The sequence below is a fragment of the Myxocyprinus asiaticus genome, chromosome 30 (genome assembly GCF_019703515.2).
Source record: "Myxocyprinus asiaticus isolate MX2 ecotype Aquarium Trade chromosome 30, UBuf_Myxa_2, whole genome shotgun sequence".
NCBI lineage: Eukaryota > Metazoa > Chordata > Actinopteri > Cypriniformes > Catostomidae > Myxocyprinus > Myxocyprinus asiaticus.
The window spans coordinates 12,569,390-12,794,320 of NC_059373.1; the positions used below are offsets into that span (position 1 = coordinate 12,569,390).

The following is a 224,931-nucleotide window of genomic DNA, read 5'->3' on the forward strand; positions in this document are numbered from 1 at the left end:
GCATGACAATGCCACCAGCCATACTGCCTGTTCTGTGTGTGATTTCCTGCAAGACAGGAATGTCAGTGTTCTGCCATGGCCAGCGAAGAGCCCGGATCTCAATCCCATTGAGCACGTCTGGGACCTGTTGGATCGGAGGGTGAGGGTGAGGGCTAGGGCCAGAAATATCCGGGAACTTGCAAGTGCCTTGATGGAAGAGTGGGGTAAGATCTTACAGCAAGAACTGGCAAATCTGGTGCAGTCCATGAGGAGGAGATGCACTGCAGTACTTAATGCAGCTGGTGGCCACACCAGATACTGACTGTTACTTTTGATTTTGACCCCCCCCCCCCCCCTTTCTTTTTTTGCTGAGTTTATATATATTCTAATCTTCATTCCCATTAGACTCTAAAGAAGTAACATTACTGTGCAAAAGTCTTAGGCATATTAGATGTTTCACAAAAACTTTCGTCTTAAAATTAGACAAGGTTATTTTATATCTCTGAGTCAATAAGATATATTAATTTTATTTCCTTTTACAAATACAGTAGAACGGAATAACAAAGGTACGGCCCCAACAGAGCCCAGATCTCAACATTGAGTCTGTCTGGGATCACATGAAGAGACAGAAGCAATTGAGACAAATACATTAACTGTTTCTATGCTAGTTTCCTAGAAGCTTGGAACGAATATGCTGCCAACAACCGGAAAAACTGTACATAGGAGAATTCGTGCTGCTTAAAGGCAGAGGTTGGTCACATCAAATATTGTTTTTTGTTGTTTTACTGCACTTTGCATTGTTAAATTATAAATTAAAAAAATGTATCCATGGCGATAATTGTAAAAACTTTCTCACTTTACGTTTTTTACAACTGCCTAAAGCTTTTGCACAGCACTGTTTTTCTTGTAGCCAACTACAGCAGTATTATAGAATATTTTCATTATAAAGTGGACAAAGTACAGGGTTCAATATAAGTTAAGCTCAATCGATAGCATAATGTCGATTACCAGAAAAATTAATTCCGACTCAGTCCTCCTTTCAAAAAAGCAAAAATCACGGTTACAGTGTGGCACTTAAGAGTGGAAGTGAATGGGGGTAAATTTTTTAACGTTAAAATACTGTTTCAAAAGTATTACAAGACATTAAGGATATGCATGTAAAAATGATTTTAGTGTGATAAAATAGCTTACTAATCTTTTCTGTGTAAAGTTATAGCCAGTTTCAAAACTTTGTTACCATGATGATGTAATGTCAACAAACCCTAAAATGACTGTAAAAATTACAATTTAAACAAATTTACAGCTCAAATAATACATGAGTTTTAACAAAAGAATTAATGTAAATGCTTTTATAAAATTGTACGCTCCACATTTCTGTTTAAACCCTCCAAAAATTGGCCATTCACTTCCATTGTGTCACACAGATTTTTATTTATTTTCTATTTTTTTTTAAGGAGAAATTAGTCTAAATAAATGTTTGTGGTAATCAACATTATGCCACAAATGCTGTCGATTGAGCTTAACTTGAATTGAACCCGGAACATTCCTTTAAAGCAATTTTTTTTTTCTCTTAGTGAGAGTTAAAGGGATGGTTTCCCCAAAAAATGAGAATTAGTTTGAAATGCACTCACATTTTTGTCCTTCCAAACTCATATGATGTTTTCTTCCAAGGAACACAAGGAAATATGGTGAATGTTAATAATTTTTTTTTCCATACAATGAAAGTAAATAAGTTTCCAATGTTTCAGAAGGGCCATTATTAATGACATACTGAATTTCTAATTAAATTAATGGCACTCGCATCTGTACAGTTTATGCAGCAATTTATTTATTCACCCTTTCATTGTGTAAGCTTGGATTTGGCATTTATTATACTCAATATTGAAATGGGAAAATAAAACACAAAACTAATAGTCTACTAAATACAGATACAGTTAAGATATACTATAACAAATCAAATCCTTTCACAAGGCTCCACACTTCAGTAAGCATTATTTGTTGGGAATGTCACTGCATGTAGCATTCATTCGTACTAGACTGAGGAATAAGTTTTGGCCAAAATCTGAATCAAAACAATTTGAATACCAGATTTAGATAAGAATAAAGGCAAGCAGGATAGAAATCAATTTGACAATACAAGGAAGTGATTAACAGGAAGATACATGAAAATGGAAAACTTCATAAATGCTTAAGTAACAACAAATATATATGGAAAATGCCATTTAAAAAAATAAAATAAAAAATAGGTTTGACATACAAGAAAGGTATAACCGCACAAATATCAAAGTTTCAAACCCTAGAACTATGAAAGGGCTACAAAAAAAACAAATGTTACTTTTAAGTTAATGAATCTTGCATGAAGCAATGCCTCATTGAAAAGTAATGGGTGTATCCTTTAAAAGGTTTAATATGAAAAGGAAAAAAACACGTTTAAAAGTTTACACACACACATTAATGAACAGCAGGTGAACTCAAACACATTTTCTGCTTGTTTCAAACTCTTGTTTCTACTCGGTTAACTAGATTCAGTGTGAATTGTACATACTTTGCATTGTTTCAAGGAACACTACTGTTTATGCTCTTGATAAAATTTGCATTGTAAGTCCCTCCCTTATCTTTACTACAATTGGGAAGCTACTCTTGCTCCATTTCTGCTTCGGTCACCATTTCTGCTTCTTTCACTGTTTCTGCTTCTTTCACCGTTTCTGCTTCTTCTGTCTCAGTGACCATCTTCTCCGGCTCTATCTCTGGGATAAAAAGATCATGCTGGACTTTCATCAGCTCTGTCATATTAAAGCCTAATAGTACTACAGCCTTGGTTTTCTGCATATTCTTCATACACCTGGTACGTTTTCCACCAAACTGGCAAGCAACATCAGTTTTGTTAAGAAGTAAACGGCTACTCAGGGCAACTATCTCCTTCTTGAGTGGGTAAGGCTGCGTATTGAAGTACTTGTTGACAAACTCACGACGTTCTTCAAAGGAGCGCACCTCCATTCCGGAAGGATCTATTGCAAAGGTCACAGAGGGATCGATGATTATTTCAGGTGAAGGGGGAATCAGGCCAGCCAACCTATCTTTTTCTAGCTTTCTCTTCCTTGCCAACCGTTCTTCTCTCTCTCTCTTATTTGCCTCCATAGCTTCTCGAAAGGCTATTTCCAGCCGTAGCTGGCTCTGTAACTCTGCTTCCGTTTCTGGTGTTTTTATGGCAGGAACAGAGGCTTGGACTGAAGTTGGAGTTGGACCAGTGATCTGTTTAGGATGGGCTGGGTATGACACATATGCACTGTTCGCTTTGGGAGTAACAGCTAATCCAGAACTCATTTTTTCAGCAACCTTGAGACTCTTAGGTGCACTGCGACATTTACCCAAGTGGACAATAATGGCCTTAGTAGTAGTCTTCCCAGTGTATACACCACCACAGTAGAGGCATCTGTACGATGGGGTTTTAAGTATAGCATGCAGAGTGGGCACAATGAAGTGCTTTTCTTTGAGGTGCATTTGATAGGCTTCCTTGTTCAGAAACTTCTCGGAGCAGAAGGGGCACTCTGTGTTATCAGGCTTGGGTGTGGACATTTTGGATGGTATGGGCGTCTTGCAAACAGCCTGAGGATTGTTGGGCAACATCTTCAAAAAGATCAGATCGAGGGAGCTGGTGACCAACGCAAGATTGAGTTCTTTATCGCCCATTATTATTTTAGGAGCCGTGGTCCTAATGTCAAAATACGGGAAAAGCAGATTCCCTGCCTCATCGGTGTAAAGTCGGTATTCTCGTCGCATGAAGTCACAGTTGCTCTTTTGGGTCTGATTATGTTCCATCTGTATGTGGTCAACAAGCTGCTTGATGGAGTAGAAAATCCCCGTACAAAACAAACAGAGCATCCCATGAAGCAGATGTTCGAAAACACCCCTTTCCGATATCAAGATCTTGCAAGTCAGGCATTTAACCGTCTTGTCTGGCATCTTTTTCAAGAAAGGAGCACGGGCAGCCAGGCCGAGCTTGGGCTTATTTGATGATTCTTTGTGAACCTCTGGATGGGACTCGTAGATATCAGATGGGAAGAGTTCATTACAGATAGGGCAGGTGATCCATTTCTTGGTTTGCTTGGGGACTGGCAGGGCACTGTTTTGCTTGTTCTGCTGAGTAGCTGGGTTGTTCTGAGACACAGGCAACGGTGCTTTGCTGACTCCTTGGGAGTTATTTGACTGGACTGATAAGACCTGCAAAGGTGCAAAAGTGTAGGTGGGTAAGCCATCGACTTTGTTGCCTGTTGGGATTAAATGACTCAGAAGGGACTGGGAAGTCATCATGGTGCCTCCTGGGCTCGGTTGGGGTAATCTTGGATTAACAAGTACGGATTGAGGAGCTGGTGGCCTAATAGTAGGTACATTAAGGCGCACACCTGGTGGTAGGACAATTTGGCGGGATATAGGTTGCAACTGTGGCTGACCAGGGAGGCCTACTCTAACGGACATCTGGTGGGGAGCTGCAGGAGGAGCAGCAGCAGATAAAGGTCTCCCAATTTGGGTGTTCTGAAAAGCCATTGGTACTCCAGGCCTCAGTAAGCCCTTCGCCTCAGCACTTGCAAGCTGAACCAGGGCAGAAGCTTGAGTGGGAAGAAATGGTTGGTTGGTTCCAGAGGCAGAAATGATAGCAGAGCCACCATTTTCTACTCTTTTGATTCCACCAGCAGCCAGTGTACCAGTTACTGCTGGCTGATCTTTCATCATTATGACAGCAGAAGTGCTGTGGGCTTTCGGTGCTAGAACAGGGTATTGTTTCTTACTTTCAGTTTCAAAAATTAGAGATCTGATATGCACATCCAGCTCCTTGTGCTTTTCTGAGGTTAGAAGATGATACAGTAGGTGTTCAGATGTCTCTGCTGATACATAACACTTCTTGCAGTAGAATTTCTGAGAAATATCTCCCAAGGCACCAAGTTCCCTCGCCGATCTCTGCCCAGCATATTTGTTCAATGTGGAGGTGTAGTGATAAAGGAGAACATGCTTTTTCACACTGTACAAGAGAGTGTCTTGCAAATGACATCTTCGACACTGAAACGTGGTGCCGCTCACAGCTCTTGCAGGCAGTTGGGGGACTGCACCAGATTCTAACTTTGGGTCCTCGACGTGGAACAATTTGCAGTGCTTGGAAACCACCCTGGGGTGGGCAATAAACGGGCAGGAAGTACATGACGAAAGCTTGCATAGACGCTCTTCTTCATCGTGGTAACGCTGAACATGGTTTCTGTAGGCATGCCAGGACCTTGCAGAGAACTCACATAAGCTGCAGCACAATCCTCGTGTCCGATACTCCCACTGAGGATGAAGAGGGGGAGATGGCTTGGTTAGAATTTCAGCCAATTTTTGTCACACAACATTGCTCATTGTTTAAACAGGTTTTGCTCCATAAAGCTAAGCACATTCAAAAAAAAGTTAAATTTTAAGATCACCTTCTTTATCCACCGCCCATCGAACCCATCAGATAAATCGCACCAGTCTGTGGCATCAAAAACATTGTCGCCTGGGTAGAATTCCTGGAGATCCTGTTTATAAGCAAGTAGAGGGATTTTAATGTAATTTAAGTGAAAAGGTTATTAGGTGTATTAGCTGTGGTCTGTCATGTTTCATTGTATGCGAATTACAAACATAATCATACCTTGGCATAACTAAGACATTCTTCAAGTCCAAATTCTCCAAGAATGTTTTTCACTTTTTTTCTTGTTCTGCGGATCTTCTCCAACCCTCTGACTGGAAATTGATACATGATCCTACACCTGAAAGAGAATCCGTCTGGAGATGTCATGATTTTGTGATGTTCTTCTTAAAATAAAAATAATAGTTTTCTTTAAATCTTCTTAAAATCATAATCATGCAAGTCCGCAATAAAAGCTCAGTGGCAGGTTTAGCGGCATTTTGTGTAACACTTCTTGTCAAATTGCTAAGGTTTGTTTCAGACTGGTATAAAATATTAGACTCAAATCCACTTTTTGAAGTCTAAATATATTATATATATATATATATATATATATATATATAAACTTGCAACCACATTAATAACACTTATCCAAAGCACATACAATCAGTTTTTGGAAATGCATTTCTAAACTGTCAGATTAATACATTACACATACTATATAGTGAACAGCTCATTCATTTCCAAAAGAGCAAATTTGGAAAAAAAATATATTGCCAGAATCATGCTGATGATGCCTCCATCATTACTATGGAAACTGATATGGATGCACCGGATTTTGACCACACTGTCTGAACCATGGATCTGATTTCATCCCTGTGCAGATATTGTATTTGAAAAACAAATCACAATTGTATGTACTGTGAACAAAGCCTCAGATAACATGCCTAAAATGGTCTCTTGCTATTACACCAAGTAACAGTTAATCAAAAATGATTTCCCATAGAGTTAAAAAGTCTAACACTCCGTTCACACTGCTGCTGACTATGGCCTAAATCAGATTTTTTATTTGATTTGATTTTGTGTGACACAGATCTGTTAACTGAATGACAATGGCTATGTTCAGACTGTCAATCCAAATCAGATTTTGTGTATCCTATCCGAATCCAATCTTCATGACTGACTGTCCGCAATGTGTATCGCAACTGATCAGATCCGATTTGTGTGTCCTGTGGTTATCTTTATTTTCTGGCATATCTGCACTGGTTGCTATATCAATGATGTTGCATCAGTAAGCAATTAAAAAAAAAAACATGGAGGGGAATGGAATAGAGATTTTAGCTTCTAACATGGCAATGTGTAGCTGCGGCGCTGGACTATGCCTTATATGAGGCAACGGCAGAGACGGAGGAAGCTGGCATGCGCTGCTTTATTTCACTCTGACGTCTCCGCCTGGTATCACAGTTCAAAGCGGTGTGTGGTCCAGCCATCGATGATGGGCTGTCGAACTTCAGATTGCGGGCAGGAAAATTCCATTAATAATATTCTCAGCTAGACCTACAGTACGCCACCACTGCCAGCATGTTTCCTACAACAATGTGTGACGAATACCGTGTCAAAGTAGGGTGAAGAAGTGACATACAGCAAAAAGCCACTAGAGATCTGATCAGTGTTATTATAATTTTGGATTTTTAATTTAGTTTTTATTTCCATTTTATTTTCAATTTGTCTTTACAATTTAGTTTAGATTTCACAGTTTGTCTGTTAGTTTTAGTTTAGTTTTCTCAGTGTTTTTTAGTTTCAGTTTAGTTCATTTTTATTTTAGTTTTAGTATTTTTTTATGGCTGCAAAGCTGAGCGTTTACTGGTGAAATTTAAAAAGTCTAACATCATTACGTTTCTCTGGGAAGTCTTGTGTTACATCTATCTAGTGGTATTTTCATGTTTAATGTGGATTGTAAATGTTGCAAATTGTATAACATAGGCAGGGCTCAACGCTAAGGATTTTTTCTACTGGCCCAGTCGGGCCAGCGCTTCAGATTTTTACTGGCCCTGCCAAAATTTTCACTGGCCCAACACAAAAATAATAAATAGCTGTTTTTACCATCATGGCTTTAAAAATGTCCAAACATAAATATTTTTTTACATATATTATGTTTTTAAGACAATGCCCCGCAAACTGAATCGCATGTATAATTAGCAAGATATGATTTATGCCTTATGTAATCCCATATAAGCACTTTACAGATATAAATCAGCCATCCTGCCATTTACACATGAGTTTTTAAGCCAAGAGTTCTGTGGAGGAGATGATGGGTTTTCTGTCACCCGTTTAGTCATGCTGTCATGCGACTTTTGCCCATGTGTAGTGTATTCACACACAGGATCAAAGATTTAATCACTGAGTTAAAGATGTGATTATTGGCTGAATTAAATAAACATATGAATCCCTGAGAAGAGACTTGCTACCAAATCGGTTGTGACGTGTAATATACATTAGGGAGATATTAGACTTAATCTGTGAATTATATTCACATTCTTAACATAAAATCAGACAACCTAAAGACCAACAAAGACTGATGCACAAAGCACAGAAACACCTGTACGGTCCAGAAATGAGAAATGTAACTGGTGTTTCATGAGGATGATATGAAGTAGACTGTTTTCCTTCTATTTTCTACACATTGGTAATAGCTGCTGCTAAGACACTTGGAAAAGAGCGAGGACAGTGCTAGGAAAGTGCGCTCTGTGTCTGCACGCGACTATGCCTTGGTGCGTCCAAATCTCTCTCACGCTGGCCCCGTCCTTATTGTCGAGCCCTGATAGGGCAAATACGGGCAAAGTGACAAAAGGCATTTAAGCTTGATCCACATTGTATCCATATGTATTTCATTAAATGATTATTAATCATTTACTAAACTAATCTTTGGGGAGTATACAATTAAAGGGTTAGGTCACCCAAAAAAAATGTAAATTCTCTAATCATTTACTCAACCTCATGCCATCCCAGATGTATATTGTTTACTTTCTTCTGCAGAACACAAATGAAGATATTTAGAAGAATATTTCAGCTCTGTAGGTCCTCACAATGCAATTAAATAGGGGCCAAAACTCTGAAGCTCCAAAAAGCACAAAAGCACCATAAAAGTTTTGCATACAACTCCAGTGGTTAAATCCATGTCTTTAGAAGCAATATGATAGGTGTGAGTGAGAAACAGATTAATATTTCAGTCCTTTTTTACTGTAAATCTTGACATCAGCAGTCTTCTTGGCAATCATGATTTCAGGCTCGATTATATTTCCCAGCCCCCTCTAGCACTCTGTGAACTGTACTAATAAGTGTAATCAAGCTTGAAATCATGATTGTTCCTGCAGACTGCAATTGCAAGACGTACAGTGAAAAAACAGATTAGATCACTTCAGAAGACATGGATTAAAATACTGGAGTCTTATGGATGATTTTTGTGCTGCCTTTATGTGCTTTTTAGAGCTTCAAAGTTTCAGACCCCATTCACTTGCATTGTATGGACGAACAGAGCTGAAATATTCTTCTAAAAATCTTTGTGTTCAGCTGAAGAAAGTCTTATACATCTGGGATGGCATGAGGGTGAGTCAATGATTAGAGAGTTTAAATTTTTGGGTCAACTATCCCTTTAACTTTTTGAGGTTTAAAATTGATGATTTTACTTTGGAATGTGTGGCATAACTCATTTATTTTCCCACAAAAGCAATGGTAAAGAAAATGACAGAAATTTGAGGTAAATCTAGTTAAGCTTATAAACAAGTAAAAGTGAACTTAATGTTATGATGTGAAAGTGTAGAAGAATATATAAAAATGTATTTCATATATATATACACACATATATATATATATATATATACACACACACACACACATATATATATATATATATATATACATACACACACACACACATATATATATATATATACACACACACACACTATATTGCCAAAAGCATTCGCTCATCTGCCTTTAGACGCATATGAACTTAAGTGATATCCCATTTTTAATCCATAGGGTTTAATATGACGTCGGCCCACCCTTTGCAGCTATAACAGCTTCAACTCTTCTGGGAAGGCTTTCCACAAGGTTTAGGAGTGTGTTTATGGGAATTTTTGACCATTCATCCAGAAGCGCATTTGTGAGGTCAGACACTGATGTTGGACGAGAAGGCCTGGCTCGCAGTCTTCGCTCTAATTCATCCCAAAGGTGCTCTATCGGGTTGAGGTCAGGACTCTGTGCAGGCCAGTCAAGTTCTTCCACACCAAACTCGCTCATCCATGTCTTTATGGACCTTGCTTTGTGCACTGGTGCGCAGTCATGTTGGAACAGGAAGGGGCCATCCCCAAACTGTTCCCACAAAGTTGGGAGCATGGAATTGTCCAAAATCTCTTGGTATGCTGAAGCATTCAGAGTTCCTTTCACTGGAACTAAGGGGCCAAGCCCAGCTCCTGAAAAACAACCCCACACCATAATCCCCCTCCACCAAACTTCACAGTTGGCACAATGCAGTCAGACAAGTACCGTTCTCCTGGCAACCGCCAAACCCAGACTTGTCCATCAGATTGCCAGATGGAGAAGCGTGATTCGTCACTCCAGAGAACGCGTCTCCACTGCTCTAGAGTCCAGTGGCGGCGTGCTTTACACCACTGCATCCGACACTTTGCATTGCACTTGGTGATGTATGGCTTGGATGCAGCTGCTCGGCAATGGAAACCCATTCCATGAAGCTCTCTACGCACTGTTCTTGAACTAATCTGAAGGCCACATGAACTTTGGAGTTCTGTAGCGATTGACTCTGCAGAAAGTTGGCGACCTCTGCGCACTATGCGCCTCAGCATCCGCTGACCATTTTACGTGGCCTACCACTTCGTGGCTGAGTTGCTGTCATTCCCAATCGCTTCCACTTTGTTATAATACCACTGACAGTTGACTGTGGAATATTTAGTAGCAAGGAAATTTCACGACTGGACTTGTTGCACAGGTGGCATCCTATCACAGTACCACGCTGGAATTCACTGAGCTCCTGAGAGCGGCCCATTCTTTCACAAATGTTTGTAGAAGCAGTCTGCATGCCTAGGTGCTTCATTTTATACACCTGTGGCCATGGAAGTGATTGGAACACCTGAATTCAATTATTTGGATGGGTGAGCGAATACTTTTGGCAATATAGCGTACATATATTCTAGAGAATCATTTTTCCTCTATCCCACTTTACCAGTAGGCCCTGCTGCTTAAACACATCTGGGATTTTGTCAAAAGAGGATATTCAAAGATTCTTCTTCCCAGTATTGAATGTTTCTTAATTTGTTCCTTTGACTAAGGTAGAAGACATCTTAAGCTTTCTTCAAAGTTATAATGTGTCGTTTGGATCACAATTCAAAGGGTCAATAAAATTTTTTTTAAAAATTGTCCCACTTTGCCCATGTTCACCATATTATGTCAAAAACTAAAACTAAAATGAATGAGATCATTTGTATTTTATTTTAGTTAGTTTTGGAGTTATGAAAAAGTATTTGTTTAGTTTCAGTTTTTTTACAATAATTGTATTTTTTATTTTAGTTAGTTTTCATTTTAGTTTTCATTAACTATAATAACACTGGATAAAAGCTGTCAGATTGAAATGGTTTCCAGAAATGTGATTTGAATAGGATTATATGAATGTAGCTTGAAACGGATTTATAAAAAATTTATTTCATGTGATTTTTTGCCTAAATATGATCGGATTCCAATCGGATATGCACAAAAATCGTATCTGGACTGACAACCTGAATATAGCAAATCTGAACTGCAACAAGTGCTTTGAATCTGACATTTCCAAATCCAATCTTGGGCACTTTTATATGTGGAAATAAATCGGATACGTATCTGATCTTTTTCCAATGTGTCTTCAGTGTGAACAGCCAGGTCAAATTTAATGTTTTTTGTTTTTTTTTTACACCAATCAAACTCAACAATCATTATAATTGCGCACTTTATTTACCGTGTGATATGCCTGTTTTGGCTGAAAACTTTTAATTTCACGTCATATCTTTTCTAGTTAATGCATTCAGTTTCCTTTTAAGAAAATAAAATTATAAGTAGGCTTCAAAAGTTATGTTCAGCCGTTCGTTTGAATTTCACAGTAAAATAAGTGCATAAAAACATGCAGAATTAGATTTAGCCTATGTAACACCACGCTTTGCTCATGTCACTCATGCAGAAAACAGCGGGCTCCAGACAGCCAAATGACTGTTTTAGTTCCCACATCACAGAATTGCTTGATTTAGATTGTTATTCAAAAACAAGATAGAAAGCCAAAGACAGCTGATAGCTCATTAATCAAGTATTTAATATATACACCGATCAGCCACAACATTAAAACCACCTGCCTAGTGTCTAATATTGTGTAGGTCCCCCTTGAGCTGCCAAAACAGCGCCAACCCGCATCTCAGAATAGCATTCTGAGATGATATTCTTCTCACCACAATTGTACAGAGCAGTTATCTGAGTTACTGTAGACTTTGTCAGTTCAAACCAGTCTGGCTATTTTCTGTTGACCCCACTCATCAACAGACTGGCTGATTAGATAATCGCATTGATGATTGTTGGTGCCAGATGGGCTGGTTTGAGTATGTCTGTAACTGCTGATCTCCTGGGATTTTCACACACAACAGTCTCTAGAATTTACTCTGAATGGTGCCAAAAACAAAAAACAACCAGACCTACACAATATTAGGCAGGTGGTTTTAATGTTGTGGCTGATCGGGGTGTGTCCTGGTTATTACACTCACACACACACACGGCCAAAAGTTTGGAATAATGTACAGATTTTGCTCTTATGGAAAGAAATTGGTATTTTTATTCACCAAAGTGGCATTCAACTGATCACAATGTATAGTCAGGACATTAATAACGTGAAAAATTACTATTACAATTTGAAAAGATTTTTCAGAACTTCTTAAAATACTTCAAAGGATTCTCATCAAAAAATCCTCCACATGCAGCAATATCAGCTTTGCAGATCCTTGGCATTCTAGCTGTCAATTTGTCCAGGTACTCAGGTGACATTTCACCCCACACTTCCTGTAGCACTTGCCATAGATGTGGCTGTCTTGTCGGGCACTTCTCATGCACCTTACAGTCTAGCTGATCCCACAAAAGCTCAATGGGGTTAAGATCCATAACACTCTTTTCCAATTATCTGTTGTCCGATGTCTGTTTCTTTGCCCACTCTAAACATTTTCTTTTTGTTTTTCTGTTTCAAATGTGGCTTTGTCTTTGCAGTTCTTCCCATAAGGCCTGCACCCCTGAGTCCTCTCTTTACTGTTGTACATGAAACTGGTGTTGAGCGGGTAGAATTCAATGAAGCTGTCAGCTGAGGACATGTGAGGCATCTATTTCTCAAACTAGAGACTCTGATGTTCTTATCCTCTTGTTTAGTTGTACATCTGGCCTTCCACATCTCTTTCTGTCCTTGTTAGAGCCAGTTGTTCTTTGTCTTTGAAGACTGTAGTGTACACTACGGCTGGGCGATATGACGATATAGTGTCAATCGACAGAGATTTTTCTATATCACAATATGTAAATATCCATGTGCGCAGTGTGACCATATCTATCAGTGGGCATGCTTCACGTGAAACTGAAACCAGGCTTGAGCAGGGAATGAATTTGCCAGTTATTTGTGCACGCTGGTTTAACGCCAGATTCACTAAAGGAATTAAGCAGATCAGGCAACGGCGCAAACGCGCCCACAAACTCGTGGCTGATTCTTTGCTATTCTGATTTTGTGGGATGGTTCCGAGCGCTCTATATCAGAGGAGGCAGAAGTCCACCGTGATCTGACTGACACACTGCCGGGACAGCATCACTGTGATCCAGACACTTGAATCATCTCTTTAACATGCCGAGGTGAGCTTGACTACACCGCACATCAGTATGTCTCCATCAATTGATGAATTTTTGCTAATGTGATCAAAAGAAAAGTTAAGAAAATGAAGGGGAGATTGTTATTAAAACAGGTGCGACATCTGGGTCACAAAAATGACAAAGATTAATCTGCAAATTGTCACACGACGATAATCACTTAATACAAACAATCTGTTTTACCACCTTAAAATGAAGCACGCTAAAGAATATTATAAAAGCCAAAAGGTGAGCTTTGCATTCATTCTTTTTTTTCTCAAGACGTTTATAAATACATTTTACATATATTTTTGACAAGACATGTTATTTTCGTTGCGTATTTTTTACTAAAATGATGTAATATTTTCTTTGTTACTTTTGCTTTGAAAAGATCTTCAGTTTCTTGAGGAAATTTTATAATAAATCTGATCAACAAAATATCAGACTAAAATGTGACAATGTGAAAGTGAGTATATGGTAATGTTGATTTAAAACTGAGTGTTTATTTTTAACTTTGTCATGTTCTAAATAAAGTTACAATTATATAAGAGGAATTAGTTTTCATTTAAAAAGTATTTATTTCACTGACAGGTTTTCCAAAAATAGGCATTACAATATGGTTATTTATTATATTAACCATTTTTTATTGGTTTTCCAGAAAAAAGAACTACAATATCGCAAAATATCGTTATTGTGATCTAAAATGACTCATATCGTAATATAAGATTTTGGTCATATCGCCCACCCCTAGTATACACTTTTGTATGAAATCTTCAGTTTTTTGGCAATTTCAAGCATCGTATCGCCTTCATTCCTCAAAACAATGATTAACTGACGAGAATTTAGAGAAAGCTGTTTCATTTTTGCCATTTTTGAAGCCAGTCTATTGAATAATGTGGCTTTATATTATATATATTTTATATAATAATGTGACACAAAAACAATGTTAAGCTTCATTTAACAAACCAAATAGCTTTCAACTGTGTTTGATATAATGGTAATTTTCTAGTACCAATTTAGCATGATTACTCAAGGATTAGGTGTTGGAGTGTTGGCTGCTGGAAATGGGGCCTGTCTAGACTTTTTTCAAATAGTGATGGTGCTGTTTTTACATCAGTAATGTCCTGACTATACTTTGTGATCAGTTGAATGCCACTTTGGTTAATTAAGGTACCAATTTCCTTCCGAAACAGCAAAATCTGTACATTATTCCAAACTTTTGGCCACCAGTGTGTATATGTATGTTTGTGTGTGTGTTTGTGTGTGTGTGTGTGTGTGTGTGTATATATATATATATATATATTAGTCTTTCTTTACTGTAACTTTTTGGCACAGACACAAAGACAACAAGAGTGCAAATTAAATGAAATCCCTGATGCAGTTTATTGTGCTACTCCAATCCCATTCAATAATAACCAGAAAAAAGAAGAAAAAAAAAAAGATTTGGTACATAACACAGGACTTTTCATTATAAAACAAGCCCAAAATACACATGGGACAACTATTTTAAAATGTCTGCGCTCCCAGTTGTGGTCTCACTGACGGCTGATTTGCTGAGAAAGTGACTCGAATTCAAACTGCTGGCCTGAGCTCCTGAGTTTAAACGAGCTCTTGTCGGGTGATTCATTATAAAGACACGGTTCAAAAATGTGAAAATGGTTCATGAATCAGACTTCATGGCTCGCACTGTGTTGGTTGTTGCATGCAGCCAACGAGCTCATTTCATCAACAGAAAGGGTGAAAAGTGGCACGAGACAAACTGGCGCTCTAAAGATGTATTCAATAACTCACAAGATGATACCTGACGAATCCAGATATGAAAGGGCACATCCTGACTGTCGACAATGGCAACTAGAATTTAAATAGTCACATTGATTTATTTTTGGTTGCATTTGCGACCATTTTAGTCGCAGTCTGGAGCCCTGAAACAATTTCTATATTTCTCAAACTGTATCAAAACACAAATGCAATAGGGATGTACCGATTCGATACCTGGATCGGTATCGGCTCCGATACTGAAGCTTTTACATGGATCGGGTATCGGTCCATTGTGCCCAATCCAAATCCGATACTGTGTGTTAGTCATGTTCGTTACTGTCAAGCTCCAAAAATGACATAAAAGAACCATAAAAACACAAAGTAGTTCATATGACTCATGCATTTTATTCAAAGCCACTTGAAGATGTGCAATAGCTCTGTGAATCACAAAAGGCTGCATTTAATAAGTAAATATATAAAATGCACGCACAGCAACAGTGCGTTAGTGAATGGCGCTGCTCTGTTTACACACACACTCGCGGCTATTTTTAGCCTTCACGCAGTGCGCAATATTTGAGCGCTACTCACGTCACGAACAACATCTCAGATGTACATACTCAATAGTTCGGTTCACTTATAATATGCATTTAGAATGGCACCGGAGGTGCTTTTTTACCAGAATTTGAATAACAAGCGCATTAAACTACTGTGAACTTGATATTCTAAACTGATTATGCAAAAACAATACTGGTATCGGATCGGGATCGGCCGATACTGAGATTTCCGATATCGGAAGAGAAAAAGTAGTATCGGTGCATCCCTAAAATGCAAGTCATTAGAAATCTGAAATAATTACAGATAACAACTCTTACCATATACAGTTAATGCTGTTTTGTGATCAGTTGAATGCCACTTTGGTTACTTAAGGTTAATTAACAAAGGGCAGTCACAAATATGATAATTATTTTTTAAGTGTATGATTTCCATGGACCATGTCCACATATGCACATGCGTAATATTGTTAATTTTCAGCGTACAGTATGGTTGTGTGATTTCTGTTCTCCCCTCTGAAGTTTTACAGAGCTCTTATTCAATGCAATGACAAAATTAATATTGTTACAGTATTTTAACTCACACTCAAAGTCTTATCTTGTTGGGGTAACATGAGGACGGCATGTGTGTAGCTTATACAATACTTCACAGCTTTTTTCATTTTTTATTCATAATAAATTAAGTAATTTTTTCACCAAATTCTACTGACTGTAAACAGAGACTATTTAGCAGAGACAGGTCACTTCTATTAAATTTGATTTAGATACAAATATCACCTATGAATCATCTCGAGATGCGCATTAGCTATACAGAGCCAGGAAAATTGTGTTTTTAGCATAATCTGAGGTAAAGTGCAATTTGTGATACCAGCGTTGTCAGATTTTACTGCTGATTTGAAATATGTTCTTTAATCGTAATCTTGACCAATTGTTTTGGAGATTTCTATCTTTCCCCATTCAAGTAGATAGGAGCTGCACTGGAATGACTGGAAATAGCTTCCCGGGAGTGTTCCAAAGATGGCCGACAGTGGACTGACTTGCTAGAAAGACTCTGATGTAAAGCTGGCCTGGAAATTTTTGTAATTTTCATTGAAAGAATATTCTGGGTTCATTACAAGTTAAGCTCAATTGACAGCATTTGTTGCACGATGTTGATTATCACAAAAATTTATTTTGACTTTTCTTTAAAAAAAAAAAAAAAAAGAATGAAGCAAATGTCGAGCTTACAGTGAGTTTAAGTGAATGGGGCCTTTTTTTTTTTTTTTGAGGGTTTAATAATTTTATTATTAAAATATAATATATAATTTTATCAAAGCACTTAGATTAATTCTGTTAAAGCTGGTGTATTATTAGAGCTGTAAAGTCATCGTTTTTAAATCATTTGTTTCAGGATTTACAGTGTTATGTTGTTACAGCAAAGAAGTTGAAAAATGTAATAAAACTTTACATTGAAAAGATTAGTAGGCGATTTTAACAATCTAGTTAACACGCATATTTTGTACTTCTTGGTGGTATACTGTTGAAACAGTGTGTATTTTAACGATTTTGGATTGGCCCCCATTCACTTCCATTATAATTGCATCACTGTAAGAATTTTTTTCCTTATTTTATTATTTGCTTTAAGAAAAGGAGAGACAATTCGAAAAAATTTTTTTTGAGGTAATCAACATTATGCCACAAATGCTGTCGATTGAGCTTAACTTGTGTTGAACCTGGAATATTCCTTTAAAGTCATATACTCTTTATACTGTTACCACATTACTGTCAAAAATAATCTTTTGTTGTATTACAGTAAAAATTATGTAAAACAAGGTTGTTATATTTAAATCAGCATAAAGCAGTACAACAAATACAATTATGTTAAAACACTTTCCAATTTACACACACACACACACACACACACACACAAATCCATTACAGTGATAAGAATTTGGAAAGGGTGCTGTCATAAAAATTTCAATGCAAAAAAGATCTTAATATAACTTTTGAACTTGGGGCTTCAAAACAACTAAAAAAAAAAAAATCTTATCTACAAGTTCACATGCACGATCTTCAGAAATGGACATAATGGCAATGGCAAATTTACTTGGCCTTATGAAAGTTATTGTGTACCAATGCATGAGCATACTCCCCATCTAAGCTCCTAATCAGCCGATCAAATGAAACACACTAGATCTCTGCAAAAGCTGAAAACGTTAATATGCGCGAACGCACATCTAAATTATTTACTACAAGCATTAGCTACGATCGATGACCAAACACCCGACAAATCCACCACATGTCATAAATTCGAAACAATTAGGTGCTCCCCCCGTAATTCTTAAAAATCCAAATGGAATTTATAATGAGCTTCACATCTAGAAATTTCCGTCAGGAATGATTTCAAACCGCAGGCCAACTGATTCGTTCCAATCGGCGCTTTTCTTAATAACGCAGTGATGTCATAAAGTAACCTCTTCGCAGCTCTCGGGCACCGGGCTTCGTTGCACTTCCTGCACAGCACACCATCATATCGAGCCCGCTACAACTGAACGCAATTGCTAATGTTCCCATTGCTCTAATTGTGAGGACATTACCTTTTCCAGCGCCAAACCGAATCTGGGAGGGGATTTAGCTACTTTCACCAATCCGTGTGCACTCCAAAACCGATGATAGAAGATGTGGAAGCAGAACAGGGTGTTCAAACTATAAATCTGCGCTCTCAAGTATGGAAAACAGTAATGAACAGTGATTATTAATATTTGGAAGTAGGACTCATTTATTGTGCTTGCCGTTCAGAGTCGAGAAAATGGCGCATTGAACAAATGGGAAGTGACGTCAGGGCATAATTATCATACTGGCCGGCTGGCCAATCCAATTTCAGTACGCTTGATGTGGAAAAACTTTGTTATATACCTCTTATCTTGATTATTAGTGGCAAGCACGTGGAGTAGTATGTTCAACTTTTCTGTTGTTAACTTGTCTGATTGTGGTTAGTTTCAGTCTTTCAAACATTCCTCCTTAAACAGCCTTTACTGAAAAGTGGTGTGGCCACAAGGGGGCGCCATTACTTGTAATGTATAAGGCTAGCCACTAGAGGGCCTACTGAGCAGTCAGCTGGTTGCTAAGAAACAGCACTAGATGGCAGTGCCCTATTGGCTGAAGTCATATCACACCACTACTCTTCAGCCAATAGACAATGAGTACTTGATTCCACCAAAAGGCATATGAAAAAAACAGCTTTTAGCTACTTGCAATGACGGTACATGAAATTTGTTACGATTCAGTTGTGTCATGGCATGAAATACACAAAATTACACTAAACAATGCATGAGAAGTAGTTTGTTGTTTTATTATAAGTTTTGGTCACTCAAGACTATTCTGTTCGCAATTGTTTTTTAAATTCCGATTTACGTTACTATCAAATTTTTAAAAAATGACAAGGTAAATATTTGTAACAAGCTTCAAGGTAATGTCTGTGGGCAATTTTCAGCCAACATGTGATTTGTTTTTAAATATAATAACCCAATAACATTTTAAATAACGCTATTAAGATCATCGTAACGTGCGTCATTCATTTTATTGACTTGACACTTTTTCCCAAATCAACGCATGCATTTTTCTATATAATGAAGAACATGTGTGCAACCAAGGGGTTGTCAGGTCCGAAACAGGGGTCAGGAATTGGCTGGTTAGCGTGACCCAGTTAGCCCCTACTGGCAGATGCGGGAACTACACCTTTGGGTGCTAAAAAGCATTTTTCCCCATTGATAGCCATTCAAAATTACCCATGTAGCACTGCCATAGAGATGAATCGGAATGCTCATAAATAGCTTTCTCCAGATATCTTAAAACACCTTTGGTCCAAATGTGCTTAACAAAGGTCAGATCTCTCATGACAACCTTGACAGCCCTAGTGGAAAAACCAGCTTAAGCTGGTAGCTGTGTTTTGGAACAAGTTAGCTGGTTTAAGCTGGTCATAAACTGGTCCAAGCTGGCCATGAGCTGGTCCAAGCTGGTCAGTGGGAGACCAACTTGGACCAGCTACCAGCTGGTCATACCAGCTCAAGCTGGTCACGCTGGTTTTTGGAAGATGGTAGCTGGTTGACCAGCTTATGACCAGCTCGGAGTGGACCAGCTCATGCCAGCTAATAACCAGCTTCCAGGGGTGGAAAGAGTACTGAAAAATAATACTCAAGTAAAAGTACTGTTACTTCTTAAAAAATGAGTAGAGTAAAAGTACCTGTCCTAAAAACTACTCAAGTAAGAGTAAAAGAGTAGCTTATTTAAAAGTACTCATGAGTAGTGAGCATTGAGTACTGAGTTGTGAAATCTATGCTCCTTTATTATAAAAACTCGATGCTGCAATTTAAAAATGATCACACATACCATAATTTACATTCCCTTTTATGGCTGTTTGCCAGAAAGAATAAAAAAATAGGTATTTTATAGGTGTTTGTGATTGACAACTTTTAAAATACATCACTTATCTATGATAGTGTAAACACTACATGAATCTGATTTTAAAAAAATAAATAAAAGGGCGACATGACTACAGAAATTAAAAGAATGTATGAAACAACTACATTAAAATCAGTTTATGTATAGGGTCTAAATTTTCCTTAATGCCGACTGAGAGAGTTATTGTTGCACATAAAACATGTTCAAAACAATGCAAGGAATGCAAAAAAACACTAAAAAAGCAGGGTCACTTGGCGCGTCATGTCCCGCACAATAGAGGCAGTAGAGCAGTTGTTTGGTACAGGGGCCACATTGGGCTTTAAAGTAATAATTCACACAAAAATGAAACTTCTCTCATCGTTTAGTCACCCTTATGCCATCCTTATGTGTATGACTTTCTTCAGCAGAACACAAATTAAGATTTTTGGAAGAATACCCATTCAAAGCCATTTTTGGTCCATACAGTGCAAGTGAATAGGTGCTAAAATTTTAGGTGCTACATAAAAGTAGCCTAATTCATGTGACTCCTGTGGTTAAATCTATGTCTTCAGATAAGATATGATAGGTTGGGTGAGAAACAGATCGATATTAAAGTCCATTTTTACTAGAAATTCTCCTCCCTGCTCAGTCAATCTCCACCTTAACTTTCACATTCTTTCTTTTGTTTTTGGTGATTCACATTCTTCATGCATATCAACACCTACTGGGCAGCAAGAAGAATTTCTAGCAAATATTGATTTAAATATTGATCTTTTTCTCACCCACACCTATCATATCACTTCTGAAGTCATGGATTTAACCACTGGAGTCATATTAATTACTTTTGTGCTGCCTTTATGTGCTTTTTGTAGCGTCAAAATGTTGGCATCCATTCACTTGTATTGTATGGACCTACAAAGCTGAAATGTTCTTCTAAAAATCTTCATTTGTGTTCTGCAGAAAGAAAGTCATACACATCTGGGATGGCATAAGAGTGAGTAAATGATGAGAGAATTTTCATTTTTGAGTGAACTATTTCTTTAAGTAGCACATGGGGGGCCACATTGTCCTCCTTTTGAGATACAGTGTTCCACATTGATTTAGTTCTTTTATCTTTTAAGCCCAGCAATATTTGTGTTCTCATTCTAATGCATGATGCACAATTTTCTTTTGTTTGTGACGAATGGGATATTCTGCCTGAAGTATTGCTCTACAAAGGTTGATACTTTTCTATCAGGCATTAGAAAAAACATGATAAAGGCTAAGCATAATTATAAATTATTTGGTCATCTCTACTTTCCTGGTAATTTATTATACAAATTAACACGATCTCTACATTAGGGGTCGGTATTATTAAAAAAAATAAAATAGTATTATTAAAAATGTCACTGTTTTATTCTATTACATTAATACTTTTAAAGCTACTCAAGTTATTCAGCCAAAAGTAGTGAGTGGTTTTCTCGTTTCCTTGTTATTGTTGTTTGATTAATAGCCTTTATATGATATAGCCTACTAGACAGTGCTCAGTTCAGTTACATGTACACTTGAAGTCTGACATTTTGATGCAAATACGCTTTTTGTCCCACTGTTTAAAGTTCACTTTAGACCAAACCGTCTGCGTTTACATTAATGCCTCACCAAGACGGGCATTGGCGGAATTCTAAAGTTTATTTGATCATTTAGGCGCGAACCCTCAATAGCGCACAGACATTAGCCGCCTGTCAATCAAACAGTGCTTAGCTACAGACCTCAGGAAATAAAAAGTCAATCTTTTATATTTGATCTAGATCAAGCACCCAGAGGTTGTCTTGCTATCGCGATCGATGTAATGAACACCCCTGTTCTAGAAAATTACTCAAAAGTTTATCATCGATATCGAGGACATCTCTCTCTCTCTCTCTCTCTCGCTCTCTCTCTCTCTCTTTTTTTTTCAGATAAACATCAAGATTGCTTTATCGCCCAGCCCTATTGATAACATTGCCTTAATCTCTCACATCAACCCGATAATCTCAGTGGTAGATAGTTAAATTACAGGCTACATTATTGACACACAGTTATCTAGTAATCAGAAATATGAAATGTAACTTGATATGTTTCTTCAAATTAGAGGCAGGATTAATGTTGATATCTGGCTTGAGCAAGTTAAACTCACATGACACAGTCAATTGGCCTTTTTCACTGCGAAAAGCCCTTTCAGGTGCTGCTGTGATGTTCAGGTGTTGAAAATGTGTTTGAGGCATCCTCCACATCCATTACAGTTGGCGCCTGATCTACAGCTGCTGTTCAAGTTTTGTTTTACATGTGATTTGATTTGAGGGAGTCACAAGACTCTCCCTAGTCAATCATGTTGATAGATAAAAATAAAATCAGGCGAACACAGGTGGTGGGATAATAGTGCATTAAAAGTACAGTTACAGCACTTAAAATGTACTCAAGTAAAAGTATACAATTTTAAAACTACTTAAAAAAGTACAATTCCTGGGAAAAACTACTTAATTACAGTAATGTGAGTATTTGTAATTTGTTACTTTACAACCCTACCAGCTTCGACAAGCTTATGACCAGCTTAAACCAGCTACCATGTTCCAAAACACAGCTACCAGTTTAAGCTGGTCATAAGCTTGTCGAAGCTGGTAGGGTTGTAAAGTAACAAATTACAAAGTACCAGCTTCGACAAGCTTATGACCAGCTTAAACCAGCTACCATGTTCCAAAACACAGCTACCAGTTTAAGATGTTTTTTCCACTAGGGAATTCTTTCTTCCCAGCAGGAAAATAGAGCTAATTTAGAAAAGTTCAACCTGGCATGGGCGCTACTAATCCAGTTTTACTCAGCAGTCATTGAGTCTGTCCTCTGCACTTTAATAACTGTCTGGTTTGGTTCAGCTATGAAATCAGATATCAGAACACTACAAAGGACAGTTCGGACTGCTAATGGATTATTGGTTATTTTTTATTTTAATAAGCAAATTCATTAAGTCCCATCCCTCCACTAGAATAAATAGTCCCTATGTAATGTAAGGTTATGGCAGGGGTCGGCAACCTATGGCACGCGTTCCAGCATTAACACGCAGAGGGGTAATCAGTGGCATGCCAGCAATGGCAAGAGAGTAGTCTATTTTATCTATATAAATTCCGCACCTGCATTCCAGTCTTCATCTTGATGTAATTCTTCCTCATGATCACGCAGCATGTTTTCATGAGCTGAATGGGAGGCTAAACAAAAAGTTAAAATGTGACAAGACTGCAGTATACCCAACAGACTCGTGCAGCGCATGCAAGCAATTTGTGCATCATGAGCCGGCAGCGCTTCACATTTGGTTAATCACACGAGTAAACACCCACTTTGATTCGGTCAGACTGCGGATGAATGCCTACATTCAGTGTTTCATTTGTTTCTTTTTGCTTTAAGAACAACACGTGATGAAATAAGAAATACACCACTATTAATCCTTGTGATTTCCAACCCAGCATACAGGTACACCCTCCTTAAACCATGGTCACACTCAAAATTACATTAAATGATTAAAAGAGAAAACATAAACCCACATCATGGGGTTAAAAAATCTGAGTCTATTAAAAATATAAATTAAACCTGAAAATAAAGTTTTAGTTTAATAAAATAGCCTGCTCCTCTCTCGCTGTTGCTTGCATGCTAGTGATTACTCCTCTGTGTGATTTAGTAAAATGTATGACATAATATAAGAAATATGTAAGATTCCACACAATTTCGTGATCAGCAATCAAATAAACACATTTGTGACATTAACTGTGTTAACTCATTTTGTACAAAAGGACAGATTTTCTTTCATTAAAGCACTTTCACATGATGCTCTGTGAAAAATTCACATGCAGGATCATGATTATATCATAATCATTGGGGATCGCACACATTTTTCACTCAAACTGTTATGCTAATAATATCATTTGTAATGAAAAATAAACAGGGGCGCTCCATGTCAAAAAGGTCGCCGACGCCTGGGTTATTGTGTAATCACACTAGACTTTGTGCTCCATTCATAATATGAATATGAGCGTGGAAGTGTGGGAATGCAAAAAGTTTAATCTTTTGCTGCATACCAAAGTGCAAGTTTGGTGAAATCTAATCTGCGAGTTTGCATAGTGAAACAACGTTGTGTTTGTTAGCACAGCTGAAATGCTGTATTGACCAATTAGCATCCAAGACTGGGTGTTTTATAATGAATATGTTTTATATTCAGTCTGTTTTGGGTTTTTTATGTGGTTTCAATGAAGACAAATATTCCAGTAACGTTTTTGTCTGTAGTGGATCCTTTTCACATTTCCGGGTTTGGAACGCGGGAGGGGGGATAAAGGGAAGTCAGTCCACTCGGCGGACATCTTGGAAACGCTCCTGGGCAGCTATTTTCTATGGATACAAGCAGCAAAAAAGTACAGCTACTCTCCACAATGGTTTGTCACCAGTAAGATCAAATAACATGTTTCAAATCAGCAAAGTCTGGCAACAATGGTAATATAGGCTAAATTGTGCTTCTTTAGCTTAGAACACGCTAAAAAAAAAAAAAAAAAAAAAAAAAAACAACGCCATTTTTTAGGCTGGTCCATTTGAAGTGCATGTGCGTTTTCGAGATAACAGGCGATGTCTGTATCTGAAAGATGATTGGCTCTTTTACCTGTAAGGTGGGACATCCCTTTCTACATCTGCCATATTGGGCATTCCAATTTCTCCCATTCATTTTAATATAAGTGCTCTGTCTCTGGCTAAATATATCTGGTCAACTATAGTGGGGTTAATTTCTATAGTGATGAATTGGAGAGCACAGAAAATATTATTTTTGCATTTCCATTTGCTCCATAATCAAAAGAAAATATAAAGTTTCCAAGACTTTCCAAAAGAGGAAAAATATAGACAGGGGTAGATTATGGCAGGCAGAAGAGAGGAAGATGCCAAATATTGTCACTCCCTCAGCAGCTGTATTTTAAACCCCATTGCAGAAGTTGATGTGTTTTTTTTTTATGAATGCAGAGTAATATAACAAACAATAAATATATACATTTATACAAAATAATCAAACTTTGAAAATAATATATATATATATACAATTTTATTTTTTTGCCAGATTTACACTGCTAAATAAGGCAGAAACAGGCTGTGAAAAGGGTCCATGGAACATGTGTTAAAAATATGCCAACAATTTTTTAATGAAAGATTCCGAAAGATTCATTGTTAGTGACTACACTCTATACAAGAATTAAATATTCTAACTGAGTATTTCTAACTTCATTTTGGCTACTATTTGCACAGTGTACTAGCCTACAATTAATGATCACTTCAGACATACTGGAAAAAATTCACAGACTGGCAGCCTCGTTTTTGAGGAGCAATGAGTAGAGAATCTTCTGGTGCGTTCAAGTCATGCCAGAATTATCGTATTTATGAGCTGAGCGCACATGAACGCCACCACAAAGTCATAATTATGAGTGGGAAACTCTGGATTTTCTTTGAGGCTGACTTTCCGAGTTGGGGCCATAAATATATATCGATTTATAAATCATAGCGGAAGCAAATTGTTATCAGTAAAAATTTAGTTTTACTTGAGAATTTTGACTGCAGTTTAGTTTGTATGCAGTTGTTGTGCTGTTAATGAAGAATAACAATAAAACTTGAAAATAATGAAAAAATACAACTCATTTAGCTGGATTATGCAGCAACAAGCTTTGCAACAAAACTACATTTCCCATCATTATTTGTGGCTGCACTAGTTTGATTAAAAAATTTAAAAAAGACAGATAAAACATTAATGGGTGGCTTTCCTCTTCATTTTGTTGCATTAGTGCTGAAAAAACGTCCTGCCTTTGCTAAAAAGTGAAAAAGAGGGAAAGAAATATGAATTTGGAAAATGTGTCCATTCTTTCAGACTAAAATCATTTGAACGCACATCACATTGTATTTACAAATTCCGACCTCGTAAGAACGAACTTCCCAGGAGAACTTTGAATGCACCATTGTTTTTTTATGTACCAGTCCACATACCCCCTCCAGTACCTTCATGTACCCCCAGTTAACAATTCTGGATTTAGATTATCACATATCAGGAATCCAGACATTTTAATATGAATCCAGCGTAAGTATTATAATATGGATTTTAAGTAGTCAAATCCCTAAAATTGAACTAATACAATGAATACACAATGACAATCAGGAGACTTATTATCAATTTATTGTTGAGTCAATTTCACACAGTGCATGCCACAACAAACAAATTACAGATTATTATAATCACTTGGTTTTCTTATCTGGAGATATCAGGGACATGAAAGATTCTTGAAAAAGAAGGAAGAAAACAGTTTCAAGTGTGAAATGTGTAACTGTACTCCAGATACAAAAGTTGCATGAACTACAAACACTATAACTACGCTCCAAAGTTATGAAGAGCTAATCGAAACATGTCGTTAGTGCAGACCCATTTGTTGTCTACATTCTTCAGTAGGAAGACTTGTTGAAAGCCCATAACTTGGTCTTGATCAGCCTGTAAAATATAAGGGGGAAAAATGTCAATGTTTTTGTTTTTTACAATCTATATAATAGGATTTAAGTAATACACAATAGCCCTATTTTTGTACTGAAGTGAATAGATGTGCCACTTCATGCAACAAAAATAATTAAGAACATACTATTATCCAGTTTATTTTGACAGAAAAAGTAAATTCCAAATTAATCATGCTTTAAAATTTCACCAAATTAATATGATTATGCACTTTGATTAAACACTTTTTTGTGTTTAAAGGAATAGTTCACCCAAAAATGAAAATTCTCTTATGATTTACTCACCCTCATGCCATCCCAGATGTGTATGACTTTCTTTCTTCTGTAGAACACAAAATAAGATATTTAGAAGAATATCTCAGCTCTGTTGGTCAATACAATACAAGTGAACAGGTACCAACATTTTGGAGGTCCAAAAAGCAACTAAAGGTAGCATAAAAGTAATCCATAAGACTCCAGTTTTTAAATACATGTCTTCAGAAGTGATATGATTGTTCTGGATGAGAGACAGATCAATATTTAAGTCCATCCATCCATTTTCTAAGCCGGTTTTCCTTAGCAGGGTCACAGGGTAGTGCTGGAGCCTATCCGAGCTGTCTCTGGGCCGAAGGCAGGGGAACACCCTGGGCTGCATTTACCAAAAGCATAGTTAGTTAAGTAGATTGTAGAAACCATTGGCGCCAGTGGTCTCTATGATCAACTTAAGCTTGCGATGCTTTTGGGAAATGCAGTCTTGGACAGGTAGCTGGTCCATCACAGGGCTACACACACAGACATACACATTCACACTCACAGGCAATTTACTGAACTGCATGTCTTTGGACTGTGGGAGAAACCAGAGAACCTGGAGGAAACCCATGCACATGGGAGAACATGCAGACTCCTCAAAGAAAGACCTCGAGCCAGAACTCGAACCCAGGCCCGTCTTGCTGTGAGGCGACAATGCTAACGACTGAGCCACCGTGCCACTTTTTTTTTTACTATAAATCTCCACCTTTTACCAGCCCATACCCATACGACATGCATGAAGAATGCGTATCACCACCACACCTGGAGTCGCAAGTTCGAATCCAGGGCATGCTGAGTGACTCCAGTCAGGCTCCTAAGCAACCAACTGGCCCGGTTGCTAGAGTGGGTAGAGTCATGTTGGGTTAACTATAATGTGGTTCTCACTCTCAGTGGGTTGCGTGGTGAGTTGTGCGTGGAATGCTGCGGAGAATAGCGTGAGCCTCCACACACGCTAGGTCTCCGCGGTAACGTGCTCAACAAGCCACGTGATAAAATGTGCGGACGCGGAGGCAACTGAGATCCATCCTCTGCCACCTGGATTGAGGCGAGTCACTACACCACCACGAGGACTTAGAGCGCATTGGGATATGGGCATTTCAGATTGGGGAGGGAAAAAAAAGAAAAAAAAAGAATGCGTATCACCAAAAAAACAAAAGAAAAAGAATGTTGCAGTGAAAGTAAAAGTGGAGACTTCTAGTAAAAGAGGACTTTTGTTTCTCACCCTCACCAATTATATTGCTTCAGAAGACATGCTTTAACCACTGGAGTCGTATTTATTACTTTTATGCTGCCTTTATGTGCTTTGTTTCTGGCCACCATTCACTTGCATTGTATGGACCTACAGAGCTGAGATAATCTTCTAAAAATCTTTGTGTTCTGTAGTAGAAAGAAAGTCACACATCTGGGCTGGCATGAGGGTGAGTAAATGAGGAGAGAATTTTCATTTTTAAGTGAACTATTCCTTTAAATAAATGCAATCGATTGTCACAGCTTACTTTGAGCTGGCCCATGACCATACTCATGACACAGCTGTCTGGAGTTGGATGATGGTCCTGAGCGGTGATTTTGTGCTGGATGGTCTGGAAGGGCAGGCTCTGCAAACAGGGACATTCTGTTAGATTTAGTCAGGATGACAGATAAAATGCCCCATTTACAAAGATGGTGCTGAGTAACTTGCAAAGCAGAAGATGTCAGGTGTACAATAAGTTGCCTTACATTTAGTTTGTTCATGATAGCAGTTTTCCCTTGAAATCCCTCTCCTTCCCATGTCAAACAGGACGCATCAGTCTAGAGAAGATCATTAAAATATCATGATCATTTTACGTGCATATTAAAGAACATAATGGAACTGACTCATAACAGTCAAAGCCCAATACAGAACGGAAATCGAGTTTTCGTTGGTCATCTCTTGAGGCAATGAGGTTCAAAGACTTTGATTTTTTTATTTTCAATTTAAGTTTTCAAGTTCAACTTACTCGCGATATGTTGCAGTTACTTACATAGAGGTCGGCGAGCTTCATGCGGTCTGAATCAAACTGCTGATAGTAGTGTTGCACGAATCCCGTGCCGATTTGCTCCCACATTGGTTTGTCTGTCATGGCTTTTCACCGTTTTTCACAATCTTTTCAAAAGATTCTGCCAAAGTTTGAGAAGACAGTTCCACGTGCAGCTAAATCTGCGAACAAACACTGAAGATGAACCAACTTGTAAAAACTATAACCACAAAGTTAAACGTGAAGAAATATAGTGACACACCAACATTTTTTAGATCATATCTTTTTATTTTTTTTTACTTTCGCTTACACTGAACACCTTAATGTGATGATGCCAACGCAACGCAAGCTGGACTGAATTACTGACGCGCCTTATTGACCGGAAAAAGCAATACTCACCAATGCTCGAAATGATGAAAGAGTATCGGCAAATCTAAGATAATTTTTTTTTTTTTTTTTTTTACTGCTTTATTATTTTTATTCTCTTTTTTTTTTCTTGTCATTACTCGTTGTGATATTGATGCTTTGGCAATATTAAATGTAAACACAATCATGGCAATAAAGTACATTGAATGTGAAAATAAATAATTTAAATTGAAAATAGAAATTGATTCGGAGAATCTGACGAATTGGTAAAAAAAAAAACTGTTATTGTTTATTATTATTATTTTCAGTATTATTATTTTAAGAAATATAATATTAAAAATAAAATTTTTACGATTATTATTATTATTTGTATTATTATAATTTTTTTATTGGTCCCAACAAGTGAGTGCAGTAGTCTACTGTTACCTGCTAAGACGAACTCATCTTGTTATTCACTGTAAAAGTATAATTTTCAAGCACAACGTGCCACAACGTAGTAAATAATGAAACATTAATTTTTATTAAAATAACGAACGATTAAAGATTTTTTAGATTTTAAAACTGGACTTTTAAAAGACTTTTATTATGACACCATTTTTGAAGTACTGTTCATTGAGGCCTCTGTAATCGCCTCTACTTCGGTAATTTATTGTTATATTCTGACAGTTTTTTTTTTTTTTTTGCCACAACTTGTATGTAAATTAGTACTTTATTATTTTATTTCCTTATTTATAATTATGTAACAACCAATATCACTATTAATATTATTTGTACTAAATATTAATCAGGCACATAACGGACAGCTATGAAAACAACTTTAAATACAGTCGGCTGCGGGCTATTTACGCGGATGTGTTGAGTCACATTGAGTCATGTCTGGGTCTCAAGGATTCAGAGCTTTGTGTGAAAATCCTACCGGGGTGTTTTTGGACGTCTCCAAATTACTCATTACGTATGCGGATAATATTCTGAGGTAAACTCAAGTGTTTTTGAGACATTAATGAGTGCTAACTGGAATGTTGTTTTGCCTGATCATTAGAAATGTTGTCATACAGACAGTCTGTCCAGTGTCCATCCATATGAACGCTTTTTAGATGCCTCTTATTGCGCACTATCCCAACGATACCACTTATTTTGTATAACTTCATTGTCAGCTTATGGTTTGATCTTGTGTATGTGTGTTTTATAGGAATCCAAATGAGGAGAAATACAGATCCATCCGTATTGGGAACCCAACATTCTCCACCAAGCTTTTGCCTGTGAAAGGAGCAGTTGAATGCCTCTTTGAGATGGGATTTAAAGAGGTTGTTTACCTTCACGTAATGACATGCAGTTCATTAAATAGAAATCTTGAAACGGTATCCCTTTCCTGGGTACAATTAGATGTTTGACAGTGCTTCATGGGTTTTCAAAACGCCATCACATATTATATCTATGTGTCCCTATTAGGCTGAAACCCACCTGCTGTTTCCTAAGTCGGCATCAGTGGAGAGGCTGAGACAGGTGCGGGAGACTATTGTTGCTGAGAGAGACCAGAGACTTGGGGCGAGCAAAGTTGCGTCCAATCCACAAAGTGCCAGAGTTGTTCCAAATCCTGCCCCAGTGCCACCCTCTACTCCTGCAGGCTGGGTATCTGCTGCTGCCCCCCCTATGCCTGCACCAGACAGCCTGCCATTCACTGTAAGATTCTCTGTCATTACGTCTCATTTAGGATGCATTAGAATGCACCAGTATGAATATTTTTGGCTGATGCCGGCCAAACAAAAAATGATTGGCCGATACTGATATTTTGCCATGCACTTTTTGTCATCAGATCACTGTTTAACTTAGGAATTATGCTTTACAAATGTACAATGATGTACAAAAGCTTTTTTACTGTTCTAACAATAAATCATTTCGAATAACTTTTGAATTAAATTAAATTATTATATAAGAGAGCCAACAATGAAAGATAAGAAGTTTAACATATTTAAAAAGATACAAAAATAACTAAATATGATAACATGATGATTAAGAAAACATGTTATTTTGTACTTCTAAAACATGTATGCACTTCTGTTTATGCAGTTCAAAACAACAGAAATCTTGAATTTTACATGTAGGTACGGTTCATAATAGAACATCACAAATTCATATTATGCACATCATGGAAAATTAAAGTTTTTAACCAAAGAAAAACAGCCCCCTCTTAAAATGCTTATTATATTGGTATAATGGATAATGCCGTACATACTGCTAGAGGGCGCCGCTTGCTCACACAGCGCTGACTGAAGCTCTGAATGCATATTATATTTTAAAACATAACCTTTTAAGGTTTAGTAATCTAGCAAGAGCATGTTTCAATTTAAATCTTAATTTAATCAAACATGCTGCATTAATGTACAGTTGAATTCAGACGTTTACATACACCTTAGCCAAATACATTTAAACTCAGTTTTCCACAATTTCTGACATTTAATATTAGAAAATATTCCCTATCTTAGGTCAGTTAGGATCAAGGCCGTAGCAAGTTAATCTGGGCACCCTGACTGTACATTGCTCTGGGCCACTTTCATATTAAAAAATACAGTTTAGAATTTGTTATGAGGCCCCCTGAACCTTTGGGCCCCTAGAATCATTACCACTTTTCACCCCACTTGCTATGGCCCTGGTAGGATCACTACTTTATTTTAAGAATGTGAAATGTCAGAATAATAGTAGAGAGAATTGATATATTTCAGCTTTTATTTCTTTCATCACATTCCCAGTGGGTCAGAAGTTTACATATAATTTGTTAATATTTGGTAGCATTGCCTTTTAAATTGTTTAACTTGGGTCAAACTTTTTGGGTAGCCTTCCACAAGCTTCTCGCAATAAGTTGCTGGATTTTTGGTCCATTCCTCCAGACAGAACTGGTGTAACTGAGTAAGGTTTGTAGGTCTCCTTGCTTGCACACGCTTTTTCAGATTGAGGTCAGGGCTTTGTGATGGCCACTCCAGTACCTTGACGTCTATCCTTAAGCCATTTTGCCACAACTTTGGAGGTATGCTTGGGGTTATTGCCCATTTGGAAGACCCATTTGCGACCAAGCTTTAACTTCCTGGCTGAGATGTTGCTTCAATACTTCCACATAATTTTCCTTCATGATGCCATCTATTTTGTGAAGTGCACCAGTCCCTCCTGCAGCAAAGCACCCCCACAACATGATGCTGCCACCTCCATGCTTCATGGTTGGGATGGTGTTCTTTGGCTTGCAAGCCTCACCCTTTTTCCTCCAAACATTACGATGGTCATTATGGCCAAACATTTGTTTCATCAGACCAAAGGACATTTACCAAAAAGGAAATTTCTCCAAAAAGTAGGATCTTTGTCCCCATGTGCACTTGCAAACTGTACTCTGGCTTTTTTTATGGCAGTTTTGGAGCAGTGGCATCTTCCTTGCTGAGCAGCCTTTCAGGTTATGATGATATAGGACTCGTTTTACTGTGGATCTAGATACTTGTCTACCCGTTTCCTCCAGCATCTTCACAAGGTGCTTTGCTGTTGTTCTGGGATTGATTTGCACTTTTTGCACCAAACTGCGTTCCTCTCTAGGATACAGAATGTGTCTCCTTCCTGAGCGCTATAATGGCTGCGTGGTCCCATGGCATTTATACTTGCGTACTATTGTTTGTACTGATGAATGTAGGACATTCAGGCATTTGGAAATTGCTCCCAAGGATGAACCAGACTTTAGGATGTCCACAATTGTTTTTTTTTTTCTGAGGTTTTGGCTTTTTTGATTTTTCCCATGATGTCAAGCAAAGAGGCACTGAGATTGAAGGTAGGCCTTAAAATACATCCACAGGTACACCTCCAATTAGCCTATCAGAAGCTAATTGCCTAAAGGCTTGACATCATTTTCTGGAATTTTCCAAGCTGCTTAAAGGCACAGTTAACTTGGTGAATGTAAACTTCAGACCACTGGAATTGTGATAGTCAATTAAATGTGAAACAATCTGTTCTTAAACAGTTGTTGGAAAAATTACTCGTGCTATGCACAAAGTAAATTACTTGCGAAAACTATATTTTGCTAATATGTAAGCTGTGGAGTGGTTAAATTTGTGTATGTAAACTTCTGACTTCAACTGTATATTATATAATGCCTTAGAAGTTAAAGTCTGCTGGTTTCAAAGCGTTTTGGATGGTTTCCCTTATGTAGCCTATAGCTAAGTGCCGCCTTCCCAAGTCATGTCCGTTTATGGCGGTTTTTCCACATTAACTTGAGAATAAAACATTTAATATTACATGTTCTTAGGAGTGTCAACCCTTCTGCATATTGTCGCTTTTATTATTTCTACATTGTGCATTTGAATTCAAAGAGTTTTTTACAAAGTGTGTTACTAATTAATTATAAATAAACCGTTGTTTTTTTTTTTTTTTTTTCATATCTGCATTTTCATGCTTATAACCGATATGCCAATGGTTTTAATTTTTGGTCAATAATTGGCCGATAAATATCGGCAGCAGACACACCCCTAGTCTGAATTTCTTTTTCACATAGGGTTAGGGTTTTGTTTATTTGAATTGTTTTAAATATACATATGATTTCCATTATGGAAGTTTTAAGTTAAAATATTCCATCTCTTATCTGTACATTATAAATTAGGTGCAATTATTAGGTAAGAGGCAATAAAACTTATTCTGGGTTCAATACAAGTTAAGCTCTATTGACAGCATTTGTAGCATAACGTTTAGTACTACAACGTATCCCTCTGTTAAAAAAAGCAAAAATCATGGTTCTAGTACGGTACTTAAAATGGAAGTAAACCGGGCAATGCAATAAACATTAAAAATCTCTGAGTACGAGTGTCATACCACAGAATCAGGTGGGAAAAAATTTATTGTTTGAAGATTTGTCGAACTCATTTCACTTATTTTATTTTAATTAGGAAAGCAGTGTATCATTCCTTCGAACTATGCAGTCAAACTTCCAACATGTGATGATCTATGAGAGCCCTGAATTGCAGCAGAAAGCCTTGAGCTGCATACCTCATGAATTGCTCAAGTCCAGAGCTAAAGAACGCCTCAAACAAGCCAAGGATGTAGATCCAGGTAAAGAGATTGTGACAACTTGAGTGAATCAAAGCTTCAGATATGACTGGGTGCACAGCTCCTGGACAGCAGTGCAGTTTAATTTTTGTTTGAAAGCTTTTAATAAAACAAAAAGGAGACCAATAAAGAAATTGTATTAATATAAAATTATTAAACTTTAGTTTTATCCAGATCTTCCTCTATAATGTTTTCAATCTGATTATAAGAAACTGCACTCTGACCCCAGCTTAGCTGGGATATGTGGAAAAAAAAGAATTTCACTGTATATGTGCAAATGTATAATGTGTGATAAATAAAAAAAAAAAAAAAAAAAAATTTGAACTTACAGATGTCTCATAAATCGTTGTGTTTTGCTCTCAGAATGTAGTCTAGGTGAGGAGGACATGTTGGTTCTAGACCTGTTGCAGTGGTTTAAAATGGACTTCTTTTCCTGGGTGGACAGTCTGCCATGTAGCCGATGTGGAGGCAGAACCCAGCCCTCTGGATCTTTGCCCCCCTCAAATGATGACCTGCACTGGGATGCAGGCCGTGTAGAGAACCACTATTGTCAGACATGCCATCTCTCCACCAGATTTCCAAGGTGCACCTAGTTTTTCAGTGTATACTGTCAGGTTTGTCTTCAAATAAGGTCCATAAATCTTTGTCCATTAATGGTTAATTAAATCTGTTTTATTTCTGAGTCGTATGCCTCATTTTCACTATTGTTTTGCTAGAATGCAAAAACACAATCTTTTTTTTATTTGCACAGATACAATCATCCAGAGAAGCTGCTTGAGAGCAGGAGAGGGCGCTGTGGAGAATGGGCAAACTGTTTCACACTGTGCTGCCGAGCCTTAGGACTTGAGGCAAGGTATATCTGGGACAGTACAGGTACAAACCTTGCCAGTTTTACAGCATTACTGCACCACTGTGACTACACCACTTTTATATTGGTCAACCGATATGGGATTTTTAATGGCCAATAACGATATCAAGAGAGCAAGGTGGCTGATGGCCAATTGTGTGTGTGTGTGTTTTATATATATATATATAATATGTGTGTGTGTATATATAATATACACATATACACACACAATTGAATGATAGCAATTGAGACATACACAAAATTGCATATAATAATGAATGTTACAATTGAAAATGTTTGTCCATTTTTAAGACTGTTGGTAGATTTTGGAATTGATCGGCCAATAATCTCAAAATGGATTTTGTTTTGCCATTGCCGATACATCTGTGTATCACTGCACAATTTCACAGAATATGTAAAAATGAGCCCTCACAACATTATGTCTTTAACCTTTGTCCTGCTTTCAAGTCACTGGGGATGGAACTGGGCACAGTTATCCATCAATGTCAAATCTCAAAATGGCAAAATATCTGATGTTTATTTGGCCTGGCCTTTATATATCTGTATATTGCTGCACATTTCCTCATCTAAATATGTAAGAATGACAGCCTGATCTCATAAATGTTACGTGACTGTGTCAACAATTTTGCAAAATGAAATTATGCGATTATTACACATTTCGCTGCAGTATCCCAATGAAATGTCCAGCAGGAGGCGTACCTCCCTAACCTAAAACTTTAACCTAAACCTAACAAATTGTGTTCTAAAAATGCAAATGATAAGTGGACATAACAGACATCCTTACCCTAAACCAACACCTAAACTTAACCGATAGTGTCCAAAAACAAAATGCTAAGTGAAAAGCAAATTTTTCTGAAGCAACCACGTCATTTTGTGTTGCTTCTGTGACACATTCGTCTCACGAGTCAGCTTGCGTGCTTAGCTGGGCTCGAAACGTGGGCTTCCCTGTCAATAGTCCAACATTCTATGAGGTAAGCTACCAAAAGGTTAATCACTTTTGAATAAGTGTGTAAATGTAGGTGGGTCTGTAATACAAGCGTGAAAATTTTTCAAATGATGCGTTACAGTATAAGTGTTTTGATATCATAACATAGCAGAGTATATTAGTAATAGTGCGGGGAATAAAAGTGTTAATAAAGTCATAATCAACAGTCGTAGTCATGGTTTGTGTGAAAGTTAACAAAACACAGTGTTCATTTCACCAGAAAACTTTAACAAAACATAGAATGCTGCATGTAAAACTCAGTTTGTGAAAATGTTGTATTAACGTTCAATCTATGATACTAGGTTGAAAAATTATGTCAGATAACTGGGGACAGAAGCAGGCTCAGTTATCAGTCAATGCCGAAAATCTCAAAATGGCAAAATAACTGCTGATTATTTGGCCTGGCTGATATATATCCGTCTATTGCTGCACATTTCCTCGTCTTAATACGTAAAACTCATTTTGCACAAATGTAGTTATTTTAACGTTCATTCTATGAGACTAGGTTGAAAAATGATGTCTCTAACTTTTGTCCTGCTTTCAAATCACGTGTGGACAGGAGCAGGCACAGTTATCGGCCGATGCCAATAATCTCAAAAACGTCAGATATCAGCCGACTATTTGGCCTGGCCAATATATCTGTCTATTGCTGCACATTTCCTCATCTAAATATGTAAAAATGACCCCTTGCAACATCAGATCTCTAAATTCTGTCTTGCTTTCAGATCATGTGTGGACTGAGGTGTTTTCTAACTCGCAACATCGCTGGCTACACTGTGACCCTTGTGAAAATGCATGCGATAAACCCCTCCTGTATGAAGTAGGCTGGGGGAAAAAACTCTCCTACATCCTGGCATTCTCCAAGGACCAAGTCATGGATGTGACATGGAGGTACTCCTGTAAACACCCAGAAGTCCTGTCCAGACGCACACAGATTCAGGAGAAATGGCTGCTTCATACACTTAATGGCCTCAACACTACGGTATGTTACTCGTTTTCATGCCCTCCTCCAAAGTACAGCACTTTTCATCAGTGCTTGGAAAACAATACTGAATCTGACTGTCTTTACCACTTGATGCCTGTAGAGACAGCAGTCTTTAGGACCAGAGAGGAAGAAAGAGCTGATGCAAAGGCTGCTGGTGGAACTAGTGGAATTTATTTCTCCTAAGACCCCTAAATCTGGAGAGCTGGGTGGCCGCATCTCAGGATCTCTGGCTTGGAGGGCAGCTCGAGGGGAGACTGGAGCAAGTGATGCCAAAGGGGTGAGTTGAATCATTTTGTTTAAATACAGTATTTTTTTTTTATAGAAAGGATATAATGATACACAATTACTAGTTCAGCTATTTTTATATCTGACATTGCTATTTTTCTCTTTGGATTTCATAGCTGTTTGCATTAGTTGACAAATGTGCCTTGGGAGTGACTTTAAAATATTTTCAAATAAGATAAATGCAGTCTTCCTAGTTAAATTAATTTCCTTTATTACTTTTTCTTCCCAGGATGCAGAAGAATGTGTCTTCATTCCTTCAGAATCTGAGAAGCAAACAAAGTTGTTCCACATTTGTTACAATGTGGCCAAAGACTGTTACCTCAGAGTGAGCAATGGCCAAGAGACTCTCTCAGGATGGCAGAGAGGTGCTTGGAGAAAAGAAAACGTGTTCAGGAAAGAGGAGCATGATTGGCAGATGGTTTGTTTCTTTTAGCAGTTCAGGTTTTTAAGATTGAAAAACTTCTTTTTCTTTTTAAAACTCTAAAATCAAACCATAAGTTATTTATTTCTTGGTTCCCACAGTCATGGAAAACCTGGAAATATCAGGGAATTAACAAATGTGATTTTCAGGCCTGGAAAAGTCATGGAAATTAATGAAATCTTAAGTCTCAAGTTTATTTAGTAAAATATGCATTTTTCTAGTAGCTTTTAATAGACTATAAATTATTCTTTGAGTGCAATCTCTAAAATTATTTGTATTTTTATTATATTTATATTCTGATTTACAAGCTCTCGTTTGGATTCAATATCGATTCATATAGGTTTATTTCAGTTATAATGTCCCTTTTGCTTGCATATGAAAGACCTTCTCTCCCAGCTATTGCTGTTAATTATACAGAGGACCTTTTAACTAGGTACATTACGAAAATATTAATTTTACTAATTATATTTTATCAGTTTTTCATCATTAAGTCACGATTTGGCTTTTTGAAAATGAACATTGAAGTATTCAATCAATAAATAACATTTATATTTCATACATCATTTTTGTAACATGTTTGTTTAATTGCATCATTTGTGCTATTTCCAAGTATTTACATTGATTTGTTGAACACGTGCTAAAACCGGTACTGCCTCTAACAAAACTGGCATTTCTGAAAGGAGCGCCTGTAAATTAGCCCATGTATACATGAGACTCGAACAGCTTTGTCTCATCTGTGCGATGAATGATTAGAATTAAATATCTATTTTGTTTTTGGTGTTAAATCAACATTGGTATTAAAAGAGACATTATTCAATGACAAATGGGTCACGTGGATCTCATCTTTGGAAACGCATTACACAGAACAACTTTTACTCGACACGCAGTGAAAGGATTTAGCTTCTGAATACTTCACCACTATACTACACAATCACTGGTGAGTGAAATATGAACATTTTAACCCCATAGCGTGAAATTTGGTTGCAAATGCAAATGATTTCCTCGCATTGTAGGGGAGGGTTGCGCATAGTTATAGATCGATCTTGGGATTTAAGAATCAATATTGAGATCGTTCAAATAAAGATCACGATGCATCGGAAAATCTTTATTTTTACCTACCCTTGTCCTTAGTAATCGCAAACAACTGGAGAAATTGTGGAAATTCATAAATATAAAAAAAATTTGGGAACCCTGATATATATTTGGCATTTTTATCATATCAATCATTGTCCTCAAGAATGTAAACCAGTGTTTTGATGCAATGCTTCCAATACTATTTCTGACATTGTAGGTGTACTTGGCACGAACAGAGGGCTCTTCCTCTGGGAGGATAAGCTGGAAGCTTGACTGCGCTCCAGCAGGAATGAAGATAAAGACCGCATCAGTCAAAGCCTTCAGCCAGACCTTCCATTCAGGCCACGTGCGCTGGAGTTTAAGTTCCGCTCAAACTACCATAGAGTTCCCTGGAGGTATCAGTCTCACTACTTGATACAACAGTTGGTGCCATAAAGTAGATACTGTGTAGGGGGCGTTCACACATGACGTGTGTGTAATGCCGATATGAATGCATTGTCATCACATCACCAATGCAGTGTAAACAAATGGTAGTTTTTACTTTATTCAAAGTACTGCATTGCTAGGGTAAATCATTGCTCTCTTTGCTTAATAGAACTGATTTGACAAATGGTTTGTAATATGATCCCCACTAATTGAGCTTGATATAATACAACAGTAATGGACATGTTTTCACAGATGGTGAACTGCACTCCGCTGCGAGTCTGTCTGGAGGCACGGAGCTGATTGTGGAGGCGGAGCTTACGGGAGGAGAGGGGGACGTGTCCAGCTGGCAGCACGCTCAGCTGTTCAGACAGAGTTTAAAGGAAACGGAAACAGTTTTATTTGAGCTGCAGGTTAAAATGGAACAAATGTGATGAGAGATTTAGGCAGCATTTACAAATCAAAAGAAAATGTGCTACATTTATCTGATTTATCACAGGCAAGAGAAATTAGTTTTAGATTATTTTTAAATGAATCCAAGAAATTTAATCAGATTTTTTAATACCGTGCATTAATGTGTCTATCTGCATGTATTGTTACTGTACATCAAACAGTTGTTTTAGTTTCTTTTTCATTTGTTCTGTACTCACCAGAAATATTTTGTGAAATATGCTATCTAGCAGTTCTGTTTTGCAAATGTATTTTATTGTAATAGATCAGGTACTTTTTGTCATTTTAAATGTGACCAGATTAGGAAATGTATAATATAGCGTTGTTACAGATTTCATTTTGATTTGCAGGTATTACTGTTGCACATATCGAATAAGACTGTACATTGTCCTTTTTAATTCATACGTGTAATTAAATATGACCATGTAACCACACATTAAATTATTGAATTCTTCAGTTGTGTGTGTAACTTTTACACTATACTTGTACCACTTAATAGTGGACAAAGCTTTCCTTATGTGCTGATCAGTCTTTTAAAAAAACTTTGTGTTTGAAGGGCATTTTATTTCCAGTCTTTTACTTCTAAATTAGAATAACATTTATTTTTGTTTCAATTTAGTTTTAAGCAATCTAGTGAAACAATAACAGTGTGTAACCTTCAGCAATCCCAGTACTAAAAAAAACCTTCAAATCTGCTGTAATAGTGAATAATTATAATACAATAATTATAACAGTAAAAAATAAAACTTTCCTTTACTTGTCTGTCAGCTAGGTTGATACACTAGACTATACTACACCACACCAGCAAACGGACTTATCTTCACTGACTCGTGTAATGTAAAAAAATAAAGTTTTACTTGAATAATAAATTGGTAAAAACTTGCCAACACAACTGGCATCTGAATAAATGATAAAATACACGAACAGGTCTTGCAACAAAATGTGATGGTTGTGACAAATTTCTTTTTTACACAATTTCTATATCCTAAAAAAAAAAAAATGTGCAGTTTGTGCAACATTATCCTCTACAAAAACAGTCTAACACAAAATGTATTTAACATTGGTTGCTCTAAAGTTTTAATCATTAAATAAAATATGCTGTCTTGAAAACCAAAGGAACAAAGACCTTTATACCCCTGAACTCCAAATGTAGTACAAAGTCCATCTCTTAAGTATTTAAAAGTACAAACATGTTAGAAAACATTGCATGTGTCATTTTTAAATACAAAAGGGTGTTACAGCTATTAAGATGAAGGATATTAAGACTTTGTTGTACAAGGAATGCTTCTCAGTGCAGCACATCGCTTACACACACTGGTACTGTGGTACAAACTGCAAATGTGCAATTTTCTGATTAGAAAGCTTATAAATGCAAGTGTTTACCACAATTAATTTAGGTTAAATAATTAATAAGTGCTTTTTGAAGATACAACATTAGAGTAATTTTTCTTGATTGACTTGTGAGCATGGTACATCTCTACGCCCTTCCCTCCCTACTTAATAAAATATACAGTATTTCATAAAATTGATCTATATAAACAGATTTTTACTATTATTTACATGCACAAAAGCTTGTACACATACACACCAAATTCACGCAGCCATACATACATTCAAACACTCAAGCAAAACTTTTCCGCAATGTTCTGATTTTGGCAGAAGGAACTCTTAAAACAGAAATGAGACTTACGGTCACATATGGTGGTGTCCTGCACATACACACACCAGTGACCCATCACCAGGACTTCATCTAGGGCTTCATCTAGGACAAACACCACTCAACGCTAACGCAGATGGATAAATTAAGCTCTAAAATAAATGCCAAGATAAAGAGGTAGAGAGAAATGGAAAGGGTGGGGAGGGGTGCGGAGAGAGAAAACTTTGCCCCCTAACTGGACTACTTGTCAATGAGGCCTGCCTCTTTGATCTTGGTGTAAAAGAACTTCTCCAGTAAGTTGGCACATTTGTAGTACTCGCTTTCGGGAGGGTTGTACTCTCGACAGTTAGTGAAGATCCTCTGCATGTCAGCCATGAATAGTTTCCGTGTGGTATAGTAACGATTCTTTAGCCGCTCGCTCATGGTCTTCAAGTCTAGATGGGTAAACACACACAAACATGAGGGTTAATTAGTCAAGTAGTCATCTAACAATCTTTGTCTTGGCTCAAAGAATCTCTCTTTCTGAAATCCGATCCATTCAGGCTGAGTTTAAGGTGTACTGTGTACATAAACAGATAATTACGTACCCATAGGGAAACGGATGACTTGGTAATAACAAGGTGCTTCATTCTTCTTCACTGGCTCCATAAAAGGCCATGCATTCTGGTGGGACTGTAAGAGATTGAGAGATAAAGAAATACGTATTACTCATAAACCATGTTCATTTGTTGATTCTGAAACATTTAAACCAGTGCAGACAGCCATTACCTTGACCTGCTGTAGAATATTCTTTAAGGTGCTATACAACTGGTCTGGATCCTTCAGCTCTTTGCTGTTTAAAAGACGACATTCCTTAAACATTTAATTTTATTCTCTTAGAACTGCTCCGAACTAGTTAAGTTACATAAGATATATGTTTAGCTGTGACGTGTTGTAAAATAGTTACAGACTCACCTCTTCCCTAAAGGTTTCCAGCCTGTTTCACCTGTCCACAGACACACACAGATTAAAATATGTGAAAAAATATAGAAAAAACTGCAGTTGTAATAAATGCAACTGAATCTGATGTCATTCAAACAAAAAGAAAAGTAATCAATAAATACAACTGAGACGTACGGATTCCTGGAATGCTCTCTATGGCAATTTGGCGAACTCCCTCCTTGAAACATGACAAGCCAGGATAGACTTTACGGATTTGTGCTTGCTTGCGCTCTATAAGCTTCTTGATGATCTAAAAGAGAGGGTGACATGATGCCTTTAGATGACAACAGAATCAGGAATTTTAATATACTGAGTGAATTCTTTAAAAGGATAGTTCACCCAAAAATGAACATTATTTCATCATTAACCCTCATGCCATCCCAGATGTGTATGGCTTTCTTTCTTCAGCAGAACACAAATGAAGATTTTTAGAAGAATATCTCAGCTCTGTAGGTCCATACAATGCAAGTGAATGGTGATCAGACCTTTGTAGCCCCAAAAATCACATAAAGGAAACATAAAAGTAATACATATGACTCCAGTGTTTAAATCCATATCTTCAGAAGTGATATAATAGGTGTGGGTGAGAAACAAGTACTTTAGACACATTTTCAGATGTGAAAGGGAAACTAAACAGTCACCACATGTGACTTTTAGATGTAAAAGTGAAAGTGCAGATTTAGAGTAAACAAATGGCTTAAATTTGGTTTCTCACCCACACCTATTATACTGCTTCTGAAGATATGGATTTAAACACTGGAGCCTTATGGATTACTTCTGAGTTTCCTTTATGTGATTTTTGGAGCTTCAAATGTCTGATCACCATTCACTTGCATTGTATGGACCTACAGAGCTGAGATATTCTTCTAAAAATCTTCATTTGTGTACTACTGAAGAAAGAAAGCCATACACATCTGGGATGGCATGAGGGTTAATGATGAAAGAATTTTCATGTTTGGTTGTACTATTCCTTTAACTAAGATTTTACATACCTCTTTCTGTTTCTTGATGATGACGGAGAACTCTGTGTAAGGGATGCAGGGGTTGAGCTCACAGCCCATGAGTGTGGCTCCTTCGTAGTCTTTTATGTATCCTACATACTTGGATTTCGGCACTTTAATGTCCTTAGAGAATCCCTGGCATGAAAAAAACAGATATAAGGTAAGACATTGGACATGCTTTCAATGCACTAATCAAAGAGTACCATAGTCATACCATGTTTTTTGGACTTGAGACATAATAACATGCTTGTTTGTTTTACTGTAGCTTTGAGTATCATAACTTACAAAAAAGGTCCTAAACAGTACCAAAAATACCAAAAAAAATGGTACCTGAATGTTGTACATACAGTACATACCATGGTATGTGAAACTGTTAATCATTCTGTATCATGGTATTCCCATATGATCCCATCACTGTACTATGGTACTGTCACAGTACTTCTTGTAAGGGCAGCCTTCCTTAGTTCCGAAACAGCAAATAGAACACACTGACCTGCTTTTTAAAGTAGCCAATGGCATATTCATCAGCGTAGGTGAGAAAGTTGAGGATTTCGTGCTTGATGTGATATTCCTTCAGATGATTCATGAGGTGAGTTCCGTAACCCTTAGCAACGCCAACCAGAATAAACAGATTCACAATTTAGTTCAGTTCAAATTAATTAATGGATCAAATGAAGAGAAGCAACATAGAGGAGGAATGTGAGAAAAGAGGACGAGAATGACACACCTTGACCTGTTCATTGGAGGTCACAGCACAGAACACAATCTCAGTGAAGCCCTGAGTTGGAAACATCCGGAAGCAAATTCCCCCAATAACACGGCCATCTTTAATCAGAGAGAGAGTCTTGTGCTTCCTGTGTAAAAATAAAAAAAAGATGCAATCAGTTCAGTGAATCAAGAGGCAACAGGTTCAGAGTTGACTGTTAGAAGGTCTATCAGAAAAGGTCAAGCTTTGATCAAGGCATAATTTCTTAAGTGCTTTAAGCTCATGATTAAAAGTTGCAAACATACGGGTCAAAGACGAGCCGTGTGATGTATTCTTTGGGCATACGGGGCAGCTGGTGAGAAAAGACATTTTGCAGACCAACAAGCCACATGAGGATCTTCTTATTGGGCTTCTGGTTGAGGGAATTTCCAATGACGTGAAACTCGATGACGCCTCGCCTCTCCTCTAACCGAGCGGCTTCATCACGTGCAGAGTGTGCTGAGAGAAGACTGGTCTGAGAGAGACAAATTCTAATGTTACCTTGTACAATTATTTATTTCAGTCATAATTTCTGTCTTTGGACAAAAATGTCCTTTAAATTTAGTCAGTTATTCTTCATGTCATATTCATTCATTTGAATCCATTTTGAAATGAATGAATACAAAATAGAGATGGATGGCATGAAATGGCCAGTGCTGGGTAGATTACTTTTGAATTGTAATCAGGTACAGATTATAAATTCCACAACTAAAACTGTAATCGGTAATGTAATCTTTTGGATTATATGTTTTAGTTCATCTAATCTTTTGCTTATGTGATGTCACATGCCTTCATGTAAAATAGTCCTGTACCATTTTGACATAAAAATACAAGAAGAAAATACACATCATTATTTATTATCAACAAAAAGAAGACTGGAAGATTTATTAAACGTATATCAGCATTAGGCTGATTAGGAATTAAACTTTTTTTTTAAATCTTTAAAAAATATATATAATATAGATTATGAACAATTTACTGCCACTGCTTGATTATGTAATCATGTACTCAATAAAAGTAACTCTAATCTGATTATGATTATTTTAAAATGTAATGTAATTTAGTTATAAGCACTTGATTTTTGTTATCTGATGACATAATCCAGATTACATGTAATCTGTTACTACCCAGCACTGGAAATGGGGTAAAATTTTGGTCAACTTCACTTGTCAATAATGTGCAAAATGAAAAAATTTTTTGTAACAAACCAAACTTTAACCACATTTTCAAACATTTAGAAAAAAATTATAAGCATTTATTTGTTTATAATGTTTTACTTATTTTATTTTGTTACAAGTTTAACACAGACTAAAAGATTATATTAAATATTATATTAAAAATATTAAAAAGATGGGGTTGATTCCTTTAAAACAGCATCTAAATCCACACACACTCTCTCTTTCGGTACCTCTGGTCCCAGCATGGCTGTAGGGTCTGTAATGGTGGACATGACTTCATTAATAAGCTCCATGGGAATGTCACCAACTACACGAGGTCGTTTACTGTCCTCGTGAGATAAGGGCTCAGAAGGCTTTCGTTTTTCTCCACCTACATACACAAATAAACATGCATAACTTATAAAGGTAGAGTTGATCAAATTTACTTAATCATTTGGGTTGTTTATTGTGATAGCCAAAAAACCTCAGATTCAATCAGGTTTAACATGAGCAAACATCTAAGCTATTTACTACATACAATCTATGATCAGGGTCAGAAATTATTAGATTTTCAGTGGTATTTTATACCTTTATAAATAAATATATAATACTGGGGGCATTTTTGTCACTTTCAATGGTATTTTTGCCATGAGCTACACTAATTTCTGAACCTGTCTATGATAGGGTTTTTTTAATCTGTTAAAAAAAAAATGAAATCCTGCATTTCAATAGAATTACATTAATATATATTAATATAATTTATGTTAGAGAAAGAACTACAACATAACAAATGTAAACTTTTATAAGGTTTGACAAAATCAAGACTATAACTGTATAATGCACATATAAATGGTGTTGTTCTTGGTCATTATGATTATCTAGTCATGCTGTGATGATTATTACCTGGATTGGGCTCCAGAGTGGATGCTGTTTTCCGGGCTGGGCTTACGCTGCCTCCTCCAGCCAGCTCCACAGGGGCGGGGCTACTACTGTAGTACAGGGGATGGGCCACTGGTGGAGCACTGATCACTGCACCAATCAGAGAAATTGTTCAACAAAATCTATGCCTAACCAAAACGAACAGCATATGTTTGCAAAGCCATTCCACAGACAAGACTGAATAAACATCTGACATTAAAGTGATGGACAAAAGGAATGTCAAGGCTGCTCTTTTCATAAAATGAAAGTGGATGGGGACCAGAGACAGCCGTGGTCACCATTCACTGTCACTGTATGGAAACAGCATCATGAACACTCTATTTCTACACTCTATTTCCTTTTTGTGACCCACTGAGGGAAGAAAGTCAAAGAGGTTTGGAACGACATGGTAATCACCTGTGGGAATCTGTCCACCTGATAAACCAACCATGAAGTCTTCGCTCCAGATAGGTGAATTGTGACTATAAACCTCCTCCTCCAGCATAGAGAGAAATCTGTACACAGCACACATACATATTCGCATAAATACAATATCAACCAGTTATTTGGGGTTTTCATGTGTTTTTTTGTGTCCATTTGTGCTTACTTGGGGAAATGTGTGAGAATGAGTGTGCGTTTCTCGGGTGGTAGTTTGTCTTTCTCTTGTCTGGCCTGTTCCAGCAGCTGTTTCCTCATAATAGTGAATACAGAGCGCAGAAAAGTGCGTCCGAAAATCTGCGTGGCCTCGTACCGAGGAAGACTGTCACAGAATTGGGGCACGTTGCAATAACAGAGCCACCTGCAACACAACCAGCCATTAAACTACTAGCAGCAATGCAGTCTGCCAACACACATCCATTTCAATTATGGTTAAAGGGAAAGTTCACCCAAAAATTTGAATTCTCTCATCATTTTCTCACCCTCATGCCATCCCAGATGTGTATATTTTTTTAAGGTTTTTAAGAGAACATTTCAGCCCTGTTGGTCCATACTATGCAAGTGAATGGTGACCAGAAATCAGAAGGTATAAAAAGGACATAAAGTCAGCATAAAAGTAATCCATAAGACTCCAGTGGTTAAATCCATATCTTCTGAAGCAATGTGATTGGTGTGGGTGAAAAACAGATCAATATTTAAGTCCTATTTTCTATCAATCAACACTTTCCCTTTCACTCCCACATTCTGTTGTGGAAGTGACTTTCACTTTCACATTCAGCCACCTACTGGTTGGGGTGGGTCAAAGGTGGAGATTTATAGTAAAAAAGGACTTAAATATTGAGCTGTTTCACACCTATCATATTGCCTCAGAAGACATGGAATTAACCACTGGAGTCTTATGGATTACTTTTATTCTGCCTTTATTTCCTTTTTGGACCTTCTGAGTTCTGGCCACCATTCACTTGCATTGTGAGGACCTACAGAGCTGAGATATTCTTCTAAAAATCTTCGTTTGTGTTCTGCAGAAAAAAGAAAGTCATTCAAATTAGATGGCATGAGGGTGAGTAAATGATGAGAGAATTTTCATTTTTGGGTGAACTATCCCTTTAAATGTTAAACCACAAGAAGGGGTGACAGATTCTTTCCATTTCCATCAACAATTACATTCTGACACCTCCGTTTCTGAGGACAGGTGACCCTAACCTCAAAAACTTTCAGATCATCATTCTACAACAGTCACCTGGTGTAATTGACTTTATAACCAGCTACGTCATCATCAGCTGCCCTTTGCCTCCTTTGCGAAGGCGTCTCTAGCTGCCAGTAGTTGATCTGGTTGAGGAACATCTTTGCGAGCTCCACAATGGTTTGCCTCTCCTTAGATGGTAGGTGGCTAAACTTGTACTGCACAAAGTTATTCACACCCTGCAACACAAACAATACATGAAAAGACTCAGGAGTGACACCAACAACAGGGAGGTCAGGAATGTGTTTCAAGGAGGGAAATAACATTTCATCCTTCTCCAAATGAGGATTGAACAGGTGATGTTGAAAGTTTACACTCTTAATGTATTCATCAAAGAAACAAACAATTCTTTCTTGAGTTTGCATTTATACAAACAAGACCATATTCACAGCGACCTGGTGAAATCAGAACCTGACTGACACACTTGACCTTCACTAAAGTCTTGTCTGAAGGGCTGAAATGGACTGTCTTGAATGCTAAAGGTTGTTTTGGCATGACAGTGTATATATATGTCGCTCTCTCTTTTCGTCTTTCTGATAAGTGCTTCACAAGCAAAATAAATTTCTACCAAATTAACAAAGAAAACAGAGAGTTGTGGTAACCAAATGAATGTTTGTTAAACCTATTTGCATCATTATCAGCCCAAGAAAAAAGAAACTATTGATCTCGTAGGGGCTCTATCTGTATCTGCACCTTTACATACACTGATGCTGGTATAATATTTGAATATGTAGTATGTTGAGTTGAGTGTCTACCTGTTCAATGCTTGGTTTTTCAAAAGGTGGACTTTCCAGGGCCTCCACCACTGGCCGTCCCATCTGCAGGATGCATTTGCGCAGCAACTGAGAAATTTGCAACAAGCAGTGGTTACGAAAACACAATAATAAATTGTATAATGTCTTTTAAATTTTCAAATTGTATATATATATATATATATATATATATATATATATACAGTACTGTGCAAAAGTCTTAGGCACATAAGATGCTTCACAAAAACATTTGTCTTAAGATGGTTATTTATAGCTTCAGCTTTAGTGTGTCAATAGGAAATATAAATGTTAGATTCCCAAACATTTATTTTGCAAATAGAATAGAATAGAAGAACAGGGAGCCCTGCAACAGATGGCATTGCCCCCACGAAACCCCCCAATGAACATTGAGTCAGTCTGGGATTACAAGAAGAGACAGAAGCAATTGAGACAGCCTAGATAGAAGAAATGTGGCAAATTCTCCAAGAAGCTTGGGACATCCTATCTGCCAACAACCAAGAAAAACTGTGTCTTGGTGTACCTAGGAGAATTGGTGCTGTTTTAAAGGTAAAGTTGGTCACACCAAATATTTGATTTAGCTTTTGAAGTCATTAAAACTCATTTTTTTAACCACTCCACAGATTTAATATTAGCAAACTATAGTTTTGGCAGGTCGTTTAATTAGCACATCTACTTTGTGCATGACACAAATAATTTTTCCAACAACTGTTTACAGACAGATTGTTTCACTTTTAAATGACTATATCACAATTCCATTGGGTCAGAAGTTTACATACACTAAGTTAACTGTGCCTTTAAGCAGCTTGGAAAATTCCAGAAAATTATGTCAAGCCTTTAGACAATTAGCTTCTGATAGGAGGTGTACTGAATTGGCGGTGTGTCACAGCATCATCGAACTGAGCTTGTTGTCATGGCAGGCAATCTCAACGCTGTGCATTACAGGGAAGACATCCTCCTCCCTCATGTGGTACCCTTCCTGCAGGCTCATCCTGACCTGACCCTCCAGCATGACAATGCCACCAGCCATACTGCTCGTTCTGTGCATGATTTCCTGCAAGACAGGAATGTCAGTGTTGTGCCATGGCCAGCAAAGAGCCCAGATCTCAATCCCATTGAGCATGTCTGGGACCTGTTGGATCGGAGGGTGAGGGCTAGGGCCATTCCCCCAGAAATGTCCGGGAACTTTCAAGTGCCTTGGTGGATGAGTGGGGTAACATCTCACAGCAAGAACTGGCAAATCTGGTGCAGTCCATGAGGAGGAGATGCACTGCAGTACTTAATGCAGCTGGTGGCCACACCAGATACTGACTGTTACTTTTGATTTTGACCCCCCCTTTGTTCAGAGACACATTATTCCATTTCTGTTAGTCACATGTCTGTGAAACTTGTTCAGTTTATGTCTTAGTTGTTGAATCTTTTTCTGTTCATACAAATATTTACACATGCTAAGTTTGCTGAAAATAAAAGCAGTTGAAAGAGGACGTTTCTTTTTTTGCTGAGTTTATATATAAAGAGGGAACTGTGTTACTACCTTTATTGCATTGTGATACAGAAACAGAACTGCTGACATTTTGTAATTTGTGCATTGAGTCATGCATGATGTGTTTAAAGGAATAGTTCACCCAAAAATGAAAATGTTCTCAATTTACTCACCCTCATGCCATCCCAGATGTGTATGATGTTCTGTCTTCTGCAGAGCACAACTGAAGATCTTGCCATAGCAGTCTCTAGGCATGATCATGGTTTCAAGCTCAATTATACTTTCTAGCCTAGTGCTTGATGCATGTGCAGAGCACTAGAAGGCGCTAGGAAGTGCAATCGAACTTTAAATAATTATCGCTGAAGAGACTGCTAATGTCAAGATTTATAGTGAGAAAGGAGTCACATTTTGGTCAGTTCTCACCAAAAAACCAACTGGATCGCTTCTTACGACATGGATTAAACCACTAGAGTCTTATGAATTACTTTTATGCAGCCTATGTGTGCTTTTCGGAGCTTCAAAATTTTGGTCACCATTCACTTGCATTGTATGGACCTGCAGAGCTGAGATATTCTTCTAAAAATCTTTGTTTACATTCAGCAGAAGAAAGAAAGTCATACACATCTGGGATAGAATGAGGTTGAGAAATTATGATTTTTTTTGGGGGGGGGGGTATTCTTTTAACTTTTAGCTGATCAACCTGACTGTGGAATTGTCAAATTAATTAATAATTCTGGAGGGACAAACTTTTGAACAACTACCACTCACTTTAAAGAGAGAGAAGTAAACTTGTTTAGTGTCAGGATCCTCCTCTTTATGGACACATGTGTACAAGTACTCCACATCCAGTACAATTCCAAGCAGTCTGTTCATCTCTTCTTCTGACACATTCTCCAGGTGTGTCACATGGTCACCTGGCCAGTAAGAAAAAACAATGAAGACCTGCCTACACTACTGCAGAATAAATTACGTGATACGTTTTACAAAACTCCTAAATAAGAAAAAGTGCACACCTTAATTTTTTTACAGCACTATTTTTTCACACACACACACACACACACACACACACACACACACACACACACACACGTTAGTGCAGCTATCATTATGAGGACTCTCCATAGACATAATTATTTTTATACTGTACAAACTATAGATTCTATTCCCTAACCCTAACTCTACCCCTAAACCAAAACCTCACAAAAAACTTTCTTCATTTTTACATTTCCAATAAAACATCATTTAGTATGTTTTTTAAGCGATTTGAATTATGGGGACACTAGAAATGTCCTCATAAACCACATTTATAGCATAATACCCTTGTAATTACCAGTTTGTAAACTAAAATAAAATGTAACCCCCCCCCCCCTTCCAACACACACACACACACACACACACATTTATTACCAAGTGCGTGGCTGCAGCTTCTGCAGGGCTCCTTTAGATTAACAGCAATTAGCTGCTCGGCTCTGGGCGGGGTTGGAGGGGGTGGAGTTGGTGGTGGGTTTTGGCTCTTCCAGCCATTGCACTTACAAGCTCCTTCAGCCTTTGTAAGGAAAAAAGACACTAAAATTACCATATTAGTTATGCAATTTATAGATTGGGGCACTGTAGTTCAGCAAAACCATTAGAATCTTGTGTTTACCTTGTGTATAGAAAAAACAAGAACTGATTCAAACTTGAATGATTTCAGAAATTTAATTATTTACATTATGGTTTATGTTTGCGTCAATAAACTCCTAACAATCATTATTAGCATTCTGTTTTCTAAGATTTTTAACCCCACTGGCCGTCTCGCGAATTACAGCGTGCGCATTTATGGAAACAGAAGGCACCGCCCCCAGCAGTAGACCACGCCCACCCCGCAGCTGTCATCCTGTCAAAACAAAGACACCGCTCTCACCTCTCGAGTAATCAACTTCAGATTGTGCCTCCTATTTTAGCTAAACTCTCAACACCAAAGCACTATGACACTTTAGTTGGACTTGACAAAATATAGTAATCAAAAAAGCGTGCATATATAGTTACATGAAGAAGAAAAAAAAAAAAAAACAATAAATTGACAACCCGCCAAGAGTGCCCAGTTCACGTCATCTTGCCCATTTTGGGCAAACACACAGCGCTATTATCTCTGCAGATCACGGAAATACTTGTGGTTATTGATATATTTTGCAGCGTGCATTCATTGAAATAGTTATTGCACGTAAGTATGCATTAATAATGAAAAAGGATTGCGGACAAAGCAATGGCTTTTTGTGCTGTGCTTGCAAATTTAAGAGTAGGTAAAGTAGGTGACAGCCAGTTTCGTTCATAAGCTTGCATATATCGGGAAAACTATACAAAGCGAACCTCCGCTTTACGCTATGAACGTACGCAATTTTTTTCCGCTCTCACGTACCTTACATGAGGAGTATACACCGAGTTTTTCCAGTTTCTTCGGGCGCGGGGAGGAGCGGAGCTGCGCTTTCTTCACTGCGATCCGCGCAGAGCCGACAGCAGCGCCCGGACATTCTGTTCCGCCGACTCCTGGCGCAGCCGGTGCCGAGCCCGCCGCGCCCACCGCTGGGGAGCCCTGAGGAATCCCGGTGCTTTCCGACATTCCGCGCTCCGACTTGAATCCTCGAAGTCCGCCCGCTGTGATCGCTCTCTCTAGCGCTCAGTAGCGGGATCAGACATGGCGTTCATCCCTGCTTTTTTATTTGACATTGTAAGTCCGCCTTGTCTCCGCTAGGGGAGGCACACAATAAATATCCCGTTATGATTCGGAACGGGGTGCAAATATGCCATCATTTCAAGCATTGCAAGGTCAAATGGATTAAAGGTTGAGAAACTCTTTGAGAAGGCATGCATTATTGCTTCACTGATCCTTTTGCATAAACAACCCGAATCACTGGGCCAAAATCTACTTAAAATGTTCCCTATATGTACTATATGGATGTGAGAAGCTTGCATGAATAATATAAAATCCCTGCTAATGCTTAAAATCATGTCGTATGAATCAGAGTGATACAAAAACAGCCTAAACCTAATGCACTCTCTTTACTAAACAGATGCATATTCATTTAAAGGGATAGTTCACCCAAAAATGAAAATTCTCTCATTATTTACTCACCCTTATGACATCCCAGATGTGAATGACTTTCTTTCTTCAGTAGAACACAAATGAAGATTTTTAGAAGAATATTTCAGCTCTGTAGGTCCATACAATTCAAGTGAATGGTGATCAGAATTCTGAAAGTCCAACAAGCACAAAGTTAGTATAAAAGTAATTCATACAACTCCAGTGGTTTAATCCATGTCTTCAGAAGTGATATATGTATGGGTGAGAAAACGATAGATATTTATGTCCTTTTTTTACTGTAAATCTCCACTTTGACTTTCTTCTTTTGTTTTTTGGCGATTCGTGTTCTACGTGAATTTCCCCACCTACTGGTCGGGGTGGGTCAAAGGTGGAGATTTATAGTAAAAAAGGACTTAAATATTGATCTGTTTCTCACCCACACCTATCACATTGCTTCTAAAGACATTTATTTATCCACTGGAGTCTTGTGGATTACTTTTATGCTGAGTTTTTTTTTTTTTTTTTTTTTTTTGAGATTCAAAGTTCTGGTCGCCATTTCCTTGCATTGAATGGAACTACAGAGCTGAGATATTCTTCTAAAAATTTTAATTTGCGTTCTGCAGAAGAAAGAAAATCATGCACATCTGAGATGCATGAGGGTGAGTAAATGATGAAAGAATTTTCATTATAAATTAAACTTTAAATTAAAGTTGGTCTCCTTTTGATAGCCGTTTTCTTTTTGGTACTTTCCTTAACACCTGTTTGTCATTATGCACTGCAAAATTTTCCTGATCATGAGATCACTGCATGCAATGTCTAAAGGTTGATTTTTTGGTAATTTGATCTAATATTTATTATTTTTTTAAATGTTGCAGATTTATGTAGCTATGAGAATCCCTGAAATTATGACATTTATTTTGAGCCAAAATACTTATTTGTAATTGTCAGTTTTGTTCAAGGTGATTAAATCAGAAGTTTTTCAATGAGTGTCCAATAAGTGAAAGGAAAGTATTTGGGATAATTTGTCAATCTTGATACGCTTTGTGGCCAGACAAAAAAGCACTTTTTCCTTAAAGGTGCACTCAGTAACTTTTTGTTGATGTCATCTTGGACTTACAGTGACACCTAGTGGTGTGGATGCTGCATCATTCAAAATCAATAGTTTTCAGTTACAGATGCCATTGTAGAAATTATCTATGCACAATAAGCCAGGATTAATTTCATCCATGAGTGAAAGTGTCCAATAACAAGACGGTTACTGAGATCAAGCGAGTAGTATCCAGCTGGTCAGGTGATTCTAAATTGGCAGCCCCAATGAGGGTGCCCATGCCTCATGTAGAATAAAACAGCTTTTATAAGGTTACTGATATTACTAGACTCCTCATCTCACGTGAGTGATTATGATTTTATACATGTTTCAAAATCTAATTTCATTTCTTTAGGAGTAAAACTGTTTGAATGGGGAAAATGACTGAGTGCACATTTAAGGTGTGCCTTTAGCCCCATTGTATGCTGTAAATTTATACTTCAGATGTATGTTTAGAGACCTAAATACTGAATATCTTTTAGCAATAAATAAATAAAAAACAGGCAATTGTAAACATTCAGAAGGGTTTTACAGTACAAAATTAAAGTGAAACCAGATTGCAAAATTAAGCTTTTCTGCAATCAACCATGGACTAATACCAGTAATCAGTTCTTGATGGCAAAACAAATAAGTGTTGTGACTCTAGGTACAATTTACTTCTGTGTAAATCTCACAAACAAAAGCAATTACACATGAATCTGCACTGCAATGGGAATTTCACTCTGTAATAAGACAAAAGTTAATTTGGCCCTCTGAACACAGAATATTATCAATACCATTTATAAGAAATTTATTTGATACATTAACAGTAATATTTAGGTAACTGCATTTTTTTTTTTTTTTTTTTTTTCCCTCAAAGGGGAACTCTTTAAAACAAAAGACAAATGTAGCAGCAAATTTATGTGGTACCAGTATCATGAAGGGTAGAAGACTGAGAGAATGTTAAAAGTGGCTGTTGTCTGATACTGGAACAAGCAGAGGAAGAACCATAATAATCTCTTGATGTGTACACTGTTAGTTCTACCAGTGACAAAAACATTGTGAAAGTTTTTTGCTTTTTTATGGAAATTACAAAACAGACCACTAAAGAAAAGCATGTTTTTTTTTTTTTTTTTTTTGTTTTTGTTAATAACACTACATACATTTTTTTAAGACCACCAAGATTATAATTTAATCATTTTGTGAAAAAAAAAAAAAAAAAAAAAATAAGAAACAACTCCAAACCCCTATCAAAGCAATTCCTGGTTACTGTACAATTTTTAATGATTATCTAACTCCCTATCAAGCATTAGTTCTGCAACAGTAAATGGAAAAGACGAATACATTGCAACACCCTATTTACAGAAAATTATTTATATATATTTATATCACTCTGGCTGTACTTGCAAGAGATAATTTCAAGACCAAAAATTAGTGCAAGGCATGGAGTAAGAAACACCTGGGTGAGATACCAGAAAAAGTTAAAATGTTTGGTGCATGTTTGTGGAGGGAGAATTTCTAACATTGTATGCTGTACAAGAGAGAGACAACTAAATGAATGTCACGTTCTTGTGCCTTTTATGCTCTTGCGTGCAAGTGCAGCAACATACTCATTTGTAAGGACGGTGCCAGTAATTCAGAAAAAAACAAAAAAAAAGGAAGGCTTGCTAACTGGTGAGAGAAAAACAAGGGGGCAGGATCTTGGACTTGTGTGTGAGTTAAAGGAGGAGGTGGGCTTTCTGTTGGCAGCAGAGCCTCAGGAAGTGGGCAGTCTGCCACTGCTCAGTGTTGCGGAGACATTCAGAGCCAGGCAGGCCAAAGAAAGAGCAAGAGCAGGGAATTGAGACAGGGTGGAGTAAGGGGCAGAGTAATTCGTTAAATCCAAATAGTCTAACCATGTGTGCAATTGGATAAGGTTAAAATGCTGATTTACCGTTTTTAGGCTTTGTAGTGATACATGCATCCATTATTTTGTAAAGAATATTTCTATAAAACAAAATCATAAAGGTGAAACAGAAGAGAAACGAAGAGACTGTAGAGTTCTGAATTATGCAGAAGGCCTTGCAGAGGCCTCACCCCCTTTATCCTGGTCAGGCAAATGGCATTTGTAGAATTTTTTTTCTGATGGATATCTGTGACAGCATATATAACAGTTTGGAGACAAGGCATGTCTAAAGCATGAATACAGTAAGAGGCCTGGGTCTTTACAGAATACGACAAAACAAAAACACCGCAGATACATGGGCGGGGCAGAGCATTTGTTACAGCATAAGAGAACTGTGGAAATGTGGAAAGCAGAGGCATTTCATTAGTTAGTCAAAACCAAGTTGAAGGGCGGGACCTTGCGTTAGTTGTAGAAGTAACAGAGTTTGGTGAGGGGAGATTTTTTTTGCATTAGTTGCTGCAGCAGGGGGCCTTAGTGGGTTGGGCTGTCTCTGTGAGGTCCACACCCCTGCTCCGCCCACTGTTGGCTCCGGCAGCTTGGGGCTCACTCTTAGGCAACCTTTTTGCTGAGGAGAGACAAAACAATAAGTGAACACTAAATATTACAATTTGACACATCTAACTCTTGAAAAAATATTATGCACAATCACATACAATAAAAATACTTTAAAGGAATAGTTCACCCAAAAATGAAAATTCTCTCATCATTTACTCACCCTCATGCCATTGCAGATGTGTACGACGTTTTTTTTCTCTGCAGAACACAAACAAAGATTTTTAAAAGAATATTTCAGCTCTGTAGGTCCTCACAATGCAAGTGAATGGTGGCCATAAATTTGAAGGTCCAGAAAGGCAGCATAAAAGTAATCCATACGACTCCAGCTATTTAATATATATCTTCTAAAGCGATATGATAGGTGTGGGTGAGAAACAGATCAATATTTAACCCTTTTTTATTGTAAATCTACACTTTCACTTTCACATTTTATGTGGAAGTGACTTTCACTTTGAAATTCAGTCGCCTACTGGTTGAGGCTGGTCAAAGGTAGAGATTGATTGTAAAACAGAACTTAAATATTGATCTGTTTCACACCTATCATATCGCTTCAGAAGACATGGAATTAACCACTGGAGTCTTATGGATTACTTTTATGCTGCCATTATGTTCTTTTTGGACCTTCTGTGTTCTGGTCACCATTCACTTGCATTGTATGGACCTTCAGAGCTGAGACAGTCATTTGTGTTCTGCAAAAGAAAGAAAGTCATACACAACTGGGACGAAACGCGGGTGAGTAAATCATGAGAATATTCATTTTTGGGTGAACTATTCCTTTAAAGAAATGTTATGGGTTCAATACAAGTAAAGCTTGACACTGACAGCATTTGTGAAATAATGTTGATAACCCCTAAAACTTAATTTAGACTCATCCCTCACCTATTAAAAAAAAAAAAAAAAATAGTAATAATTGTAGTTACAGTAAGACACTTACAATGGAAGTGTATGGGGCCAGACCATAATTGTAAAAAATATTTAGTAATATGATTCAAGTATGATAAAATCACTTACTAACCTTATGTTCCTAATCATCTTCCTCGTTCTCATGACGACATAACGGCAATAAACCCTGTACTCTGGTTAACGCTTTAACGTGTAAATCCCTCATTTTATCACACACACAAAAAAATCATGTTAACACATATAATGTTTTTGTTTTGTGGCTATACTTTTGAAACAGAGGGTATTTCAATGTTTATGTACTGGCCCCATTCACTTCCCAAAAAAAGCGAGTGACAGGTTGAAATTCTTGTTCAGGGTAAACAACATTATGCCACAAATTCTATCGATTACGTTTAATTTGTATTGACCAGGAAAATTCCTTTAAATATGTAAAGCCCTGTACACGCATGCAGCAACTTCATCGCTTGATGTCGCTAGTCTCTGTACTGTGAAGTCACTAGTGGGCATTCCTACTGCTGTCGCTATAACGTTATTGGTGGACTGCACATCCCACCATATCTTTTGAAAATCTGATCACAGATGAGGCGTTTTGCCAGTAAAACTAAGATATCTCTCTACTTTGACAAGGATTCAGTTTTCTTGTCCCTAAAATGCACATTCTGCAGGGGAGAGTGTTTTTATATAACCTGCAGCAGCGCTCAATGCATCATATCATTAATAAGATGAACGATCTATCAATGTTCGAATCAAACTCACTCAAACTGCCGATATTTTCTTTTAAATGCATAATTTTTATTAAATCCATGCATGTGGTTACGGACGAATCATATAGAACAGTGAAACCGCTCACAGAAACTTCTCTCGCCCGCACTCGACTCCATTATCTCAATGGAGACGGATGACAGGGCGATCAGGACTCCAACGCAAAGCAGAGGGGTCTTGTATCACCCTGAAAGGCTTTATTTTGCAATAATGACCTGCTGACAGTATACTGTCCCTCTTATTGCAAGGGTACTTACCAAATATATTACATTAAATTATTTTATTACGTGAGAAGAAAGAGACCGTGGATTGATTCCAGAGACATGAAACTAGCACAGCTATGTAAAAAATTGGTAGCCTGGGATAACAAATAACCCTAACCTAACTCTAATAATTTTACAGTTTAATGGTCATTATGTCAAAATATTGGACCACAGAAAGCTGAGATTGACCAATCAGGATAAAGTATTCCAGAAAGCCATGTAAAAACTAATGCATTGGTTCAAAACAGAACTATTTATGCAAAATGCATAGATTGCTTTTATGCTAAAAGCATTTACGAACAAGGTATTACATTAAAATGTATTTGATAAATTAAATAAACAAATATCTGCCCTCTGTTACATTTACAAGACCTTATAAAATGCTCTGGAGCATCTCTTGTTAGGCTTCATTGCTGCTTTTATAAAATCTTACCAATGGCCATGAAGATCTCATTCACGTTCATGGAAGTCTTTGCTGATGTCTCCATGAACAGCAAGCTGTTGTCATCTGCATAAGACTGAGCATCCTGTATGAATACAAAACAATACAGGTGAGGGAGACAGCTAAGGTCAGAACAATAAACTCTCTCTGCTTGGTGTCCTTGTAAAATCATGTATACCTGGAAGTCCACAGCTCTCTTGTTGGCAAGGTCAGCCTTGTTTCCGGACAGTGCGATGACAATGTTTGGGCTGGCCTGCCTCTGAAGCTCCTTAACCCAGTTCTTTGCTCTTGCAAACGACTCCTGAAAAGTGACGAAAAATGGCACAGTAACAGATGCACAAAAGACAGACACATTTTCTTCTACTAAAACTTTAATGACAAAGTTGCTCAAAGACTGGCTGTAAAATATTCATCTTATACAATTTTCTTTTTTTTTTTTTTTTAAGATACAAAAAAAAAAAAAACAATGCCTCTTTCTATTACATCTTCAAAATTTTTACGGAATTGTTCAAAGATTCCATCACAATAATCATTCTGCACCACACTGTAGGTGACTGGAGTAATCCAATAAAATGCATACTAGCAGATTAAGCCACAGGCCATGGGTGCTCAACAATTTTACTGACCTCATTGGTGATGTCGTAAACTACAATGGCAGCCTGGGCACCTCTGTAGTACATGGGGGCCAAACTGTGGTAGCGCTCCTGTCCGGCTGTGTCCCAAATCTCGAACTTCACTGTTGTGTCATCCAAGCACACTGTCTGTGTTAGGAAGGCCGCTGGAACCAGAAAGAGGGTAAGCTGGTGAGAGATCTGGAAAAATGCACATGCAGGAATGCACAAATTTAAACAAAAACCCCCTACCTCCTATTGTGCTCTCCTGAAACTCGTGAAACTGCCCCTTGACGAAGCGCAGCACAAGGCTGGACTTTCCCACAGCAGACTCGCCTAGCAATACCAGTTTGAACTGGCATATCTTATTGCCCGCGTTGGACCCGTTGGGGCGTGTTGCTCCTCCCCTATTGGCCATGACAGTTGTCAATCACCCCGTCTCCTTTAGGTGGTCACACACACTCAGAGCTGTCCCAGTACTGGCTGCACAGGACAACATAATGTAGCATGACCAAAAAAGAGAAATGAAAAGGAGCACTTTCATGTTGACTATAGACACAGATCTTCTCTTCTCTAATCAGAGCTCTTTTACTGGTAATTACTCATCTTGGCTTTATGGCAAAGATAGTAACTAGTAGCTGAAATGGTATCTTAAGTTTTGAGACCTTCTTTTACATCCATATCTGTCATATTTTCTATCTTACAGGTGATTATGTGACACTGTGACAGCCATGCAGTGGATTCAAGCTACGTGGACGTGATTAAGGAAGCTAACTGTTCCAAGCCAATCAAACTTTTTTGGTACTCACTGACTTAGGGTTATGATACAATAAATAAATTAATATTGTATTATAAACTGTAAAATTCAGGGTTCCCATTAATGACCCTTCTGAGTTGGTTCTTTTAAATCTACATCGCGAGTTACAGGCCTATAGCGAGACCAGTGTAGTCCGATTCCCAAACAAATGACTTTTTTTCAGTCTGTTCTTCTGAACTATATCGCGAGATATACAGTGTGAAGAGTGTAGTCCGATTCCCAAACAACTTTTTTGAATTGTTTCTTTTGAATCTACATGCAAAACATACACTGGTCACGCCATAGTCCGATTCCCATACAAATGACTTTGAGTCAGTTCTTTTAAATCTACAGGCCGAAACATACAGTGCGACCAGTGTAGTCCAAATCCCGAACAAATGCCTTTTTTGAGTCAGTTCTTTTAAATCTACAGGCCGAAACATACAGTGCGACCAGTGTAGTCCAAATCCCGAACAAATGCCTTTTTTGAGTCAGTTCTTTTGAATCTACATCACGAAACATACAGTGAGACCAGTGTAGTCTGATTCCCAAACAAGTTACTTTTTAAATATTTTTTAAATTTTTTTTTCTACAGGGCAAAAAATACACGTGGTGCTGTAGTCCGATTCCCAAACAAATTACTTTTTGAGCCTGTTCTTTTGAATCTACAGAGCAAAACATAGCGCAACCAGTGTAGTCCGATTCTAGGGCTGCAACTAATGATTATTTTGATAATCGATTACTCTCAACGATTATTAGAATGATTATTCGACTATTCTGCGATTATTGCAACGATTAATCATTAGCTCTAAACCGATTATTCAGCTTGTGCCTTGACTTAAAAGGTTGTATTAAATGTGCTTACTAACAATAAAGAGGACAAAATTATCTTTTAAAAATACCTCTAAATGACATTCACTGAATTAAAAGGAAAAAATACTTTTTAAGTTTAATTCAGTAAAGAAATTCACTGCAAAAAATCCTATTATCATCAAGTGTATTTGTCTTTTTTTCCCATTTAAAATCGTCTAAAAATCCTTAAAACAAGATACATTTACTTAAGAATCAACATATAAGATATTTAGACTTGCTTTAAGAGAATGTATCTTAAATATAAGTGTAATTATATTTTTTCACTCGGTTATAATTATGTGAGTGCAGTAAAGACAAAATATACTTATATTCAAGATCTATTCTCTAAAAACAAATCTAAATATCTTATATGCTGCTGCTCAGGTGGATGCATCTTTTTTTTTTTTTTAAGGATTTTTAGATATTTTAAAATATTTGTATTTTTAATATTATATTCAACATTCCAAGATAAAAAATATTTTGCACTATAGCTGCTAAAGAAAATGTACGTTGTTTTAAAGGAATTTCAAATATTTATATTGGAAAACAAGCCAAAACAAAAACAAATCAAAAACGTATTTTGTTGCAGTGTATAATGGGGCAAAGACTACCCTCTCTCACCTTTCTGTTCACTTCAATCCATCTTTAACTCACAAAAAAACCCAAAAAAACTCTCTCTTATTAATAAAGCTGCGTATTGCCAATTTTCTTCATGATAAGAAATGCACAGTGACATATATTATGATTCAATAAATCGCGAGCCATCACGTTATAATCTAGCTGCAGCAAGCACGCCTGAGGGACGAGCGTCCTCGTGACAGCGTGTGCATCAGCCGGGTGCAGTTTCAATCTCTCCCCCTTTGATTGGGACATTCGCACAACTCATAGAAGAGGCAGAGACACAGACCACACAGAGAAATGCCAGTTTCGGAGTTTGTAGTTATTTACATGACCTGCTTCTGTATTATTTGAACTTTATTAAAGCTATAACACATTAAATATAACTGCATTAAAGATGGAACGCTGGGGTGTTTCCTTTAAAGACGCTCGACATGCAAGTTTTGCTCCAGCTCCATTTATTCCACAATGAGAGTGCTTCTGTAATTACTTATTTTGTATTTTTGCATCATAATTTCCTCAAACTTTGTGATCTACATCACCTGAAGCTGTTTGGAAAGTTTAGAGTTCATCTGGACGGTGAGCTGTGTAATTCTTCCTCTCCACAATCAGGCACGAACTGCAGTGCTGCTCTCGCGCATCATCATCATTAGAGTTTAATGTGATCTCATGTTATGTTAAATGAGATCAAATGACTATTCGACGATGAAAATTTGTGTCAACGATTTTTTTATTGTCGACCTTGTCGATAACGTTGACTAATCATTTCAGCCCTATCCGATTTCCAAACAAATTACTATTTTGAGTTGGTTCTGTTGAATCTACATTGAGAGGTATACAGCATGACCAATGTAGTCCGATTCCCAAACAAATGACTTTTTTGAGTTGGTTCTTTTGAATCTACAGCACGAGACATACAGCACAACCAGTGTAGTCTGATTCCCAAAGAAATTACTTTCTGACCAGTGTAGTCCGATTCCTGAACGAATGCCCATTTTGAGTCAGTTCTTTTGAACCTACAGCACGAAACATTCAGCGTGACCAGTGTTGTCAAATTTGTTTTTTATTCTACAGCGAGATCATTGTTGCCCGATTTCCAAAAGAGCGACTCTTATGAGCTGATCCTTTGAATCTACACTGCAAAACACATAGCGCTTTCTACTGAACTAGTGGGCCTCATTCATGAACCACGAGCAGAACAAATTTGTGTGTAACTATTTGTGATTTCCATTCTTACAGCACAATGACTCTTATCAGCCAGTTCTTAAAAATGCACTGAACCACAAGTCAATCATTTCATCATGGTTAACTCAACATGAACCAAGAACTTTTACTCTGTTATGTGTAAGGCTCATGAGACTTAAAGTAGTAGTTCACCCAAAAATTAAAATTCTCTCTTCCGTCCAGGGCTCTGATGCTGTTTGAAATGGCCGAACTCTCGCGTGACGTTCGTTCTTCTGTTGTTAATAAGCGCTGCTTCCGAATTCTTGCGTGAACTCACCGACGTGCTTACGTTACGCGACAGCTACGTGATGCGCCAACCGCTGGCAGGAAGCGCTTTTTAAAAGTTAAATGTTTTAATTATCAAATTATTTTATATACAAATGTATCGATTTGCTTCAGAAGATATTCATTGATCGACTGGAGTCGCATGGATTACTTTTATGTGCCTAAATGTGACTTTTGGACTGTCAAAGTGCTAGCACCGTTTACATGCATTATAAGGACCCGACAGACCTCTATCTTCTTCTAAAAATCTTAATTTGTGGGATGGCATCAGGGTAAGTGAATAAAGAGACTTTTCATTTTCGGGAACTATTCCTTTAAAGCTGCTATCTGTAAGATTAACAACAAGTGTTTGAAATGGGTACTGCAGTCCAAATTCAAAATATTGGAGAGTTGTCTGCCCCGCCCCAGACTCGAAGCTCATGCGGGTTGCCAGAATGAGCGAAACTGAAAATGTCTCCAATATTTAACCTTGTTTTACTATGCCTCTGGTCATGGTGGTTTTTAGATGGATGGCGAGGCTTTTTAGGTCGGGTGGAATCTGTTATCTCTGATCCAGATAGTTTGCTGGCTTCCATGGCTGCAGCACGCAGTGTTGTTTGCCTGCAAACTTGTTCAAATCTGGCAACCCGGCAGTGTCTAAATACTATTGGTGGGTGGGCAGTGGGCACGATCATACAGGCCAAAACATAAACACAAAGTCCGGCCCAGAATGGAAACTTAAAAGTAGAATATACTGGCTGTAGCACTGTTATCAGAGAAGCCAGTATTTCAACTTAGCATGTTTCCTAATTCTCTAATGACATATTATGGTCATTTTATAACTTAGTACAGTAACAATATTACATATAGCACCTTTATATAAGAGTGATTTGGACTGTTGTTGATTTGACAATGTGTAGTTAAAGATAGAATTGAGTTTTGTTGTAATTAGTAGTATTTTATAAAAATGAATAAATTAATTAATAAAAGTCTGCAGAATTGCAGTTCTTATTGCCAAATATTTCTTCCTCATACTAAAAGGAATTATTGGAACCGTTAATGTTTTGGAATCGTAAAGAGAAATCGGAACTGGAATTATTCATTTCCTTACAGTTCAGGTCCCTAGTTCCCAAATTTTTAGCAGTTATTTTCTTTATGATGTTTCCAGTCAATGGATGTTTTAAAATAATTTTTATTCGAACCAATTCACTAATAAATTACATTATTACTAATAACGTTAAGTTATCCTTTACTGTCCTTCTGCAAGGAAATTTGTCTTGGACTCGAATGCTGCAGCGATACACAACAAATACCAACACAATACTGAATTAACAATTAATACAATCATAAAAGTAATAATAAAAAATGTACACAAACTAAAAAAGTTTGACTGTTTTCTTGAAGAGAACGATCTACTAACAAATCGAATTTCTTTTTTTTTTTTTTTTTTTCAATTTGGAATGCCCAATTCCCAATGTGCTTTTAAGTCCTCGTGGTCACGTAGTGATTCGCCTCAGTCCGGGTGGCTGAGGATGAATCCCAGTTGCCTCCGCGTCTGAGACCATCAACCCGCGCATCTTATCACGTGGCTTGTTGAGCTCGTTGCCACGGAGACATAGCGCATGTGGAGGCTTCACGGCAACCACGCCCAACTCACCACACGCCCCACCGAGAACGAACCACATTATAGCGACCACGAGGAGTTTACCCCATGTAACTCTACCCTCCCTAACAACTGTGCCAATTCGGTTGCTTAGGAGACCTTTCGAACTAGCAAACTCCAGGGGTGGTAGCCAGCGTATTTTACCACTGAGCTACCCAGGCCCCACAAATCGTCTTGCAAGCGTTTTACTTTAGAAAAGTTTTACATAAAAACAATACCTATGAAATACATAACCTAACTGCTCAAACCCTCTCAGAAAAAACTAATGTCTGTAGCCATGGTAACTCCTTTCAGCACAGAATGTCCTGAGTAAGCAGTCAAAACAAGCATGTCCATTTATTCTGACTAATTGCAAAATGAAACAATTCGACAGCTGGGGCATTGCCCAAAAAAGAAAAAAAAAAAAAACAATGTAGCAAAGAAACAACACATTCCAATTAAATACCTTAGCCTTCTGAATGACTACACAGACCTGGAACCCAAGACTAGACACATAACTACCAACTCAAATGACGGCAGTCAAATTCACGAAATTCAGTTGACATCCATTATTGTGACATTGACCTCATGGCTTAAACTCTCCCTGTCAGAAGTGGACCGTTACTGCTGTTGTGAAATGGGAGAATGCAAAAACAGACCCCAAATGTTTGTGTAGAGCTCTGATCGTGAGCTGTTGCATCATCAAAAGCTGATCTTCCTACAAGAGATCCTAAAAACTTATCTGACATAAGATTCACACAGTCAACAGCAGGATCTCCAATATCTCAAACCAACTCTTGGAAAAGGAAGCCTGGTACAAATATGTCTCGTTTTGGATTGTTTAAAACATGCAAAAACAGTTGTATTCACCATCTGGTATGTATAACAGCAATTACCATAGTGTAATGATGTGAAATTAAATTATGGCCAGAAGTAAAGCAATTAAGATTCAAGAGCAAAACAAGAACAGTGCAGCAATTTGGAATACATTAATAACATGTCATGGCAAGAGAACTATTGGTGGCTTAAATCCTGTTCCATTTTAATGACAGGCTTGAATATAAAAAAACCCATAAACAAACCTGAGACATATTTTTAACCCAGGAAAAGCGACTTAACATTATAGTTAAACTTTCTTTCACTCAAAATGAACAATTCCCCTTTTTCAACACAACCCTGAACCTCAAGCCAAGGAACAAGTTGTCTTGCTCTCTCGCCAAGACAGCCCACTTTAGATCAGGTGCCAAGCCTGTTAAACTACACTGATCATCCATAGACCTGAAGGAACCATAGAATAACACCAATATAACAAGCTAATAAAGATCAGATAAAATACATGATTGTAAGTTCACTTTCAGTCCATCATTCCCAACCAGTCTGCATTCTAACTGGATTCCGCCTAAACCCACAGCTACACATACTCGACGAGTTATGTATATTTTCATATCAATAACAATTTTATACGCGTCTTACGTTGAAGATATCAGATTTTTTTTAACTCTTATGGGCTAAATCGGGAAAAGGGGCCTGTAACATTTTTTGACGGAATCTAGCAAGCTAAAGTGGCTAGTTAGCCTGAGGTGATACGCCAAAGCACAAAACGACATATTCAACGGAGGAATTCGGTGTCTCGTTACCTCAATGCCAGCCGACAGGTCGGGTAAACCGATTTCCGGCGAAGGGGTGCTAATATGTGATAAATACTTTCCTTGTTATTGGGGTCGGTTGGTGCGAATTTTACTGACCCCGATCAAGTCTCCTCCTTTCTTTTCTCTCGCAACTTCCCCTATAGAACCAAAACACAAACAAGCGTTTCCGCCCCTCATGCCACGTCAGATGACACTTCCGCCCTGCAACAACGTACTTCCTGTTAACGGGAGTCGAATTTCAAACTGATTTAGTTTGATAAATGTATGTTCTGTAAAGATTAACCAGAAACATTTTCCCATCTGTTTTTGAGTGGCCGCCCCGTTCATATATGTATATATATATATATATATATATATATATATATATATATATATATATATATATAAATATTTAGAATGATGTCTATCAATTTATGTGCAGAAAAACAATTTATACTCTCTCCCTTTTAGAAAACAATGTATTAATTGTCACCAACGTAACAAAGATGTCAACCTTTCTTTTATAACAAACCTCTTAAGGTTATTTATCCATGATGAAATGGTTGGAAAATAAAACCAACTTTAATTAATTTCAGATAGAATTGAAATGTTATCATAAGATGGTAAAGTTATGTTTATGTTTTTCACCAGCACAAAGATTTGTAAAAATAAATAAATAAATAATTTATATAACTTAACAGATAAGTTATTTTTGACTTTTAAAACCCCTGTTTCGTAATATTTGTATTATATTTGAACATGTTTACCGTGTCTGCTGTTTCAATAAAAAAATAAAAATAAAAAAAATAAAACCTGATTTAATTATTAAAAATGGCCTCTTATGAGTGAAGAAAGTCTCTTTTTTACCATTGTTTTATGACATTATCCACCATTATAGTTTAATAATGCATTTATAGTAATTTACTATGTGTTTTGATATTGGACGTACCGTGTGAGATTTCCTGTTCATTTTTCTCTGCTTGTAGCCTATATATTAAAAAAAATATCTCAAAGAGATTAAACCTGCAATTGTATTATGTAGCACAATAAACAGATTTTGTAATCTAAATTTGAGATAATTTCTACACTGACATGCAGTTATAATAGCTATCAACAGAGGGCACAAGAACACTGTATTGTTACTGATGGTGGGCCTTTTTATCTATCTATCTATCTATGTATCTATCTATATATATATATATATGTATCTATCTATATATATATATATATATATATATATATATATATATATATATATATATATATATATATATATATATATATATATTATTAAATTAAATTTGCCAATGCCCAATAAAATTCTGATCCAGAAATATATAGTTATATAATTCATTATACAATTACATAAATACACATGCCTGGAGAAAAGCAACTGTGTGTATATATATATATATATATATATATATATATATATAAATGTATTCCACTACAGATTACAGAATACATGCTGTAAAATGTAATTTGTAACGATATTCCGTTAGATTACTCAAGGTCAGTAACGTATTCTAAATACTTTGGATTACTTCTTCAGCACTGGTAGATTTTTTCACTTGTTTTGACTATAAAAACTCTGCCAGTACGGTAAGACAAAATACACATGTTAAAAATACATTCTCTGATAAACCTAAATATCTTATGCTGTGCTTGTTTCTAAAACAAGATAAATCAAATTGATCTTGTTTTAAGGATTTTTAGATATTTTTACAGGAAAACAATACAAAAATTATTGTCAAGAATATGATTTTTGCCCTAATATCAAAGGTTTTACTAGAAAAAAAGAAATTATGATCCAACGTGAATTTTCTTGATAAAAAAAAAATATGATCGTGCCTGGTAACGTGCAAGTAAAATGGCTAGAAATATTTTTATCTTAGCGTAAAGCTGACAATTTACACAAGGTTTATTTCTATTTCTTCTGCTCCAGACTTACTTCTCTGTCTGCTCGTATGAATGTAACACATCATAAGAAAGTGTTTCACCGCTGTTCAAATGCACTTTGGATCGCATCATTTATATGTATAAATGTTTTGCATCTGAAAGGAATAAATATTAAATGAAACAAATGACAATAAAATGCAAAGTAATCTCTTCAGTAATCAAAATACTTTTTGAATGTAACTGTATTCTAATTACCAATGATTTAAATTGTAATTGTAGTGGAATACAGTTACTTATATTTTGTATTTTAAATACGTAATCCCGTTACATGTATTCCGTTACTCCCCAACTGTAACGAGTGGCTGACGCTGGCAATGACGAAGACGATGACATGAGAACCCAAGTGCAAATTTATTAATAAATGTGATATCCAAAAAACCCTAATTACAAATGTGAAACATAAACATGACTTGACTTAGAACTTGGCTGGACATAAACATGGCTGGACATAAACATGGCTGGACATAAACTGCCAACGTTACATTCACAATACCTGACAACCAACAATGGAAAACATGAGGGCTTAAATATTTGGACATGGGAGAACATAAACCAATGAACAAACAGAACTCTAAACAAGATAATCAAACAATAAACCAATGAAAACAAGACACATGAACATGGAGGGAAACATGAACATGGAGGGAAACATGAAATCACATGACTAGGGACACATGACATGAAACAGGAAATAACTTTCAAAATAAAAGACATGAAAAACATGAATCAACAAAATACACATGACACCAACCCTGTATATATATATATATATATATATATATATATATATATATATATTTAGGTTTTTCCTAATTGCTTGAAGGAATGTTTCGGTACAGTTAGTGTTCATTAAAATGGTCAAGAAATGGCAAACACAATAAACTATAATTGCCCTTTTAAATAAGATGACACACACAAAACAAGACCTCTGAGAATGTATGTGCCATAAATAATAGGAGCATTGTGTTATTTAGGCTTAAAATGAAGATCAGTCATACTTAGGGTTGCCACCCGTCCCGTGAAATACGGGATTGTCCTGTATTTAAAGATGAAATTATGTGTCCTGTATTTAAGCCTGGTCAGATGACATCACGGTGAAATCGTTCCAGTTCGCTAATTTAAAATTGATATAAGTTGGAAATTTTGCCTATAGGGTGGGACTGCCAGAAAAGTCCACACAATGTGCTAAAACTGTGTTCAAAAAGATGTACAAAATTACACAGATCGAACAATGAAATACAATCATTGAGTCATAAAGACAAGAAGTACAGATGAAGAAAAAAAAATAATAGAAAAGATAAATAAAAATGATAAAAAAATAACTAATAAACCAACCAAAATGTAGACATAAATAAGATAAATAATCAAATATATATATAAAGTTCTCATTTTAGCATGTAAGAAAGGATATACCATTTTCATTATTAATTACTTGCATTTAAAAAATTAAATACAAACGCATTTATTGCAAAAACTGTGGAGTATGTGGTAAGGGGCCATGATATATTTATTATATATACTTTCATTCTTCAGCTGAACACAAACGAAAATTTTTAGATGAATATCTCAGCTCTGTTGGTTCATACAATGCAAGTGAATGGGTCCCAAACCTTTGAAGCTCCAAAAAGCACATAAAGGCTGCAAAAAAATAATCCATATGACTGTGTCACTATCAGAAGTGATATGATAGGTGTGGGTGTCCTTTCTTACTATAAATTCTTCTCCCTGCCCAGTAGATGGCGATATGCACGAAGAATGCGAACCTCCAAAAACAATAGAAGAATGTGAAAGTGAATGTGGAGATTTGTAGTAAATAAAAAAAGGACTTAAATATTGATTAGTTTCTCACCCTCACCAATTATATCACTTCTGAAGACATGTATTTAACCACTGGAGTCTTATGGATTACTTTTATGCTGCCTTTATGTAATTTTTGGACCTTCAAAGTTATGGCCACCATTCTCTTGTACTGTATGGACCTACAGGGCTGAATATTCTTCGAAAATCTTTGTTTTTGTTCTGCAGAAGAAAAAAAAATCATACACATCTGGGATGGCATGATGGTGAGTAAATGTTGAGAGAATTTTTATTTTTGGTAAACAAAAAATTATTTAAGTGTAATTATGAATTGTCTTCAAGTTGCTTAGGATAGCTATACATGGTTACAGAATATGTCATTAAAACATAGAATACGTAGAATGGAAACAGTCACCTCTACACAATACACAGATCTTATAGTGCACAGTGCAAAAATAAATGGATATGTCAATTTTGCAGTAGTTTGTCAAACCCTAGCAATCTATTTCTTAGCTGTTACATAATTTTTCCAGGAAGAAAAAAAAAGAGTCAATGTTCAGATCCCACCAGCTGCCTTTTTGACCTACTGTGTCATGATTACACAAGACTGCTATTGTAATTGAGGTCTCTGTGGGGCCCAATGACACATTAATCGGTCTTAAAAAATATAGACCTCCTTTGAATATAATGCAATGCAGTATTAAATGTGAGCTTAATGCAGTGCCTGGAGGCACTGTACTTCCGAAAACACTTCCGTTTTTGTTTTGTTTTAAATTATAGGGTATTATATTCATCAGATAAAAAAATGCATATTATCTAACTATATATTTATAATAATGACAGAATATGAATCATTGTACTCCTTTTCTTTTGGTGAAAAACAGCATGAGAACCTAAACTGTGGCAACAATATTGATTTTCTAATAGTTAATCGATATGAAAGTCATTAAACAGGGTTTTTTGCTTGTCAAGATTTAAGCCATGATTTATTACATTAAAAGTACATATATTTAATGTGTGCACAATAAGGATTCAGATAACAACATTTATCAGGAAAGCTGCTTCCATATCTCTCTGTTTCATGACTCAGTGAAGATTTCATTTTAGTAACTTTTCACTTTAAGAACAAGTAAGCTATGCTATGCATTGTACTGTACTTGCCAATTCTGTTCTTAACAGTGTGACTGCATGTTAAAAATAAGGAAGTTCATCCTTGAGGATTTGTGGAAATTATATTTTTCATCATGCTTCCTGGTGTTATATATTCATGTATTCCTGAGAGGTAATTCATAGGACCTGTGAGAGTGGCAGTGTGTGAAGCATAAAGTTATGAGGAGCCGTGTAGGCCATAATTGTTGAAAAGCCTCTTACGAACACTAGTGAATTGAATACATTAATACAAACATTTGTGAAATTCACTTACATGTATTATTGAAAAGCTTCTTACATACACTAGTGAAATTAAGATATTGAAAGTAATCTACAAGACTCCAGTCGATCAATTAATGTCTTCTGTAGCAAATCGCTAGGTTGGTGTAAGAAATAAATCGATAATTTCTTTTCTTTTTTTTTTACTTTACATAGTTGCTTCCGGCCAGCACTGGGATGCTGTTTAAAATGACTTAACTCTCACGTGACGTTCGTTCCTCTGTTGTATACAAAGTGTGCACTTACAACTTCTCGCGTGAATTTGCCGATGACCATTGGCTTATGTTATTGATGCGTCAACTGCTGGCAGAAAGCGATTTTTTTAAGTTAATAAAGTTTTAATTATCTATTTGTTTCTTACACAAACCTATCGATTTGCTTCAGAAGACATTAATCGATCGACTGGAGTCATGTGGATTACTTTTATGCTGCCTAAATATGCCTTTTGGACCATCAAATAGAGAGCAGCCTGATGGCACCCATTTACTTACATTATAAGGTAAAAATCTTAATTTGTATTCTCCTGAAGAAAGACAGACATACACATCTGGGATGGCATCAGGGTAAGTGAATAATGAGAGAATTTTCATTTTTGGGTGAACTATTCCTTTAATGCAGGACATTTTCATTGGTCTGTTTGAAAGAGATTTCAGTAGTGGTTGTGAGACAATCACTAATGTATGTAAGGAACTTTTCAATGATGCATATGAATAAATTTCACTAACTTTTGTATCAATGTATTAATTTCACTGGTGTTTGTAAGCTTTTCAGTAATGAATGCAAGTGAATTTCACTAATGTTTATATCAAGATCTTAATTTTACTAAACTCAGCAACTGCTTTTATTTTCAGCAAACTTAACATGTGTAAATATCTGTATGAACATATAAAGATTCAACAACTAAGACATAAACTGAACAAGTTTCACAGACATGTGACTAACAGAAATGGAATAATGTGTCTCTGAACAGGGTGGGCAAAATCAAAAGTAACAGTCAGTATCTGGTGTGGCCACCAGCTGCATTAAGTACTGCAGTGCATCTCCTCCTCATGGACTGCACCAGATTTGTAAGTTCTTGCTGTGAGATCTTACCCCACTCTTCCATCAAGGCACTTGCAAGTTCCCGGAACTTTCTAGGGGGAATGGCCCTAGCCCTCACACTCCGATCCAACAGGTCCCAGATGTGCTCAATGGGATTGAGATCCGGGCTCTTCGCTGGCCATGGCAGAACACTGACATTCCTGTCTTGCAGGAAATCATGCACAGAACGAGCAGTATGGCTGGTGGCATTGTCATGCTGTAGGGTCATGTCAGGATGAGCCTGCAGGGAGGGTACCACATGAGGGAGGAGGATGTCTTCCCTGTAACACACAGCGTTGAGATTGCCTGCAATGACAACAAGCTCAGTCCGATGATTCTGTGACACTGTCGCAGACCATGACGGACCCTCCACCTCCAAATCGATCCCGCTCCAGAGGACAGGCCTCAATGACAACAAGCTCAGTCCGATGATTCTGTGACACTGTCGCAGACCATGACGGACCCTCCACCTCCAAATCGATCCCGCTCCAGAGGACAGGCCTCAGTGTAACGCTCATTCCTTCAACGATAAACACGAGTCCGACCATCACCCCTGGTGAGACAAAACTGTGACTCGTCAGAGAAGAGCACTTTTTGCCAGTTCTGTCTGGCAAGGTGGGTTTGTGCCCATAGGCAACATTGTTGCCGGTGATGTCTGGTAAGGACCTGCCTTACAACAGGCCTACAAGCCCTCAGTCCAGCCTCTCTCAGCCTATTGCGCACAGTCTGAGCACTGATGGAGGGATTGTGCATTCCTGGTGTTACTCGGGCAGTTGTTGTTGCCATCCTGTACCTGTCCCGCAGGTATGATATTCAGATGTATCGATCCTGTGCAGGTGTTGTTGCACGTGGTCTGCCACTGCGAGGATGATCAGCTGTCCTTCCTGTCTCCCTGTAGGCTGTCTTAGGTGTCTCACGGTACGGACATTGCAATTTATTGCCCTGGCCACATCTGCAGTCCTCATGCCTCCATGCAGCATGCCTAAGGCATGTTCACACAGATGAGCAGGGACCCTGGGCATCTTTCTTTTGATGTTTTTCAGAGTCAGTAGAAAGGTCTCTTTAGTGTCCTAAGTTTTTTTAACTGTGACCTTAATTGCCTATCGTCTGTAAGCTGTTAGTGTCTTAACGACCGTTCCACAGGTGCATGTTCATTAATTGTTTATGGTTCATTGAACAAGCATGGAAAACATTGTTTAAACCCTTTACAATAAAGATCTGTAAAGTTATATGGATTTTTACAAAATTATCTTTAAAATACAGTGTCCTGAGTAAGGGAAGTTTCTTTTTTTACTGAGCTTAGTGTTTCTAAGAGGCTTTTCAACAATTATGGCCTACACAGCTCCTCATAGTCCATTATCCTATTTAAATTCAACATGATGGAATTGCATGCCTGAGACCACTGAACAAATCAGACACATGGTCACACAGGTCATTCCTTTTATTGTTACATTCACATGCAAAATATTTCATAACCAGTTCTACTGAAGAGCAATTTTTTGTGAGGCTGGTATAATAGGGCATCGCACAAATACCAAGCTCAGCCTCCTTTTGAAAGCAAATTATAAATTAGCTGTTGGCAGTCAGTCACTTGACAGTTTTGTTGGTGCGGAATACTTAGCAAATAAATCAAATTCAAGCCACTCTGATAATGTTTTCAGCTGGCCCAGAATAATGGTCAGAGGTCCATCAGTTCAGAACCAGGTTCCTTATTATAGCCTCTCTCTCCCTAATCAGAAAGCATCACTTCTGATGCCTGCACCAGAAAGCTTCTTTATGGCTGGTTTTCTATTACACAAACACACACACACACACACACACACACACACACACACACACACACACACACACACACACACCTGGCTTTAAACAGCACAACCTCTCAAGTGTGACAAAACCCTAAATGTTATAATAATTATCTTGAATATCCATGATACAGAAATTTGGAAACTAGACCTAAAGGGATAGTTCACCCATAAATGAAAATTCTCTCATCATTTACTCAACCTCATGCCATCCCTGATGTGTGTGACTTTCTTTTGTTGAACACAAATGAAGATTTTTAGAAGAATATCTCAGCTCTGTAAGTCCATACAATGCAAGTGAATGGGTACCAACATCTTGAAGCTCCAAAATGCACATAAAAGCAATATAAAAGCAATACATAAGACTCCAAAGTTTAAAACTATATCTTCAAAAGTGATATGATAGGTGTGGGTGAGAAACAGGCCAACATTTAAGTCCTTTATTACTATAAATTCTACTCCATGCCCAGTAGGTGGCGATATGCACGATGAATGTGAATCACCAAAAACAAAAGAAGAAGAATGTGAAAGTGAAAGTGGAGATTTATAGTAAAAATAAGGACTTAAATATTGATCTGTTTCTCACCCACACCTGTCATATCACTTCAGAAGACATGGATTTAACCACTGGAGTCTTATGGATTACTTTTATGCTGCCTTTATGTGCTTTTTGGAGCTTCAAAATTTTGGTACCCATTTACTTGAATTGTGGGGATCTACCGAGCTGAGATATTTTTTATTTCACATCTTTGTTTCACCTTTGGACCTTTGGTTTGACAGTTTGAGTTTTCTGGGACTCTAAAAACCGAAAATCAACAACCAGCAGTAAGTGTTCCCTGAGGTCCATTAAGTAATTTGCGACAAACTACACTAGTCACATATCATTGTTAACAAGCAGAATACATCCAAAAGTTAGTTTACGCTGTACTAATAAATCTTCGTGCCTCAGCAACTCAAGATGTTGGTCTATACAGGTGTTTTGTTGATGAGCTTGTTTCACAAAACTCCCTTTGACTAAAATGGGCCATTTTCTGTCTGTCCCTCCTCCGTTTAACCTTTCTTGTCCACCTCAATGCTTGTGATTTCTGATATCTCTACAGAGCAGGAGAGAACGCCTCTTTATAGACAACTTCCTCATTTCAATGTGCTTGAAAAAAGGCTTTTCATATCATTCACACAGCGAATGGCTCGTGTCTGCCCCCAAAAGCTTGAAAAGAATGACAGAAGACAGCATTGTGCTCTGCAGCGCAAGTAAAAAAAATCTCAAGCAAAAACTCTTCAGCAAAGATGGCGACAACAGCAGTCATGATGCTAGAGCCAATTTAGCTCTCCCACTGAAGCCCTTGAGCCCAAGGGAAGGGAGGGGTGGGGGGTGATTGACGACTAAAGCACAGAGAGTGTGCTGTTTTTATGCTCACAAAGCAATTTCTGCACTGCCAGAGACCATACGAGCTGAGTTTATCAAAGTGTCTCACTGACTATAGTGTATTGAAGAAGGGCTGCGTAGAGATGGAGTGGCTAGCCATGTTTGAGCATCATAGGATCAGGAAGCAGGTTTTTTCATTACATGACGGTACACTAATGTCCTCAAAGCATGGATAGATCGGGGGGGGGGGGGTTTGCCTCCATGTCCACGGACACACTCTGCATTAACTACCCATTTTAAAAGGCTATATAAATGCCCTATAGAAAAACATTTATTGTGATTCAATTAGCTATAAGCACCATTGCAATTCATCTCTCCATTTCTCAAAGATTGGATCAGCTGGATCATCGACGGGTGGATTCACTTGCCGTTATCCCTGAACAATGAGACCGCGAGCTCAATCTGACAGCTCCGCGGAAACGCAGGCGGTTTAAGCAGCCGGCGAGCCACGGGAGAATCACTTGTGCTGCTGAAGGCAAATCTATGCCCTTCTCTCCAGAGAAACACATTCAGCCATTCATCACCTTCGCCTGCAGCTGTACGGCCATACGCACTGTGCGTACCATAAGCGCTACTTCTGACCTGGGAAACATTTACTCTCAGAATATTTCATCAATCATGAAGTGTGTCCTATATTTCTGTTGGCTGTTTTAAAAGAATGTTGCCTAATTTGCAAATGAATAATTCTTCTGAGTCGGTTCTTTTCAGTGAATTGGCAAAACGGGCTTGCAAAACGGTCTGAATCGATTCGTGATTCAGTACAATTAGTTCGATCTGCTCTCTCACTGAATCATCTGGAGCGGTTTCTCACACAGTAAAACAGTATCGGGATATTTACGAATAAGGAGAACAAACAGCGCTGGATACAGTGAAATGTACCAGCAATCAACTGAAACAAAAGGCTGTCTTTTTGAGAGGTAACTTCGAGAAACTTGAGCTAGTGCTGTGTCATGTGAACAAGGGGCTGTTCAAATGATCGTGTTTTTGTGTCCGCTCGCACTGTTTTTCAATTGTATTCCATGTAAACATTCGCTAGAAGGAATTCTTTTGACAACTGCGTCACGTTTCTCTGCGTTTTTAGCATCTCTCATGGGAGCGCTGCATTTTTAGACACTGTCAAGTTAAAAAGAACTTCTGCAACTGATAAAAATGTGTCTTGAGACACCTGCGTTCTGCTCTATTTGTTGTGGTGCGTTTTGCTTTTTTAGCACGAGAATGCGTTTGTACTGAATGGTTATGGGAAGAAATGCTTTAGCCAATAGTTACATGAAAGCTACTTATACTGGAGAAAATACAAAAAATGCTTCTCTCAAAGTCACCAGAATTGAATGATTTGGTGTTGTTTTTGCAAAAAACAAACAAAAAAATTCCCAGGGGAGCATGCCCTGGATGCCCGTGCATATAAAGTTAAATTACGCAGATTTCTGTGCATACCCTCAGAATAAATCCTGCAGGCGCCCATGACCACCTGCAACGTTAATGAGTACACATGAACACTTGCATGTGAAAGTTACAGTCTACACCCCACTTACAAAATTATTCATAAACTTATACTTACTAAGTACAGCTCATAATTTAAAGCTGCTGTAGGTGACTTTTTTCGTTTTTAAATACCCAGCACAACCTGACAGGTATCACTGAAATATGTGTCCTGAGAAATCACTCCTTACACTGTAGGTCTCAAATCTCATTTGTGCATGGGCATATTCAAACTGGTGTGCTGCATTTGGTTACACACAAAAGACACACAAAAACAGGCAAGTGAGGCAAGTTTAAAAATATGTAGACTATTTTTATAGTGCTTTTACGGTCCTTTTTTGGAGCTTTACAGACACTGGTCAAAATATTCTTTCACTTGAGATTCTTCAAAATATCTTATTTTGTGTTCAATGGAAGAAAGAAACTCATATGGGGTTGGAACCACATGAGAATGAGTAAAAAGACATAATTTTCATTTTTGGGTTAACTATTCCTTAAACCAGGACTTGACTCAAACAGAATTATGGTTATTTAAAGCTTTTGATAGTGGTGAAATTACACTTTCTAAATTATTAAAAATACTGATATGACAATTTTGTTGATTTCATGAGCAGTAGGTGTTTTGACATTGCTTCAAATGCACGAATGAGCAAATCTGAAAGTGTGTTCCCCTGAGATGGCTCTGTACAAACTCCACTGAACTACTTCTATTTTGTAATTGTGTGAGCTCATTTGAATGGAAGAGCTGTATTGTACACATTAATGGAGGGGTGAAGTGATGAATAGCCACTGTATTTGGGTCAGGGCTATCAGAAAACATTGAACAGTGTTATTGTTCACATCAGAACACAAACACAAACACACACACACACACACACACACACAGTCTATACACCGAAAATCAGTCGCTTGCAGAGAAACACTATGGCACTAATCAAAAGTTCCACCTACTCTCATTGCAGCCAGTATTCTTTATCTAAAAATATCTTTCTGGCTCAGCTTTTTTCCATTTATTTTCACTGCTGTCTCCATCTCTGCCCCCCTTTCCACCCCCACCCTATCTCTTTTACTCATCCTGTCCACTGTTTTTGTCTGTAGTTCAGGTACAGAATGTGAGTAGGATAATGACTGCACAAAGTGTGAAGTGTCATACTTGGAAGACTAAGAACCTGTGTTGTACCTGTAGAATTAAATGTGAATGAAACGCATATGCTAATGTTCAGACACAGAGATACCTCACATGCTCTTTCACATCGACTTCAGGACATTGTTCAAGACCCCATGAAATTACTTGATGAGTGCAGTTTTCTTTTCTGCGTTGACGTATTTTCTACTAAAAAGGGAAAAAGTTCTAACTGTGACGTGTTAAACGAGACAAGTGATAAATGATCTTTCATGTAAATCTGAGTTTTTGCCCTAACCATCGACAAAATGCTCAATTCAGAATGTTGAATTGTTGTGAAACCTGTGCTTAAAAAAGCTACGTAAAAAAATAAACAGAACACAGGTGTTTTATACAAGCCAGGAAAATAGCGTTTTTTTTTTTGTTTGTTTTTTTGCATAAAGAAGCACAATTTATGATACCAGTGTTGTGAGATTTTACTACTGATTTGAAATATTTTCTTTGATTGCAATCTTGACCAACAGATTTGGAGATTTCGGTCTTTCCCCATTTAAGACAGGAGCTGCACTTGTATGCTGCTTGTTTACATAGAAAAATAGCTGTCCGGAAGCATTCCAAAGATGGCTGCCAAGTGATCTGACTTGCTAAAAAGACTTTGACATCCGTTCAGTGTGTTTACACTTTAAAAACAATTGGAAAAACAGCGCAGATGGACACAAAAACATGTTTGGTGTGAACAGCCCCTAACTCATCTGTTCGTGTGTGTGCGAAACAAGATACACACAATAAAAACATATTAAATTAATGTTGCCTTACTTCAACAGGACATTTTGCACTGGGTAGACCCACCCATTGTGAAATCCTCATAACATTACATTAAACTTCAGGGATCTGAATCTAATAATATTAACTAAAATAATATTAATAATTTCATGATGTCGTAAAGAAGGTGTGTCTTAAATTCCCACCATTCTTTTGATGTTGGCCTCAAACTCCCATCATTTACTTTCATCATTAGTCTCTTCTCTTTCTTGTTCCTCGCATCATGCATTTAGCACTCTTTTGCTTTCCTTTTTTCTGTCATTTCTCTCTTATCTCTGCTTCATTCCCTTTCCATCTCTCTACAACTCTCTGACTGACCTCGCCTCAGCTCTTTTCCATTTGTTTCACTTTACAGTTGTTCCAGTAACCATGGAGACTTGTCAACACGTGGTATTATCCTCAGATGCAATAGTGGTGACAAAAAGCCACTCACTGGGGCCGTCTGGCATGTGGGTGAAGCTTCGGTCTCTGCCGCTTCCATTAAACACATCTATCACGCACTCAGCCAGAGTCACAAAACACAGAAAAGACATGCACAATGATATTCACACATACAAACAGAAACATATGCTTTAGCCATGACTGTATCACTGCAAAAATAAACGAATGATAATAATACAAAATTATCTTAATTTTATATTTTTTTCTTGTTTTCCAGTAAAATCAAGACAAATTTACTTCAGAAGCAAAATTGTGTAGTCAGATAAACCATCAGATAGACACACGACAGATGGACAGACGGACAGGCAGGCAGACAGACAGACAGACAGACAGACAGATAGATAGATAGATAGATAGATAGATAGATAGTGACAGTGGGTTAAGAACATTTAGAAATCTTTACTGGAAAACAAGAAAAAAATACTAATGAAAAAAATGATATTTTGCAGTGCACAATACATAATCAGCAACATACAGTGTATGTACAGTAAGTCTATGATTCATGTTAGCTTATTAGCTTCTGTTAAACATTACATTTTAAAAAGGGGTAGAACTGCTCATTTCAACATGATATCAGTCTCTCCGATTATATATATATATTTCTGGGGTAGAACAGCAGTAGTAAACATGCACAATACATTTGCGTTAATTCAATATCAGTAGTCATTTATTTGCATTACAGGTTTTTCCTCTAATAATATCAAAACAAAAAGAATTTAAATAACATGATTACATTCCCAGTAGTATTGGGGGAGAGGACAGTTTTCTCAAAGCCATTAAGAGATGCATTGAGATTCATTGTTGCATTGGAGTGTTTCCCTCAATTCCTCCAGTAGCTAACATATTGCATTCATTCACAGAATAGTCTTTCCATGATTCCAGAAGCATCCCTCTGTTTTTGGAGGTACAAAAATACACCTTTAGTTGAGTTACATTCATAGAAATATAAAAATCTAAACCCCTATGCTCAAGCTTGGCATATTGCCTTCCTGCGACTGGCAGAGGGTTGGAGCAGAGGAGTTCTGTAAGAAGAGACAGTCTCTTTACGATTGTGGGAGGAAAAAATCAAGCTGAATCAAGGGAATGAAGGAAATGAACACTTTTGGGAGCAGGCTCAGATGATATATTATATTTTAGATGCACTTTTAAACAGTTCCAAAAATGTCATGTTATCTCACCTGAAATATTATGTATATTCTGTATTGGCTATATCAGTAACTCTTTGCAGTGACAAGTAAATATAAAGCCTGACATGCAATTTACCTAAAGGAAATAAAAGAGACACAGATGTATGAAGCAAAACAGAATGCTAGAATGAGAATTATGCACTTAGAGGATTAGTTCACCCAAAAATGAAAATTTGGAAGGAAGTTTCTTCCTTCATCAAAACAGAATTGAAGACTTTTAGGATTTCATTTCGGGCCTCCTCCTCTAAACAATGCAAGTGAATGTACTCCATTTTTTGACGGTCCAAAATGCATATTTATGGTGCATCAAAATAATCCACACGACTCCAGTCGACAAATACATTTCTTCTGAACCCAAACAATTGATTATTTTGAGAAACAAAACAATACTTATAAACTTTTTAACTACAAATGTTCGCTTCCGTACATCTCTGTGACGCGCGCTCATTAGAGGGATGACGTAAGCTCGTTGGTAAGGTCACGTGTCACGTGGAGGAGGAGTCAGGAAGCGCGTCATTGTTCATGCCCTCCCTGCTCAGTAGGGGGCGATATGCATGAAGAATGTGAATCACCAAAAACACAAGAAGAAGAATGTGAAGATCTGTTTCTCACCCACACCTATCATATCTTCTGAAGATATAGATTTAACTACTGGAGTCTTATGGATTACTTTTATGTTGACTTATGTGATTTTTGGAGCTTCAAAAACTTGGCACCCATTCACTTGCATTGTTTGGACCTACAGAGCTGAGAAATTCTTCTAAAAATCTTCATTTGAGTTCAGTAGATGAAAGAAAGTCACACACATCTGGGATAGCATAAAGGTGAGTCAATTCTGAGAAATGTTTAATTTTTGGGTGAACTAACCCTTTAAGTAAGGTTAGGGGGTGAAAACGGTAGTAGGAGTGTGCAATACGTTCCCCAGATTAATACTGCGAAATAGGAGGAAAGTGAGAGGAGAAAAAGAGACAGAATGAGTGAGTGGGAGAAAAGAGAGAGTGACAGGCAAAGCAGACAGACCATGTCTGTGCCATGGAGAGAAGAATGACAGCAGGGGCCACTTTGCCATCGGCAACCAATCCCCCAAGACCAGAGCAAGCAAACAAGCCCACCTTCCCCATGTCAATTCAACTTCAACCAATAATAAACTCCATCATTTGACCATCCCCAGCCCCCAGTTGAACACATCGTTCTTGCCCCAGTTCACATTCCTTTAAAAACCTCTGCAACATACTTGGCTACCGTATTACACCCCCTTCCAAACACACTCGCACACACGTTCAAATTCATGCACTCATACATACAGCATGCACGCATTGTGTAAGACTTGTCCCTGCTGTTCCTCCTTCTAGCCCTGAGGGGCAAGTAGAGGAGAAAAAAGAGACAGAGGCAGAGAGGGACACTCGGTGTCAAAATGACCTTCATGCTTCTACGGTGTCTACTGCACAACCCTACATGGCATCTCTACAACCTACAGTAAGTGTATACTCTCCACCCTCTTCTGAAGTCATGCAATTAAAAATAACAAAGAGAAAGAAACTAAAAGGATATCTCTGATTTCTGAAAACTTCAGGTGTTGCTTCCACCTAAATATTTATGGTTTATATGTTTAAACATACAGGAAACAATCAATCTGTCTTGATGAAGTTCATGGTAACAGTACTGGCAAAGGCTTAGAGGTGAAGAAACAAAGTAGACATTAGGGGTGGATTAGAATGGTCGACTTTTTACCCAACTACAGACAAAACTATAAAACAAAAATTGTCAGGTAAACTAAAAAATGTGCTTCATGCAGTAACATCTAAAGTTTTATTCAAATCAATGTAATATGCAATGTAATATGCAACCTGGTCTCATAGAATCACGTTACTATACCTACATTTTCCTAAATGGTTTTTACATCGCTCGTTGTATGTATCATGGTAGCTTCCTGGTGAAATGAACACTATTGTCACTAAAACAATGAATTGTATTCCCTTATCACACAAATTATGACTAAAACGGCAGATAATCAGTTCATAAAACACGTAAAGGTGCACTCCTAAAGAAATTAATTGTAATTTTGAAACATATGAATAAAATCATGACCACTCGCATGAGATGAAGACTCTATTCATATCAGTAACCTTATAAAAGCTGTTTTATCCTACATGGGGCAGGGGCGCCTTCATGGGGGCTACCATGTTATGATTACATGACCAGCTGAATACTACTCGCTTAATCTCAGTAACCGTCTTGTTATTGGACACTTTCACTCTTGGATTAAATTAATCATGGCTGATTGTGAATAGTGAATTTCTGCAATGGCATCTGTAACTGAAAACTATTGATTTTGAATGATGCTGCATCCACACCACTAGGTGTCACTAAGTCCAAGATGACACGAACAAAAAGTTACTGGGTGCATCTTTAATTTCACCCTGTTTTTTAATGTTGGCATTAAATATCCATCTATTTACGAGCATGTTTGAGAGAATGTTCAAATTGTGTAGTCTCTATTGATAGAGTGTTGTACTTGCAATGCAAAAAACCGAGGTACGAGTCTAGAAGAGCATGCAAGTCGACACGTGAGCTGAAAGTGTCATAAAGGCACCACAAAATGGCATGTTTGCTTTTGCAATTGCGTTTTCATCTCGCATTTGCTTTTTACGACACTATCGGTTAGGTTTAGGTTAAGGGTTAGGGTAGGGAAGTAGATTTTGTTGATTTAAAACTCGATAGAGCATTAACCTTAAAAACGTATCTGTTTGGGAAAAATGTTAACTCGCTTTTAGTGCCACACAGTGGACATTTCACCTCACGATACATGTAAGGAACCACATTATATTATTTTGCAATATTGTCACCAGAGTCATGTAATTTTCATCAGATCAACATGGTAATTTGACTGAATCAACCTGACTACATTGGGTTACACTAATGAAAGTCATTTTAAAGGGTCAGATCATGTTGCGACTGTTACAGTACCTCAAGCTACTAACTACACATTTACACTGTTTGCAGTGTAGTTGATTAGTGAGGTTGACTTGTGAGTTTATCTAGATTTTGTCTTAGATTTTTAGCTTAAAATGTTTTTAGGGGTGAGATTTTAAACAGGATAAATTTAGAGACACAACTTCTCTGAGAAGGTTTTAGCATACTGACAGCATGATGTGCTTTAAAATGCTAAACGTTTAAGAGTAACTTTTAGACTTCCAGCACTTTAAAACTCTCTAAATTCATCCTCTTTAAAGCACCGCTGATACAGCCATCAAAGCACCACTTTTGTAACAAATTCACCACCTTCAACAATGAATTTTAAAATAATTACTGTCAGACTTCAAGTCACCTACTGTGAGCAATGTTCTCGTCATTATGCATTCTTTTTGCAAAAAAAAGGTTATAGTTATTTAATTCATTTATTGCCTTTTGAATATCTGTCAGTTATCCTACTGATAGGCTGTGCTTAACTTTCAAATATCCTTAAGGGGCATGACGGATCAGTGTCTGATATGACCCCAGACCAGCCAAATTATACAGCGCTTCCTTAAAGGGGTAGTTCACACAAAAATTAAAATTCATTAACTCACCCTCATGTTCTTCCAAACCCACACATTTTTCATCCATGGAACAAAAAAGCAGATGTAAGGCAGAATGTCAACCTCAGTCACCATTCACTTTTAAAAAGATAAATAAAAGAAAAAATCAAAGTAAATGGTGACTCAGATCTGTCAGTCCCTAACATTCTGCTAAACATCTCCTTTGGTGTTCCACGGAAGAAAGTAAATCATATGGCTAGGGGACCAGCTAAGACCAGCAATTTAGCTTAGACTGCTTAAAAGGAGTAGTTCACCCCCAAAAAAATTATTCTGTGGAACACAAACAAAGAGTTTTGAAGAATATCTCAACTTTGTAGGTCCATTCAGTGCAATACAATGCATTCAATGCAAGTGTCCAAAACTTTAAAGCTCCAAAAAGCACATAAAGGCAGCATGAAAGTAATCCATACGACTCCAATGGTTAAGTCTATATCTTCAGAAGCGATATGGTAGGTCTGGGTGAGAAACAGATACATTTTTAAGTCCTTGACCAGTAGGTGGCGATATGCACGAAGAATGCGAATAGCCAAAGACAACAGAAAAATAGTTCTTAGGAGAGATGAACACTTAGGAGTGCTGTTTAAAAGTGGATATTTATAGTAAAAAAGGATTTAAATATTAATCTGTTTCTCACCACTCCTATCATTTCACTTCTGAAGACATGGATTTAACCACTGGAGTATGGATTACTTTTATGCTGCCTTTATATGCTTTTTGAGCTTCAAAGTTTTGGACCCTGTTGATTTGCATTGAACGGACCTACAGACAGGGTTGGGAGGGTTACTTTTGAAATGTATTCCATTACAGATTACAGAATACATGCTGTAAAATGTAATTTGTAATGTATTCCGTTAGATTACTCAAGGTCAGTAACGTATTCTAAATACTTTGGATTACTTCTTCAGCACTGGTAGATTTTTTCAATTGTTTTGACAATAAAAACTCTGCCAGTACAGTAAGACAAAATACACGTTAAAAATACATTCTCTTAAAAACCTAAATATCTTATGCAGTGTTGTTTCTAAAACAAGATAAATCTAATAAGGATTTTTAGATATTTTACAGGAAAATTAATACAAAAATTATCAAGAATAAAATGTTTGCCCTAATATCAAAGGTCTTACTAGAAAAAAAGGAATTATGATCTAACGTGAATTTTCTTGATAAAAAAATATGATCGTGCCTGCTAACATGTGCATGTAAAATGGCTAGAAATAGCATTTTAGTTTAGCGTAAAGCTGACAATTTACACAAGGTTTATTTCTATTTCTTCTGCTCCAAACTTACTTCAAACGTACTTCTCTGTCTGCTCGTATGAATGTAACACATCATAAGAAAGTGTTTCACTGCTGTTCAAATGCACTTTGGATCGCACCATTTATATGTATAAATGTTTTCCATCTGAAAGGACTAAATATTAAATTAAACAAATGACAATAAAATGCAAAGTAATCTCTTCAGTAATCAAAATACTTTTTGAATGTAACAGTATTCTAATTACCAATAATTTAAATTGTAACTAGTGGAATAGAGTTACTTATATTTTGTATTTTAAATAAGTAATCCCGTCACATGTATTCCGTTACTCCCCAACACTGCCTACAGAGCTGAGATATTCTTCTAAAAATCTTTGTTTGTGTTCTGCAAAAGAAAGAACGTCATTCACATCTGGGATGGCATGAGGGTGTGTAAATGTAAGAGAATTTAAAATTTTGGCTGAACAAATCTAGAAGTCTGCATTCCCTCTGAACTCCTGCAGGACCCACAAAGTGCCCTTCAGTGGGTGATTTATCCCGTTTGGAATGCAGGGACTGTCATCAAAGAATATAAACTCTGAAGGGAAAATGGTCAATGTAGTGTTAAGAAATCAACCTCAGGAAAGTCAGATGGGCATCATATCACGCGTTATCTGATAAGAGCAGTAACACAAAAATAAAACATTCTTGTGAAAACTTGTTGTCTATATGTATGGCTTTTGCCCTGTGTGGAAAACTTACGCAGGGTTGCGGGAACGGGAGTGGTCAGGAAGAAAATCGTCCTGGTTACTTGCGTAACCTCCGTTCCCTGATGGAGGGAACGAGACGTTGTGTCGATGTAGTGACACTAGAGGTCACTCTTGGGAGCCTGAAACACCTCTGGTCTTTGATAAAATGTCAATGAAAATTGGCGAGTGGTATTTGCATGCCACTCCCCCGGACATAGGGTATAAAAGGAGCTAGTATGCAACCACTCATTCAGGTTTTATGCTGAGGAGCTGAGACAAGGTCCGGCCATTTCAGCGGGTAGTTCAGCGTTGTGGCAGGAGGGACACAAAGTCTTGTTCCCTCCATCAGGGAATGGAGGTTACACAAGTAACCAGGACATTCTCTATCTGTCACTCACTCGACGTTGTGTCGATGTAGTGACACTAGGGGTCCCTATACAAAACGCCGCAACTGGCTGAACTGTGTTACGTGAACTGGCGGTGTGTGAGGGAAAGACAACTGTGTGCCTCGTAGCCAGCGCACCAGGCTGACACGTAACCTCCCCCAACATAGTTATGAGTGTCGAACGGCCCTTTGGGGACAAGTCGACAATCCAAAAGATAGAGACAGGCTAACCCAGTCGTGGCCTCTTTTCCCCTTCTTTTTTTCCACTCCCTAAAAAACAAGGGGGATTATCCGACTGGGCTGCCAGGTCTAGTCGGGGGGTGTCCCTCCCAAGGGGAGGACACCGCGGAGACCACACCTCACCCAAAGAGAGGGGGGGATATTTAAGTGGAAAATACGTCATATGGTCTTGCCGACCATGTGGAGTGTCTCATGGTAGATCCTATCCAACAGGGGAGGAGTTCCTACAAACATGGAGACTGTGGCAGAGGGGACTCTGCCCAAGGAATACGCAGTTTGCCAACAGGGAAACGAATTAGTGGAAGATATACATTGCATGGGGTTACCTTACAGGGAACCGCCACATGCAGAGCACCTACCCCAGAACAGGGCTCTTAGTTAGCACGTGTACTGGGCCGGCAGCGAGTCTCTCCGAACACTCGACTGCCACAGGGCTCGGAGCAAGTCAACCAGGGAACATAGTTTGTGAACACTACTGGGAACTAATGGCGCATGTCTTCAGCTCAGAGGAGGTGAAAGGCACTATGTGCAAGCGATACACCCGGCCGGCTATCACGGGCTTATCCGCTTGTATTGCGTGCCACTACCTGGGACGAAACCGGTCCCACCCGGAGGTTGTAGAACCTTGCAAAGGTGTTGGGTGTTGCCCAGCCCGCTGCTGTGCAAATGTCTGTTAGAGAGGCACCCCTGGCCAGGGCCCAGGAGGCTGCTACACCCCTGGTAGAATGGGCTCGTAGCCCTATGGGGGCGGCACGTCCTGGACCACTAATGTGGACATCGTCCGCCTGAGAGACCGCGCCGTGACCTTCGTCGCTCGGAGAACGAGGTCGGTCACCGAGCGCAGTTCCTGCATCAGATCTGGGGCGGAACTACCCTCGTGCAGTTCTTTTAGCGCCTTGGCTTGGTGGACCTGCAGGAGAGCCATGGCGTGCAGGGCAGTGGCGGCTTGTCCAGTAGTGCTCTAGGCTTTGGCCGTCAGGGATGACGTGGACCTACAGGGCTTGGACGGGAGCTTTGGGCGTCCGCGCCAGGTGGTGGTGCTCTGCGGGCATAGGTGCACCGTGAGCGCCTTATCCACCAGGGGAATCGCCATATAGCCATCGAGGGTAGTGAGGGCGGGGAACTGAGAAATTGGAACCGGGCAGTAAAAGGTGCTTCCCAAGATTTTGTCAGCTCCTCGTGCACTTCCGGGAAGAAAGGCACTGGAGCGGGGCACTGCTGCTTTGAGCGGCGCCGACAGCCCAGGAACCAATCATCGAGCCGCGAGGGTTCAGGGAAGAGTGGAGGGTTCCACTCCAGGGAAAGCATGTCCGTCATCTCTGCATCAGCCTGTGACTGGGTAATCGTCCCCGAAGGGGGGAGCCCAGCTGAGGCTTCTGCGTCCGAATGGACAAGCCCACTCTCTGATGCTGCGCTCGAGAGCTCATCAGCTTCGCGGGCTCCGAACAAGAGGTCGAACTCGCAGTGAGACGAGCCGGCGGACTCATCCAGAAGCCTGAACAGGGCAGACGAGCGTGCTGGGGAATGGGAGGTCTGTGGGGGGATATCCGGTGGAGGCGGTCCCATTGGGGTCCCCAAATCGCCCCCAGTGCTAACCGTGCTGGCCTCAAACCCGTAGGTAGAAGGGCCGAGGTGAGGAGCCGCTGGGGTGGCTCGCAACGTTGCCATGGTCATGTTCTTTCAGTGAAAACATGAACCATCCACGAACGCTGCCTCCATGTGGGTCGCGCCCAGACACGAAAGACAGCGATCATGACTGTCTGAAGTTGAGAGGTAACGACCGCAACCAAGAATAACACACAATTGGAAAGGCATCTTTAATAAGACGTGTCTTTAAAAAGACGTTCCTTGTGTGCCGCTCTTTTAGAGAAATATACTCTTTCAGGAAAATATACTCTCTTTTTTCTGCCGAAGCGCCCAGGGGCGTTCTCTGCAGTGCACCAGTGCTGAGGAGGGAGAAGCCGCTGAAATGCGCCATCAGATCCAGCAGAGGTGAATGAACAGTTGTGAGAATTCAGCTCAATGAGCATGACCGTTCGGCTCCGAAGAGAAAATCTGAATGAGTAGTTGCATACCAGCTCCTTTTATACCCGTATGTCTGGGGGAGTGGCATGCAAATACCACTCGCCAATTTTCATTGGCCTTTTATCAAAGACCAGAGGTGTTTCGGGCTCCCAAGAGTGACCCCTAGTGTCACTACATCGACACAATGTCGAGTGAGTGACAGATAGGGAACACTGAGGGCACAGAGTGGGTGAACATGGAGTAAAACTCAACGGGAGCGTTTGTGTGCGAGATAGAAACTTATGGGAGCGGGAGGGAGCAGGATGGAAAAAAACAGTCCCGCACAGACCTCTAAACTAATCCTTTAAGATGTTTTTTTCAGCAAAGAGAAGATTGTTTTCTAAGGATATTTTCTTCATAACACTATTTAGTTGTCAGTGGTTAGGATAAATTAGGGTTTAGTAAAAGAGTCGGGGGATTTGATGTTTGATTTAATATAAACAGGATTGACATGTACAGTAGAACAGACGCAAAATATGAGATGTGGTCTAGGTCTAGGTCACCAACCGTATGTTGTAATAGGTAGGTTGGTTTTTTTTGGAAACTCAAACTCGTCTTTCCTGATTAGAGATATCCCTATAGTTTTTAACATTGAAAGACATGCCTTTAGAGAGATTAGCTTATAAAGTGATATGGTAAACACATGTATCTTCATAGGAACCATAGCTCCATGGCTTTGGCAGCACGTTCACCACATATCTTCATCAGTCTAGTCCTGAGTCCAGGTTTACATGCCGATTCCACTGGAACTTGTCCATTTTAAAGGTTAATTGCTACAAACCCAGAGACCTGTGATCCTCTCCTCCTAATGATGGCTGTCCAGCTCTGGGTAATGTTCCAGGGGTGTGTGAAAGGTGTTGGTGATGTGCTGGAAGAGTTGTCTCCAAGCTCTGAGAGCGTGTCCGAGCCAATGTGCTGTGAGGAGAAAGGGCCAGTAGGGGCTCATTAGATCTGTCTGTATGGTGGAATGTGGAAAGCTTGACAGGAAATGAACCAGTTGAGGAACCTTGAAAAGTTGAAGGGCAGACCAGCTGCAGTTCCTGTGGTCTGGATGGATGGGATGCAAGTTCTCCTGGATGTATTACAGGGTGCATTGGAGAAGGAAAGGGTGGGATGTTCCAAGATGAACCCTGGCCCTGTAAGGGAATAGGAGGGGAGGGATGCCCCGAGGTAAAAGTAGATGTACAGACACCAGGTGTTTGAGGAGAGGCCATCATGGATTCGATGAGAAAGGCAAGACTCCGCATGACTCGTCTTAGCTCAGCCATCTCCTGTCCCAGGGAGTTCACCTGCAAAAAATATAACCATAAACAGTCAGTCACTTACTTTCAATAAAGTCAGCTACAGCTGGAACTGCAAAAAAAAAAAAAAAAAAAAAAAAAAAAATTCTAACAGATTTCTCAAACATTCTCCCCATCTGCTATTGAATGGGACAAACAGTCCCACCACACACTCATGCCACTGGTTGAGCCAATGTTGCTGTGTCGGGCAAGTTAGGATGCTCAAACAAACTGAGCAATGTTTTTAGCAGAATGAATGCCAAAAAAAAAAGAAAAAGAAAAAGAAAAATCAACGAAAGTGACTGGTGACTGAGGATGTCATCCTGTCAAACATTTATTTTTGGGTTCCACAGAAGAATTTGAAACAACATGGTTTGGAACAATATAAGGGGTAGATAATGACGGAATTTTGGGGGGAATTATCCCTTTAAGCTTAGTTAAGAGAAACAATAAAAAAATGTTGACATTTTTTATTGTAGAACATTTCGAAATTAAACATTTTGTACTTTTGAATTTTGAACATTTAGAATTTAAACATTTAGAATTTAAACAAAGAATACGTACTTTAATACTGATCTATAATTTTAATAATTCTAACTATTACAAAACAGGAAACAAACAATAAAATAAAAAAGCACTGCTGTTTTGGCACTGGCAAATTACACTGTGAATGCCAATCTGATATAAGAAAGTGAGATGTCAGGCACAAAGAGAGATTTTTGTTTGTCATCAGGCATCCCTTACAAGTATGTTTAATGGATTCATTAGTCAGTTAATGACTATAATTTATAAATACAACAGTGCTTTGAGTAGCTATTATTTCCCTTTAAAGTAAGAATTGATATTACAACATGTAGGGCAGAGCTCAAGATTAGTTTGTGTTGTATGATTAATGTTAAGCAGAACTAAGATTGATGAAGCACAGATTAATGAAACAAAGTCAGAGTGATGGAAGAATGCTAGATGGGCGTTAGGGAAACCGTCAATACAGTATAGTACTGTAATACTCTTTACAGTACTGAATCAATACATTGGGACATACACTGCTGCTATAATAACTATCATTGTGATTGTTTTGTTATTATTTTGAAGAATCTAGTGTATTTTAGAGGAATTATTCTTCATTTTATTTGCTAGAAAATGTATGAAAATCACTGTAAATAAAGATATTGCACCATGCTCGTGATTTATTTTAGGTCTTTACAATATTACAAGATAATTAAAATGAATCAAAGTTGAAACATTCATTTAGTGATTTTATGAAAGTGATGTCACACTAGGATTTATAATATTGATTTGCAATCCTGGGTGTTTACTGTTTACAATTTATTGCATATATTGGCACAGAGTAAAAAACAAACATTTTTATTAGTTAATTAGTTAGACTTGGAATTGTATGGCATAGTATATTAAATATATACTGTACATAAAGGACACATTTACATATTGTATATTGGTATATACACTCAGTGACCACTTTATTAGGTACACTTGTACACCTATTTATTCATGCGATTATCTAACCAGTCAATCTTGTGGCAGCAGTGCAGTGCATAAAATCATGCAGATACGGGTCTAGAGCTTCAGTTATTGTTCACATCAACCACCAGAATGGGGAAAAAATGTGATCTCAGTGATTTCGACCGTGGCATGACCAGACGAGCTGGTCTGAGTATTTCTGTAACTGCTGATCTCCTGGGATTTTCACACACAACAGTCTCTAGAATTTACTCCGAATGGTGCAAAAAACAAAAAAAACATCCATTGAGCAGTAGTTCTATGGACGGAAATGCCTTATTGATGAGAGAGGTCAACGGAGAATGGCCAGACTGGTTCGAGCTGACAGAAAGGCTACGGTAACTTGTTCTTGGTTGACAGAAGTGGAAGCCGACGTGGTCTTCTGCTGTTGCCTCAAGGTTTGACATTGTGCATTCTGAGATGCTTTTCTACTCACTACAGTTGTACAGAGTGTTTATCTGAGTTACCGTAGCCTTTCTATCAGCTCAAACAAGTCTGGCCATTCTCTATTGACCTCTCTCATCAACAAGGTGTTTCCATCCACAGAAATGCCGCTCACTGGATGTTTTTTGTTTCTGGCACCATTCTGAGTAAACTCTAGAGACTGTTGTACGTGAAAATCCAAGGAGGTCAGCAGTTACAGAAATACTCAAACCAGCCCATCTGGCACCAAAAATCATGCCACGGTCGAAATCACTGCGATCACATTTTTCCCCATTCTGATGGGTGATGTAAACATTAACTGAATCTCCTGACCCATATCTGAATCATTTTATGCACTGCTGCCACACAATTGACTGATTAGATAATAGCATGAATAAGTATGTGCACAGGTGTTCCTAGTAAAGTGCTCACTGAGTGTACAGTATGTGGTTTATTAACACAATTTCTGTCCTGCTTGGACAACATCCTTCATTCTAAGCGTTAATATTATTTTCTTAATAATATTTTAAAAAAAGGGTGCAATAACCAAAAAAAAAATAATAATAAATAAATAAAAAAAGGCAAGAAAACATTTTAAATTAGTTTCCCACAGCAACAGAACAGGATTTAAGTATAAGGCAATTAGCTGTACCTCTGCACCCACCCATCTGTCTCTGTCTGTCAGAACCAGTGCTGCTTTCAGGTGGAACTGAGGTATTATCTCCTTAGTTCCAATGGGGCATCATTGTTGGTTGTTGACATATTGATATTTAGTTATTTCTGGATTCTCTCTAACAGAAGATCATTATATCCAGTCCCTGGAGAAGATCCTGATTATATTATTCCACTATGTGAATGTTTGATTTCCCTGTTTTTCTTTGGCTTTTGAGTTTGAATAAATTGAGATCAAGTCCGTAATTTGACATTCACTAACAATTCATACGTCACACACTTTTTCTCAAAAATTACAAATACCTCCAAGTTGCAATTTAAAAGAATAGTTCATCCAAAAAAGAAAATTCTGTCATAGTCTACTCACCGTCATATCTTTCATTTACTCACCTGTTTCACTTTCTTCTTTGGACCATAAAAGTAGTCTTTTACAGCAGAATGTCCAAACTTCTCTTGTCTATGCAGTGAAAGTAAATGTGACCACAGCTGTCAACCAAGATTTTCAGTAAATAATGACTTAAATTTCTGTCTGTTCCTCACACAAAGATATCAAATGGCTTCAGAAGGTTTGGAATATAGCACAAAACTCATATGGAGTACTTTTATGATGCATTTATGGTGACTTTTTGAAGCTTGACAGCCCATGGTCCCCATCCTCTTTCATTGTCTTGCACAGAGGAGCTCGGACATTCTGCTAAACTTCTTCTTTGATGTTCCACAGAATACAGAAAGTCATACAGGCTTGGAATTACTTGAGGGCAGTTCCAATAAGTTATGACAAACTCTTCATTTTTGTGTCAAGTATCCCTTTAGGAACCTTAAATAATTCACAGCCAAATTTAATTGCGATCAAGAATTACTCACTGACATCTTTTGCTAAGCAACCGTGTATCTATTTGTTGTCTCTGCCCTCTGTGTTCATCTGTATTTTGTTCACAGTTAATACAGAGTGATAATATTTGTGATGGCCTAGAACATAGCACAGATGATCGAAGCTCAGATAGACACAGATAGACATAATTTGGCAGCCACCCTCAGAATCATGCCAACAAGTGATAATACCAAATAATGAGTGTAATTGGGTAATGATCCATAAATGCCATCAGAGGCAGTGAGGTACAAGAAAACAACTTCAGACAGGAAGGGACAACAGCAAGGGAGCCCTCAACCTCCTGGTGGACCGAACCAAGTACGGATTACAACAAAATCCAGTTGAGAGGCCGGCTGTCAAGAATAAACAGATACAAGAGATCAAGTGAGTAAGTATGTGAGTGAGAGAGAGAGACAGAGAATGAGAGAGAGAGAGAAAAATTGAGCAGCAACGCGTACCACTCACGACTTTACCTGTCAAAAGCCTTAGGTCAAAAACATAGGCTGACAATCAAAACTATGGGTTGTCATATGGATTTATATCCAAGCCAATACACAGCAGAACTACAGTTCTCTTTCAGTGTCAGATCTTGACTCAGTTATTGTGTAATTAATGCTGTAACTGCAGCATTAATAATTTTTTTCTTGTACAATGTGAAGCGAAGTGGAGTGGCTTTTATAAAATAGCAATAACAGCAATATAATAATAGTGATATTTTTTGATTAATACAAATAATAATAATAATAATAATAAAAACAATTCTTCCTCCAAGTAATATAGATTATTAATCTGTAGGCTTTTTACAATTGCCAAGCAATTTAGCAAAGTTAATTTGGAATATAACATTCATAGTCTATCCTCACACCACTGGTTGAGTCAATGTTGCTTTTCTGTAAAATCAGCCAACAAATGGCTTACTTATAGTTGTCACTGCATATTAAGCAGGGAAAGGAGTAAGCGATATCCCCTAAAAATTACACATATCTCCGTTATACTATTATGTTTGTTCCCCCACAATCCTGAGTATGCATTTTCAGCCTTAAATCCAAGCGATATCCCTGAAAAACAGTAGTAAATTTCCTCAAATAAGCTTCTTTACAAACCTCCATTGAATTATAATGCATTATACGGAATCAACAATGTATAGTATGTGGGAAACCACAGTGAACATGAGGGGTTTCAAGGGCATTGTTTGAAATGTTCTCTTTCATCAACATGGGGCCAGCCCCACTTTTCTCTTCTAATGAGTTTTATGTCCTCTAGTGTTTGAATAACATCCCCTTTCCATCTCGCACAGCAGCTTGCCATATGTCTTGTGAGTACCTGGCGTTAGGAGCTCACCCTAACTGTGCTGGTTTCAATCTGTCAGTGCTCACATTTAGTACAGTACTATCACACTAAGAGGGATGACTTTCCATCCCTGGAGTAGATCTACTCTTAAATTACACTGCAGAAAACGACAAATAGTTTAAATACAATAAAAAACAATAATAAAATGACTTCACCTCTTGGTTGAGATGGCGTAACTGTCTCCTGGTCTCCTCTGATTTGGCTGCTAATTCTGCTAAGAAAAAACACAGTTCTGTCAAACTGCCCCACAGTTGATAGCAAATACAGTGAAAACGTATTATGCCTTAAAAGAACAGTACACCCAAAAATGAAAATTCTGTCATTACTTATGCACCCATAATGTCTTTAAAAATTCCAAAGTTTTTCTTGCTTCCGCAAAGCACAAATAGAGAAATTTTGCAGAATGTATCAGCTGTCTTTTTCATTAAAACGAAATTGGATGGTGACTCAAACTGCCAAGGTCCACAAAAGCGCCATAAAAGTAGACCATAAATTGTGTGCACTGTATTCCGAGTATAAAATAAATAATGAAATTTAAGTCGTTATTCACTGAAAACCTTCACGTCTGCTGTAGCTCTCAAATCTTATTCATGCCTGGGCATTTTCAAGCTTGTCACATCCACAATCCATCACAAGACATGCAATAATGGCTGAATGTGCGCCAAAAGTGAATGAGATTTGAGAGGAAATCAACAGCTACGACACTGTGTAAAATATCTCCCTTTGTGTTGCACAGAAGAAAGTCACATGTTTTTGAAACAACATAAATTAACTATCCCTTTAAGGTAATAAACAACTTAAAGACTAAATAAGCAATAAATATTGGAAATTGTGCTATCCTTAGTTGTGAGTGTGCCTGGCATGAAATACAAGTACATCTCATCCAGCACACACACACTAACACACCTGCTGTGGGATTAGTTGCACCACTGACTGTGTGCTGGTGACCAGAGGAAAATATGAACATGTGTGAATTTTCTGCACCATCACTGTCCTCTGTGCCGTCCACAACCCTGAACACACACACAAACATGAGACATGTACTTTACTTCTCTCCAGTTTCTTAATGCACCAGTGAGCAAATGTCTATTGAAATTACTGTACATATCTGTGTCTTTGTAGGAAGATCTCTTTTTATGTGCTGTATATATATGCTGCACACCTTGGACTGAGATTTGAGAGGTCAGGTTTTGTGACAGTAGTATGCTGAATGTGGAGCTTTTTGTTGGTTTGGTGATAATTTTTCTGCATCTGTGTTTTCTGTTTGGCTCCACCACTGAGATATTGTATCTGATCATCTTCTTCATCATCTCCCTCTTCTTGCTGCTCAGCTATTGGTGGATAGCACTGGATCACGTCTCCATTTCCCCGCCCCTCCATCTGTGATTGGACAGGAGAGATTTCATTCAAAGGTTTACAGTATATTTATTTTGCCATAGACAATTTTTCAATTGGCATTTTCAAATACTGCGCTAAGGTCATGTGAGGCCAAATAATTGCAGGATGACTAACCTTGGACAACTCATCAAAAATAATTAATTTTCATTATTAACAATGAAAGTGCAACTTGTCCACTCCTACAGTAATAAGAGGATTTTTAGAAAGCAGTGATTTTGTTAAGGTCCTCTAGATGGCATTTAGATAATTTGATATAGGTCACAAGTTTGACACCAACATTTTGCAACATATTTTACATCTTCTCTTTAATTTTCATAGAGCACTGAATGATTACCTGAGTGCTCTTTCACATTTACACATACTGTACACTACCAGTCAAAAGTTTGGACACATTTCACTGAATGTTTCTCATGATCTTAAAATCCCTTTCATCTAAAGGTGAAGTAAAAGCTGCCAAAAAAAAAATCCCAGCATACATGGGAAGTCCTTCAATACTGTTTAAAAAGCATCCCAAGAATGACTGGTAGTGTACATCTACACACAAACCCTCAGGGACCAATTAGACAAAAGATCAAAAACAGCAGAAACCACTACACCAAAGTGAATGTCCTTCGGTAAAATTCATGTAATGGTCTGGGTCTTAACCACTTGAACTATGACCTTACCAGTAATGCCCACTGTGAGACTCTTATGACTTGAGACTTTTATGCTGTATTTATGTGCTTTTTGGAGCTGCAATGTTTCGGTCACTATTCATTTGCATTACAGCATATGGACCTAGAGAGTTAAGATATTCTTCTAAAAATCTTAATTTGTGTTCTGCAGAAGAAAGAAAGTCATACACATCTGGGATGGCATGAGCGTGAGTATATGATGAGATAATTCTCATTTTTGGGTGAACTATCCCTTAAAGGCATCTAAAACCACAACTAGTCAGGCAGCTTTGATAATATAATGATCTTTGTCCCTTAGTCATACGGCTAGAGTTCTTATGTCACAAAACGAAACCGTAAAGGCATGATTGTTTTTGCTCAATTACAGTTGTTGTAATGGACTTTTGCAGTGCTTTACACCTCATGGTTCTGACACGTATTGCCAATTACACAGTGAAACTCTGCAACAACATCGAATGGTAATAAAAATGTCCATTTATACAATGCTTTAAATGTCAAATGTCACTTAAATGTGACAGAAAACCTAAAAGGTAAAACAAAGCAAAGAGACGGAATAAATGTAAGGGTATTCCCCCATCACTCTCTTTCTTTTAATCTCACTATCCCTCCCTTGTACTATATATATCTGATTAATTACACTTTTCCTAGACTAATTTGATCATTTTCCCTGTTGAATAATTGAGGCTCCCTCACACTGTAATTGAAAGAGCGGTAGTTTCTCAAAGCAGTCAGTCATCCGACACTTCAATAACCGCCCTCTCCTCCTTCTAACCCTCCCTCGCTCCAAAACACGCTGTTCCCTTCCCTCTAGCTCCACTCTCTCTCTGATTACTGCTTCAGGCATGGAAGGACAGAGAATGGAGAAGATGATCATCACCATCATCATCATCAATTTCTTGTTCTCTCTCCCCGCTGTTTCAGAGTTGTAGTGTTCTTAGCTTCCCTCATTAGGCAAATGAGGCGGGAGGAAGATCATTGTTAGGGAGATGAGCCTCAAGCTATAATAGTTGACAGCACTGTTAGTGGATAAGTGCGGGATGACTGACAGGTGAGGAAGAGACGCACCTGTGTGTCCATGGATTTACTGGACATTCTTGATAAAACCTGGAAAGTGAGAAGTAAGAAAACCTGTGTGCATGTAAACAAACAGATGCACACAGCAAACCTACCACCCATTTTTGTGGTGGACAGAACAATTCAATGTAATTAATTTCAATTCAATTCAGAAACAGACTAGCAGAACAACAAGCGTGATTCATGTAACACACTGAGCAATTTTAATATATTAATATTTAATATATTTTAGTGTAATACATGACACTTCAATCATATAAACATGTATAATGTTTACGTCTTGTGGCTATACTTTTTGAAAGTGTGTATTTGAACTTTTTTTATTAAATGAGTCTTCTTATCAAGGGCGTAGATTTGGCTTGAACATTGAGGGGGCTGCAGCTTAAAGCATTTACCTACAGTATGTTTCCATTGAACATGTTATAAATATTGGGGGCTGTACTTGCTTGTTTTGATTATTGGGAGGTTACCTCCCCCCCATCCCCCCAGAATCTACATCCCTGCTTATTACATTGCTTGTGTACTTGAGCAATATCTTTTTGAAACATTTCTTGAATAAGTCCAAGAAACAATAAGAATCTTGTGACCATGAAATCAAATTGATGAATCAGATACTAATCAGGTAACATTGCTTTTACTTGTTCAAAGAACCACTAGTGGGAACAACACACACGTAAATAAAACTTCAGTAAAATAAAAAATAAAAAATAAATAATACAATGGTTTTAACAGAAACAATAGTATCATAACACAGTGGCAGACTAATCAGCAGGGACTGTGTGAGGTCTTACATGACTCTCTTGTCCCTCTCTCAGGTTGTAGGTGAGATCGCGAGTGATGTCCTGAACGAAACGGTGAGAGTACTCAGGATACAGGTCGAGCACCTCATACAGACCCCTCAGATTAATGCACTGCAGGTCGCAGTACGTCAGCGCCTTCACATCAGCATTGGTCTTTATTACACGGTCGTCTACTGACAGGTTTGCACCAATCAGGTCACCTTTGCCTGTTTGTGCACAGAAAGAAATAAGTGTGCACACAATGCATAAACACAAGGGAGTTTTAGCACCATATACTGTAACTAGTAAGTTGATGGCTGTCAGATATCACTATGAAACTATTAATCTTTTTTATTTAACAACAAGATTTTAGGTTAAAATGTTTATAAATGTATATTGCATAATGCACATAATTCATGTAATTAACATTTTTAGTGCATTAACTGTCACATTTTCCTCCTTTTTTAATCACTTTTTAGTCCTGTGATGTGACTAATTACTTTATAAAAGTACAAATATTCCATGTTGTCTTACAATGAATATGAATGTGATCATAAAAACTGCATGTCTAAATATTATTCTTGATAAAAATGCTGTTAATCTCATGCAACTCCACATCCACATGTTTATAAATGTAATACATTGTATTTTGGCTTCACAATGCGTAATTTAAATGAATTAATACCTACTGAATACTGTTCACAAGACTCTACACTGTCATTTAAGAGTTAAATTTCTGGTGCACTGCCTCACGTGACACATCAACATGACGTTGATTTCCATGAACAGCTACTACGGGCGCAGCACCAATAAAAGTGCCTCTGGTAAGAAATCTCTAAGTTTTTTTATTGAAACCTGTTTGGTTGTAAAGAGTAACGTCTCTAGTTTAGTTTGATATGCCGCTTTAAAAAATCCATTCGCTCATAAAGATGAAGTCCACATATGTGGAAATGGGACCTTATTCCCTCAAAAGTTGAATAAACATGTTAGTTATTTTGAATAATTTTCAACTATAACACATCTGTGGGTCATTTCACTTAATTTTTTTTTCTCCCCTTTTCTCCCCAACTTGGAATGCCCAATTCCCAAAGTACTTGTGGTGGAGTAGTGACTCGCCTTTAGTTTTGTTATCACTGTACAATGCGGTTCTATTCATTAACATTAGTAAATGTATTCCTATATTTACTGTGCATTTTCACATTGAAAATCAATGTATTCATCCAAAAGCAGAAACATTTTGCATTCAGAGGATTTATATGTAGTTAGGATGAAAATAAGGTGCATTTCTAACTGTTCTGAGACCAGTGCAAACAGACAGCACACTGGAGGTTAAGTCATTCACTAAATGAGCATCCCTTGGCTGCACTTTCAGGCTGCAGATGATGTTTGGATCACTCAACATGTTAGGCAGACATGGGAAAATGATAATCAGTACATTGATTCAGAATTTTATAATGCAAAATTGTATTTTAACATGGTTGGCAGTGATGGATGATGCTGGCCATTACTTTTAATCAGAGTTGTTTATTCAGCTTCATAGAAAATCAGCTGTATTGTCTATAATGTCTCAAAAACATGAATAACCAACACTCCTGGACACATAATAAACTATTTGATGAAAAAATATTATTATTTAAAATTTTACAACTTAGTCCCACTGTCCACATATGTGGACATAAATGTTTAGGAAAACTTTTTTTTTTCTGCTTGTTTATTAAGAGCTACTAGTTACAAATCAGAAAGGGAAATGGAAAATCCACACAGCAGTCACTCGGGGGTCTCAGGAGTTTAAATGTTTTTCAGATGGAATATAGCTTGTCACACTGCAGGACACTGTTTGAAATGTCATGTCAACTACCCAAGAAGCACGAAAACATTTAAGAGCACACACATGCATGTATACACACAAACTAGCACAACTAAAGCTTCACTGAGAACTCAATGTCACAGAGACCTTCCTTTGTCAGCAGGATAGAGTGACATGAGTAAGGGAAAGATGAGAAAGACACAGTGTGTGTTTTTTCCCTGTCAGAATTCTTAAAGTGATAATAACACAAACACAAACACAAACACATACATATACACATACACATACACATACAGTACATGCACATATACACACACAGGCAGGACCTAACAGGATGAGCGGGATTAAATTTTTTCACACATTTGGTTCTCTATCCTATGAGCCTGCTGTGTGTGTGAAGTCTCAGAGAGAGTGACCAATCAGAGAGTGCAGCTTGTGTTGGCTACTGTACTTCAGAAACACATGGCCCCTGAACCAGACTTCATGTATTTGAGTCTTCCCTCAATGAGAGGCTATGTATTTCTTGCCTTAATGAAAGTTGAGATTTTTTAAAGCTGTGTAACCAGCATCAGAAAATCTGATGACAATGAAAATTGACAGGAGTCTTTCCCCCATCAGAATTTTCACAAAAGAACATTCACAAATTTGCAGATCCTTCCTACAGTACCTGTTGCAATCAGGACAATAATCTGAAATGTTCCAATTTTATCCTAAGAAAATGTTGCCTACATTTCTTTTTATTCATAGTTCTGTTCATTCATGCAAAGATCTTTTCATAATATCTATTCATTCATGTACATGGATTCATCAATTATGCACATGCACATTCATTCATCATTAGCACATGTACCTGTATATCTATTCATTTATTGAATACATTGAATTACATAGACCTGTAAGGCCGGCTACAATACTTATTTAAGGCAGCTAATTTTGCACAATATGATGTATTTTCTCAATATCCTACTACACACTTTACAGTCCTTCATATTTTTGTGTGTTTACTGATTTCTTTATTTTCTATTTTATTTTAGTTTCTACTTACTAAAAGCACCTGTTTTTGATCAACTATATTTAAGTTCCAATAGAACGCAATTTTATAAAGTAAAATCTAGCAAAATGACCAATAGACCAACATGAAAAAATGAACATTTTTAAATGCAGGATTTAGCCAGAGTTGTTTTTTTATATAGCTAAAAACAGTTTGTGTTATTGTGCGTAATTTGCGTATTTCAGTTTTTGTGTAGTTTGAGTTTGTTTCAACTGACCGAGGATGGCTAGCACCATGCTGTCCTTCAGCACCTCCATAGATCCAGAGCAGACAAAAAAAAGGGCCTGCAGAGCATCTCCCTGCCGCAGCAGATACTCGCCCGGTGCACAGAACGACATCTTAATGTGCAGGGAGAGAGAGCGGAGACACCCATGACTCAGAGAGGAGAAGACTGACAGCTCAAGGATTTCTTTATTCAGATGCATTGCGATGTCCGAATGCAACTCATCAGGAAAGTCCTTCAAGAGCTGGAAAGAGTTGAAAGGGATGGAAAGAAAAAGAAAGGGAAAAGGAGCAGAAAACAGGGAAGTAAAAACAGAAAAGAAAAATGAATAGAAAAAAGGGCAAACCTTAAAAAAAGAGGAGTGAAGAAAATGAGGGAAGAAAAGGAAAAGTCAAGTAAAAAAGACAGAGAAAAGGAAAATGAAAAATGAAAAGAAAAAGTAAAAAAAAAAGAAAAAGACAGAAAATAAATTTGAGGTTAGCATTTATATATATTGTGAAAAATTTATTAGAGACAAAGAAATCCTCTGTGTACCCATTATTTTTCTTTGTGTATTAATATAACAGCATATTTAATTCATTAAACGTGCATTAAACTTATTAAGCAAGTCCTTTCATGAGTGTTTACCCTAAAAAGAGACTGAAAGCATTCTCGTCGTGTCTCATCATTCCCCTCTGCTACCCTTCATCTGCTCTGTTCATCCATCCTTATGCAACCATCCTTCAGCCTGACTGAATGGCATCTGTCACTCTTCCCTTCACTCACGGCACACGCATCTCCTCCGTTTCTCTCCCTCGCTGTCTGCTGCTCTCTGGACATCAGCCTATACATCTATTATTCATAAATCTATGATTTAGATTCCATCATATTTTTTCCCACTCTCTCTGTAATAAAGTCCCGGGCTCAAGGATAGAGCACAGAAAACTATCCCCTCCCCAAGTGTCTAACTGTCTATCTAAACTGCACTTGTCTTTGCAATTTCTTTCCTTGAGGCTGTAGTATGTTATTAAGCTGTTATTACATATGTATAGCAAAGTTATCCACTTCTAGGAAGTGATTTCTTGCCATGAATTAATAGAAGTAAAAGTGTTGATTAAGGTCTGAAATGGTTGAAAGTTTAATACAGTGGTTTTCGTACAATAAATTGAGCCATATTGCACAACCATTTGAGAACCACTGGTTTGATGTAACAAAATCAATCTACTTGTTCTGTATACACCAATATGTAACATTATATGCAACAGTAGAGTGCAATAGGAAAGCACATAGCATGCTTGTAAAGCTGGCTCGGCTCACGCGGTCCAGCTGCAAGGAATTCCGCATCGTCTCATGAATCAGTCCTGCTGTGTAATACTCTCCGATGCGTGGGGATTACAGTACCTCATTGGAGTCAATGCCGTTATTGACGGACCAGGTGGTCTGGAAGTACTCCAGCATGCGCTGTTTGAGGCTCTGGGGCAGGTGGTGCACACGGATGAAATCCTTCAGGTCTTTAGTGCGCGTGTGGTATGAGGACCAGCGTGAGTACATGCGTTGGATGATGGCCGTCACGTTGCCGAAGACTAGAGCGTGCATCAATGCTGCCAAAGACACACACTATTACTTGAATGCACTCACATATACTTGAACATACTGTACACTTAGATTTTGCTTTCAGAGCAAGCCATGACTGGAATACACTTTCAAGTGACTTAAGACCTAACAAGTTATGGTGTTTTCTTTGAAATATAAAAGTGTGTAATTGCTGTACCACTACTGTCACCAAAAAGAAATGCAGAAATAGTGACTGGTTTTAAGCAGGTTTTCCAAACACTTTCTCTGTGTACCATTGGTCAGATAAACAGGTAGTCCCAATCCAAACTCACGCCCAGGGTTGGGAGGGTTACTTTTGAAATGTATTCCACTACAGATTACAGAATACATGCTGTAAAATGTAATTTGTAATTTTTTCACTTGTTTTGACTATGAAAACTCTGCCAGTACAATAAGACAAAATACACATGTTAAAAATACATTCTCTGAAAAACGTAAATATTTTATGCAGTGTTGTTTCTAAAACAAGGTAAATCAAATTGATCTTGTTTTAAGGATTTTTAGATATTTTTACAGGAAAACAATACAAAAATTATTATCAAGAATATGATTTTTGCCCTAATATCAAAGGTCCTTCTAGAAAAAAAGAAATTATGATCCAATGTGAATTTTCTTGATAAACAAATATGATCGTGCCTGGTAACATGTGTATGTAAAATGGCTAGAAATAGCATTTTAGCTTAGCGTAAAGCTGACAATTTACACAAGGATTATTTCTATTTCTTCTGCTCCAAACTTACTTCAAACTTACTTCTCTGTCTGCTCGTATGAATGTAACACATCATAAGAAAGTGTTTCACCGCTGTTCAAATGCACTTTGGATCGCATCATTTATATGTATAAATGTTTTCCATCTGAAAGGACTAAATATTAAATGAAACAAATGACAATAAAATGCAAAGTAATCTCTTCAGTAATCAAAATACTTTTTGAATGTAACTGTATTCTAATTACCAATGATTTAAATTGTAACTGTAGTGGAATACAGTTACTTATATTTTGTATTTTAAATACGTAATCCCGTTACACGTATTCCGTCACTCCCCAAACCTGTTCACGCCATTGGATGAGCCAGTATTGCTTAGTCTAGCTGGTTGGGACTGCTTTGATGTTGTTTAGGCACTTACAATGGAAGTGGGGGCCAATTTTTTTGGGTTTAAATGGGACATTTGAAGCTTATAATTTTATAAAAGCACTTGCATTAATTTTTCTGTTAAAAGTCATGTATTATTTGAGCTGTAAAGTTGTTTAAATCGTCAATGTTACAGACGTTTTAGGATATTATTTTTTTTTTATTTTTTACATTACATCGTCATGGCAACGAAAATGTAAAATTGGCTATAACTTTACCCAGAAAAGATTAGTAAATGATTTTCTCACACTAACATTATGTTAACACACATATTGTTTATGTCTTGTGGATATACGTACTTTGAAAAACGAAGTATTTTAACATAAAAAATTGGCCCCCATTGACTTCCATTGTAAGTGCCTCACTGGAACTAAGATTTTTTTTGTTTTTTTTTTTAAAGAAAAGGAGGGTCGAATTTAATTTTTGTGGTAATCAATATTATGCTACAAATGCTGTCGATTGAGCTTAACTTGTATTGAACTCAGAAAATTCCTTTAATTCAGTGTTTGTAAAAATGTATTTTGGATAAAATGCTTAATTTCTTTTTAATTTCTTACTGAAATTTCATGTAATTTAACTTTTGTCATAAATTGGACATGGCCCCTTTAAAAACTGGAGTTTTGTGACAATTTCCATCTCTCTCTCTTGTGTTAGAGACGTAAGAAGATACGTTGTCAAGAGAGCTCCCGGTTTTGTTCATGGTTTGAGAATTCTTTGGGTAAATATAAAATGTTACAAAAAATGCTCATAAATCACATTAAATATGTGTTCAGAAGAGCTGTATGTTAAAATTGAGTGTTTGTTATGGGTTATTTTTGAAGGATGCATATTGCATGTGTGGAGTTTGACCACGTTGTGCACATGCGAGAACTGGGTATGTAAATTCAGAATTAATCTCATTTAATGATTTATAGCCCAGAGTGTTTTTCAGTTTAGTGAATAAGAGTAATACATGTTATATGTGGAAAATATGTGTAATGAGAACATGTGTAATGAGAATTCTATGGTTTTAAACTGCAATACATGTCCTTAGAGCCTGGTTAAAAATAATTAAAATATTGTGACTGTTTAAGCATGTGTTAAATGCATAAAATGCTTTGAGTGGTTTGAGCAAGTACTTACACCGATCAGCTACAACATTAAACCATATTGTGTAGGTCCCCCTCGTGCCGCCAAAACAGTGCCAACCCGCATCTCAGAATAGCATTCTGTGAAAATCTCAGGAGATCAGCAGTTACAGAAATACTCAAACCAGCCTGTCTGGCACCAACAATCATGCCACGCTCCAAATCACCGAGATCACATTTTTTCCCCATTCTGATGGTTGATGTGAATATTAACTAAAGCTCCTGACCTGTATCTGCATGATTTTATGCACTGCACTGCTGCCACATGGTTGGCTGATTAGATAATCACATGGATGATTGTTGGTGCCAGACAGGCTGGTTTGAGTATTTCTGTAACTCCTGATCTCCTGGGATTTTCAAGCACAACAGTCTCTAGAATTTACTCCGAATAGTGCCAAAAACAAAAAACATCCAGTGAGCGGCAGTTCTGTGGACTGAAATGCCTTGTTGATGAGAGAGGTCAACAGAGAATGGCCAGATTGCTTCGAACTGACAAAGTCTACAGTAACTCAGATAACCACTCTGTACAATTGTGTTGAGAAGAATATCATCTCAGAATGCTATACTGAGATGCGGGTTGGTGCTGATTTGGCGGCACGAGGGAGATCTACACAATATTATGCAGATGGTTTTAATGTTGTGGCTGATCGGTGTAAATGTATAAAATGCTGTGAATAATATAAGCATGTATTAAGAATGTGTTGAGGCATGTGTGTAGGCTAATGCCCTGTTTGTGTTTTCATTTAACCTTAGCCTCTACTGTATTTCAGTTCATTTTTTCTTTTTAAATACAATATATATATATATATATATATATATATATATATATATATATATATATATATATATATATATATATATATATATACGTATATACATTTTGCTAAATCTAGCCCATTTATATCACAAGGTGATGTTAGTTAATGTGTACTGTCCCTTATAAATAAATAAATAAATAAAGTACACTTCTTGACTTTAAAAAAAATCAATTGCTTAATTGTTTTTTTGGGTTTTTTTTTTTTTTTTTTTTTTGTGCTGTAGTTGATAATGTGACTGATGGTTTTCTTGTCTTAAATTAATCGTGACGTAATGGACATAGGTGATCATTGCTCCTCCCATTGTCGTAATGATGCACTTTGTGTATATATTTTAAAGGATCATGTTCTGTCTATGAACTCTATTGATGATAAACAGGTGGTGATTGAATGTGTACATACATGTTGGTGTGTGTTATTGGGTATTATTGTATGACTGGGAAGGAGACAGAAGTGCCCCATGGTGCAGGGTGACATTTCACAATATAAAGGTCATGAATTTTGTGTGTGAGCAGCTGGTGTGACTCATATCATCCCATTTCACAACATACAATCATACATAAACACATATGCACAGTTAGGCCCATATGAATGTTTATTGTAGGCCTATGTTGTGTATTGTCCATATCTTCATTTACTTTTACTGTACAGCTGCTGCGTACCTCATTTATAGCCATGGAAATTCTTTTATTTTAATAATTTGTCTTGTACAACCAAACAAAGATGCAACCTCATTTTTGGTTTTCAATGAGCAAAACACATACACACACAAATTAAAGTTTTTGGACCATAAAATTGGTTTAAATATGTCATACCCATGAACATAACCTGTCTGCATGTACACACCTCCAATGAGCATGGTGCAGATGGAGAAGATCTTCTCGGCATCTGTGTTTGCAGAGACGTTTCCAAAGCCCACGCTGGTCAGGCTGCTGAGGGTGAAGTACAAAGCGGCAATGTAGATGCTCCGTAAAGACGGTCCATTGCTCACAGTTCCGTTGACCACACCCGTACCCACCCCCTCATATGGAGATTCTAACCGCTTCCCAAGCTCATGCAGCCAGCCTGACAGAGGGAGAAAAAGAAAGATTGAAAGGTAACTAAAAATCTCCCACTATATGTGTGTTTGTGTATCAGTGTCCATATGGTGGACATTTCTCTTGGATTGCAACAATGACATAACACAAAGGGATAGTTCACCCTAAAAAAGGAAAATTCTGTCATAATTTACCCACTCTCATGTTGTTTCAAACCAGCAAGACATTTTTTCTTCCATGGAACACAAAAGGAGATATTTTGCAGAATGTTTACGCTGCTCTTTTGCATACAGTGAAAGCAAACAGTGACCAGGGGCTATCAAGCTTTTTTGTAAGTGTGGTCTAAGTGAACTTGGGTACATGAAAGACAGAAAAGCATATCTTGTGATCCAATCTCACCAAGACATTTCTTCACTAACAGCAAATTGTCAATTACAATTGTTTTTAACCATTCCAAAGAGAAAAACCTTGCGTTTGCTGATAAGGAAGAACCCATCATTCTACAACATCTAAATCAGAGTACCAGCAAGGAGATTCCAGCCCTGTGTTGCTATAGTAATTGCCAGTCAGAGCAGGCCTGGGGTCAGTGGTCAGATGCCGAGGGGAAAAACAGCTTTCCATCAATACTGATCAGGGGCCAGGTGGTGGAAAAGCTGGTACTTCTGCAGCAGCCCATCATTATGGACCATAGAGCAACACAGTGGTCCTAATTACAGTCCCTCCTACAGATTAAAGGGAGAGAGAGGCCTGCAGCACACCGTTTGGGTGACTGGTCTGTTGCTGGGTTCTCTCTTCACTAATTTTTCACTTTGTCTTGCTCACTCGGCTGCCTGTTGTCTCGTGCATTCTTCTTATCCTTGCTATCTTCCACTATCACTGTCCATCACTGTCCAACACAGTGTCTGCCTTATCTCTTCTCTACAACTGTACATTCAGCTTTTTGTTGTTTAAAGGGATAGTTCAACAAACACTATAATTATTTCATCATTTACTCACCAAATCCGAATGACTTTTCTTTCTTCCATAGAACAGAAAATGAGATGATAGGCAGAGTGTTATCCTTTGTCACCATTCACTTTTATTGAATTGAAAAAGGATGTAATGAAATTGAATTGAGACTGAGGCTAACATTCTGCCTAATATCTGCTTTTGTGTTCTATAGAGGAAAGAAAGTCATATGGGTTTGGAACAACATACTGTTGCGTAAATTATGACTTGAATTTTCATTTTGGGTATACTATCACTAATGTCTAATCACTCTCTAATCAGTCTCTCTTTGTCTTTTTTTCAGCTCAGAATGCAAAAAATTCAATCTATCCATATTATGTCTATCATGCAATTTTAACAAATCCATTCCAAGCTGATATTTCATGAACTGTTGCATTAGGAATCAATCACAACAAATTACACTGCGATTACAGTCCAGAGACACTGAGTCTTGTGAAATCGCAGTTCAGGGACTCTTCCATTTTTAGGTGAAGATGGATGTCTGTTTTGGATGTTTGTTTTTTCAGTGTATTTGTCATAATGTATGTCCCTGTCGAAAAGACAAGTTATGTCTTGCCTTTTTAGCAGCTTGTCTTGTTTCATATGCTGAAAGAACAAGTTACTGACTAGCATATGTGTAATGTTTAATGTGTGTGTTCATGTATATCATGTCTTTTATTTTGTATTCTAGTTCCTGTTTCATGTCATGTGTTCCCTAGTCATGTGATATCCTGTTTTACCTCCATGTTCATGTGTCTGGTTTTCATTGGTTCATTGTTTAATTATCTTGTTTAGAGTTCTGTTTTTCATTGGTCATCTTTGTCATGTGTTCTCCCATGTCTAGTATTTAAACCCTCATGTTTTCCATTGTCCCTTGTCAGGTATTATGTTTGGTAATGTTGGTTACATGTCAAGTCAGGTTTATTTCAAGTCAAGTTTTAGTCAAGTCTATTCAAGTTCATGTTTATGTTTCACGTTTATAGTTAGGGTTTTTTGGATTTCACATTTGTAAATAAAATTGCACTTGGGTTCTTCATCTCTTCGATTTCCTCATCGCTCAGCAGCAGCATCGTTACAATATGTTGTGTTCTGGATGTTGGTAGATATAGTGCATGTCTGTTCCAGTATACAGTACATGTGTACAGAAATAAAGTGGCCCCAAAAGTAAAGTTTGGACACTTAAGCCACACATGAAAATGTATGAATGCCATTGGATTAGATAACAAACTATCAAACCAAGTGGCATTTATTTTAAAGAAAGAAAGTGCAAGTACGCTTTTCAAGTAAACATTTCACAAAAAGAGGTTTCTAGGTTTTAAATAAAAAAAAAAAACAGATATAATGCTAAAAATAAAGACAAAAGGTATTTGGACACTTTGTGGTTATCAAATCTGAAGACCAATATGAAGACTTCACTCATTCACTAAAATGACCATTTGGTTTAAAGTAAAAGGAAAAATGGCTCAGAAAAGCAAAGGTAATTCTGAGAAAAGCTCTAGCATCATTTGTACAGTATGCAGATGCCACTTTATTTAATACTTTTCTTATCTAACACAATGACATTCAAACATTTTTGTTTTCAGTCCAAACACATTTCAGTATTTGGACTTTAATGTCCAAACACTTTGGGGCCAGAGTATAAATGTAGGTGTGCACGAATGTGTATGAGATATGAGAGCCTGTGTGAATGTTCACATAAATAGCTATTTCACCTATATCCCAGTTGTCTGTGTTGCTCTCCACCTCCTTCTTGCCGATGATGTACCAGATGCAGGCCATCCAGTGAGCCAGCAGGGCAAACATGGACATGAGCAGGGTCAGCACCACCGTGCTGTGCTGGGAGTAGCGGTCCATCTTCTGCAGAAGACGTAGGAGTCTCAGCAAGCGTACAGTCTTCAGCAGGTGGACCACTGACACCTGGCAGAGACGAGAAGGCATTAACTGTTGAGCATTTGCTGACAATGAAAAATAAAAATTCATGGCCAGTGAGAAATATTAATGCCATAATTTAAGCAAATCTGAAAGTTTTTTTCTATATAGGCATTCAACAGGACAGAAAATCCTTTACTGTAAAATATCTATTAAAGGGGCTTTATAGCAATAGATCAAGCTTAAATAGCCTACAGAATATATATTCCATAACTATTGCTTTTATTTTTAAGTATAAACAAAATATATAAAATAGGATCATACTTGTATTGAACTTTGTATTGACCCGAATATGAACTTTTACACATATCCTCACCACCAGTTTGGCAACACATGCACGGACACAAACACACACCCCCACACACCACTATTAGATCAGTTTGTCCAGTGCTTCAGGCAGTAACTAGTAGACAATATTCATCACAGCTTTTCTTATTATAATAAGACAGACAATTCTTATGGGAACCAGGCCCTTCATGTCCCAGCAGCACTAAATAATAACCCACGTTGTAACAGCCGCAATCTTTCACTTGACAGTCAAATATTATTAAACATCAGGAGCTCATAGTCTCAGAAGCAAAATAAATGAGAACATTAACACTATTAGGAGAGAAGAAAGGCTGAACTTAACTGCTGCTTAAGAATTACATGAGGGTGAAAATGAGGGTGGAGAGGGTGAGGCTGTAGCATGGGTTCATACACTGAGGTTTATTTGGTAATGTGTCAAAGTGGATTATAAACGAATACTCTTAAACTGCCCTTACAAAAATGAACTGCAGTTAAACTGCAGTCTGATTGTAGTATTACTGCAATGTATGTAGTAAAAAGTGCAGTTTTGTGTAGTATTATAATGTTGTACTGCACAATGACAAACTGTACTGCACTTACAATGCCTTTTAACTGCAGTACTGATATAGTGCACTACAGTACAATTGTAGATCAGTGTAGTAATACTACTACAGTTCAGTGAAGTATACCTGCATTCCACACTGGTATAACTGCAGTACATTGCAAAATAATAGCAGTCCAGTGAAGTATAATTTCAAATCAATGCAGTACAGCTATAGTTTGTGTAGTTCACCTGCAGTTTAGTGCAGCTAAACAGCTGTACTCCAGTATAAATGGAGCTTCAATTGCAAATGCATTTTTCATATTGAACAAAACTGCAGTTCTAAAGCGTTCTAAACTAGAGCTGTCGAAATTAACGTATGCGGTTAATTTACAATGTTTGGCACGCTGTTTATTTTTTTAAACATGATTAACGTAATTACCAATTTAACATTAGATTCTGGCATTCTGTTCTATTCTGTGTGAGATCTAAACAGTAGTTGCAATAGGGCGGAACCTTTGCGATATAACCGAGAGACACACACACCACAAACAAACACACAGCATCAAAGTGATGGAGAAAGGACCTCTTAATGGTAATTTAATGTAAAAAAACCAATGAAGACGCAGCAAACTAAAGACTCATTCACACGGGGGGCCAGGGTAGCTCAGCTAGTATTGATGCTGACTACCACCCCTGGGGTCACGAGTTTGAATCCAGGGTGTGCTGAGTGACTCCAGCCAGGTCTCCTAAGCAACCAAATTGGCCTGGTTGCTAGGGAGGGTAGAGTCACAAAGGGTAACCTCCTCGTAGTCGCGATTAATGGTTCTCGCTCTCAATGGGGCACATGGTAAGTTGTGCCTGGATCGCGGAGAGTAGCATGAGCCTCCAGATGCGGAGTCTCCGCGGTGTCATGCACAACGAGCCATGTGATAAGATGCATGGATTGATGGTCTCAGAAGCGGAGGGAACTGAGACTTGTCCTTCGCCACCCGGATTGAGGTGAGTAACCGCGCCACCACGAGGACCTACTAAGTGGGAACTGGGCATTCCAAATTGGGAGAAAATAAAAAAATAAGACTCATTCACACGACTCGGTGGAGTGAAGCAGTCAGCGTTTCCTTGGCGCCTCGTTGCACTTCTTTCTTACTGGACTATTTGGATGAAGTATCATTATGAGGGCAGTATTAGCGCTAAAAGCAAAACAAAGCCCTATTTGGATGGTCATTGTTTCTCAGCGTGATGTCTGTGTGCGCGCACTCACTCTCTCTCTCTCTCTCTCTCTCTCTCTCTCTCTCTCTCTCTCTCTCTCCAGTAAGCAATCAAACATACACACTCTCTCTAGGAAGAGAGAGAAAAGCCCCACATACCACATACAGTAGAAAAAATTTGGAAAATATCAGGAAAAGTTAGATTAGCGCAACCTCTTTTTTTCTATTTTTCTTCTACGTAAGAGCTCCCACTCAGTGTGGTGGAGCAGGAATGTAACTATATTCAAGTGTATCATTTCCAACATTTCTACATATGCACATTACTATACATCTTGACAAATAAGGTGTATATATACAGGTGCTGGTCATATAATTAGAATATCATCAAAAAGTTGATTTATTTCACTAATTCCATTCAAAAAGTGAAACTTGTATATTATATTCATTCATTACACACAGACTGATATATTTCAAATGTTTATTTCTTTTAATTTTGATGATTATAACTGACAACTAAGGAAAATCCCAAATTCAGTATCTCAGAAAATTAGAATATTGTGAAAAGGTTCAATACTGAAGACACCTGGTGCCACACTCTAATCAGCTAATTAACTCAAAACACCTGCAAAGGCCTTTAAATGGTCTCTCAGTCTAGTTCTGTACGCTACACAATCATGGGGAAGACTGCTGACTTGACAGTTGTCCAAAAGATGACCATTGATACGTTGCACAAGGAGGGCAAGACACAAAAGGTCATTGCAAAAGAGGCTGGCTGTTCACAGAGCTCTGTGTCCAAGCACATTAATAGAGAGGCGAAGGGAAGGAAAAGATGTGGTAGAAAAAAGTGTACAAGCAATAGGGATAACCGCACCCTCGAGAGGATTGTGAAACAAAACCCATTCAAAAATGTGGGGGAGAACCACTACGCACAGACGTATGCAAGACATGGGTTTCAGCTGTCGCATTCCTTGTGTCAAGCCACTCTTGAACAATAGACAGCGTCTGAAGCGTCTTGCCTGGGCTAAAGACAAAAAGGACTGGACTGCTGCTGAGTGGTCCAAAGTTATGTTCTCTGATGAAAGTAAATTTTGCATTTCCTTTGGAAATCAGGGTCCCAGAGTCTGGAGGAAGAGAGGAGAGGCACACAATCCACGTTGCTTGAGGTCCAGTGTAAAGTTTCCACAGTCAGTGATGGTTTGGGGTGCCATGTCATCTGCTGGTGTTGGTCCACTGTGTTTTCTGAGGTCCAAGGTCAATGCAGCCGTATACCAGGAAGTTTTAGAGCGCTTCATGCTTCCTGCTGCTGACCAACTTTATGGAGATGCAGATTTCATTTTCCAACAGGACTTGGCACCTGCACACAGTGCCAAAGCAACCAGTATCTGGTTTAAGGACCATGGTATCCCTGTTCTTAATTGGCCAGCAAACTCGCCTGACCTTAACCCCATAGAAAATCTATGGGGTATTGTGAAGAGGAAGATGCGATATGCCAGACCCAACAATGCAGAAGAGCTGAAGGCCACTATCAGAGCAACCTGGGCTCTCATAACACCTGAGCAGTGCCACAGACTGATCGACTCCATGCCACGCCGCATTGCTGCAGTAATTCAGGCAAAAGGAGCCCCAACTAAGTATTGAGTGCTGTACATGCTCATACTTTTCATGTTCATACTTTTCAGTTGGCCAAGATTTCTAAAAATCCTTTCTTTGTATTGGTCTTAAGTAATATTCTAATTTTCTGAGATACTGAATTTGGGATTTTCCTTAGTTGTCAGTTATAATCATCAAAATTAAAAGAAATAAACATTTGAAATATATCAGTCTGTGTGTAATGAATGAATATAATATACAAGTTTCACTTTTTGAATGGAATTAGTGAAATAAATCAACTTTTTGATGATATTCTAATTATATGACCAGCACCTGTATAGAGTCATAATTCAGCATTTTTAAAATCTGTGATTAACTATAAAAAATCATGCAATGAAATATTTTAAACAACATTGCCAATAATGGGTGTTCTTTACATTACAGTACTGTAGTATAGAGGTCATGTACGTTGCATGTACTGTATCACATGTTCATGACACTTGATCTGATAATGTGTGAAAAAGTATGCCTTTAACTTTTTCATGTTTTTAACTTTTTCCATTTTTTTTTCATGTTTATTTTATACTTTTATATTTGTTAGTGAATGTTTAATTTGAAATATTGCGTTGCTGATGCTCTGGTGTCTTAATGGCCAGGCACATCTTTAAAAGCTTTTAAACCTTTTTCAACATTTGAATGTCAATAAATTGCTGATTGCTAATAACCTGCATTGTGTTTGCAGTCACTGGTCAAGTTTTGAAGAATTTATGGAAGTACAGCAAATGTATTAAGTGTAGGAGTGCAGAGTGAAGTTCTAGTGAACAACAGTAGAACTGCAGTACAAGTGTGGCAATTTGGACGCAGTATTCCTGCAGTTTTCAGTACTGCAATAAAAGTGTGGTAATTTGGACACAGTATTCCTGCAGTTTTCATTACTGCACTACAAGTGTGGTGTAGCGCGGAGGAGGGCGGGGCTGGGCGGAATGACGGACGCCCGGACCCCAATCAGCCTGATGAGGAGAGCGAGGGATAAAGGCGACCGAAGACGGCAGAGAACTATGGGCAGCTGCCCTGTATGTGTTTGTGTGTCTTTTTATTTAATTAAATATTATTTATATTGTTAAGCCGGTTCTTGCCTCCTCCTTTCCCTTGTACCACCTTTACATTGGTGTCGAAACCCGGGAGGGAGGAGGGATGCCGTCGTAGAGTCCTCGACACTGCCGCCCACCCAGGGGAGTGCTGCTGCCATCCGCCGGGGGACGGTGTAGCCTGACCGCCCGGACGCGGGGAACGGCCGCCATCCGCGAGGCGAGGAGGTACGGGACTCCCCGACCGCATGGAGCGATGGTGTCGCTGCCAGGGGCGGAGGAGTGTCCCCACGTGCCACCAGAAAATCAGAGGGGCGTTCTGTCCGCTGGGGATCGGAGGTTTTACTCCGGTCCGCCGGGGGAGGAGCGGCTGTCGTCCGCCTGAGAGGGTGGAGGACTGATCGGGGACTACGTGACGGTGAATCAGAGAACCGGTGAGTGAGCTTTTTCTCTCTCTCCTCTCTCTCTCTTGTGCTGTCACTCCGTGTTGGCCTTTCCCTCTGCTTTTTTTTTTTTTTCAGGTCGAGGAAGGAGGGGATGACCTGCCGGCAGGAGGGGGGAATGTACGTCATGCCGGGGGCTCCCCAGCCTGAGGCAACACAGGGAGGAGTGTAGCGTGGAGGAGGGCGGGGCCGGAAGTGCATGAAGAGCTGACAAGGTCGTGGGAGGCACTTTTTTACTGCCCGGTCCCGATCTTTTCAGCTTCCCCGCCCTCACTACCCTCAATGGTGGGGTGGCCAAGGGCTATTCGGCAATCCCCCGGTGGATAAAGGCGCTCGCAGTGCACCTATGCCCGCAGAGCGCCGTCACCTGGCGTGGGCCCAAAGCCCCCGTCCAAAGCCTGTAGGTTTATGTCGTCTCTGACGGCCAAGGCCTACGGTGCTGCTGGACAAGCCGCCTCCGCCCTGCATGCCATGGCTCTCCTGTAAGTCCGCCAAGGCGCTAAAGGAACTGCACGAGGGTAGTTCCGCCCCGGGATTGATGCAGGAACTGCACTCGGTGACCGACCTCGGTCCAGGAGTGCCACCTTTGGCTCAACCTGGTCGAGATGGGTGAGGCCGACAGGACACGGTTCCTTGCTGCCCCCATCTCCCAGGCTGGCCTATTCGGCAACACCGTCAAGGACTTTGCCCAGCAGTTCTCGATGGTGGAGCAGTAGACGGAGGCTATCCGGCATATCCTGTCCGGCGTGGCTCAAGATCCCGCACCCCGTCTGCTCGTCGCCAAGAGCGTCCCCCTGCGGTGACTGCACCGGCTCCGCCGCAGCCTGCCCCTTCGGCCCGGCCCCGGCGTGGAGCCCACCGCAGGAAGGCTTCAAAGCGCCCTTGAGACGGCGACCCAGGGTCGACGAAACCCGCTGCTCTGGAGCTGGTAAGCAGACCTCTCCATCTTTTTGTTACCTTTGCATTTAATTGCGCTGCATGCCCAAGTGGCTGCAGTACTCAAGAGTCCAGCAAGAGCGGTGTCCTTGTTCCCTGGGTCACGTACCCAGTGTGCACGGCCGTCATCACGACCACCTTCCACCACTCTATTTGGCAGGTTTGGCAATCCAGCGGCGGTTTCCCGCCCCTGAGCGCCCAGCTGTGGCACAAATCCACCCCCAATGTGACAGTCTCCACGGGTCACGAGGACAGGCCTCTTTCTTCCCCATCCCAGGCTGTTCCGGGGGTGGTCACAAGGAGCCAGGTAAGTGCTTCGATGTCGCTAGACTCAGCACGGCTACGACATGGTGTGGCACCTCGAGCTCCGCCCCACCTGCCGGTACGTCCGACGACGTTGTCCCTTGGGTCCCCCTTGCGCGGAACTTGGACGTGTGGCTTGCGCTTTCCAATCTGTCGCGATGGCTGGTCCGGACCGTCCGACTAGGCTACACAATTCAGTTCGCCAGGCGTCTGCCCAGGTTCAGCGGTGTCCACTTCACCTTGGTGAAGGACGAAAACGCTGCTACCTTGAGCGCGGAGATCGATAGAACCTGTCCCTCTGGCTGAGATGAAGAAGGGGTATTACAGCCCTTACTTCATCGTACCGAAAGAAGGCGGTGGGCTGCGGCCAATCTTGGACCTGCGAGTACTGAACCGGGCTTTACACAGACTCCCATTCAAGATGTGGACACAAAAAAGCATTCTGGCGAGCGTCCGGCATCAAGATTGGTTCGTGGTGGTAGACCTGAAGGACGCGTACTTCAACGTCTCGATCCTTCCTTGACACAGGCCCTTCCTGCAGTTTGCATTCGAGGGTCAGGCATATCAGTACAAGGTCCTCCCTTTCGGCCTGTCCCTGTCTCCTTGAATCTTCACGAAGGTCGCAGAGGCAGCCCTTGCCCCACTAAGGGAGGTGGCCATTCGCATTCTCAACTACAGTATCTCGACGACTGGCTAATCTTAGCTCACTCTTGGGACATGTTGTGCGCACACAGGGACTTGGTGCTCTCACACCTCAGCCGACTAGGGCTTCGGGTCAACTGGGAAAAGAGCAAGCTCCTCCCGGTTCAAAGCATCTTTTCTCGGTTTGGAGTTGGACTCTTTGACAGCGTGCCTCACGAATGAGCGTGCCCAGTCGGTGTTGGCTTGTTTGAAGGTGTTCAAACAGAAAACAGTGGTTCCACTGAAACTTTTTCAGAGGCTCCTGGGGCATATGGCATCCTCAGCGGTGGCCACCCCGCTCGGGTTGATGCAAATGAGGACGCTTCAGCACTGGCATCAGACTCAAGTCCCGAAATGGGCATTGTGCCGCGGGACACATCGCATGGTCATCACGCCGGTCTGTCACCGTCTTTTCAGCCCTTGGACTGACCTCTCATTTCTACGGGCAGGTGTTCCCCTAGAACTGGTCTCCAGGCACATCATTGGTCATGACGGATGCCTCCAAAACAGGCTGGGGCACTGTTTGCAATGGGCACGCAGCCGCCGGCTTGTGGACGGACCCGCGACTGCATTGGCACATCAACTGACTAGAGTTGTTGGCAATTCTGCTCGCCCTGCGGAGATTTCGGCCGTTGATCCAGGGCAAGCACGTGTTAGTTTTGACAGACAACATGGCAACGGTAGCATATGTCAACCACCAAGGCGGTCTGCGCTCTCGTTGTATTTCACAACTCGCCCGCCATCTCCTCCTCTGGAGTCAGCAGCACTTCAAGTTGCTGCGAGCCACTCACATCCCGGGCAACCTCAACACCACAGTGGATGCGCTGTCATGACAGGTTACCCTCAGGGGAGAGTGGAGACTCCACCCTCAGGTGGTCCAGCTGATTTGGAGTTGATTCAGACAGGCACAGGTGCACCTGTTTGCCTCCCAGTGAGCCTACTTGCACAGACCCTGTGCAAGGTCAGGGAGGACGAGGAGCAGGTCATCCTGGTAGCACCCTACTGGCCCACCCAGACGTGGTTCTTGGACCTCACGCTCCTCGCGACAGCACCCCCCGGCGAATTCCCCTGAGGAAGGACCTTCTTTCTCAGGGACGGGGCACCATCTGGCACCCACGACCAGACCTCTGGAATCTCCATGTCTGGCCCCTGGACGGGACCTGCAGTGGTAGACACGATCACTCAGGCTAGGGCCCCCTCTACGAGGCGCCTGTATGCCTTTAAGTGGCGTCTGTTCGCTAAGTGGTGTTCTTCCCGATGGGAAGACCCCCAGAGATGCGCAGTCAGATCAGTGCTTTCCTTCCTGCAGGAGAGGTTGGAAGGGAGGCTGTCCCCTTCCACCTTGAAGGTGTACGTTGCCGCCATAGCAGCACACCACGACGCAGTCGACGGTAAGTCCTTAGGGAAGCACGACCTGATCATCAGGTTCCTAAGAGGTGCCAGGAGGCTGAATCCCCCCAGACCGTGCCTCATTCCCTCATCGGACCTCTCTGTAGTTCTTCAGGGTCTACAGAGAGACCCCTTTGAGCCTTTGCAGTCAGCCGAGCTTAAGGCACTCTCCTTGAAGACTGCCCTCCTGACTGCGCTCACTTCCATCAAGAGGGTAGGAGACCTGCAAGCGTTCTCTGTCAACGAAACTGGAGTTCGGTCCGGGTTACTCTCACGTGATCCTGAGACTCTGACCGGGCTATGTGCCCAAGGTTCCCACGACCCCTTTTAGGGACCAGGTGGTGAACCTGCAAGCACTGCCCCAGGAGGAGGCAGACCCAGCCCTGTCGTTGCTGGTTGCTTTATGCATCTATTTGGATCGCACGCAGAGCTTTAGTATCTCTGAGCAGCTCTTTGTCTGCTTTGGTGCACAGCGGAAAGGAAGCACTGTCTCCAAGCAGAGGATTGCCCACTGGCTCATTGACGCCATAACTATGGCATATCACGCCCAGGACATGCCGCCCCCGGTAGGGCTACGAGCCCATTCTTCCAGGGGTGTAGCGGCCTCCTGGGTCCAGGCCAGGGGTGCCTCTCTAACATACCTTTGCAGAGCAGCAGGCTGGGCAACACCCGACACCTTTGCAAGGTTCTACAACCTCCGGGTGGAACCGGTTTCATCCCAGGTAGTGGCACGCAATACAAGCGGATAAGCCCGGGATAGCCGGCTGGGTGTATCGCTTGCACATAGCGCCTACCACCTCCTTTTGAGCTGAAGATGTGCGCCATTAATTCCCAGTAGTGTTCACAAACTTTGTTCCCTGGTTGACTTCCTCCGAGCCCTGTGGCAGTCGAGTTTTCAGAGAGACTCACTGCCGGCCCAGTACACGTGCTAACTAAGAGTCCTGTTCTGGGGTAGGTGCTCCACATGTGGCGGTTCATTGTAAGGCTAACCCCATGTGATATATATCTTCCGCTAATTCGTTTCCCTGTTGGCAAACTGCGTCTTCCTTGGGCAGAGCCCCCTTGTAGTAACTCCTCCCCCGTTGGGTAGGATCTACCTTGAAGACTCTCCACATTATTGGAAAGACCATGTGATGTATTCTTCTACTTAAATATCCCCCCCTCTCTTTGGGCGAGGTGTGGTCTCCGCAGTGTCTTCCCCTTGGGAGGGGCAAATACCAAATACCACTCAAATACCACTCGCCAATTTTCATTGGCCTTTTATCAAAGACCAGAGGTGTCTCAGGCTCCCAAGAGTGACCCCTAGTGTCACTACATCGACACAACTTCTCATTCCCTCCATCAGGGAATGGAGGTTACACAAGTAACCATGACATTTTTAGTACTGCAGTACAAGTGTTGTAATTTGGACAGAGTATTCCTGCAGTTTTCAGTACTGCAGTACAAGTGTGGTGTGGCAGCGGGGGCGTGGTCACACGTCCATCCGGAGTCTGATAATGTCTAACACCTGTTTCTAGTTGCAGTAAGCAGTGGGGAGAGCGATAAAGAGCGACCACGCCAGAGACCAGGGAGAGAGAGTTCAGGACAGACTGAAAAGTGCTGTGCCTAAGTGTTAAGCTGTAAAGCCATTTTGAGTTTATTGAAATTAAAGTCTTACCTTGAGTTTCAACCCCACGTTTCCCATGTCCTCCTGTTCCCTGTCTACGAACTTCCTTACACTGGTGCCGAAACCCGGGTTATTGGAGGAAATACACCGACATGGAGTCCTCGCACTTGGTGGAAGTCATCAAGTCCCTCACCAGTATGCAATAGGCGCAACATCAGGCCCTGCTTGAGCTATGCCAGGACCAGGATCGCCGATTCCAGGAGGTGCTGCGAGCTCAAGCAGAGGACCGGCACAATCCGGAGCGTGCTACACCAGGAGAAAACCCCGGCCGTGACCCCCATGCCCCCAGTTGCTCTTATGAAGATGGGGCCCGAAGATGATCCCGAGGACTTCCTGGATCTTTTTGAAAGGACGGCCGAGATCCTGAGCGTGCCCAGTGGGCGGCCAGGCTTATCCCATTGGTGTCCGGGGAAGCTCAACTCGTGGCGCAACAACTATTGCCGGTGAATCTCCTGGCATATGATGACCTGAGGAAGACCATCCTGCAGTGGGTCGGCCACAGCCCGGAGCAATACCGACAGCTTTTCTGGTCAATGGAGATGGAAGGGGACGGCCGACCCTTTGCCTTCACCCAGCGGCTCCGGGTCACCTGCTGGAAGTGGCTGCTGGCTGAGGACCGCGACACCAAAGGAATCATTGACCACATGGTGCTGGAGCAGCTGATCCGTTGGCTACCGAAAGGAACGCGGAGTGGATCCAGTGCCACTGCCCGGCGTCGCTGGAGGAGGCCGTCCAACAGGCGGAGGACAAGATCTTGGCATATCAAAGGGCAGAAGAGCCCTCCCACTCTCTCTCCCCTCCCCCTATGTTTTCCCCGATCGAGCCAGAGTGTACAGAATACCGGTAAGTGTCAAGGGGAGTACTCATCAAGCCTTGTTGGATACGGGCTGTAACCAGACCACTATCCACCAATGCTTGGTTCAACATGACGTGAGGGAGGGGGAGGCTTCGGCCCCTCCCGTCCTTTGAGGATTTTCCGAAAGGGATTTCCCTCTAGAGCTGTCAAGAGATGAAACCCTTAGGCATGCCCTCGACCAAGTGAAAGTTATTGATGGTCAGCGACCCTATTTTGTGACAATCGAAGAGTGGTTGTATCGAGTGATGCAGGACGCTCAAACAAAGGAGGATACAACCTTGCTGTTAATACCGCAGAGCCGTCAGGAAATGTTATTCCAGGCGGCTCACTATAATCCAATGGCGGGTCACTTAGGGGAGAGAAAAACACTGAACCGACTAATTTGCCCGGCCCACTTTTATTGGCCGGGCATTCGCGGGGATGTTCACAGATGGTGAGCGGCATGCCGTGAATGTCAGCTGGTGAATCCATCAGCCACCCCAAGAGCGCCTTTGTGCCCTCTTCCGCTGATCGAGGTCCCCTTCGAAAGAATTGGCATGGACCTCGTCAGGCCATTAGAGTGTTCAGCTCGCAGACATCGCTTTGTATTAGTCGTGGTGGACTAATGAACGCGATATCCGGAAGCAGTACCTCTGCGCAACATCTCAGCACACAGTGTTGCGGAGGCACTCTTCTAAATAATCTCCTGGGTGGGGATTCCGAAAGAAATCCTCACTGATCAAGGCACTACATTTATGTCACGAACACTCCTAAAGCTTTGCGAATTCTTGGGTATTAAGTTGATTCGCACCAGTGTTTACCATCCACAAACAGATGGCTTGGTGTAGCGATTTAATAAAACACTAAAAAATATGATTCGTAAGTTTGTGCACGAGGATGCTAGAAATTGGGATAAATGGCTCGATCCCCTGTTATTCACAGTATGAGAGGTCCCGCAAGCCTCCACAGTGTTTTCCCCATTCGAGCTGCTGTATGGGCGGCGCCCGCGTGGCGTGCTTGGTGTCATACACAAAGCTTGGTAGAAGGGGCCTTCAAACAGTAAGAATGAAATTCAATACGTTTTTGATCTTAGAGCAAAACTGCACACTTTGGGGCAACTAACACAGGAGAATTTGCTCCAAGCTCAGGAATGTCAAAGCCGACTGTATAATTGGGGAACTCAGCTGTGGGAATTTGCACCGGGAGACAAAGTGCTTGTATTAATTCCCACATCAAGCTCCAAATGACTCGCCAAGTGGCAAGGACCATTTGAGGTCACACGACGAGTGGTGGATCTCAATTATGAGGTGAAGCGAACTGATAGAGGGGGCGCACGTCAAATATACCACCTCAACCTCCTGAAATTATGGAGGGAGGCGGTCCCTGTGACGTGGCTACGGTAGTTCCGGAGAGGGTAATGCTCGGGCCTGAGGTGAATACAAAACCCAATCATATCACCCTGGTCACTTGTGGAGATCACCTCTCACCGTATCAAGTCACGGAGGTTGCCAAGTTGCAACAGGAATTTGCAGACGTCTTTTCCCCTCTGCCAGGTCATACAAACCTCATCCAGCACCACATCGAGACCGAGCCAGGGGTAGTGGTACGTAGCCGTCCCTACCAACTGCTTGAACACAAAAGAAAATAGTTCGGGAAGAGTTGGATGCAATGCTCGATATGGGGGTAATAGAGGAATCGCACAGTGATTGGTCCAGCCCGGTTGTTCTGGTACCTAAGAGCGACGGGTCTGTACAGTTCTGTGTGGATTATAGAAAAGTCAACGCGGTGTCTAAATTTGACAACTACCTAATGCCTCGTGTTGATGAGTTGCTCGATCGTTTGGGCACCGCTCAATTTTATTTGACACTGGATTTGACAAAGTGTTATTGGCAGATTCCCTTGACACCAATATCCCATGAAAAAACGGCCTTCTCCACACCGTTTGGATTACACCAGTTTGTGACTGTAAATGTTGTTTACAAAAAAACAGTGATGTTTCTGTTTGGTTTGTTTGGGGCCCCGGCTACGTTTCAGCGCCTCATGGACCAAATCCTCAGACCGCATTTGGCTTACGCCGCTGCCCATCTGATGACATCATCATTTACAGTAATGATTGGCAGCAGCACATGCAGCATCTGAGGGCAGTTCTGAGGGACGAGCGGGACTCACAGCAAACCCCAAGAAGTGCGTGACTGGATGGGTGGAGGTACGGTATCTGGGGTTCTACTTGGGCCATGGGCAGGTGTGTCCCCAAATTGACAAACTACAGCGACCTGTCCGAGACCCAAGACCAAAAAGGGAGTGAGACAGTTCCTGGGGCTGGCTGGCTATTATAGGAGATTTGTGCCTAATTATTCGGACGTCACAAGCCCGCTGACTTATCTCACTAAAAAGGGAGCTCCAGACCAGGTCCAGTGGATGGAGCAGTGTCAACATGAGTTAAAGCCGCACTTTGTGGGGGGACGCTTTTACATTCACCCAATTTCTCACTCCTTGTTGTGTTACAGATGGACACTTTAGACAGAGGGCTGGGGGTGGTGCTCTCACAGGTGGTGAAGGGGGAGGAGTGCCCGTGCTGTACATTAGCTGCAAGCTCTCATTGAGGGAGATGAAGTACAGCACCTTTGAAAAGGAGTGTCTTGCCATCAAGTGGCGGTCCTCACTCTCCGGTACTACCTGTTGGGGGGGGCCTTCACTCTCTGCTCAGATCATGCCCCACTCCAATGGCTCCACCACATGAAAGATACCAACGCACGGATCACCCGTTGGTATCTTGCTCTTCAGCTGTTTAAGTTCAAGGTGGTCCAGAGGCCGGGAGCGCAGATGGCTGTCACCGACTCCCTTTTCAGAAATGGGGGGGGGGGGGTAGATGGGCCGGATGTCTTTCTGGCCTGAGTAGGGTGGTGGGGATATGTGGCAGCGGGGACGTGGTCGAGCGTCTGTCTGGAGAGAGAGAAAGCAGCAAGGGTGCACACACCTGAGTCTGATAATGTCTAACACCTGTTTCTAGTTGCAGTAAGCAGTGGATAGAACGATAAAGAGCGACCATGCCAGAGACCGGGGAGAGAGAGTTCCAGACTGACAGACTGAAAAGTGCTGTGCCTAAGTGTTAAGCTGTAAAGCCATTTTGAGTTTATTGAAATTAAAGTCTTTCCTTGAGTTTCAACCCCACATTTCCCATGTCCTCCTGTTCCCTGTCTACAAACTTCCTTACATGTGGTAATTTGGACGCAGTGTTCCTGCAGTTTCCAGTACTGCAGTAATACTGTTTCCAATTTACCTCACTTGTACTACAGTTAAAAAACTGCAATTATTTTTTTTTGTAAGGGTGCTAACAATGTTGTTAAGGAATGGGAAGAAAGGAGAAAGGAAAAAAGAAATGAAGGAAGGTATGTAGAAGGAAGAAAGAAAGGACAGAGGCTAGGAGAGATGAAGGAAGGAAAGGAAAGAAGAAAAAATTGAAGGAATGTAGAAGGAAGGAAGGGACAGGTGGAGAGATGACGGAAGAAATGGAAAGGAAAAACAAAGCAAGGGGGAAGGAAGGAAGGAAGGACAGAGGCAGGGAGAGATGAAGGAAGAATAAAAGGAAAGAGAAAGGAAGGAAGGAAGGAAGGAAGGAAGTGTGAACAGAGGTAGGGAGAGCTGAAGCAATTAGAAAGGAATGGTAAGCTAAGAGAGGTGAAGGGCAGAAAGCAAAAGGAAGGAAGGAATGAATGAAAGAGTGAAGGAAGGGAAAGGAAAGGAAAGGAAGGAAAGGAAAAGGAAAGCTTTTTTGTGGGTTTGTGTCCATACATGTGTACACACTGCAGCTGGAGGGCAGATGTGAAGGGAAACCAGAGGAGCAGAGGTGAAATCTGTAATTGGAGCAGATTTAAGGGAACATCTCAGATACAACAAGCCCTGTCTCACAGCAACAGAGTGCACACTGTATTTCTCTCTGCCTGGCTCTCACTGTCCCCCTCTTAATAAGCCTCAATGGATTTCAAGCACTCTTTCATTGTGTTATGCCATATAGAGGGATGCAGGGGTTCATTACTGTACGTGTGTGTGTGTGTGTGTGTGTGTGTCCATGTGGCACTGATCGATTCCGCCAGTCTGGATTGGCCAGAAAAGCTGACTGTCTTTTGCTCTAAATTAAACCAGTGAGATCTGTGACCCTTTGCTTTTGTAGAGGAGACGACAGAGGTAGTGTCAGCCAATTTCCGTGCCTGTTATACATCTTTATTTGTACCTGAACCCAGGATCACTCTTTAAAAGTTTTACATCCATGATGTTATCAAAAGGACTTCACGGTCTACCCACGCAGGGTCACCCAGCTTCAGCTCAGCAGGGTGTCACTACTCAACAATTTGTTTTAGACGTAGAATTAATTTAACTAAATACAAAGCTCTGGAGGGGCTAAAAAAGAATACCTAAAAATTCCATGCTCATTTGTGACTGATCTGCAGGTAGAGGAGGAATCTGCAGACTCTTTCTACGCTGATTTAAGGGAATATTTTCAGAAATCAGTGGAATGAATTTAAGATGGCTAGACTGTTTTTTACACAACTGAGAATGCTACAACACTTTGGTAGCTGAAAGTATTAGCTAATACATTTTGTAAATGTATTCTGAAAGATCTGCAGGTTCAGATTCTACAGTAGGTATGTCTGCTTATCAGCAATTTTATATCACTGAAGCAAAGAAAAACTTAAAATAGTAAAAGGTGGTGAGCTGGTATCCCAGCCTGGCCAAGATGGTCAAGCTGGTCTGTTTTGATGGGTTTAGAGGGGTTTTAGGCACTTGTCAGCTGGTCAGGATGGTATACCAGCTGGCCATCCATCTAAAAACCAGATTGGACAGCCTGGAAGACCAGCTAGATCAGCTAAACACCAGCTTGGTCTGGCTGGGAGACCAGCTAGGCCAGCAAACCCACTTAGGCTGGTTTAAGCTGTTTTTTTTTCTTCAGCAAGGATATAAATGTAATACATTTCAAAGCTGTGAAAATGTGTTCCTGTAGATTTTTTATGCATTAGTTATGCATTTTTTAAATATATGCATTACTCACCACGCTGACTTTGAAAGCATAAAGGAGATCAAAGGGCAAAGCGGCGACCAGATCGATGATGAACCAGGTGGTCATGTAGTGGATGCAGATCTGCCGAGCATCGAAGATCACCTGTCCCGACTTACTCACATACGTGGTGCGGAAACTGAACACTATGTCTGGCAAAAGTGATAGACAGAGTAGAGTCAGTGGCTTCAGAAAAACATATCATCAGCATCATCTCACTGAACAATAATGTGTCTATTGAGACTTTTATAACAGCAATAATATTTTTATGCCAGCTATATATCAAGACTCAAGAGAGTGTTATCGGTGACAAACAATAAAAAATTAATGACTGTGGCTGGGAAGAGGGTGGGGCCGGGTCATGATGCTGCACACCTGGGAGGGAAATAGGTGACCGGAGGCGGCTGTTCGAGAGAGAGAGAGAGTTACGGGCAGCTGCCCCACATGTGTTTATGTTTTGACTTTGTGTTTTAATTTATCATTAAACATTATTATGATGCTTCGTCCAGTTCTCAGGAAGGAGGAGGGATGCGCCGTACCATTACCATCCACCCCAACGGAGCAGCACCGGCCATCCGCCAGGGGACGGTGGAGCCCGGACGCCTGAGATCGCAGGAACGGCCGCCGACCGCAAGGGCAGGAGGGGCTCCAAGCTGACCGCCTGGAGTGGTCAGAGCTGCTGCCAGGGGCAGAGGAAACCCCTACCGGCCACTAAAACGCGGCGTGGTCAAGAGAGGACCACCAACCGTGAGTGGGGACGACACGGAAACACGACGGGGTGTTCCATCCACAAGGGGCTGGAGGAATGCCTCCGATCCGCCCGGGGAGACGCGGCTGTCGTCCACTAGAGGGTGGAGGAGTGGCCGAGGACCAGGCTAGGGTGTATCGGAGAACCGGCAAGTAAGTTTTTTTTCTCTCTCTCTCCTCTCTCTCTCCTGCTGTCACTCCGTGTTGGCCTTTCCCTCTCATTTGTTTGTTGTTGTTGTTTTTTTCCCTCCCCTTATCACCCTCCCAGGTCCGAAGAGGCGGGGATGACCTGCCGGCAGGCGGGGACGGAATTGTAGGTCATTCATTGTAATACACTCAACTAAAATCAATAAACAATTACATATTGCACATGTTTCACATATGACCAACATGGAAACAACAACTATTTAAGGACAAGTGTTGTCTGGAATTATAAATGCAAAACAGGTATATTTGTGAAATATCCAAACAGTTTTTACTTTGTTGTGATCTGCTCAACAGCCAGTGTTCTGAGTGTTTTTAGTGCATTATGGTTTCTCTGTGTAGTTAGGCTTTTGCAAGGTATTTGCTATAGATGAAGTTACTGTTTCCAAACAAACGCTCCGCCCCGCCCCTTCCGAGTTCTTTTGGGTGCCCAGAAAAGAGTTGCTGTCTATGGGTGCTTCACTCAAATTGTACTGAAACTGCCCAAAAAGTGCCGTTTGTGGGGTTGAAACACCCCGTTTCCCACAGATGATTGGAGATAAGGGCTTCTTTAAATTTCCACCAGATCGTTGCATCAGGAAAAACTCAGGATTTTACATAAATGATGATAATTCACGGGTCACTGTCACTGTTACAGCATCTACTCTATTAGACACAATTAAGACACAGCAGCTGTTGGTGGATATTAACTTTTTTTAAACTAAGAAATCAGGCAAACTTTGATCGCAAATGGCTGTTTTCCATTTCAAAAGTGCTGTCAAGGTGACAACTATGAAGTCAGATATGATCTAACGATGATCTTATATGATCAAGACCACCATATACGATATAACAGGAGGAACAGATCCCGTCTCCACCACCGCAGTGCATGGACTCCTGTTTGTGAAAGAATAAGTGAATAAAAATAATGTCATTCTGCTAAAATGATGTCTTTCATTTTAAAATAATATTGTTCAATCGAAATGGCTGTTATTAAGTTTTGATATGGAATATGATCATATTGAAGTCAAATATTATGTATTGTATGTGGGTTAATAATTTAAGCAGTTAAGACACATATTGTATGTCTGATGGTAGTTTTCATTTCTAAGTACCTAAATTCTTAGGCTTTAGAAGTGTTAAGCGTGTGAGGATGTGTATTCATCAAACTGTTACATGTCCAACATAATCATACAGGCTCATTGAACCAAGTCTAAACTTGTTTTGCCGATATTTCAGAAAGAACCCACATACTTTCTTCACTGTAAACCATAGATATTCCTTTATAATAACTTTTATTAACATTAAAAATACATTATTACATTCTATAAAGCTTAAAAGATTAATAAAACTGCAGTGCTGCCTATTTCCACCATTGAAATCTGCTGCTTGAAAGAACCCAGAAGCGTGGTTTCCTGCGGTGTGACGTCAGAGTAATTTCATCTATAGTGTTCTGTGTGGTTAGCCCAAGTTATAAGAGCCCATACCCAAGTCTCTATGATATTCCGGTCCTTAGAAATGGCTCAGGTTATTCCTTGAATTTAAGTCTACAGTATGTTCAATGATAGTGATGCTTGCTATAGCAAACACCAGTAACAATCAGGCTATGGAATACTGATATCATACAAGGTAATATCTCAGTACAAAGATCATGTCAAATTGATCACAGGGCAAAATCTTGTTAACCAAAGATGTCACAGAGCATGAAACTGATTTAAAGACATTATTATGTTCATGTGAAAAGATTTAGAGATGTGATAGAGCAAAGATGATGTCATAAATTAGAACCACATTCACATGGAAAAACATACAATGTTTTATGTCATTGACCCAAGGACTGTGACATACACCAAATACAATGTCAAAGATCAAAATTAAATTCCCTTACCTATGATGAACAGAATCTCGACAGCAATATCAGTGACTGTTGTGCTACGTGTAAAGTCGTGATCACCAATGAAACAAACGCTGTACGGCACCGTTACAGCAACATAGAATGTAGCCAGAAGGATCAGCCAATCCCAGCCTGCTTTGAAGGTACTGAAGTGGAGAAGAATAAACCTTGATTTCTTTGCATCAGCAACTTTATATTCAGGGAGCGCCGGTGGATCACCAAACACATTCTGTTACCATGACAGACATAGGAAGAATGATTATGACAAAGGGTGAACAAAGAGTTGGCTGGATTGTTCTATATACTCAGTACTTGTATGTTCTCACCTTGTTAAGTTTAATTTTACTTTGTTTTTGACGGTTATGCAGGTGTCCTGAAATGTGGTACAGAACTGTGCTAGATCGCAGCCGATTGGAGACGAATGGAGACCCACTCTTGACCTGCTCAGGACGGCACTCTGTGGAAGGGTTGTTATGAAATTCAAGGGCATTGTGGGACACAATCCATCAAGAAATAAAAATAGACCGCACAAAATGAATTGCATTAATGCTTAATACACCCACACCAAAGGACACTACACCTTCCTATGATTTTTCTTATGGTACTCATGTGTTCATATCTATCGTGCTTTTGTATTTTTTTCCTTCTTAATTTTGAATAATAATAGATTATGTCTACAATAAAAATCGAAAAATCAATTTGATCTTACTTAAAGAATGCAAACCAACTGCCCTACAAATCTGAGTAAATATAATTATTTGGCAAAATAGTGGAGTGGACTAAGAGTTGCATGTGGGTTTAATGCTAACTTGATTAAAACTTGTAAGAATAGCAATAATTAAGCCAAGAAAGTCAAAAAATTTGCTAAATATGAGATAGATAATTTGAGAGGTTCACACCTGCACAACTGAGAACTTTTATATTTTGATATTCACAACCTTTGGAGCATGACTTGACATGAGTTGTTATTAGTATAGACCCTGAAAAGTGGGCAATCTTTCTCTAACATGTGGTAAGAAACATTTAAGCCATCATCCCTTAACAGCTTGAATTCGCTCCAGAAAATGTTACGTCCACCCAGACGAATCTTTCCACCAATTAAGGAAAATGCCGTTTATAATTCAAGGAGTGATTTTTGTTGCTTTGTGATTAATAAGTCTGCATCAATGTTTGCAAGCAAATAGTGCCAAAGAGTTTGTCACTATTATTGAGTGTGGTTTTATTCAATGTGGCCTGTTTTCCTTTTACTGACCTCCATACTGCTGTTACACAAAAGCTGGTGTGAAACAAGTATAACTTCTTTTCTGCCGGTGACCTGCTTTACACTCGTGGTTTTCAGTCTCAAGGGCTCTGTTGGCACAATGTTTTCATTCCAACAACGAACACATCATTTTCAATTGATCAAATGACTTAACTAGTGCAGTAGTTTATTGATTTGATAAATTCGAAATTTGATTTGGTCTTTAAGGTCCTGAACCAAAACATGGGGATGTCTGTCAAGGGGACATCCTAAACGAGATGAAAGACCCCATGAAACGGTTTGACCAGCACAGGTGTCTTTCCTGTGTTGATGTATTTCCTACTGAAACAGGAAGTTGGGGTGGGGCATATCAAAGGGCTAGTCCTTTTTTGAAAAGGACTAGCTAAAAGCATTTAAAAGCTCAAAGCCTTTAGTTTGCATCACAGCCTAAAATAAAATGAACAACCTATGATTTGTTACTCACACAGGAAAGTGTTATCTATAATTTAGGGAGTGTTGAGTAGCAACAAACAACATATTGGGCTCTATTTTCATGAGTGTGCAAAGTGCAGTGCTACGTGCAACGAAGGTGTGCTACATCTTATCCAATAATCATGAGAGCGCTAATTCTAAGCGCAATATTAATGCCAGTGCAAAGTGCAAGTGGGTGTGGGTGGGAGTGTTTGCGCTATTGTGGGTGTATGTGCACAAACTGTGGGTGTATTTTATGTTAATGAATTGGCGCAATGTGCAATTTTTCTATTTTCCTAAGAAATAGGTCAATGCGATAAAATGTTTGAAAAGCACGTCTTATCTCAGCGCAAAGTTTAAATTCAGTTCCTGCATTTGCAGTTTGGAGGTTCTACCTGCAGGTGATAATAAAGTTCATGTCCAAACTCAAATTATATCCCTGACAATCACTGTTAGCCTTTTATGAAACAAAAATGTATGAGATTTGTGTTAGACTATCTATAGGTCATGGTTTATTTTTCAAATTTTATTATGTTTATATTTACAATTTTATTAATGAAAGAATTTGTATTGGTAATTTTCCACCAGTTGTCGTAGAGTGATTTTTAAGTCACTGCAAAAGGGGCCAGTGAAATAAGTTAGAGAGGGTAAATTGTTTGAAATTGTTATGATTTTTTGATCACTTCATTATTTTCATTTCATTTGAAATGTAATTTGAATATAGAAATATTTTTGGTTTAAGTTTGTCATGTTTCAATTAATGAATTAAAATGTTCAAAATCGACTGGTAGAAGTGAAGTGCATGCCGATACAATCACTGTTAATTCTTGCCATGATTTTTCTTCAAGACAAATCTTGACTAGAAGCACATTTTCCATGCATATAAAAGGAGGGTCTCACTGTAATAATATCCCAGACATTCAACAAGTATGCAGTTAATGCACAAAAGAACATACTGAAGTCTATATTTTTATTATTCTAATTCTTTGCATACAACTTCTTATGAATGTACTGTCTTTGCTTATATCGCTGGTGCTTGAGGGAATGGACTATATAATAGGATGAAGACTATGGAATAACTGAGGAAGAAACTAAAAATTAAATCGCACTTGACCTAGCCCATTTGTGCAGTGTGCGGGCAATTTCGTCAATTTGCGCCTAGACTTAGCACTTTCTTGCGCGAAAATACCAGAACTTCATGGCCATGCCCACTGGCTTTTATGGCATAGCGCTGCGCTGAAAGCTAGCACTCTTAAAATAGGGCCCATTATCTGGATAATGCAATCAGATTACAAAACCTAAGTAATTTTAATTAGATTACATAATATTTTTAAATGTGTGTAATCATATTACAATTACTTTTTATTAATTAAATGATTACATATCGATTACATTATGTATCAGTCTTAACTTTAAAAGAGGATCCTTTCATTAAACATTATTAAATTTCATAAAAAATTACTAATGTTTTATAAAAGAAGTGCAAATTGGTAATTAATTGTAATCATTAACTGACCTTCATGCCATATCAGATGTGTATGACTTTCTTTCTTCTGCTGAACACAAATTAAGATTTTTAGAAGAAAATCTCAGCTCTGTAGGTCCATACAATGCACATAAACACAGCATTAAAGTAATCAATAAGACTCCATTGGTTAAATCCATGTCTTCTGAAACTATATGATATGTGGGTGAGAGACTGTTCAAAATTTAAGTCCTTTTTTTACTGTCACTCTCCACTTTCACTTTTACTTTTACATTCTTCTTTTGTTTTTGGTGATTTGCATTCTTTGTGCATATTGCCACCCACTGGCCAGGGAGTAACATTTATGGTAAAAATGGACTTAAATATTCATTTATTTTTCACCCGCACCTATCATATCACTTTAAAATACCCATTCACTTGCATTGGATGGACCTACAGAGCTGAAATATACTTTTAAAAATCTTCATTTGTGTTCTGCAGAAAAAGAAAGTCATACACATTTGGGATGGCATGAGTTAATGATGAGAGAATTTTCATTTTTGGGTGAACTATCCCTTTAATGCACTTAAAATTAGATTTTCATCAAAACATGCAATAAGTAATCCGATAATAATCCGATTATATTACCTAAAGTGTTACTGATTACAATTTTAGTTGTGTGATTTGTAATCAATACCAGACTACATCTATCCAACACTGAGTCGTCAATATTTCAAACAAGAGAAAGCCTGCAAATGTTAAATGTGTATATCTTTAAAAAGTTATAGATGGCCTCAAAGCAAACCCATATGAACCCATGAAAACAAAATCTAATTTAGATTTCATGGGGTCTTAAAAATTACTGCTATACATGAAAAAAAAAAATCCAAAAACTAAAGATACACCAGCTCTAGTGGACAAATAACCCAATTCCCTCTGAAAAAAAGGTTGTTTATGTTTAATTTTTACAAATATCTCCTTGCAAAAGATGCTTTCTTTCCAAAATCAACACTCAAGAATATGCTCCATATGTGTTATGACAATAAGTCCTTAGCAGGTTGCAAAAATAAAAATGAAATAGGCCTACTATAAAAAATTGCCAACAAGAGAAAAATAGTGCAACGGTTTCACTGTGAAAAAGACAAAAGTACAGTCTCTGTGGAGTCTCCGTGGATATTGACCATGTGTATGTGTTTGTGTCTGTATGTGTGCATGTGTGTGTATGAACGTGTAGCATGTAGCATTTTTAAATCAGCCAACTGAGTAAACGAGATGACAGCTAGGCTTCTAGCCTCAATTGCCGAGGGCAACAGGGAAAAATGTCACTCATAGCAGCACTTGCGAACAAGGTACCAAGGGAAACCAGAGCAGGAGTAGGAAAAGGACTGGAGAGATGGAGCAATAGACAGACAGAAAGAGAGGGAGATAGGCCGAGGGACACAGGTGGAGAGATGAAGGGCTGGGATACAGAAAGAAAGAGAGAGAGAGAGAGAGAGAGAGAGAGAGAGAGAGAGAGAGAAAGAGATCTGGGATACTGGTTATTAGAGAGGTATAGAGATAATTTCAGCCTCCGGGGCCAGAGGAGAGGGGAGACAGAAACTCATCCATAAAAGGCTGCAGTCAGCAGGGAGTCCAGTGGCCTAACACTTATTATAGATCCTAATAAATTTACTAACAGTACAGTTCATAGCAATACACAGAGAGAGAGTGGGGGGTGGGGGGAATGTGGAAGGAAAAAAAGGAGGGAGAGAGGGATAAAGATAGAGAGAGGACGCAAGGAAACACAGTTGCAATAGGATTCCCTGCTCTGCACGGTTTCCTTTGGAGCTGGAGGCCAAATCTGATCTGGGTTACTAGTCGAACTATAAACAGATATTTTTCATCTCACCTTTCCTTAACAAGCACAAAACAGGACCAATTGAACATTGCAGAGAAAGATCATTAATTTCTTGTCATCCAGAAAATTACACACACACACTGAAACATTCATCCATCACGTGCTAACCTTCTTTCTTCGCCTCAATGACAGATTTGGCTTTGGTGTCTGTGATGTCTTTAAAAGAGGCAAGGAAGAGGACCACATCTCCTTTCTCATTCTTTATAGGCACAATATCCAGCAGACACCAGAACACACTACCTGCAGGAGAATTCAGAGAAGAACATTGCAATTCTACATGTAGACTCACAAGCCTATATACAAGAATATACACAGTGCTGATAATGTAAGAGAACAGTATGTGGGGCAGTATATATACTGTGTAATACTGTAAATAAAAATGTGCAGTTGTTCCCTTGAGGAGCTAATAATAAAGATAACTTTCGTTGGTGTAACCCAGGGGTTTTCAAAGTCTTAAACAGTAAACCCCCCTCTGACAGATTTTACAATACTGCACTCCCCTTAACTGAATAGCCTATGCTAAATATAATATATACATTGGCGGCCAAAAGTTTGGAATAATGTACAGATTTTGCTGTTTCGGAAGGAAATTGTTACTTTAATTCATTTTAATTTCATTCAAGTGGCATTCAACTGATCACAAAGTATAGTCAGGACATTACTGATGAAAAAAACAGCACCATCACAATTGTTTTTTTTTTTGTTTTTTTTTTTATTTGGAATGCCCAATTCCCAATGTGCTTTTTTTTTTCTTAAGTCCTCGTGGTCACATAGTGATTCACCTCAGTCCGGGTGGCAGAGGACGAATCCCAGTTGCCTCCACGTCTGAGACCGCCAACCCGCGCATCTTATCATGTGGCTTGTTAAGTGCGTTGCCACGGAGACATAGTGCGTGTGGAGGGTTCACGCCATCCACCGCGGCAACCACGCTCAACTCACCACGCGTCCCACTGAGAATGAACCACATTATAGCGACCACGAGGAGGTTACCCCATGTGACTCTACCCTCCCTAGCAACCGGTTCTTAGGAGACCTGGCTGGAGTCACTCAGCACGGCACCATCACTATTTGAAAAAAGTCATTTTTGATCAAATCTATACAGGCACCATTTCCAGCAGCCATCACTCCAACACCTTATCCTTGAGTACTCATGCTAAATTGCTAATATGGTACTAGAAAATCACTTGCCATTATATCAAACACAGCTGAAAGCTATTTGGTTCATTAAATGAAGCTTAACATTGTCTTTGTGTTTGTTTTTGAGTTGTCAAGTATGCAATGGACTGGCATGTCTTAAGGTCAATATTAGGTCAATAATGGCAAAAAAGAAACAGCTTTCTCTAGAAACTCGTCAGTTAATCATTGTTTTGAGGAATGAAGGCTATACAATGCTTGAAATTGCCAAAAAACTGAAGATTTCATACAAAGGTGTACAATACAGTCTTCAAAGACAAAGGACAACTGGTTCTAACAAGGACAGAAAGAGATGCGGAAGGCCCAGATACAACTAAACAAGAGGATAAGTACATCAGAGTCTCTAGTTCGAGAAATAGATGCCTCACATGTCCTCAGCTGACAGCTTCATTGAATTCTACCCGCTCAACACCAGTTTCATGTACAACAGTAAAGAGAAGACTCAGGGGTGCAGGCCTTATGGGAAGAATTGCAAATAAAAAGCCACTTTTGAAACAGAAAAACAAAAGAGAAAAGGTTAGAGTGGGCAAAGAAACACAGACAATGGACAACAGATAATTGGAAAAGAGTGTTATGGATCTTAACCACATTGAGCTTTTGTGGGATCAGCTAGACTGTAAGGTGCATGAGACGTGCCCGACAAGACAGCCACATCTATAGTAAGTGCTACAGGAAGCGTGGGGTGAAATGTCACCTGAGTATCTGGACAAACTGACAGCTAGAATGCCAAGGATCTGCAAAGCTGTCATTGCTGCATGTGGAGGATTTTTTAATGAAAACTCCTTGAAGTAGTTTAAGAAGTCCTGAAATTTTTTTCAAACTGTAATAGTAATTTTTCACATTATTAAAGTCCTGATTATACATTGTGATCAGTTGAATGCCACTTTGGTGAATAAAAGTATCAATTTCTTTCCATAATAGCAAATCTGTACATTATTCCAAACATTTGGCCACCAGTGTATATACATAGAGTACTTCCACTAAAAACAGCAGTACATTTTAGCCATTTATTTGAAGTTTTATCAGGTATTTTCCTCTGATGTTATATTATCAAAATTCATATTTCAGGCTTTGGAGCAATTCACCAATGATGATCAATAACCTTAAATTCAGTCTGACAGACTCATTCGGCAATGCGTCATATACTGGTGCATAATTAAAGCCATTAATTTTTCTATTAATAATATGAAACCATTTCTGCATTATTTTTATTAAAAACACATGTTTGTCCTCATGACAAAGGGATTACTTACTGTTTTTTTTAGCCTATATTTGTGATAAACTCACATCACATGAGCCAGTCTCCATCTCTATGTGAAACTGCACTTGTCATAAACACATGAAGACCCAATATCATGTTGAACTCGTAATAACTGACACGTCGTGACAGATGAACAGAGGCAGAAATATATGGCTTTATAATAGATTTGCGAGTGCACAGGACATGTTTTGAGCACTTTTTGAGCGAGAGCAGGGAGATTTCATAGAGCATGGTATACGTGAGTGCGCACGTCCAGTTTTCTGGAAGAGTGAAGGAAATCCGCATGCAAGCAAAAAGATTTGCGCTTGTGTAACCGGTACATGGATGCGCTCTCAAATGATACGCATGCGTTCACGACATTTAACAGTATTATAACGCCTTAGAGCTATGGCCTATTAAACTGGACTATGGTCCATTAAGCCAATAATTTTCATTTATCTTCACAATACATTTTTATTGTATTTGTGTATCATTTGATTTTACATGGTGAATTTATAATCAATCTCCATGCCTCCACTGACATGCTCTAGCACTGCTTTAGGGAGGCACGTATCCCTGTTTGAAAACAGTGGGTGCAACCTGTTTATTAATTAATTTTTAAGTGACCTAGAAATGACAATTCTGTAATTATTTATTCACTCTCATGTGTTCCAAACCCCTCTGCACTTTTTTTCGTGGAGCACAAAAGGAGAAGAATCTTTATGCAGCTTTTTTTTTTATGTTTACCATCCAGTGACAGTTTATAGTATACACAGCTGTAAAGTTTTTAAAAGGATCATCAAAGTTGTTCTTACAGCTTGTGCATTATATTCCAAGTCTTCTGTTTACTTTTTGTGAGGAACAGCAAATAAGTCATTATTCATTGAAAATCTGGCCCTGCGTGGAAGCTCTGAAATCTCAATCATGATTACGTTCAGATAATTTGACATCAAATCGCCACTTGCATATGTCGTAACAGAACGCGATGCACCAGTTTAAATATGCGGGATGGAAAATGAGATTTCGGAGCTGCAGTAGAGGGGAAGATTTTCTGTAATTAGCAAACTTAATTTCAGTCTGTTTTTCACCACAAAGCTTTGGTATGGCTTCAGATCGTATGGACTAATGGTGCTTTTTTGGAGGTTTTTTGTTGTTGTCATTTTGTCGAGCTAGACTGTCGTGGTCACTATGAACTGGCCTTGTATGGAATAGAGCTGCACGTGGATTCTTCAAACAGTCTCCCTTTGCATTAAAAAAAATTAAAAGCATATAGCTTTGGAACAACATGGAGATGAATACAAAATTTAATTTTCTATTCTTGGGTGAACTATATGCTTAAATTATATTTTTGATGTGAAAACAAACAAAAAAAACTATTTAATTAATTTAGATATTACCACCACAAGCACATTTCTAAGCTGCCTGACAAAACATTTTTACAGCATTTTTAAAGCATGTTAAAATCTGAAATAAAATAGACCAGGAAAGCAAGAAAGAGCAACACATGTAGGTATACAGCATGTGTGTGAATGATTTTTTGTCTGTGTGGGTATTGAGCGGTGTGAGTGTGAGTGTGTGTGGCAGGGCATTTATATGTGTGCTCAGTTGTGTGTGTATTTCTACTTTCTCTACCAGTAGCCATTACTGGAGGCCTCTGGGAGAATTCCTTGTGATTGCTCACAGCTGGTGAAGTCTTTGTCAAATCTCTCATTTCCTCACGAACAAGCCTCACCATTATGGAGAAGAAGAAAAAGGCAGTGAAATAATAACACTATCTAGAACAAGTATGCTGGAGATGTTAGATTCAATATAGAACAAAGGGGGAGAGGAGAATGAGCACGAGAGAGGTGCTGAATGAGAGAGAAGGGGGTAGGTATAGAGAGGAGTAAGGCAAGGTAAGATTTGTGTTCAAATCTTCATGGTGGTCTATCATGGGAGATTAAAGAACTCAGCAAATTATAAAACCCTTAAAAAAGTACAGTGGCAGTACTAAGATGACAGACAGACAGACAGACAGACAGACCGACAGACAGATAGATAGATAGATAGATAGATAGATAGATAGATAGATAGATAGATAGATAGATAGATAGATAGATAGATAAAACTGCAGGCAACCACGTTTCTGGGTTCTTTTGAGCAGCAGGTTTCAATGTTGGATATGGGCAGTGCAGCCATTTTAACAATCTTTTAAGCATTATATAATGTAATAATGTTTGTCGATGTTAATAAAAGTTATAATAAAGGAATATCTATGGTTTTCAGTGAAGAAATTACGAAAATTCTTTCTGAATGATTGGAAAACAAGTTTTAACTTGATTCAGTATGCCTGTATGATTGTGTTGGACATGGAACAGGTTGAAGAATACACATCCTCACTCTTTAACACACTTCTAAAGCCTGAAAAATGTGGTAGCCTATATGAAAATGAAAACTACCATCAGACATTCATATACGTCTTTACTGCTTAAATCACTTAAACAAATACAGTAAATAATGCTTAACTTCAATATCTTCAAACTCCATGTTCAAATTTTAAATTTCAGCCATTTTAAATTGAGCAATTGTTACTTACTGCATTCAAATTAAATGCATAGACATCATTTTAGCAGTATGACATTATTTTATTTGCATATCCTTTCACAAATAGCCCCATGCACTATGACGTTGGGGACTGGGTCCCGTTCATCCTGTCAGACCTTTCATGGATCTTGGTTATTTAAGTTCATTGTTAAATCATATTTGGCCTCATATCTGTCACAGTGATTGCACTTTGGAAATTAAAAACAGCGGTTTGTGATCGGAGTTTGTGCGATTACATCGTGAAAAGTTCCAATCTACCAATAGCAGCTGTGGGCCAACTGGGTCTAATAGAGCAGACGCGATAATAATGTTGGTGATCCATGAAATATCATAAATTGTATCAAATCTTGAGTATATCCTGATGCACCAGTCCTGATGGTTATGAGATTTCAGCGGTTATTTATAATTTAAAGAAGTCCAAATCTTCAAACATCTTTCAGAATGTTGTGTCGATGTAGTGACACTAGGGATCGCCCTTGGGGGCCCCAAACACCTCTAATCTTTGAGAAAAGGCCAATGAGATTTGGCGAGTGGAATTTGCATGCCACTCCCCCGGACATACGGGTATAAAAGGAGCTGGCTCGCAACCACTCATTCAGGTTTTGTGCTGAGGAGCTGAGACAAGGTCCCGGCCATTTCAGCAGATAGTACCGCGTTGTGGCAAGAGGGACACAACGTCTCTTCCCTCCATCAGGGAACGGAGGTTACAACAGTAACCAAGACGTTCCCCTTCTGTCACTCACTCGACGTTGTGTCAATGTAGTGACACTAGGGATCCCTATAAAAAAATCACCACAACAGCTGGACCGTGTTACGTGAACTGCTGATGCAGGTGCAAGCAAGCTGCTGCGTGCGTAATAGCAGGTGCATCAGTCCGCACGTAACCTCCTCCAATGCCCCACAAGACGTCATGTAGTTCCCCACATCCCAGAGGGGGGAAAGCGACGTAACTAGCATGGGAGCAGGCCGTGCCAGCCGCGGCCTTTTCTCTCTATGTTTCTCTCCACAGAGTATTAGATTTGGCTGGGGCCATCTAATGCTATTATATGCATCGGGGAAGGTGTTCTTTCCTTTCCTATTCTTTCAGGGGGAAAAGGCCCCGCGGAGACCACATCCTGCCCAAAGGGGAGGTAACATGTGGCAATACGTCACGTAGGCTCACCAGCCACACATGGAAGAGGCGTGGTGGTAGGTCCTGCCTTGAAGGGGAGGAGATCTACAACACAGCAACCGGGGGCAGAGAGGGCTCTGCCCAAGGGAGACACGGGTCTGCCGACAGGGAAACCATACCACGGAAAATACATCACAGGGGGTTACCGGAGTAACCAGCACCTGTGTAGCACCTACCCCAATACAGGGCATATTAGCATATGTACTGGTTCCAGCTGCGAATTCCTCTGCCAAATTCGCGAGCCACAGGGCTAGGGAGGAAGGACATCCAGGGTTCACAGGTTCGTGAACTCGCATGGGAGAAGAAGCACACGTCTTCACCTCATGGAGGGGAAAGGTGCTATCCGCAAGCGATACACCCTGCCAGCTGTTCCGTATTACCAAACTTACCTGTTCATACCTGACAAAACACGGGAGTGATGGCATCCACGATCCAGTGGGCAAGCCTCTGTTTGGAGACAGCGTTCCCTTTCTGCTGTCTGCCGAAGCAGACAAAGAGCTGCTCAGAGCGTCTAAAGAGCTGCTCAGAGTGTCTAAAGCTCTGCGTGCGATCCAAGTAGATGCGCAAAGCACGCACAGCAACGACAGGGCTGGGTCTGCCTCCTCCCGGGGCAGCGCTTGCAGGCTCACCACCTGATCCCTGAAGGGGGTCTTGGGAACCTTGGGCACATAGCCCGGCAGGGGTCTCAGAACCACGTGAGAGTCTACTGGACCGAACTCCAGGCAGGTATCGCTGACAGTGAACGTCTGCAGGACCCCAACCCTCTTGATGGAAGTGAGTGCAATCAGGAGGGCTGTCTTCAAAGAGAGGGATTTTTAAGCTCGACTGACTCTAGCGGCTCAAACGGGGCTATCCGAAGGCCCAGGAGTACCACGGAGAGATACCATGAGGGAAAGAGGCATGGCCTAGGAGGATTCAGCCTCCAGGCGCCTCTCAGGAACCTGATGATCAGGTTGTGCTTCCCTAAGGACATACCATCCACTGCGTCGTGGTGTGCCGCTATGGTGGCCACATACACCTTCAGGGGAAGAACACCAACTTGTGAACAAACGCCACTTCAGGGCATAAAGCTGCCTCGTAGAGGGAGCCCTGGCCTGAGTGATCGTATCTATCACTGCTGGTGGTAGGCCACTTAGGTCTTCCGCGTCCCGTCCAAGGGCCAGATGATGAGGTTCCAGAGGTCTGGGTGCGGGTGCCAGATGGTGCCCGTCCTCATAACTCATCACAACCGCCTGGCCGTGGGTGTGAGTGTGGTGTGGTCGGGCGGGCGAAGGCGGGGGCCCGCGTTCACCACATCCAAATCGCAGGTGCTCAGTGTCAGGTCGCCGTGATAACGGCAGTCGTAAACACCGACTGTGTGACCCAAGGAGTGAGGAAACCGCTCTTTTTTTGAAAATGTGGGTACCACAGCCCGTTCAGGGGGCGGCGAACACAAAACAAAAGGGAACACAAGATTTACCTCCCGGCCCTCCACCGGGGGACGGAGTGGTCTGGATACCAGCTCCATGGTAGCAGCGGACATCTCCCTCTCTGAGTCATCCTTCTCAGGGGCGCTTAGGAGCCTTCCAGGTCCTTGCACCCGATCGTGAGGCGGGGGGCATCGGCTTCCTGTGGGGGGCTCTATGCTAGGGCCGAGAACTGGGCTCGGGCTGTGGTGGAGCTGTCTGGGCTTTCGCCGCCGCAGGGGGACACCCTCGGCGAGCAGACGGGGTATGGGATCTTGAGCCGCGCTGGGGCAAGATGTGCTGTATCGCCTCAGTCTGCTTCTTCACCGCCGAGAACTGCTAGGCAAAGTCCTCGACGGTGTCGCCGAATAGGCTGATCTGGGAAATGGGAGTGTTGAGAAAGCGAGCCTTGTCAGCGTCCTTCGACCTCATCTCGACCAGATTCAGCCACAGGTGGCGCTCCTGGACCACCAAGGTGGACATCGCCTGCCCAAGTGCTCGCGCCGTGACCTTTGTTGCCCAGAGGGCGAGGGCGGTCGCCGAGTGCAGCTCCTGCATCACATCGAGATCAGGACTACCCACATGCAGCTCTTTCAGTGCCTTGGCCTGGTGTACTTGCAGGAGGGCCATGGCATGCAGGGTGGAGGCAGCCTGCCCCGCGGCACTATAGGCTTTAGTTGCCAGCGATGACGTAGTCCTACAGGCCCTGGAGGGGAGTGCCGGACGATCCCGCCAGGTGGCGGCGCTTTGCGGGCAGAGATGCACCGCAACCACCTTATCCACCTGAGGGATCTATTGAGAGTGTACAAACTGAGAAGTCGGGTTTGGGCAGAAAAAGGTGCCCTCCACGACCTCGTCAGCTTGTCGTGCACTTCCGGGAAGAAAGGGACTGGGGGGGGGCGCGGCTGTGAGCGGTGCCCCAAACCCAGGAACCAATCATCTAGCCACGAGGGCTCAGGGGAGGGTGGAGGGTTCCAGTCCAACCCAACACTCGCGGCGGCCCGGGCAAGCATGGTGGTCAGCTCTGCGTCGGACTCAGACTGGGCGGGCACACCCGAAGGTGGCAGCCCAGTCGAGTCCTCAGCATCCGACATCGCCAGCATGCTCCCAATGCAGCGATCGAGGACTCATCCTGCTCACAAGCCCCGAAGGAGACGTTAAGCTGGCCGTGAGGCGAGCTGGCCTCACCTCGGAACTTGACAGGGGCAAATGAGCGTGCTGGGGAATGGGAGGTCCGCGGGGATTTACCCAGCGAGGCCGCGCCCATTGGAGTCCCCAAATGGCCTCCAGTGCCAGCCGGGCCGGCCTCATACCCGTTGGTAGAAGGCCCAGCGTGGAGGGCGGCTGGAGTGGCTTTCCCTCCGAGGAAGGAAAGCCGCGACCGCAACGTTGCCATGGTCATGTTCTCGCAATGAGAGCATGAACCATCCACAAACACTGCCTCAGTGTGAGCACGGCCCAGACATGTGAGGCAGTGCCCGTGGCCGTCAGAGGTGGAGAGATAACGACCGCATCTAGGAATTACACAAAGACGGAACGGCATCTTTAAAAAGACGTGTCTTTAAAAAGACGTTCACGTCAATGTGCTGCTCTATTAGAGGAAAATATACTCTTTGCAGAGATATATATTCTCTTAGTAGCACTGTCGAAGTGCCCAGGGGCGTAGTTTGCACTAAGCGTGCAGAAGGAGAGAAAGCTGCTGGAATAAGCCATATATCCAACAGCATACGCTTCTTTCGAGGTGAATGGACCGGCAGTGGAATTCAGCTCGCTGACACACAACCACTCGGCTCCAAAGAAAAAATCTGAATGAGTGGTTGCGAGCCAGCTCCTTTTATACCCGTATGTCCGGGGGAGTGGCATGCAAATTCCACTCGCCAAATCTCATTGGCCTTTTCTCAAAGATTAGAGGTGTTTGGGGCTCCCAAGGGCGACCCCTAGTGTCACTACATCGACACAATGTCGAGTGAGTTACAGAAGGGGAACACGATGTTTCAACCCCACAAACAACACTATTGGGCCATTTTTAGCTCAGTTTGAGCGAAGCGACCATAGACAGCAGTTCTTTTCTCCGTTGCATAAAGAACCCAGAAGTGCCAGAGCAGAGCATTTGCTCGTAAACAGTAACTTCATCTATTAAAACAGGAAGTATGGGTGGGACATTTTGAGAGCTTTATGTCCTTAATGTCCTAATACATGTCACTGCCTGTCAGAACCAATGGCAATACCATTGCCATTGTTAATCGTGGCAGGTGGTATTAGGAAGAAGGGACATTCTCATCTAGAGAGCATTTTACTGAGCAAAAATTTGTATGTGCGAGTCCAGACAAGATGAGTCAGTCGTTAATATTTTTGTCTGTTTTCCTGGAAGAGACAGACTGCATTTGTTAAATGTGTATATCTGCTAAAAGTTTATTTTACTCTTAGGAGTATACTAGAGTCAAGATGGTGTTAAATCTAACAGACATGGTCTAAAAGCCTTAAAACTCTAATTCTGATTTCATGGGGTCTTTGAAAGCTCTATAGTGTTGCAGAGTTTTGCAATGCTGTGACCAACAAGAGAATGTGTACAACAAAATTATTTTTATCTCACCACTCTTTTTGTAGAACTTTATCTCCTCCTTGAGCTCACTTCGTTCCTCGAGTGCAGAGTCCACGTGAAGAATAATGTGCTCGCTGGTCTCCGGCCCATACAGAAACTTGCTTGCACAGCTCTGCTGCATGACCTCGGTGCGTACAAATCCTGTGAGCTCACAGAAGCCATCCGAGCAGTACACGATCGGGAAGCCTTTGGACACTTGTGCATTGGCCAGGATGAAGTTGCTGTCTGTTCCAAACACACACATCAAATCAAGTAAAAACATTAGCCTACTAATGTTGATTATGACCTCTGTCCTGCTATTCTTAATTCAATGTTAATCAGACGCTCACATCAGAGTTTAGTGTGATATTTTCCCAGAAGCCATGTTGGCACAGATTCTTACATTCCCTGTGTGAGACATCAGGGGACAAATCAGGTGCAAAGATGACAAACAAAGATGTTAAATCACCTTTGATGTTCAAATACTTTCTCCTATCCCAGCTTAATTTGTAGAGACAACTACAAGTAAGCCATTTATAGGCTGATTTACCCAAAAGGTATAAATACTGTAGCTCTGAGACACTGTCAAAACATTGGTCTGTCTGTTTGAGCATCACAGCCAGCCCGGCAGAACCTGAGGCTGTCCAAAACATTCTGCCTTCCTTCTTTGTGTTCAGAACGACATGAAGATGAGTAAATGACTGCATAAATGTCATTTTGGGTCAACTAATCCTTTAAGGATATGAGACCAGTTGCTGCATGAATATCTTGAATACGAACCTGTGCACTCCAGATTTGTACTCTGTACACTTTTGTACTCTTTGAGATTGGAAAACATTCAAGTGGAACTAGAGCTCATACTGTTTGGTCAAGCCATCTGAGCACAAGCAACTGAACTGACAGTTCAGAATTTTTGTATGCATAAAACTGATGCTGATTAGACAAGACTGCTGTAATATTCTCTTCGGTCAGGTCTTCCCAAAAAAGCCTTGGGTAGATGACAAATAATTCAAAATGCAGAGATTGCACTAACAGAGATTAATGCCAGCACATATTGTCAGTTCAACATCTGTTTAAGGTTTATTTAGAAGTTTGTTGTACTGTCATTCAAAATCTTTATTTGATTTATGTCTAAATATCTAACATGCTTCTGGGTGTTTTTGACATCCTTTTGGTCCTCTGACAATATGTTTCTTGTTGTTCCGAGAGGAACATCAAAGACCTAAGGGTTTTCATTTAGAGATTAACCTATTTAGCTTAGCCGTTACATAATTATCTTTCTTACCTGTAAAACGCAATTTTATTTTTAACTATTTACTCTACTAGTTGAATTCAGTTAGATGCATTTTTGTGTCTTATTTTAATTCTAATAATTCATTCAAATTATTCATTTATACAGTTACTGTATATTTCTTATTGGCAATGTTGCATTAGAACTTTGTTTTCTGTTTTTAAACTGCTGCTGTCTAAATAAACAATTTGATTGATTTTAATTTTAATGCTTCATTTTAAAGAAATAGTTCAACCATATATTATAATTCTTTATTATTTAGAACTTCCTTTCCTCTGTGGGATGCAAAAGGAAATGTTAGAATGTAAGCCTCAGTCACCATTAATTTTCATTTATTTAATTTATTTTTAATTAATTTATTTTGGCCACACATATGACCTTGCATGTCATATCTTAGATAGAAGCTTCAACAACACTTTGTGTCATCAGGCCGTTGCTTTTTTGTGAGTTCACTACATAACCAATTACCTGCCTGGATAATTTTTTTTTGTATTTGTTTTGTTGTTTTACTCTGTCATTGTGTCAAAACAGATTAATAGCATCCACGCATCATAAATGAATACACCAGCACTGCCTTGTAAGTGTTTCTCAAAGGACAGCTCATGAGCCTCATCCCTAAATCCCCAAGAAGAACATGTTATTAAACAGTGGCATTTACGAAAACCATTCACATGGAGTGAAGTCAGACATTTGGTGCTGAACGACTTTACCATGCATTTTTCTGCTTACATAAGCAAAAGTAAAGTTGTGCTCTCATTTATAACATTGTGTTTGTTGGGAGGGGTCAGACCCAGAGAGAGATAAGAGGAGGGATGTTGAGAGAGAAATAACATTTAAGGAGGAAAGACTGAAAAGGCTGGGGAAAGAAAGAGAGAGAGAGCAAAGAAAAGAAAGGGGGGTAAAGAGAATAACAATAAGTGTGTTCAGCTGACAAGTCATGGTTGTTACAGGCACAATTTGGACAACAAATTGGAGGAAGCATCTCTCTATCTCTGTCTGTCTATATATCTATACTGTACAGACAGACAGATATGGATGGATGGATGGATGGATGAATAGAGTAGATAGATGAACGTCCATTGTGCAAAAAACATAATTCCGATCAGTTAGAAAAGACATAGCAGCCCGCGTCAGAACAATCTGAAGGTCTGTGCAGAGTTTGGTGGATGTTTATGTCTAAATACATAACTAACATGCTTCTGGGGTATTTATGGCATCCTTTTATGGTCTTCTGACACCATGTTCCTTGTTGGCTTTGTAAAAAAAAAAAAAAAAAAGAAAGAAATGGACTATTCCATAACAAAAATCCATCAAATAGAATTGAGAAATCATTAACAAAATGAAATTAATAAAACTTCAATATATTTAGGTTTTATTGATTTTATTTTGTTAAAGATTTCTCAGTTCAATTGGATGGAATTATGTTATGGAATTTAAATGCATAACTTTTAAAAATAGGCTAAAATATTTTTTTTGAGTGCATAATAATGTTTAAATAGAAAGGCATTACGTTGGCTTGGTCAAGCCAACTTAACAAATATTATAATAGGTTCTTAATTTGCAAAAATAGCTGGCCTAAAAGAGCAAGTGACAGTTCTGTCAACTGGCCTGAAACTCTCTTATAAGGGCCCCAGGTCATAAGGCCATCTTTAAAGGGATAGTTCAACCAAAAATTAAAATTCTCTCATTATTTACTCACCCTCGTGATATCCCAGGTGTGTATGACTTTCTTTCTTCACCAGAACATATTTGAAGAAAAAATAAAATAAAATCTTAGCTCAAAATGCTAAGATTTTGAAAAAGTAAATGGAGATTTCTCTTTAGAAGCTCCAAAAATCACAGACAGTCAACATAAATATCATCGATATGACTCCAGTGTCTTCAAAAGCAACCTGATGCTTTTGGTGCGAAAAAGATAAATATTTAAGTACTTTTTTTTTAACTCTAAATCATGCTTCTGGTCAGAAGCAGTATGCGCGTTACGTAATCGTATTAGCATTTGAAACACATGAGAACTGCTGCATGTGCATCACAGCCGGAAAAGCAGCACTGTTTCGTGAGAAGTAGGAACGCTGTACAGTAGCTTGGTTGGTTTTGGTTTAGATCTGTATTGATCTGCATCTTTACTCACAATGATGTGTTTGTGTGCTTATCCTGGATGTCTCAACCGAGTGGAGAACGTAAGATTACGCTGGAATCATGACACCAGAATACGTCACATGAGAGACCACGTTATCTCCACCCTCTCCTGAAGCTTACCGGAAGCATTTGATTAATTAAAAAGTACTTAAATATTGATCTTTTTTGCACCAAAAGTGATCATATCACTTTAGAAGACATTAATTTAACCGCTGGAGTCGAATCGATGACATTTATCCTGATTGTCTGTGATTTTTGGAGCTTCAAAAGTTAAATCTCCATTCACTTTCATTTTAAGGACCTACTGAGATAAGATATTTTTCTATTTTTCTTTAAATGTGTTCTGGTGAAGAAAGAAAGTCATACACACCTGGGATATCATGAGGGTGAGTAAACAATGAGAACATTTAAATTTTTGGGTGAACTATCCCTTTAATGTTAAGCCCTTATGTTTGTATTATCTGAATGTGTGTGCATTTTGTTTGCGTGTGTATCTCTTTCATGCAAAATATATCATGTCCTTTTCTTAGTCTCATGTGTGCAATTTTACAAAACGAGTGCACAAGCAGTAATATATATCATCCTCTCTCATTAATATACCAGACTACATGTGGTTTTCTCTGTTAGTTTACATTTAATTGGACAGATTGAGAATCAATGCTGTAAAAACACTGCTGAGGGTGTGTGTGTGTGTGTGTGTGTGTGCGCAGCAACTGCATTCCAACTGTAAGCCCAGAAAAACAGGCAGATAGATGAATGGGAAAAAGGGGGGAGGCAGGAGAGAGAGGGGGAAATGTCCACATTTCTCATCTGCCCCAGATTGTTGTATAACCCCCCCCCCTCTCTGTCCCCCTCTTGTGAGCCTATATATATGTCCCAAACAGGAACACCTGAGAGCTATTTAAAGAGCTAGCATGATTATTGAAGGGTGGAAGAATGCAAGGAAAGAGGGATGGAGAGAAAGAACTGATTGAGAGGTTTGGGGGAGGGAGTGGAACTGATGCTGGAATCTTTTATTTAAATGCTGTCTTGCATTTGAAGCCTCTTTATGCATGAGACAGGCACTTGGGGGTTGGGCGAGGGATGTTTGGGTGTAAAAGGATAGAGAACATGACAAATAACCCTGGGTGAGGGTGTGAACTTAATGTAATGTTATTTATGTATTAGAATCTCAAGCTTAATTCAGAACAGCATACTGTGACGAGGAGGAGGGCGTGGCCGGGCCGTGAGGGTGCACAGCCGGCACTGAAGCAGATGATCAGCGGGAGAGCGAGATAAAGGGGGGCCAGAGATGCCAGTTCGAGGGAGAGAGAGAGAGAGAAAGAGAGAGACACGGTCTCGCTTCATGTGCGTGTGTTTGTTTACGTTTGTTTTATGTTGAGTTTATATTAAACTTTATGTTGACTGTTCAGCCGGTTCCCGCCTCCTCCTTGCCCATGCTACCCATTACATTGGTGCCAAAACCACGGGAAGGATGGGATGCGCTGTCGTGGAGTCCTCGCCACTGCCGGCCGCCGAGAGCCGGAGGAACTGCTGCCGTCCGCCAAGAAGGGGAGGAACGGTTCCATCAGCCAGGGATTGGGGGGCTTGCTGCCGTCCGCCGGGGGAGAGGGCGGAGGAATGGTTGAGGACCGGGCGACAGCGTGTCTGGGAATCGGCGAGCAAGTTTTTCTCTCTCTCTCCTCGCTCTGTGTCTCCCGCTCACCCTTTCCCTCTCCCCACGCCTCCCCTCATCTCTCCCCCAGGTTCCCAGTAGGCAGGGTGGACCACCGGCTGACAGAACAGCCGGAAGGGCAGCGTCTCCCCTCCAGAGATGGGGGGGAGTAAAAGTGTGATGAGCAGGAGGTCGTGGCTGGGCCGTTAGGGTGCATGGCCAGCGCTGAATCAGATGATCAGTGGGAGAGCGAGAAAAAGGGGGGCCGGAGACGCCAGTTCAAGAGAGAGAGAGATGCACGTGGCCGCTCTTCCCCTTCTCAGCGGACGGCAGTGGTTCCTCCGGCTCTGGGTGGTTGGCAGTGGCAAGGACTCCACGACAGCGCATCCCTCCTCCTTCCTGGGTTTCGGCACCAATGTAACGTGTAGGACTGGCAAGGAGGAGGCATGAACCCACTGAACAGTCAACATAAATTTAATATCAAACTCAACATAAAACAAACATACACAAACACACACACATGCGCTGCATGTGCGTATGTTTGTTTATGTTTGTTTTATGTTAAGTTTCTCATTAAATTTTATGTTGACTGTTCAGCCAGTTCCCGCCTCCTCCTTGCCCACCTTTACCTGTTACACATACATTACAATTTCTGCGCTATTTATAGTGTGCATAGCATGCACATTTTGTAAATGCATGCAGTACACTGATGACCTGCTTCATTTGACAAAATGTGTACATACAACCAGAGCAATGTTGAAAATATCACAGAGTCACAGTAACTTACGAATGATTACTTAAAGTTGTCTCTGCACATTAAACTGGGATATGAGAAAGTATTTTGACTGAAAAAATTACACACTTCACGTTTGAGAGATTTTACAGAAACTTGGGTTAAAAACACAAAATAACTATCTTAATTTCCAAGTTAATAACTGGACGCCTCTCGCTGAACTATGTAACTTGATGAGGTCATGTGATCACAACTATACTACTAAGCCTACTACTGTTACATTTTTTATCATTGAATATTGCAAAACTGTATCCAGTCTGATCACAGACACAGAAAAGGACCCATCCTTCAAACTCTGACATGCCTTATGAGGTAGAGAGCTTATTATTATGTATGCTTTTGCCGTGGCCTTGATTTTGTAGGCTTGAGGGTGTGACTATCCTCTTGTTCTGAATCCTATTCCTTCACACAATCCTTCAAGGGAGTTATGTATAATGTATCATGTATAATGTCTTCTGTTGACATCTGCGAACAGATGCAAGCACTGAGAGAGCTGAAAATATTTGATTTCTCCTTTATTGAAAACAAGGAAGTATGGTTTTAGATAACAGCCTCTCGAATCTCAGCAAAAACGGCTTTTCTAAACACTCAAGGCTAATGAGCTCTACATGCAAGATGGAACTGACAAGAAACTGAGCACACTAATTTAAATCCATCTGCATGTGGTACTAAAAATTGTTTAACCCTTTGTTTCATGTTTCAGCAATAAACAAACCACCATTTCATTTTTTTTAAACAATCTAAAATCCATATATCTAATTTAATCATGTCTGTATTTTCATCATGCTAATCTGTTTTGTTTACATCATTTCTTTTGTCAGTCTCAACAGGGTGCCTCAGATTTAGTATCACTTCTTGTTTTCTGCTAGAGCACACAAACTATTCTCAGAATGTCAATAAGACAAAGGACAACATGATCTGCAAAAGAAGATGGTAAGGTCTGAAAATTTAGACTGACATGATTCTGGAATGCCATTCTCAGAGTCTCTGGAACAGTGAGTAAGAGTTCCATTTGTATTCTGGTCTGACCCATGTGGATAACCCTCTGAATCCACAGAGAGCCCCTCATGCCTGTGTTTCCTTGCTACTGAAATGGTGTCCTGTTTCAATCGCATTATTACCATGCGAAATCTAGACCTGCATAAAGTGAAACAATGCCCACCCACTTTTTCAGCTCTGCTGCCTTCTGGTTCTGTAATTATTTTTCTCACTTAAAAATTTTATCAAGAGTTCTAAGCCATGAACTAACAAGCTCTGATTTCAATGACAACATTACAAACTTTGATTTCAAGCAAAAAAGTATCTGAAAATCATTCAGAAACAGGTTCAGGACTGTGTACTTTTTTCTGCATTCTTTAATTAGGGAATAAACCACTCGTCCCATGAAGCATTGTGAATTAAACAAATCAGAAACACTGGTACAATATAAAACGAATGACAGTCATTGATTATATGTAGGCCTATAAAAACTATATATTTTTCGTTTATTGAAAAATATCCAAACAAACATATATTTAATTAGTTTGAGAGTGTGCGAGGACAGAATCAATTACGTCATTTGCAATACAATTGTGTAATTCTTCCCTGGGAATTTAGCAATTGTATACATACAGTGCATCCGGAAAGTATTCACAGCGCTTCACTTTTTCCACATTTTGTTATGTTACAGCCTTATTCCAAAATGGATTAAATAAATTATTTTCCTCAGAATTCTACAAACAATACCCCATAATGACAACGTGAAAGAAGTTTGTTTGAAATCTTTGCAAATTTATTAAAAATAAAAAACGAAAAAAATCACATGTACATAAGTATTCACAGCCTTTGCCATGACACTCACAATTGAGCTCAGGTGCATCCTGTTTCCACTGATCATCCTTGAGATGTTTCTACAACTTGATTGGAGTCCACCTGTGGTAAATTCAGTTGATTGGACATGATTTGGAAAGGCACACACCTGTCTATATAAGGTCCCACAGTTAACAGTGCATGTCAGAGCACAAACCAAGCCATGAAGTCCAAGGAATTGTCTGTAGATCTCCGAGACAGGATTGTATCGAGGCACAGATCTGGGGAAGGGTCCCAATGAGCACAGTGGCCTCCATCGTCCATAAATGGAAGAAGTTTGGAACCACCAGGACTCTTCCTAGAGCTGGCCACCTGGCCAAGCTGAGTGATTGGGGGACAAGGGCCTTTGTCAGGGAGGTGACCAAGAACCCGATGGTCACTCTGACAGAGCTCCAGCATTTCTCTGTGGAGAGAGGAGAACCTTCCAGAAGAACAACCATCTCTGCAGCACTCCACCAATCAGGCCTGTGTAAGGCTGGCACCAGAATTTCTACAACCAAAAGGCGCCATTTCTGGTAAAAGTCAAAGAACTCTGCGAGAATCAACGTCATAGAACTCTCTCACAAAAGCTGAAATCTACACCTGAATATCACCACAGTGTGATAAATTGCAAATCACCTTGCTGCCCCCCCTTCTCTCCTTCAACAGCTCTGGACCAACACAAAGACATAAGATTTATATGTAAAAAATATAACAAATACCATGAAAACAAAGAATGCAACTGTATGTGTTTGATATCATTTAAGAGGTCTCTGTGCGACTGGTATAGTGGTCTCTTTCCCATTTTGATAAAACTAATGGTAACAAAGTTATAAGGTCTTTGCCATAAACTGCATAATTCTGGAGGTGGCTCCCCCTCCTTGACCTACAATTGAAATTATGTCCTGTATGTTAACAAGGTTAAACCCCAGGAAGTCAAGAACCCATTCACCCCCAAATCCTCATTGTTCAAAGGATAATACCATTTGGTACACAATGTTTATTCTGTCTGGATATTTAAGGAAAGTTGGCATGAAGTTCTTGGAATTTGTATACAGATCTCCCATGCTGTACCGCTGCATGTAGTTTTGTCAGGTATGTTTCTTTGACTTGTCTTTTATTTTTAGTAATGCTTGTTTATTCTGATCATGTGAAATTGGCTTTGATTTGAATTTCTGCAACAATGTTTTATATCCTACCTGACAAATAAATTGTTATTATTTGATTTATTCTGAATTCCTCTGAAATCATTACTGGAGCTTTAACATAGGAGGAAGCCATTTAAAGACTCTCAGTTTGAATTTAAACCACTCAGGACAACCAGGTAGGACAACCACCTAGGACAACCAGGTAGGACAACCACCTAGGACAGCCGGGTAGGATTTGAATTTCAATAGACCAGGGTAAACCATACTGGAGCTTTAATATAGGAGAAACCACTCAGGACAACCGGGTAGGAGAAAGCCATTTAAAGACTCTGTCACTGCTCACCACCTGTCTTTGCAAGTTGTATGTACGTGACTAAGCGGCAATATCATCTGGTTATGAGAAAAGCCAAACCAGACGATATTAGTTAACCCTACAACCACTGACTAAGAACGGAACTGGCTATCCATTTTCGGGAGGTTTACGTAAGTTAATAACGGCCGGCGTAAGTCTCCAAAGATCAAAAGGACAATGAATAGAAGAGGATTTAGAGTAATCAATAACCTAAAAATGTTAAATTAAAAGAATGATCAGAAATTAATTAGAGCTTAAATATAAATTAGAGGTCAACTTAAAATTGGAGTCAGATTAATATAAAATTGGAGTCAGATAAAATGAATAATGGAATTAAATGTGTGAATTAACAATAATTGATTTACTTCAGCGCTCAGAAAAGACAGAACAACGCAGAGACCTTCAAGGGCAATTTATTGAAGTTCCGCTCTGGAACGGATATGAAAATTATTATCCAGATTCCCTTTTTCTCTTTTTTACACCTGTATGGTAGAATGGCCAGACGGAAGCCACTCCTCAGTAAAAGGCACATGACAGCCCACCTGGAGTTTGCCAAAAGGCACCTGAAGGACTCAGACCATGAGAAACAAAGATTGAACTCTTTGGCCTGAATGGCAAGCATCATGTCTGGAGGAAACCAGGCACCGCTCATCACCTGGTCAATACCATCCCTACAGTGAACCATGGTGGTGGCAGCATCATGCTGTGAGGATGTTTTTCAGCGGCAGGAACTGGGAGACTAGTCAGGATCGAGGGAAAGATGAATGCAGCAATGTACAGAGGCATCCTTGATGAAAACCTGCTCCAGAGCACTCTGAACCTCAGACTGGGGCTAAGGTTCATCTTCCAACAGGACAACGACCCTAAGCACACAGCCAAGATAACAAAGTGGCTCCGGGACAACTCCGTGAATGTCCTTGAGTGGCCCAGCCAGAGCCCAGACTTGAACCCGATTAAACATTTCTGGAGAGATCTGAAAATGGCTGTGCACCGACGCTCCCCATCCAACCTGATGGAGTTTGAGAGGTCCTGCAAAGAAGAATGGGAGAAACTGCCCAAAAATAGGTGTGCCAAGCTTGTAGCATCATACTCAAAAAAGATCTGAGGCTGTAATTGGTGCCAAAGGTGCTTCAACAAAGTATTGAGCAAAGGCTGTGAATACTTATGTACGTGATTTTTTTTTTTTTCGTTTTTTATTTTTAATTAATTTGCAAAGATTTCAAACAAACTTCTTTCACGTTGTCATTATGGGGTATTGTTTGTAGAATTGAGGAAAATACTGAATTTAATCAATTTTGGAATAAGGCTGTATCATAACAAAATGTGGAAAAAGTGAAGCGCTGTGAATACTTTCCGGATGCACTGTATTTCACACTGATTTCTGGCTTCTACCTCTGAGCTCATGGTAGGTCTAAATTTATGTTATTGTTAAAAATACATTTCCCTATGGGGAAAATAAATGTGATTTTTACTTCCGAGACCCGACTTCCCTGTTATGCAACTAAAAGATTTTAGACTGTCTTTTTCTGTCTGGAGTTATCCAGAACCAAAATAACCGTCCTTGCTTTCCCTAATTTGTGCCTGTTTATGTACATGAATGCGTTCTGTATCACTTCCATCTCTTATTTTCCCTCTTAAGAGTTATAGTCTCTCTCTCTTCCCTAATGATGACTGATGAGCTCAGTCTCGGCTCTGTGTGAAGTTCAGTGAGCTACAGAATAACAGTACACTGATATCTCTATTCAAGTTCACACAACAGACACACGTTGTTCTTACATAGCCACAGTTTCTCTATTTACATTAACTGAAATTAATAACAGGATCTTTTAAACCTATAGATCTGTTCAAACAGAAGTGTTACAGCAGACATGCCCATTTGCTCAGTTTGCGCCTGGTACATGTTGAGTTCATTGGCAGTGTGATTATGCATTACATGCAAAAGTGAACCGCCTAAAATATCTCCATTACCTGAATTGGGTGTCTAACCCTGTGCTTATAATTTTACCAATGGAAGAATCTACTTGAAGTGTTCTTTTAAATGGACTCATCCAAAATTACCTTAAATTACTTTCACAGGGAAGCACAGAGATTTTAGCACTCTGTTTCCTTGTATAACACACAATTACAAATGCACGCACGCACACACACACACACACACACAGCTTTATTGTAATTACCCACCAAATGCTGTCCTGACATGAAAGAGCATTTTTAAGTCTTTTGTCTTGATGGAATATTAACGCATAGTAATGAGCACACCCATTAGGATGCTGCAGAAGGGAATTACTTTAGTAGTTTAATAGATGTGTAGCTTCTCCTGACAATAAGAAGTCAGCAGGATTTCTTATGTCACTCGGCTGTTGCACAAGATTGAGTAAGGGAATCAATTAGTGGTGCTTGCTAAAGAAACCATCACTATTGCTTTTGCTCATACCTAGGGTTGGGGAATGATGAAAATCCCTTCACTGAAGCATTTAAATTTGGCAAGAAACTCATCCTGCACTGTTTGTGCTAGAGACATGAATGATACTCAAACTGTGTGGCTTGTTGTGAGAGGTGTGCAATTACTTTTCTAATTCATCAGACATGGTTTTCACATGGCAGATGATATAGTAAAACAGTTGAAAATGAACCCGAGCCGGATGTGTTGTCAGAGCCATGTCATTGGATTTGTTGACTTCAATTAAGAATGAACTAAATGTGAACTAAACTATGACCTAAAATATATGTTTTGGTATTATGTTTATTGTGATGATTGAAATATGATTTATTGATCTGATTGATTTATTGAACGTATAAGTTTTTATTGTTTGGATATACTGAGATGTTTATAAATTCGTTTTGTTCCGGTTTGTCCCTTTATTAGTTTGGACAGATAGAGTATAGGGGTGAAGTCCAAACCGTGGGAACCAAAAAAAAAAATGTGTAGACCGTGTTTGATTACACAGGTGGATTTTAATATTTTTCCAGTTTTGTTTTCCCCTTTTTCCACATTTTACATTATCAGATGGATTTTAAATAAAAATCTATTATTACACAGACTAAATGCTTCATTAATGCTTCTCATTGTTAGGACAGTGGCTCAAAATGAGCCATAACATACATGGACCAAAACAACATAGAGACTTGGGGGTGGACTTTTTTGACTTGAGCAAGTAACCCAACACCTAGCAACCACCCAGAACACCCTATCAATGCTCTAGCAACCACCAGAACACCTTAACAACCACACAGCAACACCCTGGGAACAACCTAGAACACATTGTGGTGGCAAGTTTAGTAGAGGCAAGCACCACTAACAATTTCTTCTGAAAATGGAAAATCTAGTTATTGTAATGATTTTCTTTTGCACAACACTACAACTTGCAAAATCGAGACTGGTATGAGCATTTCTGCCTTGACTTGGGTGTCTGTGCTTTTATTTGTGTCTGTGATGTATAGAACTGCAATAAAAGTACAGAACCTCTCTGTTGATGATCTCCACATGTATCATTTTTTTGGAGAGCCACGGTCAGTGATGCCTAATGAGTTGTTCTCTATTATCTACACCTTTGTCATTGTTGGCACTTTCCTTTCAATCTTACAGGTGCTATTTCCAGCCATTCCTGTGCTATTCTCAGCCATGTTACCTGCGGCAACTCAAGGTCTGACAGGTAGTCTCCCCTGAAGGACAAACCATATTCACACAGGTATACACCATCACAGCTGGGTAATATGTCCCTTGAGGAGGAGTCCTGTGGTGAAAGCTCCCTCCTGCCACTAAAATAAAACAGTCTCTTTCCTCATTATTCAAATCTTAGACCTGATTTTAGATGGGTTATGTTCAATACAAATGATTAAAAAAAAACTAAGTCAAAGACGTAACATCCTAGTTAAAGTAGAAATAAGGCAAGATGGAACATGTAATCTTTCTATTAAGAAAACAAAACACAGATCTTGGAATCCACAATGTTCCAAACAAAGCCTAATTTCTTCAGTACAGCCAATTGCCTTGGGGGCACACACACATTGAAATCAGAAAACTTTATCGCGCCTGGCTGGAACTATAAGAAAGCCAGACAGACTCATTTTTACAACCGCGCAACTGTCCAGGCAAAAATGCGTCTTCAGATGAAATACCGTCTGACTGTTCTGTGGTCGACCAATTCTATTTGATCGATGCTGGTCGTTACCTGAGGCCACGCGCCCGATTTCATCAAGACTTAAGCGCGTCATTTGCGCGCACGATCTGATCCATAGGTCAGAACATTAATCGAATAAACCTTGGACTATTGCTGTTCTCTCTATCAAACCTGTTTGAGCGCTATATGAAAAATAAACATTATCAGAGCCAAGTGATGCACCGCACAAGCCATCCCAGCATCAAAGCTTATTGATAGTAAATGTGCGGGGTTGCCCTTGCGCGCTGTCCGTGGTCCTGAGCGAGTCAAGCACTTTAGTAGTAATACTAAACTTGTAAGTAGTAATTTCTAGAGAAATCACTTTTTGAGATCTAAAGTCAGCCTGGTAGCCTACTGTGTATTTCCTTTCTTGGTATAATTAATCACTGAGCAACATTTGAGATTTTTGCTGCTCCAATTAAAATGACTGATTTTCTTTGACAAAAGGGGAAAACCCAAACGTCTCCTCTATCTACAACTGGTCTGTCAGAAAATAAAGGTCGTCTACTTCAGCCAATTTAAAGGGCATTTGTTTTCCAAATAATGGGCTCTTTTTGCTGCTCAGGCAAAAAAAAAAAAAAACAACAAAAAAAAAAAAAAAATCGTCTCATTAAAACCCCAAAGTAGTTTTTGAAAACAAACACTATTAAATATCATCGCGGTAACTCACGTGTGCCGTCAAAACGCGTCGCTATAGTATCCAAAAATGTGTTCTGTGGCGCGAGCAATCCCTTCATAACAGGCATTTTCCCACCCTGATATCGAATTCCCCATCAAAGTGACGCGGCGTTGTCAGAGACAAAGGCAGAGACTGTTTTAAGCACTCAAGTGAAACTGAGCTTTCAGCTGGGCGAGACGGACACGGAGGATCCTGTTCCCTCTCAAGAGCGCGAGCAAGCTGGATTGGATGCGCGTCCCCGAGTCACTGGGAGTGACGCCCGCAGGTGCGTGTCAGGTAAATGGCGCGCTGGCAGTCTGTGTACGGGACGCGTGAGATTGGAGATGCAATTAGATGTGAAGTGCGAAATCGTTCAGCAGATCAGTCCACAAATGCACTAAAAATAATCAGCAATATTTTACGCTCTTCAAGAATACACTAACAAAAGTCATAAAAACTATTATGGAAGTAGTATAGGCTGCCATGTAAATACCATTGCATTGTATATGGTAATCATTCAATACAAAGGTACATATCAGAGTCCGTTTACCTTCTGTTATCATCACTGTACCATGGTAACGCCACGGCACATTTTTGTAATAAATAAGCATCAACAAATACCATAAAACTTTCCCAACCTACAGACAAAAGAGTGCTCAAACACGGATTGCTTAATTTCATCATGAAACGTAACCCGCCTCCGTCGTTTTGCATTGTTAACATTATGGTAATTCATCATTTTCAAAGACTGGCCCAGTTCAGTCACAGCCTTGAGAACTGTGTGTTGTGTGTGTAAGAAGGGAATCTGGAGGGTAGTTATAACTTTAGTTTGCAAGTATCTCAAATGTTGCACAAACGTAGGTACACAGGGATTGCAGATTGTTAGACATAGGCTTGTATTGTGAACCTTTAGGCAACATAACACGACCAGCTGTTATTTGGTGCATGCGCAGATCTGTGTGTCATCGAGATAATACAGCAATACATTTACTCAACATGGACTAGAGTAAGCATTTTAGTAATATTGATGAGTAATTGTGTATTTATTCATTAAAAACAAGCAGCCGCGATGTATGTGGCCGCCCATTTGATTCATTAGTTTCGCATTATCATTTCCATCAGTGTTTCCCATTTAAATTATAGCCTACACTAATCTATCAAATAGTAGGATACTGTAAATAGTATTGTAATCAATACAGCTGATCTCCCTAAAAGTTAACTAAACAGGTGATTGCATATAGGCTACATTTCTTGAGTGAGCATAATGTGCATGGGTCAGAGAGGGACGCGACGATTGTTTTCGTTGATCATTTAAAACGCAGCAGGCTATGTCTCCCTCTACTGTTCATTCTGTCAAAATAACATATTGTTTCTTATCTGGCTAAGTGAATTGGAGACTATAAATTGCCCCATAGGTGTGACTGAGAGTCATCCAGCCACTGAGGGTTGCGTCAGGAAGGGCATCCGGCGTAAAACCTGTGCCAAGTCAAATATGCGGATCACGGTTGGTCCGCTGTGTCGACCCCTAACGGGAGCAGCCGAAAGAAGAAGAAGAAGATCTGGTACAACTACACTATAATCAGTGTTGGGGAGTAACGGAATACATGTAACGGGAATACGTATTTAAAATACAAAATATAAGTAACTGTATTCCACCACAGTTACAATTTAAATCATTGGTAATTAGAATACAGTTACATTCAAAAAGTATTTTGATTACTGAAGAGATTACTTTGCATTTTATTGTCATTTGTTTCATTTAATATTTATTCCTTTCAGATGGAAAACATTTATACATATAAATGATGCGATCCAAAGTGCATTTGAACAGCGGTGAAACATTTTCTTATGATGTGTTACATTCATACGAGCAGACAGAGAAGTAAGTTTGAAGTAAGTTTGGAGCAGAAGAAATAGAAATAATCCTTGTGTAAATTGTCAGCTTTATGCTAAGCTAAAATGCTTTTTCTAGCCATTTTACATGCACATGTTACCAGGCACGATCATATTTTTTTATCAAGAAAATTCACGTTGGATCATAATTTATTTTTTCTCGTAAGACCTTTGATATTTTTTATTGTTTTCCTGTAAAAATATCTAAAAATCCTTAAAACAAGATCAATTTGATTTATCTTGTTTTAGAAACAACACAGCATAAGATATTTAGGTTTTTCAGAGAATGTATTTTTAACATGTGTATTTTGTCTTACTGTACTGGCAGAGTTTTTATAGTCAAAACAAGTGAAAAAATCTACCAGTGCTGAAGAAGTAATCCAAAGTATTTAGAATACGTTACTGACCTTGAGTAATCTAACGGAATACGTTACAAATGACATTTTACAGCATGTATTCTGTAATCTGTAGTGGAATACATTTCAGAAGTAACCCAACCCTGACTATAATGAGTGCAGAGTTCTGAGTTGCAACTTTTTTTTTTTCTTTTTTGAAAATGAATCTTGAACCGAATAACCGATTACATAAACATATACAAAAGAAGTTAATGATGAAAAAAGCAATGAAAAAAAAAAACTACACAGATGTTACAGGATTAAGAGGATTTCCCATTATTGTTATAATTACTTATATATCATATAATTTAAGATTAGCCACTGGAGAATTGACTTCTGGATTATATATTAACAGAATTGAACATTATAATGATGAATCACGAGCAATAACAACAACAAAAAAGAAGTAGATAAACAAAAAAATGTCCACAGATATGACAGTTTACTGTATTTTCTCCAGAACAAAGTGGGCAGTGTTGTGAATGTTATACAATCATATACACAGTACGTTGTGTGATAGGTAACCAGATGTAATTTTAATTTGCTTGTAAATAAATAGCAAGCCTGCATGCAAATAAAGATACAAATGAAGTTCATTTCATTATGATTAAGCTTACAGAACAGAATGGTTGCCACATGCTGTGACTGTTATGTGCAGTTTTAAACAACTGTTAATCAGAGATCACTTCAGATGAGGCTGATTATCACTTTTTGTAAATTGAAACAAGCTGTAACTGAACTCATGAATATGTATATCTTTTTAATGCCCCCATCCATTGCTCACAACCTTTATACACATATTGCCAGTCCTCTAAAGACATAGACTGCATATTCTATAGACTATAATAGTTCTTATATCCCATAATATATGGAAGACTGGGGTGCCATATTAATAAATTAAACTTTCAATAAAATCATCAATACATGCCAATATACAGTATCTTTCAATAAATAAATAATGAAATGTGTCATTAAATAAATCAAGAAATCTGTCAATCAATAAATAAATCATAAAATGTGTAAATAAAATACATAAATAAATATGTCAATAAATACATCAAAATCCAAAGGAAAATGTATTTGACATTTTATTTCTTTCTTTAGTTATTTATTGACAGATTTCTTGATTTATTTATTGACACTTTTCATGATTTATTTATTAACACTTTTCGTGATGGCTTTATGTATCCCAAATTACAAATGTGGGACAGGTTTTAGTTTGGTGGCATTTAGTTTTAACAGTTTTTTTATCATTATTTTAGTTTAATTTAGTTTTAGTTCAGTGATTTATTTAATTATTGAAAGATTATATATATATATATATCTTTCAATAATTTATGTATATGTATTTATATATATACAGTATATACATACATACAGTATATATTGATACTTTTAATGGAAGATTCATTTATTTACACTACCTGTCAAAAGTTTTGAAACACTCATTCTTTATTTTATATATATATATATATATATATATATATATATATATATATATATATATATATATTTTTTTTTTTTTTTTTTTTTTTTTTTTTTCACATTTTAGAATAATAGTAAAGTCATTAAAACTATGGAATAACATAAATGGAACTATGGGAATTATGTTGTGACTAAACAAAATCCAAAATAAATCAAAACTGTGTTATATTTTAGCATCTTCAAAGTAGTCACCTTTGCCTAGAATTTGCAGACATGTACTCTTCACATTTTCTCAACCAACTTCTTGAAGTATCACCCTGGGATGCTTTTTAAACAGTATTGAAGGAGTTCCCATCTATGTTGGGCACTTATTGGCTGCTTTTCTTTATTATTTGGTCCAAGTCATCCATTTCAAAAACTTTTTTTTTTAATTCACATTTTAGATTTATAATTAAATAAATTAATATGGTGGCACAGTTATATTTTTGTCTACAAAACTAATTTCAAACATTTAAGCATACGCCTTCAGATCAAAAGATTTTTAAGATCATGAGAAACATTTCGGTCAAGTGTTTCAAAACTTTTGACAGGTAGTGTATATGGCACACTGAGTCCACCATAATAATAGATATAGAGGTAGATATAGCAGAGAGTCAATGATGTTTATCAGAAGTGTCTCAGTTTATAAATCTTTCATTCCAATGTCTCTGGGTCACTGGGACAAAACGCTCAGATCAAGAAACTATTACCTAAATGTCTTACTATAGCAATTTTCTCATTAATGTAGACTAAAGCAGATCATGAACTCATATAGGCTAGTAAATTCATTAAATATAGAATAATGCAGTGAGAAATTTTGCACTGGTAAATTAGACTACTGAACTTATATTATATTACATTATATTATATTATATTATATTATATTATATTATATTATATTATATTATAGCCAATATATTGAAATACCACAAGAGTGATAACAGTCTAAATACTTTTATTTTACACAGATAAACATGCCATTGCTGCATGTTTGATGAACATTTAGAAGCCGTGCAATCGCAGCTGCTCGATGCAAACTATGCAGTCTATGTAAATATAGCTGCAAGCAGCGATGACAGACCCAAGCACCATGGGTCCATTTCCACCTGGTGGCTTTCAGAAAACCACTTACCTTCTGCTCAGACATAATGGTTAACAACTTTGATGTGTGTGGCAAATGAAATAAATGAATAATTGTGGCAAGTTTTGGAATACCCTTGAACATCTATTGTTGCCAGCTGGAGGCCCTATGGCCATGACCCACCATTGTTCATGTCATAAGCGTTATCAAACATATGGCTACGTTTGTCAAATACACCTGAATATACATCATGTAATTTGATGCGTTGCCATGACAACACTTTTCAAGATAACAAGAATCCCTTCACAATTTTACATCAGCGGTGTCCTAACATTATTCTAAACAATTCTGAAGTGGTTTGGGTAAATTTAAGAGGCCTATTTCAAAGTCTTTTGTAAGTGCTATGACCAGGACCCACAAAAGCCACATCCATGTGATCAGCCCCCAAGACCAAACATACAGCTAAATTTTGATATAAATCACACAATGCATGGAGAAGATATAAGACACTTCCTGTTTCCCATTTTTTGCCCTGAATTTATTGCCTCACCATGGCAACACTGTTCGATATATCAAAAATACATTCACAATTTAGCATCTTCAATGTCTTGGCATAATGTTGTCTAAATTTGGTGACAGTCACATGAATCCCCTAGGAGGAGTATTTAAAAGTTCAGAGCCTAACATTTTCAAAAAATCCAAAATGACGACTTCCTGTTGGACAGAGCTAATGACTGTAATTATGAAAGTTGTCCAGCGTGAGCACATATGAACCGATTTTGGTGGCTGTAGGTGAAATGGGGGTGCTATAGAGTGTGAACACACACACACACACACACACACACACACACACACACACACTTTTGCTCAGCCCTAATGTCCAACAACTCTGATGTGTGTGCAAAATTTAATGAGTTTTTAAGCATGTTATGTGCCCCAAAAATCACACAAAACCTTGAAAATAATAATAATAATCCTTAGAACAACAACAGGGCCTTTGCACTTTCAGTGCTTGTGCCCTAATTATGAACATGGATCTGTAATACTCTGACAGGCGGCACTTCCGCTAGAACCTGATTGGTTGGCTTTATGGCGATCTCATTTGTGGGCTTTTCCCAATCAGTGGGAGTTTTCAAACCTTTGAGATTCCCTACTTTCATTGGATAGTTTAGAAACGCCCATCCTGGGTTAGAAACGCCCGATAATTATTACATTGATATTCCCTATTTTCATTGGATAGTTTAGAAACGTCCATCCCGGTTTGAAAACGCCCACAGATTTGAAAACACCCATCATTGTTCTGCAGAGACCTGTACTTGCACCCCAGAGATTCAGTTACTCATCTTGGTACGCGCATGATGTTATGAAAACCATTTTTCTCCATTCTACCCCTATTTTATTGACTCCGTTGTAATATTATTTTCCTGTTCGCCAAGAACAAAGAGATCGCATGAATCTTTAAAGAAGAGATCAAACACCTGCCGGACTCGCGCGCCGCTTCAGCTGGGTTTTTGTTTTGCGAGCGATCCTGGGACGAGCGCTCAGTCTGCTGGCATGGTCGGAGAACCGTCTGCGGGATCAAAATCAGCAGCAAAAGGTACCGCAGTCAGTACAGTGATTTATTTTTTATAATATTATAGAGAAAGACGAGATTATTTAAATTGCACCATAAATACGGAATAGTTTGGGCATATATGCAGCACCTGTAGCAGTGCTTTGCTATTACAAACTGATAAATAAAAGAATGTGTGTGTGTGTGTGTGTGTATATATATATATATATACATATATATATATATATATATATTTGGTTACCTTTATAGATCTGTGGCATATAATGCCGGACAGGTGAATAATCGAAAACATTCGCAGCGTCTTCTAATTGCTTAGCTGCTTGAGCTGCCTTTACATAACCTTTGCAGTAACTAAGCAGTAGTATAAATGCTTCTTTTCTGTGTTAATGCGCACATGTTTTAAGTTGCCCATTAGTTTTGCCTTATAGCTTACTCTCTCATTTCCTCCTCATCTCTTGTGTTGCTCTTAGCTTGTTTAACTGACCATAAAAATGATGGACCATTTGGCAAGTGCTAGTAACAGTCAAGGGCCAGTTCTCTGTGAGCCATCTTACCCTGCCTGTAAAATGGCCCATATGGAGAATGCCAGAGATTTACCTGGATTTGGACTCACACCTCTGAGCATGGCATCTAATCCAACAACATTGTCAAATGCAGTTAGAAGGAAAGGTCTGTATCTCTCCACACACAAACATACACGACACACACTCAAAACGTGTGGTGACTGTCAGATGTTTGATAGATCATGGCATATCTCTGCACCCACACAGGCAGTCTGCTTCCTGTGTTCTGTATGGTGGAGCAGGGTGATATCTCACCCTCCGAGAGAAAGAGGTCAGAGCATGCAGAATTTGTGCTGTTGAGGAAAGACCTACTGTTTAGCCAGATCACTGAGGCTGCACTGCAAGAGCTGGGGTACACGCACACTGTAGCTGCACTGGCTACAGGTACACACATACACATATGAGCACTGGAACACACAAACATAAATAATTTACATTCAATTCAAGTTTGATGTATCAAGCCATAATGTAATTATGCATGCTGTCTTTTATGTATATGTCTGCATTAGGTCAATTTCAAGTTGGTCACTGGAACCCTGTAGCCCTGTCCACTGTGACTGACATTTCAGATGCAACAGTAGGAGACATGCTTCAAGACCTTTATCATATCATCACCTTTAGAATAAAACTAAACAGGTACAACATTCATGCACACTAATTCTGTTTCACATTTTGCACAGCATGCTTTTTTTGTTCTGATTTATGAGTAAAGATGATTTGTGATCGATAATTCTTTTTAATGACTATTAAATTATTAGGTATTAAAGTTTGAGCATAAATACTTAATAATATATACCTATTAGTGAAATAATTGTGATTAATGTCCCACATTGGAATTTATTAATGATTGCATCTGTTTGTCTCTCACCGACCCACTCTCTCTTCTCTCTCTGTCTCTCTTAGTGTTTCTAAATTAGAGGACTTGCCTGCTGAGCAGTGGACTCATTCCATTTTGAGAAATGCCCTAAAGGAGCTGCTGAAAGAGATGAATCAGAGCGCACTGGCTAAAGAGTGTCCGCTTTCACAGGTAGAAACACACTTTCACAAAATATGTACACACACACACAGACACTTTAAATACACTAAGTATTCACAATACACCATCCATACAACATTATACTACCTACAAAACACTTAAGGGTGCTTTCACACTGCCACTTATGGTGTGCAAGCGGGTTCAATGACATCAAAGTTTGATTCGTTTGGATGATGTGAATGCTGTTTTCTGAATTTGAGTGCACTTCCGAGTCCGCTTGAAAAGGTGGTCTGGGGTACGGTTCATGTGAACTCTAATACGGTATGCTGCTGATATGAACGCAACCGTACCAAATCGTGGAAGTGATCTGCTTGTGATGACGAATAATCCACATCTTTGCAGGCTCCCGATTGCAATTATAATGGGTATAATGCATTTCTCATACCTGCTTGTCTCCAAATAAATCCCCTTCAGAGAGCAGCTCACATTCTTCACATCTGATGCAATGCATCTGCGGGCTCGCAGACAAACGCTAACATACATCACATCATTGCAAATTCAATGCATCAGTGGTGGCAGACAAACACAAGTTTTATGCAAGTTTTAGTTATAAACCTAAAGAACTGAAAACTTGTCTTTTTGAGTTTTTACCTATTTACAGTGATAAACAGCTGCCACTTGTACACACGTTGACGCAAACGGACCGTGGTTTGGACCCATATTATACGGTGTGAACAGAGACCCGCTGGGGGAGGGGGAGTAAAATAAATCTGGTTCGGTCCAAGCAATCGAACCAAGTGTGAAAGAACCCTTTATCATAAATTACATGATACAACATAAGGTTAAGTGCCTCATTCAAGCACACTATGGTTAGTAGCTCTCACCATTGACAAAAACACCCTATCATTAAGATTGGTGAACTAGCAATTAAATCTGTTTTGCAAGGAGACAAAACTTCTAGCACATCCTAACATTCTGCACACTTTTTGTTGGCTCCAATGCACACTTTAAGGCATAATTCAGTATGCTCCACCTAATTACTAAATTCCTGTGACAAGAAAGGCAAATGATAGTCAAAGTCAAAATTTTTGCAAGCTTACATTAATTAACCATTCAATCATTTTTCTATAATGTTTCTTTCAAAGAGCATGATTTCATCAGTGGTAAATGGCACTTACTACACCAGCATCTCTGCTGCAAGATGTCAGGAGTTCGGCCAGTGGTACAAACACCACAAAAAGGCTAAAACTATGATGGGTTAGTAGCAATATACTGTATGTCTCCAAAACTCATATACATGTATACACTTACATTTCTCAGTGCTTTGCTTTTTGAACACGTATTCTTATTTAGACCTAGCGATAGATTGATTGATTTGCAATCAAAATTATTCAACCCCCCTGACCAGCAATACGTTCCGGTGATGTGAATTAAAACACATCAACTAAAACCTCAGTAAACAAAGTAAGTTTTTAATACACATTTGAGTGATTTTGAGAACAAAGAGTTCAGTTTACCCAAATTTTTAAATAAAAAATAAGTAATTCTACACAAATGTCATGTCAAAAATATTCAACCCCCAAAGTCAATCATTTGTGGAGTATCCTTTACCCTTAATAACATCAAATAAATGTTTCAGGTAAGTGTCCTCAGGCTTCGGACACCTCTCTATTGGAATTTATACACATTTCTCATGAGCAAAAGCTTCCAGGCTCATTGACATTCTTTGGTTTCTGTGCTGCCACTGCTTCCTTGATATCCCAACAAAGGTTTGCAATGGGATTTTAATGATGGACTGAAAGGGCCATTTAAGGACATTCCACGACATATCCCTGAACCAGATTTTGGACAACTTGGATGTATCTTCGGTGTTGTCTTGCTGGAAAGTCCAGTGATCACCGAGCTTCAATTTACACACTGAAGGCATCACATTTTTGCCTAAATGGCTTGATACATGAAAGAATCCATGGCATCAATCACATAGTCAGGATAGTCATTTCCTGCAGCTGCAAAACACCCCCATAACAGGACTGACCCACCTCCATGCTTGACCGTGGGGATGGTGTCGTTCTTGTCATCACCTTGCCTTTCTTACTCCAGATGTACTGCTGACCAATGGGTCTAAAACTCATTTTCAGTTTAGTGTCATACATCCATAAAACCTTCTTCCAGGACTCCAAGGGTCTTTCCTAATTACTTCTTGAATATTCAGTCAACATTTCCCTTGGTGAAGTTTTGCTTTCTTCCACAACCATATTTTAAAAATGTATGAATGGTGCTGCCAACTTTGTCTATTGGAAATTGAAGTGCCTTGGAAATGTACTTTTAACCATGGTCTTGTGTAATGAAATAATCTCCTCTATTAGCTTTTGTGACATCTTATTTTTAATTGCATTTTTTGCATAGAAATACATTTTGCTTACAACACTAAAATAAGTGCAACTTAAATAAGTTGCCTTACATATTTAAGAAACAGCTACATGCAATAGGGGTTGAATAATTATGACATGGCTGTATTTAAAAAACAAAATCCTGCTATTTAGAAATATTAGGTTATATATTCACACTATGACTAGGTTATATATTCACATTATGACTAACGCAACTGACTGGTTGAATAATTTTGATTGCAATTATAGATAGATAGAAAAGTGGTCTTTTGTGGTTGAAGAACATCAAAACTCTCACTGTAAATATGCAGAGGATATCTGTACAACCCTAATATAATATGAATGCCTATTAAGGTTTAATATGGATGCTGAGCTACTGAAGATTGTTACCTCCCTGCAGGTGAGATGGACAGGCATTGCAACCAACCCTCATTCTCCAGTCAACCCACCATATACCAGCAAACAATGGAAGATACGGGGGAGGAGCCACATGGTATTGTTCAGATGCAAGCTGGAATGCCTGGTTTGGTGATGGCTCAGCTCCTGTCACAGCAGCATGCCATGTCTCAACTTCTTACACATGCTCACACGCACTCACCTGGGGCTCATCCCGTGGCACTAAGGATGCCACCCAAATGCAATGTGTCGCCACCAACAGTAGCTCGAGTTTCCTCCCCTGTCTCTGATGTGTCACCTGAAATCTACCATTGGGTGCGCGAGGAGTTGAAGAGGGCGGGAGTTTCCCAAGCAGTGTTTGCACGAGTAGCCATTAATAGAACTCAGGTAACATGGTAGGATTTTATTGTAGTAGAATTTTTCTTATAACAGCATGTACGTGCTAAATTCACTAAATGTAAATTTGATAAATTTTTTTATCATACATATAAAATGGTATACAGTTTACAATATATTCTGTGCACTATTATTACACTATTATTCCATTTTGAACATAGCCACAGAGACATGACCTGTATTTGACATCCTAAATGTTGTGTAGATATTAATATGTCTATCCCAAGCAATATTTGTAATTGTGTTTATGTAAATTTTAGGGTCTGCTGTCTGAGATCTTGCGTAAGGAAGAGGACCCACGGTGTGCATCTCAGTCTCTTTTAGTGAACCTTAGGGCCATGCAGGCCTTCCTACAACTGCCACAGAGTCAGAGAGACTCAATTTATCTGGAGGAAAGAGAGCGCAACCTCAACAGCACCTACAGCACAAGCACCTGCTCCCCTCTGCCCATTCAGGTTCATTGTCATTTAAATAGATAGGTTACTGAGGTAAAATAGATATGTCTAATAAGAAAATATATTCTTATGTGCAAAAAAGCATTTTTATCATGTCATAATGAAAATATATATTTTCTATCCACAGGCAAAACTGTCACCTGTTTCCAAGGACATTGTAGTGAAAGTGGAATCTGATGATTACAGCATAAACTCTGGCATCTATGACGAAATACAGCAGGAAATGAGACGGGCCAAAGTGTCACAGGCTTTGTTCGCGAAAGTTTCGGCAGCCAAAAGCCAGGTATGTGTGTATGCAAACATACTTAAGGAATCTAATACACCTTTAAAACTTTCTACAACCTTTTCAAAGAAGTACTGTGGTGGTACTGTACTATTATACAGTGATGGCATCAGATGGTAATGCCATGGTACTTTGATACCACGGCTCCAAGGAAATTCAAAGTATACCATGGTGCATGCCCTAAAAACCTTGTTATTATCATGACACATGTCCAAAAACTATGGTATTACCATTGAACCATGTCCAAAAAAATATGGTAGTACCATGGTTAAGGCTGCACGATTATGATAATTGCCGATTATTTGCTGTTGTAATTATGATTTATTAATTTTGATTGATAGAATTGCATTAAAATAATTATTTTGTTTGGTGCAGCTGCATGCCACATTCTTTGTGGTCTTTGCATTCAAAAAAGCTGAGAACTGTGTTCCTGAATTGCATTATTATTTTAACTGCATGAAAAACAAAGTGTTATTCACATTTTGAATAAATTATACACAGTATAATTTAGATAGTGAGCATTACTGATATGTCTTTAGACTAATTTAAACGCCTCTGATTTGCCTTTGCATTCATGTACACAACGGCCCAAAAAATATGTTTGTAAATAGAAAATTTTGGCGCAATGGGAGTACACCTAAATGGAATGCTGTAATTGACACTTTTCACGATTATATAATTGTGACTCAATTCTTTTTCAGATTAATTGTGCAGCCCTAACCACGGTACATGTTGGTAATTTGGGTAAATTTTTTTTTAGTTTTATTTTTGGAAAAAATATTCTTAAAAATATAATAATTATGAAAATTACTCCCAGTTTTGAAAGCAGAATAAATATGCATTTGTGCATGCATGTGTGTGTTAGGGCTGGCTGTGTGAGCTGCTGCGCTGGAGGGAGGAGCCATCTCCTCACAATCGTACCTTGTGGGAAAATCTTACTTTGATACGTCAGTTCCTAAATCTCAATCAATCAGAGCGAGATGTTATATATGACCAAGAGAGCAATACAGGGCAGACACTACTTCCAGAAATACACACAAGACCACTGCCTGAAGCACTGCAGGTAAGTGCTCACAAACACACACACAGTTATATTCTTGTATGTTAATATATACCCCTAATAAACTCAGCAAAAAAAGAAACGTCTCTTTTTCAGGACACTGTATTTTACAGATAATTTTGAAAAATCCAAATAACTTTACAGATCTTTATTGTAAAGTGTTTAAACAATGTTTTCCATGCTTGTTCAATGAACCATAAACAATTAATGAACATGCACCTGTGGAACGGTCATTAAGACTCTATCAGTTTACAGACAGTAGGCAATTATGGTCACAGTTATAAAAACAGGACACTAAATAGACCTTTCTACTGACTCTGAAAAACACCAAAATAAAGATGCCCAGGGCCTCTGCTCATTTGCGTGAACGTGCCTTAGGCATGCTACATGGAGGCATAAGGACTGCAGATGTGGCTAGGACAATAAATTACAATGTCCGTACCGTGAGACGCCTAAGACAGCACTACAGGGAGACAGGAAGGACAGCTGATTGTCCTCGCAGTGGCAGAACACGTGTAACACCTGCACAGGATCGGTACATCCGAATATCACACCTGCGGGACAGGTACAGGATGGCAACAACAACTGCCCGAGTAACACCAGGAATGCACAATCCCTCCATCAGTGCTCAGACTGTCCGCAATAGGCTGAGAGAGGCTGGACTGAGGGCCTGTAGGCCTGTTGTAAGTCAGGTCCTTACCAGACATCACCGGCTACAACTTGGCCTATGGGCACAAACCCACCTTCGCTGGACCAGACAGAACTGGCAAAAAGTGCTTTTCACTGACGAGTCACGGTTTTGTCTCACCAGGGGTGAACATGACAATGCCACCAGCCATACTGCTCGTTCTGTGCATGATTTCCTGCAAGACAGGAATGTAAGTGTTCTGCCATGGCCAGCGAAGAGCCCAGATCTCAATCCCATTGAGCACGTCTGGGACCTGTTGGATCGGAGGGTGAGGGCTAGGGCCATTCCCCCCAGAAATGTCCGGGAACTTGCAAGTGCCTTGGTGGATGAGTGGGGTAAGATCTCACAGCAAGAACTGGCAAATCTGGTGCAGTCCATGAGGAGGAGATGCACTGCAGTACTTAATGCAGCTGGTGGCCACACCAGATACTGACTGTTACTTTTGATTTTGACCCCTCCCTTTGTTCAGGTCCACATTATTCCATTTCTGTTAGTCACATGTCTGTGAAACTTGTTCAGTTTATGTCTTAGTTGTTGAATCTTCTTATGTTCATACAAATATTTACACATGTTAAATTTGCTGAAAATAAAAGCATTTGAAAGTGAGAGGACGTTTCTTTTTTTGCTGAGTTTATATACAATCAACTACTGAAAACCTACTTTATTTATTTAAGGGAGAGTTTACCCTAAAATATATATTCTGTCAACCCTCATGTTGTTCCAAACCTGTATGACTTTCTTCCTTGGACAGCCTAAAGCTGACTCTACACTAGCAGACACCTCGAATTGGGTGGGGGGTGTCAAACTTGATGACTGTTTTCACTAATCTTGCCCTTCTAGTCAGTGAGCCTGTCACTTTTACCGATTAAAAACGGAGGGAAGGTGTCACACTTAATGACTGAATTTGACTTTGTTCTGTGCCTTGTCAGTGCAGAAGTAGTATAAATCTTAATTACAACCTAGCTGGGGGCCTGGGTAGCTCAGCAAGTATTGACGCTGACTACCACCCCTGGAGTCGCGAGTTCGAATCCAGGGCGTGCTGAGTGACTCCAGCCAGGTCTCCTAAGCAACCAAATTGGCCCGGTTGCTAGGGAGGGTAGAATCACATGGGGTAACCTCCTCGTGGTCACTATAATGTGTGTTTCTCGGTGGGGCGCATGGTGAGTTCTGCGTGGATGCCATGAAGAATAGCGTGGGCCTCCACACGCACTACGTCTCCATGGTAATGCGCTCAACAAGCCACGTGATAAGATGCGTGGATTGACGGTCTCAGACGTGGAGGCAACTGAGATTTGTCCTCCGCCACCCGAATTGAGGCGAGTCACTACGCCACCACGAGGACTTGGAGCGCATTGGGAATTGGACATTTCAAATTGGGGAGAAAAAAACAAAACAAAAAACAATTACAACCTGGCTACTCATAATCTTTATTGTATATTTAAACGGTTCTTTACCATTGAGTTCGGCAGTGATCTCAGACCACTTTTTTTTTTCTTTTAATGGCCTGTCATGATATGACATGTGAGATATGTCATACAAACATATGTGCTGACTCCAAAGAGCAATAAACTTCTCCTCAAAGAGCAATAAACTTCTCCTCAAAATGCAGTCCAGGAGCACTTTCCAAACGCCATGCTTTTTCTGCAGAAAAAATTGCTTCTGTCCTCCGGCAAAAAAAAAACTTTAGACATGAACTGCACTCATTGGTCACTGCCTTGGTGGCGTTTTTCCGCCCTACTCACAGCCAGTAATAATTTCAAGCAAGCCGGATGTGTATTTTCAGTGTTTCAAGGCATTAACTCAGCTGGGAGTCCAGACAATCAAGTGATTAATACCTCCCACTGAGAGGTGCCAATGGGCGCTCTGTGTCCCTCTGCCTGGCCAGTGATTATGATAATGAAGCTAACACCTGAAAATCATTGGAAAAATCAGCGATTTAGTCACCAATCGCTTTCATTGCATCTTTTTTTTTCCATACAATGATAGTTAATGGTGACTGAGGTTTTCAATCCCTAACACTGCCTTTTGTGTTCCATAGGAAAAAGTCAGGGTGAGTAATGATGAGAGAATTTTCATTTTTGGGTGAACAGTCCCTTAAGTGCATTATAGTTATTTGCCTAATTTGTTTATCTTTCTGAAGGCGATACCACAGCATGTGAGGCTTATAAAGCAACTACAGAAAAATCCATCACACCATCAACCCTTCCCACATCCCCAACTCATCACTGGCAGAGACAAGACGATAGATCCAAGTCTGGGAGGCACGTTTTTACCACCAGAAGCCCACGCGATCATGCAGAGCTTCATTAAGGAAGTGGGACTACATCCAGACCAAGAGGCAATTCATACACTATCTGCTCAACTAGGTGTGGCAAAAGAGACTGTTCTCAGCTTTTTTCATGGTCACAACTGGCATCGTCCAGACGATAAGCACAAGAGAATGGACCAACAAGAAGAAGAAATGGAAGATGATTACATGGAGGAAGATGTAGAATGCAGGTATACAAAGGAAAATTATGAGAGGATAGAGCAAAACAAGATAACTGGGAAACAGGACATTGTGGTGGAGCAGAATGCATCTACACAAACTCGTTTGATCATTACTATTAAACAAGAGGAGGAGCTCCCATGTAAGGAGGAGCATGATGATAGCCCTGTCCATTGCCACTTCATAAACTCCTAAAAATACATATTAAATCCCATTTAGACAAATGGACAGCAGTGGATCCAGTTGTAGCCTATTTATGGTTGTGCCTTTATGCACAAGGTTTATTGTCTCGCTTAGACCTGGAATATTGCAGATTTTACAGTGAAAATGCCACGGAAACATAAATGAAACATAACTGTTCTTTATTTAAAATGCTATTAGGGGTGTAAAAAGGAATCAACCTGACAATGAAAATTCAATGCATTGATTAAAGGATTTAATAATCAATTATAATAACTCACAATAATAATAATACCCAATGAATTATGCATTCATTTATTACCCAAAATACAATTCTTGAGATATGTTCGGGTTGTAAAAATCCACTATATACAGATCCACTTTCTGTGTAGACTTTGTTCATTGTACTTCCAGTTACATTTGGGTCTTCATTATGTTTTCGAAAATAATAATAAAAAGTAGCAAAATAATCGGATTGCACCAAACCAAATTGTGACCAAATGTCAGATGGCATGATGCATCATTGTCAGAGCAAATATTTAAACCCCTAAATGAAATAGTTTGGTATTTTAGAGTATTATTTAATGTTTGTCTCTTATTTTCTGTTAAAATCCTTAATCTCACAGTATGCAGGGAATTATGTTCAGTGTTGAAAACAGCCAGACAGTATTGTCTTTTTCAAATGCTGTTGCCAGAGACTGTGGGACATATTATCTCTGTTGAGAAATGAACAGCAGATTACAACATTATTGTGTATTAGAAGAAACACAATAGAAACAGCACTTTCAATAGTTCTCTCTCTCTCTGTACATGTTCTTCAGATGATGCACTACAGAATTTCAATAAAGCTGTACTCTTTGTTATTGTTCATTATATTTAGAGTTGTTTTACTGAACTGAAGCTTATGTAGAGGTTATATTTTCCATGTGCATACACAACACCAGTGTCAGATATTGACATTACAATTAAAGGGCAATATTTGCCCCCTGCATTTGATTCTCAGGGGCATTTTCTAACATTATGAGAGTTTTTTTTTCTTCTAACTATTAAAAAAATTATACTGTATGTCATCCTTTCAGGTTAAATGCTTAAATTTAACCAGTTCATTAACATTACAAGAAATTAAATACATTACTAAGCTGAGAAAAGAATATTAAGACCTTTATCAGATAAAAGAATAAGTAAAAAAACAGAGGAATTTATTACGAGGGCATTTTGTGCCCCAAAATGTTTAATTATGGGATCATTTTTGTCACATTCAGTGGCCTTTTTGACCTGAGCCCCCCTTAATTTCTGACCCTGGCATACACACAGGTCTTACCATCTCATATTGAGTTAAACAATTACACTCACCAAGTGATGCTCTTTCTTTTTTTCTTTTTTCTTTTTTTTAATCCCCTTTTCTCCCCAATTTGGAATGCCCAATTCCCACTACTTAGTAGGTCCTCATGGTGGCGCGGTTACTTACCTCAGTCTGGGTGGCGGAGGACAAGTCTCAGTTGCCTCTGCTTCTGAGACCGTCAATCTGTGCATCTCATCACGTGGCTCGTTGCGCATGACACCGCGGAGACTCCCAGCATGTGGAGGCTCGATCATGCTATTCTCCCTCACGACTCCAGGGGTGTTAGTCAGCATCAGTATTCGCTGAGCTACTCAGGCCCCCATGATGCTCTTTCTTTAAGAGATTTCATATACCAGTTAAATTGTGGCCCTGAAAAGAAGGATAGGTGCATACAAAAAAATAAGGCTCATTGATCTATGCCTGTTCTTATGTATACCACATAGCCTAATGTCTGTCATTTTCCAAATTTGAAATGGAAACCCTTTCTCAAGGACACTTCAATGATGGATAAAATCTCACAAGAGATTCATAACGTAGTTTTCATAAAATTAAATTGATATAAGGAATCTTAACTGTTGATCGACAGCCATTTCTTTGTTTATCATGCAGGGAACACCAACAAAAACGACTGGTTTTGAACATGGCACCATGTTTTTTTTTATGTGGCAATATCAAGCAGGGCCGTAGCTAGTGGGGTGAAAGGTGGTAATGATCCTAGGGGCCCACAGGTCCAGGGAGGCCCCACAACAAATTCTAAACTGTATTTTTTAATAGGTATATACAGTCAGGGGGCCCAGAATCAAGTATCATTCTTTGAATTACCTTGAAGCACTGTTAATAGTTGACCCACTGGTCTTTGTTCATCACACTAACAAAAAAAAAAAAAAAAAAAAAGAACCTCTCCTCTCCTCATCCCCCCTGGAATCTACGCTTCTGATTCAGTATAATTATACAATCAACGTACCATTTACCCCCGCATTAATTTTTTGTGAGGGAAAACTAAAAATTTACCACAAAAGTGCGGGTTCACAGTAGGTATTTACCTCTCTAAAATGTACGCTACCACTACACTTCTTGTATTAAAAGAGTTATTTCTGATTTTCTGTATAAATAATGATAAGATATCGGTCCAATCCGCAGCAACAGTCCCGCGCTGGCTATCTTTAAAAGCTCGCGCGGCTGGGCTTCCCTTCCGGCGTCACGTGCTTGATCAGCTGTTCAGCGGCACATCCGCCTGACTCGCGCGAAAGTGTTTACATGCAGACAGCTCGGCACAGAATGGGCAGACCCGCTTGAAGCTTTGCAGGTAAAAAATATGCGGCAATTTCCCTTTACTGTAATAAGACTGCTGTTTACGACTATTGGCGTGCTCTTCAAATCTGAATGTAGCGACGTCAAGTGTGAAACGTTATTCAAGGATTCATATCGGAAATGTGGAGCTGCCAGCCCCATAAGGCCTTTACGCTCAGAATCTTCATCAATAAGTATTATACTTATATAAAAATATGATGTATTTTCCTCATGTTAAACCCAAACACTAAGCGTTGTCGACATAGATATACAGTGATTATAAGAAGCATTTGAATTTGGCTTGTAGGCGTTTTATTAGAGATATTGGGGTGCCTGTAAATCTCAAATTATGTTTGATTATGCAATAGATGGCTGTCTTGTCTACATAAATAGTTTAATGTCTTTTCCATCCGCTGCATCCTTTTTCTTTTTTCTTAATTTTATCACTAATTTAGCATGACTTTAGGGAAGATACTGTTACATTTGTGACGGATGATGTGGTTGAAATATTGTGCCCTTTCCATTTTTCTCTACTTCGAGTTCTGATGCAGGGATTGCATTTTTGCTGATAGTCTTTCTTTCTTTCTTTTTTTTTTTTTTTGCTTCAGTTGATAACTGATATGATGGCCAAGATTGTAAATCTATACTATTCTGCATTAAATGCAAATATCCATGAAGTAAAATTAGTCATCAGTACATCATAATATAGGTATACTAAAAAAGATTACTAAGATTGGCCAATACTGATATGTCCTGCATCCTTAGTTCTGATTAGGTAACTTTAACATTTGCAACAATTTTTTTGGTGCCTTTTAATGGTTCTGTAGCCTTTTATGTTTTTGGTGAAATGTTGTGACATTATGATCTTACTTTGTGACGCTGGACAGCATGATCTTTAGAGATGACGATACGGTTAGCTTTGGACCTGAGGGCGCAGAGTGTGAATAACAGAAAAAAACTTGCACTGCCATCACAAGATCAGCCTCCAGTGCACATTCACACACACTTGGTGACAAGAGTTCGGCATCTGTCATGCTGGAGTGTCTAATGTATACAAACCATGTCCGATTTCAATTACCTCATGAGGTTTGGTCGATTCATGTTTGGAGAAAGCTTGCTAGAGTAATCTCAACTTGTGCAACACTGAACAGTAACTTTTTAAAGCTCAGTAATAATAGAAAACACTTAAGTTCTATGATTTGGAAGGACTTGGGAATGCTGATGTTTTTGGCAAGTTGTTTTCAAATTGAAAGAGGCCTAAAGAGAGGGTGCGTGTGTATGTGGTTGTCTTTATGTGCAGTCGCATGTACAGTATATGCCAGAACAGAACCGTAGTTGATGTACTGTGATTTTGGGACATGTGTGCACATGCTATTGTTAATTTAGTACTCCTGTATTATTGTGACTAAGCAGTTCACTGCACTAATGTACAGTGTTTCATAATGCTGGATTTTTGAGTTCACACAGTAAGCTTTTAGAATTCCAGGGAGTCATGTGATTGGTTCAGGAGTCCTGCTCTCTAATTGGCTGATGAAGTGAAGGCATGTGAGTGTGTTTAACAGGTTTAGGCCTAGCCAGCTTCTGTAACTCTCCTCATCGGGTTTCTGCTACTGTGTGCTGCATCAACACACTTAATAAGCTGGGTTTCCATCCATGTATTTTTATGTGCATTTTGCGATATTGCTTAAAAACTTCTGGATGAAAACACCAAGATGCGAATAAAACCTCCAAAATGCACATCAAAAAACATATGCTTGCTTGAGGTGGATATATTTTTTATTCGATAAGAAGAAATGCGCATGATACTATGATGGAAACACATTCACTGAATAAACTCCTATTGAATTTATTAGGAATACAAGATGCGCATCAAAAAAATCATGTGACTGAATAATTAGTTCATAACTGGACTAACCAGCGGAACAATCATCGCATATGAAATGTTGCTCTGGTCATCCTGAAATAATGGTGTCCTGATAATCCAAAGTCTGCAATGAATTTGCAGAGCAAATAAATCAAATACAAACTTGAACTGTGCAAAAGAGCAGGTTTATTGACACTTTTGAAAAATATCTTCTAGATCTGCAGTGTAAAGTCATCAGGATGGAGGAACGCACACACATAGTGCTCCCAGAACTGTGTGACACGCTGACGCTACCAGACATGAGACAAGTTCTTTACTGTGTTTTGTCTGCGTGTTCTAAACCGCTAGTATTTTATTAATAAAAGAGTCACAGTGGCTACAATTTATCCGGAAGTGATGATTTTGTCCTTTTGAACACATGGGAAAGAAAGGCAGCTTTATTCGCACATTGTTTTACAATTTTATTTCATTAAATTTGCAACTTGGATGGAAACATAGCTACTGAAATGTAGCTTTTCTGAGCTATTTTCTATCTGATGAAACTCTTTAAATGTTTGGCAGATTATTTAGTGAATTTTAATAGTCTAAAATACATTTCTGTTTGCATTTGTCATTCTTTAAATGGCTATTTCACCTTGTTGCAGTTGTGAGATTATTTCGGAAAGGCTTGTTTGTTTCATTGCCTTGTTCTGGTTTCACACAGGTTTCTGTTTCAGTAATTCTCTGCAGTAGTTTTTCAGTTCCTCATTTCATTATCTTACTTACACAGGCATTCTCTTTGTAAGAGATCTAGAATTCAATCTGTAATCAAAAATAAGCACAATAAACATTATGGATAATTCTCCTTAGCCCAGGCCTTGCCTGACAATTCACCTCACTAGGCCTGTTAGTCACACTCTCCTGTTGGAAACACAGATTCATGCTTGAACTATGAACACAGAACACAAATCACTTATGGATATCTACTAGAGTTTAGTGAGTTCTTTTTTTTTTTTTTAAGCTATCAGAGAGCAGGAAGAGGGAGCACACTTGCGCAGCCTGGTCTCATAGTGAAAACATGACTCTATATAATTTTTTATATATATACAATACTTGTTATACGTGTGTCCAGGTACAGTTCCCTGCAGTTTCCAGGTGAAATAAACACTAGAGGTTTTGGAGACTATTGTATTGATGAGCAGCGGGACTACAAGCTAATAAGGGCCATTCTAGAAGCACCACGAAATGATGTGGTTGGTTCAGAAAATGTGATTTTTCATTTTGCTTCTGCATTTTAAAACACTAATGATTAGGTTAAGGCATTGATAAGGTAAGGATGTATTTTTTAACGTCTCATTTATATTTGAAAACACTATTGTTAGGTTCAGGCAAAGGTTTTACGTTAGGGAGGTATGTTTTAAAAACATCCATCTAAAATTCGCCTTAAAACCTCGTCTGAATATGACACCATTTTACTCTCTTTTGGCGCCCCCAGCTGGACATTCCACTGGAATCCTGCAGCCAAACGTGTTATACAGCATGTAAATTTTGAATTGCAAAAATGTTGTCATGATATCAGGGTGACAACAGAATATAAACTGATGATCTTTCTGTGATGTACTGGATGATCCTCTCTGTTCTCATGGCTAACTCCAATCAGGCTTTTCTCATTGATTTATGTATGTATGCATGCATAAGTGTATCTGTATGGAAACACAAGCACTGAAATTTGGTCCTGCATCTGAATCTGAGTAATTTCTCCCACCACCACAATTATTTGATTCAGTGGTTAATGCATGCTTGCTGTGTTTATATAGGGAATCAAATATGCAAGGATTTATTTTAGGAGTGATTGCATCAGTGCTGCCTTTAGCCCGAAGCTGTGACAGTAGATGCAGTATATCTATCATAGAAACAGGCTGAACATTAAGCAAAGGTTTCATGCTACACCAATTAAATAGTTCAGGTACCTAGTGAAACTTCATACTCCCACAATTTAACAGCATTAGTCCATAACATTATTAGCTAGTTATAGAAGACTATATTTTTACTTGTTTTTACATCATAATATTATTTTTTGTGATGATCTTTGGGTTTAATTCCTTTGTGTAAATGGTACCAAGTAGGTCAGTTTCATTATTATTGTTTTATTTAGCTTAATTTATTATTTATATGTGTGGTTTGACTTCATCATTCGTCTAGTTGTCTCTGAGGCATTATGTTAATTTTCTTCACTGTACTTCGCTGCAAAGGATCCTGAGAATCCCCACTGTAACAGATGTAATCGAGCTGGTTGTTTCAGTAATTCAAGTAGATTAAAAAAGGGGCAATGGCTGGTAATAATTCAGACTTAACAGTTTGTAATTATTATCATTTATTTGGATAATTTTGTTCACTTAAAACCTATAGAGATTGTCATTGTATGTTGTTGTGGTGCCACTGCCACCCCACCTCCAAAGGACATTTTTCGAGCATCATTTGGTTACAAGATTGCCAATAAACCACTGTCACTTATTATGTGTGTGCTGCATGGGCTGTGTTGGTGTGCTGAGATATTAGATCAGTGTTTATTAGTTTATCTACATAATTAATAAAGGACATTGGCTTGAAGTTATTTGTGTTGACAACAAAAAACAACTTTATTAAAAAAAGAACAAAATTGGTTTAAAAATAGAAAACAATGGACAGGCAGGCTGGTTTTCCATAATACTGTCACATAGTTGTCTGGCTTTCTTTTGTGAGACTTGCATTGTTGTTGTTCTTTTGGCTAGGAATCAATTCCAAACAGTGCTTGGCACTGCCAGTGTGTTTACTTACACACACTCAGAGCAGAGGAGCAATCATCTCGCATATTAAACAGGTCAAATAGAGCCCTTTGATAGCCTTTTTATTCTAGTCAAGATTGTGTTGTTTGCATGTTTCAAACATATTCTGCACATGATTAGGCATGTGTGTGCCCACCTATGTTAGCATGGCTGGTTTTACAGGTAAATTAATGCTAAGCTGTGTCCCAAATGACACACACTATGCGCTTACAATATGTACTCAGCCATATAGTGTATGAATTTTCAAAGTGTAGTACTAATGTTGTTTTTACTACACAGAAGCACTCACTGTGTTTCACCTGACAGAGGTACATTTGAAACACATACAGGCTGCATTTCCCAAAAGCATCGTAAGCCTAAGTAGATCGTAGAAACCACTGGCGCCAATGGTCTCTATGAAAAACTTAAGCTTGTGATGCTTTTGGGAAACACAACCACAATGCGTTGCCGCTAGCATTAGCGTGTTAGCCAAATTCAGTTCAACACTTGTATTTCAAATAATGTACATATTCACACAGCATGGGGTGATGGTAAAGCATTGAACGTACATTTTGTAAGGTGCTGTCTTCACAAATGTTTTGCTAGTGGACATACACCATTAATTACAATTGTTTTGTCTGGCCAGCAGTAACTTCCGCTAATCTGCTCACGTCCACAATAGACTTGGAACACATTTTGGGAAAACTTGAACATTTCGAAAATATGAACCGAAGGAATAACATACGAATTGTTGGAATTCCTGAGCATGAAGAGGGCAGAGATGTGGTGAAATTCCTGGACGAGCTCTTCCCGAGTCTGCTCGACTTAACAGGCCATAAGCTGGAAATCGAGCGAGCTCGCGGATCTGCTGGGGTAGACAGTCCCCGATCGATTCTGGCCAGATTTCTGAGATCATCCGACAAAGAACTCGTTGCGCCAGGCGAGGAGCAAAAGAAAGCTTTCTTGGAAGAATCACAGTATTTTCTTGTTCCCAGACTTTGCGAATGCGACGAGAGAAACGCGATCGGTTCAAGGAATGTAAGAAACTCTTACATCAACGGAAGATCGCTTTTGCACTGATGTTTCCGGCCAAACTGAGAATAGACACCAAGGACGGCAGCAAAGTATTTTTATGCCCCAAAAAAATACTGGCCTTCATACAAACTATGGGTGAGTAAACCATTGGGTGTTTCTTATGTGAGTGGACTAACTCGCTGTTCAGTGTCTCAATTGTCTGAGGAAGCTGGGCGCCATTTTCGTTTCTTTCTACGTTGGCTCCGCCTGGCTGCTGGAGTTTGTTTGTGGCATGACACTCCAAGAAACCTTTGCATTGATGGAAGATCGCTTTTACACTGAAGTTCCCGGCCAGATTGAGAATGGACACTATGGATGACCGCAAAATATTTACATGCTCACATAAAGGATGTCTTTTATAAAGTTGTCGGACTGAGTAAGTCATGATGTATTTTTTTTTTTAGGCGGCATCCGAGTGAATTTGACTCGCTCAATACACACTTGATCATCTGAGGAACCGGGATGCCTGTTTTGTTTCTTTGTGCTAGCTCCGCCTAGTGGCTGGAGTTTGTTTTGTGGAATAATACTCCTCCGGGTCAGCTGTGGATGAATCTGATTGTTGTTTGTGCATACACCTCCTGTTGGCGGGAGTTTGTTTTTGTGGAGTATTTTTAAGGGACATTAGAATGAATACATCATCTGCTGAACTCATAACAGCCAGCTCACTGAACAATTGTCTGTCTGTCCGAGGAAACTGAACGGCTTTATATCAGCTGGAGTTTGTTTTGTGGAGGAACACACCTTCAAGACAGTTTTGCAAATTAATCTACATGTTCTTTGTGTTTATTCTGCCTATTGGCTGGAGTTTGTTTTACAGAGTATTTTCTGTTATGTAATTTTTCTTCACAAAACCTGTGCAGAAGCACCGGACTTGAGCAATCCGACGGCAAAGTTGTCGCGGGTGTTTTCGCATGCGTACATGGACTCTTTGAGTTTGGAGGGACTGACGCCTGTTTGCGCTATCGTGCATGGGGTTTATGTGCACGTTTTTCTTTTTTCTGTTCGTTTTGTTCAGGGGGAAGTTCTGGGTTTGATTGTTGCATTAATGGGAAATTTGGTCTGTATAATCTTGCTTTTGACAATTTTTATTTTTATTTTTTATTATATCAATATGTCAAATGTTAATGTGAATGGGTTGTGGCACCCCATAAAAAGAAGGAAGGTTATTTATTTTCTTAAGTGTAAGAAATGTGATATAGTGTTTCTTCAAGAAACGCATCTTTCCCCGCAGGAAGCTGAAAAATTTGGGAAGATATGGGGTGGACATGTTTTCTTTAGTGATGGCTCAAGTAAGAGCAGGGGGGTCATTATATTGATAAAAGGAAGAGTCATTATTATTTTAGCAGACATTATGGGGCAAAGGTTGATTTTGGCTAATATTTACACACCTAACGCTGATGATCAGGGCTTTTTTATAGATCTTGAAGGGTTGTTGCAAACTGTTGGCACCCCTCATGATATAATATTGGGAGGAGACTTTAATTTATTGATGGACTCAGTCCTTGATCATAGTGAAGCAAAAGTGTGTCCCTTAGAGCAACATTAACGCTTCACAGGATGTGTAAAAAAATCTTGGTCTTGTAGATATCTGTCGACTTTTGAACCCATCTGGTAGGGATTATACTTTTTTATTTTTTATTTTTTTTCATCTGTTGACTGCTCAATTGGAAACATTTTAGTCTCGGATCACGCCCTGGTGAGTTTAGAGATGTTGCCACATACAGAGAAAAAGAAATCATATAGTTGGCACTTTAATGTATCCCTTTTCAAAATCCTGATTTCCAACAAATGTTAAAGACTGAAATCAATATTTATATGGAGACCATCTGGTCCTCAGTATCCTCGGTGGCCATGGCTTGGGAGGCACTTAAGGCTGTTCTTAGGGGTCGGATCATACAGCATGCCTCATTCATCCAGAAATATAAAGCACGAGAACTCATGGAGTTGGAAGGGACTATAAAAAGTGCAGAAGCAGAGCTGAAGCGCCGAATGTCGTCTGATGGCCTCAGAGAATTGACCCGACTAAAATATAGATATAGTACTATTTTGTCGCGAAAAGTGGAGTTTTGGTAGTCATACTTTGAGTCGGGTGACAAAGCAGGAAAACTTTTGGCTAGATATATAAAGCAGAGAGAGTCTTTGTCTACCATTCCCTCAGTGAAATCTGCTGGTGGTGAAATTTTTACCTCAGCCACTGATACTAATAATGCTTTTAAAGAATTCTATATTGATCTTTACAGTTCCACATCTTCGTCTACTTACAAAGTTATTAGAAACTTTGTGGAACCATTAGTTCTCCATAAATTGACGACTGAGCAAAAAATTCTCTTGATTCTGAGATAACCTTGGAGGAGCTTGATGAGGTAATTAAGGCCTTACCTACAGGCAAGGCTCCCGGGCCAGACGGGTTGGCCGCTGAATTTTTTAGATCTTATGCTACAGAATTGGCTCCACTTTTGTTAGAAGTTTATACAGAATCATTAAAGAATGGAAAGCTTCCCCCAACCATGACACAAGCCCGGATCAGTCTGATTCTTAAAAAGGACAAAGATCCAAGCGAGTGTAACAGTTACCATCCAATTTCCCTGATCCAGTTAGATGTAAAAATTTTGGCTAACCAATTAAGTTATGACATCTATTATACATATAGATCAGGTGGGGTTTATTTGGGGCCACAGCTCTTCTGATAACATCAGGCGTCTCATCAATATCATGTGGTCAGTAGCGAATGATCAGTCTCCAGTCGCTGCCATCTCACTTGATGCCGAAAAGGCGTTTGATATGGTAGAATGGGATTATCTTTTTAAGATTTTGGAAATATATGGGTTTGGGAATACTTTTATTGGATGGATTAAGTTACTTAACATACACCCGGTAGCGGCAGTACAAACAGATGGATTAATTTCAGATTATTTTACTCTGGACAGGGGCACCCGGCAGGGTTGCCCTCTTTCCCCATTATTGTTCTGTCTTGCCCTGGAACCATTAGCAGCTGCGATAAGAAAGGAGGATGATTTTCCAGGGGTGATGGGGGGAGGAGTGGTGCATAAGCTTCTACTTTACGCAGACGATATTTTATTATTCATCTCCAACCCTACTAGATCTATGCCTTGCCTCCACAGAATTATTAATTCCTTTTCTAAATTTTCGGGATACAGAGGTTAATTGGTCTAAATCCGAAGCTTTGGCTTTGACAGCGTACTGCCCAGTAACAGCTTTTCAGCAGGGTGCCTTCCAGTGGCCCAAACAGGGCATTAAGTATTTGGGCATTTTATTCACAGCAAATTTATGTGATTTAATCAGAGTTAATTTTGAGCCTCTAATAAAAAGGTTTTCGAGCTATGTGGGCAGGTGGGCTTCATTACATTTATCAATTGGGAAGGTTAATGTTATTAAAATGAATTGTATTCCAAAATTTAACTACCTGCTGCAGTCTCTCCCTGTAGATGTCCCCCTCTCTTATTTTAAGCAATTTGATAACATAATGAAGGATCCTAAAAAGCATCAAGTCTGCATCTAGAGATGCAAAGGTCCGTCTAATGCAATTTAAGATTTTGCATCGGTTCTACTGGACCCCTTCTAGATTGTATAGGTTGGGTCTTAAAGACACCCACCTGCTGGCGGTGCCAAACAGAAGACAGGGACACAATACATGTATTTTGGGGATGTGTAAAGATCCAAGAATTTTGGTTGAGGGTTCAGAACTTTATGAGTGAGGTGTTGAACACTGAACTTTCATTTAGCCCCAGACTCTGTATCCTGGGTGATGGGATGACTCTGGACATTGGGGACAGTTATTTAAAAAGTTGGGTCCTAGCCGGAGTCATGAGTGGTAAAAAAAAATCATCCTCGGGGGATGGAAGTCGGCTGTGGCACCCTCATTTAGGGAATGGTGCGGGGAGATGGGCAAGATGGCGGCATTTGAGGAGATGTTTTTTAGAAGGAGGGGGGAAATGGGATTTGTTTGTCAAGAAGTGGGGGGGTTATTTGGCTTTTTTGGATGGTTCTCAGGGAATGGCTGTGGAGAGGGATTTGTAGTTTAGTTGGGTATGTGTTTTATTGATTTTGTTTGAATGTATATCTTGTTTTTTTTTAATGTATTTTTTGTATTTTATTTTGATGATTTAATTGTTGGTGACCACAGTACTGCATGTTGGGGGGGGTGATAATGTTAATAATTGATTCCATTTTTTTATGTTGTGTTTGTTTTATTTTTGGAATCAATAAAATTGTTATTAACAAAAAAAAAAAAAAAGAAAGAAAAGAAAACATGCTTCTCTGTACTCTGAAATAGACTTTGCGTCTGAATTAGAAACTAAACTTTTGCTTAAGGAATATTTCGGATTCAATACAAGTTAGGCTCAATTATAATATATTTTACTCTTTCTTTAAAAAAGCAAAAAATGAGGTTACAGTGAGGCACTTTCAATGGAAGGGAATGGGGCCAATTTTAGGGTTTAAAGGCAGGATTTTTTATTTTATTTAAGAGGTCAGAATTATTTTGTGGTTGTCAACTTTATGCCACAAATGCTGTTGATTGAGGTCAACTTGTATTAAACCCAGAATATTCCTTTTAGCTATGATTTGCTCTCCACTAAAATGATGACTTTTAACATTAATCCAAGCAAACAGAATATGTTCAAAATGAATGTGGTTCTCTAACACCGTGAGATCATATTCAGTATATTCTGATGCAGTATTTTCTCTTTCATTGTGAACAGACACATTACTTGCTGGAAACTTGATGCATTGAACCTTGTTGGGAGAACTTGGGACATGGTGTAAAACTTAAACATGGTTAACCTGAAGCAAAAAAAGAAAAATCTCTATATAACACAATACATAGAAATGAAATTACTGGAATTATAGGTTATAGTATGTCACTGTGAACCCTGTGAAATAATTCATTTGTTGTTGTTTGTTGTCAGATTAATGGTTAGTGGACTGTAGTCTCCACTGTGATCAGACCTATGAGGAGAACCAGGCAAGTCTAACAGTGAGTATCCTCAGGTTACCTGTGTGGATTTACTTCAACATATAGCCTAATAAAAGCATTCGCCTTTCAGTTTTTCTCTTTCAGTTACCGGGTTAGAGTTCCTGTCTTTCTTCTCTGGTTTCGTCTGTTGTTGCTTCAGTCCTTCATCTCTTAGTGGTGTGTGTATGCTGAAATCACAGTCTTCAGCGCTTTTCTCTTTGGCTTCACAGGACATGCAGCACCCAAATTTCGAAACGCAACACCCGCTGCAACAGGACGAGCAAGAGACTGGTTATGACCCTCTACAGAACTACAACAAAAACAGAGGCAGTAAGAGGCCCATTTACATTTATTGTAGACCTCTAGTGTTTCCCAGCTTTGTCCAAATATAAACCAGGTTAATGGAGAGACAGAGATGGAGGGTGACAGCTGTGAGTTTTAGAGCATGCAATTGTAAGTAGACATGTTGTCAGCTTTTCGATATTCATCAGGAGTAATTAACATTGGGAACCATATAAGTCAGAGACATTGCTTACAATATGAGATCACGCACGCATAGTAATTGCTTTTTGGGATATAAAATAACTTATAGCAACTTGGCACAGACCTTCAGACTTTTCTGACTCTGTTTTCTGACTGTTGCTATGAAGTTATGCTTAGATGATAATTTTTACTAGAATAATTTTAAATAATTTGAATAAATTTAAACCGATGATCAAAAATTCCCAAAATCCTATTGACCCGTTTCAGTTTCGTCACTTTTCCCCTTAGCCTCCATATTGGTGACCATCAGTGGGAGGAAACATGGGAGGTGAATGGAGAAACGCCCAAAAAAACGATATCAACAAAAACATTATAAAATGATTTTTGATCCATGCCAAGTCCCAGGAACAGGTCTGAAGACAGCACAAATATTACCAAATTGAACTTTGGCAGACATTTAAAGATATTTTATCCACAGTTCATCTCTGTACGCCGGCGAGTCTGATGTGTGAACGGCGAGTACACCCACCCACCGGTACATCACCATAAACATCTCTCATTCAGACGTTACAAATGTTTTTGTTGTTTTCTGGTCTGATTTAGTCACAGTATTAAAAAACGTCTGTGATGATCCCGTCTGTATGAATGTAGCAGCTGCTTTTAATGCTGCCTTCATGTGCTATCGGAATTATCCTACTTTCCACTTCTGAAGTGGTAATTATGAGTACGTTGTGTTCATGTGCTTTGTTGTTGGAAAGAACAGGAAACATGGACAATGCCAGGTTCATTCATTCATATTTCTTTAGGAACTTTTATATTGACACCATAATACATATCACTCAGTTAGCTTGCTGACGATAATGGAATTTTGGTCAGTTTTTCATGGTGTAAAAATGTACAACATGCATAGAATGGTTGCTGATATACATAAATGAATATGACCAAAATGGCAAGCACAGAAAATTAGCTGTATTTAGATAAATTAACAAAACCTGTCATTCACTACAAAAACTGTACTCTTCTCCGCAATGTTGAAAGTTTAGGACTCCCATCTCTGCAACTCTGGTATCATCTAGAATTCCAAATTTCCCACTTGAACTTCCGACTTAGCGGGGTCATTCATGTGCTCAGAATTTCCGAGTCCACTTGAAGTGCACAAAAATTTTCCCAGTCGTCATTACGACTTGAGGGGTCATTCATGTGTAACTTCCGAGTGGGAAACTCATATTTACGATTATCTTCAACATGTTTTACAATAAAGAATCCTTCTGGAATGAGCAATGTGTGGACTTTACTACAATAAATTAATGTTTTATAAGAGTCGTCATGGACTATTTTGCTACAGGTAGGTGTCACTTATGGCTCTCCCCATTCATTTGTAAGGTATCCGCAAACGGTGACTTACTGTTGTAACAAGCTAGTTGACTGTTACGCTCTCTCCTATGATAGAACCGCGGAGGTTGTTATCTCAGTAATGAAAAGAATCTCTGCATTGTAGGTATATGGAATACTGGTCACAAACATGGCGGCAAAGTCATACGGTGACGTCACATGAAACAGGCAAAGTCTTTATAGCAAGTCAGTCCACGGTCGGCCATCTTTGGAACGCTCTCGGGAGGCTATTTCCAGTCATGTCAGTGCTGCTTCTATCTACTTGAATGGATAAAGACCAAAATCTCAAAAACAGTTGTTCAAGATTACAATCTAAGTACATATTTCAAATCGGCAATAAAATCTGACAATACTGGTATCATAAATTGTGCTTTACCTCATATTACGTTAAAAAATGCAATTTTCCCGGCTTTTATAGATAATGCGCATTCTAGAGTTGATTGACAAGTGATGTCTGTATCTAAAAGGTGATTGGCTCTTTTAACTGTAAGACGGGGCTTCCTTTCTACATCCGGACATTCAGAGCTCCGTGGTTGAGTGTTCCAGTTTCTCCCATTCATTTTAATAGAAGAGTTTTTATTGAAATTGTTTATCTGACTTAGACTTATTAAATTTTTTAGCTGACTTTTCTGTCTTTTTACTCTCACATTCGTTTAGTCTATTTGTCTAACCATTGGGCCTGTAAAACCCTCAAACTTCAAGCTTTTAAAACTATTTTAAACTCTCAGGCCAGCCCTTACAAAAATCTAGAGTTCGGGCAAATTTGCCGCAAACTTGCTGCAAATTCGCCACTGATAATTTTCACATGCAAATGAGCTTTGAGGTAAACTTGTGGCAAATTATGCATTGTTGCCAAAAGTTTACTGCAGGTTCACCACAGCTGGTGCAGAGTTGCAAACTTCTGGCAAGCATTTGCTGTGAATCACAAGCTCATGTACTTGTGAAAATAATGACTTGCAAATTTGCCACAAATTTGCAGCTTGATTGCCAGAACTCTAGATTTCAAGTCAACAAAGTTTGTTTTGACATACTTAACATATTTAGTTTAAAATATTTTATAATATTTTAATATATATTTTCTTGTTCACTTTAGCTTTAACTTTAATGTGTGACCAAAAATGATACATTCACATTCACACACCAGAGGTGGTCTTAGGGTTTATGGAGCATTCGCATAGCACACTACTGAACAAGAAAGGACGTATAAAATACATATTTCACAGTATTTCTGTTCTAGTCCCATAAAATTCACATATGCTTCAATGGCAATATTTCATTGGAATTTCAAAGTTCACAATGATCATGGTTTTCTCAAATAACTGCAATCAGAAGATTGTGTAATAATTGTGACAAGCCTAGACGTGTAGTTTATACAGGTTTACGATTACATTTAATTCCAGTGTTTAGATCATCACTTCTAATTTCATGGTAAATGTTTCTTCTGTAATTTTGTTTTTTTTTTTTTGTTTATTTTCAGGAGAATCACTAGATAGTGCTACTGAGTCCACATTTCAGTCATACAGGTCTCTCAAATAATGTATTTATTGCATTTGAACCTACTGTATATGGAGTGGTTTATTTCTATCTTACAGCCTTTTTTTTTTTTTTTTGGGAATTTTTTTGCTTACAGGAAGGAGTGGGATGACTTGTTCCAAAACAGTAACTACCTGTCTTGGATCAGGCAGGCAGGCATTAATGGACGATTACGGAGCAGCCGATTCCGCAGTGTATGCTGGAAGGTAAAGGCGTGCAGACACAATGTTTATGTCTAATAACTAAAACATATGTGATGCATAAACTATTTCATGTTTGAAAGCATTGATATCCTAATTCGACTGTATATATTGATTCCAGCTTTATCTGGATGTCCTGCCTGAAGATAAGAGTCAATGGATCATCAGAACCAAGGAGCTCCGAGCACAGTACGAGAAGATCAAAGAGATGGTATGTGTGTGTGCGCATCTGAATGTGTCAGGGGTTTTATATGTTCAGTGGATTTTGAGGTTAAATCATGAGTCTTTGTCTTGACCTACAGCACATTACAAACCCTCGCAAAGCTGCTGGCCAACAGGACCTGATGGTGAACAACCCACTCTCACAGGATGAGGGGGTGAGAGAACATCCAATTACAATTCAGTTAAACAAGTGAATGCCTGGATGTGTTCCTCACTATTGGATTGACATCTCAACCTTTGCTCAGGGTACCCGTGGGTCCTTAAAATGTTTTAAAAAGTCTTAAATTTTACTTTTTAAAATTTAAGGCCATAAAAAGTCTTAAATATCTTAAATAAATTACAAGAAGAATTTCATTTGCTGAGGTCTTAAATTGTGGGGTGTGAATAGAGGACACACAAAAAACAGCAGAATCTGTGCTAGTCATAATCATCTCTCTCTTTCTCGTGCATTTAGCAGCTGACGCTTGAGTTTATTGTGAGTGCACACAGGGAAGCGCATTTTTACTGAATATACAATGTTACACATGTATAAACATTCAGAAACCCGTTAGTCAGAAATGCAGATGCTGTTATTATGCATCTCTAAGCGAGCAATACGCTAACACACTCGCTCCTGCTTATAATCGACAAAGCTGTCAACATAGCAATTTGCAAATCATGGCACTTCCTTATTTTGACAAGAATTGTAAAGCTAACAGAACTACTCAACTGCAGAGTTACAATTGTTATACCTCTCATCTTCATCTCTCTAGAACTCCATCTGACATATACAGGTATTTTCTCTGCCATCTGAATCAGTCAATTTTAAATAAATTTGTAATAATATACAAAACAATAATATAAAATTATAATATTAATAATGTACATAATATGAAAATATATTATATTTAAGATTTAGTATATAATCTGTTTTCAATATACATCATAACTAAATATGCAGCACAGTTCTCATTCATAATTTAATCTGTTAACTTTTTCAATACATATTGTCAACTTTAAACAGCCATTTTTAAGGTAACTGACGAGTTTTGACTTTTAATTGAGATATTTCGCACAAAAATGAAAATTGTTATCACTTACCTTTATGCTGTTGCAAACCTGTATGACTTTCTTATTTCAGTGGATATCAAAAGGAGATATTAGGGAGGTTCAGTCACCATTCACTTTCATTGAATGATAAAAAGATGCAGAGACAGTGAATGAGATTAAACGTTTTGCTTAACATCTCCTTTTTTTGTTCCACGGCAGAGAAAAATTCATACAGACTCAAGGGTGAGCAGTGATGACAGATTTTTAAATGAACTGCCCTTTAACTACCTGTTGAAGTATTTATTAAAGGTATCTGCCAAGGTAAAAATATATAAATGTTCTTCAGCACATGCTAGACCTTATTCACAGCAGCGCCATATTTAATTTTTGACGAGAATGACAACGAGGCTGTGAGGGATAGGCGTAGTCACTTCAATCGGCTGTACTGCAGTTTAAAGTGTTTTTGGATCGTTCCGCAGACAAAACATTGGATAAATATCTTTTCAAGGACACTCAGTAGACAGAAACTCCAGACAACATGAGTTGTGGAAAATCCGATGGGATATTGGAGCTTTTTACAGCTTTATACCGTTTCGTGCCATTGAAGGGACTGTAAGGCTGTCCCTCACAGCTTCATCTCCATTCCCATTAAAAATCAAACATGGCATTACTGTGAATAAGGTCTATAGACCAATCCTCTTGTTTAAAAAAATGTCAGTGCATGTGCAGTGTGGTGGCAGAAAGCCCGCTGACTGTTGCGTTAGATTTGATGGATTAGATGATTAAACGAAAGTATGACACAAAACCATCATAAATGCAAACATATTCTTAGTGATACAATTACTATAATGAAATGAGTTTATAACAAACATGTAATCATGTTCGCTATACATTTTTGTTGCAAAGTTGTGAGTTGAAATGATCTTCTCAGTCCAGTCAGCTCTGTTGATGGCTTGAAGCCACAGCAGTTAACGAGAGCCCTCGGAATAATTTTTCAATAATGTAATCCGATAAAAGTTTACTTTTTACGCATGGTTTTTGCCACCACTTTCGTGTTTTACATAAGCGGTGACATTGCCAAAGCACCAGTCTATTGCGTTCACGTCTTGCTGGAAAGCAAGTGACTAAAGAGAAGGGTCACAATATAGGCTACATACTTTAGTTTACATGCATTCTTAAAGAATTCATTTAGAGTTTTAATGTTGTATTAACTTATTTAAAAAAAGAAAACACAAATGCACAATAAAATATAAAAAAGATGTCAAGGTCATCCAAGTAGCATCAGTGGTTTTGTATTTACCAGCTAATGAATTAATGTGTTTTTTTTTTTTTTTTAAATTGCGAAAGTGGTCTTAAATTTTTCTTTTATTTGGCCTTAAAAAGTCTTACATTTCATTCCTTCGAACCTGCAGAAACCATGTTGCTTCTCTGTCTCTGTTTCTGTATTTGTTTCTTGCTCTCTCTCTGTCAGAGTCTTTGGAATAAGTTCTTTCAGGATAAGGAGCTAAGGGGGATGATCAAACAGGATGTGTTACGAACGTAAGTGTCTGAATCACCTACACACATACACTTATACAGTGGCCCCAAAAAGTATTTGGACACTTTTCGGCACTTAAGTCACACTTAAATATGCAAGTATTTCATTGCATTCAAAACACAATATCAAGCCAAGTTGCATCTACAAACAAATGATGCTAGACCTTTCACACTGGTGCCCAAGCCGAGTAACCATAAGTGTAGTTCTCATAGGAGCTATGGACTTGTTCCACAAAGTCAGATAACCAGAAGTGCTTATACTTTGGTCTTTATTTTGAACAACATACCTACCCTACTGTATTATCATGTGAAACCTAACTTTGTGAAAGGTTTTATTTGAAAAATAAATGCAACTGCTTTGATACGTTGTTATATAATGCAAAGACATTCATACATACACTCAGTGACCACTTTATTACACATACTTAATCATATTATCTAATCAGCCAATCGTGTGGCAGCAGTGCAGTGCATAAAATCATGCAGATACAGGTCAGGAGCTTCAGTTAATGTTCACTTCAACCATCAGAATGGGGAAAAAATGTGATCTCAGTGATTTTGACCGTGGCATGATTGTTGGTGCTAGACGGGCTGGTTTGAGTATTTCTGTAACTGCTAATCTCATGGGATTTTCACACGCAACAGCCTCTAGTGTTTACTCAGAATGGTGCCAAAAACAAAAAACATCAGAAATGCCTTGTTGAAGAGAGAGGTCAACAGAGAATGGCCAGAGTGGTTCGAGCTGACAGAAAGACTACAATAACTCAGATAACCCCTCTGTACAATTGTAGTGAGCAGAATAGCCTCAGCTTTCTGTTCTTGGCTGACAGAAGTGGAACCTGACATGGTCCATCCGCCTCAAGATTCCATGTGTTGTGCATTCTGAGATGCTATTCTGCTCACTACAATTGTACAGAGTGGTTATCTGACTTGCTGTAGCCTTTCTGTCAGTTCGAACCAGTCTGGCCATTCTCCGTTGACCTCTCTCATCAACAAGGCATTTCCATCCACAGAACTGCTGCTCACTGGATGTTTTTAGTTTTTGGCACCATTCAGAGTAAACTCTAGAGACTATTGTGCGTGAAAATCCCAGGAGGTCAGCAGTTACAGAAATACTCAAACCAGCCTGTCTAGCACCAACAATCATGCCACAATTTAAATCACTGAGATCACATTTTTTTCCTCATTCTGATGGTCAATGTGAACATTAACAGAAGCTCCAGACCCGTATCTGCATGATTTTATGCAATGCACTGCTGCCACATGACTGGTTGATTAGATAATCGCATAAAGTAGTAGGTGTACCTAATTAAGTTTTCACTGAGTGTATTTGTGTGGCTTAAGTGACTTAAGACTTTTGGGGGCACCTGTAAATCTTTCACATTGCCTATATGCAGGTTTCCAGAGATGCTGTACTTCCAGGAAGAGGATGTTAGGACGAAGCTGACTGATATTCTCTTCTGCTATGCACGAGAGAACGAGCAACTACTATACAAACAGGTTTGTACACATCTGCTGACAAATACCACTGCACACAAAACTCGTCAGACTGGCTGAGTCATGTCTCTGTGTGTAATTGTGCCCAACTATGAATACATTTTTGAATAAATCATATGAATATGAATAGTTTGCCCTCTCATTTTCCCCAGTCATCCCTCTCTCTGTCTCTCCTACAGGGCATGCATGAGTTATTGGCTCCTATTGTGTTTGTTCTTCACTGTGATCACCAGGCATTTCAGCATGCCAGTGAGACGGCCAATCCCAGGTCTGACCTATTTACCACAGACACATCTCGCTGTTATACGGTCACTCTGTCTTGTGAATAGTGGGGTAGTTGACAAATAAGGTGTCTATGGTCTTTTTATCGACATCAAGATTTAGGGTTAAAATGTATGAATGTACAGAAGCAAAGTGTATAGTGTAGTACCTGTATCTGCTCACCATTTCCACATTTGTTTTCAGCATTTTTAATCACTTTTTGCCTCCACTAGTTAATTTTAAATGGTTCTGCGGTGTTGACTAGAAAATATAAAAAAAGTTGAGGGTGCTGCATCTGTTTATTCAGCAAAATTCACACTAAATCTTAGCCAGAGTAGATGTCATTTAATTTGACACGAACAAAAACAAGGGTGTGAGGGGTAGAAATACAATTAATTCAATAGGTATGTTATGTATATGGGTATCTTGGACCGTTAAGGGATAGTTAACTCCCCCTTAATGTCGCTCCAAACCTGTATTACTTACTTTCTTCTGCGAAACACAAAAGAACACATTTTGAAGAATGTTTCAACTGGTTTTTGTCCATGCAATGAAAGTCAGTGGGGTCCAAAACAATACTGGACCCCATTGACATTCATTGTGTGGAGAAAAAGAAAAAAAAAACAGGAGGTATTTTTCAAAATATCTTTTGTGTTCCACAGGAGAAAGAAATGTATACAGGTTTGGAGCGACTTGAGGGTGAGTAAATGATGACGATTTGCATTTTTGGGTGAACTGTTGATAGTACATGTTGAACAGACTGTACTTACATCTGTCATTGCCTTTTTTTTTATTATTATTATTGCTGTGCTAATCTTGTTTTGCAGTGAAGAGATGAAAGTCCTTCTTGATCCTAAATTCCATGAGCATGATGCCTAGTGAGTACACAACCATGTATCGTCACACTGAATGACTTGTAAAATAAAATTCATCTCAATTTACTGGACATTCGATAAACACACTGCTCAATCTGTCATGTCTTCCTGTCTGTCTTTCTCTCTCCAAATATCTCCACAGTGCTATGTTTTCTCAGCTCATGGAGACAGCAGAACCCTGGTTCAGTAGTTTTGAGCGGGAAGTCAGAAAGGTAAACTTGTAATTATATTTCATTATTTTCTGTCATTGTGAGGCATTTACTTGAGATTAGATGTGTCATAAGAAACATCCAACTTTATTATGAACATTATTTCAGGGTAAAGAGGAAATGCTAACCAGCATCCCCTTTGCGAGACCACAGGACTCCGGCCCCTCTGTTGCCATAGTGACCAAAGTCAACCGAATTCAGGACCAGCTAGTAAAGAAACATGACATTGAACTGTACATGCACCTCAACAGACTAGAGATAGCTCCCCAGATCTATGGCATGTGAGTGTTTATGAATAGATTTCCTTACTGTTGTCAGTATAATGGTTGAGTGTTTTTGGCTACACTTTCGAAACTGTAATAATTGTAATAACAGTGTAAAAGACTGTTTATTTAATGCATTAAATTCAGTATGATTAATTATATAAAATATAATGCAGTTAATTATTTCCCCGGATCATTTTAAGGAATATTTCTACCTTCTGAGCAATTCAAGCTTGAAGTACCAACAGCTTTCAGCAGGGGACAGTATGCGAAACCCCAGCTGTTTCAAACCCCATTTAACCTGACACAGTGACCTAAAAATGCTGTGTTTATGACATGACACAACCAAAGTGAGAAGCTCCAAAAGCGTCCATCTGATGCACGTGTACATTGACCCGTCCTCATAAAAGACCTTAATATAAATCTGTCTTGAACAGATTGATGAATTAAATTGCTGAATGGATTGCTGTGGACTGTAGGCCAATGTTAGGCTTATGTTTAATCATATGGAAATAAACAATATATTGCCTTCTAAAGCCACTTTTTGTATTAATGCTCAACTCGTCTGCCACAAAGTAATGCATTTAAAGTATCTGAATTTTTTTATAATATGTAATAGGGCTGCACAATTATGACAAATCATAATTGCCAATTATTTTCTTTTGATATTGTAATTGCGAACTTTAATTTCGATTATTAGAAAAATACTTATTTTGTTTGGGGCAGCTGCATGCCATATTCATTATGTGGGCCATATATCAAAACAAGCTGTTAACTGCGTCCCTGAATTGCATTATTAGTTGAATTGTGTGAAATGGTGTTATTCACATTTTCAGTAAATTGCACAGTATAATTTAGATGTTGAGCATTACTGATATGTCTTCAGACTAATTAAGCACCTCTGATTTGCCTTTGCATTCATGCAAACAACAACCCAAAACACGTTTTAAATAGAAAATTTGGAGCAAAGGTAGTACATATAAATGGAATGCTGTAATTGACACTTCACGATTATATAATTGTGACAGCTGTAATTGTAATCTTGATTATTTTTTCGATTGTGCAGCCCTAATATAAAATATAATTATTTAAATATAACTATAATTATTTAATCTCTGTATATTGTTTTTTGAGGGCCTTTCTAAGCAAATTTACACACACACACACACGTGTGTGTGTGTGTGTGTGTGTGTGTGTGAGAGAGAGAGAGAGAGAGAGATTAATTGCGATTAATTGATTGGCATGTCATGTAATTAAATCATTTAACATTTTTAATCGATTGACAGCCCTAATTTTTAACGTTTATTCACGGTGATGTACACCCCATAAACTTAAGTGGATAACTATAAAACATTTTTGCATTCTTTTTTCAAACTGAGGAATGTGTCCACATTTATTACCTTGTTACAGCAGTTACAGGTTCTCTGTTTCTGTTTTTGTGTGTGTTTGTGTAGACGCTGGGTTCGATTACTGTTTGGTCGGGAGTTTCCTTTGCAGGATCTGCTGGTCGTCTGGGATGCTCTCTTTGCTGACAGCATCACCTTGGACCTGGTGGACTATGTGTTCGTTGCTATGCTTCTATACATCAGAGATGCATGTGAGTTTGTCTCTTTCATTTTCTCTATTTCATTCCCAACACACACCAAATATAATAAAGATAATCCTCTCCAGGTTTGAATAAAACGATTAGACCACAGGCTCAGCCTAAACTCTATTGGTATTGAGCTCCACTAAAAGATCATACAGTAGGGGGCTTAGAGGCGTTGCTGCCTACTGGCCACTCATGACCTTTCACTGGGTTTAGCTAAACCGTAAACGGCTTTCACTGTGTCCAGTCATATCACAACAATGCGGCCCATGTAACCTATCAAAACACAGCTATTGGCATGCAGATGAGCTAGCTTGTGCTTGCTGGCATTTAGCATAAAGTATATTCATCCGTGACATGTTCACTGAAGGAGATATAAAACACAAGCACAAAGAGCTCTAGAAGAACTTTATCAGTTTATAGGTACATTTGAATGTGCTGTAACTGTTACTATGTCATCCCTTCATCGTAGTGATCGCTAGTAACTTCCAGACGTGTCTTGGTCTCCTGATGCACTATCCTCCTATAGGAGACATCCACTCACTTCTGCTAAAATCACTATTCCTCAGAGACCCTAAGGTATGGTCATACTTTGTCTTCCACATTGAACTTTTCTGTATAGTTTAAACTATTACAGTGTGGTATGAAGGTATGGCCCCATAAATTGTTTGGACACTATACCTATACTTGTAATGTCATTGCTTTAGATAACATAATATCAAACCAAGTGGCATTTATTTTGAAGAAAGTTAGCACAAGCACACTTGTCAAGCAAAACATTTAGTAAAAAGAATCTTATGTTTTAACATAAATGTTTTGTTTGGCATACGTTAGTGGAATATGCTAGGACATCTATGTGAACTTGAGGGGAACTGACATTATACATCCACTAAAAATCAGCTTGGGACGCTTAGTTAAAAGAATTGGAAAAATTGCTAGTAATGTTAGTTCTGAGAAAAGGTTTTGCATAAACTGTTTGTAAATGCTACTTTGTGTTTTGTTATCTAATAATGCAGTGCAATTCATACATTTAGTGTGGCATAAGTGTCCAAATATTTTGGGTGCTACTTTAAAGTATGCTAAGTGGTGTCTGTTCAAAAATTTAGCGATTGTCTGTGTGCTCATTTGCTTTGAATAGAGGTTTGACAGAGTTAGCCAGAGCATAGGCAGTCTGTCAAGATGCGCTAGTGTTCACGCTGTTAATGAGTCAGAATGTGAGAGAGAGAGAGAATGAGACAATTAAGAGAGTGAGAGACCACCTTAAATGACAATGGAGTTTGAACGTTTCACTGGTATTCCTTCTGGAATTTGTTTCACATAAGCCCCAGTGTCCCAGACACAATTTAAAGGGATAGTTCACCCAAAAATGAAAATTCTCATCATTTTACTCACCCCCATGATATCCCAGATGTGTATGACTTTCTTTCTTCAGCAGAACACATTTGAAGAAAAATAGAAAATTATCTCAGCTCTGTAGGTGCTTAAAATGCAAGTGGATGTTGATCTGACCTTTTTGAAGCTCCAAAAATCACAGACAGTCAGCATAACAGTCATCCATACGACTCAAGCGGTTAAATTAATGTCTTCTAAAGTGATATGGTTGCTTTTGGTGCGAAAAAGATAAATATTTAAGTACTTTTTAACTATAAACCATCATTTCCGGTAAGCTTCACTAGAGGGCTGAGTTCACACGGTCTCTCGTGTGACGTATTTGTGTTGCCATGTTACATACATAATCTCACATTCTTCTCTTGGTTGAGACATCCAGGAAAACCACACAAACACACCATTATGAGGAAAGAAATACATGTACAAATACAGATTGTCTGTGATTTTTGGAGCTTAAAAAATCTGATCACCATTCACTTGCATTTTAAGGACCAACTAAGCTAAGATATTTTGCTATTTTTCTTCAAATGTGTTCTGCTGAATAAAGAAAGTCATACACACCTGGGATATCATGAGTGTGAGTAAATGAGATCATTTTCATTTTTGGGTGAACCATCCCTTTAAGCCTCGTTCAATATTAAAAGAAGAACATTTACTTCTGACATTGAATCAGTTATTTGATCTTACATACAAGACTTAGTCCTAAATGTGAATGGATCTTTTGTATGGCCAGCTTTGAGCACTTCAAACATTGGCTCAAATACCAGTCATTTGCATAAATACAGTAACTGATAGAATGAGTCAACGTGGCTGCTAAATGTACACCACCTGTTAAAATGTTGGACGCACCTACTCATTCTTTATTACTATTTTGTGTTTTTTAGAATAATGGCAAAGCCATCAAAACTATGAAATAACAATAATAAGTATGGGAGTTATTTAGTGACCAAAAAAATCCAAACTATCTTTGTTTTGTATACCACCTGCAATGCTTTTGAACAGTACTGATGGAGTTTCCTTGTATACTGGTGCAACTCATCCATTTGATACATAAGAGATTCATATGTAGTACTATTTATATTTATCTATAAAACTCATTTCTAGCATTTATGCAGATCACAAGGTTTTAAAGATCAACCTTTTGACTTGTAGTGTATGTTCCACACATAACTGGTCCCAGATCTGCATTTACATACAGGTGTCATTTAACGGTCTTTTTGTGTAAACTTAGAATAATCCTCGGCCGATGAACTATCAGTTCCAGCAGAACCTTGACTACTACAAAACACGTGGGGCCGACCTGGTCAACAAGACTCGGTATGCTTTTCTTTTGTGTTTGTACATTCCTTCTATTCATCTTGTTGAGAGTGTTAGGGGCTGTTCAGATCAAACGCATTCTTGCACTAAATAAAAGCTAGGTGTGCAGCAACAAATGGAACAGAATGCTCGAGATTTTGCATTTTAAATTTTATGACATGGCATTTAAATTTCTTTTTCAAAATTATTGAAAAACAGCGCAGATGGACACCAAATTGTGTTCTGTGTGATTGGCCCCTTACACTTTGTAAATGAGACATTAAACATCTTTCAGCATTTGGATTGAGACTTGTGTCTCTGCAGAACAAAAACAGGTGTTTTCAATCAGTGGGCGTTTTCAAACGGGCATGGGCATTTTTCATCCGCTTTACATGTTTTGCCTATTACATAGAGTTCAGAAACGCCCACTGATTACAACACTGAGATTCCCTACTTTCATTGGATAGTTGAAAAATGCCCATCCCGATTTGAAAACGCCCACGGATTGAGAAATGCGCATTATTATTCTGCAGAGACCTATTCTTCCTTGGATTAGACGAGTTTCACCATTAGTGGTATATCATTTTTCACTCCCTCTAGGGCAAGCACTAAAGCAGCTCCTCTCAACATTAATAAAGTGTCCAGTTCTCTTCTCAATTTCGGCCGAAAGCTCATCGCTCCGATTGGAGGCGGGCCCAGCGGGATCTCGCCAATTAACAGTGAGGTGATATCAGCCCCACCCGCTCAAGCTCCAGTGACACGTCCATTGGCTGAGCCTCCGTCTTGCACCACCCCCTCAAACACACACATGCAATCTCAACCACACTCTCAAATGCAGCATCAGCACCGACTGCTGAAGTCAGAGAGCATGCCCGTGCACCTCAGCAAAGGTGAGCGCATGTACACACACCCTTTTAACCTCTAGATTGGTGTTGCATTGCCAACCATGTTGTTAGACGTTAGAATTAATTATCCTTCTTATTATAGTTCACTCAAAAATGAAAATTCTGTCATCAGTTATTCACACTGTTCAACACTCATAACACTCATAAGACTCATAAGACAAAAGAAGAGTTTAGGCTGAATATTAGCCTCAGACACCATTCACTGTCATTGTTTGGAAAAAAGATGCAATGAAAGTGAATGGTGACTGAGGTTAACATTCTGCCTAACATCTCCTGTTTTCCATGGAAGAAAGAAAGTCATAGGGGTTTTGGACAATGTAAAGGTGCCTATATTACAGAAATGTACATTTTTAGGTGAACTGTCCCTATAATGCTTAAACATGCATGGATTATTGTATGCTGCATGGGCTTAAGCAGAGGTACATGTGACAGAATAATTGTGTTTGTTTGCATGCTCTCTCTCTCCTGTCTGTTAGACGTAGGTCCTTGTGGCGGTTCTCAGATATCTCTCCCAGCCCAGATTCACTCTGATACCCAAGGTAACTGCTACCATGACAGCAGTATCAGCACCGGAGTGTGCATGTGTGCTGTGTAAATGCATTTTATTTGTTCCTGTGTGTGTGATCGCACACGCTTTAACTGACTTTGATGTGTCTACTATGTAATCAGTGTAATCCATGCATGTGCATCTGTGTTCAAATACACTGCGATGTGAGTTCATGCATTTGAGTGATGCTACTTTTTGCCACCAGGGGGCAGAAAGGAAACCCAGTTTTATGCTAAATGATTTTTTACTCACTTTGATTCTCTCAGACACATTAACACAACTATACTAAGGAGAGCCTTTTTCAATGCATCTTTTTGCTTTCAGACACTGTTCTTCTATATCATTTATCTTGGATTTACTCTGCTTGCTTTGTGTTGATTAAATACTTTGGGTGTTGTTAGATTTGTTCTGATTCTCCACTTTTTCCATAGTTTAAGCTCTTTTTGCATTTCCTTTTTTTCTCAAGTTTATTTTGCATCCCCTACTATAAGCCTTAAGTTTCTACAGTGTATTATTATTTTTTTTTTTGCATTTTTCCTTTGTCCGCTTCCTGTTAGTTAGCTCGAAGTGAAATACTGGTGGGTTTATGGTATTGTTCTGTTGCTATTTACTGTGCACTTTACGATTGTGTGTTTACACCTTTGTGGTACTATGTTGTCCTAATAATTTTCATCTTGTCTGTGCTTGTTTGCAGTGTTTTAGAAGTCACCTCTCCATTTTTCCTTGTCTCTCTGTCTGATAATAACTTTTGTTGCTGTTCTTTGTTGTCTACCTTACAGGCCACACCTCCAGGACTATTAGCTCCTCCCCCAGCATTGAGAGTTTATCTGGTGGGCGGGACCATGCAATGTCTTCCCCTCCTCTTCCTGTGTCCGGGGGGCGAGAGTCCAGCACATCCTCTCCACCCTCCTCTGCCACGAAGAAAGACTCTTTCTTTATTATCAATCGCTCACGGTCCCACAGTAAATCTATAAACAAGAAAGACACGGTGAGCAGAATCTTTCACCATCAATTTTCACTCTGTTTATTTATTTCCAGGATAAAACTTTTTAGCACCTGCATTCTTTGTGTTTTATTGGCCCTGCATGTGTGTATGTGTTTGTATTATTACATAGGAGGAGCTGGAAGCCCAGGTGTCATTCTTACAGGGTCAAATTAATGATCTAGAGGCCATGAGTAAATTCTGTGCCAAGATGATGAACATGCACATAGGTGAGTCAGTTAACTGTGTCTGTGCAGTAGAAACACTGGTGATAGAAATGGAATAATTGTGCTTTGTGATTGATTGAACAGGCAAAATTCAAGATGTGATACTGCAGGAGCATCTGGAGAAGGAAGATGAGGTACTGGTGTCACTTGCTGGACTCAAACAGGTATGAATCAGGTGTCTTTTTTTTTTTTGCCAAAATGAATGCTTTGGGTCTAAATAGTTTTATGTCTTGATATACTTTTTATTACATAGCTCTCTGGAATACTTCATTTTGATTGGTCCAATCTTGGCATTCTGTGGTCCAATATTTTTGTATAATAATTGAGAAAACTGTATAAGTGACCATTGTCCCAGGCACCTGGTTTTCAACATAGCTTGACTAGTTTCATACAGTATCTCTGGTATCACAGTTTTTAAGCATTAGAGCTGTTCAGCTGTAACATCAATTTGCAGTCAACCTGGAATTTCCTATGGGTTTTATAATTGGGTTTTTCAATTTATAGTAAAATAAGGTCTGTGATAAATGTTACTTGAAGATACTTGGATGTTTTGTTCTAAAACATAAATTACACACTGTCATACCTCACAATTTTAAAAACACAGCACCTTCAGGTGCCTGGGTAGCTCAGTGGTAAAATACACTGGCTACCACCCCTGGAGTTCGCTAGCTCACTAGTTTGAATCCCAGGGCATGCTGAGTGACTCCAGCCAGGTCTCCTAAGCAACCAAATTGGCCCGGTTGCTAGGGAGGGTAGAGTCACATGGGGTAAACTCCTCCTAGTCGCTATAATGTGGTTCATTCTCGGTGGGGCACGTGGCGAGTTGAGCATGGTTGCTGCGGTGGGTGGCGTGAAGCCACAAGCCACGTGATAAGACATGCGGGTTGACGGTCTCAGACGCGGAGGCAACTGGGATTCGTCCTCCGCCACCCGGACTTAGGCGAATCACTACGTGACCACAAGGACTTAAAAGCACATTGGGAATTGGGCATTCCAAATTGGGAGAAAAAGGGGAAAAATCCAAAAAAAAAAACCACATCTGTCACTCAGCTTCAAATTTCAAATTGAACATATGATTGCTTGTAATTTAAGTTGTAGAAGAAAACATAAAATTATTTTTGAGTAATGTTTACCAAAGACCTTATTTTAGTTATAAATCCAAAACTGCCCTCATAAAAACCCATAAGAAAATCCTGAGGGAAACCATGGCTCTAATTCTTTTTAACTACAACCTGAACAGCTCTATAGAGCGCAACAGTGCCCGCCCATTCTTTTTGTGTTTTTTTTGCCTTCTGGGTTTCTAACTATTTTTCCTGTTAATTTTTTGCATAACCTTTTCATAAAATCCTGCATAAAAGTGTTCCAAGTCATGAACCAAACCAAACAGCTCTGAGGTGAATCACAACATTACAAACTTTGTTTTAAGATAAAAAGTATTTGAAAATCAGACAAAAGGACAAAGGTACAAGACCATGTATATTTATCGTCTTTTATGAGGGCATATAAAGTCCCAAGAAGCATTGTGAATGATGTAATTGATTAAAAAACTAGGGGAATATAGAAAACTATTGATTTTAGGTTATTGATTGAGTAAAGAAGCTATGTATTTTACGTTTATGGCAAAATATTCAGATATGTACAAATATATAAGTAGTTTAAGGGTGCAGGGAGACCAACTCATAAGAGTGGGCGGTTGCTGCTGGGCTCATTTCGCGGCTTTGTTGACTCTTCTCTGATTGGTGAAGCTTTCTCTGCTGGACCATGGGTAATGTAGTTGTTCAACAATAACGTAGCTAGGAAAGGAATATTCCAGGTTAAATACAAGTTAAGCTCAATCGACTGCATTTGTGGAATATGTTGATTACCACAAAAATTATTTCGACTCGTCCCTTCTTTTCTATAAAAAAAGCAAAAATCAAGGTTACAGTGAGGCACTTACAGTGGAAGTGAATGTGGCCAATTTTTGGATTGTTTTAGAGGCAGAAATTTGAAGCATATAATTTTATAAAAGCACTGCACATGTTAATTCTTCTGTTAAAACTCATGCATTATTTGAGCTGTAAAGTTGTTTAAATCTTTGTTTTTACAGTCATTTTAGGGTTTTAGTGTTTGTTGACATTACATCGTCATGGAAACGAAGTTGTAAAATTGGCTATAACTTTACACAGAAAAGGTTAGTACGTGATTTTATCACACTAAAATCATGTTTACATGCATATTGTTTATGTTCTTGTGGCTATACTTTTGAAAAAGTGAGTATTTTAATGCTCCAAAATTGGCCTTTTATTCACTTCCATTTTAAGTGTCTCACTGGAACACAGATTTTTGCTTTTTTTAAAGAAAAGGTGGGGTAAGTAAAAATTATATATTTTTTTTTGGTAATCAACATTGTCACAAATGCTGTCGATTGAGCTTAAAGTGTTAGTTCACCCAAAAATGAAAATTCTCTCCATAATTTACTCCATCCCAGATGTGTATGACGTTCTTCTGCAAGGTGAGAAACAGATCAATATTTAAGTCATTTTTTGCTAGAAATTCTTCTCTCTGCCTAGTAGGAGGGGTGATATGCATGAAGAATGTGAATCACCAAAAACACAAGAAGAATGGGAAAGTTAAAGTGGAGATTGACTGGGCAGGGAGGAGAATTTATAGTAATATAGGACTTAAATCTGTTTCTCATCCACACCTATCATATCGCTTCTGAAGACATTGATTTAACCACTGGTGTCTTCTGGATTACTTAAATGCTGACTTATGTGATTTTTGGAGCTTCAAAATTTTGGCACACATTCAGTTGCATTGTATGGACAAAGTCCCCTCCTCTTCTAAAAAAATCTTCATTTGAGTTCAGCAGATGAAAGAAAGCCATATGGGTGAGTGAATGTTGGGAGAATTTTCTTTTTTTGGGTGAACTATCCTTTTAACTTGTTTTGAACCCGGAATGTTCCTTTTAAACACGATTTTCAAACAATGAAGTTAAAATATCGCAGACTGATGGCTTCAACGGAAGTCTTGATCCATCTTTGATTTTTAATAGGAATGACAAGGAGGCTGTGAAGGATAGACGTACAGTCTCTTCAATGGGCTGTACTGCAGTTTAAAGTGTTTTTGGATCGTTCCGCAGACAAAACATTGATAAAATATCTGTCCAAGAACATTCAATATACAAGGAAGTCCAGACAACATGAGTTGTGGAAAATCCGATGTGATCTAGGAGCTCTATACAGCTTTATACCATTCATACCATTGAAGAGATGGTAAGTGTATCCCTCAAAGCCTCGTTGTCATTCCAATTAAGAATCAAAGATGGTGCTAGCGTGAATAAGGTCCTAATCACCCTGTTGGGGTTTATTTTGCAATACTACCTGGCTGATTGTACAATGTCCCTAATATATATACTGTATATGAGAAAAAAGTCAATACAAATGTAACACACTGAAGGCTTCATATACAAATATAATTAGAGGTTTCTCTATACCCATTTCTGTTTCAAGATTAAGGACATCCTGAAGGGGGCTCTTCGATTCAACCAGAGCCAGCTGGAGTCAGAGGAGAATGAAGAGATCACTATAGCCGATGATCACTACTGCTCTTCTCAGTACAGCACACTAAAGAACCAGACTGATCCAGATGGCTTGTCTACAAACACAACTGATTCTACAAACAGTCTACAAAATGCTCCACAGCGCTACAACCTCCAGGAAGGAGACATGGTAGAAGAGACAGAACAAGAGGACGAGAAGGTCTTGACCACTGAGAGTGTCACCAAAATACAAGAGCCACAGGTTTGAGATGATTATACAATGATAAGCATTGTTAAAAGAATGATTCACATGGAAAGTATTTGTATGTACACATGTATAAACCAATTTCATAATTGTTTTTCGTTGTCTTAGGCTGCTGAGGGGAAAAACTGGGACGACTACATCCTGGTTTCGCAGGATGAAGAGCCAGCTGAGAGTGAGGAACAAAGTTTGACCACCACAGCTCCACTCTTCAAGCATGTGCGAGGCCTAAACAAGGCGGATTTCCGAGACCCCTTGATGGGAACCACATCTGGGTCTTCTAGTCCAGATGATGGCAGCACTCACAGCAAAGACTCTGACTTCACTATTGTTAATCCTACTGACCTTTGAACCTTGACTCTCCCTAAACATGACTTGACCCATCTTCAACACTTCAATCCTCTAGGGGGAAAAACTTTGCTGGATGTACGCTGATTGCCTTATGTGCCCCTATGCCCTGATACTGAAACCCTAAACCACATATTTCCTAAATCTCTGACCTTTGACTGTGTATTTATGTTCTAAGTGCATCCTTAGTCAAAACCGCTCCTTTCTGCGTGCCCTAAACTCAAGCCTATTGTTCTGTTAATTAAATCTAGTATCTAAAGCCATAAAAACTGCCTCAGTTTAGTCAAATTCTCCATACTGCAATTTTTCTTAAACGCCCTAATTGCTGACGTTTTGGCCCTCACATTGGCTTTTACGTTGAAACCAATAGTTATTTTTCTCCTAGATCAATATCCTGTGAAGTATTTTTATTAATAGACACTCTCTGCCTCAGACAAAAGCTATATTCTGCTTTACTTTTTCTCCCTCTAGCTCAGTACTTTTCTCGGAGTACTGACTGTAGCGATAAGGATGAGACACTGATAAATGCTTAATCCAGCGGGAGAGAGCAGCTTATTTATCATCAATATGGACTGACCCTCTCTTTCTCGTTCACTCACTCATCATTGATTGTTCATGAACCAGTGCCTGAATAGTTGTCCTTTTTTTTTTTTTTTTTGTTTTTTGTTTTTTTAGATTGAGATTTTAGTCCATAGGCCACAACATAGGCATTTGTTAAATTATGGATTTCTTTTTCATATTTGTCATTTATTTTTAAGCCAATTATATGTAAAATGTTTGTGTTCTAATGTTTCTCTGATGGTGTCAGTAGTCTCATTTTGTATCGATTCCCGTGGTAACTGTGTATTGTTTTGCACATAACACGAGGGATGTTCTAATCCTGATATCCTATTAACTCTGGATGAATAAAAGCATTACTTTTGCCTAATCCAAAGCTTTGAGCGTGCCGAGATATTTCTTTTTAGCCATTTTCCTTTCCTCCAGATAAACTTACATGTATTTTGCTTTTAAGCTATATTCATAGCCTAGAATTAACTAAATGACAGTAGGTCAGCTTAATAGGTTTTGAGATGCATGTCCTAAAATGCTGTCTTGGGGGCTGTTCAGACCGAACACGTATTTGCACTAAAAAAGGTATACGCTGTGCAACAGTACTTGGGTGTCTCAAGTAGGCATGTGAACGAGTAATCGGTTAATCGAATACTCGTTCAGCTTTTAAATATTCCACTGGTAAAAACACTACTTGGATATTGCAAATTGATTTTCCTGTGTGAGAGAAACTACTTCTCTCACCTAAATCTTGCTGTTACATCTCTATGCATTGGTTGACGCTGTGGATGCATGATGGTAAAGGGATAGTTCACTTAAAAATGAAAATTCTCGTATCATTTACTCACTCTCATGCCATCCCAGATGTGAACGACTTCTGCAGAACACAGGATTTTTAGAAGAATTTCTCTGCTCTTTTGGTCCATTCAATGCAAGTGAATGGTGGCCAGAACTTTGAATTTCCAAAAAGCACATAAAGGTAACAAATGTAATTTATACGACTCCCAGTTTTTGTTTTTTTTTAAATGTAAATTGCCATTCACTTTCATATTCTTCTTTTGTTTATGGCAATTCACATTATTTGTGCATATCACCACCTACTAGACAGGGAGTAGAATTTATATTAAAAGGACTAGAATATTAATGTTTCTCACCCACACCTATTATATAGCTTCAGAAGACATGGATTAAACCACTGGAGAAATATGGTTATGGATTACTTTTATGCTAGCCACCATTCACTTGCATTGAATGGACCAACATAGCTGAGATATTCCTCTAAAAATCTTTGTGCTCTGCAGAAGAAAGAAGGTCTTACACATCTGGGATGGCATGTGGGTGAGTAAATTATGAGAGAATTTTCATTTTTGGGTGAACTATCCTTTTAAGGAATGGTTCGCACAAAAAGAAAATTCTGTTATTTATTAAAAGAGACTGTATGGCTTAAGAAGATTTGGAATGTATTTTTTTTTTGGAATGAATGTTTGGCTACAAACTACATATTTACTTGAAATGCCCATCCCTAGTTTCGAGACGCGTTTTTTTCTTTTTTTTTTCTTGATACTGCATCTAAAAAGCGCGGAATGCTGAAAAAACAGCGAGACGCTGCGAAACCGTCAAAGACCTTAATCTAGCACGAAAGCAAATACGGATTCGGTGTGAACGGCTCCTTTAGTAGGCACTAGGCAGATGACGACAGAGATTATTTAGCTGAGACGGGCCACTTCTATTAAAATGAATGTGAGAAATTTGAACGCCCAACCAAGGAGCTCTGAACGGTCAACGGACGTACATGTAAAAGAGCCAATCACCTTTTAGATACAGACATCGCCTGTCAATTAACTTGAGATCGCGCCTGCGCATTAGCTATACAAGCCGGGAAAATTGCGTTTAATAGCGTAATATGAGGTAAAGAAGCACAATTTATGATACTAGTTTTGTCAGATTTTACTGCTCATTTAATATGTTATTTTATCTTAATCTTAACCAACCGTTTTTGAGATTTCAGTGTTCCCCCATTCAAGTAGATAGGAGCTGCACTGGCATGACTGAAAATAGCCTCCCGGGAGCGTTCCAAAGATGGCCGACAGTTGACTGACTGGCTAGAAAGACTTGTCGATCACTAGTTTTGAGGGGAAAAAAACTATTATTTTTCAAACGCGACATCTAGTGGTCAGCGTTCGCTGTGGCTAAATGTTTTCTCATGAATAAATCATCGATATCTTCCGAGTGGTCGGTATATTCAAACTTTATTATTTTTTAATTGAAAGTGTTCTGATATTTATCAGATATTTATTTATTTTACAATTATAAATTACAAATACTGGATATCAATATTTTATTGCCCATTGTAGTCTTCAAGGGGACGTTCCAAAAGTGAGTGTTCCAAAATACCTCAAAATGTAATGCGGTGGATATACTACTTTAAGACATTTTATATGAGAAAATAGTCAGGATTAAACCTTGATCCAAGAATGATAAAACATAAGCATTTACAGCATTAATAACCATCAAATTTCCCTCATTTGGTATGTTGATTTCTCCAATTAGGACTGCAGATAGGTGTGGCGCCCTAATGCACTGGAACCTGGAGAGCACAGAGAGGCAACGAGCTGCTAACTTTTAACTTATTCTGCTATTTTAATGATTTTAAATATGGTAAGTGAAGGGAAAAAAATATATTAATATAAATTGAAGTTCACCAATACCCATAATCTATGAACCTGTTATCTCACGTGTGTGTTCTCGAAGAAAGTTAGCGCGGCAAAACTCGACAGATCACATCAAATTAGATTGTCGCCCATTGGATTAAACATCCATCAAGAAAGCACGAATGTCATTTCAATTAACTAATGTTAGGCCAAAACCCTAGATTGCTTGATGAAGAAACATGAAAAGATCGTGCTGTAGATGGGCCCGGTTTCGACCGCGTGTGGTCGGACACATTGAAACTTCTTCACGTTAGCATTTCGGGTGACTTTAGTGTGTATCTTTAGGGAATTGTTAATAAAACTTGTGGCCTTACTTCAGGTCTAAGATGTATCAGGGAGTCCAGTTACCCCTGTGTCTAATATGTGGCCTTTATTCAAAGGTAAATTTCACAGGCCTCAACTTTTCGAGGCTAACTTTCTTGTTCGGGTCAACAATTAAAGGATTTAATGAAACGTTAATTTAATGTGTCAATAATCAAATTGCTTAACTGTAAATAAATGTTTTGAAATACACACAGGATATCCAGAAACAGCGTCAGGGATTTGTGAAATTGTCTAACGGTTATATTTTACCGGAAGGGAAGATGACGCCCAACACGCTGTTCGTCGGCGGGATTGACATGAAGGTAATGCAATGTACGGTTCAACAGAAGCCTTTGTGTTGTTTTTGTGGTAGTTTCCCTCGCATTTTTGTCATTTTTATGCGTGCTAATTTTTCCCATGCATTTAATCAGAATAACTCAGGTGAAATAAAGAAATGGGCTACATTGTTGTTTGTAGGTCTGGTTGACCCACATTCACTAGTTTCCATTGTACACCATATAATTTACACCCTTTTCCTGTAGATGCTGTTTATTGGACTGTTCTTGTATGCTTTAAAAGTCTTGGGAGGGAACATATGTTCCAATGTTTATAAATCCTTTTGTAAAGAATGATACAGCAGTCACTTTTGATTCCAAAACTGATAACTTTTCCATTGATCAGGTGGATGAGAACGAGATCAGGGAATTCTTTGCCAAGTATGGAGCTGTAAAAGAAGTGAAAATAATCACTTATCGTGGAGGAATATGCAAAGGGTGAGGTGCTTCATTTTAGCTTGAACAAAGAAATGGTTCTCCCAAATATGACAATTCTCTCATCATTTACTCACCCGCATGCCGTCCCAGATGTGTATGACTGACTTTATTCTGCAGAGCACATACAAAGATTTTTAGAAGAATATCTCGGCTCTGTAGGTCAGTACAATGCAAGTGAATGGTGACCAAAACTTTAACGCTCCAGTAGCACACAAAGGCAGCATAAAAGTGGACTCCAGTGGTTAATTCCATATGTTCAGAAGCGAAATAAGAGGTGTGGGTGAAAAACAGATCAACATTTAAGTCCTTTTTTTGCTATAAATCTCCACTTTCACTTCTGCGTTGTTCTTTTGTTTTTTTTTGGCGATTGGCATTCTTCGTGCGTATTGCAACCTACTGGTTGGGGCTGGTAAAAGGTGGAGATTTATAGTAAAAAAGGACTGAAATATTGGCCTGTTTATTACTCGCACCTATTATATTGCTTCTGAAGATATGGAGTTAACCACTGGAGTTTTTTGGATTGTCTTTGTGCTTTTTGGAGCTTAAGAGTTCTGGCCACAATTCACATGCATTGTGTGGACCTAGAGGGTTGAGAGATTCTTCTAAAAAGCTTCATTTGTGTTCTGCAGAAGAAAGAAAGAAATTCAGACAGCTGGGATGGCATGAGGGTGAGTAAATGAGAATTTCCATTTTGGGTGAGCTTCCTTTTCAAGGTTCAACCAAAAATACGGTCATCACTTAATCACCCTCATGTCATTCCAAACCTGTATGATTAGCTTCTATCTTAAGAAATATGTCTTGTATGTTTCTTTCAGGGAAAATAAAAACCTCTATTTACCTGTGTCACCTCTGATTTGTTGCACTTTTTTTCTTCTCACAGGTATGGTTTCGTTTATTTCAGTGAGGACGTTGATATCCAGACTATTGTTGATGTAAGGAGGTCACTTTTACTGCTCTAAATGTCTTGAAAGAGGTGTCACTGTATCTGCTGTCTTGCTTCTCTGGGTTTGAGGAGGGGATTGTTGTCAGGATCTGGGAGGGTCCAGGATTTCAGTTGTACCAGATGAGTTAAATTATAAAGCTGAATGAATACATGCTAAAATAGATGTTTTATCAATATACATGTTAATGTTGCAATCCAGTTATTTCTATACATTTGTTGTCTCGGACTTACACTGATCCCTAGGGGGGTGGATGCAGCATCATTGTATAATCCCTCAGATCTTCCTTGTCAACTCTTCTTGTCATACCACGTATTCATCTGAACACTATGGGGTCTAGAGCCTTTAGTTATACTGCCCCTCACTTATGGAATTCCCTTCCTCTGGACATTCATAACAGTGAAATTCTTCATACTTTTTAATCTCGTCTTAATACTCACCATTTTAAACACACTTTATGACTGTGTATGCATTGAGTTCATACTTTGTATCTTCCAATGTTTTATTGTATATCATAGTGTTGTTTGCTTAATGTTGTTATTGGTGATGCTTTCAAGGATGACTTTTTTGTGTTCTGTTTGTAAAGTGACCTTGAGTGTGGTGAAAGGCGCCTATAAATAAAATGTATTATTAGTAATCATTTCGAACCTGTGCCGCTTGTATTGTGACCCCCTCGTTCTCTTCTACCATATCTCCTTCCTGGAGGTTGTAGTGCGGTGGAGCATTTTGTGGACTGTTTGTAGAATCAGTTGTGTTTGACAGCCATGATTAATCTTTTGAGTAAAAGTGTCCAATAACAGGACTGTTACTGAGATTGTGAGTAGTATTCGGCTGGTCATGTGATCCTAACATGGCAGCCCCTATGTGGGGACCTTCTCCATGTAGAATAAAACAGCAAGGTTGTGGACACAACTGGAGTCTTCACTTATGTTAGTGCTCGTTTTATACATGCGTTTCAAAATTACAATGAATTTATTTAGGAGTAAAAAAAAAATGTTTTTTTTTTGAGAAATTTTCAACAAGAGTGCACCAACAAGAAAAGTATGACAAATGTAACTAAGTTGTGATCCTATTTAAAAGCTATCAGTATATCCTGTCAGCTTTTGGTAATCAGCAGTTAAAGTACACTGGAGATGTGTGAAAATGTTATAGCCAGTATTTTACTTTTTCACAACACTGCATGTTTAATTATTTTACAGCAGCCGATTTGTTTTAAAGGGAAAAAACTCAAACTGGGACCTGCCATCATGAAGGAGCGCAATTCTCGTAAGTCCATGTGCTTCTCTTTCTGTTTGGTTTGCATTCTACAATTTTGGTTTTCATGTAATCATTGTGCATTGGTTTACCCAGTGAAATGAAGTTAATTCTTTATTACTATTGAACTGTTCTAAATTTCCAGGTTCAATGCCGTCTCCACTGATTGGTCCATCACAGTGGGTAAGCCCCTCCCCATATGTCTACTGCAGCTGCTGCTCCCCAGGCCTGGCCCCACCCTCACCTGTCTTCAACGGAGGGAATCAATATTTGCAGGTAAAAATTGTTCATACAAACCTTTTATACTTCATACATGTCCTGCTAAGGAGTTTATCGGAAGTACTTTGTGTTTCACAAAATATTGCACATTCCAAAGAGAATGTGTATTTTTACTCCCAGAACATTATATTTATGTTTTTTACCATTCTCTCACCCTCTTGTTCTGTGTAGCCGTATTCTTATTCCAGTCATCCAGGTGTTATGATCCCACAGGTGCCCATGAACTATGCACAGACCACATACGCCTACCAGGTATACACTTAGCCACCCCATACCATGTGCGCGCACACAAATGCTGTCTTTAAGTTCTCCCGTGAAAGATTCAGAAATCGTAATTATGACGTGATTCACAGGTGATTTTGGTCAGGATAAAATGGACGCAATTTTAATATTTTTCACACTCTTTTTCCACTTCCTGTTACTATAGTCAACATTTACAATTGCAACTCGTTATGATCCACAACAGTTGGCTTCTGCAAAGATTATTTAAATTGAGTCTCCCAACTTGGAGTTTCCCTATGGTAATTACACCATTGTGGTGCTTTCGTGTGCACTCGTCTAGTAAATATGATTATTCTGACATGATTTATGACTCATTATCACAGTGCTTTTATGATTATGGGAAACCTGCATCTGGAAATTTAAAATGGTCATGGACATTTCTATTGCAAGTAGATTTTCTAGTTATGCTCAGCTCTAAAATATTTCATTGCACTCAAAGCAATTTCTAGCCAGTCTCTAAAAAGGTAAAGTCATGGAAAAACTATGGAAAATTGATTGGGCAAAAGATGTGGAAACCCTGCTCTTAGCTAAGCACACACTTGCATGTTTTATACTGAACATTTCCTTATGTTTGTCAAATTTGGACATATACCTTTCTGACCAGACTGCACGCTGCGAGACAGAACGCAACTGACTATGCTCCACCATTGTTGTTTTTGTGTATTAGTATCCCATGCCACAGTGGTGCGGAGAGCAGAGGACGAGGCTTGTCAATCAGGTCAGCGCCCCACCCCTTTTTCCCGGTTGGTAATCAAGGCGGTGAGCAGGAGAGGTTGAACTGGCTTGTTGTAGTTGCTGTCCCTAGAAAAAAAAAAAAACATGTGCACTGTTGATTCTGGACTTTTGAACAAAGAACTGCTGTTTATTTATTTTTTATTTTTTTTTCAGTAATTGAGACTTAAGTGGAGCCATTGAAAATTAATCCTTGTACATATTGTATTTAGTAGAGATGCACCAATAGTATGTGTTCGAACTAGGGCTGCCAGTAAATACAATTTTTTAATCGTGATTAATATTTTTCCATAGTTGATCGTGATTAATCTCAGGTTTTAAAATATAGAAAAATTTGACTCTATATACAGTTGAAGTCAGAAGTTTACATACACCTTAGCCAAATACATTTAAACTCAGTTTTTCACAATTTCTGACATTTAATCGTAGAAAACATTGCCTGTATTAGGTCAGTTAGGATCACTACTTTATTTTAAGAATGTGAAATGTCTGAATAATAGTAGAGAGAATCATTTATTTCAGCTTTTATTTCTTTCATCACGTTCCCAGTGGGTCAGAAGTTTACATACACTTTGTTAGTATTTGGTATCATTGCCTTTAAATTGTTTAACTTGGGTCAAACTTTTTGGGTAGCCTTGCACAAGCTTCTCACAATAAGTTGCTGGATTTTTGGCCCATTCCTCCAGACAGAACTAGTGTAACTGAGTCAAGTTTGTAGGCCTCCTTGCTCGCACATGCTTTTTCGGTTCTGCCCACAAATGTTCTATCAGACTGAGGTCAGGGCTTTGTGGCCACTCCAGTACCTTGCCTTTGTTGTCCTTAAGCCATTTTGCCACAGCTTTTGAGGTATGCTTGGGGTCATTGTCCATTTGGAAGACCCATTTGCGACCAAGCTTTAACTTCATGGCTGATGTCTTGATGTTGCTTCAATATATCCACATAATTCTCCTTCCTCATGATTTTGTGAAGTGCACCAGTCCCTCCTGCAGCAAAGAACCCCCATAATATGATGCTGCCACCCCTATGCTTCACAAGATGGTGTTCTTTGGCTTGCAAGTCTCACGCTTTCCTCCAAACGTAACAATGGTCATTGTTCAAACAGTTCAATTTTTGTTTCATTAGACCAGAGGACATTTCTCCAAAAAGTAAGATCTTTGTCCCCACGTGCACTTGCAAGCTGTAGTCTGGATTTTTTTTTTTTTATGACTGTTTTGGAGCAGTGGCTTCCTTGCTGGGCAGCCTTTCAGGTTATGTCGATATAGGACTTGTTTTACTGTGGATATAGATACTTGTCTACCTGTTCCCTCCAGCATCTTCACAAGGTCCTTTGCTATTGTTCTGGGATGGATTTGCGTTTTTCGCACCAAACTACATTAATCTCTAGGAGACAGAATGCGTCTCCTTCCTGAGCAGTATGATGGCTGCGTGTTCCCATGGTGTTTATACTTGCGTACTATTGTTTGTACAGATGAATGTGGTACCTTCAGGCATTTGGAAATTGCTCCCAAGGATGAACCAGACTTGTGGAGGTCCACAGATTTTTAAAAAAATTTTTTTTTTTAGGTTTTTGCTGATTTCTTTTGATTTTCCATTATGTCAAGCAAAGAGTCACTGAGTTTGAAGTAGGCCTTAAAATACATCCACAGGTACACCTCAAATTCAGTACACCTCCTATCAGAAGCTAATTGCCTTGACATAATTTTCTGGAATTTTCCAAGCTGCTTAAAGGCACAGTTAACTTATGTAAACTTCTGACCCACTGGAATTGTGATTATAGTCAATTAAAAGTGAAACAATCTGTAAACAATTGTTGGACAAATTACTCGTGTCATGCACAAATTAGATGTCCTAAACGACCTTCCAAAACTATAGTTTGCTGATATGAAATCTGTGGGGTGGTTAAATGAGTTTTAATGACTTCAACCTAAGTGTCTGATTTCAGCTGTATACTTCTTGTCATAATTCATTTATTTGTTCTTTGGAAAGAACAACACAGTAGAACAAAACAATACAGTATGTAACAAATGCTTTTAACATTTTCCAAACTCCACAGTATAAAGACAGAAATTCACTAACTCCAATTTGATTAACATTAAACATTTCCCAAAGTCTAAATGGGATGTTGACTGAAAGAACTAGTATTCATTGCAATGTGCATTAAACCCTCATTTAATATTAATCAGTTGGCAAGCTGTCTTTTCACTTTATATTTGGAATGCACATGATTTGTGTCAGGGCATCCAGCGCTGCATTGATCTCCATATGAAAAGCATATCTTGTTCTGCTTTTAGTGGTGGCACTTCATATATAAAGGGTAATTCATCCGAACTGGCTGGTGATCATTAGCTGACAATTCAAAAGCTCTGTGGCAATGGGTATAAAGTTGAAATTATTTGAAATTTGAGCAGAGCGTCAAAAGGGATTAAAACTTGCTGCACAGCAGGCTTATAAGAACTGACATGCTTATGTGGTAAAATGCTTCCTTACAAAAGACAAAAGTGAAGTAGGGCTGCAACTAATGATTATTTTGATAATAGATACATTTTCGATTATTTCTTCGATTAATCGGATAATTATTTTCCTTTTATCATTTGTTAAAAAAAAAAGGCATACAGATTTGGTTACATTTACAGTACTGAATTCACGATTCTATACTCGTAAAACTTTGAACAAAGCCTGAATCATGAAATGGTACATTTTAATTTATTACGTTAAGAACACACGCAAAACAGTTCCTTTATTTTTTGTTAGGTTTTACAGGTAAACTAATGATCATTAAAGAGTCAAATAATCCTTTGAGGATGTAGTGGGACTAAAAATCAGTCCAGCGGAGGGCAATGGTGATACCAGAATAGAAATATTAATAATTCTGCCCAGCTGAAAAATACATAATTATTTTAGATACATATGCTTTTACACAGTCACTAATTACATATATTTTAAGTTTTATTTATTTTCGCCCCAGTTTGGAATGCCCAATTCCCAGTGTGCTCCAAGTCCTCGTGGTGGCGTAGTGACTCGCCTCAATCCGGGTGGCGGAGGACAAATCTCAGTTGCTGCCGTGTCTGAAACCTTCAATCCACGCATCTTATCATGTGGCTTGTTGAGCGTGTTACTGCGGAGACATAGCGCGTGTGGAGGCTTCACGCTATTCTCCACGGCATCCACGCACAAGGAGGTTACCCCATGTGACACTACCCTCCCTAGCAATCGGGCCAATTTGGTTGCTTGGGAGACCTGACTGGAGTCGCTCAGCATGCCCTGGATTCAAACTTGCGACTCCAGGGGTGGTAGTCAGCGTCTTCACTCGCTGAGCTACCCAGGCCCACATTATTTTAAATTAATATCGTGGGTTTTAAAATAGTATTATCACTGATTACATGTTTCTAAACTATTTTTTATTTTTTTTTATTTTTTATTATGTATGCTTATCCAGTAAAATAATGTTTGCCATGGTATAAATTTGCTGGTGAAATCAGACATTACATTTGGCATTATCAGGAGGACTATCAAACATCAGGACCCTTATAATTATTATTCATCATATTCAGCATTATACACAGTTTAATATAGTACCATTATCTGTGAACGCAGTGCAACTTCTCTCGCTTGCTAATAATAGCATCGTTGCTTATTGTATTATGCGCTCGCTTGAGGAGAAACAGTCTAAAACACTTTAAAATCTGGCACATTTTGACCTCTGAGACATTGGTGTGATATGCATGAGAGCTGCACAATTGATTATTGAAACTGAAGTCGAGGTATGATGTTGCACGAGTTTAATCAAACTGAATGTGCTCCCTTTCTCCATTGCGAACTGTTTGAATGACGCGGATGCACACAATCCCTTGCTCAATGCTCAGTGAAGTTTAACGGAGACTCGCGTGTGGTAAAAAACAAACAGTTTTGCGAAATTCGCGCCTACATAGAAAATAGCTGTAAAATGTTGTTACACGTTGGAGAGAAACAACTCAAGCGCATCAAATGGCACACCGCTCCACATTTAAACTGTATGTTTATGATCTTTGAAGTGTAATAGTGCTCTTGTGTGCTGGATAACTTGGGTCCTGTTTTTTTTTACTGCTTCAACATGTCTCCATTGTTTTTCAAACGAGCCTCATCATGCAACACATTTTCACTGGGCTGTAAAGTGATGTCACTGACAGAGCTTCTCTGTGCCCGTCGCATATATCCATCTAATCGATAATAAAATTAGATAATTATCATTTTTATTGATTAGTTGTTGCAGCCCTACAGTGAAGTCCTGCAAAGTCCCTTCAGCATTAGTTTTTTTAGAGGTTTTTTCCAGTACTTGATCATTGGCATGGATTCGCTGTTGTGTGTTTGTTTTTAGTGTGTATGTGAGTGTAATGTCCCCATTAAACACATCGCAAAGTCCCCGGCCTCTAACAGTGTTTACAACTCGCACGGAGCTGAATAAAATGTCAGAATCTAATGTCAAATCAGTACATGCCTTAATCACAATTAAGAAAAATGAACGCGTTCAACATTTTAAATTAAACGCATGCGTTAACGCTGACAGCACTCATTTGAAACTGATACATCCCCTTAAATGCTCGCATTTTAATTGGCATTGTAATGTAATTAATTACAATATAACTGAAAGATTTGTCGCTTCTAACCACAAAGATTACAACTTTGACTTGATTTCCATAATGCTCTTGGCTTGCCCGGTAAATTGTTCAATTACAGAAGGTGCGTCGGCAAGTCCAAAACAGCTGCCTTGAGCAGTTTTTACGAAATGATATTGGTGCACCTCTAGTAATGATCTCTAAAGCATTGAGGCTTCTTTGTCATCTATGAGCTCTATGCTCTCGTAAGCCATAAGAGGGCAGTGCTGGCTTACCTTTATGATTTGCAAAAGCTTGTGGAACATTGGGAAAAAAAAAGAGAGAGAAGTCTTTTAAATTAGAAGAATGTATTAAACTATTTTAGGAGCACGTGTATGACTTTTTGTGTTTCAGAACTATGTGGATTGTGGAGTCCAAACCTTGCTAACCCTTCTGTAGCCTTTTCCAGTACCACAGACTCATTTTACTTGGTAAGCGAAGTTTTTGTACATCCAAGATGAAGATCTGGTCTTTAGTTTGTCAGTAGTCACTTTAACAGGGGCACTTCTCTTTTTATTAGGGTAGACTCCCATAAAAGCAGAGGAGAACATCTTGATGGAGACCAAGCTGTGAACTTAAGATTTCTTCTCTTTTTGCCTGTGTGTCTAATGTGAAGGTGTATTTTGTGAGGAAGACACTGAAAATATCTTGTGGTTAAACTTGTACTAAGGCCTCGCACATCCACACATGGCAAGCTTAATTTGCCTTTTTCCACCCATTCATTTGTATTATTTGTTTTTCTTCGTCATGGCCAACAAACTTTAAAGACACTTTTAAGCTCGCACATATTTATTTTATTTATGTTTGCTTATTTTAATGTTTGATTCACTCTTGGTGATGCACTATATTCATTGAGGTATTTTGTTCTGAGGTGAACGTGTTCAGTGTGTTCTTTTAAACTGAAGTTCATTTACTCATTCAAGCTGGCAAGTGTTCACTTTAAATACTGTTCTGTTTGAGTTCATGTTCAGGGCACTTGTTTTTTTTTACTATTTTGTTATTGAGCACCAGGGTACAGTGGCTTCTTTTTTTGTAGTTATTACTCTTAAAAATCTACGTTCATACATGCATCTGTCGCTATCACTGTACTTCAATTAATTAAAATGCAGATTGTCCTCCTTTGCAGTTTAGAGGTGTAAATAAAATCATTGCATTAATTCAAATAGGACAATAAAATTTTACTCTGCCCTGTAAGTTAAAGCAGATCACGGGAGGGTTGACTTGTTTTAAATTTCCAAGCAATGACGGAATATTGATGTCACTTTCATCACTGTGAACACGGTCATGCTGCGTTTTATATGCTTTTCCAGCACTTTTTTTGCACCAGTTCGTTTTTGTTGAAGTTTTTAAGAGTTGATGTTTGCAAAGTTTTGTGGTATTGTTGTACTGAACACAAAGCACTTGTGGTTTTATCAGTAGTGTTGCAACACTTAGTTCATTTATTTTCTTTTTTTTTTTCTTATGGGGGCTTTAACTTAATAGATGTAACAGATTTATCATCAGATACTTTTAAACAGACTTGCATTTAAATTTCTCAGTTTTATTGCCTCATGTTTCCCATGGTGTCGTGGGAGTTGAGGTTTCTACTGCACCTTTTGCCGATCACTGTACTCCAGGTTTTGCAATGTATATTAGTTAAGTATTTTGATGTTGGCATTGTACGGTTTTGCTGTTTTTGTTTTGGCAATAAATAATAACGTTGAATTAACTTATTTTGGCCTCATGTTTATCAAGGCTGTCTTTATGTTTGTTGAAAAAGTGAAGGGCACAAGAATTTTTCTTTTGACATTTACTGGAACTTCATTATTCTATCATGATGGGTTATTAAACTTCACATGAAGGAAGAAAATGTCTGGAGGGTTTTGTTGTTTGTTTCTGTGTAAGGTGGTAGACTGTGTACAGGCCTGTTTTCCCTTGGGTTGTCTGGCCTGCTACAGACTGTCTTGAATTATGTTTTTGGTCATGCCTAACTGACATGAAATATAAATGTAATACCACTATTCTCACCCATGAGTTGTGTGAGACATTATAGCATACAGAACCCTTCATAAATGTCAACAAACAAAATATCTAATGCTCATTTAATCTTGCCGTTATTAATAGCGCACTAATAATCAATTATTATGCATTATAATTGTAGTGCTTTTAACTGCAAACAAACTTTAGTTTGTACCAGGCTACTAGCCATATATATAATATATATTTGTTTTTTTTACATTTCCCATATGCGATTGATGACTCATTTCATTAATATAGTCTAATTCTGTAGTTTAGTTTCAACTGTTAATTGTAGTGCTGTATTGAATCTCATTGTTTTGCACAATGCTTAATCATCTAGCAATCTGCAATATCTGAAATAATTATTTTTTTTTTTCCTTTATTTTTTTTTATAGCGTCACGGACAGCCGTGCATCCAATCCATCTCTGGTATTTTAGTGCAAACTCATCTGTCACTACTACTAATACAATATTTGTCCCAGTGTTTGTTGCATCTAGGCTGGGTTTTTTTTAAGCCAATTTTCTATTCATCCTATGTTGTTAATTTTGCATTTGTTTTTAAATACACAGTTCATAGAAATATTTGTAACTTTCATGACTAATTGTAAGGACATTCTACTACCTTTAGAGCGTGGGGTACTAGGGTGTGATCTTTTTGGGGTGTTGGGTACTAGGGTGTGATCTTTTATTTGGGGGGGGGGGAGATCACATCCTAGTACCCCTGCCCCCCCGATCAAAAGGTCAAATTAAACCATTTGTCAGGCAGTTAATGTGTGCATGGTTTTTTTTTTTTAATGGTTGTCAAATTAGTTGGTAT

At 39.0% G+C, this 224,931-nt stretch overlaps 9 protein-coding genes across 18 annotated transcripts; 4 read left to right on the forward strand and 5 right to left on the reverse strand.

Annotated features, from left to right (window-relative positions):
* Window positions 1-1,785: 1,785 nt before the first annotated feature.
* On the reverse strand, window positions 1,786-18,396 carry LOC127421403 (activity-dependent neuroprotector homeobox protein 2-like). Its single transcript, XM_051664431.1, has 4 exons — window positions 18,189-18,396; window positions 5,639-5,756; window positions 5,433-5,525; window positions 1,786-5,298 (listed from the first exon to the last, which is right to left on the reverse strand). The coding sequence occupies exons 2-4, from the start codon at window positions 5,744-5,746 to the stop codon at window positions 2,614-2,616; spliced, it is 2,886 nt and encodes a 961-aa protein (XP_051520391.1). The 5' UTR covers window positions 5,747-5,756; window positions 18,189-18,396; the 3' UTR covers window positions 1,786-2,613.
* Window positions 18,397-26,221: 7,825 nt separating this feature from the next.
* Window positions 26,222-29,256, reverse strand: nutf2l (nuclear transport factor 2, like). Of its 5 annotated transcripts, none has more exons than XM_051664461.1 (5): window positions 29,238-29,256; window positions 28,845-29,020; window positions 28,561-28,632; window positions 28,341-28,439; window positions 26,222-26,539 (listed from the first exon to the last, which is right to left on the reverse strand). In XM_051664461.1, exons 2-5 carry the CDS (start codon window positions 28,941-28,943, stop codon window positions 26,423-26,425), a joined length of 387 nt encoding a protein of 128 aa, XP_051520421.1. In that variant the 5' UTR covers window positions 28,944-29,020; window positions 29,238-29,256; the 3' UTR covers window positions 26,222-26,422. The 5 variants fall into 5 exon arrangements, with proteins under 5 accessions (XP_051520421.1, XP_051520419.1, XP_051520420.1 ...); XM_051664459.1 differs by lacking the exon at window positions 29,238-29,256 and adding an exon at window positions 29,149-29,232; XM_051664460.1 differs by lacking the exon at window positions 29,238-29,256 and adding an exon at window positions 29,139-29,216.
* Window positions 29,257-30,020: 764 nt separating this feature from the next.
* LOC127421408 (peptide-N(4)-(N-acetyl-beta-glucosaminyl)asparagine amidase-like) lies at window positions 30,021-40,199 on the forward strand. 2 transcript variants are annotated; one of them, XM_051664437.1, is made up of 11 exons: window positions 30,021-30,177; window positions 30,394-30,523; window positions 30,654-30,884; window positions 34,115-34,277; window positions 34,638-34,857; window positions 35,026-35,147; window positions 36,853-37,109; window positions 37,213-37,389; window positions 37,627-37,815; window positions 39,110-39,287; window positions 39,571-40,199. In XM_051664437.1, exons 1-11 carry the CDS (start codon window positions 30,077-30,079, stop codon window positions 39,747-39,749), a joined length of 1,947 nt encoding a protein of 648 aa, XP_051520397.1. In that variant the 5' UTR covers window positions 30,021-30,076; the 3' UTR covers window positions 39,750-40,199. The 2 variants fall into 2 exon arrangements, with proteins under 2 accessions (XP_051520397.1, XP_051520399.1); XM_051664439.1 differs by having other exon boundaries at window positions 30,394-30,508.
* Window positions 40,200-40,814: 615 nt separating this feature from the next.
* On the reverse strand, window positions 40,815-53,207 carry kat2b (K(lysine) acetyltransferase 2B). Of its 2 annotated transcripts, none has more exons than XM_051664433.1 (18): window positions 52,562-53,207; window positions 51,566-51,724; window positions 50,927-51,072; window positions 48,661-48,747; window positions 47,903-48,084; window positions 46,832-47,023; window positions 46,642-46,739; window positions 46,210-46,335; window positions 45,558-45,697; window positions 44,416-44,624; window positions 44,132-44,258; window positions 43,898-44,008; window positions 43,396-43,539; window positions 42,539-42,653; window positions 42,377-42,407; window positions 42,191-42,254; window positions 42,010-42,094; window positions 40,815-41,856 (listed from the first exon to the last, which is right to left on the reverse strand). In XM_051664433.1, the coding sequence occupies exons 1-18, from the start codon at window positions 52,755-52,757 to the stop codon at window positions 41,663-41,665; spliced, it is 2,406 nt and encodes an 801-aa protein (XP_051520393.1). In that variant the 5' UTR covers window positions 52,758-53,207; the 3' UTR covers window positions 40,815-41,662. The 2 variants fall into 2 exon arrangements, with proteins under 2 accessions (XP_051520393.1, XP_051520394.1); XM_051664434.1 differs by having other exon boundaries at window positions 51,566-51,704; window positions 52,557-53,203.
* A 1,872-nt stretch (window positions 53,208-55,079) lies between these two features.
* On the reverse strand, window positions 55,080-66,957 carry rab5aa (RAB5A, member RAS oncogene family, a). 2 transcript variants are annotated; one of them, XM_051664450.1, is made up of 6 exons: window positions 66,800-66,957; window positions 60,019-60,249; window positions 59,782-59,933; window positions 59,334-59,456; window positions 59,147-59,240; window positions 55,080-56,795 (listed from the first exon to the last, which is right to left on the reverse strand). In XM_051664450.1, exons 2-6 carry the CDS (start codon window positions 60,182-60,184, stop codon window positions 56,680-56,682), a joined length of 651 nt encoding a protein of 216 aa, XP_051520410.1. In that variant the 5' UTR covers window positions 60,185-60,249; window positions 66,800-66,957; the 3' UTR covers window positions 55,080-56,679. The 2 variants fall into 2 exon arrangements, with proteins under 2 accessions (XP_051520410.1, XP_051520412.1); XM_051664452.1 differs by having other exon boundaries at window positions 66,908-66,950.
* A 22,915-nt stretch (window positions 66,958-89,872) lies between these two features.
* LOC127421402 (potassium voltage-gated channel subfamily H member 8-like) lies at window positions 89,873-159,573 on the reverse strand. Its single transcript, XM_051664430.1, has 16 exons — window positions 159,498-159,573; window positions 145,476-145,709; window positions 135,358-135,489; window positions 130,503-130,633; window positions 130,171-130,405; window positions 127,347-127,504; window positions 111,112-111,316; window positions 108,222-108,440; window positions 104,089-104,288; window positions 102,703-102,952; window positions 99,640-99,854; window positions 98,840-98,878; window positions 96,865-97,082; window positions 96,609-96,715; window positions 95,858-95,916; window positions 89,873-90,877 (listed from the first exon to the last, which is right to left on the reverse strand). The coding sequence occupies exons 1-16, from the start codon at window positions 159,571-159,573 to the stop codon at window positions 90,362-90,364; spliced, it is 2,994 nt and encodes a 997-aa protein (XP_051520390.1). The 3' UTR covers window positions 89,873-90,361.
* A 6,063-nt stretch (window positions 159,574-165,636) lies between these two features.
* On the forward strand, window positions 165,637-176,614 carry LOC127421560 (DNA-binding protein SATB1-like). The gene is made up of 11 exons (XM_051664687.1): window positions 165,637-165,915; window positions 166,362-166,560; window positions 166,662-166,838; window positions 166,964-167,090; window positions 167,358-167,481; window positions 168,576-168,687; window positions 170,221-170,603; window positions 170,873-171,067; window positions 171,195-171,350; window positions 172,216-172,413; window positions 175,239-176,614. Exons 2-11 carry the CDS (start codon window positions 166,383-166,385, stop codon window positions 175,779-175,781), a joined length of 2,193 nt encoding a protein of 730 aa, XP_051520647.1. The 5' UTR covers window positions 165,637-165,915; window positions 166,362-166,382; the 3' UTR covers window positions 175,782-176,614.
* Window positions 176,615-178,333: 1,719 nt separating this feature from the next.
* On the forward strand, window positions 178,334-210,589 carry tbc1d5 (TBC1 domain family, member 5). Of its 3 annotated transcripts, none has more exons than XM_051664027.1 (23): window positions 178,334-178,414; window positions 189,048-189,115; window positions 189,325-189,424; window positions 192,447-192,492; window positions 192,600-192,708; window positions 192,824-192,913; window positions 193,005-193,079; window positions 195,425-195,492; window positions 196,887-196,989; window positions 197,166-197,254; window positions 198,075-198,125; window positions 198,265-198,334; window positions 198,440-198,612; window positions 200,049-200,191; window positions 200,655-200,761; window positions 202,803-202,888; window positions 203,468-203,757; window positions 204,249-204,311; window positions 205,099-205,307; window positions 205,435-205,531; window positions 205,613-205,692; window positions 209,023-209,313; window positions 209,425-210,589. In XM_051664027.1, the coding sequence occupies exons 3-23, from the start codon at window positions 189,328-189,330 to the stop codon at window positions 209,662-209,664; spliced, it is 2,577 nt and encodes an 858-aa protein (XP_051519987.1). In that variant the 5' UTR covers window positions 178,334-178,414; window positions 189,048-189,115; window positions 189,325-189,327; the 3' UTR covers window positions 209,665-210,589. The 3 variants fall into 3 exon arrangements, with proteins under 3 accessions (XP_051519987.1, XP_051519988.1, XP_051519990.1); XM_051664028.1 differs by lacking the exon at window positions 178,334-178,414 and adding an exon at window positions 178,577-178,592; XM_051664030.1 differs by lacking the exons at window positions 178,334-178,414; window positions 189,048-189,115; window positions 189,325-189,424 and adding an exon at window positions 189,619-190,112.
* Window positions 210,590-213,247: 2,658 nt separating this feature from the next.
* dazl (deleted in azoospermia-like) lies at window positions 213,248-222,515 on the forward strand. The gene is made up of 9 exons (XM_051664031.1): window positions 213,248-213,301; window positions 213,440-213,547; window positions 213,906-213,997; window positions 214,878-214,929; window positions 216,138-216,204; window positions 216,338-216,468; window positions 216,643-216,723; window positions 217,421-217,471; window positions 222,471-222,515. The coding sequence occupies exons 1-9, from the start codon at window positions 213,248-213,250 to the stop codon at window positions 222,513-222,515; spliced, it is 681 nt and encodes a 226-aa protein (XP_051519991.1).
* Window positions 222,516-224,931: the final 2,416 nt, after the last annotated feature.

Coding starts and splice junctions, on each gene's coding strand:
- nutf2l (XM_051664461.1), bottom strand. CDS start 28,943: ATGACAGACAAACCAATGTGGGAGCAAATCGGCACGGGATTCGTGCAA. Junction 28,633..28,844: donor TGAAGCTCGCCGACCTCTAT/GTAAGTAACTGC, acceptor GATCTTCTCTAG/ACTGATGCGTCCTGTTTGAC. Junction 28,440..28,560: donor CTATCATGAACAAACTAAAT/GTAAGGCAACTT, acceptor CCCTGTTTGCAG/AGCCTGCCCTTCCAGACCAT.
- LOC127421408 (XM_051664437.1), top strand. CDS start 30,077: ATGTCTGGGTCTCAAGGATTCAGAGCTTTGTGTGAAAATCCTACCGGG. Junction 34,858..35,025: donor CTCTCCACCAGATTTCCAAG/GTGCACCTAGTT, acceptor TTATTTGCACAG/ATACAATCATCCAGAGAAGC. Junction 37,390..37,626: donor GAGCAAGTGATGCCAAAGGG/GTGAGTTGAATC, acceptor TTTTCTTCCCAG/GATGCAGAAGAATGTGTCTT.
- LOC127421402 (XM_051664430.1), bottom strand. CDS start 159,573: ATGCCTGTTATGAAGGGATTGCTCGCGCCACAGAACACATTTTTGGAT. Junction 135,490..145,475: donor AAAGTTCTACAAAAAGAGTG/GTGAGATAAAAA, acceptor ATTCTCCTGCAG/GTAGTGTGTTCTGGTGTCTG. Junction 98,879..99,639: donor GAGAGGGACAAGAGAGTCAT/GTAAGACCTCAC, acceptor CTCACTTTCCAG/GTTTTATCAAGAATGTCCAG.
- LOC127421560 (XM_051664687.1), top strand. CDS start 166,383: ATGATGGACCATTTGGCAAGTGCTAGTAACAGTCAAGGGCCAGTTCTC. Junction 166,839..166,963: donor TGTAGCTGCACTGGCTACAG/GTACACACATAC, acceptor TGTCTGCATTAG/GTCAATTTCAAGTTGGTCAC. Junction 167,482..168,575: donor AAGAGTGTCCGCTTTCACAG/GTAGAAACACAC, acceptor TTTCTTTCAAAG/AGCATGATTTCATCAGTGGT.
- tbc1d5 (XM_051664027.1), top strand. CDS start 189,328: ATGCAGCACCCAAATTTCGAAACGCAACACCCGCTGCAACAGGACGAG. Junction 205,693..209,022: donor CACTTGCTGGACTCAAACAG/GTATGAATCAGG, acceptor TTCTGTTTCAAG/ATTAAGGACATCCTGAAGGG. Junction 209,314..209,424: donor CCAAAATACAAGAGCCACAG/GTTTGAGATGAT, acceptor TCGTTGTCTTAG/GCTGCTGAGGGGAAAAACTG.
- kat2b (XM_051664433.1), bottom strand. CDS start 52,757: ATGTCGGAAAGCACCGGGATTCCTCAGGGCTCCCCAGCGGTGGGCGCG. Junction 46,740..46,831: donor ATTCTCACACATTTCCCCAA/GTAAGCACAAAT, acceptor TGCTGTGTACAG/ATTTCTCTCTATGCTGGAGG. Junction 42,408..42,538: donor AGAGAGCATTCCAGGAATCC/GTACGTCTCAGT, acceptor GTCTGTGGACAG/GTGAAACAGGCTGGAAACCT.
- dazl (XM_051664031.1), top strand. CDS start 213,248: ATGTATCAGGGAGTCCAGTTACCCCTGTGTCTAATATGTGGCCTTTAT. Junction 213,998..214,877: donor CGTGGAGGAATATGCAAAGG/GTGAGGTGCTTC, acceptor TTCTTCTCACAG/GTATGGTTTCGTTTATTTCA. Junction 216,205..216,337: donor CATGAAGGAGCGCAATTCTC/GTAAGTCCATGT, acceptor CTAAATTTCCAG/GTTCAATGCCGTCTCCACTG.
- rab5aa (XM_051664450.1), bottom strand. CDS start 60,184: ATGGCCAATAGGGGAGGAGCAACACGCCCCAACGGGTCCAACGCGGGC. Junction 59,934..60,018: donor TCAGGAGAGCACAATAGGAG/GTAGGGGGTTTT, acceptor TTCTGGTTCCAG/CGGCCTTCCTAACACAGACA. Junction 59,457..59,781: donor TTTACGACATCACCAATGAG/GTCAGTAAAATT, acceptor GTCACTTTTCAG/GAGTCGTTTGCAAGAGCAAA.
- LOC127421403 (XM_051664431.1), bottom strand. CDS start 5,746: ATGTATCAATTTCCAGTCAGAGGGTTGGAGAAGATCCGCAGAACAAGA. Junction 5,526..5,638: donor AATGTCTTAGTTATGCCAAG/GTATGATTATGT, acceptor GCTTATAAACAG/GATCTCCAGGAATTCTACCC. Junction 5,299..5,432: donor ATGGGCGGTGGATAAAGAAG/GTGATCTTAAAA, acceptor CTTCATCCTCAG/TGGGAGTATCGGACACGAGG.